Consider the following 209,992-nt stretch of genomic DNA (forward strand, 5'->3'; position numbering starts at 1 on the left):
GCATGTGCAAATAAAAGAAACCTGAGAATGGTTCTTCCACCTGTTCTTGTTCACTCTGGGGTAACAGAATTCCCTCTGTTCATTTGATATTTAAAAGTCTGGGATAAATTAAACACAAGTAAACTAACAAGCAAGGTGCAGCTACCTCACCATACTCTTCCCTAGTGGTTTCACAAGAGGAAGACAAAACTATGCCTCACTTAAAATCATCATAAACACTTGTAATATTGCAGATGGATTTTTATTTTTTTTTTATATTAATAATACACTTCAGTGCATCCATTTTGTGAAGGTGCAGAGTTTGGGCTCACTGCTGCAGGATGCTTCTTAAATTAAGGTTTAGGTTTTTACCCCCAGCCTTTCCTCCGCCCACCCTAAAGGAGTGCACTCCTGGAAAAAAGTGGCCTACTGTGCAGCGTGATCATTCCTAATAGCATGTTGATAGGCAAGGAGCACAAAATGTACCGCCTCCCTGTTCCTGCAGCTAGTCTCTACGGAACAAAAAGCTTGAGTTGCTTATCTCAGAGAAGTTTGCTCTTTTTCCCAGAGAGAAAATAATTTATGGTCTAACTGGTCTGAGCACTAAATCCAAGTAACAAGGATCCAGCCAGAGATTCCTATTAAAGGGTTAGTATCCATCATAATTGGTTGATGGGGTGTTTTGAAACTCCATTAATCACTGTGCTGGCAGCAAGCAAATTAGAAACTCTGTGTTCTGCCGCTGACTTCCCATTTCACCAAGCGAGTTAAATACAAAGCACGTGTTACTGGCATCAGCGATTTCAAAAGTGGGTGTTCCTCTGGATGTAAATGGTACTTAATAATGTTCCACCTTTGACTGAAACTAGGGCACGCCTTGCCATGAGGTTCTCATCATCTAATTACACTTACTCAATCTAAACTCAGCGGTATCGTGCAACTCGGGATGGGTCAACCTGCCAGATTAACTCTTTGGCTTGTCTCGGCAGAAAAGCCATACCCCAGGAAAGCAGAGCCACCTGGCAGGGTGCTGGGATGGGATGGGCTGAGCCATCCACACTGCCTGCCTGCCCCGTGGCTGCTGCCCTCTCAGCCATGCCTCTCTCTGTTTTCCCACCCGTCACAGTTATTGTGAGAAAAGGAGGGTCAGTCACTTGCAGAGGACCCTCTGTTTCACACAGACCTGATACGAGCAGTGCCACAGGGCGGATGCACGTTTGACACCAATTGCTGCTATGACAGCCCTTGAGCATCGGTATTTTGGGTTTATCCATAGAAGCAAAAGCAAAATGAGGTAAAAGCCTGTTGCCAGCTCTAGCAGGACATTTTGCATAGATAAGAGACCAGCCCATGCCTGCTACAGCCACAGATTCTGTGCTCAGGCTCTCAGCAGCTCTCTGTACAAATAAATAACACTCCCCAGAGACCATTTTTGGACTCTGAGGCCAAGTGAGGAGTCACAGTTTGTTGCTTTCACTGCTGTATTTTCTTAGTCCCCAAAACAGGGTGGATCATCTCTGGTTTATGTCGCCTGTTGCCTGCTGGGGGACTAGCTGTCATGGGCCAAAATCATGCCAGTCAGCTTGCTCAAAATGTGACGGTACAGGCAGCCAGAGGCCAGAGCCAGTGCTCATGCCCTGACCCTGCTTTGTTTCCTGGTGCAGATGTAGCCAGCAGTGCCAGGTGTGGCTGGGTTCTTCACCAGCCTCAGTACTCACACAGCTGCAGTGATGGTTCCTTAGGGATGGGTGTGCAAAAGAGATGGGGGCGGAGGCAGTGCCTTCTTCCATGGAATGAGATTCCGGTACTCAGCTTCACTTCATTTTGCTTTTGTAACCATAACCTAAAAACTCTCCAGGGCGAAGGTATGAAGAGGTACAGATGTGGCTCTTCTCAGCTCCACCCCCAAGTATTCAAGAGTGCCTTGGGCACACTGCTCTGAGCTGCATTCCTGCCTGCGGACAAGGGAAAAAATGCTCCTGATCCACCTACTCCCACACATGCTGCTAACGGTCCTTCAAGAAAGTCCTGCTCTTGCTCTCAGAGCTTTTTTTTTCCCCAGACAAGGGAAAAAATGCTCCTGATCCACCTACTCCCACACATGCTGCTAACGGTCCTTCAAGAAAGTCCTGCTCTTGCTCTCAGAGCTTTTTTTTTCCCCAGCAGTTTGGGATGCCAGAGGGGAGAGAGAAGCCCAAAAGAGAACAGTGCATGTCTCATGACCATGGATGACATTTTAACTGATAAGGCTCTCCTCCCTGGTCTTCATCTTGTATTTCAGCTGTTATTAATGAAGCTAATGAAAACTGCAGTGCACGAAGTGAGTGGGCGGGTTCTCCAGAGATTTCCTTCCCTCTTAATTGTTCTTGGTGAGTAAATGCCTTGTCACTGGAAGCCCCCATGCCCTAGCACACAGGAGGAGAGAATCCCACCTGCCATGTGCAGCAGTGTTGCTGGCCATGTATCAAATAAGGCAGCATACATCAACCTTACCCGCCCCACCGCTCTGTTCCTGTCCTCTAAGGTGGGAAAGACCTTGACAGAGAGGTGTGATGCTGGAGAGCTGTCTCTCTTGGATCATTTCTGGTTTAGCCCCATAATCACCGTAATAATGCTTCATAATTACATCTTGCATCTTTCATCTCTATATTTCAGCTGAAGTTATGAATGTTTAATTATACAAGTCTCATAAATACCTTTTGGGGCAGGTGAGCATTCAGATGATATCGATTTTCATGAGGTGTTTGCAGGGATATATAATTGCAGAGAAAATCAGCCTTGGAGAGTGGTACAGGAGTAGCCCCAGCTAAGCCAAGGCAGTCTGGTCTGTGCACAGCCTCATCCGCCCTGTGGAGCCTGAGCCAGCGTAACTGTGTGCCCAGTGCAGGGAGTGGCCTGCGCCTCTCAAAATGTCATCCCTCGAAGCAGGGACCAAACTCTGCTTTCCTCAGCTCTAATCCAGCACGCACCAAATGCTGTCTGGCACTGGTGGGATTCCCAAATGCGTAGGGAGAGGAGTGTCAGGGACTGCAATGACACACATGTGATCTGCCAAGCCCGCTGTGCCTCTGAGACTCATTGGAGTGCATTGGCCAAGTATAATACCAAGGGTGCTTCCCCTGCAGGTTTAAGTCCCCCATGTTAACCATGGCAAACAATCCATTGGCCTTTCTTTTTTCCCATCAATCACTTGTTTGCAGCAATTTTCAGGCCCTTATGACAAAGGACTATCACTGCTGGCATTTTTGTGTCTCCGGTTTTTCACCTCTCAGTTGAAAAAGAGTTGTTGCTATCTTGATTTCCACTGCCCGGGAAAGTACCGTAACTTTGCCCAAGAAACATCCTTTGCTTGGCATGCACTGCATCCACACTGGCACAGAGTGGGGCATCAGACAGCAGGTCTGCAGTAGGGTGGCTAAGCAAGACAGACAGGCCTAATTTTTATCCTCTGGAGAAAGATCCTGTATTGGTTTTTGGTTTATTTTTCTTGCAAGTTCATATGCATTATGGGAGAGTTCACGTCAAATATTTGTTGGCATTTTTAATGCAAAAGAACTAATAAGCCCATTCTGCCATCTGCTCTGCAGTGTGCAACGAGTGAAGAGAGAGTCAGCTTGCTCATTATGCTGATCGCCAGGGTGTAAAGGGCTCAAAGGAGATGGCAGGGCTGCCTTGCCTTCCTGGACACAAGCAGAACCTTAGTGGTGTGCACTGCAGAAGTGCTCAGGGCTTTACTTAAATCAGGAATGTACTGCATCCATGTAAGCAAAGGTCCAGCTGCAGCAGGTAAGCACTCGACGAGGGAAGGCACTTTTATTACCATATGATGAAAGCTAAGCTCTGATGCCTCTTGACCCCTAGCCAAGGACTGGCAATCGTGACACTCGGAGAAACCTGCTGCAAAAAAACAAGGAACTTGTAGTGGCAGAAAATTATACTTATACAGGTAAATATGTAATGCAATGAGCACAGAGAAATGAAACAGAGATAATGGCATGCAGAAATCATGGGCAACAGTGACACAGAAGTCATTGTGTGATTATGTGTATAAAGGGCAAGAGAGACAAAACACTCATTTTTAAAACTGAAGATTTATAAGGGATGTGCATAGCTGAGCAGTCTATTAGGAAAGATATCCTACCTGACAAAACTCAGAAAATAAGTTTCAGGGGAGATCCCAGGGCATCTGCAGGTGGAAGTTTCAGCATGGATGGACACCCATTCCTACAACCCCAGTGTAAGCCAGAGCCCTCCTTTAATCATCTTTCTTCCAACCTCATCACTAATATAAAATTATTTTAATCTGACCGGGAAGTTCTGCTGCTTTTAATTTCAAATAACCTACACCTATAAAGGTAACCAGTAATACTGTTCGTATTAAATAACTTCGAGCTATCCAAAGTTATATTATCCTGTATGAGGTGACAAATTCATCTACTGGCTATCTGTGATAAGGCAATCTTGCTAAATGATGCCCACAGGAAAGCTGGGGCTCTACTTCTTAATCTTCTCACGTCCAATGTTTTTTTGGTCACCCTATTTCCTATATCATAACTCAAGCTAAGGTCGGACAATCTTGTCCATATATTTATTCTAGTTTTGCTAAACCACAGTTTACATACAGCTTCTAAGCACATCTTTAATTGTCTTCAGTAAACAAGTATCTTAACAGGCTTAATCTGTCTTGTGTATTTAATATACTATAACCTGCTGCAGCAGTTAAGATTAAATCACGCTGGTATGCAGCGCCATAAAACATGCTCGCTAGAGTGGAAACCACTGGTAGGAGAGGAGCCGGTGCTGGGCTCCTGGCAGCGCCGCCATTTGAGTACTGGCTGTGCTCTGTGCTCTGAAAAAGCAATCTCAAGCAGCTGTGCCTCACTGCCAGCTGCCTCTTACACAGCAGGCCTTGCAGGCAGCTGGCTGGTTGCCTGGCCGGACATGCCTGAAGGTGCCTTGCTCGGGTAGGCAGGTGCTGATGTCCAGGGTCCCAAGGCTCTCCTGCGGTGCCCAGGCCAACACTCCTTCTACCGTACTGGCAGGTTTGAGATCTGCTACCACACCCAGTGCTTTGCTCTTTCCAAACCTACCTCTGAACATGCATTTTTCACACAAACACACAGTAATAGTCAAGCCCAGAAAACTTAGCAGGAGACGTTTGTGCTGACATCCTGCTCTCTGTTTCACCAATGCATGAAAATGGCATTTCTGAGATTTGTCCTTATAGTCTGAACCAAGATTACACTGAGCAACAGCTGGGGCCTCTAGTCATGACAGCAACGCTTGTTTCCTACTCTTTCAATAGGAACATGCGTATTTTCAGAAGGAAAGTAAACCCTGTACAGCATGTTTTGTACTTGGTGTCTTCTCAGATATTTCTACTCTAGGGCGCCTGCGTCATGCCTCTGTTTGACAGTAGTGCAGGGCAATGAGTGGATGTGCTGGCCTGAACCACTGATGCTGATGATCCAGTGATCACATTAGATATCCTGACGCCTTAACATTAGCAGGGGCCTGTAGACATTGGCAGCAGGAGTGCATCTCACTGCTTAGTTTAATCTGAAAGAGGTCTCAAGTGCCCTGAGACCTCTCTGTAATGTAAACCAAAGAGCGGAGAGTGGCCATGATCTGGAGATTTGCTTCAAAAGCACATGCCTGACCTGGATTAAAATATTTAGGAGATTTCCATAGATTCAGGAGGTATCTGTAGATCTAGGTTAAAGCTAATCTGGAAACCAGGTCTGGATCTAAACCTGAACTTGGTCTCACCTCCAGTTTCAGTGTCGAGAGGCCTGGAGCAAGAAGAAGGCACCAGAAACTGTCTGACTGGTGTTTTTAGAGGAGCCATGAAGCTTACTGAAATGTACTCAAAAATCATCGTCAGGACCTTTTCAATAAATTTTAGCAAAAATTACCAGCTCTGTTCTTATTTGTGGACCTAACAGACAGACTTGCTACCTGTCCCCTTCAGTGTGAATATGTGGGCTCTGAGTTCAGTCCAGTCCAGCCGCCCCATGGAGCTAGCCCAGACCTGCGTTTAGTGGGCAGAGAGGTTCGGGCAGAGCTGCTTGTATGACTGTCATGTGCATGCTGACAGCTTCTCTGCTTTCCACCAGAACATCAGGTAACTTCACCGATTTTATATTTCTGTTATTGCCCTTTTAATGGATTCCAGCTATTAATTTGAAATTTAATCTGCCTCATCTTAACTCTACTCCTATACATCTTAAGTATATGTCAAAGTTCATTAATGAGCTTCAGTAGCCTTAATAAACGCGGGCTGTGCCATAATTACAAATGTCTACATCACTCACTCAGTAATTCAGATCTTTGCATTCAAGTGCAGATACTCAAAGGCATACTGCTGTGTACAGATGCAACCACCCACATTCATACTCATTTCTAAGGCTGCTCTCACGGTACTTATGGACAGAATGAACTCTGAGCCATGAAGTTGTTTTAGTGGAAACACAGATGAAATCATCTTTCACCTCTAGGTCACCAGTGTGATTCCATCAGAAAACAGCACTGCTGACTGAAAGTTTTCGGTTGGACACTGAGAGCTTAAGAAACCCCATGATCTCAGCACAGCTGTTAATAGAAAGCAAACCTAGCACTAACTCATGTCACTTTTGGCAGCCACAGCAGAAAGGCCAAACTCCCAAATCAGCATGGGGGCTGAACGGCTCTTTTAGCCCGGAGGTAGCTCCACGGTGGGCAGTGCATTATCCTGGCAGGGTGGAGATTCAAAAAACTTGTATGGCAGCCCTTTGGACTATCCCTGTTTCTGGGTTAAGAGGAGGTCACTCTTCATCTCATTCCATAGGCTCCCTATTTATAGAAAAGGAAAAATATAGGAAAAAGTGGACAAAAGAGCCACTTGCAACTTTTATTGTATTTATTCAAACAAGCCAAATTCTGAAATGAGGGTTTGAACCTCCTGGGGCTGGATCTGAAACTTATTAATTTCATTCAGTTTGTGTTCAGGTAGAAATTCCTAGTGACCTAACTAGGAGCTGCAGCTCTGCAAGAGCTGAGGACTTACAAATGTCTTCAGAGTTTGGACCCTTCACACCAAAGTTTGCCTTCACATTTCACTGACAAGGTGCTTGAGGCAGTTTCTCTCATTCATTCTGCTGATGTACAAAAAGTATTCCTCTTTGGATTAATCCATCCTCACTTTTTTGCTTGAAAATCAGGGCAAAATATAAATGACCATTTCTCTGCTTACCAGCATTGTGCAGAAGGAGAAGAGCGATTGACTGCTTCTGCTGCCCACAGAAGTGTAAAGATGTAAAGCTACGAATTTGTGATGATGATGCAGGCATGAGGAGCATGAATTTGCAGTTCTGGCCTCTGCAAGAATCTATACAAGGTGTAGGTGCCAGCAGTTTTCTTCAGCTGACTGAATGCAAAGGTGAAAACAAATGTGACAACCTTTCCCTGCCAAGGGAGAGAAGGTAAGGGTTAGAGAGATCCATTATTCAACAGGAAGTTTGTTTTCATGACACATTCAGATCCAGGCACCTAGTTATTGTAAAGTCGACAAAATAAAGGGCACTGGAACAGGGAAGAAAGGAGCCTGCAAAGAAGTCAGTGAGAAGGACTGGAAGAGCTAAATCTAAAATCAGGGAGTAGGATCGGACTCAAGGTCTACAACAACTCAAACAAGAGTTTTTGAGTGCCAGAATGAGGAAGGACTCATCTCTTACAGTTGTGCAGCTCAAGGCTGGTGATACCCTTCGGTAACTAACACACAATCCACCAAACAGCTGTTTCCATAACAGCTGAAAGAAACTTTTCTGTTCTTATAAGGGCCCTCTCTAAAGCATAGTGACTGATAGCTAGTAGGGAGTGAGCTCACACTGCGGCTTTGACTCAGGACTCTTGTCTTTTTCTCAGAAATCAGTTTCCATAAATCTTGTGAAAACTTCATATTTTAATCTGTTGAATGTGGCTGAAACTGGTCAATTAGTTTAAAAGTCTGTAGGGACACGGACACACACACAAGACACAGCCTAAGCCTTGTTTCCAAGGAAAATGAGGTTAAAATACTTCAGGATGTGAAATGAAAATTCTACGTAATGAAGACCAAGTCTTTGTTTTCCCTGTTGGGACACAGGATTTGAAAACATCTTGGCCATACCCTGAGCCTTGCCAGCTTTTTGGCTGCTTCATTCCTTGGCCCAGCACAGCTCTCGCTCAGGCAGCAGTTCCCATCATGTGGCTAAGAACGCGCAGATGAGTTTATTTAGGCTTCATACCTTAAAGGAAGGTCTTTTACATCTTAAGAGAGGGAAAGACTTTGTGTGTGTGTGTGGAGCTAGGAGAGTGAAGAGGTTGCTTAATGGCTAACCTGTTTGATCAACGTGAGTTGTACTATGAGCACATTGTTTGGGGAACTCTTGTGGAGAGAATGCTGCAAACAACTTCTAAAAGACTTCTAAAAGGCTTTAATGTGGGTTAGGCCTTCTGTAAGAGGGAGGGGTTGGAATTCATGGGTGAGCCTGTAATTAATGTACCTGTCTGATGCTGGCCTTGTTGAAGGCCAATTCAGAAGATGAATAACTTTTGTTAAAGTGAATGACAATGTAATTGCTTCCTGAGCAAAAGTGTTGGTGTGGGTGGTGGGAAGGGTGGAGGTGATGATCTCAAACAGGGCAAGTAGATGGTAGCTCTGTTCTGCTGTCCAATTGTAATGAATTTAAGAACAGGAGTGACTGGGCTGCTCCTGTTCTGAAGCTTCCCAATAGAAACAATATATTACAGTAAGTAGGTAATCTTCAAATGTGGTGGTTAGTCTCCAGTGCTCAGGCCCCCTGCAGCTGCAGAAAGGTTGGGAGGTGGCAGGGGAAGTGCTTGACATCTTAGGGCAGCTGATTTAGCAGGGCTCATGCGGCTTTGCCTGTTCATCATCTCAACAGGTACCCAGTGTTCACTGACTCATCTGGGCAATATGTGACAGGCAAAGCAGTAACACCAAGCTGCAGTTGGGTACCTTTTCGTCTGTGTAGTCCCCTGGGTGACCCCAGGCAGCTGGAATAAGTCACTAGTATGCTTGCTTTATTGAGTTTTGGTGCTGACTCAGACTGGAGGAGTTAAAGTCATAGCAGCAGCTTTACACCTGAATGTGTCTTTCTTTCTCATTAGGACATGTATAAATGCGGCACAAGAACTATAGGATTATTCTTAGCTGCTTCTCCCAGCAAACTGGTTCTTCCAACCCAACATTGCTTCCTCCTGCACCTCCTTCATTCTTTGTTCTCTCTACCCCCATCTAGATAATTGCAAAGCCATATTCAGGCCCTTGCTAAGACGAAGGAAAGGTGTTCAAGTAGCCATCCATGGGAAGGGCACTGTACTTTATGGAAGAGTCATGCAATACTGGGTTTGGGGTGTTTTGGTATTTTTTTAGCTTCCCCCATGGGTGACTATCAAGGGCAAATGGAAGATACTTTCTCTGCAATGACATGTTCCCCTGCTCCACCATCCTGAGTGCGTTTTGTTCCTGTCCTTCACTGTCGATCACTTCTGGGCTTTGGCACTCCTGGCTGTGGGCCAGGAAATCCTTCAAACACCGTAACACAGGCATTGGTGATGCACAAACTGCCTCTTAAAAAACCTGGAAAGGGGGAAACTCACATAGTAAAAGAAAAAAAGGTACTAACTGGGTCTTTACTGGGGTCTTTTCTCAGCTACAGTTGAAGAAATTGAATCTGAATGAGTGATCTTTGTCTAGCAATTCAGGAGAAGCTGAAAGTGAACGCAAGGCCCTGTATGCCCTGCTGGTGGCTCTCATATAAATCACCTGACGAGCCTCTAAAAAAGCATTGTTTCCCTCTGCCTTCTATAGACATTGTACGTTAGGGCTGCACTGCTGGAAGAGCACGTGCCTTCCTCATGCGAGCAAAGCTCCAGCTTTAGCTCTCACAGACATATATGGAGACATATATATATTGTGCTTTCAGACAGGCAAACACATTCCTGGCCTCAGGCACCCAGAGGTACCAAATTGCTGGTGGGGTGACTCAGCCCATGAGATACTCAATCAGAAAACCCAGCTGGGCCCAGCACATATGATAAAAGTGTGCAAGATTCCTGTCTGTCACAGCAGTATTTCTTTTCCCAGTTTGGGAAAAATGCTAAGTAAATAGGCCTTAAGCAGAGTCCAGCTCATGCAAGGGCTGGCAGTTATGATAACCGTTCTCACTCTCACAACTCATACGCAGAAAGTGTGTCTCTACATGTTGTACAGTCATTCCCACTGCAGTCATGGGAGAATAAAGTATCTGCCATGTTAGTCTGCTGGGGTTTGATGGGCAGCTTGCACTGAAGTGTATGTTGGACATGTGATTGCATGGGCGATGCCAGGTGACAGCACTAAGAAAGCTGGAAGGCTTTTTGAGGAAAGACCATAGGAAATAGAGGACAGCGGTCTTGCTGCAGCTCCTGGGAACACACTGTAAGGGAAAACTCTTCCCTGGTGCAGGAAGGAGTATACGGCAGGCTGGGCAGGGCAGGGAAGGTATGTCTGCACCATGCGCTGCTGCTCAAGAGCTGCTAGCAGCAGAGCCATCCATGGTGATGCTTTACCCATGCTGCTGAGGTCTGTGGAGCAAGAAGCCCTTATGTGGCTGCATTGCTCCCAGCACCAGGGCTGCCATCTCCAGCCAGCACTCCTGCTATGGGCACGCTCTGGAAGAGGTAGTATCAGGAAGGCTCAGTCAGCTCTGGTGTCCTCAGAAGCCTCAACTCATTACAATGGAAACAAAAGATGTTGGAGTGTTCACCTGTTCATCCTCTTATCTCTGGTGATAACAGCTCTTTCAAAATATGCATGAAGCTCCAGGCTCCTGGCTAAATCTGTCCTTTCTCTCCTTCACTCCTCTCTAGGTTTTAACTATGCCCATATCTGAGATTACTCTAGGTGAATACCCTGTGACAATGACTCCCTGGCAGCTTGTTAACCAGTGAAAGCCTGCAGTAGCCCACAGTATAGTGGTGTTTGGACAGGGCAGGGGAGCATGGCTGGCAAAAAAGTCCATAGGTAGTCTCCACCAACAAGATGTTTTTGGGAGGCTCAGAAGCAAGAGACGGGTCTGCTTCATATGGTGCCTTGATAAAGTGCATAACTTTGCCACATGTTGTAAACCTTTAGCATCTAGTATGTGAATCCAAAAAACAATTGGAGAAACACGGGGGAAAGAGATGACGGGGGAACCCAAATACAAAGAAATTACTTTGGGCTCTGGGAATCCCAGAGTCTCAAGCTGTTTGAGAGAATGTGCACGGAAAGTATCTCTGCTTGTCTTGCTCCTCTCTAGGTATCTGCAATTGCTGTGTAAGGTACTGGCTGGTTGGACATTTGGCTTATGTTACATTTTTATGTAAATAGAGCTGCCTTTGAATGGCAAAATCCACAAAAAGAAGGTGAGAGTCTAGATACAGTGGCTTGTTTCTATTTTGCCAAGGTATTGAGAATTTGAGCCAGAGGAAGGAGAAAAGCTGAGCTTTCCTTTGCCCTGCATATGTAATTGCTGGGTATAGTAACCTAATGAAAAGAACCAGTGCAGGTGTTAAAAGGATTAGCAACCTTAAATGCCACTTCCAGCGAACCACAAAGTGCTGAAAACCCTTCACAATCGCACCAGAACAGCATGTCTCTGACTGTCCTGGAGGAAACCTCCTGGCCTATCTGAGAGCAAATCCTGGAAATTCCTGTGTGCTTAACAAACAGGTCTGCTCACAATGTCCCATCCTGCTTGTTCAGAGGGTGTTGGAGATAGGGAGTGGTAGATACTCAAGTCATTCGGGTGAAATAACATACCAGGCATTCGTGGGGGGCTGATGCCGCGGCCACTCCCCTTTCCCCAAGCGTCCAGGCAAGGGGAGAGTCATGGTCCAGCCCAGATGCACTGTGCAAGTGGTCTGGCAGCCTGTGTTGGTGGACTTTTGTGACCCTGACAAGCACATGGTGGGGCTGCCGGGCTTGCATGCAGGGCCCTGGGAAAGCCACCATCACATGGCTGAAGCAGTCTTGGACTCTCCTCTCATAAATAAGCAGCATGTGTAGAGAGATCGGGGCATGCGTGGTCTATGCTACAACCTAAGCTTCAAATTGGCCTTTAGTTTAATGGAAGTTTGAGCTGTGAGGGGAATGGTCAAATCCAGAAAAGTATGTTTAGAAACATACGGGCACTATTTTTTTCAAAGTTGTATTCTGCTAATTTCAGAGTGGAGCAACACCTGAAGATACCCAGCTTTCTGACCTGAGGGCTAGTGTTAGGCTGGGCGTGGTGTTAGGCTGATACGTCCCTTCCATTCTGTTGCACTCTCTGCTGCCTTTGAGGGGTGGGTAGGGAAATCGGCAGAAGTCCTCCAGGCTGAAATAAAGAAGAGTTTAAAATGAAGACACAGTGCTAAAAGTTGCTTTATCTGTACCATGTTTGTAACCTCCAGGTACTGCCATCGCTGCTTGCACAAAAGCAGCAGGCTGATGTGCAGTATTACTACCATAGAGATGTGGGAGCTGCAACATCAGCTGTCACAGCAGAATTATTTTGTGGTTTCTCTGAGACGGCAGGCTCTTCAGTGCTCCCTCTGGTTGTTGCTGGGGCCTCAATAAGTAGTCCTAATACATCCTCAGGTGAAGTGTGATAGAGGAAAGGGGGCCATACGAGAAGAGCAAAGATCAAAACCAGCTCCGAAACCTGCCCCTTGCCTCAAATAGAAGTTATCCAAGATGAGCCGGGGAACATCCTCAGGAGCCTGGAGGAGAGGTCACAGCAGCTCACAGCTGGAGTCTGAGTCATCTCAGAAGCAATTCCCTCATCTGTTAGTTTCATTATCTGTAAGCGAGGTATCTCCTACAGGGCTCGTACAACATGCTGGGATTTGTGGCAATCAGTTACGGGGCACATCTCATGCTCTATTTAAAGACTAATTTTAACAATGATGCGCCATATTAAAGTGGTTGGCAGTCTGTGTTTTGAGGGACACATTTGCTGCCATACAGCCATAATATATTTATTAGAAGGGAGCATATTGTTTGTGTAGCTTTTCTTCTACACTATAGCACTGTTCCTGACACTTAATGTCTAAACCCATTTTGTATGCATCAAAATTCTCAGTGATTAATTTCTCTGCAGCCCACAGAGGAGCCAAGACATAAAGCACCAGGCTGTGGAGGCTGTTAAAATGGATCTGCACAAGAAGAGATCCTGCAGTGAGGTTTCTTCAGGGCTTTTACTTGGACATCACAGCTAGAGGAAAAGGGGTTGAATTCTTTGCTTGTTCTCTCCAGACTAGGTATTCTGAAGTCTAGCCCTTCTCATGGGGCTGCTTGAAGACCAGCTTCTTAATCTTTGGACGAAGGTTTCTAAAAATTTTAAGGTCTTTTGACTAAAGGCCCTGGAGGTACAAGGTATTATTATGGTGTTATGTAGTCATAGAGATTCAATTGAAGGTGTTTAACCAGTGTTTCAAAACAATTGAAATTATACTTGACCTCCTCTTTGGAGCAATGCTTTTAGATTAATAAGGCAGGTAATGCTTAAATTCTTTCTGCCTTTCCTGAGGTTTTCTCCAATACACTTAATGGGGTTTTCAGAACGCAGCCAGATTGGCGGGTATGAGGAATTCTAGTAATTATGCCCCCTAAATTCCTTGTACTTCTTTCCAACTGAGTATCTCTAGGATCAAAGTAAACATGATAAAAACTGTCTGTAAATGACATGTTCTGGAATGACATACAGGGAATCCAGCCTGAAAAAAAAAATAATCAAATAATAAGTGTCTTTCCCAGCAAATCAGGGCCAAGACAGAGTCCCAGAAGACTTACTGACAAAGCCCTGCATGTGCATGTTTACAGGTTACTTGTTTAGTCACAGGTGTAGAAATTCATGTGGTCTCCCACCTTAAGAATTAATAAACCAAAGAGGCTTGCTAATTTAGCCTAGATGTTAATCTGAACTTTGGTTGAACCTGCTTGCTCAAGTAATCTACCCAGCAATCTCTAGGAGAAGAGACTTTTTCTCATGTCGAGCCAGCCTAACAAAAATGTAAGCTAACCTCTAACTGCGATGGCCATGGAGAAGTTTTCCCTGTGGGCAATTTGTGTGGGCATGTGCAGAGGGGCGGGCAGGCACCTAAACAGTGTCTCTTTATTAGGGTAGTTCCTCATCTGGTCCCCTGTGTTGTGGGATGGGCAGCTGGAAGCACCTGGTCCCAAGCATGTCCCACAACAAATGGGGGTGCTGAGGTGCCCCCTTTCTCCTCGTCAGTGTACCCCTGCTTGTGCACTTCATCTTCTCTTGGGTTAGACAGTAACCGAGTGGGGATTTAGGCTTAGACCACCTGTTCCTTGCTCAGTCTCACTGAGGTACCTTTTAATGGCTCTGACTTAGTTACCCAAAGTGACCCAGACACATTTCCTTGTCTGAGGACAAATTGCACTACATGGAAGCGCTGGGGTGGCCAAGGTCAGGGGCTTGTCCTTGTGCCCAAAGCCTTCCTTCCCTAACAGTCACAGTGCTCCTCCTCGGGCAGCAGGTAAAGCTAGGAAGCATTTCTGGGGCTTGCCCAGTGTCATGCAGGAGATGTGGCCAAAGCCTGTGTCAGACCAGCCCCCCAGCCCCATGTGCCTCCCATTGGAACATTATTCCTTTGCTGTACAAGTAATAAACCGAGCTCCTGCAGTGTTGTCCTGTAGGTTACAGGCAAAACTCCCACTGATGGTAACAAGACTCACAAGGCAGGGTCAGAACCACCTACTTGACCTTGGGAACTGGTCACAGACAACATGACAGGTCTCCCCCCTCTCTAGTGTTAAGGGTGGTGTAGTAATTCGCTGATGCATTCTTGGAATAGTTTTGTTGGATTTTGTAAAGACCTGTTTAAATAAAACATTAGATATACTTTTCCTTAAGGTTTGCAGAGGGGTTGTGATTATTTTTATGCTCAGTTATAAGTCTAAGAATAATCCCTTACACCGTCATCCTTGGCAGGAAGGGAAGCAATATACTGGCTTCAGAGGCTAGAGAGTTACCTGTTTATTTTGAAATAAATGTTTATCTGTGCTATTCCTGACAGAGCATCAGCCTTCCTGTTCCACCCTTACCGTTTAATGTAGGAGGGTCATGCACTTTTGTCCTAGTTAACTCAAGTCCTGCAACCATGTAAGCTTCTGACATTTTATTTCATATTTTTTTAGGTCAAACCAGCCTCATGTGACTGTTTCAGTAAATATGCAGTTGACAGAAAGCCACTCATCTTCATGTGCAGCAGGCAAGTGAGGCAATGGGAGTTGTTCAGTTGCTTGCCCAGTATTTCTTGTGAAGTCATTATTGCTTTTCTCCTGCCATCCACACTTTGGGCCAAGTGTTGCCTTGTTCCTGACTTGAAAAATGAAAGGAAACAGAGAACACTATGGGCAGGGGAATGAGTCTTTCCTCATTCCTCTGGCGCAGAGTCACAGCTCAGGCTTTCTGCTGTATCACGGTTATGCGCAAGGAAGACGGTAATCAGCTCTATTCCTGGCCATGTCACAGGCTCTGGGGACCTTTTTCTCAGCTGGCTGGAAATTCACAGGTTCACTGTCACCTTTCTCTAGTGGAGGTAGCAGCGGTAACATCCCAAGGTGCCATCTCACTGCAAGCTCTATGTGAGCAATGTTCTCATGAAACGAAGGCACAAAGCTCCCCTTCCTGGCACCACGCACTCTCAGGGTGGCTCACCGGCTGCACAGCTGCATTTACGGCCTCTTGCACTGTGCAGCTTCCATGTCTGCTGGTATTTTTTTGGATCCTCTGCTGGAGAGGACTTTGATTATCAGATCTGACGGAGCCTGTACAAATACATGTACTCTAAAGGTACATGCTTGAGCAGACGGCAAATGGTCAGGGAAGGAGAAAGTACTTGGTTAGATTCAATTTGATGACTTGTAAATTTGCTCCCCGTACAATGGTCTAAATGTTTTTCTTCCTTTTCCTGCCTGAGGCTCTTTCTCCCTCAGCTTTAGCAACTCACTGCTGAACTCGGTGCCACTTTCCAGGCACGAAGCGGTCAGTGAGCATTTCTCCAGCATGATAGTGTTTCTGCCTCACTCCAATACTGTTTCTGTGTCTGCTTGCTGGCACCTCAACATGTGAGCAACACTCAGGCTCTCCCGTCTGCTGAAAGGGTGGTGGTAAGCTGCTCTGTGGGACTCTGCACATGTAGGGGGCTGTGCTCAGCATCATTTCACACCATGCAAGAGCCAGGCAAGAAACACGTCCTTCTTCTGGCAAAAGAGGAAAAGTTCAGAAGTGCTCCTTGCTTCTGCTTGGGATGAAATTAAAAGCTCTTCAGGTACCTTCCCATCCTGGAATGAGGCAGGAGCCTGCTGGCTGGGGACATGGGAGACACATGCACAAGTCATCTGTGTGTGTGAATCAGTCGTGAGTTAGAGCTTGGTTTTCCCACATCTAAGGCAAAACTGAATCTAAACACTGAATCTCTTCTGCAGCGGCTGAATTTTGTTTTGGCCTTCCTGCATCCTTGCCGTATGCGGTCCCACCTGAGATCTCTTGTTTTGCTGACTCTTATTAAACAAACATTACTAATTTCGCTGATCAGTGCTTCATGCTCACTCTCAGCTTTGCACCAAATACATTTGCCCAGCTGGCCAGTTTTACCCCATTACCAGCATGTATGTGGTTACCTAGGGCATTGGTATTTGCTAGGCTCTTCATGGCACTTTGCTCTTGACCAGAGCATCACATTGAGAGGATTTCGTCATCCGATCCTCCCGTCTGCCGGTAATGGCCACGCAGCCTGCCCCATGCAGCTGTCTTTGCTGTCAACATGGTATTGCAGCACCCAATGCATAAGACGTTCAGGTAAAGGTTGAGCATTTGAGTTTTGCATTGCTAATCTTTGCAATAGGCTTTCGTGCCAGCCCCTGCACAGCATTCAGTTTCTGACTGTGGCTTAGCACACCAGAGTCTGGTCCACAAGGAACAGGGATCAGTGGCCCTGCGCTGGCTCACAGCCTGTCATCTACCACATCTATTGTCATCTCTGCTCTTCAGTTCTCTTCAGTAAAAGGCAGCAAGAATTAGTCTCTTTCTCAAAAGTTGTAGTATATAAAGCAATAAGAAGAGCCAAACCTGCTGATGTTTAACTAATCAGGGAGCATAGTTTTGGATTTGTTTATTTGGGGTGGTGGGGGGTGGGGGGTGTAGTTTAATAAAAAGAACTTCAACAAATCCCTGCTCCAGCTGTGACTGAATTTCAAGCGTATGCCATAGGTCAGTGGCTTTTCTAGAAACAATTACCCATATCCGTTAGTGTCTGTGCTAGCTTTAACTGAATTGCCTGAAAAAGCCCTCCCATCATCTAAATTTAGACTTTAAAATACAGCTAAAGAATGCCTGGTGGCCTAATGAATAGCTAGCCAGTCCTCCTACAGGGTCCTGCCTCTGAAAAGCAAATTGCGTACAAGCACTAATACTGCATCTCACAAACTCATTCAACTGCAAGCTTGGTCAGCTCTAATCTGGCTTAAATTGGCTTTGGTTATTTTGTTTCCCTGGTCTATTTCTCTCTGAGGTCTTTTTTTATGCTGCAAAATATAACAAGGTATTTTGTTGTGAAGTGATTTTTAGTTTTGGCTTAGGTAGTGACAGCTAAACATCCTGGGAAATGATAGTATTATGTAAAAATGAGCATATAAATTATTTGGCAAGGAAAAATAATTAACCATCTTTCTGTCTCTTCCTTCCCAACTTAAATTCTAATACATGTCCTCTATATAAATTCCTTTACAGCAATAAAGAACCAGCTACAGAAAAGAGAGGCGTATGCTAATATATCTGGTAAGATTTATTTCTCTCCCTGATGATGGTGGGAATACACTTAGGCATAAAGTAGAAATCAGAGGTGTATATTGGTAACAACATGACACTCGCCTCTGCAGAAATTCAACAGCTAGAATTAAAATTAAAGGGGATAGACCTACCAGCTGCTTAGATTCAGTAGTTTCATTCCTAACATGCACTTCAGTAAGTTTCCAAAGAAGTGTGGGCTTGGATTTCTGTGAAATTTGTCTTGCTAAGATTATGCAGAAGGCTGGAAAGGAAGGAAGGATGAAAATTAGAGTTCACCCACAGAACAGCTCTCCTTCCCCCACCACACACCACACAGCAACACGAGATATCAGTGGCAGAAGGTCACATAGATAATTGCAATAATATTATCTGCTGTGTCTCGGGAACTTGGCTCCTCTCAGAGGGAGGGTGATAAATAAGACCTTGTCAAAATTCCATTCATGGAAAATACCAACATTGCTAAATCTGGAACTGGGGCGGTAAACTCCAGAATTTCCCAGAGAAAATAAGGTCTGGAATTTAAGATTTTTCCAAAGTGAAATGTTTATCCCTGGCTGCATTCTGCATGTTGTTTGTCTGGGGCTTTTTCCCCTTAAAAAACAACCTGAACAACAACTTGTGCCCAGTTCCTGCGTGCCTGGGAACCTGAAACTCTGAAATCCCTGGCCTGAGCTAGCTCTGCAAGTTTCCAGGCTCCCTGAAGTGCAGCTGTGAGTCTGAAATTCCCGAGTGAGACATTTCTGTGGTGGGCCCACCGTGAAACCAGGTACTCTGGAAGTATGGCTTCTCCATCAGCCTGCCCCATGGACTCGCAGGAAACCTGACAGAGTGGCACTTTGCCAGCAGACCTTCCTCAAAACTGAGCATCTACTACTAAAACCTTTTTAGTTTTGATTAGTCAGATTGGAAAATTCCTGACCAGGTCTAGTTTAGATCTTTCTGTGATTTCTGCTCAGTCCACTGAGTTCAATTCATGAGTCTAGGACTTAAATGTCTTTCAGGTTCTTGATGCCCTTCTTAGTGGGTTTTGCCTTTCATGTATTAAGTCCTACTTCATGCATTCCACCTCCATGCTAGAAATGTGGATTTACAACACAGGCCACTTCTCTTTGGCTGCCCATGTCTAGGTGACAATGGTGGAGCTCAAAGCAATGGTGCCTGGTACCTGCATTCACAGCCCACTGGGCCAAATGGACTTCTTCATTTCTCTCTGAATATTTTGCAGCCTGCTATATGTAGCGTCAGGCGCTCTGGGCTGCATTGCTCCTGCCTGGTCACACTGGAAAGTTTTGTCTGCAATCTGTGGCACAACTGTTAAGACATGGTGGACCCAGGGGTAAACGTTTATGCTTTGCTCAAGAGTCTCTCTGAAGACCGTTCCCAGTCAGTAATAGCTAGTGACTTTGAGGTGGAGACATATGGCGTTCGCAGCCACAATCCTCTATAGAAAATGGTGTGCTTTAGCAAAGAAGAAAAAGTCAGCGCTGGTGGGTTAGCAGCTATGGCATAACTTACAACAATGTATGTTTGTCTTGAATTAAAGATCTCTGTTTCATTATATGTGAGGACTTCCTAGTCTAGGCATGTCCTCTGCAACTACAGATTTGGAGGTTTGTCTATCAGAGGAGGAAAACCTGTGTACCTATTCCTCAGCTAAATGAATGCTGGTTCTCGGTGGTAACAAGACAGATAAACACATTTATCATCAAAACACAAGGCTGGAAATGCAGAGAAGTTCCTTGCTGGGATACGGACTCTCCTATTGGGCATTACCTGAGAAACTGAAGCTCAGGATGTGTCTGAGAGAGGGATAACATGGTTATTTCAGTGGATGGTTCGAAGGGCTTAAAACCCATTAGTGCTTTTGATTAGGTGAAGTGTAAATGTCAGTAGCACTGGTAATTCCTGCTTCTACCAAGAAGTCAGCTATTCCTTCTCCATTCATTCCCAGGGTCTATACCAAGCACTACCCAACACTACAGTGCTCCAGAGCACCAGAGCACCGTGCCTTACCGCATCCTTCTTGAAATGCCAGTAAACTGAACAACGGTATTCATGTTAATTATATTTTTTCCCCCTTAAATCAACTGGCAAGGTATCACCATAACAGAAAAATGATACACCACTTCTTGGACTAGGGCCCAGATGCTTTCTGTGACAGTAAATCAATTGAGACGCATCAATGCTGAAATCACAGTGGGAAACATCTCTAAATTCTTTGTGTGACACTGCAGCATATTCCTGTAAATTAGCCCCAATGGCAGTCATTTTACCAATTCAGTTTTAAAGGTCAGAATCAAAATGTTGCACTAGATGGTGGTATTTGGAAGGCAGGGTCCCCAAAAGCAGGTTTTTTAGGCGTATTTAACAAATAGGTAGGCAATGGTTTCTGGATCCATATTAAAATAGAGGGGCCTTTTCTTATATAATGGTGACATGTTTAATGGTTTAAATGGTGACATGAAATGCAGTGAGTTACATTAGCTGTCCCAGCCAGCTTTCATTAACAAGCTACATTTAACTTCCGTCCACATGAAACATACTTGTGGCATTTCCATAAACCACTTAAAAGTTTGCTTGAAATCCCATGACATTCAGAAAGACACAGGCCAACTCCTGGAATGGCAGAAGGGGAGGATAAAAAAAAAAAAAAAAAAAAAGGTGTTTCCACTCCGCCAGCCAAGAGGCAGTGGCTTGAGTACAGCAAAAGGCCCCTGGCCCCTCAGGGTTGGTATGGGCAAGCCCCAGAGCAAGGATGCAAGCAGAGGGGTGGTGCTGGGCCATGTGGCACCATCTTGGAGAGCTGCTAGGGGCACGGAGGTAGCCCCCGTCCCTTGACAGCCATGGGTGCCAGCCATGGGTGCCAGCCATGGGTGCCAGCCATGGCTGCACCGTGCTACCCCTCTGCTGAAGGTATGAGCGGTTCAGCACGGGGCAGTGCTCCCCTCGCCTGCTCCGCCTGTATCTGCCCTGCCAAGGCAAAATCCCCAGGAGTGCTCAGACTCTCTTCCCAGTCACTGCAACTTTGCATGCTCAGCCCTCACCCTCTTCCTTCAACAAAAGGCTGTATTTACCCCTACCGCTCCCATCTGGCCTTCAGCAATTAATCTCTGTGCCTCTAACTGCAACACATTATGTGATAATTCGTTATGTTAATCCCATGTGTCAGTTCCCTGCTTCTCTTTGGGAATAAAACCTGGGTTTTCCAGTGATGCATATTAAGAAATGACAATGTTCTCTGGCTTTCAGGTAAACAAGGCTAAAGTTGGGTTGCTCCTTTGCCTATAGCACTGCGTTCTTACCTAGTTTCAAAATTTTGAATAATGAAGTTAAGGGGACCCAACTACACATTTGAATCTGCAAGCTTCCCTTTCTCTTTTAATTGCAAATCTCTAGGGCAGAGGCAGTAAGGTATTAAATGTATTCACACTATTACAAGGCACTCTGTGAGCAGCAGTGCTAACGAAGCCTGGTTTTGTCCTGTCTGCACCCAGCTGCTGATTCTGGTGAATCTTTCAGGAACACCTTTGAGACCATCACTGCCTTCAGTGGCGTTCAAGATCATCCAGCAGGCTAAAATGTTCCTGGGGGGTGGGCTGGATGACAGACAAGACAGAAGGGGAGGCAGTGAAATCAATAACACATCCTTTTCTTCTGAAAGCAAGCTGGAACCCCTCTCACTAGGTGCAACAAATCTGGTCACCTTGCATTATCAAACCCGGGTTCAGCTCCTCTTCCCCCTCCTCTCCCACTGAATGGGGTTGTAGCAAGGGTGGGGGCAGTTTCTAAGGTGGTCTGTTCTGGTTGCGGGCATCAGAGAGATTTAGGAAAGATAAACCAGTATGGTTTGAAACAGGGCTGTGTTTTCCTGGCACTGATAGGAAGAGCTTGTTGCTGCTCTTGGCACGCTTCCCACACAGGCAACGCCTCGATCTCCTGCCGAGTCACAGCAGATGAAAAGAGCGTGGCGATGCTGACCCACCTCCTGAGCACACATTTTGCATTTAAAGAAGGAGGGGAGGGAGGGGGTCCTGCTTGTGTGTAAAGAACAATTTGTGCTCGGTCCCTCCAGCCAGTGCCTCCAGGCCGGACATACACAGCCTGAGAGGGAAGTACCTTGAGCTGCCACTGACTCTGGTGTCCTATGGCCACTGAGGGCTGCTGGCCATCCTGGGGCACTTTTCCCAAGAGCTCAGCCCCTCAGAAGCTCTTAAGATGGGCTTCGACAGCCCTCAGCTGCCTGAGAACCACTGAGGATCTGGAATGAAAAGCACACAGTGTCTCTGCAGCAAGCCACGGGCATCCTTCAGCTGGGTCACGGCAGCGCTAGGTCATAGCTAACAGTGGTTTTCTTTTGCTTCTCTGGGTAGCTGAATGCCACCCCTCTTGGGTCTGTGACTGAATAAAAAAAAATAGAGGAAAATTATGAAGCTAATCCAAGCTATTTTATTTCTTACGTTTTAGGTTTTCCTCTCTCTGCTTTCAAAATTTTAACTTAGCTACAATTCATTTTAAAATACATTGGGAATGTTTGAATGCTGAAATGATGGTTCGATTTTTCTCCTTTTCTTTCCAACTAGATTAGTTGGGCCACGTTCTGCCTGAACTGACAAATGTTTTCAAGTGCCCTTTTTCTTTTTTTTTTTTTTTTTTCAACTGAATGAAATATTTCTCCGGCATAGTGTTATCTGAATCCAGCTAAGCAGTATAAAGCATGTTTCACTTGCTTCAGCTAGCCAGTGGCATAAAGATCCAGTTAAAGATCTCTGTGCAACCGTCTCTGTGTTTTTGTTTTTAAATTAAGGTTTTCTCCTTAGGGCTATTGCAGCATTGGTATTCCTCAGACTGGGAAGAATTGCATGCAGGACTATGAAAACCTGAGAAATTGCAGGAGGAGCCGGAGCCGTGGGCTAAATAACATGCTCCAAATATGCTCTCTAATATCATAGGGGTAGCATGTTTACGACTCAGAATGAGCAATGGTTTTTCCAAAAACACTGATTGGGCCCAAAAGCTGAACTCCAGGCAAAATGAAAAGAACAAGGCTCCGAGGTTTCCTGCAGTCAGCCAGCAGCTCTAACTCTTGCTGCTTTTAGCTTAATGTCAAGCTTCCCTACCAAGTGTTTACATGTGACTCTGCTAATCAGGCAAACTGAGCCTGCAAATGAAAGAGCAGCATCCCTGCTATCAACGTCTAGCACAATAAATCCGGTCTGTCCACTTCAAATGGCTTTAGGTCTGTTTTCCCAGCCTTCCTCCTTGCCTCCTCCCTGCGGCTCCTCAATCTTAATGCAAAAGCAATAACAGCCTATTCCTTAAGGCATATTTCCTTAGCATATTGTCCCCCCCAGCCAAAGCATTGCTTTCCCGGCTTTGTTTTTAAACCAGCAATAACAGAGGGAACAGAAGGGCTTGTTAATCCTGGGGAGAGGCTGCATGCCCAGCAGGAACACAGAGCAAGCTCGGTATCTCCTCTGCCAGCCTTGCGGGGAGGCTCCAAAGACCAAGAGTCCACTGACATGAGCAGGGGTCCCTCAGTGCCCTGGGGTCAGCTGGAAAGGTTGCTTGAAGCCTTGCTGGCTGAGAGGGCTCAGCTGCCTATGGTGGCAGATGGGGAAAGAGGGATGTGAGAGAGAAGCTTGCTCAGGGCCACCAAAGCACGAGGTGCAAGCAGGCTTCACGAAACACCATGCTCCCTCTGGAGCTCTTTCATATTAAAATAAGGTGGCTGAGGAAGCTGAAAGGGAAGACTAAGGGAACCGAAAGCACTTACCCACGCTTCCCTGAGCATGTCTAAATGCTCAGATAAGCACAGCTTTGTGTCCAGTCCTGGGTGAGGCTCTTCCCACCACCCTCTGGAGTGGCACCAAGGCTGGCATTGGTGCCAGTGCTGGGCTGACTCTCCTAAGGGTCTTCCAGAGGGAACCAGCAGTAATGAGGCTTGACCTGCTGCCATCTAGACCCTGAGCACCCATCCATCCTGAATGATTTTTTTTACCTGTGCTCTGGATGTCTGTGGTAGCGTGCACCCTGTTGCAAGAGTGGTGCTGACATCTGCCAAGGGACAGCAATGCCCAGAGAGTGAACACAGACCATCGGCACTGTGCTCACATCTGGGCCTGACCCATGTGGCAGGGATGGGCAGAAAGATCGGTTACTTAAATTTAATAATCATTAATGAAGACTATGGACTTGGTAATAAGCTGAAAAGAGAGTTTTCTTGTGTTTTTTTGCAAGAAACAGAAGTCACCAAGGCATTTCAGTACATGTTGTAAAAGGACCAGTACAAAGCCCACTGTTTCTTGGTGTCCAGCATTTGTAAACACTGCTGACAATGCATCATCTGATTTATGAAGAAAGTCAAGTTCAGATGGTTTTGGCATTCTGAATGCTATCTAGACTTTTCTGGCTTTCATGCATGAGAAATTCAAGGCTTGGATCACAACTTCAAGAGGTCGGCAAAAAGCCATAAACCTACACACATCAATAGATGAGAATGAATTCATAACTTGTCAGGATGCTGAGTATTGCAAGATCTATCAAGCTAAAAAAGCATGGCTGGAAGGAAGAGATGGTACAGGGATGAATCCTGAGATGGGAACATGGACAAAAATCTGATTTCTAGGAGCATGAAAATGTCTGCTGAGGACTCAGTCCTGACTGACCTTTCTTGTTCACTTTTTCTCCCATATCATGATTTTATTGCTTTTATGGAGTAGATTTCAGAGGAGTCTGACACTGCCTCATTGGCAAAGCAAGAAGATTTATGCTTAGCTTATTGCAGGCAGCGGTTATGATTTCATTATAGCACACTAAGATTGTAATTTTGTGTGCTTACACAGAATGTTTAATGCATACATTGTTAGATGCGTTTTATTTCAGTTTGTATAGCAGCTTAAATGGCATAACAGTATGATGCGCTTGTTTATTTGGCATTAAAGCTCAGATTCAGTGCTTAAGTATCTTGCTGAATTGGGGGGGGGGGGGGCGGCATGCTGTGATTTAATGGTTCAAATAAGAGTCTTGCCATTGATCAAAACTCATGGATCTGTAAACTCACAAAATTTTCAGACTGGTGAGAAATAATACTGTACCAACATGGTAACCTTGCTGACCTTTCTAACCCAGAAGACAGTAACATTAATGAGCCCTGTAGATACTATCACAGTTTTCACATGTTGGTTCAGTCTACAGGTAATGATAATGTCAAGGTTATAGCGTGACTTGTACATTTTGAGTGTGGAGTTTAGAGTTGCAAACATAAAATGCTTCAGAAAACTTAGATTTCTTCTACTAGTTTTGTGAACTTTTTTTTCCCTTCATATTACTTGAAAACGCATTCCTCCCCATTTAAAATTGTTTTACTGTAAAAAGTAGATATTGAAACTGGGTTATGTCATTCCAAAGCTTACTAAGATGTCTGAGCTCATGTGGGTTTGGAAATAGTAGAACTGTATCGCTCTAGTTATTAATAACACAGTTACTACTTGGACTCAGGAAATACAGCTGTTTAAAAGCACAGAAAAGATTCAGCTTTTGATAGCTTGTTTTCATAACCCATTATCATAAGATGTGATGTGGTATATTCCATAATGTTGAATTTTTATCTAAAAAAGATCCTTGCATTAGGAAGACTTCAGTTTTAAGAATACGAGTTAATTTAGTATTATGGAGAAAAGCGTATAACAGGGAAACCAGATTCTTGCTGTGCACTGGCTGTGTGTTCAAACACCAAGGTTACTGAAATCCCCTGGCTGAAGGCTCAGCTCTCTTCCCTCTAGCTATGTAGTGGTAAAGGACAGTCCTGACTGCAATAAATTAAAATTTAAAAAGGCTAGACAAGGGATCCCTCTACCCTTTCTCCTTCAGACTGGTTGCCCAGAAGGATCAGTAGAAAAATCAGCATCTGAGGACTAGAGAAATTTAACTATTTAATGAAAAGAATTCTTTCAATTTGATGACCCCAGCAGGATCAAACTGATTTAGCAGAAAAATAAACATGAGTTTTAGCAATAGTCAAGGTTTCTTTTTCCACTGTGTCAGTTGTATTGGGAGCAATTGCTGACAGCTGGTTCTTCCTGAAGAACATACCTCAGGACATAATGGAGATGCCTCTTCTAGCTTCAAGGCCCACCGTTTAGCTAAGATTTAACTGTTCTTTCAGCTGCTTCAGAAAGGCCTGTTTCCTTATTTAAATAACAAGGTTGGCGTTATTTAAATATCTTGCATGTATATTTTCCCTTGGTTACCTTTAAGCTGATTTCGCCATCACTGAAAATCTTGCTGTGACTCAACAGTCACCCGCAAGATACAGAGTTACCCACTTACCAGGGACTTTTCAATTTGGTTTAATATCTAGGCACCGGTTATTTAGGCTGTGAGACACTTGCAGACCTGTAGAACCTTACCTGATAGCTCTCTGTAGGCTACTCACAGTCCTCGTCCAAGCCATGCTCACCTCGCAGGGCAGCTTTGTGTCTGCAAAGGGCTGTTGTCAGCACAGCTTCTGCCTTGCTATGACCTATTATATTGCCGATCCAGCTCTATTTTTCTGGTGGCCCGAAACGTGAAGGAATGGTTGTGTATCACACTCAACAGCAGTAGGGGCGCTGGGAAAATACTCAGGATCCCCAAAGCATTCTTCCCTATTGAACCCTGTTCTGCATGGGGAGGGAGAAGTGCAACCTGTTCAGCAGGACGTTCCTACTCCACTGTCAGGAGATGGCTGCCAGCTTTTGCCCTCTGGACAAGACCAGGATAGAATGATTTAGATGACATTACTGATTTGATAATGAGTTTTCTTACTTCCCTGCCACCCTCTTCCCCCTTTGGTGTGAAGAGTGGCGTTCAGCCTGGCTGACACTACCTAGCAGTCTCATTCTCAGGGCAAATACCTTGCAATGAGGCTTGTCACTTTATTAGAGTACAGGCTAGTTATAACACGAAGGACTTCCAGCCTACCCATCCCCACCGCTTCGCTTGCCCCTCACCCTTCAGGTGGCCAGCTCAGGACAGAGAGGCTGCACAACATGGATGTTAGACGGCACCTAAGGGCATGCACGTCATGCTATTTAGGGAGGATGTCAGGATGTCGTCTGTGCCCAGAGCTCAGCTTCCCAGGCTGCTCCTGAGCCTGGACCATGACATCAACGTGGGGTTTCTCCTGTGATTCAAACTATGACTTATGGCTTCTCAGTGGTTTCAGCTCCCTAAGCTCCTATTACATTATGCAGCATATATGGCTCTTACCTTAATGTAATGAAGTTACTAAGTAACTATTTATTTTTGTGATTAGCTTTTACACCCGCTCACAAGCTTTTAATTACTGAATTCCCCACATAGCTCTTTAATTCAATTTGTTTTGACCTTTCAGTGAGTGGGGAAATAAAAGAAAGGTGAAATCTGTGTTGTGCCATTATATTGTGGCATTTAAAGCTGGGGAAGAGGCCTTGGCAGCAGTGAGCTAGGGCACATGGGCTGAGCTGGGACAGTGTGGCACGACAAGAGCATTGGTCCCTGTGAAGAAGATGGAGTATTTTATCTTCTCAGAGGAGAAGGCTTTGACACCTCTGCTGCCTACCCTGTGAAATAGATCTCTTGGTCCTAGATACCATTTGTTTGCATATTTTTCCCAGAAACCAGAAGATTGACACTGACATTTTTGCCATTGCTTCTTCCCAACTGCTACCACAGGCAGCTCTAGCTGTGCTCTGACTGCAAATGTGTGCCCCATAAGCACAGCCCTGTGCAAACCTGCTGTACCAGTCAGAGCTGCGGGGCAAGGGACCATGGAAAAAATAGGCCCCTGAGACATGGAGAATGAGGAGAGGTTGCTGATGTTATACAACAACCATCCCCAGCTGTTTGGGGAGCTAACAGTTGGCTTCCACTTGAGGGCAACCAATGTGCTGGTCCAGCGAAGCCTGTGCTGGTGGATATTTGGGATTCCACAAGGAATATTTGATCCTTGTCCAGCCAACCCGGATGACTACGCATCTGCTTGGAGTATTTGCACTGCAAGGTGCTGGATTAATGATTAGAGACATTAAAATCTACAGGTGTAGCCTGGGTTGTGCCAGAACAATCTCCACCTGGCTGTCAGCAGACCTGAACATGGGTCCAAAGGGCCGTACTGAAGGGTCAAGCGAGTCCAGAGGGCCATATCTAAGTGCTGAGCTGCTGGTTGGCCTATAGGTTTGGCTTCAGCACTTGGTTTTTCTGCTGAGATTACTAACAAAACAACTTTCAGTGCAGGTTGGATGGCTGGCCTTGGCATCTGTCCTAAACCAGACTGGTTATGTCAATTTAACTTTCATAGACTCTTGATGCAGGGTGCCAGAAAAGCCCAGGGGAGAACACCAGCAGCAGCAAGAGGGGAGTTCAGCTTTTTGTGCAGGTCCTTCATGTGAAAACAAAACCAGCCAAACAGCCTCGTTAATCTTGGGTTGATTACATGAAAATTGTCCAAGCTCTGGCAAAGGGCAGATGGACAGGGGACGGGCCAAGTGTACTTGCCCCTAAGAGTAAGGTGGAAGACTCTGGCTTGACCATTGTCACAGACTTTTGTGACAATGGTGGGGAACTGGATGTGTGACTACTCAGTGAGGTGAGGATCCTTTGCTGGCTGGTTCTGCTGGGATCTTGTTTGCTTTACACTGGTGATTCACCAGAAAGCAATTGGGATGAGAGTCTGCTAATGAGGCCAAGGGGTGCTGATAGAAGCAGAGGAGCTATTATCATGAGTCCTAAGGAGATTTTCTGAAATTAGTCATTTAAACAGGAATGGGCAGCATTCACATGAGTACACTTCATTTCACATCAGCAGAGATGGACACAAATTCCTCCCCTGTCATACAGGGTCCTCGTCTTACCAACAGGCTTTTGTGTCTTACTTCTTTCCTAAGAAATTCAAACCCAGTAAATAGCTTTAAATGAGTTTGGGTCTGGTGATGTTAGATCCATTTTAAAGGAATGGGTCTCAATCATAAAGTTTCAGTAAAAATCTGTCTTTAAACAGGAATCATTGTTTTCCAGATTGTACTATCAAGATCTAAACCATTTCAGTTCTTCCTTACTATTCTTATGAATAGTTTCAATATGTACTATAACTTAATTCTTTTTTAAACACAGTCATTCAGCTTACGAATAACAAATGGAAAGAATTGGAAGGAAAGATTCTTAATATTAATATTAAGTCTGGTTTCTCAAATATTGTCCTAAGTCCTCCCCTAAGGAACAGAGAAAATATTCCAACTCCACATGATGGAAAAGCTTTAATGCAGAGAACTCTCCACAGGACTGTTTTCATTTTGTAGTGTATTTTAAACATATGGACAGGGCAGACTGTTAATTATTTCTTCTCCTTTTGGCTCAGTTCCACGTACAACTCAGCAAAAGCAGAGCTCTACAGACTATTCAATGGATAATAAATGGCTCTGCATTTGCTGAGTGCTGAACAAAAATGATGAAAGGGTGTTGTGACTAGCTCTCGAGGCACTTGTTGGCCCACAAAAACACATCCTTGCTCCTTCTTACCCCAGCTGTTGCATCTTGTTCCTTCCATGTCGGTTCAGAGGAGAAACATTTTGAGAAGAAACAGTTTAATAATCCTACACATGGTGTTGGAAATAGGGTGAGGGGAAAGACCTTGCAACTAGGGGGACCATGTCCTTAAATACTGATGGATGCAACTAGAGTGCAATATGACATGAACAGAAGGGCATCTGCAGCTTCTGAGGGACACACCAAGGAAGATCTAGTTGCAAGGGCTTGAGATGTTGCAGCCCATGGCTGTGTGCAGGGCTCTTTGATGCGCACTGTTGGCTCTCAAGCAGCAGCATCAGCAGAGGATGTGTCTCTGCCTCCGCTGCCTCGGCTGCTCCCTGGTTCTTCAGCACAGGCCCAGCTCCAACAGCAGCAGCACTGTGGTCAGCTGAAACTAGGAGGCTTCAGAAGGAGCACTTATACCCATTGGTTGCCTGAATTGGGCTAGTCTGCACCATATCTATGGCGGATGGGTGGTAATCATAGAATCGTTTAGGTTGGAAAAGACCTATAAGATCATTGAGTCTAACTGTTAACCTATATTATAATAACAATAATAATAATAATAATCATATTAAAAAAAAATGGAGTGGAAGGGGTGGTAATATCAAAAAACACCAAAGGTGAACTCTGGCATAGCCCTGGGTATGCCCTTGTTCATAGGTCAGTTGTTTCCCATAAAGGAGCAGAGTTTGTGCTGGTCTTTCCCAGCTTGTCCTCCCCACTGTGTCTCTCTGTCAATCACTACTACACCCTCTGTTTCTAATCTCCCAGCAGGGCATGTGTGTGCTGCAGCAGACTGGAGCTTATCTTTGTGTCTGGGGTCTAGCTAATGCATGTACTTTTACCACTGGGTCCTAAAATTCAATGAATACCTAATTACTATAGTGTTTGTTCTGTTAGCAACACTTTCATTCTGCTGCAAACATTTTTCAAATATAGTGGGGATAAGGTCTCTGCCTGATATCGTTTTTAGTCTGATCATGTAGCTGTAACCTGGAGAAAAAGAATGAACAGAAATAAAGTGTTAGAGTGATGGTTTTAAGATGACAGAAATGAACGCTTGGGGGTTTTTGTGCTTGTCACTGGGATGAGAACACATCAAGAAGGAGGGGAAAGCCTCAGATTATGGAGCTATTACTCATTATTAATTATATATTTCGCACCATTACAACCACTCTGAGATTTAAATGTACCTTGCAACCAATAACAAATTAAGCTGCATGATGGCCCTTTGGTGTTAATCACGGAAGACCGAGGATTATGTACCCCTGACCAGGACAGACTTTGTTTTGCTTTCAAAGAAGTGTGGGGAAGGCTAACATCAAGTATAACTTAATTGTCCACATTAGATGCATTAGCAGGATGGCGATAAGCACGAGTCACAGCACTTAGATCTGCCTCACAGATACCATACCTTCTCCCGTGTTTCAAGACGGAAGGAAGTGGTAGCCATGTCAGCTTCAAATCTTTCAGGGTAGCTGGGGCTCCAAAATATATTCTCTGTGGGTTTCCCTGTCAAGAGACTAAATGCAACCTTAAATAAAGCAGATGGAGGCCCTTGCCCTGTCCTTTCAGCTGCTCTAGTAATTTTTTTTCTAAGACTGAGCCCCTGCTGGTGTGCCCCTACCGGCTGCTGCTGCCTGCCAGGTACCCTGGCACGCTGATATCAGGTTTCCAAGGATCTCCCCATGCCCAGGGAGGCAGGACCATGTCTGATAACTGTGGGGACCCAAAGCCCTCCTGCCAGCCCCTCTAGACAGCATTGGCCATGACAAGCTGGCACCATGACCCACCAGGAGAAACGGCTGAGCCCCAGGATGATCCCAAGCCTGCAGAGAGGGCAAGAGCAACTTCACTGGAGCGGTGCCAGTCACAGCCCTGGAGCCCCCTCCTGATGCAGCTTACTGGCTGCTGACAAAATGGCATGTGAAAGACAGTGAAAAATTATTCAAAGTGCAAAGGCCCCAGCCCTGCAGCCAGGCTGAGGAGTCTCCTGCACCTTGCCTTGGCAGCAGCTCACCCCGTGGGGCAGGGGATGTGTATCTCAAATGCCCGGTATTTCCATGCCTAACTAACTGGAAAGCTTCTAGAGCGGCAGGTCTGAGAACGGTTCACATCTTTACTCTGCTTTGCTTCTGAGTCAGACACAACTCCTGAACGCAGGAGAGGGTGGATCCCGCTCAGTCCCTGGGGATGTGCTCAGGCTGTTCACCACCACCCCCCCTGCAGAAGGAGCAGGCTGGCTTCAGCGGTGCTGAATCACCTGTTTTCCCTTTAGAAACAAATCCCTCACTTTGACGAGGGATCTTGGAGACTACACAAGGTATTTCCCAACTGGGATTGCATCGATGTTAATGGGATTTACTGAGGCTGTTGATCTTCCTTCCCCTTCCTTTTCCTGCAGGATTTCTTTGTGCACCAGCAAATGAGCGGGGTTTGGGACTGGGTTCCCCTTCCCCTCCCTGGCAGGGCTGGCTGCAGGGTGGGCTGTGGCCTCCTTGCACCAGGTAGGTCACAGCTTGGCTTGGCACCACAGGGCACCGCAGGGCACAGATGGGGTGCCTGCCGGAGGGGACGCAGATGGGGAAGCACTTGCAACATCATGCCCTCAAATCAGTACAGCCAGACACGCTGGTGATTTGCAGTCTGGTTCTTCACTGTGCTTTAGCATCTCACCCCTTGTAGAGATTTCAAAAGAAAATAAAAATCCAAAGCCAGAGTGCTGGCAAGCAAAGCTGGCGGTGCTCAGCAGCTGCCCAGCAGTCTGCAATGCTGTCCCTTCCCCCAGCCACCGTGAGCTGATGTGTTAGTCTTGTTTTGATGTAGTCTGTGTTCTGATTTTGCCTTTATTTCCCCCCAGTTTTTTACCCTGAGGCAAAATTCAGCTCTCACGCCTGCATGGGGCTGTGCTCTCCCCACTCCCAGAGCCCAGAGCTCTCACTGTCAGGGTGCAGCCATCAGCCCCAGGACAGATGTCACCATCCCTGCCAAGGGACAACAATCAAAGTGGCTGCAGAGCAAGAGATTTGGATCGGCAACAAAAAGGTATAAATGTAAGACTGCACGCATATTAGTTTGGAATACTGATTAGATCCAGAAATAAAGGGATAGAGTAGCCAAATGTTTTGGGGACCCAGCATTTTCTATCATTTATTATTCATCAGCCAGCTTGAGCTAGAATTGGAATTGACCGAATGCTTGAGTATCACATTGTCAGATACTGGTACTGTTTACGTCAGAGTTTTTGGCTTAGGTTCTACAAATGATTTGGCAAGTAACCCAGATGGCTAAATCTGACCTTTTTCTAAGGTGGGGGCCAGGGATCCCACTAAGGGGATCATAAAATCTGTGGGGGAAGCTGTTCCTGTTTCTTTACAGTGCTTCAGCTGTACAGTTTTGACATCTTGTTTAATGGTGTTTCTACAGTTGTTAGAGCCAGCCAGTGCAAAAGCATCAGTGAAAAAGGAGCACTGCGAGACCTCCGCAGAAGGCTTCTGTACATTTAAGATGGGGAAACTTGAACAGGAGACTCTAGTCCAGCAAAGGGAATACCCAGGTAGAGAAGACCCCACAAACTGTTAGGAGGGAGGAGCCGCTGGAGAGGCGGCATGCCTGGTGCAGCCCGGTGGGCAAGGGCTCCAGAGGAAGAGAGAGGGGCTGGAGATGCAGGAGAGCGGTAACAGCACCTGCACAGAACTGCCCGGAGCCAGCTGTGAGGAGACACCCCCCCTCCTTCCCTGTAGGACTCTGAACCCCAAACGCTCGCCTGCCTGTGTAACGTTGGGTTGGGAAAAGAGGTCAAGGTCTATGGAGGAAGTTCTCCGTGGAATGTACGTGTAAAAGCAATGCCTGAAAAGGCCTGGTCTCCCTTGGGCTTTGCCTTTCTCCTCCCTTCTCACACAGCTCCCTGCACACACTCATTGCTCGCCGGGTCTTTCTGAGGATTATCTGCTATCTGCCTCCTCACCAGCTTCTGCAGAGCCCACCCAGAGCAAGGCTGGGGTGTCAGTTCCTATTATCACTTGCTGGAAGCAAGGGGTGAGGGGGACTTGGCTATTTATATGGAGAGTTTCTTGCGCTGCAAACAGCTTTCTCACCTCTCATAAAAGTGTCATTGGATGAGCACCAGTATCACTGTCACACCGGGCCACCTCAGCGTGTCAGTCCCGAACTCTTAGGACATCCTTGTGAGAGAAAAGGGTGACTGCAACAGAGCTGGGCCTGGTTTGTGGTCCTGTGGTGTCACTGGAGACAGAACTACTTGTAGTTTTGTTTTTAGTTTTGCTTCTCTAGAAAAGGAAAGAGGTTGGTGAACAGCAAGAGCAAACTTCACAGAAAAAAAGAAAAGGAAGATGATGCCATCTAAATAATGCACTCTGGGGTGTAATTATTTATGTGATATCAAGTAGTTTCTGTCCTCTGTAAGACTCAGTTTTCAGTTAGCTGGAAGAAAATCCATCAAAATCCATCCAAATAAATTGGTGGTTTAATGTGTTATGATGTATGTGCACTGCAGTATGCCTACAGGGGCCAATGTCCCAGTCTGCACTTCACTAGAACTCACGTAACTAACTTTACTTCAGAAAGTTTCAGATGTAAGATCCCAGCCCTGCAAACTTCGAGATGGTGATTTCCAGCCAAGGCTGGGAGGAGGGCAGTGTGGCCTGTCATAAGTCCATCCTGAACACGGTTCTTACATGGTGACAGTTAAATGATGCCACTAGCATCCCATCCTGCTGCCTCTGACTTCCCCAGATCAGAGGAACAGCTGCTGGATCCAGCAAACTGAATGAGACACCTGAGTAAGAGGGGAAGACAGCAGGGAAAGGAAGCAGCAGAGCCCATGGCTGTGTGTGATGGCAAGACAAGAAATGAATTCTGCAACCTGTACTATGGTCATTATAACAGCACGTGTTTCATCTACAGTATTTAGAACAGTTTGATGTTTTACTCTGCTCCAGTTGGCTGTAACAATATAGTACCAGTGTATAAGACAGGTCAGAAAAGAGAAGGAAAAGAAATGCTTCTCCTGGCATCCTTGACAAATACTGGGTTTAGCAGGGAAGGCAGAGTACCATGGGAGAGGTTCTAGCATCATTATCTACCTAAAGTCTCCCAACAGCACATGGATGTTTTTTCATTGATCTTTAAGTTATGCCAATGTGGTACCAATATTTATCATCACAAATTATGAATTCCATTCTGCATAGAAGATTTGCTTTTGACAGTTCATTTTAGGTAAAAGGGTGTGTAAAATCAATCTTAAGAAGAGATTTTTATCAGTATATTCTTAATGATACACTTGTGGATCGAGTGTTTAAAACATTGTGTGCAGGCATCTTGCATTACAAAACTCTGGAAGAGGTATTGAGGTGAGTGGGATGCATAGATGTATCTTCTTTAGATTCCTTTTTCAGGCAGCTGGACCGGCCTAGAACAGGACTTTCAAACTCTGCAATCATATCTACATCTTTCATTCCTACAGAAGGCTGACAGATTAAGGGATGTAATACAGTCTCCTCTGTCATAATAGAAAAGGGCTTGTATGGGTTTTGCAATGAAGATATGATAAAGCTTTAAGAGGTTTGTACAATTTTATGCTAATCCTTGGCAAGCAGATCAGTATCAAGGTAGAAGGCATAATGATTTTGCAAAAGGAGGGATCACCACAGATGTAGGCAGATGAGAGCCAAGGCTACAATCAAGTTGTCCAGTGACGCTTGTAGTACAAAATTAAATAAGGCAAGATTTCTTTTTGCAGGCACAGTAAGACTGTTTCTGTTCTTCAGGAACCATAAATGTTAAAGGCACATTTGATCATCTGACCTAGTTGAATCGTTTAGCACATCAGGTCTCTGAGTGGCTTAGTGTTGCTGTGTGGAAATTTACATTCCCTGGAGAACACTCATATACACTTATGGGTGTCATTAAAAAATTAAATAACATTTAATCATGTATCTCATGCAGAATTCATCAGTGACAGTGGTTATTTCACTGAGCAGGTTTTCCTCTGCTGTAAATCTGTACACAGCAGTAGAATAAAATATAATAAGATGAGAATGAGTATCTAATTTGGAGAGAGCACAGCAATTGAAAGTGATGGTTTCTCGACTAAGAACAATTGGATTTTGCAGACATGCACAGAATCTGTTATATATTTGTGTCCTTGAAAAATATATTGATGGGGTTACTGACTAGTCACAGCTTTTAAATTAAGAATATTTCTGATCTATTTCACAGGGAAAAGGAGGGAGCAGAAAGGGGGCCTACAGGCAGGGCCTGGTGCAGTGGAAGCAATCCATGTGTTGTGTGATTGTGTAGCCTAGCTTGACGAACACAGTGACGAGAAGAACAGGGGCATAGTTTATATATAAATAAATATATATATATTATATATATTTATTTATAAATATATATTATATTTCTATTTCTATTTCTATTTCTATCTCTATTTCTATCTCTATCTCTATTTCTATTTCTATTTCTATTTCTATTTCTATTTCTATTTCTATTTATATTTATATTTATATTTATATTTATATTTATATTTATATTTATATTTATATTTATATTTATATTTATATTTATATTTATATATATAAAGTGCCTATCACCATATTGGCCTTGATACAACAGATTAATTTTGTAAATGCACCAGATTAATTTTCTGTAGCCTTGGGCTACTTCTCTCCCTCCCTCCAAGAAGTCCTGCCCAGGCTGTCTGCAGTCACCAGCCTGCATGCCAGAAATTGCCAAGAGAACTGCCGGGAGCAGCCGGTGGGGCTGGGAGGAGGAGGAGGAGGAGTGGGGTGAGTGGGTGGGCTGGGTGGTGGAAGACAGTATCAGGATCTTGGAGCTGGGACTTGGGCAGGAGAGGAGAGCTGTGGTCACCGCTGGGGTACGGCAGGGCTGCATGCTCACTGCCTGCCCCACCTTCCCACACCAACCCTGCTTGCTTGACAAGTCAAAAGCCACCTCGTAAAATTTCCCCAAACTGTCATAGCCCGGCAAAGCTGCTGAATGCAAAGCAGGTAATACAGCTGTCTCCATCACTGTCAGGGCTGAGACAAGGCTGAAGTGTTGTTTTTCTCAAATTCACCCTGCAGAGCCACGCCAGCCCAAGGGGAGTGGGCTGGGTGCTGCTCCTTTTGCTCCTGAGCAAAGGCTTCCAAGATCCCGTCAGACACACATCTGCAAACACAATTACGCATCCATCACCACCAACTTGATTTGCAGAGAGCAGCACAGGTGTGTGAGAGAAGCACCTGTAGCCTGCACAATATTTTTTTAATAGCTTCAGCAAATACAATTCTCCATTTTCCATGCAAGCAGCCAGGTCAAATACTAAAATGTCTTCCCCCCAACATGAGCACTTTCAGGAGAGTTAAATACTTGGAATTCAGGGCCCATAAGTCTGGGTTTATGTGAGCATGCCTTCTTTTTCAGCATAGAAATTTTGTTCAAATGAGGAAAACAAAAAAAAGGAATTTGGAATTTTTCCAGATTTCACAGATGTCAAATAAATTTTCTCTCATCAGACAGCTTCACGCTGACTTCAAAGGCATTGTATACACACACACATACACTCTTACACCAACGATGCACAAGGCAGACCTTCTCTGAGCATGCTGGCCAATCGACCTCGACCTCCTCAGCAAGTTCCACGTGTTGTGGATGCCTCTGATTTACAATTAGCTGTATAGCACATGTGATACAGGTCAGTTTGCCCCAAATTCTGCAGAGATATATATTGGCGAGGGGTAAGTACTAGAAGCTTGAGAGACCTAACAGACTCTGCACATGTGTTTTGTACCCTCTTTTCCACCCAGGACTCCCCACCTGCAGATATAGGGGCTATTAGTGAATAGCCTAATAAAATGACAAGCATGACTGACATGCTACACATCCTGTTCAATGCAGCCCCAGTTTAGCTGAGGGCAAGCGCAGGTGGCCGTGCAATCCCACAGCTGCCACCAGCCCACGCAGCCCACAGCCCACACCATGCGCAGTGACACTGCAGGGGACCTGGGGCAAATCCTCAGGCTTGTGTTGCAGTTACAGCCAAGCACCCTCAACTCCTGAGATCTGTGAACTGGAGATGGTAGCTACTAATACATGGAGTACTTGCTTAACTTCCTTCACCCTTTCAGTCAAGAAGCAAAGGCAAAAGCAAAACAAACAGTGCTAAGTGTATTATGATGGGGTTAGCTAATTGAGCTCTTTGGCAATTTCAGAGGTATGCAACTGCACAGCCTTGGTGGTGGCATGTAATCATGTATTTGCACAATGGTGTGAGGAGAAGAAAGCCAACCAGATTGGAATTCAGTTACAGGTTTCATTCCATCAAGTGAGAAACTTGTTTGGTAATCCCTCATAACTCCAGGATTTTAAATAATGTCTTCCAGACTCATTCTTCTTCCCGAGGAGGCCTGTTTCTGACACCAACAGTGTGCTTTTCAGGGCTGCCTTGCCCCCACAAGTCCTTGGACAGTTGCTGTGTTCACAAGCAAAAAACCCTGGGATGCATCGTGCCTGCTACGCAGTAATGACTGGACTAAATGAGGCCCTGGGTTGGTAACTGCCCCAGCACCCCTAAGGCTCTGTAAGGACCACAGCACACGTCTTGCCCCATGGAATCATTGGCATGAGTGTGGCTTCCAAATCCAGCAACTCACCAACTAACTTTACAAGAAGACCCAACTTTCCTGATAAAAGAAAAATGTGCTTTGCGTGCTCCTTGTTCTAGCAACTCAGAAAGCAGCTGAATTAATTTCTTGTAAAGTAATCCCCCAGACCTGTCCTGCTGGCTGCAAATTTCCACACTCAACTTGTAGAAGGAGGACATATTTTATCCCAGAGAGTAAAGGGTGAGTAAAGCCAAAATGCTTATGAGGAAGCGCACATTGCCGTTTTCAATATAAGGGCTAATGTAGGGAAAGCTGTCAATTATATTTACACCAGAAACAAAGTTTGTACTGGCAGGAGATGCCAAATTCTGGTACTTGAGAATGAAAATGACTGACAGTAGGGGGATCTAGCATCCCCCCTAGTGAAGCTGGGTTGAAAATCTGAGCCATCCATTGATCTGATCTTTGCAAGCAGGCACCACTTGCATCACTGACAGAAGAATGTGGATCTGAACAACACTGAACACCAGAAAGTTGAAACGTCAGGGTTAACATCAAGATTTCTGCTAGTCTGAAGCCTTAATATATCACTGTTCTCAACCTCCTTGAGCCGCCTGAGAATTGCCATAGCTTGTTAATCTTTTGCTGTTGAGACTTTTTTTGGAAAACAACAGTAACAGCTGGTTTCAGAACCACTTTTCCCCTAAGCATTCAGCCTGCCTTTGCCCTTCACACAGGGTGTATAGGGCACATCGTTTTATTATTGTTATTTCCAAATTAACTCTTCTAGGTGTGTCTCCCGCCTTTTGTAAATGGGGATGTTAGGTCTTGCAACTGAGTAGCTATCTAGATTTCAGGATTTCTTTCTAGTTGCTCACGCTTGTGGCATCTCAGCCTAAGCATGAGGCTTAGCCAGAAAGAATGAACTCCCTGCAGTTCATTTCCCCCACAATGTCTCCAGTGGGTCTGAAGACAGTGAGAAAATGGTGAATGCAGGATGAATATGTGGGGAATGGATACAACTGGAACCGAGGAGCAGAAGCTTATTAGAAGATAAAGGAAAACAGCCTCAGAAAAGTCCACGCTCATTTTGAGGCTGTGGGGGGCTGGGTTTTTTAGTCTGTCTCTGGCCTCTGAAAGATAAATGGCTTTTCATCAGCATGGCCTGGACCCTCCATAAGGAGAGCCTGTCCTGGGGAGGCTGCTGCTCACCTGGCCAGGACAGGAGAGACAACATCCCGGCAGGCCTCATGACTCTCAGCCTGTTGTCATCCAGCTGGGTGCTGAGAGACTGGCTCGGCAAGTTCAGCAGCTCATAAAATACTAGATAATTGCTGCTGGATTGTTGTGCGATGAGTAGGCTAGATAACAGGACTATTAAGCACTGTTTCATCACCACCCCCAAACCAGTATACCAGATACTTCCTCTAAAAACATTGTTTTGTCCCAAATATAATAAATGTATCTATGCTAAATGTCATCTGTCGTTACAGTATTTAATTAACGGGAAAAATGGTCAGTGTTGCATGTGATAGCTCAGGTGTAAGTTATCATGTAGCAGGATCTGTTAATTACCTGCAAAAAAAATAAGAGGTAAACACTTCCTTTGTATTTTTGTTCTGGTCAGATAACAGTAGTGATTTTTCCAAGCCTTCAATTTCCTTAATGTTTTCGCCACAATGCATTAAGACTCCCATTCAGCAAGAAACAAAACCACATGCGTAATCCCAGTGTAACCATCAGCAGCTGCTTGTATTAACTGTAAGATAAATGCCTTGCTGGCAGAGGGCCTGAGAGACCTGGGAGCAGCGATACCTGGTGGACTCGTTGTGGCAAGGAGAAGCAGCGGCAGGTCCCTCCTCGAAGCACGCTGCTTTGGACTGCATGTGAAATCCCACCTGCCCAGGTCAGGGGGCAGCTTTAGGGTGTGTTGGTGTGAGGTCCGCAGGCTCTGCTCCCCAGCTGCAGCTCATGTGCCACCCTGCCATCGTCCTGTACTGCCGAGGGTAACAGGAACTGGAAATCACCATTTCAAAGCCGGTTTTCAGCTACAATCTCCAGCAGCCTTCTATGGCTTTTGGAAGGTCAAACTGTATCCTGCCTCAGAGGAAACAAGAGGGAGACACAGGGAGGTCACGTCAGCGGCAGCTAGGGGATCAGTGCTGGGATCTCCTGGCTGCTTGCCCTGGCTTGGAGCCAGCTGCTCCATGTTTCCCCTTAGCCTGCCACCGTGCAGGGTAGGACTTACCAGGAGCAATCATGAGGGTGCAGCCCTCCCATGCTGCAAGTAGGTCTTGTACAGGGTGGGGGTTGTGTTGGGCAATGCAGAAAAGGCTGTGCTACTGCACGGTACCCACCTCGCCATGGTGATTGCGCCCATGTGCAATACCTGGCCACAAGGAGCATTTTGGCAGCAGACTTAGCCACTATCTGTTGTCTCCCAAATAGCTGGCAAGGTGGCAAAGGGATTATTATGGGTTTAGATAAAATACATAGGCCACCAAGATCATTGTCTTTGATTAGACTGTACACTCTGCCAAAAACATCCTCATAGCACAGCTAGCCAAAAGACTGGAAAGCCATAGTTTCACTTGTGGAAAACCTTCAGAAACATCTGGGATCTGGTCCATCTCTGAGTTTTGCCAGCAGCGTGGAAAGTCTGCAGAGCAAACTGCTGCAGCTCTGTTAGCTGATGCCCTGTGGCACTTTGCTAAGGGGAAAGTGTTTTTGTTAATATGGTTCATTTAATTTCAGGACTTGCAAGAGAGCTTTTTTGCTACACGTTGCTAGGTTAGACTTTGCAAAAGAGCCAGCATCCACCTTTCAAGGACAAAAACGATTCCATGAGACATTTTAATCTTAGTATAGGTCTGCTGGATTATTATCACTTATAATTAGTTCTCTACATGCTGCGACATTCCCTGCTGGCAACCTCTTTTTCATCTGTAAAAATACTGTAAAAAAAAGAGTTGTAAGAAGGAGGAGGGCTTGCCAAGACATCTGTATCAAGGTTGTTAGTGTAGACAAGGAATATGTATCCCACCTGGGAGAGTTGCTCTGTTTAAGCCAGACCCATTCTTTCTGCATTATATCCTCTCAAGGGGTATGGCTACGAGCTTTAACTCCTTATTTTTTGTACAATAATAGATATTTTGAACCCTAATGCGTTTTTCACTGTGACTTGGTGAAAAAAATTAACTACCAGAGAAGTGGTGCTTTGAATTCAACCTTGTAAGTAATTTTCATTTTTAATGGTTTGCCCTGCTTCTTTTTATACACATCTAAACACCCTTTGAGTCTGGACCAGTTTGTCGCTTTCTGTGCCCTAACACCCACCACATCAGTTAGGCTGAGCATTTTGCACCAGTTGAGCTTAAGAGCAAACATATGCACTGTGCTGAAACAGCTGAATTTAAATGTAATGATAAACAAGGTGATGCATGAACACCACTACTTGCCAAATACCCCACTAGCCTGGGGGAAAGCTTGCTGGGCTGCAAAAGAGGAGAGCAGAGTCTGAGACATGTTTAAGTTCCTGCACCCTTTTTCACTCACATTACTGAATTACACCACACACTTCACCCAGAGGACATTCTGAGAAGATCTGTGCTCTTCACTTTAGCAGTGGTCTTGCTGGTAGCCAGGCCAATTGCTTCCCCAGAGGCACAGAAGCTGCCAGGCCCACATACTGGCTTGTGCAGATATGCACAAGCACGTGATGGGGGTCACTGTTATGGCTTTGCAATAGAAAACAGGTTTGCGGAATTTGGGGGTGAGCTCTGATTTTTCTCATCCAGCAGAGAGGAGTGCACGTCTTATGAAATGCTAGAAGGTGGGCAGGGTCTTTGCCCATTGCTGTTTCTTCCCATCCTTTCACTGGTTTGAATGACCAGAGTATGTCCTGCCTCACACTTAGCTGTCATGAACTAACCTAACACTAGCTACCTTCTCCCATTAATTTAAATAGCAGCCCACCTCCTTCTAATGCAGAATATGTTTTCCACCCACTTTGCTGCTCCCTGAAGGCAATGGTCACATTCTACCTATGCAGTCGTTCTGCTGCTACCAGGGTCAGCCTTGACCTGCTGAGATATCCTTACACATTTCTAATGGCATATGCATGACACTTGTCTGCTTTTAATCAGATTTACATGGAAAAGCACACTTTTCAATAGCAGATTGAATTCTCCAAGGAATTTAATGTCAAGGTATGTCAGTCAGACTAATATTAGTTCTAATTGCCACTCTAACTGTTCTTATATCCCTTACCTGCATCCCCTTTCTTGCCTGAGATTGTATAAATGACAAAAATGTTTTCTATCTCATCATCAGTTCATTGAGTAGCACAAGGGGGTACCTTCAGCAGCAGCAGTAGTATATGGGTTTGGAGTGCATAGTTTGACCTAGGTATTGTTCACCAAGTCTGTGATTCAACATTCATTAATACCAGTTCTGTATCTACCAGATCATCTGGCAGTACAAGTTTAATCCAGATCAGAAACAAGCCCTCAGCTGCATTTCTGCCAGGTTAGTAATTGTGTACGTCAGGGAGTCTGTGCCAGCTTGCACCACGATCATGACCTGGTGTTGCATTTGCCCTCTTTTTTTGGTTGTCTTTGCATGACTGAGGAACATCACCCCACTTGTGTTGAGGGGATGTTTAGAGGTGGCAACCCAAGGGACCAGCCTTCCAATTTTAAGGACAGCATACGTGTGTTTCCACAGGGGTCCTGCAAAGGGTGTTCGGGGGAAGCTCAGCACTATGGCCAGCAAAATATTTCCAAATCACGTTAAGCAGAGGGATTAATTCACACATAGCTGCATCCTTACACCTGGCAGAGCTGACTCAGATCCTGTTAAGTTAAATTTCCCGATCCCTTGCTTGTTGATGAATGGGTCCAGCCTAAGTATTTAGGGAAGAGTTACCCACCACGTGCTGCCACTCTGCTGGTTTCCAGGGACAGCCCAGTGCATGGACATGTCTCTTGCCAGTAGTTGTACTTGGGTCCAGTGGAGCCACGCTGCTCACGCTGTGCATGAATGAGTCCAGGCACTTACACCACTGGGAACTGAGGAGTGTTGGCAGCAGGCAAGGAGAAATATGAGCACAGTTCATGCCTGATGAGTGTGCAAAAAAGAGGAAGTCCCTGGGTCCAAACCTGCTTACAGAGCAGCGTTGCAATAGCCAGAGACCATGACCTTGGCACGCAGATGGCAAGAAAAGACTGTGGGAGGTCCAGTCAAAGGCCTACAGGCAACAAGCCTGGCCGATCTGCTGGGAAAATGTTATCAAATGTTAGCACATCTGAATCGGTACTCTCCTTAGACTGATAAATGGCTTAATGTCCTGTGGCTGTCATGTTTTTGACACAGTGCCAGATGCCCAAAATTTCATTTCTGTACTTGTGGAACCATGGCCCAGGGGCAATCCAAAATAACTGTTTTGTGCCCTTTGCATATAAGTAAACTTCTGTTTTACAAGCAGAGATCAGACAACTCACACCCCCAAAACCCAAAACCTAAGCAAAATGCAGTAATATAAACTTTAACTGTTAAACGGATAACTAATCTAAATGCTAAAAGTAGGGGATTTAATATTAATATGAAAACTTAGAAAAAACTAGGAGATAAAAAGTTGCTACAGCTGATTGATAGGAAGAACCAAGCATCTTCTTACCATTCTTTCCATGGTGGTGTTTTTCAGAAATAACTAATCAGATCACGTATTTAAATGTCAGAAGGCTTCACATTGTTCCTCCCATCTCATAAAAAGGAAGAAAATGGACAAGGAAGGGAGATGTTGGTAGGATTTGCAAGTTCATCCCTGAGCTGCCGCAGTGTAGTTTCACCATTATGCTGATTACTGAAGGCTGAATCACCAATAAGTAAATGGCCCTTGCCAAGAACTGCAAATGTTCCAGCCACTGTGAGAACAAAAGTATGCAGCAAAAGATTACGTCCAATTCTCTGGGTAATGGCATGCCTTCAGTGGGGGAAAGGGGCCTTAAGAAGTGATTTTTCTTCCACGGACTTTCCACTGAGGACTATTAAATACAAATGCACTTCCTCTTTTTCATGGAAACCCAGAGACAGAAATCACTGGAAGATGGGAAAGTATTCCAAGAAAATATCGCTGTATGCAAGCCCTGTTCTTGCATTCTCCCTAAGCACCTGCCACTGACTCCTGTCCAAAGCAACACGTCAGGCCATGGTGACCCCTGATCTGATCCAGTGTGGCTGCTCTTCTTTTCCTGAGGCAAGGAAATCCACTTATTTTCAGTTTGAGGCATTCTTCATTACCTTTATCCTATTGGGGAGTCTGGGTCTCAGTTATTGTCTCTGAAACAATCTTCAGTCTTGCATATTGCCCAAAACCTGGCAGAAATGAAGAACATTTGCCAGCAACATGTGGGGGTTTCCACCTCAGTCCAGAATAAATCAGTCTTTGAGGGATTTCATGTTGACATTCACCCATACATTTCTGGGTAATCTTTGCTGGCTCATTTACGTTCAAAATATTAGGTTATCTTTACTTTGCTGTGAACCTTTCATTGATCATTGCCCTTCTGTTTGACTCCGCTCATTGCATGCTTGCACAAAAGATGGAGTCAGGCTGCTGCTGCGAGGCTGCCATCTTCCCAGCTGCTGAAAGTTTTAGGAGCAGAAAATCAACCAGCACACCTGGCATGGACTTATCGGAAACTTCTGCAGTATTAAATAAAATGGATGGACTAGAAGTGCAGCCTTAAAAAAAACAACAAAACAACCCCACCTCAACAACAAAAAAACCCCTTTGCAATCTGGTATTGAACGATAAAACCAAGCCATCCTCTAGAAAACCAAATGTTTGGAAATCTAAGTGACTATTCTATTCAGGGAACGAGGACACTGACTTGATGAAACCAGTTAATTTTCAAGCTAATCAAGCAGAGGTAGAAAAGAATTAAAAAATAATAATAATAATAATAATAATAATAAAAAAAAAAACAACAGAAAGAAAGGAAGAAGAAGGACAGCTTGCCAGCATCCAGTTAGGCCAGTCTGTCTGACCAGCTGTCCAAAAAAAAATCAGCAGGGCATCTAGAGGTAAAAGGCTGGTATTGGCCATTTTGAGAGGTGGGAGTTGGCGGTCAGTCTACACACTTCAGATGGACTTTTGTTGGATATGTACACACTTCTCCTCAGAGCTTTCTCCAAAGTACCTCTTCTCTAGCTACCTTGTGCCTTCACTATCAGTGCTCTGACCAGCACTCAGATAATTCTTGCCTTAGTACTTTCAACTAGAGAGGTGTTACCACACCGGGTCTTTGTAATCATCTCCATGTTTTTCTGGCAACTGTAAAAAATATAGCCCAGCCAAGTCAACAAAAACTGCCATCCTGTAGATCAAACCACGAGCAAGACATAATATGCCGAGAACATTAGTGTTTAAAGCCTGGAAAAGGGACATTTCAAAACTCCCTCTCTTTAAAATGCCATAGATGGATTGCTGTCAGGTGTCTTTCAAGATCACTCCTTGGGATGGAATGTGCCAGCTGGCATTTTTACTGGAAACAATTTTATTTTGAAGAAGTGTAAGATAAAAAATTGGCCTAAAAACTAACTTAGGTACACAGTGGCTCCTGCTACCCTGTAACATTTAGGCCATTTATCTTAGAGCAAGCAATAAAGCAGCTACTGGAAGCAAACAGCAAAGCAGGTCAATAAAACAAGTTCTAGTCCCTTTCTTTTGCAAATTTTTTCTGCCTCTTTTCTTCCATATCCATCTGTCCAAGTGTTAATTGTGAAATCCCTGGATTTTATTTTTTTTTTTAGAAAAGATTCCCACAACTACCTAAGAAACTGCACTGTAATGTCCCCTGGAATGTCTTTCATGTTTCCATGCAAAGCTTGGTTTTGAAGTCACTTTTATTTTTACATACATATAAATATTATTTATGTGTGTGTGTATGTACACATGTATATTAAAAAAAAAATTATATTCTAGCACCCTTTGTTCTGCCTACAAAACTTCATCACTGATAAATTTTGCAGCATGGTTCTGCCCTCTGGTTTGCAAAGCTTGTGCCTGTTCAGAGAGGACAGGGGCTGAGAGAATTAAAAAATGCAGAATGTCCTTAGGGGCTCACTCCCGGCCATAATTCATGCAGTTTGCTGCAAGTAGAGATGTGAGTAACATTTCTGATCTTGGCTCCACCCCAAAGAGTAATGACTTTCAGTTTTCATTCTGTCCTGACCTAGGTTTCAGACACTGGGAAAGCTTAGAGGAAGGTTTCATTAACTAGTTCCCAGCTCAAGTAATAATTTTTGAAAAATCAGTCTCTTCAGCAAAAACTATGGGTTTTTTTCTAAGATGACTAGCCCAAACTTGGGCACAACGCTAAGTCTGAGTAATTTCACATTCTTTCTTAAAGCATGCTTTTTCTGTCTTCATTTAACAACTTACAAAGTTAATAAATATTTTGAGGAAGAGTAGATCACATTGCCGCTGTCCTGTGCATTTACATGTGTGTATATACACATGCATATATATGTGCGCTATATATGTGTGTGTATATGAGTGTGTATATACATAAACTCCCCAAGATAAGTAAAATTGTGGCAGTATGCGTGAGAGCACATAAACCCCTAGCTCTTACATTGGAAACATAAACCATAACAAAGCCAAATTTGCATAGTTATTTAGATCAAAGAGTGCAATTAAAAAATATATTTGCTTCCTATCTCTTACAAGAGACTTTTGTTAGTAAAAAGGATTAAAAAATAGTATATCACTGCCCACACTTGAATCTTTGTATATTTTTTAGCCATAAGGTAACACTGGCAAAGCAAAGCAAACCAAAAGGCATCTCTTCTGAAGAAGACTCAAAGGTGAACACAATTCTGCAGTCAAGCAAAATTGCCAGCACAGTCTTCCCCGTTGTTCCCAAAATAAGAGGTGTCAGTAAAATTCCAGTTCACACAAGGTCATAATGATTTCTCCCTCCACAAATTACACTGCAATTTTAAAAGAGGGAAAATAATCCGCGCCCTCCTCTTGACTGTGCCTGCAGTAGTAAGAGTGTGCCGGGGGTGATGGTCTCCCGGAGCACAGACCATCACAGGCGGGAAGCAGGTTCTCCCTGGCTCATTTGAGCAGTCAGAGTTCATACCACAGAAAGTCAAACCAAGGATTAAGCGAAGACCTAAGGAAAATAACCAGCTAGCCCATCTAAAATTGATCCTGCAGCCTGGATAATTGTAGTGCTGTAATAAATAGGCTGCTTTGTTTTCTCATCCAGATTTTGTGTCCACTGCAAGCTCTATTGAGCTTTCTGCTATTACAAGCTTACAAGATTTGCTGGCCCCCATTTGTTTTATTCCTTTGTATGCAGCAAACTACCTGTAAAATATTAATACATTGCCAGTAGAAAATGTGTGAGATCCAACTAGGTGCAGGTAAGACTGCCCTGATAACTGCATATCACAGTAAAGACCCTTAGTTTAACGTGGTAAGTACGAAAGTCCTAATTTTCCTGACAATTGCTTATCCAGTGTTTCAATTTTTCTTTTCTTCTTTTAGGTAAAAAAGTTATTTCTTTCAGATCCACAGTGAGCGGATAAGATCAATAAAATATACATACCATTCACAAAAGTGCCAGGCTTTTCTTTTATTGAAAAATGTAGTAGTGATGTGTAATAAAAAGTGTTCTCCCTTTGCGGAGGTGGAGAACAGCTAGTAACGTTCCAGAAGGCCTCTTTTTTCTGTACTCCTCCTGCATTTTAAGAAGAGATCACATCCGCTCTCACTTGCTTTTGAGTTTTGATTGAAACCAACAGACACAGGCGAGAAATTAAACCTGCATAAATCTGACTCCACATTGCAAAGTTTGTGTACATCCTCAGCTTCTCACTAAAGTATGGGAGCTGTCCCTGAATACAAAGTAGGTCTTCTAAGTAGTCATTGTCAATATAGCGGTTTTGCACATATGAATTACGTTTTATTTACTGGATCCTCTTTATTGTGACTGTTTGGGGTTTTTTAATGCTATAAAATATGCTAGTTATATAGCATTGTCACATAAACATTTCGAAAATGACCTTGCCATTTGGAAGCTCCTAATTTGGCAGTGCTGGCCCCATTAACTTAGCACTATTTTTTTCACCAACTTTTTCCATTTTAACTAAATCATCAGTGGCTCTATCTGGTCCTGGGTCCAGCCTCCCTGAGGTCTCTCCACACCAGCTGGCACAGGGAGGCACAGGTTTCCATACCCAATAACCTGCAGCCAAACAAGGGCTAGTCCTTCTCCACCCCAGCAGGGTAGGAGCGTGTCAGGGTGATGCAGTGATGGTCCATTTCCAGTGCATCCCATCCAGCTGCGCTCAGGTTGCACTCACAGGGTTGAGGGGCCCTCTCCCCACACCTCCAGGGGCTCTCTGCAACCATTCCCGACCAAATCTCTTTTACTTGGCAGACTTCTTAAAGGCGCGTCCAGGAAATATTTTCTTTAAGCCAAAAAGCACTGATGAAACAAGGGAATTAAGGAGACAAAAGCATGAAATGAACGGCCTGTCAGTACAACCACTCTTGGCCCCTGCCCTTGCCTAGCCCTGGCGTAGGCGAGCCTGCCCATTTTATTCCCATAGACGGTGAAAAGTGCTTCTGTGCCAGGGGTCAGCACAAAGCCTATAGATCATTCCAGACCTTGGGCTGGCCTTCTGGGCAGGGGTGAATTTTGCTCAGCCAACATCTTTATTATCTTGAAGTAATCTCCAACCTCTTGGGTTCAGTGCCATGTGGAAAAATACCTCTTCTGGGAGAAAAAAAACCCTCCTTGTTTATTTGAAAGGTCTAGACTGGATGGAATTTTCTTTTTCCCTAAAATTATCCAGATGATATATGTTGCATTGTAATTTTGATCTATGTCTGTTAAGGTTATACTTCTGCTCCCACCAGAGTCTGTGGCTAGCACACCCTTGATTGTAGGGAAGCAAGCCCTTGATCCAGAGGGAGTCAGACCTCCATGGAAAGAAAAGCAATTATAAGAAAATTCTAACTTCATATCTATGGTAATAAAAGAGAGCAGATCAGATAAAAATGAATTAAAGGAATGTGAAAGCTTCAGGTTGCAGGCAGTTTATGGAGAAAGAGTATGCTCTGTTTTTAACGCTGTCTTAAAAGTTAGACTAGGAAATCAAAGTTTGATCCAACAGTAAATCAGCTGGTTAGTACAAAATCTGATGCATTTAAAATCCAGCTTCATTAAAATGTCATTCATTGATGCAGTATAGAGAGACTGCCCTGTCTGTCAAACACCTTCAAGTAGGTCAACTTTTAGGGATTAGTCTAAGTTGCTATCTGTTGACATTTCACGTGTGACATCATAAGCTTCTTAATATGAATTAAATTCTGTTTCTTTTTTTTTTTTTAAGGTAAATGATAGCGGCAGTCTCGCAAGGTAGAAGGATTTGCAACACTGGCTAGTGATTTTGGCTGTCTTGTATTTGGAGCATCCACTTTAAAGGACTCTGAAGACCTTGTTTGTCAGGAAGTGAGTGCTTATTTTTTTCTGAAGTTTGGACTGTCTTTCTCAAACTGGAACTCAAAACATGAAACATTGCAGGTGCTCATTGCTGGCCTCATCCCTTGGGCATTACAGTCCTCTTTGAAATGACCCGTGAAGGTTCCTGTGCCTCAGCGTTACTGTCTGCGCAATTGCGGCTCCTATTGCAGAGGAGCACTGTGAGCACAAGCACTGTGAGTACACACCATCCACATGTAAAATAGACCAGCGAGACCTACACAGCAGGACTACAGGGCATTAGAATACACAGATGTTTCTTCTCCATATTCTATTCCAAGAACGAGACAAAATAACAGGAATGTCTCTGAGCAGGGCTTCCTAACGGAGTGGCAGAAAAGCACAGAGGGGCTGCAGCTTCTTTTGGTTGCTCCTTTCTTGTTTGCCCCTGCAGTAACCGTGGGCTCTGGTGTTGAGGTCAGTGAAAGAAGCAGAACTATGCTGGGAACTGAGGTTGCTCATGCTAACAATAAGAGGAAAACAGGACAGATTCTTGGTTTATCATGAACAAGACTCATAACTTGTCAGAATGCATTAAATTAAAATGAGAGACATTATACAAGAATATTTATTTTTACTGTAGTGAAGCATCATCATTTTGATGTCCATTCTAACTCCTTAAAGCCATCGTGTTGGTCATCTTGAATACACTTAAGGAAGATATTCTTATGGAGTGACTTTCTTTTAAGCATTAACTGGAGAAGAAAGCTAGCATGAATAACAGTACACTAAGTATACTATTTATAGATGTCATTTATTTATACATCCTTTGTATATTTCTGTATTCATTGAGACCTTAATTTCTCAAGAAACTTATCTCTGTGTCATATTTACTTGTCTGGAGTGGCTTCCCCTTTCGTACCAGTAAACTAAACATACAATTGTTTAGAAACTCTACGGACTTGCCAAAATATGAACTCATGCGCATGGAAGGGGGCAGAAGTTCAGATCGATCTGGCCATGTAGGGCGGCACGTGCTGTCCTAAGCTGCTCTAGTGAAGTTGTTCATCTTAGTTGCTCTCCAGAGGCTCTTTTATTGGGAGAGAAAAAAGATCTGACTGCCAAGAAGGAGGACGATGCTGTCTGCGGAGACGTACCAAGGCTCTAATAGGGAAAACAGAATTATTTCTTTTTCCTTCTTTCTCCCCCTGTTCTGAGGGACTCTGGAAGAGAATATAATCCAAAAAATGGTAACTCTTTGCAGGGCTGTATTTTCCACTCGAGGTCATGCTCTGGCCCTTCAGCTCCCTGTGCTGGACCACTGACTGCCCCTTTCTGTTTTCTCTCTTTGCCACCGGAAAGGAGCCCCTAATTCCTGGGTCACAGCCTTCTCCTATTTTCTCCGTGCTCCTGCAGTCTTCCATCCACCAAGCAGCTGTAACCAGAACTGCAGTCTGCTTTACTAACACCTAAGTATTTTCTTGCACCTTAGACATAACTCATGAGCAATATGCTATCATAGAGCTCCACAGTACAACAGGACACAAACCCCCACTTCTTTTTTCCTTGGCCACACATTCAAAGGTCTAGTCACCAACAGAGAAAAACCTATGGATTCAAGGAGAAGTTAAGTTTTTCACCTTTCCCCAAAAGCAAGAAAAACATTTGTTATCAGCCATATGGAGCAGAAAAAAAGGATCTGCTCCTTTTGCTTTTAATTGCTCACAAACAGTGGGATATCAAAATGACTAGAGAGCACCCTATAGCTCTCCCATGCCATACAGTGCTTGGGAGGTTCAGTTTTTCAGCAGCCTGGGAGGCAGAGATCACATTTTCTCCCTTTCTGTCACAGCTTCTAGTGTTATTTTCTCAGGGTGCTGAATGGTACCCATGCTGGGAGCCTCCAGGTCTGCCATGTAGCATGGGACCAATGTCCCTTCAGGTGAACTTAACTCTGTGGCATAGCAGCAAACAAAAAGGTGGCTGCATTTTTCCTGCCCAGTACACCTTGTATCATCCCAGCTGGCACTTGTGGACAGCAGCAGCTATGCTGCCAACTTGCACAGCATCATTTCAGGCTTTCTGTTTTGATCAAGTTGCTCAGTGTAAAATGCCAAAGCACGCTGCTGACCCAGAGTCCGGCAGAGCAGGTGGTGAGGCATAAACGCTGTGAATCCTGTGAGCTGGGGTCTTGAGAAGCTGTTCAGCAGTAGCTGTTCTGTGCATCTTCAAGGGCACATCATGATAAAGAGCATTACAGCATCCTAGAGCCTGACAGCACAGCCTCTTTGCCACAGACAGCTCAGCATTCAGGCAGCATTTCTCAGCACTTCAGAAGTCAACAAACTAAAGACAAGCACTCCTGTGAGCATGCACAAGATACAAAGCAGTTACGCAATGTGAATGGCACACAAGAAAAGCTCAAGCTAGCCTTCACTCTCCCCACCACTTGGATGAGCTGGAATAGGTTGTGCAAGGAAACCACGCTGTGAGAAGACTGCTGCTGCTCCCTTCTGCAAAGGTTTGCTCTTCTCTAGGACATGGCCATGTGTTATGGCTCCTCTGGCAAATTGCTCATCAGATTGATTTTTCTTCCCCTCCTTGGATAATACAGCCCATCCCTTCCTTATTCCTTATGAGGTACAGTACATCTGGCAAGGCTCAGTGCACAGAGGGGTGGGAGGAGGTGGGTGCGCTGTGCTCAAGTGCCTGCCTCTGGGCCAGCACGCTCGTGAAGGCTGCAAGCAAACCTCACAGCATGGAAGGGCTGGCTGGGAGGACAGGATGGCACAGGATGCAGGGCTGTTATTGGCATGTTCTATAAAATGTCTTTTTACACATTTTGGGAGATAGTGCAACAGACATGCATATGCCACCTAGCACACTTCTGTGACCATGGCAGCAATCCAGCAGAGTTACAGATTAAAGCTAAAATGGGATAGGATGCCATCGCTCATTTCAAAGATGTGTATCAGGCAGTCAGGTCAGACCCTCTGGGTAAAATTTGTAACTAAAAATATTTTCTGCAGACGATTTTGTAATTTTTCTTGTATTAGTGATGACCTGTATTTTATCTTGATCAGCAGTGTCATGGTTTAACCAAAACCAGGACAGCAGATATTTCATCTCAGACTAATTATGTCCTTCCTGTGTGCTATGAGGGACTCCTAGATCCAAACTCAGAAAGAGTCCTGGGGAATGCATGCCAGCACTTTCAGGGAAGAGGTGGGGGAATGATGTGGTTACAGGAAAATCTAGGCTGTGCTTTCTTGTCCAGTGTCAGTTTGATTGATTTTATATGGAAGATCTGAACATTTTTTTGTGGGCAAGAGTAGTGAAGAAAATGGTTGCAATTCTCTGCAGATGTATTGGGCACATGGAGGAGAGTCTTGAAATCCCAGCCACCATCCAGCCATTTATCAGAACTACCTTTTTGCCACAAAGCACTCCAGACTCTTCCCTGCCAATATCTTCCAGAGGGAGAAAACTGTATGGGCAGCTCTCTGTCTTCCTCCTCAAGGCATGGCAGGAATTCAAAGCACTTCTGAAATCTGATAGAGAATCTCTATGAGGATCCTGACAGTCATTCCGGTTTTACACTTCTTTGATGTGCAGAAGTACTCCATCAGCACACTTCCTCTTCTTGTGTGTCCGTGACTTCCAGACACATGCAGTGTCTACAGTCTACAGTCCTTCTAGGAGCATCGCACCAAGAGGACAACGTATGCTGTCTGTCTTCTGTTAGTATTATTCTCCATCTTCCAATTCTGCATTGTTATTGACTGTGTGCTGGCTGGTTGGCTCTAATAGATAGCTTGTTCACAGCCTTTAACTGATAGCAAGTTCATCATCCTTTGCCCAGTACCCTGAGCAGATTGTTATTAATTACCACTTACTTATTTCACAATACTATTTACTGTTATCTTCCTTCTCACCAGCTTTTCTCTTTCCCTCTCCTGTCCTTTTTGCCTCCCCTTTGCCCCTGCTCCCCCATCTCTCCCTCTGCCAGGGTCTGCCCTTTTCCTCCTGTTACCTCCCTGCCTTCCTGCATCATGAACCTGGTTTTCACCATGGTATTGGTGAAACTCGGGCTTGCCAGTCTCCCTTCTCACCACCACCTGTCTTTGCCCTCTCTGTCCTCTGTTTCGGGGGGGTGGGGGTGGGGGGGTGGGGGGCTGTCCTCACCCCCTGCCCCTGCTGCCCACAGCAGCTCCCAGGAGCAGGAACAGATGGGCTGGCACCGAGCACAGCCCAGGGAACGGCAAGGACCTGAGCCCACGCCTGAGCAATACACAGTCCTGAGCCCGTCCTCAGGAGCTGCTCAGGAGATGCGCACGTCACCGTGCACCAGATGAAGGAGATGAGAGTGATAAAAGGCAGGAGTTGAAAGCCAGCTTTCCTCCAGTACAAGGAATAAGACAGACAGCAGCTGCGCTCTGGAGCCGGAGTGTTTTCAAAACCCCTCTGCTGATCTACACTGTGGCTACCAGTGTAGGGGCACAAGACCCAGTGAAAAAACTACAAATGAGCAGATATCTTGTGTGTTGGATAGTGACCCTCTTGCTGGTGTGTGTGAATAGTCTTCTATGTGGCAATGGTGCATGTGCTTAAGCTTAGCAGGTGATGGCCCGTGGGACTGTGGGCAGCAGCATGCTGGAGGATATCCACTGCACCCGCTGAGAGCCCTAAGCGTCCAGTATGTCCTGCTGTACTTGACATGAGTTGAGCCAGAATGCAGCCTGAGAACAGCACCCCCATCTTAGCACTGCTCCTCAGCATGTGGAAGGAGGTACCTCCACACAGCAGGGTACGGTGAGCCAGAGCTGGAGCCTGAGAGGGACACTGGGGACAGCATGTTCAGATATGTCCCAGACACTTAGGCATCTCATGGGTCAGCACTGGGGAGGTTTGTGCTCCTCCTTGCCTGCCTTACACCCTCTCAGGCATACTTGGTAGCCGGAGTGCATCCCCTTCCCAGGCGGTGGCTGGCCCCACAGCAATGCTCTGTGTGCATGTATTTTCACAGGCAGGAGAAAAGGGTGCAGGCAGCTGACCCTCAGTGCTCCCCTTTGGCTCCTGCCCAGGCACAGCGACATTACAGACCTCAGAGGAAGGCTATCAAGGACACTCAGAATGCTAGACCAAAATCAGAAAAAGAAGGCTCATTTTAATAACTCCGAGCCTTGCACTCCTGTATGTCTTAGAAGGAGCTCTATTGCTCTCCAAGCTGAACCTTTAAAAATAGTCTGTGTTTTGAAATCATCATAGTGCAGATCATCCTTTAGTGGAGGGTTGATAGCAAGGTGTGAAAAAAAAAAAAAAAAAAAAAAGCAGACAAGGATCTGGAATCAAAGGCAGGGAAGCACTTTGAGATGTGTCGACAAGAAGTGCTATATAGATGCCACATTAAAAGGACTGGCAGATTTCTATCTAAGCTGTTCCTCCTCCTGGAGGCATTCATCTCTCAGCACAGTGTTTCTTCATCCATCCCATCCCTGTGACTGTGATGGTGACTTTCCAGAAGATGCATTTTGACCAGAGGTAGCAGATCTACCCACCTTCCCCGTTCATATGCTATTACCCGAAGCCAGCGGGGTCAGGCACTGACCTGCGCAGAGCGGTGATGGTGCGGTGGTAGGCGGAGTGCCCCCAGCTCCAGCCCATGCACATTTCACACCTCCTTTAGACCCATGATGAAAGTAGACCAGGTGAAGATTCACTCCTGTTGCAGAAGCTTAAAGATATCAGTTCCAGGTGGGGCAACACATTCACAGGTCTCAAGCACATACCTGCAGGTGACCAAGGAGAGAGCCGAGAGTTTTCCTCTGTCCATAGGCACTGCACACGCTGGCACGCAGCTGCAAGGCAATGCTTCAGGTGTATTTTTAGATGAAAAAATTGAAGCTGTTCCTCTCACCCAGCACAGGCCAGAAAAAACACAAATGAACAGCACAGTTTTCAGTTAATTTGCTGGAAAAAATTGTATCTAATGAAGAAATGGCATGGGGGCGCTGCTGAAACGAAGGGTGCGGGGAAGGGAAAGCCACGAGAGACGCCAGGGCAGGTGCCGAGGCGATCTTGAGCAGCAGGGGAAGAGCAAAGCCTCCCTGCACCAACCCCCGCACCTCCCTGATGCCCTGGGGGTCCCGGCACGGGGGCGACAGCGTGGTGCCCACAGGGCTGCTCAGGCCAGGCGGGTCCTGCTGGTTTCAGTGTAGGGGCTGGTGAGGGTGGCTGCAGGCTGGGGACCCCTGGCTCACCCGCACAGCCCAGCACACCCAGCAGGCACTGGTGTGATGCTGAGGAATTTGGCACTCACCCCTCTGTCGGCAGCAGGCAAAGGGTAACACGGGAACCGAAGCCTCATCTTTTAAACTGGTCTCAGAAGACACGGTGATAGAAATTTCAGTTTCAGAGTCTCAGTTTTAACAAATTAAACTTGATCAAAACATGACTCATCATTCTTATGGTTTAACATCAGAGGGAAATGAAAAATTCTCCAGAGAGAAAAGACATGGCTGAATTCAGGTGTGATACAAAGGTGCTTTAAATTACCTTTCCTTTATCTTCATTTTTATCTTCCTTTAATTGAAAAAGGTAATTGCTTTTTTTTTTTTTTTTTTTCTGAATCAAACTTGGTAGAATTTAGGCATTGACCAGGAGAGAAGATGCATCCACCATAAACAAAAGATAGTTTGTGGATGTTTGTATTTGACAGCTGTCTTCCAACAGGTAATCAGTTGAAATAAATACTGTTCCAGCGACTCACCGTAAGAGAGCCAACAGTGACATTCAGGAAGATGTGACACAGTTGGTTTTGATGGTTTCCCCTGTGGTTTTTACTTCCCCTTTTGGTGAAAGTGATGCAACTGTGATTTCTCTCATTTCCGCCCTCTTCAGAATTTGTGAGAGTATTCTGTCTGTGTTTCTTTTTATATCAGCATCTCCATTTTACTGTCAGTTCAGAAGCAAATCCTGTTGTCCAAATGGATTAAAGTTAAAATGAAACATAGCTGGAAGACAGCATTTCGTTCAACCATTTTATGCATAAAATCACCAAGTCACAGAACTGTGGAACTGTTGAGGCTGAAAGGAACCTCTGGGAACCTCCTAGTCCCTGCCTGCTGCTTAAAGCAGCTGACATATGGGGACCAAAAAATAGGGAGTGTGCCCTGCCTGTCACTTCAGTGCAACAATTTCTGTAAAATACTAACACTTCCTTAGTGCATCTAATGAACAGTCTTTGATTAGATATCTTGGAATACAGATGGTATTCAGAATTTCTAAAGTGGGCCAGAAGCACTCCCCTAGTCTTCATCCCAGAAATTAGCAACAAAGATATAAAATTAAAGGAATACTTGTGCATTAACACCCCAAATTACAAGGTTTTGACATAATATCATGCCAATGCAAAAGTACTGAGCAATTTTCCCTTAAGTGGAATGCAATGCATTTGCTTTTGTGTTTGCAAGCCCCTGGCTGTGTGAAGACTTCTGTCTTTTCATAGCTTCCTTAGCCACTAACTTGCTATACACACAGGAGATGCACACTCCCCATCAATGTTTAGATACAAGATCAAGCACAGTGATGTTTCTGAAAGAACGCACAAAGGCAGCTGCATCCAGTGTTTCTCTATGGGGACACTTGGCAGCAGCACACCATGGTTGGGCACCACCTCATTCATCACAAGGTCTGTTTGCATCTTGTTCTGTGCCACTTACCCTTTTCCATGCTCTCTCCAGGCGACTAAGCCCCTAAACTTAGGTTTATATGCAAGAAAACATGCAACACTCTGGTTTTAGCCACCTGAACTCTGTTGGATCTAGTTCTTCTCGTCCAGCCCTATACTATATCACACTGTAGGAGCTGAGGCCACTGAACACACATGTGCTTGTGCTCACATACGGCTCTGCCTGAGCGAGCAAGGGGAAGCTGTCCAAGCTCGTTTGCTTTAGGGGACAGGCAGTCCGCTGCAAGGCTCCCCCTACGTACAGGGTCTTTCTTGTTTAATCCAGCAGCTGCAGACTTACCTGCAGACTCTTTCTTCAGGTTAAGATTCATTGAGGTCTTCGGTTCATGTTCACAATTCCCTCGAAGAGTTTCTTACCCTCTCTTTCTTGCCACCTCTCCGCCAGACATCACTGTTGCCATAGCAGAGTCAGGACAATGGGCCTCAGCCTCTGGTTTATGGGTGGCCTGTCCTGAGGAATGAAGCCTGAAACAATGATGCTTTAGGTGTCTTCCCCATGTCCGCCATTCCTGAATCGGGGATGAGCTGCTGTGATTTCCAGCTGAGCAGCAGAAAGCAAACCCTCACCAATTTTGGTTTGCTCAAGACATTCCGTTGTGAATGGCAGCAGTGGAGGGACTGTTGCATGAGCAGCTCAGGGATCTGCATGGCAAAGAGGACAGCAGAGGCAGTGAGGAAGAAATTTTGTGAGTTGTGCCAATGTAAGTGGCTAAGCCAGCCCCATCCACCCATGCTGCTCCCCAGTGGTTTCACCGCCATGTCAATGGACACACGAATGGGCAGCTGGGATGCTACCGTCAACCACTGGTGGCTTTGGCACGTCTTGTCCTTCCGCAGCTTAGGTTCAGTTTCAGTCTGTTCCTGAGTGCTTTGGGCAAACTTCAGCTTAATGCAGAAGATTTTAAATTTAAATATTTTAAATCACAGCTTTTTGCTGTTCTTAATCAGCTTTAAAATGACAACGAAGTTCAACCAGCACAACTGAGTAGGTGGGAAATCTTATGGCATTGGATGGGGATCAGGGAAGCTGGTCAGGTGTTTAGGTTGACCAGCTGACAGCCTCATAGGTCCTGAGTGTTGCAAGAAATGAAACTCAGTATCTACTCTACTCATTAATTCAAACACTTAAAGAAGTTATAAAATTAAATATTGCTATTAATTTAGAATTAATTAAAATTATCATACTAAAGTTGATGAGCTTCAATATTATACAGGAATTTAGTCAAATTACTTCACAAATAACAAGTCCTTATCATTTAAAAAAGAATCAAAGAGAGATGCCCTCTGTTTAGAAAATCCAGCTGAAGAATTTTACCAAAACCTGTCAAGTTGTGATTGAAAATGTTAACCTTTGTGCCGAAATAAAACTAGTGTCTGACAATCGGATTGTCTCAGGGACAATTATTAGTTTTCTTCTTAGAATTATGCTGCTGAATGACTGCATACATAAAGAGACAGCCTGCTCTGGTGCTTTTGAAAATCATATTGGCAGCCTTGAAAATCTAGTTGTTACCTTTCCCTGCCTCCACTCTCAGAGTTGTTTATACATTTGATAAGAAGTTCAAAAATATTATTTATCAGGAATTGTAGATAATTGAGTCTTTTCAGACTTGTAAACATACAATAGACTCTAAAACCCAATTTTATAAAATAATATTTGAACAGTAAAGCCTTCTCTAGATTGACTCTACATGTGCTCATATGCATGCATTCGATATGCCTGTTTTCACACGTAAGACTAAGGAATATGAAAAGACCACGGCACCTCACAGCATAGAAGAATAGAGGAGGGGGGAAAAAATAAAAAATTTTTGAAGGTAGCTGGAGTCTGAAAATATCAGCTTTTTGAGGCTTCTGGATTTGTACAAAAACCTAGGATTGCAGCCAATAAGCCAGATGGTGATCTGCTGGACATCACATCTCTTGAACAGACATTTGCTCCGTTCAAGATGACTAGTCACATGTTGGTAGGGGTTACTTTTTAGTGCTGTGACTTTTCTCTGCTCAAGGTGGATGGTCACAGAGATTTTAGAACATTAATTTTCCTTATCCTTTTTTGGGCTGGTTCTTTACGCTTTCTAGAGCATCTGTCCAAAGTCTTTGGACAAATCTGGTATAAAGCCTATCTCAGAGTTATGCAAGTGAACAAAAACTTTCAGGTCAACTCCCTAACTAACATCACCTTTTAGGAATTAAAAAGTAATTTAAATACAGTCAAGTGTTTTGCTTCCCACAATGCTTCCCTACCCCTAATATGTACAAATTCCATAGACAGAAAACCTTTTCTGAGGGAACTGGCATGGTCTTATCTGGCTGAAAGGTCTTGAGATAACATTGTGTCACCAATTTAGAGAAAGTTCAGCACAAAAATAGAAGTCAGTACTTAAAAAGGAACCACGATAAACATTAATCGCCAAGCATTTGCCCATCAGAGATATTTTGCATGGTTATTCTAAAAGATAAGTTTCACTATGATGAGTTTTTTCTCAGAAACAGCTGATCCACAATATTTTCCTAGCACAAAAATGGGCTCCAAGTCAAGCTGTTTGTCAACTGGAAATTTCATCTTGCAAGGGGAAAGCTATTTTAAAGCTATTCAGGAGTGAAACGCATGTAAAGCACTAAATTGTATATACCAGATTTCATTGCTTAAACTGCTCTTCCCATGCAGGAAATCTGGGCTTTACAGCTCCTTGTTGTTGATAGCAGAGAATGGTTGAAATATATAGCAAATGCTGTAGAAGCTTCTTCCATTGTGCTGTTTCCACGGGGAGCTGCATCCATGGGAATGTTACCATCACCCAATATCACCGGCAGTAGAAAGTATTATTTAAATGAATCCACGATGATGTTTACATCATTCTTTCCCAGGATACTGCCTTTGCATGCCATAGCAAGCCACCTTTTGTCCAAAGTCAGAGCAAACAGAAGAAAATAAACATTGTGCTGGGAAAGGTGATCAACAAGACATAAACCATGACACCTGTGACAACTCTTAGAAGGGAATAGAAGCAGAAATGCTAACTGATTCGTTGTATGTCCTGAAAAGCAGAGCTAATTCATGCTGCTGGCAGTACTACTGTGCCACAGGTAGTCTTATAGGGAAACTGTTCCCGTGAGTGACTCTCTGCAGGGAAGATGTCATTTATCCGCAACCAGAAGGCAAGAGCACACAGAAAGCTCTGCTCACAAACGGCCAGTGCCGAGAAGGACCAACCCTGCAGGCTGCAGGGGTAGGTTATCAGAGAGGCTACAACTCAGAGACAGTTTCAAAGCTGTGATACCTGGATTTGGGTGGAAACCTTCCCTTACAATCACTTAGGAACTATTTTTATTTCTTTGGTCTGTGCCCTGACACAGTTATATTGTCATCTCTATCTTTACCCATCCCTCTCTGGTCTACATGCTTTACCTTGCATCTCTTGCCCGCAGTTCTTGTCCTACTGTCCCTCACTTTTAATTCTTTATTCTTAAAATGTATGTTCCTTCTTCCTCTCATCTTTTGTGGTTCCAGTCCCTCTGACCATTCTCCTGCACACCAGAAGGCTTGGGGATGGGGTGTTTGATACTCCAGGGGTCTGTTTCCCCAGGAGGCTCTGACAAGAGCTGTCACCACCGTCACAGTGGAGGGAAGCCTGGGCTGACGGACAGCTACTGGAGCTGGTGGTCATACAAATGGGAGCTTCCACACCTGGATAAGCTACTATTTCCATAACACAGAGGGAACCTGAGTATTGTGTAAGAACCCACCTTTAGCTACAGATGCAGTGGCACCAGGAGTGGCGCTCATAAGGAATGAGTGGACTTTGGGTCACTTACTTGTATTCCCTTACATTAATCCGGTGACAAGCACTGGGAAGTAAAACATATATTCATACATTTTTAGATAGATAGCCACATACATATGTGTTACAGCCAAATATTAAAATTCCTATGTATCCACGATTTCACACTGACTTTGCACTGTATTTATATCACTACAAAAGAGGCTTGAAAAAATTCACCAGATTTTCAGCAAATGTAAATCAGTTTAGCTCCACTGCAGTGCATTTCCTTGACTCTGGTGTGAACGTAATCCAGACCCAAATCACTGAAGATGCACTGACTTGTGCCAGCTAAAAATCTGAATTAAAAAACCTCATAAAACAACTAATGTGTTTTTTCTTCTTGTATCAAAACAAGCATGGGTGAAAGCAAGCCAATGAGTCTATCTGTATACATACTACTTTCCATGGGAATGCCAACAGTTTTTGGTTTAGGAGACGTGACTGACATATGACATTCTCCATGGGAATCAAACACAGAACTGTTAAAATTGCCTTTCTGCTGCTAATGACTTCTTCCAGTTCTCATCCATATGACTGAAGTTTGCTTATCTGATAGCTAGAGCCAGGGTACTATTATGTATTGGTAAAGTAATTATTTTTATTGAACTTAGTGACAAAATAACTGGATGGTTTCTTCCTGTCTAAAGGACAGGTCAATTTGTATTGAGTTTGCGTTGGTTTTCTTTAAAGCTCTTTAAGAAAACACATTCTTTTTTTAGGGAGCTATAAAGTGGATTTAAGCTGATACCCACTGACACGATGTAGAAGGCAAATTGCCAGCACTGCTGACATACATGAGTATATAATCTGAGTAACCCTTAAAACTCTCTCTGAGTCTTGCAACCTGTTCTTGCTGGCATGTCGGTGCCGTGGACTTTGCTACTAGCTCCTCTTCCAGACGCCTTTCAGCATTCACCCCTCAGGCATAGCCTGAACTTCTAGGATCCGATCTCTGCTTAGCGCCTAAAATTGGAGCTTTTTAAATTTGATTGTAACACAACTTTGACTGAGTAAGTGACAACAGAGTGGTGCAGTCCTGCCTTTGAATGGTTGATCTGAGGATGCAATGGAGCCTCTGCTGCTGAGATTCAAATACACTTTCAGTGACCTCCCTCCGTAACAAAACTCTTCACCTGCGAGGGGCACGCCTCAGGAACAGATTGTGGGTGGGGAGGTCCTCATGCACAGCTCTTTTTGGGAGAATCTGATGACAGATGGGCAGGCGGTATGCTGAGGCTGCCGCTGAGCATGGAAAATGCCATTGCACCTCCCCTCCACCCTCTCCACAGTCCCTAAGGTACGGGAGCCATTTGGACCAGCACTCGTCTGGGTGCCTGGATGTATCTGAGCTACTTGACAGGTATTCAGCCCAGGGTGGCATCCATGGGGTCTGCCTAGGGACAGACAAGAATAGCTGCATTTACTAACACCTCTAACAAATGTTAGCCAAGAGCAGCACGACAGGTACCTATGGGCGGTGCAGTGCGTGAGTGGGTAGGGAGGAGACAGAAGCCTGCTTCCTCTTTCTGCTTCATTGATTCACTTGGCATCTGCTTCCTCCTCTGTATAAAATGGGAGTTTCTAAGTTCACTCCCAGTTTTGATAGCTGGATGAAAAGAGGTGATGCACATTATGATTAATTTTCATACTCTAATTTTCATAAGCAGCTCTTAGGGCTTGCTCATGATTTTGAAAAGCTCTGTCAAACAGAGAGTCAGACTGAGATCATGATCTGACTCTTTCTCCAGCTCTGGAAAGACTCAGTAGTCAGTGGATACCAAACCTCCTCATGCAGCAGGTTTATACTCCATTCTTTGAGGTACAGCAGTTTCAAAAACGTAGGCAAACGCACCGGTTGGACACGTCAGAGGAGAGTATTCCCACAAGGGAAGTCTGCCTGACTTGGATATTCAGATTCTGCCAGACAGGATCTCCCTCTGTGGTAGGCAAGTTTCTTTCTGCCCTGTCTAAGAAGCAGTGCAGGCATTTGTTCGGGAACATGGCGTCATTAGGTACTCAAGCACAGGAAAAAGGTGGGTGCCAAAGCAGGGTAGATTGCGGCACAGCCATGAAAACACCAAGCGATGGAGGATCCGCCACAGTACAACATGAGTCTGGGACATATGGCTGTGTCTTCTTCCCCTTCTCATTGCTCACGTATGTGTGGGCCATGCTTATCCTAAAAGAAAACACAGTATGATAAATGTGATGGACTTGTCAACCCTAGCTTTTGCCCAGCACTCTCTCCTCAGGAAGAGCCACTGAAGGGGTGGTTGCTGCGGCTGATGTTAGTCTGGGGGAGCAGGTGTCCCTCAGCTCTGGGGGCCGTGGTAGTAATGAGCCTGAGGAACGTCACCTGCCTGCCTGCCCTGCACTGGGCTCCTTTGCCCGCTCCTGCCTCCCAGCCCCACGGAGGCCAGGGACAGGCACCGCATGAACGGCAGAGATGGTGACCAAAGCCCCTGGCTCCAGGGCTGGTGTGGGAGCTTCCACACATGGGGCTCTGGGTCTGGCACGTGATGAGACGAGAGGCATGTGGTATGCAAAGGATTTCCTATTGTTGCTCCAAAATTAAGGAAGAGAAGCATTTCCAGGGGCTGATTCAGAACAGCAAGGTGAGGATCCTGCTCTGAAGTGGCCTCCGGCAGAGCCTCTCTTCAATGCCAGAGAAGCTGCAGTGAGCTTGGCTTTCCCGTGGTAAAGGCAGCCTCTCTGAGCATCTTGTTATCAGCCAGAGAAATCCTTGAAGATCCTAATTAAGGCCTGACTTCACCTAAATATCTGTAGTCAGGAAAGATATGGAAGCATATGCATAACTTAGCATGAGCTGAGTTAGGTTCTTAGTAAAGAGGAACTCGGCAAATAATGTGACTGCCTTCTAGAGTGGGCAAGGCAAGGCAAAGAAAGGCAAGGAAAAGAAAGAAAAGGAAAGGAAGGAAGAAGGAAGGAGGAAAACAGCAGGAAAAATGGAAAAGGTAGAGTGGAAGAGGGACTTTCTTCTAAAATGGACAGCCTTTTATTTTATTCTGCTCTCGTCCCTTCTCTGTGTATCTATTACACATTCAATGTTGCTTTTGTTTTATCACTGTGCATTGTGTGCCAAATCCCTTTGCAAAAAGTCTTGAACCACAAATGAGCCACAGTTTTGGTTTTGCTACAGTCAATAGTCAATAGCAAATCCATTTACATCAGTGGCAAAGGATCATGGCTTTGCTTGAAAAACATTAAATCGGTAGCGAGAAGGTCACTTTAATGTGTTAGGCTTGGTTCTTAACTACTTAATTCAGTTTGAGTCTGGTGTAATTTTATTTTTCCAGCACTGGTGTGAAACCTGGAATAACCCTTTTAAATCTCCTGTACAGTTAATCCAACAGGCTGCTGTACAGATATTACAGCAAAGCCAGGCAGTTGCAGTCTCTTTAAGATGCTCTTTAAGGAAAAAAATTATGTTCAAAAGGAATAATAATTTCTGAAGACTTTCTTTTTCTCTGCTCAGTCTAACAGAGCCCTTTGAGCTCAAGACTTTATTTGTCTATATGTGACACCATTAAATTACTATTTTCTTTACATCTGTTTCAATATCTTACCCTTGCTGAAAGGTTGAGGGCTTTCTGTATATACACTGGTATATCTGCTTTCCAGGGGCAAATGCAAGTAACTAGGACTTTGGAAGATCTTGTAAATATTTCTGAAAACACATTTCATATCCTTGCATATTTTTTCTCCTTCTTGAAGTGTATGTGCTGTAGCTTGTTCTGAGGAAGAAACCCCCCAACCTGGCCACTGAGTAAAGCTATGGATCACAGGAATTTTTACCAGTGCCAGTCCTCTCTGACTTGCAGTAATGCTCCTACTGTGTTTAACAAGGAATAGAACAGTCTCTAATCCTTAACAAAAGAAGAGTAATCACATATACAGTCTTCAGAGCCATTGCAAGTGATCTGTGATTCACCTGCTTTCCTTAAGGATGTCTTAGCATTTTCTCTATAAGCAACCCATCAGATCATTAGGACTGAGCTTTAGACTATCCCTGATGTAACTTAACACATCACTTCTTGGTCTAAAAGAATGACAAGGGGAAAAAAAGAAGTATTGACTATATATTTATTTCCATTTAGAGAGATTTGTGTTTAGAGGCTCCTTTGCACTTACAGACATCAAAAAGCCTGGTTATAAGCAATGAAATTAGTTGTATTACTGCAGATAGAATGTAAATAGTTCCTCCTTAAAATATTTTACATTTGTTAAAAAGATGTATGGCTAGAAAGAATGCTACTGTGCACATGAAGGAATGTTGTCTTCATACGTATTTTGTTTTTATTAATCAGGTAATGCTCTGTACCCTCATCTGAAACCATACAGTGCAGGAAGTGCAGGAAGAACTTGATATGAGACGTACGGCCTGATTTATGCAGAGCTAACCTCCATGCCAGGAGGCCCTGAAGGATTCGATGAGAGCTTCAGCTCCTACAGCCAGAAAGACAAATTGTTGTTTTGCTGGATGCTATCCCCTTTCAGAAAAGTCAAGATATGCTTGCAAGTGAACAGCCTCAGTGCTTACTTCCAAGCTAGAAAAAGTGTGTCACAGTGAGAGGGAGGGTTATCTGTTTAGTTAGTTAAAAAGAAGATAAAGTTAGTGTCTTTATAAACCAGAAGGTAAGATATAAGTGTCTTAAAAGGGAGAAAATACAAAGTACCAAAGGGCTATTGAACAAAACAGAGAAGTGTGACAAGAGCTGCTGGCTGGAAGTTGAATTTGGACACATCAACTACGACACACCTTTCAGTGGTGAGGGTGATTAACAGCTGGAACAAGCCCCACGAGGTTCTGTATCCTCTGCCTCTTGCCGTCTTCAGGTCAAGTCTTTATGAAAGATAGGACACCAAATGTAAGTCCCTGATTTAATCCAAAGAGCAGCTGAATTAAATTCTACAGTTTGTATTAAATAAACCAGAACAGATCTGCTGCTCATTCTGCCTCATAATCTACTGGAATATATATGAGTCTCTCCGTTGCTCCCTCTGCACTGAGGCACAGCTCATGCCTGCAGCAGGGCTTTTTATATTACATCTCCTTAGCGGATGATGTTTTCTTAGCCCACTGTCAATCAAAAGTTACAGTGAGAAGAAGCTGTAATCTCACTGTGCTGCCTTCTAACATGATGGTAATTCTGAGGGTCAGATTAGGGTCAGTAACTGCAAGGAAATTCAACACAGGCTGAGGATTTCCAAACCCTACTCAAACTGAAGTGCCCGTGTCTTGGGATGACTACCCTGCCCTAGGTTTAAAAAGCTGCTAGCAGCATAATCCTGACAGCCGAGAGGCCCACCAGCCTGACCCTGGGCTGAGCAGCACACTTGGTGAGCTTTGCTGAGCTCCCTGCTGCCATGACATCCTTGCTAGCGATACCCAAAGCAGTGCCATGTGAACACACCGCAGCCAGCATGACACAGGCAGGCACAGGGTGGCCGACCCCTGCTGTGCTCCGGGGCCAGGCTGAGCGGGCAGAGCCCCTGGCAGGGCAAACCTGCAGCCTGGCAGCATGCCCCAGCTTCGGAGCAGCGTCTCCGGACCCTGGAGATTTGTTACATTAAGCAGTTTACATCCCTCTGCCATAACCACGTCGGGTGAAGTTTTCTTGCGGAGCCTGTCTGTTGAATTCCCATATTCAAATAGGTGCTGTTGGGAAGCAAAGGACACATTTTTCATGCCTCGTGGTCTAAATTTGTAAGTGCAGATTCAAAGGTGCCTTTGATGGCTGGGAATTTACAGCATTTTGGAATACAGGTCATTAATCTAGGTGCCTATTTCTGCATATGCATTTCTAACTTTGGTCAGAGTAAAAGCAGTGATCTTCCCATTTTGAAATGCAGAAGTAATGTGATTCAGGAGATCCTTCTCCCTGTGAGCCATAGTCCTCCATAATCTTTGCAACAATCTTTCACTTCTTGGTTTCTCATTTGATTGGCCTCCAGTGCTGGATCTGGATAGCCTTCCCTGGGATATATACCTTGGAAACCATATTTTGTTGATGTCAGATCCACTCCCAAACTGTATGTTTTTGTTTGTTTGGTTGGTTGGTTGGTTGGTTTTGTTTGGTTTTTGTTTGGCCACATCTAAACCCACTTTTACAATGTAAGGACAAATTTTGCACTTAGAATAACTGCAGATGGGAGAGCTTGTCTGGGAGGTGTTGACCCTGAAGGTGCTTACAAGGTGGAGTATGCCGTCTTTAGGATTTTCTCGAATAGATCCCACAGAGTCTTGCTGGGTAACATTAAGTAAGGTCAGTCGTACACATTTCTTTAATTACTGATGAGGCTTTACGTAGTGCATGACAGGGTCATTAACAACAAGCTCTAACTGCCACTGTGTCAGCCTGTCCGTGCTGCCAGGAGATGGTCTGTTTTTTCCATTCCCTGCTGTTGTACAAAATTGCACTTATGGGAGAAGAAGCCAAGAATACAAAACGCTGATGCTCATTGTACCAGGGTCTGGTAGTCACACTTGCTTTCCGGCAAGCCTTAATATTTATCATGTGGTGATGCATCTTGCCCCTACCGCTCTGAGCTAACTGCTGCATACGTGCACAAGAAGATGGTCCCTGCCTCAAAGTAATATGTGGATCCCAGTACATACTGAAACACAGTAAGGAGGAAAGGAATATAATGACCAGACAGGAAGGGGAACGATGTGGAAAACAAGGTAAAATGTGAAGTTTATGGTTAGCATAACAAGCAGAGGTCACAGTATACCAAGTACCTTATCAACAGGCTGGTTAGCAGCTCACAAGCCTTGGGACTGTAGTGAATTTAGAAGGATCTGAAGGGAAGTACCTTTGTGATTTTGGCTGGGTCTCTTCCCACGGTCAAGGAGCTGCATAGGATGAAAACTGAGGGTGTTTGAGGAGAAAACACACAACCTCGTATTAAAGATCGGTCTCACAGAGGAGTCAGTGCTTGGTTATTTCAAAGCGTATTGAGTATTCCTGCGCTGGCAGATGTGGTGCTGAGCACAGACATCCCAGCTAGCTGTCTAGGAGGTGAGGCAGGAGAGAATTTCACATGGACAAGTTTGGCCAGCTGAAAAGGATGTGTTTTTAAATGTAGCCCAACTATCTCTAGTTCACATCCTGCAATGTAAATACACCCAGTAATATGCTGACCCCCACCCCCGCTATCCCCTTCTTTACCCAGTTGGGCTGGACTGAGCTGCGACATCCATAAACTGAAAAACATATCCTTCACTGAGTCTGATGCTCATTTTAAAGTAGGTGGAGGACTCCTCGTCTTTGTATAAATTAGATGACCAATACAGTTGTATCGTGCCTGGTACAAAAATTGACACCACTGGCTAAAGTAACGGTGGGCTTGGAAGTGAAGTCGATGCCACAATCAAAAGACTGAAGCTTTGAAGAAACAGGGATGGCAGCATTACTCTCAAGAAGGGATTCATCTCACTTCTTCGTAGCCATCTAAAAGTTAAGGTTTAATCCTGTCACTAGGTCTCAATTGCTTCTCTCCACTACCTATAGAGGGAGTCTACACTTACCCTCTCACTCTAACTTTTGGACAATTCAGGTTAGATAAAACAAATCTCACCACCGGTTTCTGCAGAGGAGTTCCCTGATGCTTTCCATTGTTTTTCATTCATATGTACAAACTCCACTTCTATTCCGTACTTGTTCTGGACAAAGTCCTCAAGAAAGCAGAAACATTACTAAGGAAAACTTGCAGGAGGAAGGACTGGCCTTTTTTTTCTGAGCAGGCACTTTCATTTCACAGGTTTACACCAATGTCTTCACTTACAAGCTTCCTGAAGTATTATTTTTTTTTGAGGCTAAAGCTCTCCACATGCAGGACTTACACATGTAACATGATTTAAAGGAACAGCGATTGTTGGAGCAAATAACTGAATGTTCTTAGCTCGGTGGTAAGATGTTTTTAAGTGAAAATCCTTTTGGTACTTTCGGATTGATTCTAAAAAAGTAAAATAAAAACAAAATGCCAATGGCATGCTGACCCAGTTTGCTTCCAAATCAAACTTTTCTAACAAAAACTACTCAGGTTTGACTACTCAGGTGGTCAAAAGACTTCTGCTCTACGTGGCACAGTCATCAGGTGAGTGTGAAAACAGATTAAAATGAATGCTCTTTCAATTTTCTATACAATGTATGCTTTGAATGGCTTTATTTTTTTTCCATCAAGTAATTACAGGATGGAGAGAACGCGTGGCAAATGCCAGCAGGTTAATTACAGGACCAAGCACCCACTACATCTTGCTCAAAGAGCCCTGAAATGATTACACATTTCTCTAACTAATAGCTTGGTTTGGACTGCTGATTGGAGAACTACCCTCAACTTGAAAGAAATGCATAACTTCTATCTAAGCATCTTTACCATTTTTACAAATAATGCTGTACACCACAGACACAATAGCCACATTTCTGGAGACAGGGGATGTCAGTTTATTTACACTGTGCACCTTACAATTTCACATAGACTCAGTTTCTTCCTTTCCCTTCTTAACGTTGGCCAATTTCTCATCTTTCACAACACAGCAGTCTGGGAGAAAAGGCTTTAGAGATCTGTGATTAAAAATAAAAACTATCAGAAAGTTTTTGTGGTACCTGCAGCAGCTCTGTACTTTAACTGATTGTATTTTAAATTACACAAGAGAAGGCCAGGAGAGATCATCTGGTAATCTAATGTGTACACCAGCCATTAAATTTCTCCTCAATACCTCTGCGTTGACAGCAGCACTCCCTGGATAAAAAGTGTTTTCCAGAAAAGCATTCAGTATTCATCTGATGATGAATCCAGCAAGATTTCAGTATTAGGCTGATGTCAACTGCTAACCAGGACCTGACTCTCTTCCCATGTGCTTCTGATTTCCAGGAGTCTTTCACCTGAAGACAAACATACATCTTGCCAAAGTCCACATGAATGCTCAAATGCATCAGGACAAACTCTCACGCACCTTGCTGAAAGGCACACTTCAGCGAAGACAGGACAGAGGCTGTGTTTGCCCTGAACCTACAAACAAAAGCATGCCTGAGCACCCCGTCCAGGGAGAGGACCCTGCCTTGAAGCCAGCTGAGTAAGAAGAGCTTCCAGGCTCTTTCTCCATTGCAAAATGTTCCACCAGACCATTTCAGCACCCAGATCCACTTCCTTTGTGCCTGACCTTCTGTAAGCAAAACTGTAAGCGTGGTCTAGCTATGAACTGGATAGCTCACAGACAACAACTGGGCACAGTCTAGGAGTTTGCAAGCGCCAGTGACCACTCCAGCAGGCAATTTGCATGCAGCCACCCTGTTTTAGAGCTAAAACAACTAAAACCAGGCTAGGCCAGTTGGCTGTAGGGCTAGAGAAAGGCCCTTACACCATGTGTTTTATTAGTACAAATATAACTTCAGGGGTCTTGACCTCAGAAGCATTTACCAATAAATTACTTTTAAAGATCTTCTATGCATAATAAAAATTAATTATCTGCCTTAACGGAACTTTCTTGACAGTTTCTGTAATTCATCAGTATATAAACCAAGAAGTAAGATACATTTATTAAGACAGCTGCCATTTACACAGTTTTGTGCTTCCCTCTCCCTAAAAATAGAGCGAGGATAATTGAACTGAAAACCTGAAGATTTCAAAAAACCAATTACATAACTTGCCACACTTGCCCTGTTTTCCCCTCTACTCCCCCCCTCCCTTTACTTGTATTTTAAAGAGGTCAAGGTTATTAAATATAAGCTTCTACATTCATATGTGAGAAAAGTGGGATCTAAACATACAGTAAAGATTTTTCATGCAGCATGAATTTGCCCACGTAGCCTGTATGTACTATGTTTGTTTACCAATTAGGCTATGAAATTGATACTTTGATGTACACAGTGTGTGCAATTCATGCAGGTGAGATAATGGTGCAATGAAAAACTTCTTTTCCCTCCCTGACTCATGTGTGTTTATAGTGTCCAAAGCTGCAATCCTTATTCCGGCTAATTTATTTACCTCAGTGGGTGTGTTGTCTATGTAAGGACTGCAGTTTGATGACCCAGGTTTGCCACATTAATATTGCTCTAACATAGCTTTTGCATTGCGTTATACAATGCTACAGCTCCGATACTTCTGCTCTGGAAAGGCATGCACACTTGGGAAGCCATGAGAAGCTTTACTTTAATAATTGCAGTCTTATCTATGAATTTATAACTTCCAATAGTGTGCTGATTTATACAGCGTGGCACTACACATCAGAGGCACGCTGCCTCAGAAAATTAATGCTGCATTCTGGCAACCATATGGGCAGCTGGCGAGCAGCCAGGAGACCAGCAGAGCACGACCCTACCTTCATGCGAACCTTCCCTATGCACGAACTGCACTAGCTAAGCAGCAATAATAAAGGGATCCTGTACATTGTTGTTGCTTATAACCATCAGATCGCCCAGGGACAGATAGATTTTTGCCAATATGATTAATGACAGAAGCTGCACAGACAGGACTGCCTCACGGCTGGTAACCACATGGGCACCGCACTTCTATATGTCTCGAGGAACAGAGAGGATGGCAAAGGCCTCCTTGTATATCTGCGTTTCTTCTTTATGGATCTCTCCTCTAGTTGTTGCTTGCACTTGCGACAAAATTTAACTTGCAAGCTTTACAGGGAAGGGCATTTATCTTATTTGTCCTGTAAAATGCATATTATACTTTGTGTGCTGAACAAACAATCACAGTAACAGCTTATGGTAGCTTAGTTATCTTAGGCACCTTAAAAAAGAACATTGTTCAGTAAGGGAAAAAGTAAAAAACATTTTTCATTATCACTTACAAGTAAAGCAGGTTTTGCTCCCCATTCTTTTGCTTCTCTCGCCCTATTATTTCTTATCAAGTATGTGATCACTTATAGAGTTAAATCTAACTCTGCCACTGGCTTCACTGGGACTACCTACAAGAATGCTGGGTTGAATTGGAATCTCAAATAGGATTCTGTCTTCTCACTACGTAAATGATAAAAATCTCAGAACACAGAGAAAAAATTAATGTAATGGTTTCTAGTAACTGTAGGCAATACCTTAAATGGAAGATGCATTGATGACAGCTCAAACACACAATCCTGTTTATCATGTATTTTATGTGTATAATGCTTTCCATTCATAAATACCTCTGAATTTTTTTTTACGACTGTTCACTGGAATCATGTCACTTGCTAGGCTTTATAGCAGCTGTTTTACTTCTCATTGCAATAGCCCTATGAAAAAAATAGGGATTGAAAGTGAAGCAGCACACATTTTCCACTGTAAATTAGCTGGTACACTATAATGTCATGCTTTAGCTGCCTGCACACCAGCTTTTCCAAGGAGATCAAGGCTTATGCTTTATCTCCCACAGCGCAATCTCCATACATGTACCGTCCTGCTGGTTTACTCAGGCAGCTAAATTCTTGTCTACATTATAATTTTTCTTAAACCCCGATGTCATACCAAAGCTGCTGCCCCGTTTGACTGTTGACGGCAACAACTTGTTCTGCAGGTACAAGCGGGCCTGGTTTCTTTCAATACTGCTTCAGCACTGTCCAGCTCAGCGCAGAGCTAATCAGCACTGTGGTCACTGCTAGTATCTGACTATCCGTAGCATTTCCATTGCTCCTGCCACTACAGTAATACATCATAGTGACTTGTGATTCCTGAGACATGACATCTAAACTTTATTAGCTTGCTCCAGTTCTGCTCAGTTTGAGAGATTTGTTTGTATCCAGGCTGGAGTCTAGCTATGGTTTAGAAATGCTGACTAGCTGCAGTTAAAATAGAAATAAATTCACAGCTGATTATATACACCACGTGGGTCCAGCACAGTGATAATTTTACTCCTGGTGCTCCTCAGCATTTGAAAACCCTGGCATGCCAGCAATACTAAATCAACAACTTTCAGTAGCCAGTTTTCCCAGAGCAATGGCCTCTTTTGCCCTGGAAAAACAATTTTATCTATGTAGCCTGTAATAGCAAGATGGTCATCTATGAACACCCTGTACCTAAAAGCGTCCTTCTTAATCCTGAATACAGCCAGTTTCTCATCCTGTGTCTTGAACAATTCCCCCGCTTCACCAATATCCAGGCAGAGCCAAGCATCTAAATCAGCACACCACTCCACAAATGTCATCTCTAAAAGAGCACGCAGCTATCTGTCTGGGTTGTGGACTATCGCATCACAAATTTCACATGGTTTCTTGATCTTTGCAGACACTGCCAGAACATCAAGTTATCTGGTAGCACTCTCTTTCTGGATATAGAAAAAAAATCCAGCATGATTTTTCCCCCCCCTTTTATGTAAGATGAACTATGTTTGTTTGTTTTTTCCTTGTTCTCTCTACACTTCCAAAAGGAAGTAAACTTTAGGATGATATTACAAGAAGTTGAGGTTTTGTTCCCCCCCATCCAAGTTCTCCAAGAGCTCTCAGATGGGTGTTCAACACCTCCCAGAGTCTGGGACCCAAGTAATAGGATCTCTTCCGTCCTTGGAACTGTAAAGCTCTAATATGGCACAATTACAGATGTAGGGCAAAAGTGTAACTGACCTTCGCCTGTAAAACCAGAACTGCTGGTACTTATACAGGAGCTATACTGCTGGATAAAAACAATAATTTAATTGCTTAATGTAGACAAGGCCCCTGAGGAATCTCCTTCTTCAAATAACCTAGCCAATCAAAACTTCATCAGCAAAACCCACTCATCTGAACTCCCTCAGCAAAGACGAACTTGAAATACTGCCAGGTACACTAAAGGTACACTGAAAAGAAACAGTACTTGTTAACCATCTGAAGAAACCACAAAAGACATGCACTCGGACAACCAAGTTGAAGTACGGGTTGTTCGAGGACTAAGTTCCAGAGGATGTCTGTTGCAAAACAAATACAGCCGCTGAAGTATCAGGATGCACTACTTCACAGGTTGTAAAGGAGCCCAAGCCCCAGAGCTGTCCTGGATCCCAGAGCCTATACAATGGTCGATGCCTCTTACAGGCAACCGACACATTTGGTGAGAAACCACACGTAAAACCTATTAGAACACATCCGATGCTTTAACTCCATCTCAGGTTCATCTAAAGGTGCGGAAATTTCTGTCAATACAGTCTTTTTAGTCAATTCCTTTCAAGCAGCCCTCCAAAACCACTCCACAAACGTTATGGAGCACGGCCGCGCCCGGGGAAGCGGCGGCGCGTTACGCCCCGGCTGGGCAGGCGAGACCGAGGCCCAGCGCGGCGGGGTGAGGGGCCGCCGGCCGCGGGTGGCACCGCTCCGCTCCGCAGCGGCCGTGACCTGCCCCCCGCCGGCCGTGCGCCTGACCCCTGCCCGCGGGAGGGACGGCTGGGAAGCGGGGAGGCTCCCGCCGCCCGCCACGACGCGGAGAGGCCACGGCGGGGCCGCCACAGCCGCCGCCCGCAGGGTCTTTGTTCCCGCGGCCGCGGCTGCCCGGGCCTTTTGTTGCTGCGAGCGCCCGGCCGCGGGCCCCGGCGCGGCAGGCAGCGATCCCGGGGCCGCTCCCGCGGCCGCCGAGAGGCCTCCTGCCGGCAGCCCCTCCCCGTGCCTGTCCCCCACCGCGCCAACGGCCGCCGCCTGTCCCCGGCCGCCGCCCCTCCCCCAGCCCGTTCACCGCGCGGAGGCACCCGCCGCACCTGGCCGCGCCCCGCCCCGCCCCGGCCCCGGTCCTGGCCCCGCGCCGGGGGCAGCGGGGGGGGGGGGAGGGGGGGAGGGGGCGCCCTCCTGAGGCGCGCGGCCGACGGCGGCGGGAGGTGACGGGCGGCGGGAGCGCGCGCACGCGCGCGCACGCCCCGGGAGGAGGAGGGGGAGAGGAGAAGGAGGGCGGGCGGGCGGACGGGGGCGCGCACGGGACGGTGTGTGAGGGAGCGAGCGAGGGGAGGGCGATACCGGGGCGGAGAAAGGCGGCAGCGGCGGCTTCGCTCGGCTCAGGGCAGGCGAGCGGGGACAGACGCTGCCGAGCCGGGGGACACAGCGGCCGCTGCCGCCGGCTCGGGGCATCCTTCCTGCTGCTCCCCGCCCCCTCCCCTCCCCGCCCTTCCCCCTTTCTCTTTCTCTCCTTCCCCGCTGTCCTCCGGGGCCGATCGCTATCGGCGGCGCGATCCCGGGGCGTTTCCGCGGCGCCCGTGCCGGCAGCGGCCGAGGGGAGAGCCGGCCCCTCCCCTCGCCGGCCGGGACCGAGAGACCCCCAGCTCCGTCCCCGCCTCCGCCCCTTGCCGGGGCTCGGCGGACAGGGCCCGGCCCCAGCTTGGCTCCCCGGCGGCGGGCTCGGCGAGGATGTCGGGCGGCGGCGGCAGCCGGGAGGAGGAGCGGCGCAAACTCGCCGACATCATCAACCACTGGAACGCGAACCGGCTGGACCTGTTCGAGATCAGCGACCCCACCGAGGTGAGCGACCCCGCCGCGGCCCCCCCCGGCCGGCCGGCCCGCCCCGCCACCCTCTCCGGGCCGCCCGGGAGGTGAGACACGGCGCCCGGGCCAGGCCGCACCCGCCTCCGGCCCGCGGTCAGCCTGGCCCCCCGCGCCGCCTGCCCCCCGCCGCGGCCGGGGGTCGGGCACAGGCCTCCCCCCGCTCTCCGTTAACGTGCGGCCCGCCCCGGCCGGGCAGGAGGCTCCGCTCCCAGGCGGGGACGGTCGGGGGGCGAGCGCCGGGCCCCTGGCCGTGCCCGGAGCGGCGCGGGCGCAGGCAGGTTGCAGCGGCCGGGGAGAGAAAGGGAGCGCAGGGCCGGAGCCCGCCCCGCCGCCCTCCCCTCCCGCTGGCACATGCCGGCCCGACCCTGCGGGACAGGCGGCTCCGGGGCAGGAAACCCTCGGGGCGCTGGAGGTGGCGAAAGGGGGCGGGCAAGGGCGGTAATGCAGGAGCTGCCCCCCTCCTCCCGACCCCCAGGCGGGTTACCTCGGTGGGCTTTTTTTTGTCTGCCTGCGACTTAAGCAGAGCCGAAAGGCGGCTGGTGGCAGAGGAGGGCTGAGCAGTCTGGTGGTGGTGGTGGGCTTTAGTTGTTGCTGCTTTTTTTTGTTTCTTTAAATACTCGGCTTTGTGCAGAAGGCGCCTCTTGGGAAGCAACCTGCTCTACTCCAGCGGCTGTCCGGGCCGCTGGTGCAATCCCCGGGGTGGCTCTCCCAGGGCGTGACGGACGGAGCGCTTCGGCTCCCCGTCTCCGAAGGCTGCCAGCCCTCTGTGTAAAGTAAATATCGGGAGCAGGTTCGTAGTCCCGAGTTCACGTGTTGTACTGGAAAAACACAGTGGGTAATTTCTTCCTAATGAAATGGGTGTTTCTGATGGCTGAGGGAGGCTGGCTTTTGCTCTTTTTATAAAAAGCAATGGCCAAACCACACCCTACCGCTACCCCTTGTCATGTTCCCTTTGGCTGGTTCGTGCTGTGGGTCTGGTTTGAAAGCGGCGGCGGGGGAGGGCTGGGGAGGCAGGTTACAGCCCTGTTTGTGTGTGACAGCGCTCCCTGCTCGGAGGGTGGAGGCTGGTCATGTGCGTGTTCCCGGGGAAAAGGAGGAAATTCACACTTGCTCTTGGCCTGGCCCTGGTCCTGGTTGTTTATTAACACAAGCCTCTCAGAAATCACGTTGGCTTGGGCTTTGGAGCTTGCTCCCGCTTCTGCGCCCAGGTGCTGGCTGCTGGTGTAGCCACGAAAAAGTCTTGAAAGCGATTGTAAGGTTGTTAAGGCTCTGAGAGCTCGAAAAGAATCGCTTCGGGTGTTTTCAGTTCTGCTCATTGCAAGCTATTTCTTGAATGCCGAGATGAGAGTTTTCTGTGACTATTTCCTACATCTGGCAATATTTATCATGATTAAAGCTCCTTGCTTATATTGCATAGGTTTTAACAGTATCACTGTTGGCTGACAGTCGCTTGTTCAAAAAAGTGGGCTGATGCTAGTGTGAAGGAGCCTTCGTGATTGCATCTGAGAACATAGCACAGTCTTTCTGGAACTGCAGGTTGACTGCTAACTGTGGCTTATTTTTTGTCTGATTAATACCTTTGTCCATTCCCAACACGTTCTGACTCCAACCTATTTTCTTTGTGTTTATGTCAAATTGTGCTTCTGTAGTTTGGTTAGTAAGTAGTTTAAGAAATCCTAGCATTTTTTAGGTCAGCTGTACATGTTTATTATAATTAAATAGACTTTGCACAAAAAGCTACCAGCTTCATTATAGTTATTATGAAAAGAAATAGAATTTTACTTGCAGTAGTTCCACACCTCTGCAGTTAAGCCTCTGAACCTGTATAGGAGGATACTTACTGCTGTCAATGATGTTTATTTCAGTTGAACTACTGATAGTAAAAATTAAGTGCATGCATATCTGTTTAAATGTCTGAGCTTTTTAGACTCCTGGTTCTAAAAATGTTTAATAAGACTGCAGGTGCATTTACAACAAACTGGCAGTAGGTAACAGTTTTATTGAGAAACTATATTTTCCTTCTGGGTAATTACAAATACAAATGTTTGCGTTTTTTTCACTATTAACCCTGAGCTGACCCAAAATTGGCAATATTTTCAACCCAGTTGGTGGTGCGATTCACATGTGTACTATTTATCAGCTTAAATGAAAGCCCTTTTACTAAACTGCTTGGGAGCTGACAATCCTCTGTTGTTTTCCCTGCTTTTCCAGTCTCAGCTTGACCGTAAGGCATGTCTTGCTTATTGTAGGGGCTGCAGCATGCATGGCATCTGTGAAGATGCAGTAACCTGGATATGACTTTTGGTTGGGTATATCTGAGCTGGGTCACGTGGATCATTTTAAACTGTTCAGACATGGTCATTGGCCTGCGATGTTAACTTTGCAACTGGCACGTGCCTGTACTGCAAACTGTCGCCCGGGAGCTTCTGGCTGTATATATCATGTTTAGAATATCGAGACTTGATGCTTTATAGTGATTCTCCAGGCATTTCTTCAGTGTAAACAATCTGGTTTAAGTGACTTGTCTGTTAGGTTTCCTGTATAGCAAGAGTAGGATTTTCCAGAGGAGCTAATCACTTCCTTAATAATAGGGTTTCAGGGAGATCCTTCAGAAAAGGAAAGGAAAAGTGAAATCTAATGTAAATTGACTATAGAGTTCTGACCGTATAGCTTAAGCAGTGACAGTGAAAGGTACTCACATGTAACCTACTGATGTACCTTGGTGTTAGTTTCAAAAGTGTAATCCTTTAGTGAGGCGTGGCTGCTCTAAATCTATTGGGTCCTCATCACTTGAATCTCCATTCAGTGGTGGAGACTTGGTTTTGAATGTATAGAGTAGTATTTTGAAAGTAATTTAAATGTGTGGGTTTTTTTCAGAGAAGTGCTTCATGAAATGAATCAGTTTGAATTCCTGTTAATATTTTATTGTGTAGATACATCCTAAGGGATTAGAGATCCATTTGTCTACTTGCTGCTTTTGAGAGTTATGCACAAATTATTTTTTAAAGCCTGTAAGATTTTGAAAAGCAAGGGCCTTGGGTAGGATATATTGTTGAGTTCTGTTAGTAACTTTTTCTTAACTTGTGTGTTAGGAAGTTACTCAGGTCATTCAGTGCTACATTTGCCCAGCAAAATGGGGATAAAGGGAACTTTCTGTTCTATGCTTGAAGTTGAGTATTCCTCCATCTGTATCCCATGTGAAGGAAGACTTCTTAGGAGTGAGGTTTTCGTATCTTCACATGCTTTCACTGAAATTACTTGTGGATTGAGAGCAAGGTGGTAGTTTTAACTTCATTAGGTATTTACCTATTCTAACACTAGTTGCTGTTCTGAGAAATCTGTTAATGATTTGCATTATATTAATTCTGATTTTTTTTTTATTATTCAAAAAGTAGCTGGGAGAAGCTCTGTGGCTTCAGAAGCTTATAAATGAACAAAACTAAAACCTCTGTTCTTAAAGTTCTAGCAGCCAATATTATGTATTCTCAAATGTTGTCAGGAATGATGCTAGGTACAAAGCTTTCCTAAATAAGTATGTAATACTGATATTAATTCAAACTTGATTAAGCTTTACTGTCACTACTTTAAATGATGAGGTAGCTACTCGCTCCTGCAAGTCTAAGAAAGATATAGCAGGTTTTGGGGAAATGTGAAGTGAATCATGCTTTTGTTTGTAGATAGATCAACACTCAGAGTCAAAATGAAACAGTGTATTAACACTTTGCCTTAAATCTGCTTCCCCTTTCTGTTCATTGTATTAAACAAATGTGTGGATGTTTTTACTATTTGGCTTGCCTGTGTTTTTTTTCTACACCCCACCTGGCCCCAAGGATAGAAGCACAGTAAAAAGACCCAGATCTTTTGCAGTAGGAAATAAGTTGATGTTTTGATCTTGATTGACATCTTGGGTGATTATAGTACCGAAAGTTTACAAAAAGGAGTAAGTTTGAAGTAATGATTGGGTAACAAGTGCACAGTTATTCAGAGTCTTGTAGATAAAACCTTATTTTGCATTTATACACTTTTTTTTTCTTCAATTAAAGTGCTTACTGGAATTAAGTGACTGAGTATATAAAATAACTGCATATGGATATTTTGGGGGAGAGCAAGGAAAACAAAGGCACTGTAGACTAGTCTGTTTATTGACTAGAATAAATCCTCCTGAAAGCATTTAAGGCTTGGTTTAAGATGCCATTTGTGAACTAGACAATTATTGTTGAACTTGATGACAAAATAAGGTTTTATCTTTAGCGTATGCTTGGAGAACTGTATATGAGAGGAAGAACACTGGTTTTTCTGAACATGGTTTGTGGATAAGGAATGTAAATTGCATTTAATTTTTTGAGATGGACACTTTAGAACAGGTGGGTTTTCTTTGGTAATTTCCCATGGGTTCAGGGATTGTTGTTGGAAACACTGATCTGTTGTAGTTTTGCTTTCCGATGGAGAAAGCTGTTCTAAACTGACCTCATACTTGCATATTAGCAAAAGTAGAAAGGTCTAATCAAAAAGCTTAGAGAAGTAAAATGCTTTGTGTTGAGAGTTGACTCCTAATGAAGTATTTTTAAATGGTCATAATTAAAAAAAAAAAAAAAGTAGTATTTGGAAGGTCTTTATGGCTATTTGATGATTTTATTTTTTTTTATCTGAAGTAACTTGTGTAACACTTAGCAACAAGATATTACAATAAACTCTTCAGAATGAGGTGGAGTTTTTTTGTTCGGAGTGTTCTTGGTTTTGTTGGGTTTTTTACATTGGCTTCCCCCTTGTTTTCATGTTACATACATTTGGTCCAGTCAGCATGTTTTAAATTCTTTTATTTGGCTTTGAATACAAATAGGCAATCTATTCACAGAAAATCATGCACAGTACATTGGATGACAGTATATTTTAGGGTTGATGCAATTTTTGTCTTTGTTCTTTGGGTTCAGATCTGATTGTGGTTCACTAAGTGGTGTTATATAGGTTCGTGGTCTTTTCGAAGTAGTTATGCAAGCTTGTTGTTTAAATCTAGTTAAAGCAATAAAAATTTGGAATCTTTTCGGTTTTAACCCCCTGCAGATTCCTGTATGCATGGCTGCTCACCTGTAGACTTCGAAAAATCTGGCTCTGAGACTTTTAAAAGGACTCGTGTTTTAACACTGGGATTACCAGTGATTGTGCCTATCACATTGTGCATGATACTGGTAGTAGAAGTGCAAGCAGGAGGTAGGGAAACTTAATGTAAATGGTAGAAATGCTTGTGCCTTCTCCACACGTTGAATTCCACAGCTTCAGTAGTTTTAACTGGTGCAGCTCTGCAGACTGTATTGATCTTGATAAGCTGGTAATATATTTGAAAATACTGTCGTTTTAAGTTTTCCAAACCTATGATATGGAAAATAAGTTCTTTTTGCAACAAATATTTAAGCTAGTACCCAGTCTGGAAAGGTGGCTTGGAATCTTAAGGACTGGTGCCTGTGCTTCTTAGTGAGCAGACTATTCAGTAATGACTACCACTAAACAGACACAGTTAAGAGGAGGTAAAAACACTGCAGCATTAAGTAGAGGTGAGCAATTTCTAATGGCAGCTTACTAAGTCTGAGTTCCAGTTCTGCATTGAAATGGCTGGAGAAAAGAAGTCGGGAAGGGAGAAGTCTCCTCATTAGCATCAAAAGGACCAGTTTTCTTTTAACTGCATAAAAGTGAATAATCTGTCTTTACAAATGAAATGTAATCATTACTATCTAAAGTACGATAAGTTGTTTGAATTAAGATCTTGACTGCAAACTACAGAAAACATAATGTAATGAAAATATTTCTAGGAAGAAGCTTGATGCTGTGCTTTTAATATTCTTTGTTAATTCTAAGTTATTTCTTTAGTTAGTGGCTAATTAGGTCCATACAGTTCAGTCATACTGGCTTTAAGAATTCCCTCCTGATGTGTGAATCTGTTCCCTGGCTAAAATGCTATTGACAAACAGCATTTTTCAGTTGAAAAAAACCCTAGTCTTCTGGATATGGTAGGGATTTACTTTGTTTGCACAAGTGTGTGTGTGTGTGGGGCGGGGTCTGACAAAACTTTTCCTTTCAGAAAGGTTAAAATAAAATGAATGGAACGTAATTTTTGTGGAAAACCTTGCTTTATAATTCATAAAATCTTGCTTTTGACCATACATGCTTTTATCATCTAAACAGGGTAAGGAAAACTAAAACTTAGCTGGAAGTTGTTAAAAAAGTTGAAGTGAACTGGTGTTTGTGGTAAGGATGTAGATCGTAAGAAACCACTCGGAATTTATCTTTCTGTCAGTGTTTGTTTGAAAAGTTGCTTTGTTACAAATGAAGGATAATAGGTAGTGGCTATGCAAAATTCAGTGTGTTACATAAAGAATAACTTCTGGTTTTGACCAGTGGTTCTGATGAAGGTGAAATTGAAAATCATGGTGTGAAGTAATAAACTTAGTGTTATGATAAACCCAAGTAAAGTCAAATTTAGCAGATATTCCAGGTTTTGCTCTGTCTTTTCAAAATGAACTTCTCGCTAATGGAGGCCTCTTCTGAAGTGTATTTGAGTAAAGCCCTACTTTGGTAATTCTTGATTTTTTTGAGAGGTTTTTGGCTAGGAAAAATATTTACCTATAAAACATATATTGAGTGCTCATTTCAGTGAATAGAGATGTATGGGATTTTGCTTTTAGCTTCTGAAAAGGCTAGAGCCTGTTAATTTCTGCAGTTAAAGTTGTTACGTGGATTTTGGGGATTTTTTTCTCCTCACAACATAATTTTTACCTCCAAAAAATCAGCTGCTGGCTTTAAATGCAACAACATTGTAGGATAGTTTTTTCTTTAACTGGATATAAACCCCAACATATGAACGATTTCAGTACTGTTAAGCAATGTATTTGCATTAATTATGTTTGTTAAGTAGCTGAGATGAAGGTAGGAGGGCAGCATGTTGCATTAAGTATAGCTCATAGCAGAGTTAAGAATTGCCACATAAACAACTGTCTGCTATCTAGTTTGTTAACTTCAAGATCCAAAATGGTAAATAAGGTTGAACACACATCTTCCTGTAATTTTTTTGAGGTTTTGTAAAAATATAGCACAATACATTTCTCATTCTGGAAGGAATCAAGATCTTTGAAAGTGAAAATGCTCAAGGACCATTGGGTTTTATAATTTTTTAGGTTTCCTTTACTGTCTTGTCTCTCTACCTTCTTCCATGCTCCTGTGTTGTCGTTTTCAAAGAAGGAAATGTAAACTTTGCTGATTTGTATCAAGATGATCCTTTAATTTTTATTATTTGCTAAGCAATTAAGAATGGGAAATTGAAGGTAAATTTACAGTAACAACACTAATTTTTAGCATTTTCATTCAGTTCAGTGGCCTTTGTAAAGGAAATATTCCTATCTTTTCTTTCCTGAGTTGTTGCTCGGTGTTTTCTGTAATCAAGGTGTGTATCACAGTGAGGTTTTTTTTGGTCTTGCTTTATCTTTACGACTGAGGGGTCAGAAATGCTCTTTAGCTAACTTTTTTTCTTTTTCAGCAAATGTTATCAGGTTAAACCAAATTAGCTATTAGATAGTTCTGGATGCATGCATGACGTAGGTCATAATTCTAGTTAAACACTCTGCAGAGATTCTCCTCACCCCTATCTTTAATTGCAGGTAAAAATTACTTCTTTTCTGTAACTGTCTCTGTCTAGAAACTTAATAAACCAAGATGAAAACAGGAGACAAGAGAAAACTCTTGTAGTAGAAGTTCAGGTCTAGCAGTAAGATTCATTCACTCCATCTTCCTGGACTATATCATCCCTTGTGAGCTTCAGCATAACGAACAAATATATGAGATTCTAACATAACTTTTTGCGGGAGAGTTGGGGGTGGGGGTGGAGGATAAATTTTCCATGTGATTGGTTGCACTCAATCACCAAACTGCAATTTTCTGCCTTTCATTGCTGTCTAGTTTGGTTCTGTAGTAAAACTACAAAAAAAATCTGCTCTGACATGAAGTCCAATGTTCATCACTTCTTTTTTTCCAATACTTGCCTCTTTTGCTGATACCTTCTTATTCTTAGGTGACTTTTTTTCTTTTAGATATGTATAACTTGGTAAAACCATTTTGTGTAATACTTCAGGACTTTGATCATCTACTTCTGTTACAGGCTTTAGCCTCAAGGTTATCAGCTGATTAGTATTACCGTATGTTATATTTCATTAGGTATTATAGAGCTGTTTTCTTTCTTTGTGTGCTCACCTGTAAGTTGAACGCTTTGCTCAACTACTCTTCAGATCATCTTCTAGCCCAGATATTCTTACCAGGGAGTCATTCCTCTGATACTACCTTAATTTTTGTCTCCTTACGAAGCAGCCATCTGTCTAGATACTGCGTTCTTCATTTTTCTCCACACGGAGCATGACAGGGTTGTTAATTGCCCTGGTCTGTCTTGGACAATTTTGCTATAGATCACTAATTACTTCTGGAAATGTCTTTAGAGTCTGAATCCTGAAAGAACTGGAAAAAAAGTCCTAGGGCTAGGGTGGTCATCTAGAACAGGGGTCCTCACACTTTTTAACCAGGGGGCCGGTGCGCGGATGAAGTGGCAGGCAGTCATCTGCAGCTGCTTGGTTTCCCCCCCCCAACCCCCGGCGGGGGGGTTCTGTAAATACCGGGGGCCGGATTGAGGACCCTGGGGGGCTGTATCTGGCCTGCGGGCCGTAGTTTGAGGACCCCTGATCTAGAAGATCAATATACGGTGTTAGTTGTAAGTGCAAATGGGACCCTAGGAGATATAAATAATACTCTGATACACATATTTCTAATCTGTCTTTTAATTTCATCATATAAATAGAAGAATCTGTTCATAAAGTTTGATTGTACTGCTGAAACTGTGTATGCTCCTCTTCTGTAAGTTTGTACAACCATGTCATCTGTTCCAATCAAGCAGAAAATACATACCAACTTTGCAAGGTTTAAGCTTTTTTTAAATGTAGCTTGGTGTATCTTAAGAATAATTATCAATGGATTTCTAATTTTACTCATGTATTCTGAGTGTAAGATATAGTGCACTTAGAAGAAAAAAAAAAGGTAAGGAGTTACTATAGTGATTCTTCTCAAGGACATTAGAAAACCTGCTGGTTTGCAATGTAATTGGAAATTGAGTATCTGTTCAAATAAATGATTCCTAATGCCAGCTCAAATCTTGGGTAAATATTGTAGCATAGGTTTTGTGTAATACAGCACTGGATGCTATGGAGTGGTGGCAAACTGAAACAAAAATGATGTTATATGTTAATGGCTCCAGGGTAGCTTGGTGGTTGTGGGTTTTTTGTTCATAGTTTTTATTGTTACTTGTACTTGTAACTAGAACTAAGGAATATGAAAACTCTCACAATAACTTAGTAACTAGTACTAGATTCGTTTCTTGATGAATTGTTACAAGACTTGCCCTTGATTTATTGCATCCCAGGGCATGGCTGAATTTCTGGTCTACTCTGCAGTGAAAGTACCTTCACAGTGGGGAAAATGTGAAAGAATGAGTTGTCTGGCAACAACATTTGACCAACAAAGTATGTTGCCCATAGCTGTATCTATGAACTAAAGTTTCAGTGCTTAGGTTTTGCAGGCACCCCTGGAGCTGTTCAGTAGAGCTTCCGCTTCGTCAGGTGAGTGGTCTTGTCAGTCCACACTTGACTGTTTTCTTACAGACAGATAAATGGTTTAATCACAGTGCCGTGCTTTTGCACACATATTGTATTGCTCACAAAACCCAGTGAAAGATCAGAATCCACCTTCTTAAAGAAGATTACGGGCTGTTGCATAGCCTGTGGTTGAGCAAAAGAGTTCAAACAACGAAGAAACCCTCCCACGATGACCACAGCAAGAAAGGTGTCTCCCTCCCTCTGCCTTCCCAGAAGGTGCTCTACTTGGAGCAGTACATCAACTTGAAATTGAAAAGTGCCCTTCAACCATTTTGTTGTTCTCAATTTTAAAATAATTATTCCATGTTCTTTATTTAACAAATATCAGGACAGTGCTGTCTGTGATACAGTGTCCTCCTGGACAGAAAGATATTTATGTGGAAACAAACCGAACTGTACCAGGTTGTGTTTTAGAAAGCTTTGCATTGATAAGTGATATTATAAAGGCTATTTTATTTTATGTTGAGAAAAACTACATTCGGATCATATCCAAGCATTGCATGCTTCTTGTAGAATGCTGGATGTTTTATTAGGAAACATTTAAGTTGTTTCCATTTAAAGTGATAGCCTTACTGAATATGAATACTATTTATTTGCAATGTAGACAGAATGGAATTTTTAAAAGAGCTCTTTAACACTTACTGTATTTATTCTGGCTATTGCAAGACTGGGATAGACTTTTCTTATCTGGAAAAGGAAAATAATTTGAAAATTGTGATGGAAAGACAATGTTTAGTAATGAAAACATTGTTCAGTCCTGCTAAGTAGTTTTCGTGGATTGCCTATTATGTCTAGTGTTTGCTGTATAGTTGGAAAACTCAAAAGTGGAATTACTTAAGATTATACTATTTAGCGATCTAATGCTTTGGCTTTGAAGCTTTTAAAAAATAAAAAGGCCAAAAAACTGTTTCCTCCTTCAAAAATTGATGAAATGCTCTAACAAAGCCCTTCTTTGTTTTGTGTAAGAGATGTATTGAAATATTTTTGGTAGTCTCCAGAAATACTGAAATTGTATCTAGTATTACAAGAGTGTTTTTAGTTGTTGCCATAGTGCGAGAGGGACTATTTCAATAAATTCAGCTGTTAAGCCTATAGCCAACTGTTTTCAGGCAGATAAGGACTGATATGTAGACAACAATTAAAAAAACCCCACCACAATGAAATAATTTTATGCACTGACTATTGGCATATTCACTGAAGCAAGCCATCTACAAGCATGTAAAGGCCTAACCATCTCAAAGTGATGAAATTGTCAGTCCCAGGAAGTGCTCAAGACATAAGTTGGGTTTGCAGTCTGTCTCAAGTGTTCTAACCATTTATTAGGAAAAAAATGTGGAAGGAGAAAGATATCGTTTTTATCCTAGAGCCTTTCTCAGGATTTAGAGTGAAAAATCTGGTTTTCTGTTACCTTCTGATTTCTGTCTGTATCTTTTGCCTAAAGTTGGCCTGCAAGGTAGGGTCTGTGGGACCTTACAGTGGTAAAATTTTACAGTGTTCAAAATCCTAGTAGAATTTTCTGAAGTAGTAATCATGAAAATATCTTAACAATCTGACACAGACTCAGTATCTTGAGTGTTAGTAGTTCTGAAGGAGTTGCTAATTTTTCTTGTTGGAAAAAGTTTGCAGTCTGCTGCAGGCTCTGGGATACTCATTTCATGCTTTGCTTTTTCTTCTACATTAAGGTTGTGTGAACTCAGAAAATCAGTTCATCAAATGGATGAGACCTTAGCCAAATTTGAAAACTTTGCCTTCCTGAAGTAATCTTCATTCATCTTGAGTGATGTGTCAAATGGCAGCACAAAACTTGGATAGCATTGTACCGGTGTGAGAGTCATGTACTGAAACAATTGTACAACACTCTGATAGTGATAGTCTGAAGCTTGTAAAAAGCTATTGAAACTCAGCACTTAAGTGTCTGTCTTATCTTCAGTGTTCCATGCTTGCCTCCAGGTCTTTCAGCATCCTTGTGTGCGTGGATGCTCATAAATATCCATGTCTATCATTATAAAAGCAGTGATCAGCTCTCTCAGTAAACCTATGTAGAAACCTTCTCTCTCATTTTTCCTGCCCCCCCCCCCCGACCCTGACTCAGCCCCAAAATTCTCAATTCCGCAACCCTAAACTGGGCGCCTCCAGCTGTCTACCTGGGGTGAAAAATGTCAATTACAACAGTCTTGGGATGTGTTCATCCTGCTACATAGGCTTCAGAAAGAGCCTGGGAGCATGACTTTATCCAGCTTTGTCAGTAGCTTCCTGTGAGATTACTGATCAGCTAGTCCTCTGGTACGTGCCATGTGGACTTTGGAGTTTGGAACGGCTCAACTTTTGCAGTCGGGCCTCTTTATAACCTGCTAGTCCCTGCGCTGGTGGTGGCTGTTACAGTGGGCATTTCTTCTAAAAGAGTGGGGAGAAAAGATGTTTATTTCTTGCTTGCTGTACTGTTAAAACCATATATGTGTATGTTTTCCTTGTTTTGGAGAGGATTACTTCATCTAATATGCTCTCACCTTGAGTGTCATCTCTTCTGGGTACCTGCTAGGTAAAGACAGAATGAGTTTTCTGGATTAACTTTGCATTGAATTCCTCAGCTGCTGAGAAGGGAATCTTACACCAAGGGGAAAAATTCCTTCCTAACCACCTCAAAGGTAATTAGGATAGTACTCACAGCAGGTAGAGCTAAATTTAGCCAAATCCTGAGGGTAAACAGGGTGTTTCTTTATAGTGCAAAATGGCCAAGGCAGTTGCTCTGATGCTGTTACACAATTTTTTCCTAGTTCCATCTCCAAGGTAATACTGTGACATTATCAGTTGTAGTGGAAGTCTGCAAGCAGAGTGAGATACCAGTATATTTGTGATACCTTTATACCCGTAATTTTTTGAAGTAAAGTATTGAAGAACACTGTTCTTTGGCATGGCTGATAGATCAGTAATGTGGAGCCTCTTCCACCTCAGCAGCTCTAAAAGAGGATGAATAGTTTCACATGTACGTACATACTCAGTTCCGCGGCCAGTTCTTCACCCGCCTCTCAGCACTTCGGAAGCACAGAAAGAAAGCTGGTAGCATTGAACCTCTTCCTCCCATCACTGCCATCTGATTGCCGTCATGGAGGTTGTCTTCTGCAACCCTGAACTGTCCCATTTTTGATTCTCATCCAGCTCTACGGTGTTGATGATAGTGAAAGGCAGCAATGGGATTTTCTGCTGCTAATGTTTAGCAGTTGCTTTGAGCTGATCCTTACTGCTTTCACAGTATCCAGAAGTGCTGAACAGTAGCAGTTAAATTTGTATGGTGGTATTTTCTGTAGTTTTCAAAACTTTGGCCGGTCCTTTCTCTGCCTTATCCTCCACCCACAACATCCATCAGACTTCAGTGTCTTTAAATGTTGATAACATTTTAATTGGTGCTTAGTTTATTTCAAAAATTTCTTTCCATGTTTACAGATGTGAAATCTATGTGAAATGAAAAACAATTTGACAAGTTTAGGTTTTGCTAAAGCTTACTGCATTTGGAAAAAGCTGCTTACTTGCTACACACAAATGGACTTTTTTTTTTCCTACTTTTTTTTTTCTTTTTCCCCTGTATTACTGAGCTTTCCTGCTTATCTGTGCCAGTAGGAGAGAACAGGGTAGTCTGACTCTTCCGTTACATTTACATTACATTACTACATGTCTAAAACAGTTTTGTAGGTAGAACATAGATGATAAGTTTTTTACGTAATGAGTGATTTTGAGTCCAATTAGTGAAAGAAGGCAATGCTTAATCAAAAATGTTTGGAACCCAATGATAGTACTTTTTTTTTTTTTTTTTTTGGCTTAAGAGTGCTTCTGCATGATATTCAGCAAAATGAGATTGCTTAGATCATACTCCTACTTGTGTGTAGTTGTAGCCTCTTAAACCATTTTGTGTCTGTGTGAAAGACATCTAGCATTCTCACTTTGTTATAATGTCTTTAGGACAGTGAGATGGGAAAACAACGATGCAGATACATGAAGTGACGTGTTGAAAACTGTGTTGTAAATTTGATTATTACAGAGCCAGAAAGAAAAGCCTGATATTTATGCATGTATGCAGTTTCCTGTTTGTAGGTATATTTATCTGCTTACAGTGAGAATGTATGCATACAGCATACATACAGGTTATGTATCTTCATAGGTAACTTGAATAATTTTAAACTATGGTTTGGTTTTTTTGTTTGTTTCAAAAAGACAATATCAAATCTATATAAGACTGTCATTTCAGTAAATAAGTAACTAAAATTTTGAACCTGATGAACAATTTCTCTTTTCCACATGTGTAACTTTCTGGTATTCAAACTGCTCATTAAGACAAGTATATGTGTTTTGTTAACATTCTTAAAGTGAATACTAAATATAGAAAAAACTAAAAAATCCCCAAATGCTTTACAACAACAATAATAATAATAAAAACTCTTCTTGAACAAGTTGTTCAGAGTACCTAATCTTTAGGATTAGGTACTCTGAACCTAAAGAAAGCTTGCTTCTCATTGTGGATGATAAAAATACACAATATGGATAATACTGTGTGAACTAAGAATATATTAAATGTGCATGATTTTTTCTTTGTTTTGTTTGTTTGTGTTTATGTCTGTACAAATAAAATATTATACAAATAAGCCTGGAAAAGCTTACTGTCCTCAGTAGTAGAGAAACAAACCAGTATCCCACACACATATCACACTGGGACAGATTATTGGTTGTTTAATAAGAGGAAAAGAGACTAGAGACTCCTTATATTTTTAAAAACCTTTCTACTTTTGTATACTGCAGTCTTTGCTTCTTGACAGTTGTTGGTCGTGTTTGAGTGTTGTTTTTTTTAATATTTTTGGTCATCTTTTCATAGTCTTGTGACATGCTCTCACTAATAAGAGGATAGACCTGTCTTTTGGCATAACTTCTCAGCCACGTTAATCCTGATTTGCAGCAAAAAGAATCTTTGAGTAACACCACCAGTTAAAGCCTAAATTGTTTCACAGTGAGTCAGAATATACTTGAAATCTTGCATGGTAGTATCACTTAATGCCTTCATTAACTATGTTTTAATATCTGAGCAAGCTAAACCAAGTTACTAAAAGCTTTTGTAATCTGAGCCTGTTTAAACTGGAAATAGTCCTGTTCACAGTTAATCATCTGCATTAATGTTTGTATTGTAACTTGTCCTTGGTCCGTGTGCCATTGCAATGGCAGCCCCTTGATAAGAATAAAATTAAGGTTATTTGATAGAATTGTATTTCAGAGCAAGAAAATGCTTGAAAGTAAGGAACCAATTACTTTCTGGTAGGTTTTTGCAATGTGGTGGTGACAAAGGAAAGGTGGGAATTTCCTACGTGGAGTTAAACTAAACATATAAGCCATGTCACTGGCTGCAAAGCTACCTACTGGGCAGAAGTGTAGGACTTGCTGAAAGTAAGAATTCATGCACAGTACACTGGCAAACTCTTCTGGCGACTCATGATTAACACAACTGCAGAGACCAGTTTTGTTAACCAGTGCTACGTGATAAAAACAGTCATTTGCTGACCTAAAAGAAATCCTTAAAATAGAGTTGGTAGTGCTTTTCAAAACACAGCTCCTTCGGTAATCAAATGGGCCATGTGAAGAATAAAATGAAGCACCTTCATGGGTGGATTCCCCAGTGCAAATACCTTCTTGACTGGGGAAGTGCTTTTCACTTTGTTATTCTATATTTTTAAAAAATATGGTATGTATATTTTCTGTATACCTGAGACAGATTATAGAAAATTTAAATGCTGCAAATTGCAAACCAAAATTTACTTCAGTGTATTCGGAGATTTAGATTGTATTTTCAGAGTGAAAAGCATTTCAAGCATATTTTTTTTTTTTCCTAAAACTGAAGTGTGTTCCAGAGGGCTGGAATTTTGTAAGTAGGGAACAAATCTTAATTAAAAAATATATGTATTTTTTTGCCTTGTTTTAATAAAAATGTATGTTATCTGGGCTTGATTATTGTCAAAATCTGCTCCTTGAGATCACTTTCTCTGTGGAGCAAGCATGAAAATTCTCATTGCTTAGTCATGTAAACCTTACTGATGATGAAGAGTGGGTAGCCTGTGGCACAGGGAGGAATTGCATGTCTAAGCTCAGTAGTTCTTGATCAGAAGTTAAAGATTAATGGATGATGGAATTACCGTTTCTGACTCTGACATTGCAAATTAGTACATCTCACTTTATTAGGATGAATCTGTCCAAATAGAACAGGTTGCAAAATGGAGACCTATATCCTTATACAGAGAGTTTTTTTGCTTCTTTTTGTGTTCAGCAGAAGTTCCGAAAAATTGGGCTTTGGGGAAAAGATGCTTTATTTCTGTTTATTTATTTGTTTACCTTTTAATGTCTCTAATTGCTATAGCTTAACATTTTAGATTGAGGACCTTGTGGAGGTGATGTCATTGTAAATTAGCATCTTCAGAGGGAAGTGAGCTTATAGTTGGTCAAGACTTCTGTATAGTTTGGTCATGTATATCGATTTGTAAAGGCCCAAATGTGTGTGTTACTGCATGGCAGTTTGATTTCAGGACAAAACCCTAAAAATATGATTTCTGTTTTCTATGGTTAGTCAAACTAGTCAATTTCATTATTCCTAATTTCTGCTGTATATAAATTTAATTAAAAAAATAATTTGCTGGACTGTAACTTTCGGGTGCTGAAGTACGTGCTGTCTCTTGGATATGCATTTGAAAGGTATGAATCAAAAAGATGAATGAAAAAAACTGTTCTCTGCATGAAAGGAAAAAACTCAGAGCTAATTTTCCTAGTTCTTCAGTGCTCAGGTAGCTCACTTAGCATTAAGAAAAAGCTTGTTTAATTCTTGCATTAAATAATTTGAAAAGAAACAGATATGAATTGCTTTAATAGTTGCCCGTATGCCTTTTGTATTGAGAATTTCCAAACTTCTAACAACGAGGACCACATTTTTATAGTGCTGAAATGGGAGAGGCTCATCTGTGTGATTTTTGTGGACATATGTATTTTTCAGATAGCTACTAAATATGAAGTTGCTCTAAAAAATGACAGGGTGATCCACATGTTAGAAGTGATGTCAAATACATGATTTACCATGCTCTCTGGAGGAGCAGTCCTCTTGACTGCTCTGGGTGTCCAGATTACAGTTTGGAAGCAACTCTTCACTGGCAGATACAGGCCATGTAGATTTTACTATGTTAAAACATTACAATTGTTAGTCTAGTACTCTCAGCTGGGGTGAATGTTTACTTGAGAATTTTTGATCATGAAATTGACAATGATTAGGAAAGTCTTCATTTTTGGTGGTGGTTGTTTCTAGAAGCAGTGCTGTGACTAATTCACAAGATGCAGATCCTAGACCTGTATGATATAAACAGATCTCCATTGTCATACAGATGTAATTATACAGTGGCATTTTTTTTATCATTGCATGTTGTTACATACAATTTACTAGCTACATACTGGTGTGCCAGTTAAATTCATAAAACAAGATCTTACATCTGCAAATTGAAATTAAGGAGAGATTTAGAGTTCCATTGGTTACATAGTATTTTGAGATCGATAAGATGATCCACAAGTGTGTTTTTCTTCTTAGAATAAGACTGTTAATTTCTTTCCTATTTTTTTTTTTTTTAAGTGTGCAGGAGGAAGGCTGATCCTCTAACTGTTTTGTGGATTTGGGGCTTTTTATTTATTTTGATTTTTCTTCCATAAGAACACTGACACAAAGAGGCTTCCTTTGGTGTCTGAAGCTCAGGTACTGCGTTTGGGCTTCTTTCCTCCTTCTGCCCCCTGTCTATACTTGTGTGAAGTGAATGAATGAGAAGCATGAAACTAGACTGTTAATGTAATTAGACCAGTGTTTCTTCATTCTTCTCTTGATCTGTCTTTTGTCCTGGTCTACCCGGCTTTCCTTTCATTCCTGCTTTCTTGGCTTGTTTTGTTCTGATGATGTTCTATTGCTTTGTGGAGTTCTCCTCCAAAGTCAAGTTGTACTGCTGTGGTTAGTGGGTGATTATTAACAGTAATAATAAAACTATTTCCACCCACTCCTGCCCTCCTGTGCCCCACATACCCTGTAGCGACTACAGGATAGAAACAAATTTGGTATTGATGGTGGTGAATCACTTTCCCTTTTGCACTCAGATGTTTGTCTGGAACTTCGGAACGGAACTGTATTCAAAAGTAACATATACAACCTGAGGAAATCTCACCAGTTTGAGGACATAGGGAGGGCAGGGAATATTTTATTATTTTTAAAAGCCTCTTTTGAGTCCTTGCCTTAGATTTCTGTGTCTGTTTTGCTTTTTCTGATCTTTCATTGCTTTTTGGTTGTATAATCTTTCTTGAATGAGCAGGACTTACATGTTAAAAGAATCATGAAAATTCCTGATGACCTATTTATGTTTTAAAATACCACTTTGTAGTCGTAAAGGGAAAATGTGTTAAAGACTAGTCTTAGTATTTTGCGCTGGTGAATAGAGTGATCAAGCTGATTTTGGAGCCACTATACAGTGGTTCATCTGATATTTGAAAAAATGTTCTCAGGCTTACAGTTCACCTCATCCATATTTAAAATGATATCATCATGTATTTCACTAACTCAAATGTATTCTGCAAAATAAAACTTCTCAGATGCCAGTGAATAGTCAAGTAGTGGGACAGGTTGCACAGGGAGGTTGTGTGGTTTCTGTCCATGGAGATTTTTAAGACAAGACTGGGTAAAGCTGCAACAGCCTGAGCTTACCTCAGAGATGACCCTTCTTTCAGCAGAAGGTTGGATTGGAAACTTCCGAGGTTCCTTCCTCCCTGAATTATCCTGTGATCTTAAATGGATCAATGGTATGTGTGCACATCTGGGATGGACTGCATTGCATTAGTTGGAGAAATGACTCCTGATATGTAGAACCACTTATATAGGTTTTACCGTCTCTACTCTCTACCAGTTGGACTCATACCTGGAGAGAAATTTGCAAATGTTATGCTGCTACTTAAACTACTTTATTTGGCTTTTTTCATTCCTTCTTTTTCATGGCCTTCCTTGTGACATGTATGTTGGGACATCCCAGTATCGGAGCTCTCCTGTTGATCTCATCCTCTGTTATTCCGTGCTTGGAGGTCAACTTGTGTGAACTAAGGATATCTGCCTAAGCTAGCTGGTGTAATAATTGGTGTTTTTGGTAGGAGAATAGTCTTGAAAAATCGGTTAGCCTGTTTAAATTAAATGTTTGAATAAGAACATAGAACAGTTTGGTTTGGAAGAGACCTCTGGAGGTTTCTGGTCCAACCCTGCACTCAAAGCAAGGTCAGCCCTGAAGCCCATCAGGGCTTTACCCAGTAAGGTCTTGAAAACCCCTAAGGACCAGGCTCTATGGGCACCTTCCTCAACTGCTTGATTGTTCTAATGGTGCAAAAGCTTTTCTTTCTATCCAGTTTAAAGGCCTCTGTTGTTTCAACTTAAGTTTGTTGTCTCTTGTCCTCCCACCATACACTATTGTTAAGATCCTTGCTGCATATTCTGGATGGCCTCCTTGTAGATATTGTGGGCTGCTTGGTAGATCTCCCCAAAGCCATCCCTTCTGGAGGAACAAACCCAGTTCCTTCTGTGTCTTCTCCTGAGATGGTTCTCCATCCAGCCTCCTGACCGTCTTGTGACCCTCTGCTGAACTTCGGTTTATCCCTGTCCTTCCTGTATTGGCAGCCCAAAACTGGACTGATGGGTAGAGGAGGATATCATTTTACTTGACCTAAAGCCTGTATTCCTCCTATTAATACAAGTCAGGATGATGTTGGCCGCCTTTGCTGCCAAGGCATGCTTCTGAATCATCTTCAGCTTACTATCCACCAAGATCTCCAGGTCCTTTTTAGCAGAGATGCTCCCCAGCCAGTGATTCTTGAGCCTGTGTTATTGCAAGATAGTATCCCTTTCAGGGCAAGGACTGTGCATTTGTCCTCATAGGATTCCATAGAATTAAAAAACTGCTCAAAAACCCAAACAAAAACCAAAGTGACAAGAACCCAACCCAAAACCCAAACACCCACCTTGAAGAACTTCCTCCAGCAAAACATTGAGATGTGCTTGAGTGCTTTGAATACTGAAATTCTTAGATCCTTTTCAAAGTTGAGCACAGCATTTTTCTACCCCTGTCCTACCCAACTTTTATGACTGAAAGTACTTTGATGTTTCAAGATCACTTTATGTATCCTTTGATTTAGGCATACATTGAAGGAACATAGTTTGCTTATATGATATTGCTGTGGGAGGTGGCATGAGGTCCTAATAGTGCAGGACAAGAAGTAATTCTAAGTTGTCTAAATTCCGCTCTTTTGTTCCCGTTTTCTGCTCCTCTTTCCTCCTTCTCCTGGTCACACACCTGTACCAGTTACTGGGGATAGATACTTGCAGTGATTGAGTTATGCTGGATTATTTTCATTGTGAATAATATCTGCTTTCACTCTTGGTTATTATTAGCTTTATAATACTGTATTTTGTGCAGTACAAAATTAAATACTAGTTAAATTCTTGGTACTGAACCTCACATTTTTTGTGGTTTGAATTCTGTCACTGTGATACGGGTATTTGTGTGATGCCTTAAAAAAAAAAAAAAAAAGTCCTAAAAACCAGTGCACATTGCTTAGGGCAAGTGGTAGCTGCTGCACGTATCTTGCATTTGTGATATTTAGAAACAAAAAAGATGTATCTGCGGAGCATTAGTTTTAACCACAGAAAGGTCTTTTTTCATGGTATCAGAACTTCAAAACATCTGGTATAGTTGGTTAGATACGGAGATTATGTCAATTGCATGGAAATATAGCTATGCTGATAGTGTAACATTTTTGGTTAGAAATGCTGAAGTACTAGTTTGAAAGTAGACTATAGTCTTATCTAGTCACAGATGTTTAATATTACTATTTGTCGCTTCAATGGGGCATTTTTGCCATTAAAATTTAAATTACTTTGAAATATGGGTAATATCAATCTGTTAATTCTGTAAATGTTCCAAGACCAGTATTAACATAGCAGGAATTTAAAACTAAAATAAGCTAAGCAAGCAAAACCCAAACCCTCAACATTGAATTTTATATGTTGATATTAAATTTGAACAAAAATTTAAAATTTCCTTTCCTGCATGTTATGTTGAAACCTATTTTGATGCCAACTTGCTACCCATTCTTTAGCATCTGAGTTACCGCTTCAGCTTGTAACCAGGTCCAGCTGCTTGTTCTGGGATTTCCACCTGAAAAGTGTGGTTTAAAAGGTTTATTGTGCGCTCTGGGAAGTCAGTAGGTCAGGGCTTGTTTGCCACAGAAGTTCAGAGATCACAATCTGCAGTTCCTCAAGAAAAATATCCTTTCAAAAGTCTCTCTTCATAAATGGAAACTGTTCAGCTGAAGAGAGCCGCAGAAGTGTGTGGTGGAGAGAGATGGCCTATGTTATGACAATATGAAACTTTAATGTTGAATGAGCAAACCCTTGAAGGAGCTACCGAGTTGTATTCTGTAAGATCTGTAGCCATCTGATCCCTCAGTTCTAGGAGTGAAGCTGCCACCTAGTCTAAGCAATGTACAAATACAGAAATGCATTGTTTTATTTTTAAGTGCATTATTCCAGGCCAGGGGTGGATAGGAAGGGTGAGGAAGAATGCAGTAATGTGCAGGATGCTTATGTGATGACTTAAAGGATGATTAAGCATTAAGCTTTTATGTTGTTCCTATCTCCTCCCAACTCCACACACCTGGTCTTACAACTGGTGATCTGACCAACCTGCCCTCTGAAACTTCCTCACTCTTCTGCAAGCAGCTGATGGCAACCCTTTCTGAAACAGGGAGCAAGCTGCTACAGAATGATGGAGTAGTCTTGGTTTAGTTGCTGATCTGTTAGAGTAGATTTGTTCTGATGCTTGAATGAGAAGTGAGCAAGTGACTGTGGCTACTTAAAGATTTTGAACACTTAATCAACTGAATCAATCCCATACTTACCTTTCAACCCTTCATCATGACTAAAAGTGAAGACAGATTCTTCACTTACCTGGTACTGCAACAAAACAGTAATTCAAGATGCTTTATATCACTTTAAAGACTTAATGAACTATCAGTGTTTATGAGTGGGGAAAAAAGCTGCCTTGCTACTGTTTGGAAATAGAAATTTTTCATAAAGCATGAATAGTCTTGCACAGGACGCTTAATCTAATTAGAGACTCAACCCCAAAATATTTGAGAAGGTAAGATTGACAATTATAAGCTAGTAACTCAAGCTTTTTTTTTTAAAGTTGGGCATATATCTTAGCTCTATTGTTTGAAAAATGAATGGTGATTTCTGACCGAATTCCTTTTGACAAAAAGTCACTAAAATTGGTCTTTATGCTTGTACCACATGATACCTTTTTCAAGATTATTTATGCTATTATGAAGAGAACTGCAAAGGAAATAAGGAGCTTCCTATGTAATCAAGTGGTCAACTGCTGTTTCCTCTATCAGGAATAATGTTGCCAATTACTCACAGTCGCTGTATTTGCATTGTTGTCTCAAGTGTGGAGTAAGAGACTGAAGCAGTAGGAGGGAAAGAGAAAATATAGTGGCCATGGCTGAAATACTGTGATTACAGAAGAAGAGGAGCTTTTTACTCCCATAGTTATGAGGTGATTTCTAGTGCTTCTTTGTTTTAATGACTATTTGGTGGCACAGGTAAATGTTACTTTTAGCTGGTTTAATTGAGCTTTTAACCCAAGTTTAACCCACCCTATTTCTTTCTAGACTTTCTTAATTATGATTGCTTCTGCAAATCTTTTTTTCCTCTAAGTCTGCTTACTTTCCTCTTCTGGCTTGTTTAGTTGAAGTGATGCTACTGTCATCTCTGCAGGATTTCAGAAAGACCCTCAGGACTGTGAAACTGTCAGCATTTGTATGTGGACAATATCTGATGTAGTGTTTTACAGAAGGTCTCTTGGACGAGTAATTCCTCCACCATTTGTGTCATTCCTAAGTTAACTGAATCCTTGTCAGTATTGTCTTTTTATGGCCAGGACATGACAAATATTTCAGAGAGTAGTGTTGGCAGCCAGGGATTGTGGCTCTGATGTACTCTGTACTCGATGACTCCTGACCTTTTGGGGAAAATGTTCTTTCCAGTAGAAAATAACATCACCTTGGTATTTGATAACTTTAGTTACTATTCAGTTACTTTTAGTTGAGATAATAGAAAGCTGTGTTTATGTTTATGCAATGCTACTCATAGACATCAGCTGCTGTGTTCTGTAGTATTGTAAACAAAAATATGACTTCTCAGTTAAATGATTTACTAATTGAAATATAGCCTGATTTTATTTTAATAGCATTTCTTAGGCCTTTTATACTGTTTCAAATACAGTATTACTTTCATAATATTTTTTTTGTTGAGCCTTAGAGAAGTGAAATAGTTCTTTAGACAGGAATGATGAAATACCTTAATTCTTATAGATAACCAATTTACTACTGCTAGATGCAGTTAAAGCTAGCCTCTAACATACTCCCGGTTGGTTAGTGTTCTGGATCTGCAGAGGCATTCTGTGCTTCTGTAAACTATTGTTCTTGGAGTTTTTTTGAGTGTCAATAGCTACACAAAGGGAAAGTATGAGGATGAGATTTCATATTTATAGCTTAAGCTAGTAAAATGGCTTTCTAGCAGCAAAAGAGTGCTCGCCTCACCCCTTCTTCAATTGACTATTTTTTTTTTTTAATCCCTCCTTTATGCTGGCATTGGGTTTTACATGACTCCATGGTGAAGCCCTTAGTAAAACTGGGGGACTAGGACTAACTCTTCTTAGGCTTTTCTCTCTGAACTAGCTCATTAGAGTTCACCTGAATGCTTGTGTTGAAGCAATTGAAATTACATGTAGTTGGAGCAGGGCAGTGGCAGGTTGGGGGGCGTGTGGAGGTTGGTAGGGAAAGGGAAGGGCCCTTTACATGTATGTAATCACTAGTTGCGATTGGATTAGCTTGATGGCCTACTCTCCCTCAGTCGTGGACAGACAGGACATATGCAGTAATTTTTCTGCTGACATAACCTTCCCGTAATTGGCAATTAGGGACTTAGAGGGAATTTATTTCTAGGACTATAGGAATAGTACATTCCATGTTCTATTCTATGTATCCTTCACATTATTATTATTAGAAGAGGAAAGCATTCAGGTATACAGATTTCCTTGTTGAATGAGCCTGTGTACAGAGCGAGACCTTTCAGCCAGTGAACTTGCTTCCAGTCTGGCAAAATAGACACTACTGTAGATGGGGGCAGGTGTGGAACCCCCCTAGGAGAAAAGGCAACTGGTAGGTAATTGGAAGGTAAAGTGCTGTTGCTTGAGCAGAAGGGTTCCAGCTCAAGTACAGAGCATTAAAATGTATTGTATGTTGATAGATAGCTACATGGTATCTTCTGCTACAAATTTAAAAGTAAATACAGTAGTGAGGGAGTAAAGTCGGAACCAAAGCAGTGTTTTGGTTGTGCAAGTACCTTTGTAAGAAATCAGTTTCTATGTTTAGGGCTACTTTGAACTGGCTTTTGTGTTAGAATGGAAGAATTCGATTGTAGTATGAGAACAGTCAAAAGAAAGCTTCACAAAACAGTGAGTGCAGAATCACTATCAGTCTGGAGATACTGTTGATGGTGTTACTGCCGAGAAAGACCTTTTTTAACTTGTCAGCAGTTGTTTTTAAATGCATCTGACTGAAGCTGAATGTCATTCACCAAGCACAGTGCTTGATGAAATTGTTGCCAAAGATTATACAACAGGATTAAATAGGATTTGCAGAGAGAAGACTATCAGCAGATAAATTTTACCAAAGTATTAAATCTACTGTAAAAATTTTTTTTCCAAGCTATCTATGCCCTTGGTAGTCCTATCAACCAATGTTAAGGTAACTAACGGCATTAATAAGCTGCTTTGTAGGTTTTAAGGAATGGTCTGATTCCTTTAAATAAAAAAAAGAAACAAGTCATTGGAAATTATAATTCCTGGAGGAATTTTTGAGTGGCAGAATTTAAAAAAGCCCATCCTTTTTTGCACTCTACAGTTTGGAAGTTGCAACATGGACCCAGTGTTTCTTTTAAATGGTCATAAAGGTTACAGTTAATGCTTCTAATCATGTCTAAAACTGGGTGGTGTTTTCATGTGTAAATTTGGCTACCTACTTGGTCGCATCTGTAGTGAATTAATAGCCTTTTTCTGGATGTATGGTATGAATAAATAGAAAGATGCCTTAGCTTTTTTCCTGTTTGTGTGGACTCAAGATGAAGCTGTGTATAAGCCCTGTGGTTGTGCATCTTTGCCCGTGACACAGATGATCTCACTAAATTTCATTCAGCAGTGCAGATTTTGCATTTGGGTTGGGTTGTTTTGCAGAACTAATATTGTAGATGTTGATTATATAGCCTGAAGTATCAATTTTTTTCTTAAAAAGGAGAGGGGAATGTAAGTATTTCAGGTAGAGCAGAAAAATAATAATAGTTCAAAAAGAAGTCCTTCTATTTCCATAGGATTTGTTACAACAAAAGCGCGTTTTGGGCTATATTTTGAAATTGCATTATTCCTTCAAACCTGCTTGACTAACGTAATTTTTGGAAAATAACTTTCTGGAATCCAGTAGAACATGGGGTTTGAATCAATATGATCTAGAATGTATGAATTTAACGATTGTAGACCAAATTCCAAGACATTGCAACAATAATTGTGCAACTGGAGTGAATTTATATGTTGCACATTAGTGTCTCTTGAGGTAGTAAAACAGGTAATAAGGTTAATGAAGCTGGCAACAGTCCCAGTGCAATTCCTGTGCTATCACATTGCTTTTTGGCAAGATCTTGACCTGCTGTAAAACCTTTACCAATGTCAATTTGGCAGTGAGCTCTTAACAGTGCTGTAAACAAGAGAGCACAGATTGAGAGGGATTTTTGCATTTGGGACCCCTTTCTTCCCAAATTTATGTGCACAATAATCGCTTCTCAGCCTGCCTGTTTTGCATTTTGCCAGATAGCATCCTCATATGTTTTGTTTGGCTGTATAATTCTTCATACCCATAGCTACCCTAAGGTCTACCAGAAAAAGAAGTAAATACTTTGCTCCTTTTAAAATGTTTTTAAAGAGGGTCCACCCTGTCTCAGAGGATAGAGTGGGACATCTGGGAAGTGCATCTAGTAAAGAATAGATACTTGTGTTAAGGTAAGGGTCTAAGTACGTTTTAGTGTTGAATGAGTTTTTGAATTGTCTTTTGTTTGGCTTTGAAGTTGGTGTCGTGTGTGGTGGTTTTTTGTTTGTGAGTTCTTCATTTTTTTTCAAGTAGATTCCCTGTCGCGGTTTGTCTACTCCAGGAGAATCAGGTGCTTGTTTCCTATTAGGCTTGTTAGCATTCCTACTTCAAACTCCTGACTAATTAGCCTGGTTGCCAGAGCACTTGCAAGCAGAGTATCAGATAGCACCCGAGTTTTTCTAGTTCAGTCAGTGTAGCTGGGTTAACCCTGTATGGTGCAGATTCCAGCTTGTACCACGAGAGTGAAAAAATAATGTAACGCAATCAAGTTTATCATTGCAGAGTAGGAATCAGGTCAGTCTTTCCTGGCTGTGTCAGCAGAAAAATAAATACATGACATGACCCCTGGTTGATAATGTAAAAATGACCCGGCTGTTATAGTTTCTTTTGATACCCTGTTGCATCATACTGAAGTCTGATACTAAAATAGTAAAAATGCAGTGTTAGTTACAATAAATTAATCCAGACAACTGCTTAGTTAAAGGATTATTGCTATCACATTTTTTTCATTATGAAATGAGAGTTGATTTCCTGTATTTCCAGGATACAGGTTATACTGAGAGCAAATAAAAAGGAAACTTTGTCAGGTGGTTGAAGTGAGGATGGTTTCTGAGCTGCTCTGTGTATTGGTTGGTGTTAGCCTATTGGGTAGTGCCAGCTTGTCAAACTTGGTTTTTAATTGATTTATTGGTGGTTAGAGTGAACCTTCAGCTCATGTCAGGAATGTGAAGTTGCTGCAGTAAGTGGTCAGTTAGAGACAAGACATCAGATTTAGTTTCCACTATGTAGTGTGTGTATTTCTGGATGCTAGAGAATCCATGTGTGACACCTGTAATAAAGCTGTGATCAGCTTTGGGAAGGACAGCCACAAGAAACTAGGCTTCATGAGTTTGATTGCTGGTGGAAATGCTTGTTTCAATAATGCAGCTTTCTGCCTCAAGTAGATTGATTGGCATTTCTGTTAGAGGCATCTGTTGCTTCTTAAGTGAAAATTATCTTTTCAGTTTTTATTAGTTTCACTGATGAATTTGAAAACTAGTTGCACTGTCATTTTTAAATGGATTTAAGATCATTCCTAATAGGTTCCTCTATCAAAGTTTTATTATAGAGGAAACAATTTGATCTTTTTTAATCGCAGAGAAATTATCATGTAACTCCTGCATCCAACAACTCTTGCAGTATGCCTGTTATATAAATGCCAAGTATTCTAAACCTGAATTTGTCACTTTAAAAACTTCATTTTTGTACATGTTTATTTTTTGAATGAGTCTTTCAAATATTTGAGAGATTTGCCATTCCTGTAGCAGACCACAGTTTTCACTTAGTTCATCAGGACTGTCAATCTCTGCTACGGCACAGTTCCAGCATCCTCAAGAACTTTTTGTGGTGCTGCTGCTGCTGTATAGGTGTCCATCCAGATATTAATGTTTTACATACAACATTCAAAATGTATTTTTGGAAACCTGCTTGCCTCTAGCTTTACAATTCCACTTTGAAAGCAGGATTGTCACTGTATGTAGAAACAGCTTATTGCTGTGCTGTTATACTCGTTAACTGTTCCTTCAGAAATGTATAAACAGTGCATGAGAATACAGAAGTGCAATTAAGTGTTGCCTGGCTGCAGTCAAGTCAACCAGATGCACTGATACCATGCTGTGGAGCATGTGTGAAAGCGGGAGCAGTCAGATAAGGTTGGGTAGATGAGCTGATGGCTGCTACGTTTCTGCTGCCTTCTTTGGTCTGGTCCTTGCCTGACCTGTGCAGACTTCACAGCATGCCAAACCAGTGCAGCCTGAAACAAAACAAAGTAGTACCCGCTGGCTTATAATGCTGTTAAGTCTCAGTGCGGGGTCACGTATGTGCGGATGCTAGTGCAGAAGTGGGAATAAAGTGTCTAGCTTGGCAGAGGTTGCTGTTTCACAATTCCTTCAAGTTAAGAGAAGATGCCAGCAGAAGGACAGTTTCCTCCAGCTGCTAGCCCTGACAGCTCCGCATTGAGTGGAGGGCAGGGGGGGAAACCCCTTCTGAGTGAGTTAACCTGATTCATGTGGCTGTACAGCTGCAGGATGCTGGTGCCTGGCATAAGGGAGGAGGTGGGAGTGTGTCTTGCTATGAGGAAGGGCTTTCTGCAGCACCTAGAGTTCTTGCTGCTTCATTTTAGACTGTGCCTACACTGTGAAGATTAAGGTGAGTAAGGGCACACTTTTTTGTCATCTGATTGATGTCTGAAGATGCTTAAATACAGGGATTTCAGCTCTGCAGGTTGTTGGCAAGTAACAACGCCGAGGTAAAATCAGACTTCCAGTGCCTGAACTTTCATTCTCCCCCTTGCAATTTTCCTGTGGTGTTTTGGTTTGAGGGGGATGTAATAACCTGTTCCTCTTCCTCGCAGTCAGACTGTTTAAAAGGAACAGTCTTTAACACAGTAAATAAAATGGAGAACTCTGATTTATTTCAAAATTTTTTTCCTAAGACATATCTGAATGTTGTAGTGGATTGTATGTACTTGTACTTCTCTAAATTTTCTGTAATTGCTCATATGCATTTGGCTCTTGGTTCCACAACAGTGACAGGTTGTAGGCAAGTAGAAAGGTAAGCAGTGTATTCCCGAGGCTTATTACAGTTTGTTGTCTTTGCTCTTGCTTTTAAATATGTCATGACTAATTTAAAGGAGACTTTGTTTTGGTTTTGGCTGGTTTTTTTACCTGGTCTCAAATGTGATTGAACTCTGCCTATATCTCAGTTTTGTTGTTGGAGACTGTTTCAGGGTATTTTTGGTACACCAGATGTGTGTCAATTACTTTTTTTTTGGTCGTGCTACCTCCTTCAAACAATTTTCCTAATAAATTTTTTTTAAAAAACTTTTTGGGTTATATTTCAAAATATCTTTTGACAGTGACTACCAGACCCTCAGTATTACAGTATTGGGAGAGTCACTGAATGACACCAGCATCAATACAGTTCATAAAGGGTGGTATAATTTAATTTAGGGGTATGATTTAATCTCTTGTAGCTTTGTTACATTTTTAGTTTATCAGTCTAGTTTATCGAATGATTAAATAGTTACAAAATACTTTTGTTTTAATGTCTTTCAATTAACTGTAGTAGGTTTCATTTTGTAAGAAGTGCAATTTACATTTTCTCTGGTTAATTGTGAAAGGTTAAATGACTGTCCACCACAGCTTAACAAAAAATACCCTGCAGGTGGCAGACAGTAGCTGTGTGTTGCCAGTGCTGGTAAGAGTTTGCTGAAAATCAGCCTTAGAAGGTTAAGCCGGTAATGCTTTTGGGGAGCACCCTTGGCAGATTTTTGTTTAACGGTAACTGCTTCTGGAGTCATAAATCTTGAGTGAAGACATTTCATGTTGCTTGTATAACAATGTCTTTTGCAGAAGATTATGAAAACTTCAGTGTTTTCAGAACGAGGCATGGTTGATGGCTGCATGCAGAGTCTGGTGGCTTTGGCAAAATACAGTTCTGAAAACAACTTTATTTTGAATTAGGTAGGAAATACCCTGGTTCATCTACCTCGTGTCTGTACTGAAGTTTAGTTTTTTGAACTGTGAGGTGTTAACTCATCAGGAAAATGTCCAAGGTTGCAGTGATGTTTGTTTCATCCCAACAGTTATTATATTTATCAGTCTTGCTATGTGGGCAGGTAAGTAATGGCAAGTAGGGAGAATGCATATAAATTATACAGTAGAGTATTTACCTCAGTGATAATTTAAGGATCATATGGGCATTCAAGCTGCATTTGTGAAAGTAGATCCTTTTTTAGGGTTTGTGTTAGTTGTATTTATAGATGTGAATGTTGACCTTAGTTTTAAGACTTAATTTGTATAGCATTTGTTGTGCAGTGCGTTTTGTGTCAATTTCATTGCATTACATTAATATTATGAAAATATTTGTAGCCTCTTGTTGTTTGATCTCAAGGCTTTCTTTCATATTGTAGTGGGGCTAGTTCCTAAAATGTAGTTTTCCTCAGGAAAATAAAGAGGGGGTTTCATTTAAATACGTTCCTTGTGTTGTGGGTTGTTGATAATTCACTCTGACAGAAAGCTCAGCTGTTGGTCCTGCTTCTGTGAACATTAAGGTGCGTGTAAATTGTTGTGGCAGGATGGGGCATTCTGTAGTGGAAAGTCTTTGTTGATCCAGGTGTCAAAGGTTTAGAAGAGGAAATAAAGTTGACAAAAATTATTTTTATAGGAACTGGGGTTTTTTTTCATTTTTATTGTTCTTCCTCTCTTCTCTTGGAACCCTTTAGGGTATTCCATCATTAATCTTGAAGCTACACTTTTTGAAGGCATCTGAAAATCTGTAGTTTTGCCAGAACATGGTAGCTAAGCTAACATTACATGGGAAATGGTTTGTAACAGTTAACAGGATTTATTTTTCTTGAAAGACCATTTGGAATTCCTTTTTAATAGTTGGCTGTAGAATCTGTATATGAAATTATTGTCTGTCCTTCGATTTCAGGTTGAGAATTCACTCTGGGAATGTATGCTAGAAACCTGATCCTTGTGTAATTTCAGTGCTTACTCCCTCAGCAACTTAATATGCTTGGGGTTTAAAATCTTGTAGGAATTATTTCTTTAAATATTCATGTATTCATTAGAATTGCACAGACTTGTTGCATACTCATGGCTTTTGGAGAGGCAAAGGAAGCAATTCCGTTTTGCTCTGTAGACCAACAACAGGTCAGGTATGAAGGTGTTACATGAATGTCCTGCCATGACAATATTGTTGCTGTGCTGACCTGTTACATCAGTATTGTGACCTGAATTCATTTGAAAGCAACTTGTATTTGCTTGAATTCTAATTGTTGCACTGTGGATTGGTTTTATTGTGATTTATATTCTTTTAGCAAAACTTCTGAGCAATAAGTATGCGTACCTGAATAATAATAGCAGATTAGTTAGGAATTAGTCTTCTGTAGAATTTCAATGGGGCAGGAAGAAAGACGTGACATTCCTAATGCTGGTTTTTGGTATTTTCTAGATGCAGTCATGCAGGATGCTGCTTACAAGGCAAACTTATCAATGCAGATAAAAGAGATCAAAGATAGACTCTTATGGTGGCTACAGATGAGGATTTCTGAAGGGAAACTTGTATATTCTCTGCTGCCTTTGATTGAATAGTTTACAAAATGGATGGTGTGTAATATGCTTAAGTATTAAAGTATATATTGCTTTGTGATTGAGTGGGATAGTAGCTTAAAAGCCTACAAGTGTTCTTTGCCTGGCTTGTGGGATAGTGATCTTGATCTTCTCATTCATTGCTGTGCCCTGCAGATTGGGATAATACTCTCTCATTACCTCCTCTGACACTTTAAAGGAGGGGTTTCCTTCCTCCTATGTGATCATGGCTATGAATTACTGTTCCTGGATATTACTGCTTTGTTTGCAGAAGGTTCTGTGATTCTTCAGGAAGTCCAGGTTTCCCTGCTACAAATCCCCTTGTGTCGCATTACAGCCTTTTTCCAAGCCTCACTTATAGCACAGTCTTCTTATCTCTTCCTACTTCTTTTTCATATTCCTTCTTGGCTATGTTCTTCTCGTGTAAGAGGAATTGGATGATTTAACAAAGAGAGCTGGGTTTTTGTGGGGATTTTCAAATAACCAAAGGATTAAATGCCTCTGTCTTCCGTAACTGTTAACTCTTTTTGTATGTGCATGTACCCAGCCTCTATGATCAGAGGTGGAAGCTTGAGACTCTCTTCTCTGCCGCTTTTTACATATTTGCACTTCTGTATATCATAACTTCTACTGAGTGATTATCTTGACTATTACTGATCACTGCTTTAAAGCAGAACTACCTACTTGACAGTAAGTAACTAGGAGCTAGATTTAAAGACCAAACAAACCATTCGAGGAACAGGAATCACTTTGCTGAAACTTGGTGGAAAACTTTGATTATGATAGATCTGAAAACTTGCATGACACATTTTCAATTTTAAATGTGACTTAAGTAATCTGTGTGACTCTGTTATGTATTAAAGTTTGTTTACTTCCTGCTTTTATAGTGCTCCTTTTCAGTTCATGATGGTCTGAGGTCATTGATGAGGGTGTCAGAGGAGGGCAATAGCACTGGGAACACAGATGTTTTCTAAACATTTCATCAAAAGTTTTCACAAGATTTTGTAGAGTTTTGAAGCATTTCCATATTGTGAAAGTGTGTCCAGTGTGCCATTCTGAAGCTTTCGTGTGTTTTTATTTCCTTTTTCTAAAGATGCACTTTTGGAACATTTAACCTGTTGGTTTTGAAGCAGTTACTGCCTGTCATTGACTTTATGCAAAATGTTGTAACTAAGTAGTTGAAGCATTTTTATCATCTCTTTTTTTGTGCTTAATGAAGAGGTGTTACAACCTTTTGTAAAACCAAGGAACAGTTTTTAACTGGCAATTTTTTATTAGGTAAGTTGGAACCTTCTTTTGAGTAGGATAATACTTTTGGAAACTACTATAAGTTCTTCTGATAGCAGTAAGAAATTTCAGGAAAATGGCCTTTATGTTTTCAAGGGCTTAAAAGGAGCTGACTTTTGCTAGGTGCTCTTTGAAAATGTATTTTCCAGTCTAGGTGATGAGAATTTTGTGAAAATTGACTATACTTGTCTAACCAAAGACTGTTCTGCATCCTCAAGTTCCTACATAAGGAACCATGGACTTGCACAGCAGATACATTAAATAGCTGAAATGTGATTAGATGAGAAAGATAAAACTGCTTATGATGCATGTAGACTCCCAAGAGGAACTTAAAAGAGTGTTCATGCGCTTACATAATTAGTCACTTTTGAAATCTAAAACCACTTTATTTTCTTTATGGTAATTTATAAATGGCAGTTCTTATCTTTAGAGAAAGATGGTTTTTAAGGGATTTGTAGAAGTTGGGGGGGGATTTCTCCACTTAAAGGTATATGTTAGGCAGTAACAGATACTTGTTTGTCTATTTGTTTAGGACAAGTGAGTTTTATTCTTTAGCCTCTTCTCTTGACACAAGTCTATGTTATAAATTGCAATGAACCTACCTGGCAGTCTTGACAAAGAAATTCTGAAGTGAGTCGTAGGATGAAAGGTACCTCTGAAAAATAAATGCTTTAGTGCAGTTGGAAATTTAAGTGTGGTACCTACCTTATTTTCAAAACTAACTTTATACTGACATCTTGAGTATTCAAAATGCAGTTTTGTCACCTCTCTGCTTTGTTAGTGTCTGTAAGTAGAAATGGGGTTTAGCAATAAAACTTTAAATAGGAATAATAAAACCCCCATGGTTGTTTAGAGAGCTTCTTGAGTTGTTTCCTAGATCCCTGAATTGGATCTATGTTGCAATCCCTTGCTCTTGAATCTCTGCTGTGGTGTTCTGGAGAATTAAAAAAAAAACCTGTAGGATTAAAAGCATGGCTGATGGACAGTGGAATGTGCCCTCGGTAAACTCTTCTCCTTTTAAAAAAAATAATTACCAACTGTAACCTTATCTGTGTATAGGAACTTGCACAATACCTAACACCTGAAAAAGAGATTTGCCATGTAGTCATTTCTTTCTCTTAAGGTACAGCTGAAGCAAGAATTAAGGTGGTGGTGTAAAGGGAAATAAATGGTGTAAATGGGCAATTATGCTTCATGACATTTCTGCAGAAAGCTCACATGTCTTCTTTTGCAACCATCAATCAAGCAGATCAAAACCTTAAGTTGGTTAAATAGCCTTGGCTGTTTTGTGAAGCGTCATGGTTAAGGAGTGTTTACAGAAGAGGCAACCATTTAAATCGGTCCAAAAGAGTGTGTGGGATGTGGCTGAAAATGTTACCTGCCGAGAATGCTCTTTGTACTAGAGATTGTAACATGCTTGTATTCATTTTTCTTGCAAGAACTACAAAATTTTCCAGCCTAATTGGAAATAGAGCATAGCTATACTAGGGATGCTTGTTAAAACTAAAAGAGGCAACTAGTAGCAAAGTACTTCCCGCCTGCTGAGAATTAAAGATGCCATGCTGGAGGTACAGACCAAAAGCATGCCAGCTATCAAGGGAGGTGTGAAAGGAAGCTGGCATGGCTGAACATCAGGCAAAGATAGTTATTAGAAAGCTGAAATGGTATCCAAATGAGGAAAATTGTAAGGATATAAAATCTGGCAATAGAATGTAAAAGCCATAAGACAGAACAAATGAATTTGAGTAGTAAATTTTGAGAAGTCTTCAATAACTGCCTTTTAGCACGACAGTAGTAGCAAACCTAGCACAAACCATAGAGCCATGGGATGAGTGCTTTGTAAAAGAAACTTTCAGTTAAGGCGATAGAAAAGTTTTGATTTGCACCCGTGTTCATTGTTGAAAATCTTGGAAAGGTTGCCCTGCCAAGAACCTTGTATGAGTAACTCATCAGAGGAACGCTCTCAAATCAGTATTTGTTGAGTTTAGAGAATAAACGGACAGCATGAAAGCAAGTTCTTAGAACCACACAGTGGGCAACCAGTAGAGTAAATGTGGCAATGTCATCTAGGGCACTTGAATCTCCTTGGTTCTTCCTGATTGCAGGGCCCCGTGGGTGCTGGGATTTATGCAAGGGGCAAGAGTCAGCTAGGTTGAGGCTCCTGGGAAACCAAAACTTGAATTTGGAGTCTATGTTCAGACCAGTAATGGAGTTGCATGAGCACCCAGTATCCTCCTGCAGTTCGGTAGGCTGGAGTGGAGGACAGGACTCTGATGGCTAAGGAAAATATTTAAGCATGTGGATTAAGAATATTTTGAAGATCAGTGTTGCAGCTGTGGGGTGAACAACTTTGGTCCCTTTCTTCCTGTGTTGGTACTGGAGCTATTCTTCTGTCCCAGAGTGTTTAGGGAGCTGTACCAAAGACTTAACTTTTCTGAAAATATAAAATAAACAAATCCAGTGATTTAGCTTCCTGAACAGGCTGTTTCTGGAGCAAAGAGATGCCAGCATAAGAGAGGGGAGCACATGAGCAGGGGAGGAGAGGAGAGGAAAGATGATGCTTAGGACTGCTGTGGCAGAGGCTGTTCTCTTTGAGACATGTTGCTTTTCTTTGAGCATATTTAGCTTGCATTCTTGCAGATCTGGGATACAGGGGCCTGCTTTGGGTAACAAAACATATTGAGACCAGTCTTACAATGTGTTTCTGGGTGGGTTTTTTTTTTTTTAAAAAAAGGTTTTGTTATTTCTTCAGGTAAACCTGACAATAGCTGTAAATTTGAATACTTAAAGATTTACTTTTAAAATATTTTCAGTAATACTGAGTACTTAATTTCTTTTTACAGAATATCCTTGTTTTTTCAAGTTTATGGTGTTCTGATTAGCTCTATTGTCCTCAAATACTTGTTTATTATTATTATAATTGTTGTTGTTTTCCTGTTATCCAGCACTTAGTTTTGTGGTTTTATTTCTTTGCAGGATCTGGAGTTTCATGGAGTAATGAGATTCTACTTTCAAGATAAAGCAGCTGGAAATTTCGCAACAAAATGTATCCGTGTCTCTAGTACTGCCACAACTCAAGATGTGATAGAAACTCTTGCAGAGAAGTTTCGACCAGACATGCGAATGTTGTCATCCCCTAAATACTCGCTTTATGAGGTGCATGTCAGTGGAGGTTAGTATTTATTCACAAAGTCTTTCTTGCATCCACCCCCAACCAAAATATCTTTAGGTTTGCCCCCAGCTTCTGAACCACATCAGACTTGGGGGTTTTATTCCTAAGTACACTAATAGTAACTGTTAAGGGGAGTGAGTGTTATTTTAAAATGTAAGTACGCATATCAGGCCTGCAGTTTATATAAGTTTTGATTATGATCTATTAAATGCTGTACTTGACATCCTGTTAATTTGTTGACATTTGTGAGAGAGTTGCTATTTTTAGGACTAATAGGTAAAGATTAAATTTAGAATGGGAGAATGGGAGTGTTAAATTGGAGCACTTGTAGAGTACATCCTCAGTTTTTTGATGTTGTGGGCCTTTGATAGGTACCCTTACAATGCATGTTCCGTTACTGCTGAATTGGGGGAAGTTCAACATATTGTTTGAAGCAACTGTGTCTCTTAACAGATCCTTTCATGCTACCTGTGAAGAGCTTAGATACCTAAATAGTCTTTGGATACTACTAGCATTTGTGTCTCCCCGCCCCAGTAGAAAGCTTGAGATTGGAAGGTGGTAGTGTGTCTGGTGGTGGTAGAGGCAGGAATATGAGCAACTAGCTTTTTGTCGTGCTTTTTCTTTTTGTACTTTGGAAGCTTAAAGAAGTGGTTTAACTACATTAAATTCTGCTTTTGAAAGATTGAAGTTAGTTGAATTTGAGATAGAGAATGGAAATTTATTGGGATATGTGTCACATCTTGTGGTCTGCAAATGATCACTTGATACGAATTGTATGGGATTGGGGAAAAGTGCTTGCCATCACTAATTTAAGCAGTGAACAATATGGATTTTTTCTGCTTTAGGTTTCTTTAAAAATCTGTTAGCACCGTACCAGTAGAAATGGTTTCCTTTGCAGAGCGAGTTCCTGATGTTTAAAACCTGACTTGTAAGAGAGGCACCTCATTCAGTAGGAGTGTTTCTCATTAAATAAAATGTAACTGCAAAGAGATCACTGTCTTTTTATGCATATGTACCGTCTCCTACTTCTAGAAAGGAGATCAAATGGCAGCGCTTGTTTAATTTTTTTAACCACTTTCTCAGATTTTTTCATATACTGAAAACAGATATAATACACTAAATGAAATTGTCTAGTATATGTACATAATGAATTTTTTTTATTGGTAATGTAGTTTATTGTGCAGTCTTTCCAGAATAGTAGTTCTTGGGCCACAATCAGACTGGTTAAACTTAAAATAAGGAAAATGAGTATTTGGAAGTGTTGTGAAGTTATGAAGTTTGAAATAGTCTAACTGTAGATGTAATTTCTCCTGAGTGATAATCCTGTGTTCCCAGACTTACTTCAGACAAGGTGTGCAAGACTACTTTATGTGGACCTTTAGGTTATGTAGCTAGAGGAAATACACTTCAGGTGGTTGCTGAAAATGAGACATTTCTACCTCCCTAGACTTTCTTGTTCCTGTGCTTAGCAGGGAAACATTAACTTGATGTGTACTGTTCAGCAAACTTTTTGGGTTTTTTAAGAGCATAACTTGTTTATAGATGTCTTTGCTCTTGAGGTGCCATGTAACTGTAACTTACTGCTTTTCATTTTTTTGAAGAAGAAAGAAGATTAGATGTAGATGAGAAGCCTCTTGTTGTACAATTAAACTGGAACAAAGATGATCGAGAGGGAAGATTTGTTCTCAAGAATGAGAATGATACACTTCCTCCAAAGGTGAGTCTTCAAGGATTATGCTAGTGGTAAAGCAGTTAAAAAATGTGTTGGACTTGCTTATATAGCGAAACAGAACTCACACTTTTCTAATTCCTGAAAACAACTGCTGATGACCTTTGATGTCTGAGCAAGGTTTTTTAAATTCTTAAAACACATCGTCACAACACAGCATTTTTGTGATCTTTCAGATGGCTTGTAATGTTTTGATCCATGTAGCTGTCTAGATCTGGAGCACATAATGCCCAGAGAATTTAGGGCTTGTTTTGTTCTAATATGATGGATTAAAACTTTCCTTAAATGGTATGTGATGCCAAACACCTAGGAGGTAGTCCTGCCTCTTACAGAGCATTTAAAAGGGGCTGCCAGAAGGAGTTAAGTAATTAAGAATTATTACCTCCCTAGGTAAACATTCTGTTTCTTTACAAAACTGATGGGAAACTGTTCCCTTTTGGGGAGTTTTGTTGGATTCCGCCCCGCCGTCACCCCCTTCCAAATGCAAAATGAGAGGAACATCTGAACATCAGTCATACAAAAGGTTTTTTTTTTTTTATTGGCCATTTAAACTTTAAAATATACCAGACTTTGGCTCCCGAATTCATATAATCATACATATATTATATGTAACTGATGCTTATAGCTATCAAAAATGTACAGTTCAGTATGGGCTGTCTTCAGGCAAGTTTTTCATCTTGGGCTGAGCCATTTCTTTTGCTCTTGGAATTAGTGCTTGTTAATTTTACAGTTGTTTTGGGTATATGTCATGACCTATTCTTACAGTACAGGATACATCTATATTAGAGGTGGAGAGAGAAAATTAATGATGTCTTGCACTAGCAAGTGAGTGTGGCAGATATATTCCTATTTGTTGTATTAAGTAATCTTCAGTCTTTCTCCTCAGTGTTATTAATTCCTGATAGAAGCAAAACCCCCTGCATCATCTTTCTCATCTTCTGTTATTTTTGCTAGAGAAGGCAAATGAGTTTAGGATTACAGGTATCTTGTGTATGCAAGGAGCAGGAATTGGAGAAGAGAACACTGGAAGGGCAGCTCCAAAAAATGCCATGGTGGAAATGTCCTCTGTAATGTTTTCCCTTGTGCAGCTTGTTCTTATCTGATGCTCCAACATGGTTGTCTTGAAAACAGATAAAGTGCGGTGTTGTTTTGTGGAGTATTTGTCCTGAGAGGCAGAAATTTGTTTTGCAGCCTTCATTTAATATGTGAAGCCAAGTAGATAGTAGGTGTTATTCAGATAAAATTCTGCTGTGTCTTCACTTTCTTAATTACACGGTGCTTAATCAGTTAATACCTGCTTTGGAATATGAAATTATTTTTGCTTCCTCTGTTATTTCAGAGGGTATTAGTCCCATCCCTGAGTAGCGGAGCGTTGTTGCCTGAACTATTGTTTTTGTTAGTGATGCTATGTCTCAATCAGATTTATCTGGAAGGTGAAAACCAATAACTTTTCACTGGACTAAAAATGATGGAAGTTGTTTTAAACTTATTTATTTCAGAAGGCTCAGAGTAATGGCCCTGAAAAACAAGAAAAAGAGGGGGTAATTCAGAATTTCAAAAGAACTCTTTCAAAAAAAGAAAAAAAAGAAAAAAAGAGGCGTGAAAAAGAGGCATTGCGACAAGCGTCAGATAAAGATGATAGACTTCTTCATGGGGATGATATGTAAGTGTGTTAATCTTTGATCAGTTCATATAACCTATGTCATACTCTAAAGGGTTCCCCCTCTCTACCAAATAAGTTCTGTTCTTTGAAAAGTAAGTAGTTGGCGTGGGTGCAGTATCATGATAAACTGAAATATGTGGTGGCAATTTCTGTAGTTTGTATGTACAGTTTGCTGCAAGGTTTGTTTTTAAACCATGAAATAAGCTTTTTTCCCTGCCTTTTTTTGTGCTTGTAAGAAATTGACACATGCTTGGTGACATGGACTTTCCCCACTATGTTTATTTTTGAGCATTTACCCTAGAGTGGGTTTATTCCTCTCTCTGTGTTTGATTTTTCTGTCTTCTGCCAGAAAAATTAGTATGAGTAGGTGTTTGCATTTCACTTGCCACCTGACTATCAGTTTGGTTTTCTTTGAGATGTATTACGGTAACCAATTATTCAGGTTTCTTGACTCTTCTCCCAAGGCTGTTGTACCTTACTTATTGAGACATTAATCCTTGTACAGAAAAGAGTCAGGCATGAATAACTGTATGTAGGACTAGAAAACTGAGAAAGGTCTGCATTAAATAAAACTTTGTAGCAGATTCTGTAGATTTCATGTGTAATACATCAGAAAAAAAAAAATCATTCATGGTGGATGCCCAGAAAGAAAATGAATGGTGAAAACTTACTAATTCATAAGTGATTCTCAGAGATGAATTCTGCACCATTACTTAGCTTGCTCTTAAATACAATTCTACTTTAATTTAAAATAATTAAGTGCATTAGCCAAAGAAAAGGCATGAGCTGCAAGCACGTGCTAACTGTGCTTCCAGATGATTTTCAGTATTGTAAAGCAGAATAAAGTTAGGGGTATTATGTAAAGTTTCTTTAGTGTCTTACCCCCTCTTCCCTGCCCCCGAGATGTAGAAGGCCTTTTTCTTTTTTTTTTTTTTTTTTTCTTTAAAAACTAGCAATCAAACTTAAATTGGCTGTTGTCAGGTGATCATGGGTATGTGAACAGTGTTAATCTTAGCAAATGTGAAGTTCACGCAGAACCATTTTACAGTAACTTAATTGATCTCCTATGTCCTATGTATATGGATTCTATTTGCCTTTTATCCTTTATGAATAGATGAGGATATGCATATTGTAAGCTACTAATGGAAATTATTTTTTTTTTATTTAAACTGACTTGGCAGTGAGAATTCTCGCCTTGCAGCTGAGGTTTACAAAGATATGCCTGAGACCAGCTTCACTCGCACAATATCCAATCCCGAGGTGGTTATGAAACGGCGGCGGCAGCAAAAACTGGAGAAGAGAATGCAGGAATTTCGCAGTTCTGATGGCAGGCCAGACTCGGGTACTTCAGTTTCTTCTGGCTGATTTGTAAACAGTAAACACTTTACTGAAGGAGTATTTTTAAGGCCAGCAGCTCCTGTAAATTTGACTTAACTTCTGCTGTCTCTAACACTTTTTGCACTTCATGGTTAATTTTATCTATGGTGTAACTAAATGAAGGATTTGTAGAGGTAAGATTCCACAGGAGTATATTCTGTGATGAGTGGAAGTCAAAGCTTTCGGTGATGGGCAGAGTGATGGGAGAGAATATGCTGATTGCTGTTGCCAGCAGTGCTAAACTGGGAAAGAAGGAAGGACCCAATTAGACTTAGTAAACTTGACGAACTGAGGAAGTCTTCTGAAATAAGTGTCATTCGTTTTACTACAAATAAGCTGGATGACCTGAATGTGAAAATGCAATCAGGAGCACAAATACGGGATGGCAAGGAGTCATTGTTCAGGTCTGCAGGAAGGGTCCTGGTAGATCTTGTGAATATCAATGATTAAGTATTTCACATTCTTGGGGAGGGTGTATGACAACAGTGGCTGTATAAACATCAGTGTTAAATAAGCGAATGAAGCAATATTAGTACTGTTAACAGCTCAAATGATGAATTCTGTCCATGGAAGAGTAGCGAAGAAGGGGTTAAAAAAAAACATCACCTGAGGGAAATCCTAAGTGGGCTTTTAAAAGAGAGGGGAGATTCTCCAAGGTCATCACAAACTTGATGTCAGGATGGGAAAAGTTATTCATCCAGTCATTGTTACTGTTTCATTTTAACTTCAGGTAATAATAAGAACGGTGAAGTACTGGGAAAAAAGACTTTCTTAGGGTAATCAGGAAAGCATCACTGGAGGCTTTTACCGGTGGCAGAAACAAATTTATTTTGAGGATGTTATGTAACTTTTCTTATATTCTTATATTATTAAATGATTTCTGCAAGGAGTTTGTTCTTACATTCTGTTAGAAATGTAATAAATGACTGCGTGTCTGTCTTTTTATTCTCTGATAACGTTGTTAATTAAATTTTCTTTCCAAGGTGGGACACTGAGAATTTATGCAGACAGTTTAAAACCAAATATACCGTACAAGACAATCCTGCTGTCCACTACAGATACTGCAGACTTTGCAGTTATTGAAGCACTGGAAAAATATGGTCTGGAGAAGGAAAATCCCAAGGATTATTGTATTGCACGTGTAAGTGAAGTTATTAAGTCACGATCTTCTAATGCTTTGTATTTTTTTTTTCCCTTGCAGTAGCTTTAAAACTAATCGGAAAGGCATCGGTAGCTCCGCAACTAACATATATTTATTTTTATGTGTACATATATACACACACACACATACACTTACTTATTTATTTATTTTTACTCTAACAGCCTTGGGAATTATGAAGTGATTTGTCAGGTTTGTTTTTCAGACCTAAATCTTCCAATCTTACTAAATTATTACTTGCTACATAGACAAACATTAATAATGAAAGTAACATACTTCTGTATTTGGCACTGTGATTTTATACCACTAAGCGTGTTTATGGTTCACAGATAAATAAACTTAATAGTTAATCCTGCGGATACCTAAATTTGTGCCATTTGTGCACAAAATCATTCCCCTGAACTAAGAGCATCTTCTCAGAGGCAAAAGTGCCAAGGCAAATTCCCTTACAAAAGGTATGTGTTACATGCTGTTGCCTTATACTTTTCAGCGGCAGCTCACCCTCATTACACATGAGAAAAGGTAAAACATTTAAGTGAAACTTCGGCTTATTTTTAGAATTTAATTATTTTACGAGTACTAAATGAATTGTATAGAATTACTGTTTTAGAGTTATGGCTTTATCAAAAAGTCCCATAGACAGTACTGATAAAAGGTTACAAACCTCTGTCCCTGTTGTCTTCTGAAGCAGAATAGTGAGACTTGAAAGCATTTCATCCTTGTTTGAGTCTAGTCTGATGACATTTCTGGCTATTGCTTGTCTAATAAATTTGCATTTATTGCTCCTTAAAATGATGAAAAAAGGGAGAAATATTTGCATCTCATCATATTGTATTCTCTTCCCCAATCCCTTCTCCAGTGCTTAAGGTGCCACTGGGAAAGCATTAAGAAAGCGTATATTATTTGCTATTCTCTGCACTTTCTAGCTGCTCTAAGGGATGTGGATATATCTTTGGTCTTAAAGTTGCTCTCTGATACGTGTTTTATGATATCTTTGAATCACCTTAGTGTCTACTTCTGCCGTGCTTACAGCCTCTAGTGGTATAATTAGCTGTGGATTAGAAACAAGGAAACAGTATGCTGGTAGTGCTTTTGTAGTTTTGTAACAGTGAACTAGTCTTAAGTTTTATTGTTTCAACAGTTTTGTCTTAATTCTAGACATATTTTTAATGAAGTTCTGGACAGGGTATCCTTGTCTTCATTAACCTGTGAGAGGGGTTTCAACTGTGAAAGTTTAGTTTTGCTTAACTTCAGTAAAATTTTACATAGTTTTTTATTATAGAGGGGAATAAATTTGTAAGTAATAGGTTTTTTTTTATGATGCAGCATACTAAAAATTGATTTTCAGTTTTGGCTGCAAAGTATTTTCTATGTGTAATTATGACAATTATCTTCATGCTGTCGGTTCTGTAAATGGAATCCATGATTCTCAATCATTAATGTTACTAAACAGGCTGCTGGCTTGACATGCTCGTTTTTCTGCTGGTTCAAGAGAATTGTGGAAGCTAGTTTTGCATTAGTCTGATTAGTTCAGAGTTAGATGGCATTATGATGTATTACAAAATATTTATGTTCTAGGGAATTTTTTGAAGCGATTGCACACTTAGCAGGGAAACTACTGCAAGTCACTGTTGTGGTGGTGGTCTCTTACTCTCCCTTGTTCTCTGATCTTGTGTGGGGCTATTTAATGTAGAAAATAGTCTGAGGAATGTTGCTTTCATCTTGGGAAGGATTAACAAAGTCTTTGCTGTGAAGCAAATTGATTTAAATTAGTTTACTGGAAAGCAAATCTGGAAAAATATTTTGTCTTTTCTGGGCAGCACATCTTCTTAATATATATTTCTATACTGGTGTAACTTGTGTGTTTAGGTTAATGTTTGAAATATGTGAGTGGTCTACACTGGCTAATAGCAGATCTTTTTTAAACCTTTAAGTGTGTGAGACCTTACTGTTTTGTTCATCATAAGTCACTGTAGTTGTCTGAAATCTACTTGGCCTTTCTTAGTGCCTCTTCTGATGTAGTGCTTGGGTTTTAGATATGATAATCCTTTTTTAAAAAAAAGTTGAGTATTTTTAACCTAATTTCTAAAATCTCTTTTTGCTGAATATTTTATGAAGTTGCTTTCATTGCTTGAAACGTTAACATATCCTAGCTTTAGCTCCATGTGTCTTTCGTCATTGTTTTCTTTTTTGGAAACAAAAATGGTGCTAAATAGGTTGTCATGGTCATTGGTACTTCTTTACACTGAAGTTTCATAGCTGTCTTTTTCGTGTTCTCTGGAAGACAAATCTGGCTTGCACACATTTCTATTATTTTTGTTGGCTTTAAAACAGTGTACAGTGGAATGTATAACTTCAGTTTCTTATTGGTTGGGATGTTAAAAATGTTTTATTCTCTTTGGGTGGTAGGTGAAGCATCTTCAAAGACTTAAGCAGCTGAAATTTACTTAATAGTTAAGATGAGTTTTAAGTTACATGACAAGAGCTTTATAAGGCTGCATAAGTACCTGTAGTAAAGTTCACTCAGTTCTGAACTTTGAGTGGAAGGATGAACATTGTAAGAATTTTTCTTAATGGTTACCATTGACAACCTTTATTGTAAATGGCAGTTTCCTGTTAGTTGCTTGCTTCCATACCCTGGTTTGTGGTGTGTCGGGCTGTACCTTTATGCCCTCTTCCAAAGTGCTTTTCTATGTAATCAAACAGATGTACATTTGTTCCAATGTTTTGTTTGTTTCGGTTTGCTTGGTTTGAGTTTCTCTGAATAATACAGGGTTCACTGCACGTCTCTCAAGATGTCAAATTAATTGGACATTCCAAGCTACCTGTGCATACTCACTTAGGGCATAAGGTTTGAAGCATGCGGGAAACCAGTTATCTCTCAAGTTGAATCTTGATTAGACTTTTGTTTTAGCGTGCTGTTATTTTTTTTCTACTCGAGGATAAGGTGTAAGTAATGTCAAGTAAATACACGTGGTTCATGGTGATTAGTTTTGGTTTTGTGGTTTTGGGTGAGTGGTTTTTTTGTTTGGATTTTTTTTTAAGAAATGGACATTACAGACATGAGGCATTAAATATTTTCTTAGCAAGTTCCAGTGTTTTGGTTGTATTTTTTTTTTTTTTTTTCGTTTTAGGGGCATGTGCGGAGCCTGTGTTCCCAACTTGTAAGGAAAATCAAGGATTCATTCATTTAAATAAGCAGATATACTAAAACATGCAGTAGATAGGAGGTTTTTATTTAAAAAGCATTAAAATAACAAAAGAGCTTATTGAAGACTTATTACAACATGGGTTTTTTTTTGTGAAACTTTTGCTAAGGATAGGTCTGATAACTTTCTGTGTAGCTGTTGCTTACCACAGAGGCCTCTAGGTATTATCTTCCCTTACTTGTTTATCCCAGCAAATGTCTTGGAAGTTCTAAGTTGCTATGGACTTCATTTAAATTTCTTAGCTTGGATTTTCTGCATGTTTCACTGCATTTTAAATGGATAAGTGTAGATTGGAATGGCTTTACGATAATTTGTATGTGCTCATGAATGCAATTATGAGGAAGCAGAGTATGTTGTTCTTAATTATCTGTTATGCATTGTTTCAGTTCATAGGTTGTCAGCTGACAAACTGCTTCCAAGACTTGTGATCTTAAGCTGGTTTTACCTAACTCGGTTTCTTACGCTGTCACAGAAATCAGGGAGATATCTGTGCCTGATCTCAGCAGTCTGTGTGGATTCAAATTCATGAAAGGATATTTAACAGCATCTCCTATTTTTCAAAATGAAAGCAAATCACTGCCCATAAGCCAAAACCCAATCGTAATATAAACTTGTTCCCTTGTTTTTCTGTTAACCTAGAGTGTAGGGATTTCAGCTTTGTGGGTGATGGTGAGGCAGCATTCGCCTAAAACACAGAAATGTTTTCTAAAATGGCTTTATCACAATTAGAAGTCTGCTGGCCTATGTAAGCTCAGATGTGGTGTTTTGTGTCTTTCTGCAGGGTAGGTCATACACAGTCTTTTAAGTGAGGTATGTCTGAGTTACTGCTCACATTTCCCAAGAGATGGGAGGAATGGTAAGGCTGCAGGGGTGAGGGGATTAGTGCTTTTGTGACCACTTTTCTCTCACTTCTCTAGTTTACCGTTGCTGCCATTAAGCCTAGTGCTAATTACAGATGCTCATCCAAGTTCCAGTGCAGAAGTAATATCAGAGTCAAGTAGTAGCACCTATGTATTTATATCTCATCTGTCCTCTAACTTCACTGCATTTTGGTTTTCTTCGGGTTGCTCCCTAGTCCAGTATTGGTCAGCCCCTGGTACACATGCTGTAGAATGTAGTTCTTGTGTTGTAATTGGTTACCTTCTCTTTCCAGGGCTTTAGAATTTAAAAATTGTTGCTTGTTGAATAAGGCTTGAAACACAGTGTTACTTTAATTAGCTAATCAAAATTATCCTATAGATATAATTGATTTTAAAATCTGAGATGTGAAATAGAAGAGAGTGGTTTGCCAAGGTAAGATCTGAGTGTAGATGTGTTCCTGGTTCCCTTTGGTTTAGACATTTTAATGTTTTCCTTGTTTTATAATACCTTGTCTATTTGAAAATCTAATTTAAAGGTAATTTAATTAGTCCTAGGTTTAGCCAGGTTTTGCATAGAAGATGTCTTAGAGAACGGCCAGTGACTCAGTTACATACATTTGATCTTAAATGTACTTGTTTCCTTCTTGGAAGAAGATGAAAGGGTGTTTGGGGTGGATCTGTGAGAACTTGGTTAGCACCAAAATGGGTGTGGGGAGGAGGTGACAAACAGGAGTGGAAAAGCCTCTTGAGGGCTGCAGCAGGCACCGTGCAGTTGCCAATGGCCATGTTACTTCAGAAGGTGTTACCTGGGTCATGGTTCAGAGATGGGAATAATTTTGAGTAGTTGATTTAAAATAGAGCTGTGTATAAATTTAAATAACATTGAGGGAATAAAGAGTAGGTTGTGTGTTGTTTTGGGTTTTTTTACTTTGAAAGATCTATCTTTAACTTAGAAGGTACTTATGCACTATAATACTGCCTGTCATTGTGTTTTATGCTTGATGGTTGTGGGGAGCAGTAATGCAAATGTGCATTAAATCACAGGCTGTGTCTCTTTTAGAGTCAGAACTCATGAATCAAGGTTTTCTCCTTCCTCCGTCTTCTAAGAATGTAGTTGTAAAAGTTATGAGTCGTCTGCGGTTCTGTTCCCAAAGTATACTTAGTTTTGGTTCTTCCTTAAAGCTAGACAGCATGAAGCAGTTGTGTGAAATGCTCCAGTCATGCCTGTAGTGTCTCTGTAGAGCAGGTAAAGGTTGGATAAGACAATGATGTGGAAGGTATTATGACATTCTCTTTGCGAGCTTGTCTTCCCGTTTCTAAAGATACTTGCATGTTGCATTAGCAGAATGGCATTAGCAAAATGAAAGGCTGGTTCCAATGTGTGAGATAATAAGGAAGCGTCAGTTTCATTTTTTTGCTTATCACCTCCATGAAGAAGTCTTACTCTTTTTTTTTTGGTAGGTTTTTTGCCTTTTTCTTTTTTTTTTCTTTTTTTTTTCTTTTTTTGGCCTTTTGCTTTTTGCTTTTCTTTCTTTGCTTTTTGCTTTTCTTTCTTTGCTTTTTGCTTTTCTTTCTTTGCTTTTTGCTTTTCTTTCTTTGCTTTTTGCTTTTCTTTCTTTGCTTTTTGCTTTTCTTTCTTTGCTTTTTGCTTTTCTTTCTTTGCTTTTTGCTTTTCTTTCTTTGCTTTTTGCTTTTCTTTCTTTGCTTTTTGCTTTTCTTTCTTTGCTTTTTGCTTTTCTTTCTTTGCTTTTTGCTTTTCTTTCTTTGCTTTTTGCTTTTCTTTCTTTGCTTTTTGCTTTTCTTTCTTTGCTTTTTGCTTTTCTTTCTTTGCTTTTTGCTTTTCTTTCTTTGCTTTTTGCTTTTCTTTCTTTGCTTTTTGCTTAGCTGTTGAGAAATTGGATTAATTTTGTTTACTGGAAGATTGTCTTGTCTACCTTAAGTGTAAGGTAGCTTTTTAAATATGTGTGGTGCGGCTGGGAAGTGCGATTTAACTGTAACAAGAGGCAAGAGAGAGAATAAGTCTTGGAAAGCAAAACCCATTGCAGTTTACTGAATTTTTTTGCTTAATCTGTTGTTATAAATTAACAAAGAAAATCAGAAGATGCATCCCTGAACCCTCTGATCTAATTGTCCACCAACAGCTCTGAAAACTGATAATGGTTCTTTTCTAGGTCATGTTGCCTCCTGGTGCTCAGCACTCTGATGATAAAGGTGCTAAAGAAACTATCCTTGATGATGATGAGTGTCCACTGCAGATATTTAGGGAGTGGCCTAGTGATAAAGGTATGTCAAAAAATCTTTAAGAGATTTTTGTGCCTTGGATGTTGTAAATTAATGATGCAGACACCCTGAAAAGTAAGAAATCTGAACATACATTTTAAAGTGTTTTGTTTTTCAGGCACTTCTAATTCTAGGTGCATTTAGAGTTAATTACTATTTCATTCAGCACTGTTTATAGTAATAGATCTTTAGGCAGTAGAAAGAGTTTGCATTTTATACTGAAGTTTCTATATTATTCACTGTGGGGAAGTATGCTATTAATGTTTTAAATAGTTTTAACTTAAAAATAACTACATAAAGTAGTGTCAGGAACTTAGTAAGCTGAAAGTAATCCTAAGGAACACTTAAAAGTAATAGATGTTGGATGTGTGCTTGTTCACTGATAGTGAGACTCAAAGGATGTATGATACTCTGTTTTAGGAATACTAGTCTTTCAATTGAAGAGGCGGCCTCCTGATTATGTCCCAAAGAAATCCAAGAAAATCATTGATGGAAAGCCATTAAAGGGGAAGGAAAGAGTTGACGGGTCTGGTTACGGCTCTTGCCTTCCTCCAGAGAAACTACCATACCTGGTAGAATTAAGCCCAGGTAAGAATGCTGGTTATGTAATAGCCAAAATTGTTATACATAGTCATTTAGATTTTCCAGAAATTTCATTGGAAGTGTAAGAAAGTCTGGCAGTGTAAGTGAATATCACATCAGTCATTCTTCTGATGTCAGGTTCTGAATTAGAGCTATCTAGAAGTAGGGCTGCATGTTGCTGTAATACTGAATTTTTAGTTGCAAATGTTTGGACTAAAAAAAGATGGGGAATGATTGACTGTGACTTTGTCTGTATTGCCACGGTTTAAAGTATGAAGTTTTAAGTGTTTCAAGAACCAAAAAAATCATGAAATCGTTCAGTCTTCAACTTCCTTTGGATTTGGGGGTTTAAAACTTGGTAATAAGTAAAATAGTTTAACGTGTCTTTTTGTGGTGTGGGGGAGGCAACCAGAAAAGCACTACTTAAATCTGGTTTGATTTACATTCAGAAGGATACTGTAACATACCTGGTAAGATATATTTAACAGTGCCATATATGAGAAATACATTTTTAAAAGAACAAGAACATGAAATTTTAAAATCAAGCTTACTTTCTAAACATTTTTCAGCCTATATGGAACCTTCAAATCACTAGTAGTGCTGGGGTTTATTTTGGCATCGTTGCAACTCTCTGGGCTGCATTGCAGTTTACAATTAATTTTATGATCTAGGAACAGCCAGGGGAGCTTGGATGTTTATAGCGCAACTGATAAAACACATATAACTTCTACTTTTAACTTCTGTTGTCTTCATGTTTACAGATTTGGATATGAGCTTTCACTTTTGGTGATTCAGTTATTTGCAGCTCTTTTTTCTTATTAAGTGTAACTTGAGTACGCTCAGGGATCCAAACAAGTCATTTACAGTTTAAAGTCTGGTTGTTTAAGTTTCAGGAAGCAAGGTTGGAAATCAGTGCTGAAAACTTTAATCAGAACTGCAAGAAAAGGTTAACTTCATAGTCAAGTAGTGCTGGTTTTTGTTTTTGTTTTGGTTTTGGTTTTGTTTTCATTTGCCTTTTTTTTAAAAAAAAATGAGCATTACAGAGACTATATTAAGTATTAAATGTATTTTATATGGTGTTCTACATGCTGAGGTTTGATTTGCATGATTTTGGCTTCTTTTAATAGTACTTTCAATTTCTTGTGCTTTGAACTTTTACTTCTGATGCAGCCTAGTTCCTTGAGTATTAAAAGGTTGTGCTTGGGCAGTGGAGCAAGACATCCATTAGCTGAGAGAGGAAAACCAATCTGAAATGCCACAGGTGGCAATGCTGTTGCACTGTGCCTGTGGGACTGACCTATTGTTCATGTTTTTCTTCTAACAGCTTGTTGTCGCTTTTCTAAACAATAAGGATTGTTTCATTCAGTAACTGTGTAGTATTGATGTCTTTATATTCTATGCAGTTTCTAAAGTTGAAAGAGTTTAATGCGCTTTGTCCTTATAAATTGAATAAGTGTTTTCTGGCTACAGTTTCACCCTTTCCTGTCTTGTCTTTTCCTGCCCTCTTCCGCATGTTCTGCATGGTATCTGTCCTGCTGGTGCTGCCTTCACCTGGGTCCTCTGCATGTGTTTCTAACCCCAGGGAGAAGGAATCACTTTGCCTACTACAACTATCACGCTTATGAAGGTAACGCTATATTTAATACTGTTCTCTCATTAGTCACTAAAAACATCACTGACTGTAAATCTTTTGTTTCTTTTTGACAAATGAAAGGCTATCTTGCTTATTTTTTTTTCTAAGGGACTGCTTCTGTCAAGTAGTTACCTATCTTGTCAGCTGCCATTTAATTATTCAGTCTGTGAACAAACATCAATTAGGTCATGAATGTGCTACCATCCAAAGAGTTCAACTTTCCAGTTAAGGTTAAGAACTAAACTTCACAGGGTGGTTTACAAGCAGTGTTGTGGTAGAAAGAAAAATGTTCTTTGATCCGTTAGCTTGTAAAATTCATAGTTCAAAAGTGAAATGGGTAAATGGCATGGAACTTAACTGTACTTTGTAGTGTTTGACCGCATTGATGCAGTGGATGAAATCCGTGATTATTTTTATGTGAAATTGTATTTGGACTACTGGTGAAGTGACCTCACTTTTCTGCTCTGTGGTGTTCCATAGCATCCTTTAGTATTTCTTCTGCCTGGTTTGTGGTGTTGTCTAACATGAATGGTGTAAGTCAAAGAGATTTAGCCAGGTTAGACAGTAGAGACTTTTTCAGTTTGTATCTGCAACATTTGAAATTGATACCCTACAAATCTTTATGGATCTTTAGTTCTTCTTAGAATTTAGTATAATGTGCAGGTATGGCCTGGTTTGGTCAAATAGACAAGAATACAAAGCCACTTTCTTCTTCACTGTGAAACGTCTACCAAAGTACCTTTTTCTTTCCCTAGTTTTTTTAGCATCTATTTCCTCATTTGTTTTCTAGACTGCTATAAAAGTACTGTGTGTCTGTCATTGTTGCTCACCCCTTTGTGGCTATGGAGTACAATACTGGGATTTAAAGAACTCTGTTCAAACTTACACCTCCCAAAGCTCAACTCTTTGAATTCAGATTTCCATTTCATTAACAGCATTATTCCAGAGAGAGAAAAGTTCTGCAGAGTGTGCTGAACTAGTATGCATAGATAAGCTGTGTAGGAACATCTGACCACTGAGCAGAAAGCTTAAAATTTGATTGCAATTCACTGGGGAAAAAAAAAAAAAAAATTGCAATTACTTAAACATTTATCTCAGAGTGTGAAAAGAGGTCTTAGTACTCCAGAGTCCATTCTGTCTCTTTGGAACAATGGATTTCAGGATACTTGGATTTATTGTAGAAGTAACTCCTGTGAAAGTGTCCTTCTTTCAAAACATTGGCTGTTTATATTCTTGTGGAAGAACCTGGCAGAATTCAGTTTCATGCCCTGTGCAGTCGCACAATTTTAGTAAGTTTGCTGCTGGACGTATATCCCATTTTTTCTGCTTCTCAACAGCTGCTGGTGTTGCTGATTGTATTGACTGCTTTACATACTGAAGATTAGATTCAGCACAGTATGGTAGAGGATACACTTCAGTAACTTGTGGCTGTAAGTGTGGCAGTCAGAAATTGTCTCTTGTCTTCCGAGTCATGTAAATGAACCAATAAACTGAGATAAGTCTGATAGAAATAGACTGAAGTGAGACATGAAAGCACTTTCATACTGTCTGTTATCTGTGAATAACAGATATAATCTGCTGATGAGTTCCGGGAAGTTTCTAATGTCAGTTGTTTGATCGTAATATTTAAAGGCTAGGAAAAATGACAAAAAGACATTTTTTAGGATGTGAGCACCTGCATTTTACCCTACAAGCCTGAAGTAAAAATTATAAAAAATTATGAAAGTAAAAAAAAAAAAGAAAAAAAAAAGGCAAAACCTGAAGTCTTTTCTCTCTCTGCCTCATCACAAAAAAGCAACCCTGAGCTGTAGAACTGACAGCAGTGGGAGATGCGGACAATATGCAGGTATAACTCCAACAGAAGAATTACAGGAGGTTGAAGCTTGTAAGCCTTGGCCAGGGCAGTTTCCCAATCCAACCTTTTTTCCAAGAAGAGAACTGCAGTTCTCTATGTGGTAACACATTTACGTGTTAGTTTGAGGGAGCTTTGTTGTCTGTCACATTCCTCGCTGCATCTTCCTTTACCAAAAATGTTTACTTCTGCTGGAAGTGCACACCCTGACTGAAATACAATAGCAGAATTATCTCCTGAATTTGACATGATATTTTAAATCTGCCCAACCAATCTCTTAAACTTCTTACTGTCAAAACTCTTAGCACTCATAAACTTGTACAGGAGGAAATCTGCTGCTTTTCAAATGTGGATTTAACTAATTTTTAATTGAATAGGTGCAGTCTCTTGTGTGCACATTTTTGTTCAACTTTGGGCTTACTTGTTTTCTATGATCTGATCTTCATCATCTGGTTTAGTCTGGTTTTAAGTCAGTACTCTTTCCCAGCATTGTTTCAAGCACTGGATTAGCAAAATCAATTGAAATTATAATCTGCAAAATGGTGTAGCTTCACATTTTAGTGGTGAAGTAATGCATTTAAAATATATAGCCATGAAGGGCTTTCTTTTCAGTCCATCAAAAATGTATATTTGTGTACATCACTGAGTTGATGAGCTTACAGTGATTGTTTACTTCTGTTCCATACACAGGTTTTTTTGCTATTTCAAGTGTGATTGACCTGTAACTGCATAAACCAAGTCGTGAAATCTTTGTATTGCATCCTTAGTGTGGAAATTGATAGAAAGCCACAGTTTTCACAGTTTTTCACAATTTTACTAATGACTACATGTGAATAGTAATATACTGTGCATCTTCTTTATACTGTCTGTTTTATAGAGGTTTTTACTGTACATTTATGTGCTGTAGGGTTTTTGAATAACCCTTTTCTTCCTAAATCATTGTTTCCTGCCTGGCCTTTGATGATAAGGTCTGGTTTTTGGCTGAGGGTACCTCTTGAAATACCAGTTTTCAAACTGCAGTAGGCAGTATACACAGATGTGTATGTATCTTTGTACATGTATGTCTGTCATGGGGGAAAATAACTTGTGAAACTTTATTTCTAATGCAAACCATACCAAGTTTGTTTGAATTCTCATATGTTGTCACTGGGAAAAGCTAAGTTTAGTGTATGCAGTACTGGCTAATGTCCTAGGTCTTGCTTCTTCAGCTTGTGTCTGGGAGGTATGTGGCAACTCAGTTTTCTAGGCTTAAAAAACCCAAAAACCCTAGAGGTTTTCTGCCGCCTGTTTAGTTCTGCTAGTCAGTTGTGGGTGCCATAAATAGAGTACAGGCCATCGTTCTTCCATGGCACGTGTTTACTTATGCACACTCATAAACCGAACAAGTTTGTATAGAATTCATCCATTTTCCTTAGGCCTCTTCCTGCTTCTTCTGATTACTGCCCACCTTTCTGAGAACTTTGAGCTTTCAAGTTTCTGAATTAAAAGAAAGTTATTGTTGTGTCAGAGAAGAAAACCCATATATATTCACGTGTGCCTCTCCCTGCCCCCCCCCCCCCAAAAAAAAAAACAACCACCAAAACATCAAATTCTGAACTTTTAGTCATATGACTTAGAACATACGTGCTGCCTTTCTGAGCCATCAGTAGTCTTTGAAAGTTTGGTGCTTTGAGGCTAAGAACAGTCTTCTTGGACTGTCATGGTTTGGGGAGCAGGGACTTTGCCATAAGTATGTCAGAATCTGTATCCCGCTGCAGGGAGCTGAGGAATGCATTCCAAACAACATTTAGAGCTTTCAGCTGAAAAACAGGAAATACAGGACTTCACGCTGTAGTATAATGCAACCTTCCTTCCCTCTTGCATCCCTCCCCTAGAACAAAAAGGCCTTTCATCCTGTTTAGAATTTGTAGCAATTCTCTTCAAGATTAGAATACCTTTTACTGTAGATATTAGATATTGGCTTTTGCTGATGGATGATTACTTGGGCTCCAAATAACTTTCGGTAACTCCTTGAATCTTTCTCATTTTCCTGGGAGGAAAAAAAAGTGTTTGTATCTAGTGCTGTGGTTTTAAAAGTTTATTCTTGTTACATTGGACACTCCAGAGAAACAAGACAGTCTTAATTTGTCTCAGAAGAAACATCGTGATGCTAAAATATATTTCTTATGTGAAAGCACATTTTACATGACATGAATCTGTATTGATACATACAGTAGTGCAAGGCAAACGTTTATTAGCAGGATCTTGGTACCGATCACTTACGCACAAGTGCTAAACTCAGCAATGAGATCTAGAAGTTATCTTAAATAAACACTTGAAACCCACAGTATTTTATCATGTGTTTTACAGAATAATTCAGAAATATGTAGGAATATTTTAAAGTTGTGGTGGTGGTTTTAAGAGGTCAAAATTGAAAAAGTGTGGGGTGGGAAATACTTAGTATAGCAGTGAAATCACTAGACCATAAAGCCGCCTCTTTAAGCTATATATAAAGGGCTTAGGAGAAGGTGCCATAAGAAATTATTAACAGAACCCCTAGATAACTATCCCTGACTTTTATGCCACTGACTTCTGAAATTCCAGTATTTTTGCATGTGGAATAAGGGTCTCTGCATCCAAACAGAACCTTGTATCTTTTGGGTGCCGGTTTTAGCAAACTGCATGTGTATAGGAGGAGGAAATGTTTGACTTTTGGATTCATAAATAAATAAATGAAGAAGCTACTCTGGTTTTAGATGTGTAAGTTGTGGGGAGACATAATAACAGCTCACAGAATTGGGGGTAAGCAACCAAATGTATTCAGTAGTGTATTACATGTCTGCATTTGGTGACATTGAAGATATAGCCATATAATTTATAATTGGCATTGTTAAGTATTAAAAACTGCACATAATTTAAATTGCTGAAGATACTGTATTAGTATTACCTTTTCAAATGTACAGTGATATTTGATGTATGTCTCTAGACTCAAATATTGTGATTTAATGAAAGGTTTATCCCTGTACCTGACAAATACTTAGGGGACTGAGTGCTCTTATCTTTAATACTTCTTTTGTGATGGATGACATACAACTGGTACAATCGTGATTCTAAGTATGTTCAATAAGTGGATATTACTATAGGATCAGCACTTAACTCTGGTATTTATAGTAGTAGTCTATGGACTGTCTCTGCCTGATGTCTTTTATGTCCCAATAACATCACAACACCCCAAGGAGTTAAATGGCTCACATTCTGTTTTTAATAAACAGATCCTGGTAGTAATGCTGGAGATTCTGTTTATATTGACTTTAATTTAAAATTTGAAGATGACTAGTATCCTACTGAAGACAGTATCACTGTGTCTGCCATGGCTTTAGTAATATTCTCAAATGCTTTTTGGGGATGACTTGAAATCACTGTTCATGTCCACAGATAATCTTTGCCTTGCAGCCTCCCTTTTTTGCATCTTCCCTTTGGAGAAGAAATTGAGAAGTCAGAAGTGGCACTACTAGTTTAGTATCTGATAGTATTTAAGGTTGTAGTCTTTTCTGGGAAGTGGGGAAGATTTATATGTATACCAAAACCCATCTGTGTTAGCCTGTGAAGGCAACAGCTAAATCTGGTGCTGCATCCAGTGTGTCTTGCGAGATTTTATTCTATTTGGACAATATGTTCTTCTGGGGGGAGGAGAAAGTTGAACTTTATCTTTGACTTCATTTTCTGCAAGATGAACGTATAGGTCAGTGGCACTGTGAAGATAAGCCAGAAGTGCTGTGTATCAAGACTAAATCGGTTATTGGCAAATATTTTGTAAGATGCTCTTCCAGTAGCTATTTAATACCGATTTCACTGTCTGATGAACAGGAAACAGGTTTGGCATGTTGGCCACCTCACAGAACATATTGCTGATAATCTGTACTTTTACTAAGATAAATAAATACTGTAATAATAGAGATCTGTAGATACCTTGTTTTCTAAATCTTTTTAACCTGTATTGGTATACATATATAAAATCTTCGAGATTAACAAAAATTGTCTTACTTAAACTACTGAGGAAATAGAGAAACTTTCGCAAAGTATGTACAGAATAGGAGTTCTGGATTACTTAGTTCTTTGTACTCGTAGAATACAACCACTTTGAGTGGGCTCTGTCTACTTTCAATGTTATCACACTACAACGAACAACTTAAGTTCCCAATAAATCTTGAAAGAATGTCACTCATTTTTTTTGGTGAACGTTGCTACTCTGAAGTAAATTGCAATAATGTAGAAATACTGTGTCAGTATTTGAAATTTTACTTGCAAATTAATATTTGTCACTTGCTGTACAGATGGTTCTGACTCCAGAGATAAGCCAAAGCTTTATCGTCTACAGTTAAGTGTCACTGAAGTTGGAACCGAAAAATTTGATGACAATTCCATTCAGGTATGGGGGGGGAAAGCAGACTCAGATGACAGAACTGATCTGATCTCTGGTCAGTTATGTATAATTGTGAAAACTATTAAAATATTATGTGAATACCCTTCAAAGCTAGAAGGGTAAATAATGCTGCAATTTCATGTTAATGGTCGTAACTCTGATGATTTATTTTATTTCCTCTCTCTTCCTTTAAGAGGAGAGAAAGGGTTTCATTATTTTTCATGGGGTATTCTTTTTCATCACTAGATCAGATGGTATGTACCAGTATTATCATAACTGCTTAATGGCTTTCAAGTCCTAGTTTCAACCCCTTTGAGTGAGGTAGGATTTCTTAAATGTGTAATGCAGTTAGTTGACTTGTAAATACATTTTTACATCAAAATGGCAAGTGGAAGAAAGCAGTTCTGAACGGCATATGAATTAAGTGAAAACCTCCTCATTAAGGGATTTCTGCTGCACGTTTTAGTTTAATGTATGTTTTATTATCTCTGTTGCAAGGAAGATTGAAGTGAAATTAACTGGTTTTAGTACCACTCATCTATGTTAAATTCCTAAGCAAGCAAAGTTACTAGTCTGTAAATAGGGTAAGCTGCAGCTCAACCTTTTTGTTTTAATTTCTACTGCTGTATAATTTAGCTTATTCTATGTTAATGAATTCTTTTTCCAGTTATTTGGTCCAGGAATTCAGCCTCATCATTGTGACCTCACTAATATGGATGGAGTTGTTACTGTAACCCCAAGAAGCATTGATGCCGAAACCTACGTGGAAGGTCAGCGTATTTCAGAAACCACTATGCTGCAAAGCGGAATGAAGGTTCAGTTTGGGTCATCTCATGTATTTAAGTTTGTGGATCCCACTCAGGATCATATTATTCCTAAAAGACCTATTGATGCAAGTCTTATGGTCAAAGGTCCAAGACACAAAACTGGGTGAGTAAAATTTTTTTCCCACTGAGGTGAAGGGGGGGGAGCCTTGGGGGGGGGAAGAAAAAAAAAAAAAGAGAATGAGAGCATTATAAATGGCCTGTGACTAAAGTATGACTTTAAGTGACTTCTGTGCAGCTGCTTTTAAGTTTTAAATATGTAACCATTTTAATACTTGAGCTCCACCTTGTGATTTTTTTTAGGATTAGCAAGTGTCTTTTCCATTATGAAGTATTCAGATGAGTTTTCCTGATGCTCCTTTCTGTATTAAAAACAGTGGAATACCTTTTTTAAAATGTATTTTGAAGTTCATCCAACCTCCAGGAAAAGTAAAGAATTTGCTGAATGTTTTCAGAGAGCCTGTTTTTTTGTATTTTCTCAGATAGTAAGTTTTGAAATTTAACTAGAAGGATTTGGAAATTAAGTAAGGTAATCACAAAATGAGACTGTCAAGGTAGAGAACTAAATGCCGTAATATGGCAACCACTTCTTACAGTGTGATTACTTATCTTTTAGTTTCTGTGTTGCAAGGACTAACAGTCCAGAAGTCCATCCTTTTGTTTCTTTGTATATTCATATTTTTCATAGGTGTATAATAAAAATACTAGTTATACATTTAGTGACTTCTAGGGGCTCAGGTATTTTGTTCAGTGACTGTAGAAGTATTCAGGAGAAACAACCTTAAAAGCAGACTGTATAGCATGGAAAAAAATAGCATCGTATCTTCCATCCTCTTGGTCCAAATGGGGCTACTATTGTAGTATACTGTGGTTTAGGGAAGAAATAAATTGGCTTGGGGATGAATGAGAGAAAGATACTTAGGAAAAGAGGCTCTTCTGGCTAATCTGCTGAATTAATTTTTATGTATACTGTAACCATTTTCTCTCTCCGCTTTATTTTAATGTGAAAATACACTGTGTGCCTGTTGTAGGACCTGTCTCTAGGAAGACCTCCAGCCATTTATCTGTTGTGTAATGTATCTGCCTAAATCTTAAGCTCGTTCTACATGTAGCCTGCAGATCAATAAAAAAATGCTCTTGCAGGTTTACATAGGCAACTATACTGTACCACTGCAGAGCTTTACCTGGACAGCAGAATCTCTGGCAAAGGGCTACTGCAGCTTGAACAATCAAATATTTTTTAAATCTTTAGAGTAAGCAGATAATAAAATCCATTACTGTGATTTATGAATGATTTCCATTGTCAAGATTGTTGCACATACAGTACTGAAGAGCTGAGCAAAAAATCGTAAGTCTACTACAGTGAATACAATACCTTGAACACATTTTTATGTGGTTTTATATTTATATTATTTATGTTCATGTGATTTATATTTTCTCACTTGACTGGGGAAAAAATGTAACTGAGAACCTGTTTTTCCAGAGGAATTTATGTGTACATATTTGAGTGCTTTTGTATGAAGAATTGATGCAGTGTTTTAAAAAGTGAATATTAACTGGACTGATGGTATACCTCTTGCATTTTAATTTATTAATTTTAGCTACTCTGTTCCTTGTTTGTTAAATGTTTTAACAATATAATATTGGAAATCGACTTGAAATGTTATGCTTGCTTTTAGAGCTGTTCAGGAAACCACATTTGATCTGGAGGGAGATGTTCACAGTGGAACAGCATTACCAACAAGCAAGGTATTATAGTATGACTAAATTAGCAATAAATAATAAAAGATCATGTGTAAGTTAGGTCAAAATTATAATATCAGTAGTATGTGGTAAAGTGCGGTGAGTTCATCATTCTCCCCATCCATTTCCTGGTGGTGGTGGGCTTGGGTATCAGGTGTGCTCTCCCGCTCTCCCTCACTCTGTTCTGTTCAAGTATGTATTAGCATTTGGCATGCATTTTGTGCCAAGAATTTTTCTAAGAAAAGGAAATTTTTCAAGCTCAGAATAGTTTCTTCCCAAACTAACCTATTGAAGGCAGGTTACATGCAGGTTAGAGATTCCTCTTAGAAACGATACGTCTTTATCTCATGTGTGTAGGTTATGACTATTATCTCCAGTAGGGTAAATACATGTTTTATATAAAACTTGAAAGGATGTTCAATCTCAGTTTAACTAGACTTAAAATTTAATGGATGTGACTTTAACTTCAGTAGAGCTCCTATGTACACACTGACTAAACAAACTGTCTCTGCAGTCATAATAATACACATTTTATAAGGTTGTAATCTCTTCTTGGTTTTTTTTTTTTTCTGCACTATCTTTCTGCTAATAATTTATGTTCCAGAGTTTCATTTTTCAAGAGCAAACATAGAGTAAAATGACACCATAGTTAATGCCTTTCTTGGTGCTATGATCACATGCCTCAGATGAAATGAGAGAATGAACTATTTCGGCAGTATGAGATGTGGGAGTCCTCCCAGAAATGCATTTCCTTTCGTATTTTATTACTGCTATTATAAAACTGAAATACTTGTAAGGAAATGTAGTGATATTGGTACAGTGGAGGTATTAATAATGCTCTGATAGATTTTAAAATATATTTGTTAGTCTTTCAATTCTTTTTTTCTTGCCACAGACTTCTGATTCAGTTTTTGTCCTTTCTCTCTAACTTTGAGACTGTGCTTTTTTTTTTTAATCTTGGATGCCTGCTTTACCTCTGATATGAATTTATTTAGTGACATCTTGGGAGAAAAAAAAAATTGTAAACTATTAAAATGCCTCAAAATTTCTCAGAATTGGAGTTTCTTACATTATTATATAGCGTACCTCATGTTCTCCTCAGACTCATTAGAAAAATACTTTCGGTGGACCTAAGAAAGCTTGGGAAAATTTAATGGTTTTGTTTGATTGTTTTTTGTTGTTGTTGAATTGTACTGTTTTGAGAATGTGCATGACACTTCGTTAAATTACGGGTGAATTACTTAATTTCTAACAGTTACTCATTGAGTTTGCTTTTCTTTTTGGAAAAGGGGTAACTAACTTTGATTAAAGTTCTTTGAGACCTGATGAAAAGAGCTTCATGGATTGGCACATCAGTACTGAAAAAACTAGTTATCAAACTCGTGTTTTGAGATGCACTTTTTGCTAGTTTTCTTGTCAAAGCAAATTATTTACTTCTAGAAATTTCTTAGGCAATAGGAAAACACTTGAAATCCTACCAATATTTTGTTTTCAAATGTTTATACTGAAAAGTAATTGCTACATATTTTGCAGCTTAAAGCAGCATGTTTTATCTCTTCAGGGTTTGATGTAATTTGAAATCATAAATTAAAAGCTTCCTATTAAGGAGCTTGTGACACTGAAAGAAAACAGATGAAACTGCACGTAAAAAAAAAAAAAAATGAGTAGTTTGAATTGCAACGTCTTAGAAAATTCTGTGCTGTCTAGCAGATCAGACTTTCCTTAAGAACAGATAAATTACAGCATGGATCAGTAATGTAGGGGAGCATAGCCAGTTTCAAATCTGTTAGCATGTTTAACTTTGTCTCTTAGCTAAAGTTTTCTTTAACAATTCATTCTTATTGTGTAAGAATAACTCATAGTTATTCTTAAGAGTATATGTTAAGAGTAACTGCGCAACTCCTACAGAAGGACATTTGAAATTTTCATTATATGTTCTTGCAAGGCATTAACAAGTAGCTGGCCATTGTCATCTGCTGAATTGCAAGTGTGCTCTTTGATGCGTCTTTGTGGTGAAAACACCTGCTGAGCTGCTGGATTCTGTGCTGTACTCTTTTCTGTTTTTCCATCTCTTTTCAAGCCTCAGATTGACGCTTCATTTTAATAGTGCCAGGCACAAATACTGACTAATCCAATGTTTGCATGCTAAGCACCTGTCCTGCTGTTTTGAATTAGAGCACCAGCAGGCTTGATGGTGACAGGACATCATCAGCATCCAGCACAGCTGAACGAGGAATGGTGAAGCCGATGATTAGAATAGAACAGCAGCAAGATTACCGCAGACAGGAAAGCAGGTAGGAAATGTGTTTTCCATTAGTTCTCATAATGGAAAAAACTGGATATGTTTTCCTGATAAATCAAGCAGTGTGTTAGAATATTTTAAACTACCTGACTTTCCCTATGGAAAAGGATATTTCTATTGAGATCTCATTCCAAATAAAACCCAGGATTAAGAATCAAAGCAAACCCCCTCAGAATATTAAAAAAATAATAAATTATTACTTTGCTTCAATATTCTGTTACTTGTAGTTCTCTCTTTTGTAAAGCCAAGCTGCTTGTTATGTCACAGTATTGTTGATTTGTGGTTAGGCATGTCATATGAAATGCCTTTAATAACAAAAGTACAATTATTTGAAATTTTCATTTGTCAGTGGCAAGGCAATGTGATTTGCTCTAGAGAGGGACATAACCAGTTCATTCCTATTTCTACAGTAATGTTGTTGGCAAGTCTTGTGAGCAAGAATTTTAGCTACCTCTGAATGTTTGTCTTGTAAAGTTATGTACTTCATAAATATGTGTAACATCTAGTCTTGATGTTTTGCTTTTATGATACAGTGGCTGTTATTAGGTAGATAAATGCTATCCCATTTTGCTCATAGCCTCATCAGGTTTAATTCAGGCCCTGGGAAAACAGTAGAACATGTCCTTGTAGAAGCTATCGCAAGGCACACAAAGGTTGTTAAGAAAAGACAGCATTAATTTACTAAGAATAAATCATACTTGACCAACCTGACTGGCTTCCATGATGAAATCACTTGCATAATTAATGAGGGGAGAGCTGTGAGCATAGTATCATCTACCTTATTCTTGCAAGGCACTGTCACAATTTCCCAGAACATCCTTGTTGATAAGATATGGTCTAGATCAGTGGACCACAAGATGGGTGGAAAACTGGCTGAACTGGCAGGTTGAAAGCGTGATGATTAATGGCTCAAAGCTTAACTTGGCAGCTGGTTGTGCATTGAGTTTCTGAAGGTCAATACGGGATCTGATGCTACTCAGTAACTGTATAGACCATCTGGGTGATGGGATTGAATGCATTGTCGCCAAGTTTGTGGGTAATGCCAAACCTGGAGGACAGCAAATAAGCCACAAAGAAGAGCTACTGTTAAAACAGACCTATGCAACAAGAATTTCATGAAGTTTAACAAAAGTAAATGTGAAGGCCTGAACATGAGACAGAAAATGCCAAGAGCAGTGTAGGCTGAAGTCTGTTTACGTTTCAACAGAGCTACAAAGAACCTGGGGTCCTGGTATACAGCAAGCTAAACTTGAGTCAGCAGTGTATTGTTGCAGCAGTGAAGGCAAACTATGTCCTGGGCTGCATCAGCAAGAACACAGCCAACAGATCAAGGGATGTGATCATCCCACTTTACTTGGCATTCGTTAGGCCACACTTGGAATACTGTGTCCAGTTTTGGTGCCCCCAATTCAAGAGAGAGATTGGAAAAACTGGCAACAGTCCTGTGATGTGAAGGGACATCTCCACCAAGATGTGTGAAGAAAGGTTGAAGGGATTGTGGGTTTTTTTTCAGTTTAGAGAGGAGGTGGTCTCAAGGTGGATCTAATCACAATCTTCTACTACCTAAAAGGGTAGTTATAGAGAAGATGGAGGCATTGTCATCACAAGGATGCTGGTTGATGGGTGGCAATGAGCACAAGTTGCTTAGGGGGAAAATTGCCCAGCTGTAGGGAGCAGAGGGGAAGAATAGTCACTGTGAGACCAAATTAACGTTGTGGTACCTTGTCCAGAGAACTGGTAGAATCTCCCTCACTGGAAATTGCCAAGGTTCTGCTTGACAAGGCTCTGGATAACCCTGGATAAAGTTCTCCTTTCAACAGAAGGTTGGAGCACATGATCTCTAGAGGTCCCTTTCAACTTAGGCTTCTGTGCAATTGTTTCTTCTCTGGAATCCAATGTCTTGGTCAGCTTTGACAAAAAGAACATGTTTATGAAAAGAATGACTGGGTACCTAGAGTTGGAATTACATAGCTTTGATAAGAGAGTGCGCAGGACAGATCTTATCAATGTGTGTAAATACCCAGTTGGAGGAACTTACTTGTTGTGAAAGTGAGTGAACACTGAATCAGGTTGCCCAGAGAGGATGTGGAGTCTCCATCCTTGAAGATTCTCAAAACCTGACTGGACAAGGTCATGAACAACCTTCTCTAACTGACCCTGTTTTGAGCAGGGAAGTTGGACCAGATGAGCTCCAGAGGGCCTTTCACATTTTGGCAATTCTGTGATTCTGCGAAAACAATTTTTTTCAAATCTTAAGAAAAAATACAAGATTGTATTGCTGTCTACATAAATCAGCTTTTAAATCTAGATGAACTGCTATGATAAATGGATGAAAGATAAGGTACATGTAATGCAGGGTTTCAAGTTGTAAAGCTTCTAGTACCTTCAGGTAGATTTATTATTCACTAGACAGAAAACAGAGTTCAGAGATGTGAGCGGTAGAAAAAAGAATAAAAAGGGGCAGAAAACTGTGCTTCCACCTGAACTGAATTCCTGATGTTTTAGTGTTTTGTAGCAGGGGTGTCTTAAATGCTTTCAGTGAAGTTATAGTAGAATACAACTTGATTCTACTCTGCATTCTTTTGTTAGGGTGCCTGGGCATCCTGAATGTCTCTTTCAGAACTGGAAACTTTCTGAAGATTTAACTCCTCCTTGTTGAATTGCTAGTGTTTTAACTGTAACTTTCCTCTTACAAAAGAGAACAAAACCTCTTTGTGAACCTTTTATAGCCTGTCAGAAATTTTTCAGGCTTTTACTGTTAATATTTCTTGAGTTCTAGCTGTACATTTGTATGTGTATGAAGATCATTAAATTTCTGTATTTCTGCCTTTCAGCAGGAGTACTTGTTGTAAAGAGGATTATCTTGTGCTATAGTTGTATGTTTCAAAACTACAGAGCTATCTGTGAGCTGCAGCTTACCTTTACTTTGTTTTTTAAACTTTTAAAATTCCTTCTGAAGAGAATAAGCGTGCTAGTCTGTTACTATACACAGGGGGTTTTTTCACCTTGGTAGCTGTGTGCAGAAAATGTTTTTAGAGAGGCATTCAAATTGCACTTAGATTTGTGATAGCTACAACTGAAGAGATCTTTTTGTATCACCAGTGTTGACATTGATATTTCATTTGTGTATATACCTTATATGTGTGTAGTACACATTGTGTAATTACATTGAGAGTTTATCTAAATACTGCATCTCTATCACATAGTCTTTCTCGGCTATATTAGCAGAGTCAGGCTGTCAAACTGGGAAATGCCAGGCAATGAGTTGCTTAAGTAAACTGAATTTTCTTCCCCTTTGTGGATATATTTTGTAAATCTTTAGTTAGCCTTTCTCTGTGATTCTCTGGTCTCATTTTGTGAACTTTAAGGACAGTAATCATGGAGTGAAGTAACTGCAATGTTTGCTTCAAAACCCAAAAAATCTTCACAGTTTCAGGTTCTTGTTACTGTACAAGTAGTCCACCTATATACTAAGTGTCCTTGTCTTTTCTTTTTGTGTGTGTTCATCACTGCAGTTCAAAGGTGAATAATAAGGCAAATAAGTCTTTCATCCAGCCACTCACTGAATGGGTTGAAGAGCAAAGATTAGAATGTGGCCGTCTTATTTCTTCATCTCTAGTCTCTAGAAAAAATAATGGAGTCATGCTCTCAGAGTTCAAACTTGTAGGGTACGGTTGTTCTGATTGAAATGTGATTCTGTGAAACTAAAGATGATGACTATTTAGTTAAGAATTATGGTTATACATCCTCATTAGGTAACTGACTTCAATTAGCATGAGAAAGCATATAATAAAAAAATAAAAAAAGATTGTTTTTTGTCTTGGATACCCTTCAGGAGTTCTTAAAAATGTGTTAGGTTGGAAATGAGAATAATAATATGGAAGTGATGTTAATGGAATGCAGACACTCACCTGATTGCTAATTTTTAACATGCCTTATAAAATTCATATGTAGCTAGGATGCTGGCTAAAACAACCACACAAGGACAGAGGATGTTTTATTTTATGTAGTTTGTTACAGGCAATTAATCTAGGAGAATACAGAAGTATCTGGAGAATGTGTTACTGTTTGTAATGCAATTTTAAAGCGTAATATTACCTGACACTATTTAATATTTTATGTCCTTGCTAGACATACCCTAACTAGACTTTTAGACTGGTTTAGCTCAGAGAATTTAATCACCACAGAGAGGATTTTTCTATAAAAGCAATAGCACTAAGACAATATATACTTAAAATATATCTAGTAACAAAGCAGGTTGGGTAGCTGCTATCATATCAGAAGCACAGATACATATTTCAAACTACATTTCCAATTTGCAGAGCTTAATTAGACAGTTTTTCTTTCGTGTGTTCTTAGGGAAAGCAGAAAATGGTACATTAGGTGGAGGACGCTCATATTAAGGTAGCTAAAATAATTGACTTTAGTGCATTTTTTCCTAGAGAACTAATTTACAGGTAAAACTAAATCAACATTTTTAAAAGTCTTTCCTCTTCCTACTTCATATTAATTTCTCTTTTAAAACTGATTTCCAAAATTCTCTAAGCAGTCTTGCACTAATTCATATCAGTTCTTATCTCTCACGCTGCTTTCTTTGCTATTGGAGGGAAGACTAAAAATCCTGTCCTTTTGTGCTGAAAGGGATCGCTATCTTTTTGTTCTAAAGAAAAGGAAATAAATCATCAGCTGGAATCTGTCATTGGTTTACCAGCCAGTTGAAGTATTTCTTTGTCTTATTACCATTCCTATAATAACAGATTAATAATTTCTCTGGAGTTGTCACTGTAGTTCTATTTTGGTAACGCTACGTGGGTATTATTCTTCTACGGAAGTAATTAAGTTCTCAGTGAAGACGATGCACTTTTGACAGTGTGGAGGTAGTGAGAAATCAGTTCATCTTACATTTGTGGTGATAAAATCAGAGGAAACGCTGCAGTTTACACACCAGCTGAGTGCTGCTAATAAAGAGAGCATGCTGTCATATTAGAAATATAACTGAACTGGCAGAAATTTGTGTACATATTGTTCTGTTGTGCCTGCTGTACCTTAACTTTCAGCTCCCCGGAACTTTGTCTTGCTGAGCATGTTTTATAAGAAAGCATTATCTTGATGGCATACCTGAGTTCCCTGTTGGTTTAAGTTTTTACAAGTTTAAAAAACAAAAAAAGCTGCCACCAAAACCCAAAGGTATGATTGAATATGCTAAAATATAATTTTGGGGTTTTGACATTAGCCTTCGAAGTTATCTTGTGGACTTTTACTATAGGAGATAGCTGAATAAAGGCCTTCAGCATCCTGTCTCTGCTTAGTGGCGTAACTAATAATTCTCAGAAGAATGAGGCTTATATAATCATATTACATTCCTTTCTTTATCAGAGTTGCTGGGGAGAGTAGAAAGCTACCTATTATGTTACATGTGGTTAAAAATGGCTATTGCCTGCAGATGTTAAGCTTTTACATATTTCCTAAAAATAGGTGCCTAATACAGAGAACAGCTCAGTTAATGCTTTTGCTTAAGGGAGGAATAAAATACTTGCTTAACCTTTTGTAGACAACAGAAAAGTCAATTTTCTGTTAGTTTTTCTCCTCTGTGGGTTCTCTGATAGGTACTGATAAGAAAGAGTGCTGCAATCAGTTTTAAGTGAGGAGATGGTTCTGGGGCTCATGGGATGGCTGCTGTTTCTTAACGTAGCATAGCAACAGCCAGATGAGAGTAGGGTCTAAATTTTACCTCCTTTTCCTCCTTACCAGAAGAAAGGACAAATAACTTGACCAAGTTCTCATCAGTTTTGAGGGCATTAAAGATAGTATGTTGTAACTGAGCTGGTCTTTTAAGTGAAGCTTCATTCGCTTTCTTTCATGTGTCCATGGGTAATTTGTTATTTGAATCCTGTCAGTGACAGATGGCAAACTGATCCTATCAGTCTGCCATACAGTGCAGAAGAGGATGTTCATTAATATCAAAGGCTTCACAAGACTCCACAGTTCAAGTCTGTGTTTTGATCTTTTGTGTTGCAGGCAAATATAGCTTGAATGAATCTAGAGGAAAGGTAAAAAGAGGATTATTTTGGGGAAGGATGTTGGATCAGCATTTGGAACCAGCGTATTGGAGAAATCTGTTATTTTACAGTGGAATTCATATCACCAATGTGGAGTGCTTGTTTCAGTTTTTGTCTTCTTTCTTTAGACCTCAGGATACCCATGGACCAGAACTGATACTACCTGCCAGTATTGAATTCAGGGAAAGCTGTGAGTAAATTGTGAAGTTCTAATACTAACCTGTTGGCTGTAATATTTCAGTCAATTTGAAAACTTAAGTAAACATTGGAGAGAATAATGACTGGACGGATGATAGCTAATGAAGTAAGAATTTATTTTGTTGGTGAGGGTGAACAGACACTTTGAGTATGCATATCTAATTCTAATTGCATTTCAACTCTTTATCTTCAGATACTCAAATTTAACTGTGAAAAAATTGTTAATCCCACCTCCTCAACAGTACGTTGAATTAATTTTCTTCTATACAGTTCTCCATGCCTTGGATAATAGATTGCATCTTGGTCAAAATGCATTTTATATAAAATCTGACTTTAGAATTTAATTTTTTTGTTATTTTGGTCCCCAAGTTTTTAAGGTCTCAGATCTTGTAGAAAAATGTCATACCAGAGATTGATTATCCAGACTTCAAATATTTGAAACTAAGTAGATTTGTGAACAAGCCATAACAGTTTTTTATTAGTATAGAATTCCCTGTAGCAAGGGAGCTTTGTAGGAGTAGAATGGACAAGAGAAATCTTGAATTTTCCTGTTCCCTTGAAGATGCAAATTTTCAGCAAAGAGACAAGAAGTAGTACAGAAATGTTTCCCGATGATCAAATTTTCTAGCTTTATATACAAGTGTGTTGTTAGTGTGCCTAAGTAACTGTAGTACATAATAGACAATTTAGAGTTCAAATTCCTCTCCAAAGTTGCTCTTCCTCCAAAAGGAAATCCTCTGTGACCCAAGTTATGAAATTGTTTTATTTAATTTTCTTTCTGTCTTTGGCTTTATGACATGTTGATTTTTTTTCCTCTTTCTCTACAGCTGAAGATGCCTTCTTATCTGCCATTATAAATTACACAAATAGCTCAACAGTTCATTTTAAGCTGTCACCTACGTATGTTTTGTATATGACATGTCGGTATGTATTGTCAAGCCAGTACAGACCTGACATCACTCCTGCTGAGCGTACTCACAAAGTCATTGCCATAGTCAACAAGATGGTGAACATGATGGAAGGAGTGATACAGGTGAGTTTCTCTGCAAACACATGTTAAGGGAATTAAGTACATGTTGTAGATTATCTAGTGACCTTCTTAGTCTTGGTTTTTTCAGTGTTTAGCCAACTACTGTTATGTGTCAGACCAATGCATGTATTGGTTTGCTTTTGTGTCACTGAGTGATGTCAGTGGTAAGAAACTCTGTCCTGAGCAATGAGGGAAGTTAGGGAGGGGCTGTTGCTTTGAAGATGTCTTTTCTGACAAGAAGTTACTCTTCTGTTCTCTAGAAGGTAAGATCTTTGCAAGCATTTCTGGCTGCGAGCCCTTGTAAAACAAGTTGGATGTGCTTATTAAAGAACATTGTTATGGGTAGCAGTTGTTCGTGCTGATTGATGCCTGAAGTGAACATAATAAAAAGAATGTGACTTCTTAATTTTGATCCTGTTACTTTTACAACTTCTGTAACCAGAAAAATGGTAATAAAACTGGACTTTTTGAGCGAAACTGACACAATTGCTTTATAAAGAGAAATAAAAGTTCTCAAATGTTCCAACATTTTATATGTAATCTGATGCTGTTACATGTGCAAGACTTCTACAGAAGCACAGGAAGAGTTCTGTTTTGTGTAGGAATGCAGAGTAAGATCCAATGGGTTGTCTGAAATTGAACTACAGGTTGAATTATGTAGCTTGTTAAAATGTAACAGTCACTCCCTGAATAAGGAGTGCTAGTTCGGGTATCCTCACTAAGTCAGTTATGGTAACTTCTTTGTCTGCAGGTTTTTCTCAGAGGAAAAATTGGAATTTATTTCTGTACTGATTAAAACAGATATATTTGTTGCAAAAAGTACTGTCATACTTGCTCCATACAGGCTAGTAACCTGCCTGTGCTAAGTACTGCCCAAGCGTAGCGCTTTAGTCCTGCTTTAGGGAATTGATGATGAAAGTGTTGCACAACGGGTTGATTAAGGGAGAAAAGGAAAATAAACAAGTGAGTAGCGTGAAAGCCACAGCAAACAAAAAGCTGTTCAGCTTTTGTTCAGGTTTTGAAGAGATCTAATGGAGTTTTCAGCAGGGAGAATGTTACAAATGGACAGCTCTGTGAATAGTCACAACAGGCTCCCACCTTTCACAAGAAAGAATGGGAGAAAATGCCAGTGTTGAAGATACTTTACAGTAAGAAAACAAAGATGAGTCTTTCATGTACATTCTGAAGCTGATGAAAGGGTAAAAGGTGGTTTGAATCTTAAGTGAAGAACTAGTACATTGAGTCTTGATGCCGTGGTAAATGGATATTTGATAAAACTGAAATGGTATCAAAAGTTAAATATTCAGGTTCTGCTATTAAAAATAAAATCTGGCTGTAGAAGAGGGAACTTGTTATGGTGAGAGGTGAGACTGTAGCAGTAGTGGAGAACATGAAATACAAAGAGCCTGAATGTAAGCAATTTAATCAGGAGAATGGAAAGTAAGCAGTGAAAGGGTAGGCTTCAAATATAATCTGGAAGTTACAGGGCTGAATCAAAGGAAGTCACTTGGTGTGTATAACCAATGTAAACTAGTAACAGTGACCCCAAAAAGACATGGGGTGACAGGGATGTGTACAGTGAGAAGGTAAAGATGAAGTTTTGCAGTCTTTGTGTTGAACTAAAATGGATGGCCATGTAGCTGCTAGAAGATACTAGAAAGGTGGGCTCCAACATCAGTTTGATTTGAAAACAAATAGAAAATAGATTATCCTGTGAAAGCATTCATTTACATCACTGAGGAGGGCTTCCCAAATTAAGTCCAGCCTTGTGGTTGTTGCAAGCAAGTGTATTTTTAATATTCCTGCTTAATAGTATCACAAAACTGTTTAAAACCGAGTATTTGTCTGGGCTGTCCTTTGTGAAAGGCTGTTTCTACAGCCTTGCAACTCTGTAGTTACAACATAATCTCCAACCTGAAATTTAAGGAAAACGTCAAGAAAGAAGTGGTAGCTGCATTTGTGGTTTGTGAAAGACTTATCTAGTTGCAAGAAATAAACTGAAGAGAGTTGGAAGCTGAAGAAAATTGAGAGGAGGTTCTTGCAAATATGCTGAAGAAGGTGTAGGAAAGGGGGAAGATTACATATGTGATGAAAAGTAGAACTTAAGTGAGTTTGAAGGTTAATGGGCTGGAGACAAAGAAATGCATTGATGATAAAGCTTGATCAGGAAAATGTCATTAGCTTGGACCTGTCTGAGTGGAATATGAATAGTAGTACTACCTAGGCTTTGCCAAATTACTTTGTCTAAGCTGTAGAATGAGTGGTTATATTGATGGCTGTCACAGTTAAATTACCATGTAATAAGCTGCTGTATCAGGTGGCTTTTTTTAATGTCTCAAAACATGCCTGCACTGGGAGGGATCTGAGGGGCGTGAAAGAGAAGATAGATGGGAGGGAAGGGGAGAGAGGTACCCAAAAGAGAAGTAGAGGGAAGGTGCACAAATTCTTGTGCTGTAATGTGGGAGTAGCGTAAATTGTGTAAATCCTAATTTTGCCTGTTTAGGAGACTTGATAGCTTTCTGGAGTTACTCCAGAAGTACTTGCTAATAAATTAAATCTGTGGCTTTCTGTAGTCTTTGCATTAGTGTATGCAAATATAGAAGACTTCATATGAGGTAGGGATAAAATTGGAGAGATCTGTGAGAAGGCTTAGTGCTTTCAATAAATCTAAGAATAGAAACTTAATTCTTACAGAAAAACCAATTTTTTGTAAATTTTTTTTTTCTTCAAATCATTCTGTGACATTTCTGATCCTCTGCAGATTTTAGCATTTGTTTGTAGAAGGAGCATCCCCTTTTGGTCTGTGCCCGCACATCTTCAGTCAGTTCAGAGTGCCTTGGTTGGAAAGGGGGAAGAAAAAAGAAAGCAGTGGCAATTAGGTTTTTTGAGCTTGAACTAAAATTGCAATAGTAACAGCAAATGACACCTCAAAATTTTGCATCTAAGCTCACTGTATTGTAAGAGCTCAGTTTTAAATAATGAGACAAACATACTTGGTGGTTTGGTTTTTTTTTTTTGTTTGCTTAACTCAGTGTAGCTTATATGTGCCAGCATTTAAGCTTAGCATGGTATTTCATTTGATTCTTTTCTGTTGTTTAAAACAGTCTTTTTGTTCTTTAATTGAAAAACCATGTATTAAATCTGTCCTAGGTGTTTCGTGTTTTTTTTGTTTGGTTTGTTTGTTTGGGTTTGGTTTTTTTCTGCTGGGGATTTTCTGTCCCCCTCTGTGTGTGTTTGTACATTGTCTTCATTGCAGCAGTGTGGGCTAATAGCTCCCTGGATCTGTTACTTGAACAGCTAGTTACCCCGTTGCCTGCAAAAAATTCTGCGGGGTTTCTGTGGTGCACTGAGCATGGAATAACAAGCTAGTCTGGGATGTCAATTAGTACAGGGCATTCCCTGAATTAATTGTGACGTGGTCACTTCAGTTCTTAGCTGTCGTGCTACTAGTCTAGTTAAAATAATTCAGTTTTTTTAAAAGGGGCTCAGTTGCATCGCAGCTACTGATTAATGCATCTGTGTATTAACTGTGAACATAAGTGTTGTACCTTCATATGTAGTGTTTGATTTCTAAAGCTATCATGATTGTTCACAAGTTTCTTTCTTCTGTTTGATTTCCTTCGTCCGTTTTTCTCCAGGAGGTAGACCAGGTTGATCAGGTAGGATATATTGCTGGGAACTGATCCTAGCTATGTTGGCTTAGCTCAGTTTCTCATGCTGCTTCCATATCAAAATACAATACTCAAACAGCTGGACTTGAACAGTTCATAACACTCATTCAGCAACTGGAACATGCAGTACTAAAATCCTTTTTTGACTTTGCAACTTTTACGGCATTCCATAATTTCTGCTTAACGCACTTCAATGTGGATATGAAATGACCGAAGTTCTTTTTCTTCCCTTTATTTTCTTTTGTTGTTGTTTGTGGTTCCTATTCTTTGGATTTCATCTGAGGTTGCCTGGCCTGGCATTTGTGGTCGGGAGATGGTGAGATAGATCAGTACTTGATACTGAATCACCTGGTATCAAAGCCAGTGAGCACAGTATCAGAGTGGCAGTGGGCAGTAGTGAATATGCACTTAAAAGTGCACAGATTACCAGATACTGCATTTCACTAAGCTCTTAGCACTATATAACTAGATGCTTATGCCATGACTTTATTGATATGGCAATTTAACAGAATTTTGTATGTTCAGTGAACGTGTTAAAATTGAACTTAACAGTTACAGTAATTGCAATGTTACATACAAACATTTTGCAAATATCTGGTATCTGAGATATGTTTGGTGAAATGGGAAAAGGTACTGGTCTATCTTTTGGAGCCTTTTTAAGCTGCCATGCTTTATCAGAAACTCTTTCCCTGTATTATTTCTTGCTTCTTTCTACTTACAGAAACAGAAAAATATTGCTGGAGCCCTTGCCTTTTGGATGGCAAATGCATCTGAGTTACTGAATTTCATAAAGCAAGACAGAGATCTTAGCCGAATTACTGTGGATGCACAAGATGTTTTGGCACACTTGGTTCAAATGGCATTCAAGTAAGGCTATCAAACTTCTGTTTCACTTAACATACTCTGTTTCTGTGGTTTTTAGAATAACTTCACATTTTTGCCAAATTTTAGGTATAGCAATAATGTCTTTTGTGTATTGTTAAATATCTGAGAGGATGACTTACTAGAGAGGTTAGACTCACTTTTTTAGAAACTTGGATTTATGAATATGGATCGCTGGGCTATTCAAGGAGTTTCATCTGTTAGCTGTTCTTGGTGATATTTGGGGCTGCCAATGAAAATTAGAGGGAAATGTTACTTAAGTTTAGTTTGTGTTGATTGCTTTCTCTTAATTTAAGTTTTTTATGGAGATGTGGGGAAATGTTATATTTGCTGTTAATATATAAATACATAGGCTTAAATATTTATGGGTCTGTAATGAACCTTGCTCTCTTTGAGGACTTCTAGTTATCTACTTTGATAATTTGCATAAATAGCAATTTGCATAGTGGTTTTTTGCACAGTTTTTCCATAAAAACATAAAGATAGGGTATTAGCTTGGGATAAAACCAACCTATGCTTGTCAGCTCAGGCAATTACAGTACTGATTAAAAGAAAAATACAATGAAGTGTCCAGTGAGAAGGGAAGTCCTCTGAGGAGAGGGTCCTTGAACAAAGATGACAATATTGAGTGAGCAGAGCACTAATCATCAAGAAGGGCTAAATTTTCGTTCGTATTTAGATGGATTTTTTCCCCACTAAGTCACTATTGAACAAGTATTTCTCAGCAAACTTGTGTCTCTGGAACTAACATGTAGAGAAGTCCCAGTTCACCTTATGTGACCTATACCCAGCCTTCCCCCACATGTAGGATGTCTGTTTTAAATACAGTCTTTTCATACTTCTGTAACAGCACAGAACGTAATCTTTCATTTTTCTGTAGCATGACAGGATTGGGAGACCTAACCATGGTTTAGCTGTTTAGCTTTAAGGGGGACTGTATTGCTCTAAAGAGCATCATGTGGTACGTGAAACCTTATCATTGCTTTCTGAACTTTTGGAAGTTATCAGACATGCACCAAACCACTTTGTATGTACTCCTGCAGATTTTTAGTTTCTTTTTTCCTGTTGGTGAATTACGGGCAAATAGGGTATAGTAAGTAGCTATTTTGACCAGGTCTCTCAATTTTTATACCACCTCTGAATTACTGAAGCTATGCCTTTTTGATGCAGGTCAGTGTTTTGGATTAGGGTCTTGAAAACACTTCTCTACTTCCATTTGCTAGATAGTCATTAAAGACAGAATATGGCTGTGGCTAGAAGGGAATGGCACTGGGTTTTTTTCCCTGTATGTGATGAGCAGACTGGATACAAGAGGGTATTTCTGAATTTTAGCTGCGTGAATTCTCCCCTAAGTGCACTGTAGGGTGACAGATTGCAAATGGATGTATTAAACTTTTGGAGAACTGTGGAATATGTATTCAGAAGGCAAATAAAAAAGCACAAAACAGAAGCCTGAAAATAAATCTGTGAAAATATTACTTGATTGTAACAACTGGTATATACCAGCATTGGTTGAAATCATGGTGGCTTTTGTTTGTAGCAATTGAGGGTATTTCATTAAAAACGTCACCAGTGAAAGAGAAAGGGGAGTTGTAGAAAGCCATGAAATATTATCCTTTATATATGTGATTACAATTTGATTACTTTTTAGTTTCAGTTCTTAAGAGAAAATGTATAAATGAATAATGAAAAAGTGTTAAAGAAAATGTTTTATTACTAGAAGAGAAATAATACTAAGCCAAGCTTTTAATTTCACTGCTGTTAAAGGTAAGAGAAATACAAGAATCAAAAAGTTGTTTACGCAAAACACTAAAGCCACTTCAGGTTCTTGTGCATTGGCTCAGAACAGGGAAACTTTTGGTTTTTTAGTATACTGTTGGTACACTTTAAAACAGGGAAAACTGTATTTCATTTTGGAAAAATAGTTTTTGCAATCTTACAGAACCAGAGTTTGGCCTGACGGCAGCTCTTTATGTAGCATAAGCATATGACCTTCACTTACAAGTATGGTAGCGATACTGCATTTAAGTGGCTGTTTGTTCCCTGACAACCTAATTCTTTTTCCAACATCTCGGACAGGTGTGGCAGAACTGATCTCTCTGGCCATTTAAAAAGTATTTAGTTCCCTATAGTCACGTACATAACACTGTAATTTCAGGAATCTTGTAGTTTGTAATCTGTTGTCTTTAGAAGCATTCATAATGAACACATACAGGGTTTTACAATTTTTTTGTTGTTGATGTTCTCTCTCCCCTCCTCCCCCCCCCCCCCCCCCCCCCCCCCCCCCCCAACTCTCCAGGTACCTGGTTCATTGTCTGCAATCAGAGCTTAATAACTACATGCCGGCATTCCTTGATGATCCAGAGGAAAATAATCCTCAGAGGCCTAAAATAGGTTAGACTGCTTGATCTTTTCTTGTGTCTTCTAAACCATGCAATTAGTAATAAGTAGAATTTTTCTTAACAGTGATACGACTTTTGCAAGTTGCCCTAATCCCTGAGAATTGTTAGGATCGTTTTGTACACATGATAAGAAAGGACAGTAGTGACATTCAAATGATCTGTATTGGATTTAAAAATCATATAATAACTTAGTTTGGAGGGGACCCTCTGGATGTTATCTAATCCAGTGTCTTACTCAAGGCAGGTGCAACTGAACCAGGTGGTTCAGAGTATTTTCGAGTTGAATTAATGATCTCCAGTGACAGATGGAGATGCCACAACACCTGAGAGTAACCTGTTCCAACACTGACTACCCTCATGGTGAAAATACTTTTTCTGTATCTAATTGGAATTTCCCATACTGCAATTTTTGTGTTGTTTTGTCTGTTGTTCTGTGTTATCGCTGTGCACCTTTGAGAGGGAAACCCTCTCAAAACTCTTTGAGATGGGAACTGTCCCATTAAGTAGATGAAGACAGCAATAAGCTGTGCCATTAGCCTTCCCTTTCCCCAGGATGAACCAAATCCACTTCTCTGTTCGTCTTTTATACCCTTTTTCTCCAGCCCCCTAATCATCCTGGTGTCTCTCTACTGAATTATCTTGGTTAAATCAGTATCCTCCTTGTGCTGGGGAGTCTAAGACTGGATGTTGTGCTCCAGATGCAGTCTCACAAATGCTGAATGCATAGGAAGGATTGCTTCCCTCCCTTGCGCTAGCTGCACTGCTGCTAACTTAACAGCTTAGTATGCCTCTAGCTACCTTTCAGTGAAGGACGTGCTGCTTAATCATATTCAACTTGATCTTTACCAGGATCTCTACATCATTTTTGGCAGGGCTGCTTTCTAGCCAGATGGCACCTAGCCTATACTGTTGCATAGGCTTATTGCTTCCCAGATGCAGGACTTGGCACTTGCCTTTGAACTTCGTAAAGTCCCTGTCAGCCCGTTTCTCCAGCCTACTGAGGCCCTTCTGGAAAATACCGCTGCCCTTCAGAGTATCAGTATTTCCTCTGCTTGGTATCATCTGTGAATTTGCTGAGAACACGCTCCATCCAGTCGCTCAGATCATTAATAAAATCATTAAACAGTATCAGCTCCAGCCTCAGTCCGTGAGGGAAGCCACTGACTGCCAGCTGGGCTTTGTATCCACAAGTCCACCAAGTGCAGTAGTCCAGCCAGTTCTCTGCCTACATTATCATCTGCTTATCCAGTCCTTATCTCAGCACTTTCACTATAAAGATGCCCTGGAAGAATCTGATGAAGTACCTCCCAGGTACTAAAGATAAACTGGCTGGCTGTGTAGATTCCTGCCAAGGATCCCTGCCATGATACTTTAAATATGGAATCATAGAATGATTTAGGTTGGAAACTTCAAGATCATCAAGTCCAATCATTAACCCAGGACTGCCAAGTCCGCCACTAAACTATGTCCCAAAATGCCACATCTAAATGTTTTCTAAACGTCTCCAGGGAAGGTGATTCCACCACATCCCTGGGCAGCCTGTTCCAATGCTTGACCACCCTTTCAGTGGAGAAATTTTTCCTAATATGCAATCTAAACCTCCCCTGGTGCATCTTGAGGCCATTTCCTCTCGACACCTGCCTTGTTACATGCTCCTTTCAGGTAGCTGTAGGGAGCAATAAGGTCTTCCTTCAACCTTTTCTCTGGACTAAAAACCCCAGTTCCCTGAGCTGCTGCTCACAAGACCTGTGCTCCAGACCCCTCACCAGTTTTGTTGCCCATCTCTGGACATACTCCAGCACCTCAGTGTCTGCCTTGTAGTGAGGGGCCCAAACCTGAACGTGGTATTTGGGGTCCAGCTTCACCAGTGCCACAGCAATGCCAGCCTTCCTGGGCTGTTCTGCCCATGAGAGCGCTCTGGTCTTGTGTGCTGTCCCGCTGTGGCTGTAATCCCAGCTCAGGGACTGTGCTCAGCCTTCTCATGCCTCTTGTTGTTTTCCGTGCTGAACACATTCACGCACAGGCCCCTGAGACAGGAACCCCCTTTGTGCTTTTCATGGGGAAAGTGTGAGAGCCTCCTATGTTATGTAGCTTGATGATGAAAGAAAATGGAAAAATATTCAAGTTTGAAGGGATTAACCAGGGATAAAAGGTTAGGAAGAGTTAAGAAAATAGTGACGTTCTGAATAATTGGAGTAAAGATGATCTGCAGAGCTATTAAATATGGTCATTCTGTTCAGCTACAAAGAGTATTTATACAGAATTCATATATGCTTCCTGCCCTTTTGGTTATTAAGCCTTCTGTGCTTGCTTTTTTCCTGTGTTGAACATTGAATGAAGAATATAAAGATGTACTGTTATGTTTTCAGTGCCCTGCACTTTGAGAAGGTACTTTCTGGGACACGAGCCCTGAAAAAGTGGCAAACTGATATTAGAATAAAGGCAGATGATGTTCATTATTTTAGTTATTTTTGAGCTGTTTTATAGACTTATTTTTTCAGGCACAATCCTGTGTTTCAATTCTAAAGATGTTAATTTGGTGGTGTCTTCAACAGAGAATTCAGATATAAGTATTGTCTTAAAAGAAGACTTGGAGATAAGTGTTATACTTGCATTAATACCTTCCGCCAGGAAGCATATAAGATGTTTGCTCTTGGTGAACCTTGCAGGAAGTCCTGATTGCTTATTACATAGTATTGCAGTGAACTAGTGGGCAAAAGGAAATTTGAATAATGTTTTTAAATGCTGATGTGTAAACAGAAGATGTTGTGCAGTTCTTTAAGTCATCATGCAATGCAAATAGTTTCTGCTGAAATTTTTGAGTATAACTTGATATTTAACTGCAGTGAACTATGGAATAATTGCAATATGCATTTGAAAAAGTAGACTATAAACCTTGTAACTTCTTATTAAAAAAAAACAGAAAAATGAGTCTACTCAAGTGATGAGGATGTGATTTAATGTGAGATATAACCAGTGATTTATTTGCATACCAGATGTTTCCCCAAAATAATTTATTTTGATTTCAGGAGTTAAAAAGCATATTTCGGCTCTCAGTTTAACGTTGCTCAATCTTGAAAACCATATAGCAGTAAATTTATTTCTGGAAGTCTGTATAACGTAAATACCTGTAGATTCCACCTAGCATTCACCAACCTGACTTGAGTGCCTCTCTATTATTTTTTATGGCCTAAACCAGTTGTATGTTGCAGTATGTGAATGTGATTTTGTTTCATCTCCGTAGATGATGTGCTGCATACATTGACTGGAGCTATGTCCCTGCTGCGACGATGTAGAGTGAATGCTGCTCTGACTATACAGCTCTTCTCCCAGCTGTTTCATTTTATCAACATGTGGCTCTTCAACAGATTAGTGACGGCCCCAGATTCAGGGTTATGTTCACATTACTGGGGAGCTATTGTTCGTCAACAGTTGGGCCACATTGAAGCCTGGGCAGAAAAACAGGGTTTAGAATTGGCTGCTGATTGCCACCTGAGCAGAATAGTGCAGGTGAGTGTGTGTATTTCTGATTAACACTTCTCATGTAATTGTATATTCAAAGAGAATATTTGTATATTCTGTGGAACAGTGTGAGGACAAGTGTAGTTTGTGTGACTCAATCCTGCAACACTGAGGTAGCATGCAAAGACATGAAGGATGTTTTCAACATCATTAATATTGAAGTTGCAAGTGAATTAATAATTGTGATTTTAGCCAGTGTGTTTGACCTGTGTTTATAAGACTGAGCTATAACTACGCTGAACAGAGGCGAGTAGCTGAAAAATTGATATGCTTAATTTATGATAGATGTACTATTAATTTAGTCTTATACGTACAGGGGATATAGTTAGTGGTTGTTTTGGGGATATTTATGTTGCTTCTGTTACAAATCTGGCTTCCTGCTTTGTCATCTTCTATCTCTTACCTAAGAAAGACTTGGAAACAAGGCTTAAGGTTTCATTCTGGTTTGGATTTGTCTCCTATGACTTTTTTTTTCCTCCTCCAGGCAACCACATTGCTTACCATGGACAAATACTCACATGCAGATGTTCCAAATATTAACAGTACTTGCTTTAAGCTGAATTCTCTGCAGCTACAAGCTTTGCTGCAGAATTATCACTGTGCTCCAGATGAACCACTCATCCCAACAGTAAGTTTCTTCTATCATCTACTGTACTGTTTTAACATACCTGAGAAATATAGACTCAAAATAAAAACACTGGCTGGAAATAGCAATCTTACTGTTTGGAATTGTTATGAGAAGAGTCGGTGTGGGCAATCCGCTCTTTATACACTAAGAAGTATTGGTGCTATCACCCTGCTTCTGGCCACCAACTTTGGGTGTACTTCACTGCAACTTGAGCAGGGTATTACCAAAAATCTCTGTTACACTGAGCTGGAAAGTAAGGTAACGCTGCATGTAGAGCATACTCAAGAAGGGTGTCACTGCACCTTTACACCAGTTGTGGATGAAATCCAGTAAGGTAGTAGAGGAGGGGTGCGCAGAGCACTCCCAGAAGCTGGTTCTATGTATAGCCAGAGGGAATAAAGATTGATAAATCATAGAAATCAAATGAAAGCAGCAGGAACACTTAAGCTTTTTTACATGTGGGGTGGAAAAATGAATGAATATTGGATTCTTTTATACAAGCAATGGACAGATTGTCCTTTGGATAGATTGATACGTAGAATATACAATGTTGTTTTTGGAACTGGTTTCTATCTTGATATTTGTGACATAACTGACTATTCTGAGTTTTATCCATGGGAAAAATCATCTTGGCAAAAGTTGAAAGAGGTTTTGTGTTCCTTGCAGAATTGTAAGAAACACTTAAGGAAAACCCTGATAGTTGACTGATCTCAAAAAAATCTTAAAAGGTGAAGGTAATCTAATACCTACATAACTGAATACATTGTCTACAAAGTCTATTTTTTAATAACTTTGGATACATCTGTTTATTAAATCAAAGGTACTGACACAATAATTTTAAATGTGTTTAGGAGGACTTGTAGCTTAGATATATTTTTATATATTGGCTACCAAACCAAAAAGTCTTGCTGAAGAACATAGCTTATATTCCCTGTTTGTACATGTAGGTAGAATTCCACAGCTGTATTATTATTATTATTATTATTGTTATCATTGCCATTATTATTATTATTATTACTTCTACTATTATTTAGAGATCTCCAAAGAAATACAGTGCTAGATTTGACAGGCTGCCTTTGTGTCAGAGGGAGGGTTGCAGTAAGACTAGTTTGTCCTGTTGTGGTGCAGTGGTATTTGGGACGACTTTGCTTCTTGCTATGAGAAGGACTTGTACATGCAAACCCTGACTTAATTGCTGCCAAATCTGAAAAATGTAAAGGTTTGGAATTTGTTCAAAGGAATACAAGTGTATTTGCTTTTACATATTTTAGTGTCATTGTAATTCTTTTAAAAATTAGCACTTTTTGTGGTAAAAAGGCCCTTCTTGAAGAGCACTTCTAAAGGTGGACTGGATTTATCTGACTTTCCGCTGGGAGTTTACTGAAACTGAACATTCAGATGAGAACACTTACATGGTTTTGTCTCAGCTGTGTTCTGCATTGTGCTCCACTAATAAAATTGTTGCATCAGGCTTATAGACTCTGAGTTGCATATTAGTGTAGCTGAGGTGAGATTAAGACAGAACTGTTAAGCTGGTCTTGGGAGCCAAGCAAAAGCTGTAGAAAGAGGCTGGAAATCACATCTGAATCTTTGGTAAAGCAAATACTTGTAGTAAATGGATCTATATGTAATATTCATAGCAACATCAGGTAGATGGATTATAGTAATTCTGTCTTGATGCCAGCAAAATCACACATCTCTGGGGTGAGTGCACTTCCAGAAAGAATGGTGGTTAACTAGAGGTGCAGATACTTTTAAGTATCGCTCATTCAAACGTAGTGATGAGGTAAACCTAAGGCGATTTCTTGGTTCCTAAGGCGGAGCATGCAACTTGGAAGAGACTGAGTGCTCAGAGAATTATTACTTACAAGCAACTTTTAAAAAAGATGTAACTTTTTTTATTTTCATTATTTCACTTAACTGAATGCTTTCATGCTAAAACTTAGGCAGCCTAAGGCATATAAGGTAACAAAAATGGAGGAACTGCTTGAGGAGAGAGAAGAGCCTTTGCACTGGGCATTCTTGAGTCATTTGCCATAAATAGAAGAGTGTAGAAACAGAAAGTGCTGCTTGGACCTTTAGTTTTTACAGAGTTGTTAGGAATTTGATTTTTGTGAACTTTTGAATTGATTTTCCTCAGTACATACAATCCAGTAACAGATAACCTACTGAAATCTTAAGAGATCCCTCTCAATGTGGAAGGAAGGCTACTATATGCTGCATGCACCCACAGTAGCTACATTGTGAAAAGTACACTGGTTTTACAACTTTTTGTGATACTAAGCAGAAGAGTTGTGCACCAAATGTAAAAATTCAGCATTCCTTTCTGCACCTTGAGTAATCCTGCTCTCATGTTCTGTGCTTCTACAATGTTACTTAAAAACCAGATATCTATCTTAAGGGATGCTTCACATCCTGAGCTCCCAGGAAATGTAGAATTAAATTGGTTCTATAAAATTTCCCAGGCTAGGGAAATGTATATGCCGTTGGTCCTTCGTGGGTATATGTGTCCTGATGGAGCTGAAAATTCTGGTTTACACAAGTTACCTGTTTCCTTTCTATATATTTAATCTTACAGAAGCACATGTACACTTAACAAAGTGTCAAAATTTTAAAGCTGCCTGTAATTCCACCTCTGCACATGCATGTTCTCTGCTATATATTTTTAAATACAGCTCTCTTATCAAGTAAAAACATGCACCACAAGTTCTGAAAATATTGAAGTAAACATTAATGCTTCTGTTACATTCCCTAACTATGTAATCTATGGGATTTAATCAAATTAAACAGTGCAGTGTACTGACTACATAGTGGAGCCAAAGAAGTTTTATATCTAATAGATTCCCAAATTCCGTTTCCTTGCAGTCTTAGTATTTTCTTAATGTTAGGGTTTTTTCCTTAATGAAAATTACGCCTTTATAGTAACAATATCTTTTTCTGCCTGCTGTAGGAATTGATAGAGAATGTAGTAACTGTTGCAGAAAATACCGCTGATGAACTTGCTCGCAGTGATGGCCGAGAAGTCCAACTGGAAGAGGATCCTGACTTGCAGCTACCTTTTCTTTTACCAGAAGATGGCTATTCCTGTGATGTTGTCAGAAATGTTCCAAGTGGTTTACAAGAATTTTTAGATCCACTCTGCCAGAGAGGTTTGTTCTAGTTCTTCTGTTGTTTTACAATGATCATCTTTTTTTGGTGTAGTGAATACAGAATACAAAATATATTTTAGTTAAATGTAAACAACTTTCTTTTTCTTTATGTATGTTTCAGTCTTCTTAGACTGTTCTTCAAGTGTTTACTTTTGCAACCCATAAAAGTATGCAGGATTTGTCAATCATTACCCTCTCTCCCTGTCCATTTAATTCACTTTCAAGGTTCTAAATGAACAGTGCTGAGTTACTGGTGCCTGCTGAAACTTTGTTTTGCCTTTCCTCCAGACCTTTTTTGGATTATGGTGCTAAAGCAACAAAAATTTAAATAAATGCAAATTTTCTAATACTTCAACCATTTCGCAGTCAACTTACTTTTAAGGCTAATGTGAATTAAATAGTGAAATCACTTTTTTTACTCATCAGCTTCTCCCATAAACATTAAAAATCCATGAGCTTAAAATAGTTCTTTTCATGTTCATCAATTAAAACTGTATGGTTTGGGCATTTCATAGTCCAACAAAATTTGAAATGACAAGTGGAGAGCTCTTGTGGTTGGAGAAAAGTGACCTAAACCAGAGAACATAAAGCAGGGGGTCTGTCAGAGCATTTATGGTGAATGAACAAGTTATGATTCTTATCTTCTGCTACTCAATTTTATTAGAAGCTTTTTTGGGTTTTGTTTCTTTATAAGTTAGTGCTTAAAAAGCAGTTGCTTAAAAATTTCCACAGGAATATTGTGGTAAGCAGAAAAGCAAAGGAAGCTATCAACAAAGCAGACTTGCTGTATCCTACAGTGAAGTTCTGTCATTGTTGTTTTCAACTTAGTTTATAGAAAAGCCATATTATTGCATTTAAAAAACAAAAACAAAAACAAAAAAAACCCCAAAAAAACCAAACCTAGGAAACTGTTTTGAAAGTACAGTGAGTTAGAGTGGATGTAGTCTTTGAGACTAAAAGGAGACTCCAGGCGAAGCCCCATCTCTGCAAAGTTAATGCTGTGGCTGATTAGCTAGACTCTCCGCAAAGCAGAAGATTTCTGTGGTGCTGTCTTATTCAGAGTTCTGGTGGCTTGTGTTCTAAAAGATGACTTGGTGTTTCGTGTCTCTTGAGTCTGGTTGGTACAAGCAATATTTTGCAGCCCAAGAGTTTTCTGTGAGCTTGTAGTGTGTTTAAGTCTGTTTCGCAGCAGCAGGAGCTACAAAACCGTAGGATTTTGTAGATACTATAAAATAGCAGTGAAGCGCATAATGGCATCTAAGATGCAAGATTCCACATACTAATGAAATACCAAATAGCAGTATTTATCTTTTTATTTCCTTGTGGCATGCTATTTTATTTTAATTAACGTCTTGAGAAAATACCATTACTATGTTGATGTTACTTTCTCTTTTAGGTTTTTGTAGATTAACCCCTCATTCACGGTCACCAGGCACGTGGACAATATACTTTGAAGGTGCAGACTATGAAAGTCACCTGTCACATGAGAATGCTGAGCTAGTAAGTATTGATTCAGTGACCAAGGGTCAAAACTGCTATCTCAGCAAGCCATCGTTTTTTATGTGATGAGTTTTAATCCTTATTAGGAAGAACAGGTTTAGTCATTAAAAATGAAGTTCATCAGTGGTTTGGTGAATTTAGAGAACTATTTCTGTAAGTCTTTTTTTTTCTAGGCTGTGGCATGATAGAATTCTCAGGTAAGCAAGCTTTGTCTGTTATGTTCTTCCACCCTGAGGGTAAACAGTGAAGAAATTCCTTTTAAACATGGGCAAAAATATATATGGACATGTATCTGTAAATGATTTGTAATGTGAATGGAGCTGCAGGGTGCTTTTATTTATAAACCAGCAGTTACCAACTAAATGTTTAGTATTTAGTTGTAATCTGGTACTTTTTTTTCCCTGCTAGGTGTTTAGGAAAAAATACTTAGTTTTCCTTTGCATTATACTTACTAACAAAGCATTTCACTTCAGTGTGAGGGTGGGGTTTTTACTGTTGTAGGTTTCCTTAAGGGTTTTTTTGGTGTTGAGTGGGTCTTTTTGTTGGTTTTTTGGTGTTTTGCTTGGGGTTTTTTTTGAATATGTAATAACCAAGAATGTCAAAGTTTACAGAACAACTTGGTTTTGGAAAGATGGTAGCTTTATGTGAAATAACTTTTAGAGCAACTGAACAGAAATAGCTTCATATTTATAATTATTATTTCAATGAAATCAGGAAGATCAGCATGAAACTAGAATGATGTTCCCAAGGCCTGCTATGAAAAATACTTGTCACTCACTATCCAGAGGGACTTTAAAGCTTCATTTACTCTGTTCAGAACCCAACATTTGTTATATGACATTACACGGTCTTGCTGCAAGTGGCCTGAAGAACATGTTTATTTGCAGAAGAGAGCATCTCCTAAATCTGTATGACTGGTACAGCAGAGCTCAGTCTTGAATTGATCAGCCAGGATCTGCAGGCTGGTTATCTTGGTAAACGGGCATTTGACTACGGAAAATATAACAGACGTTCTTGAGACATGTTCTTCTTCCTCCCTTTTGTTGCTTTAAAGAAAGGCATGTTTTAGAGCTAGTGGAAGCAAAAAGCATCTGAAGTTATACTAGGTACTTCCTATTCCTCATACTATGTATGAAAAAACTAAAAATAGAGTTCTTCCTTTAAAAGGCTTGATAAAGAAATGGAGGGTGAGTGGATGCTACTATTTCATTCTTCCATGGAAATGGACACCATGTAAAACTGTTCAAATAATCTGATCTAATCATTCTTTTGTTTGGTGCTTGTATGGTAGTTGAATGTGCTGAGCCTGAGAGTTCTAAAAGACTTTAGGTGTCTGAGCAGTGCTGTAAATGCCACTTCACAAATCACCTCTTGGTGCAACATGTCTACATAATTTAAATACAAGGTAAATGTTCCAGTTTAGAGCTGTGATGTTTTTTGGTTTGTTTTTTTTTTTTTTTTCCCCCTCCCCAAGTCAAAACTATTCTCCCAATTCAGTTCCGCTGCTGTTGGTAGCCTGGGGAATTGCCCAGGCTGGGCAGTCCTCAGATTTTTCTGAAGAATTTGTTTTATTCTTAGACCAAGAGAGAAATTCAGTATAGACTAATGGCAAAGTTATGTCCCCAGTGGCTTACGTTTTCCAGTATGTGTTTTTTGTTGAATTAGTTTAATAATGTTTCTATTTAAATCAATGGTAAAAATGTTAAATAGAGTAGGAACAGATTCTGTTCTTCCGCCATCCTTGGCACAGGAGTGCTAGAATATTCCTAGCTTTAAAACTAATTGCTTTTCTAATACTTGAACTTAATAACAAAGTTTTAATATTTTAAAAATGAATTTCCTTTTATCATTTTAATTTTTCGTGGGTCTTGTGGAACTTGTGGTTATGTTTTAATATGAATACAAGCTAAGGTACTTTAACTTGCATGCTTTAGCTAATGAAGACTGGCAACTTTTTGAGCAGATGGAACTGGCAATGTTGAAAGATAGAAACACATTATTGAACACATGAGGTTCTGTATTTGAGTTACAGAGTTTTCAGATGTGAAATTTTTTGGAACTTCCTTTCAAGGCTTTAACACTACCTTTTGAAATTAATTGGCCCTTTAATATCTCACATAATTATCTTCTAGATGCAGCACTAAAAACAGGAACTCTGTAGATCACCCTCACCTTTCTGATAGCAGCCTACTGAGTCTGAACTTCAGATTTCATTAAAAGTTACTACAGTTTCAAAGACCTGTTACATTTCAAATTGTGAATCATTAATAATCTCTTTACTGAATTGGAGAAGGAGAAACAATTGGTAGACTTCAAAGCTTTGGCAGTACTTGTAACACGGGTGTAGTACTTGATAATGTGAATCCATATTAATCAAATGTTAGAGATTCTACATTCTAAAATGGAGTACCAGACATATTATTTAGGATGAGATCTTCTGCTGCATTAACAACTTAATTTTCATTGTAGATGAACTATTTTGCACAGTGATTTTCCTAGCCTGGCAGTGAATGTGAACTCTTGTCTTTTTTTCTTCCTTCCCCTTCCCTGTTTGATAGGCTCAGCCTTTGAGGAAAGAACCTGAGATTATCACTGTAACACTGAAAAAACAAAATGGAATGGGCCTGAGCATTGTTGCTGCCAAGGTACGGAAGTCAATTTGTTTAAGTGTTATTGAAAAAAGCTTTTTTTTTTAAATCAGTCTACTGTGGAAGAGGTTAATGGCAGAATCTGTTTCCCTTAAGTTTGTTGCGCACATCATGTTGATCATACTTCTTTTCTGGCTGGGGAATGTGTGTGAATGTTGTGAACAATACAAGAGGAAACATAATACAGATGTAGTTACTATGGCATTTAAGTTTAAACCTCTACTGTAGGTTTATTCGAATAATTTTTCAGAACCAAGAATTGGCCATATTATCTAATGGAATTAATAAACAGGCTTATCTAGCACTTCTGCTGAAAAGTAGCAGAAGTACCTAGGAAAGAAAAGCAAGAAATACAAACAATAAAAATGTGTGGGGTTTTTATTTGATGAGTAAATAAGTCAGCTATATATGTTGAAAGTTTGTATACTTTCTGGTGTGAGGACATCTTATCTTTTGCACAGTGTACAGATCCTGCGTGTGTGACTTCAGTTTTGCTTCTTTATAGTAGAGAGCTACAGCGTGTTAAGTAGCATGGTGAAGGAGGGTGTAACTCTTGCCCCAACTTGCCAAAATTGTGGGTGTTTGCTACTCTTAGTAGCACTAGATAGTAATGTATAGAATGCACATACAACTCCAGCCACCAGATGGAAGACTCCACTAGTTGGTTGGTTTTGCATTATTAACTGGGTCACATAGCACACATAGTCTTTGAGTTTTAAGCTTGTTATAAATTATGCAGTGGTAATACCCAAAAACCCTTGTTGTAATTATGTGGTGTACAACAGATAGAACAAGTCTTTCCTAATGTCTTTTTCAGTGTCTAGTACCTGAAACTTCAGCGTACTGTAGTCCTCCTTGGCACTTAATGCATGGGCTGAAAACGTTGTTTCACTGCTTTTAAGTTACCTCACATAAATAATTGCTTCTAAACAGAGCTTTTTTTTTTTTTCCCTACCAACTTTGCTCATTTCATAGTCCATTCTTAAAACTGTAATCTTGCATGGTACCAGCTTTTAAGATTTATTTCTGACATCTGTAAAGGAATACCAGGTGTCAGGTGTATGTTGCTGACACTCTGAAGTTACTGAGGAAACAATTCAGGATCTGAAAAATGTAACTCAATATTTTGCTCTCTGTTTTGGTGGAGTAGGCTAATAATTTGAGAAGCAAATACTAGATTTTGACCAGATAAAATATTTGTCAGATTTCTGACTGCCATCTGCATTTCTGTTGAATATTTCAAAATGTGAAGTGATTTTTTTTTTCCTACTTTAAACTGTGAAATCTGATTTCTCATGTAGAGAGAAGCAGAATATAATGAGGAGGAAGTTTCCCTTTTCACTGGAGGTGGCTGGCTTCTATACATTGTTTTAACAACTGACACTCTTAACTTCTGTTAGCAGTATGTAACAGTGCTACTGGTCAGTGTATAAGCTTGGTTTGAAAGTTTTTTTACAAGTTACTTAACCAAATTCATGATTTCTTTAGCACAATCAGCAATGAAAGTGGCAGTCTTCATTTTGGCACAGTTGCAGAAACAGTCACAGGTTCAGGCATTTCATCTTGCTGCTGTGTGCCTACCACAACATTGGAATTCTGGTTTTAAAATAGTTCTGTCTTAAATCTCGATCTGAAATAAGCAAGAGGCAGATATTTATTTTAGTGTCAGTGTATGTAGAATAGAAATTTTTGCTTAATTTGAAGTCAGCAGAATGTTCATTGGATAGAAATAATCATCTTGCATTGGAAGTGTTTAAATGTAGTAGTTAAACGGGATTATTTCCAAGAGGTTATTTCAAGGGATTCAAAGTTGCTTATTGTAAGTAATTAATGGCTTGTTTTTCCTCTAATAGGTTTCATAAAAAACAATGCAGTAAGGAGGAATACACAGGCATTAATTTTCTCAATGTGGCCAAAGCAGAACAGATTAGAGAATTGAGTAAGCGTGACTAAGAAGCTAGCGATAATGTGTGGATTTTTTTCTTTCTGTTCCTGTCTTGTTGACTTTTACTACTAATTTTTCCAGCGTGTTTCAAGTCATGTTTCTTTTACCAGCATAAAAATGAAAATTCTCTTTTTTTTTTCCCTTGGCTAAGGAAAATGGAGGAGGAAGTTCAGTGGACTATTTGTTAAAATTTTCTAAACATGAACTGGATATGGATAGAATATCTGAAATGAGAGGGAGGGGCAGGTGTGAGAACAGATTTAGAATTTCCTAACTTTTTTAACAGTAAAAGGTTGGCTATCAAATGCTTGTATGAAGGTACTTTACAGTTGGAGAAATGAAAGCTCATGTTCAATTTCTGAAATACACAGTTACTGCTGCCATGCACAGCATCCCAGTTTGATTGTTGACCTAATTACATTTATTGAACTATTGGTTTCTAGAGTGCTTCAAAAGTGCTGTAATAAAAGAAATTGCAGCGGCTGGTGAACAGGTGGCCCTGCTCCAACCAGGGAAAGACAGCCCTGAATCTATTCAGCTTTGGTTAGGAAAAGTTGGGGTTTTTTCTATGATACGACAAAATAGTTGCTCTCAGTAACATACTGTGAAAATGTCTTTGCATATCAGCCCTGACCTGCCTGCCTTGTTAAGTCTTAATGGGCTCCTCATACTTGTCACTGGCTTTGGGTGAAGTGTGTTAAAATGCAGTTTGGTAATATTCTAGAAATAGATAAACTGGGCAGATTCTCATAGATTGTAAAGAAAAAATAATTCCTACTGACAGCTTTTCTTCCTTCCACCCATTTGCGAAAAGCGTAGACTTTTCTAAGTAATCTGTGCTCATCTCTGAGGAAACATCTAATGGATTTATAATTTGATAATTCTTTGATTTTTTTATTAGTTTGCAGGGTTTTGTAGATAAATAAAAGCTGTGCCAATTTAAAGTTTTTAATCAGAAAATTAGATAACCATACCTTACCCCCTTCCACACCAAATGTTCTTAATTACCAAATGATTGTCACACCTTCTCTGCTGCAATCAGGAAAAGATGCTTGGAGTTGAAGCTGAGGTTATACAAGCAGAGAAGTGATGCAAGTTGCATTGAAATACTGTGCACCTGCTTATTCTTAAGATAGATGGTTTCATTTTGTGATACTAGGTGATTGCAAACACATTGACATTCACGTAAAAACAAAATAAAACCAAAGGAGGTGAGTCAAGGAGTATATGAAAATGTTAGGTCCCTGGGGAACCCTGTACTTGATCCTCTGTCCACCTAATGACAGGTGAAATGTTTTAAGTGCGTTACTTCTATTTAAATAAATTATGAGTGGCTGTGAAATAGAAGTTTTAATGGCCTGCCAGGAGTGCTGCAGAGAGCAGAAATGCTGTGCCTCACCTAGTTCACCTCACTTTGCTGTAAGGGTGTTTTCTGAGGCAGGACAGCCCCTTTGAGCAACGATGTAGTAAGCATGTACACTATATGGATAGATATCAGGGAAAACAAGTTAGTTGTGAAACAACTGTTAGCTGCCAGAGCACTGTAAACAGTGTTGTGTTTGTTTGGGGTTTGTTTTGGTTTTGTTTTGTTGGTTTTTTTTTTTAATTTGGAAAATACCTAACAGCATTTCTTAAACAGAGTACTTTACAGGGATTTTTATGTAAAGTTAAATTCTATAGCTTCACATGTGATTCAAAAAGGTAACTTGTTCTGCCCTCTTGTAGGTGTTGCATGTTTTCTTTCAGTGTTACTCCTGAACCTTTATTGGCAGTAGCTTTTGTAATAGGTATATGGAAATACAGTTGGTAGGAGTGGTTGGGCATCGGGAACAGTATTGCTTTTTGAGGTTGTGTGCAGACTTTGGTTGCTCTAACCCTGAAAGATGTTTTGATGTTAAAAGCTGCCTGACTCCCAACCACGTTGTGGTTAAGTTTTTATGAAATCCAGATGATTTGGAAGCAGCGTGTGCATACAGTTTACTTTAAAAATATATTGCTTTTTGGGGGCTTTCGCATGTGACTTCTTAGCCATCTGTGGGCCAGCACATTACTTCCTGTTTAATTTGGAGGGTTTTTTTCTTTTGTACAAGAGGGCTCCCTTTTTGTTTTTTCTAGCAGCTCTCGAAGTTGGATAAAGCCTCTAAAGTAAATGGAAGTCAGAACAGCATAACTGATTACGTAAGAGTCTGAATATTGTATTGGCTATAGCTGGTGTTGATAAACGCTACACTGTGTCATAGCATCCAGCTCCGAGTTATCTTGATGGGTATCTTGGAAAATCCAGCAGACTAGAGCGGTGGTTGCTGTTGAGGGCTGGAAGAGAAGTGGAGAATTGTTTTTTTTCTTTCAAGGATCTGTAGTCCCGGAGATCAAAATGTGGTTTTCTGTTGTTGGAAGAACAGAATCCATGGTAAGTCTGTTCAGGTTTCTGTTGGGACTGTTTTTCTCTGAAGTTTTAAATACTATCCCTGTACTTTTTCCTGCTCTCTTGCTTGTTTAAACCTGCCAGTAGTCATTTCTTCGTGTAGCAACAATGTAATACAGCATGCAGTTAAATATAGTCAGATGTTAGTACCTAACTTTCTAAAATCTAGAAAGAAAAAACTAATTTTTTAGCTTGTTCTTCATATGCACTTCTCAAATTTGTGGAAGTGACTATTAATATTTAAAGTTTCAGGTGTAATAACTACTGTTTTACTGTGGCAGAGCATGAATAGCATGACCTGTGATCTGTTTACTTGTCATATTAGTTGGCTTTTATCCAGGTTCCTCTAAAAATCTGTTTTCCTCTTATAAAGTCTTAGTAGAATAATTAAATTGACATCCCAAACAGTATATATAAGATTTTTCATACTCTGTAGACCCTTCTGAAAAGATCATGCAGATACATTGCAGTTAGGATATCTTACACGTTCAACACCTTCACAGAGGCATTTAAATTCTGTTTAGATTGCTACTGCAAAAAGGAAAGGACTCCCGTGTTCTGCAAGAACAATAGAGCAGGTTTTGTTGATATCCTGATATGCTGGTTGTATTCATTAGTATGTTATGATTTAATTCTTTAAGGTATGACACACTTCTGCTTCTTGCTCAGTCATCTGTCATCAGTGTAACAGAAAAAAGTTACCTTAAAATATATATAAGCACCTTAAAATACATATGTATACGCCCCTACTGGCACATAAATCAGAGTGTATTTTCTAGAGTTTTTTAACAGATGGTCAGATTATATATTTGCATAGTGATTGCTTAAATAGGAAGAAATGGTGATAAGGTATTTCTTTTTTAATAGAAGCATTTCAAACACTGAATGTGACAGTTAATATTCTGGGGATGGGGCTTACGTTTCTGAAAACAAATGCGTGGAATTTTTAAGCATAAATCATTTGTATTATTTGGCAGCCTTGTTTGTTCTTAAGGTTTAATTAAACCATTCTAAGTTGCTTTATTTTCTAAACTGTTGCTTGTGATTTTACATTTGACAGTCAATTTAAAATGTTGAATTTAAGGAGGGTTTAAGACTATCAGGGATATCAATTTCAATGTGAAATTTTTCTGAAAGTTTGTTCTACACTATCTTGGAGGTGATCTGTGTAGAAGGAACAGGCTTAAACATTCACTTAAAAGTCTTATTTTTACCCAGAAAATTGAAAATTGAGTTTATAGTTAATAATACCGATAACATGATGTAAAAATTTGATTCTCTCTACTCTGCATTTGCAAATATAGACTGTTGGTGGGATATTTTTTTTTTAACTGTTTCTTAGCTTTTTATTTGTGCTCCCGGTCTTAAGGTTTCTTAAGATTTCAGATCCTTTAGTATCTGAAGTCTTCTTGTGACTGTGCTTTCTAAGTATTCAAGGCAAATTTTTGCCCTTTCCTCTCTGCATGAATTAGTTGAAACGTTTGAGAAGATTTAGTTGTTGATTTGTTTTTTTAATGTTTGATACTAATTCCCATCAGCAGTCTGAGCTACTGATATTGCCTAACAGGGTTCTTAGGAGGAACTTAAAGTAAAAATACAGTATTTAATTGTCTTTTCCAGCACAATTGTCTTAGTCTCACAGGTATAAGATAATATGTAATTTGCCAGTTAATCTTAATCATGAACAGTGAAGTAGTTACATGTTAGCAATTTGCCTGTTTCTCGTTGATTCATAACTTCCAGCAGGAGTTTTGGTTAAATTTGGTACCCTGTAGATGCTCTATAAAATTTTGCTAATGCTTTCATATGCTGTGTAAAAACTAAAGCTTGTGCCAACACAGCATGGTTTTTCTTCTCACTAGCTGTGAGACCACAGCTCTGTGCAAGTAGAGCGTGTTTGGGTTTTTTATTCGCTTGTATTTAGATTGATACTGCAAATGGGTCACCCAGGCACTTGTATTTAATGCCTTCTTGGAGCAAAGCAGGTTTTAAAATTCATGTGCCTGTTCCTTTTTGCACTAATACCTTCTGTATGCAGGTCCTTGCTAGCAAGCCTGCAAAAGTTATAGTGCACATATGCTTTAGCTAGAATTCCTCTACCAGACTTCATTTAATTCTGGCATTCAAGTAGCTTCCAAAATTCTGTTTAGATACATGTTAAAAGAGTGTGTTAATTTTTTACATTTTTTACTCCTATTAATGAAAAAGACTTTCAGAAGTTAGTCTGTGTAGACTTTCTCCTGTATGAATAATACTCTCAGTTGGAGTAGAAATTTAGGTGCTTAATATTACGTGATAGTCTATGCATCAATACTGGATTAAGTTGATCCATCTGAAACTGCAGAGCAGCATTATGTGGAAGGTTGTGCTGTGGGGTTTTTTCAGCTGTAATTTGTCCTTAGTTGCAGAACCAAGAGCCATTTCTTTGAAGAAGCGCAGAAATACAGGGTGGTGTTTTGTCTAAAATAGATTGCCCAGTATGTCTTGCCTGTGAAGTCCTATCCACAGACCTAATTAAGCTGAGGCATTAGTTCAGAGTTGTCTTAACAGGGAAGAGCACAACAGAATCTGCCATACGACTTGTAGATTTGTACTTCACTCTAAATAGCCCTTAGTCTGTCACTGCTCATAGAGTATTTGCAGCAACCATACATTTAAAAGTTAACCCTTGTTTGGGGAAATAGAGCTCAAGCAATGTATTTTCCTTGAGCTCAACAAAAGTTGTTTCCTTTGAAACAAAAGTGAAATGGAATCAAACAGGCCCATGTATTTAATTTCTTTTGTTAAAAATTAAGAGTGCTTTTATGCATCTGTAGAATGTCATATGGATATTAAGTCACAGCATTTATAATAATGAAAGATATTTCCTTTTCAGAAAGGTTTAGAAATTTGCCTAGTCTTTTATGAATGTCATATATTAAACATTTCCCATTACTTACCAATTTTCCTGTTTCATGAGAATAAGAATAAAGTACAATTAGGTAGGAACTGCTGCATACTTGATTCCGGTCTCAGAATGAGACTTTTTGCCGGTTGTTTTAGCTGGCTCATTTAGTTGCTTTGGTTCTCATCAAAGAAGGCATCTTGTAGAAGCACTCAGTTTCCAGAGTGTGAGAGAAATCATGCTGTTACAAATTAATGTACTTCTGTCTAGCGCAGAAGACACTGCATGTATTTGTGTCAGCAAGCCTGCTTGCCATGTTTATGCAATTGCCTTAGTAAGGTTTCTGAATACCATAATTTATTTGGTTTGGTTTTGTTCATTTGTTTCTTCGTTGTTTTTGTTGAGGGGGTTGTTGGTCTTTTATTTTTTTTGAAAAAAAGACTACATATGCACAAGACTACTTCATATTTTATTAATGCCGTTTCAGGAAGTTTGTTCCAGAACATCCTGGCTTTTTTGGTCTTATCTCCTGGCAAGAGCATGCTTTAGGAAGAGAGAGGGTATATTCACTTGCGTGCTTTGTGTGCAAGTCAATTGATTGCAAACGTTCTTGTATAAAAAAAGTAACAAGTAACCCTTATTCCATTAATGAGAACAACAAAACTCTTCAGTCCTTTAGTCCTCTGAGGCTACTTGTAAATAAAACCTCTGGATACACTGCGTATAAAGTTTCTAGGTTGTCAGATGCTTCAGAGTCCCACGATGTTGTACTGCTTGCAGTCTTGCATTGCTTTCTTTAAGAGTAAGACACCGATTTTTAACCTGTTTTCCCACCCGGTGCAACTTAAAGCTGCAACAGAGTTCATGGATGTTAATTGCTTGATGTTTCTTTACCTGTGAATAATGTTGATTGTCACCAAAGTTTGAATCTCCACTGCCTTTTTTTGTTTAACTGGAAATATTTTGCCCACTTGTGACTGTAGTTTGTACAGCTCCAGAAATGTTTGGTGTTGTGCCTGCCCCCTTCCTCCTGGAGGAGAGTTTGAGAGTGGACAGCAGAAGTTTACATATGTGGACCATGGATCAATTTTAAAGTTCTTTTTAAGTCAGGGTATGACATGACTCAGATGTTGTAGGCATAGTATATTCAGTATATAAAGTAGATAAACACGTACTCATACAGGTACAACCTACAAAATGCATGATGCTTTAGGGAATGTGAGTGTTTAGGTGATCAGAAACCTCTGCTTTTGCCTCCTAGAGAGTACGTCTGTAAACTGGCTGCATAGTTTAGTAAACTGGTATTCTTCAAAATGCTTATAAGCTTGGGTTATTTAAATGCTTCTAGACTAATTACTTGCCAGGGAGGTCAGACTGAGATTTGATTCTGTTGCATAAACTTGCCTTCAAGGATGTTTATAAAAAACTTACAGAGATCTTCTATGTAAACGTAAGAGTCTGGAATCAGAGAATTAGCCTTGATAAAAATCAGTAAGATCTACTCTGAGTATAGGCAGATAAAAGATTTCAGGCTTGATGGCTGGTGTCAGGCTTGGTAGCTACATTTCTGTCCTGTTTTCTTTGGAAACATTTTAGTTGCAGGGATTCATTCTGTTTTTCAAACTGCTTCATTTCTATAAAATACAACGGGAGCTTAACAAAATAGACCAACTTGGGGAAACAGTGTCATCCTTGAAATGTTATGAGATACTGAGTCCTAATATTTCAGCTAGGCATATTTGTGTATGTATATACGTACACATATATTTTATATCTACATTATTAAAATGAAAACGTTCTTGGATTTTGCATATTTATGCACATATTTTAAAAGTCTTGGAAATTATTTATTTTTTAAAAATCTCCAATGGTGTATGTGAACTATTGGGAGTATTTTGACATGTAACCTTGTTATCTGAAGCCACTTAAATTGGAATATTACTTTGAAAAGGTTAGTAAGTGGATGACACTTTTTTTTGTGGATTCAGTTCAACAATAATTGCAAAGTGAAGATACCTTCACTTCAGGACTATTTTTTCATATTACCATTTATGTGGAGCTTGAAACCATTTAAATACTTGTGTATTTAAGACAGAAATCTTCAAATCAGTATTGAAAGGTTTAGAGTTCCTTGCTTTTTATGTAAATAATAGTAGTTTTTAATACGCATAGTATTTTTAAAAAATTGTTATTGAAGTGTGTTTTTTTCTTTAATCAGATGTGCTTCTACTAGTTTTTACTGGAAGCTGTTCATCGCTCCGGTTTTATTGGAGTGATAAAGTATGTGAAGCAAAACAGGTATGGGCAAATGACGGTTTAGAACAAGTAATGACAAGACCTTATTGTTAATTGTCTGGAGCATTACCGGTTTGGTTAGGTGCCGTACCAGCAGATACGTTTTGCACATCCATAGTTTTTCCTTAATTACTTAATACTACTATTCTGCTGTCATTCCTAACAACTGGAGAAGTGGTTTTTTAGTAGTTTTCAGAGTTTTAATTCTAGTTGTATGTACTGAAATAACTAGGTCATCCTATAGATCTACTAAACTGCAAGAATATTACTAGCCTTGCAGAAAGTGCAGCTAGTTTGTGATCCACTGTTGTGTTTTTATCCTGGCCAGTAACTAGGCACCAGCCAGCCCTCGCTCACTCCCCCCTGATGGGATGGGGGAGAGAATCGGAAGGGTGAAAGTGAGAAAACTCGTGAGTTGAGGTAAAGGCAGTTTAATGGGTAAAGCAAAAGCTGCCCACCCAAGCAAAGCAAAATAAGGAATGAATTCATCCCTTCTTATCAGCAGGCAGGGTTCAGCCATCTCCAGGAAAAAGGGCTCTATCATCTTAATACCATCACTCCAGATGTCCTCTCCTTCCTTCTTCCCCAGCTTTATATGCTGAGCGTGACATCGTTTGGTACAGGATATCCCTGAGGTCAGTTGGGGTCAGCTGTCCCAGCTGTGTCCCCTCCCACCTTCTTGTGCCTACCCACCCACCCCCCAGCCTACTTGCTGGTAGGGTGGCGTGAGAAGCAGAAAAGTCCTTGACTTTGTGTAGCACTGCCCAGCAGCAGCAAAAGCATCTCTGCATTATCAAGGCTGTTTGTAGCGGAAATCTAAAACACAGCCCCATACTAGCTACTATGAAGAAAATTAACTCTGTCCCAGCCAAAACCAGCACATCCACCTAAGCTATTTGGGGGGCACGATGTTTGAGGACGGGAGTAGCTTAACTGCTGAGAAGATATCACCTCGTCAACAGATGTGGACCTTCATTCCCACTCTGATACCTGTAGATTGGGGTACTGGTGGGGCTGCATGGGGTGTCAGCACCTCCAGCCCATCATGCTGCTGGTGGCAGGTCCCCACGTGGCATGGCATGGGTGGCTACCCTGTGAACCCAACTGCGTGTTGATGCTTACTGGAAGAAGCTGCCTGTTGTTTCCACCATGCCATTATGGCTGCTTGTCCTGGCAAATACCAGATGGGATTTCATCTGCCTGCTTTTAATGCTTCCATAGTGACTGAGTCACCAGCTCGTGGGCTGGCTGTGACGCTGCCATTAGGAAGACTGTATGCTGCTTTATATACAGTTGCACTATATAGCATGTTCCAATTATATGACTGATGTAACGTGTGTGAGCCAAAGTTTCCTGTGTTTGTTACTGACAAGGAAGTCTTACAAAACTCATCTTGTGACATAACAACACTAGCAATAAAATCTGTTCTCCTCAAATACTTCCTTTAATTCCGTCACTTTTATGAATTCATTAGTACTGTAGTCTTGGACAGCCTAAATTTTACATTCTTCTAGAAGCAGCTGTTTCTTTTTTCAGATCACTGTAGTTCATCTCATTCTTTTCTTTGTTGGTCTGATTACTCCATAGAACTATCTGCAGGTTTTTTTTTTTTTAATGCTGCCTCTTCTATTTCTGTAGTTCTCATAGTAATCTTTTAAACAAATGCTGTGTTTTGGGCACAATCCTGTTAGAGCAAGGAGGGGCTTGTGAAATAACTCTAATTGTGAAAACAAGTATGGACTACTGTACTCTGATGTGTTGCTTGATAGATGGCCCAGATGATAAGCAGATGTGATGGAAGATCACTTGTTTCTTGTTAGGCTGTCTCAAAAGCTGAGGTTAGGTCACATTATCCAACTCAGTCCTTTGACAACTTTTAACATTGTAGAATCTTTGTACTCAAGCAGAGAATACTACCGGGCTTAAAAGGGGCAAATACCCATTTAAACGTCAGGTATGAAATCTTTGTGTACCTTTGTCTGCCATAAATCTTAGTCAGCTGAGCATATTTTTGTGGTTTTTTTTTTCCTTTTGACACATTAAATGCATGATTGATTTGCCTCTGTTATATCAACTTTGTTTTCCTTCCATTCTTCTGCTCCCAGCAAACTTCCAGATTTTTTTAAGGTTGCAGTCTGTGTGACTTGAAGAGTGGAAATCCTGTAAACAAACCTAATATATGGGGGGGGTGTCTTATTTTATTCACCTTCCAGGTTCATAAGTATATTATACCAGCATTCCAGAGACTGAAGTTGTACAGAGTGGAGGTGCCAAAATTTGCTCTTTTAACTTCTATAGATTGCCAGACTTGCATGAGTTTTCAGAACTTTTCTGGTCTTTCAGGCCCTACAGGAAGTAATTGAGACAATTAGTTTGTTTAGATAATTTATTATTTACCAAATTCTTTTATATTGGGTGATATGTCCTGGGATACTAACTGAAGTTTTCCAGTTCTCCTACTGCTTAATTAGAAGACACATATAAATGAAAGTTTACAGAGTTTTTGTTACTCCTTAATTTTCCAAATATAAGTACATAACAAGTACTTTTTTTAATTACTAGAGAAGAATATGTATGTATGTGTATATATAAAGACATACATGTCGGTATATACCAATACTATTTATATTATATATGTAATAAATTTTAAAAGTTGTATCTCAGGTGAGATTTTAATGTTAACCCTTTTTTTGCTGGCTCCAGTCTGTCTGAATTCATTAATCTCCAAAACAGAGAGGTATTTTTCAAAATAACTAAAAGCTACTATTTACTTGTTCATTAAATCCTCTGCTAGTTTAGTATTTATGCATGTTGTTTTGTGGTTTGGGAATATAACCTGCAATTTTAGGGTTTTTTTTCTTCAAACAGATCAGAGTGTTTTGCTTTGAAAAGAATTGATTTAGGGGGTATGTTAATGTTTTTTTCTGATGAGTTCATAGTGTTCTGGTGTTGAATTAGAATATCAATGTATTTTACGGTGTTTGGGAGTTGAATTGCAATATTTATTACATGCATATACTTCAGATGAAAAAAATTCAATGGCAGCTTGTGTGTAGGGTCTCCTCGGTTATTTGAGAGGGTCCCATGTCAATTCAACTACAAACCATCAGAAAAATAAGAAACTCTTGTTATACTTAAGTTTTCTTTCTGTGGATTAGACAGATTGGAACATAGCTAAACATAGTTGAACAATGCTTACAATAAACCTAGGGCCTAATTAGTACCACTTCAATAATTTGAAGTTTTCATTTAATTTCAAGTGATGAGTTAGATTTGTATGGACTATGTAACCCGTGTCCTACAAACAGCATTTATGTGAAACTCCCAGCAGTCATCATCATCCAAATGTGTAATAAACTTAACAAGCTTCTGTGTGTTTTATTTATGTCCTCAGGTTGTAATTTTAGAGTCTGTCTTGTAAGATTTTTCTGAATGTGTTGATGTTCTGTGATAAGAACTATTTAAAACTAGGCTACTATGACAAAAATAAAGGTAGTCCTCTTTTCTGAAAGATTACCTATCTTTATCCTGTCCCACTTTAAATATTGTTACACAGTGTATGTGGGCCGCACAGATGCAGTAAAGCCAGATCTAAGGCAAATAGAACTTCTGTTGAGTTTTAATTGCTGGATTTATTGGTAGTATTTCATACCTCAGGTTTTTGCTTACCCTCTTGACTTGTAGCTCCCTTTGTTCTTGCTCTCAATGAGGACTTATTGTTTATTTACTTTTTACAAGGTAGTGTGGTCACTTAAATATTTCCCATACGTTCTTTTTCTTCATTTAGATTTAGGATAAAGACCTGAGTTGCCATTCTAAGTAGATTCCTGTATGCAGAACTGTCCTGTGCTTGCCTTTACCTCCCAAGTAGGATTAGAAGATATATTAAAATTCCATCTAAATGTGAAAGTTTCCCATTGTCATAGAATTCCAGCAGCAACCCATAAGTCATAGTAAATTTAGGATTAATTATTTTCATACTCTGAGAAATCAAGGGCATGCCAGACTTGCAAGTGCAGTATGTTAACATCTTTCACCTTGCGCTGTTTTAAAGCACTAAACTACTTTAAGATGATTAGAAAACTTTATACAGGTATTGCATCTCATACAAATGCATGACTTCATTCTGGTTACTGGAGCTCATTGTTTTCCTCAGTTTCCCATGTGTGTTGGCTTCATCCATCTTAGAAATGAGTAAGTCTAAGCATGGAGAAGATAATTTTCAAGAATCTTTCCATGTTTTCACTCAGACCTAATTAAACTTCCGGGGGGGGGGGGGGGGGGAAGTGGGACATTTTTATCCTATTGTGTAATTACATCAGTTATTTTTTGTGTGGTGTTATTTTTTAACAGCATGCATTTGCTTCAGTTCTAGATATGCTGTTTCATCTCCATCCCTTGCCGAAGTTCGGATGATTTGTATTTTTTTATGTTTAGAAGGGAATGGGTGGGCCTTGGCAGAGCTGGGAAGTGTCCTTTGGGTGCACTTGCCATGCAAGCTATCAGAAGCTTAAGACACAGATTTTTTTTCCCACTGTCTAGTTTGCTCCTCTGTGTGGGAATCTGCATATGTGGGGTTTTGTGGGTTTTTTTGGTTTTGCGATTGTTTTGGGACTCTGTTTCCACTAGAATACTGTTGCTGTGTGGGCGCTGCTCAGAGCTGCTTGACAAGTCAGTAGGTGACCTATAGTAGGATTTAGGAATTCAAAACAGTTTAAATTGTTGGGTTAAAAATCACATTATTCACCAAATAGTGAAGTCTAAGTGCAGCAGAGAAACTGATTATTTTATGTCACGCTGTTTTAGCCTACTTGGGAATTACTTGGGCAGTGTTTAAACTGAAATACTCTGTTAGGTCAAACTCCCTTGGCATATTTTTTTTTTTTTATTGCTTATTAAAAAGAAGAATTTCCTGTTGGAAGTTCACAGATGTGCTCTAAAAATGGGTGAGTGTTCTTATTTTCCTTCTCAAAGACTGCTTTTGGGTTTGTAGCAGTGAAAAGCCTGGTTCAGGGTCTGATGTGAAAAGCCTACCTGATATTTGCCCTACATATTCACAGCCCCTGGCAATTGCGGATTTGTTAGCGCCAGGAATAGGGTTGCTGTAACCTGACAAAAGCTGGCACAACAGCCTAACAATAATGTCAGCCCCCTTTTATTGATCCAGGCCCCTCCGAGAAGCCCCCTCCCCTGTATGGTTATGAACCGTCGCTCTGTGCTGTAAAGAGTTGGAGGAAGCTGATTTGGTTGAAAACAAAGCTGTTCTTTAGGAGGAGGGGGACTGGGGGTGGGAGTCAGTTTAGTCTTCAGCCAGGTCTGTGATGGGACCTGCCATGACACGGTAGTGCCTGCGCAGGTCTGAGCGCAAGACAGCATGGGACCAGACAGGTGGGCATCTTTCTGACACTGTATGAGTGCATTGCTAATGTCATTGTAATTAATTTAATATAACATTAAAAAATACCGAAATGTGTGAACAGTGCTGCACTGCTGGCCTCCAGATTTCGTTCTCTGTGCTTTATGCACTTTTTTGTGATCTGGGTTGTTCTTTCATATTATTTAACTGTGTTGTAAAAGCGTAGAATGGAGGTGTTACTCATTTTGAAGCTTAGGTCTAATGTACTTGAGTTATCAGAATTTTTAATTATCATGTTCCCTTTCTTCAGTCCACAGTTCGCTGTTCATCTAATTCTAATCAGCTAACACCTTCCTTATAAAACTACTTTTGGCTATGCATTGTAACAACAGATATCATTTAGAGCTAAACAAATGGGGTCTCCAGAGTAGAGTGTTATGCTCATGCAGTTCAGTTCAGGAGTATTTTCACCCAGGTGAAATGAAGCAGCAGTAGTAGGTTTGGGTTTTTTCCAGTTACACAATTTCAAAATTTTCCTTAAATTATTACTTAAGGGAAAGGATTTCCAAATTTTGTCCACAAGAGAAGTACTATCACTTCACTTTCTGCAAAGATTATGGGGAAAAGTCAGTTCAAGTATGAAAGAAAACAGGTAAGTTGATAGCACTAGAGAGTTTACTACTGTGGATGAGGCTTTTTTTAATCTAGAATTTACTGCATTATTTTTTGAAAAAATATTTGGAAAAGCTTTTGGCGTTTTGTAGTTGGCTCTGTATATTTGAGAAAATGTGTGGTAGGTTCTGGTATGTTAATCTTGGGCGGGGGGCAAAAACCATCTTTTCTATGCTTACTACATTCTTGCCTTCCACAGTCATCTAACCTCTCTACAGTTGTGTTCCTTCTGTTCAGACTAACCGCTTTAGAGATAAAGTTAAATGAAAGTAATGTTTCACGTATTATTACTGATCCACACATGTCATTGCTCTGTCTGTTCGTAGGGAAATAGTTTTAGTTCTGTTGATCTTCACGTTCCTTTGAAAGGAAACAGGTTAATAAGCAGTTTACAAAGAAACCTGTTTTATTGTAATGTCAGTAAATTATAGGAGAAAGATCCATGTGACGTGCATGAGAATTTTGCTCACTTTGGAGTTTAGTATGCATGTCTAACTATATATTAACATCCTTTTTATGCCCTTAGTAACTGTACCTTTCCTTCTAATGCATTCTCCTAGAAGGTGGAGCTGAAACAAAATTAAGTCTGTTTCAATAGAAATTAAAAATTTGGATTCAAATTACTATAAAGCTTAAGGTAAAAGTTGAAGGAAGATGTGTTAACTCTGAGGATGGTTAATGAGCAGTCTTCCCAAGCATAAGTGAGAGCACAGGCATGTTGTTACAAACATATTAAATGGCATGTGAACTAGGCAGAGAAGGAAGTCATTTGTCCTAATAATATGCGAGTAGATGTGATAGCTGATGAAGATGTTTTAATGTAATCTGAACAGATTTATTTGCAAATCATTTTTTATGCTTTCAAAATTCATTAGTTTTGTATTAAGCGAGATGACTTGGAGCTAACACATCTGCTCATAATTCCTCTTGAAAGAACAGGAAAGGGATTGACAAACTGTATAGGCTTCATAAAAACATTTAAAAAGAAGAAACAAGGAGTAAAATGCCAGCTCATTGAAATCATAATGAAGAATTACTGTAAGGCTAAAGAGTACAGGAACAGTTAGAGCAAAAATCCATCTGGGTCAGTATGCTCCAAATATGGGTTATTTAGCCAAAGTACAGAACAAAAAAAAATTAAGATGATTCCTCCTGGTTTCTAGCTTTCTGTAACTTCAGAATTTATTTCTGTGTGCCTTATATCTGTATCTTGCTGCTGCTGCTGCTTCTCTGAAAGCCCTTAAAGGGCCATACCATGAGCCTGTGATCTTTTTTGTGCATGTTTACACTTTGGCATCTACAGCAGTCTTGTTCCTGGCAGTTTCTCAATGTAATTATGAAATCCTACAGAAAATGTTTTTGCTTTTGGTTGGGGTTTTTTGTTTTGTGTTTTGTGTATGTTCTTGGGTTTTGGTTTTTACTGTTTAAAATACACTATCTGTGACAGGATGAGTAAGAAAGCTTTCTTTGTTGACTGATGAGAGAGATGATAAACAACCCAATCTGTGCCACTTACAGTCCCGTAGACCTTCACTTCCTTGATTGTTGCTAAGATAAGGAGTCGGTGTCTATTTATTTGGTTCTCTTAAGAAAGCTATTCCATTTTTTTGATCACCCTTGTTATCCTCTCAGCCTCATTGTTCTGCTGGTGTCATTTTGTAAGGGAGAGATCAGAATTAGAGTTTTCTAATGTGAGCCTTTAGGTTTTAGTAACAACGGGTTTTTTTGTTCTTTTTCTGTTAGTTCTGTTGGCTTCCAGATATTTCAGGTTATGTGTGAAGGTGGATCTGAAAGCAGTGATTAAAAAGATCTTTCTCTGAGTTAAAGCCAGTTTATAAACTATTATAAGGGTATTTGTGCAATTGCAAATGTTCATCTCATTGCTATCTGCAATCTAGTGAACATATCATGGGCTTAAACAAAAGGTTTCAACATTTAATGTACACTAGCCGTCGTAATCAAGCATAAGAAAAGTGATGTGTATGGATATAATGTCTAATGTAATTCATGAGTACCAAAGCCATGATCTTTGAATTGGTTGATTATGTGCACTGTTTTAAATTGCAATGCTCTTCCAAAGGCTTGCTGTTTTTACCTAATCTTTGACTGTATTAGGCAGATCGTTGAATTCCTGGACCCAAGGGAATGAGATTCTTGCTAGCATCGTTTGAAGCAAGGACTGAATAAAAACAGTGTCAATCCCAGATGCTTGTTTAGCCTTGGCCAGTCTGGTCCCTGAGAAGAGCTGCTGTTTGGTCCCTGCAGTTACATATGTGTATACGTGTGATGTGTGAGGGTATAAATACAAGGGTGGGTGGGTGAGTTGCTGGTGACTCTTCTGCCCTTTGGAACTAAAGGAGTTTGCCTCTAGGTATATTTAGTGGTTGGAGGCAGAGGAAGGAGCGTGTAAACCAAATCGTCTTAATTTTCAGTTCCCAACAAGGGGAAGATGGTAACTGGTTGTGCTGACAGCGCCCTGATGGAGACCAGTCCCTTACAAGGTTGGAGCATGACTTCACATTTGGACCAGTGAAATACAATTTACTCCCCCACACTGTTGCTCCAGTGTTCAGCATTACGTGGTCCTTCTCCAACTCTTGGTTTCGAGTTAGTTGATAAACTTTCTATATGGTAAATTTAGTTAAATTATTGTTTACCCTTTTTCTGGAACACTTATAAGCATGGTGAATAGCACATTTATTTAGGCTTCTCTGAAAACTACTCTTCCTTGTGACAACTAACAACTTCCAATCAGTTGAGCAATTATTAATACACAAAGACAAGTTCCTTCTTGTCCCATGTCACGTTAAAGTCTTGAAGAGCTCCTGGTAAGAGATCTTCCCGTGTCCCTCTTGGAAGTGTAGGTGTTCTGTCAACCAGGTCATCCTTCCCCATATGCTTCTTGGTTGCTTAGGTGGGGGCAAAAGAAAAAGATACTTACTTACAAAGCACGATTTCATTTTTCATTGTATTTATCTAGCTGTCGTCTGACTTGTGTTTCTCATAACTTCAACCAATTTTTTTGGTATAAAGTTAAAAATACTCTGTAGTTACCTTGATGTTTCTTTAGAGCCCTTTAAAAACCAAACACAAAAGTAACTAGTTTTTTTTAACTGCCTTTATATTCTTTCCAGACAGAAAAAGTGTCCTTACTTCAGTTATTTATTGCGTATTTTTTTCTTTTTTTTTTTTTCTGTAAGTATGGCTTAAGCAATTATTATGAAAAATTTGGACATGTAGAATGTTAATCTGGAATCATGGGACTTGAAGGAATTCCTTTTCTGTGGCTTTTGAGTAAACATTTGGGATTAACTCAAGATTTAATGCATAAAAATAGGTCTTTCACTTGCTTAGAAAACAGTGTATAACACTAGCTTCTGAATAGCCTTCACCTTGATTTTTCTTTTAATTTATTGTAACAGTGGGAGCAATTAATGTTTTTGCTGCCAAAAGAAAAGAGTTGGAAAAGATGGGGGGGGGGAAAGGAGGAGGAAGTTGCATATTCAATACCAAATCAACTTGGGGGGTTATTTTAGGAAGCAACATTACATTTAAAAACCGTACTCTTGAAAACTTACCTAGCATTCTTCTTCCAAGTGACTTACAGGGTAAAATGGCACTGTTTGCTGTAGTAGATAATGAAATCACAAGTGGTTGCCTTATGTTATCAGTGACAATTTCAAGGTTTGTGATACTAACATTTAGACTGATCGGTGTGGTGCCGTGTAAATTGGAGCATGTGTATGATGCAACAGCATGGCTTGAATAGATGCTTCTGTTCTCTTGTCTTGAATCTGTTGGATGTCTCGTAATAAGTTCACTGTTAACAGTCCTTTCAAAATCTCTAGTGGAATACTTGGAGGCAGATGTTTCACAAACAAAATTGCATGGTGTTGCAGTAGACTTACATGTTGGCTCTATCAACTCTAAAAGACTTAGTAATTATAATGTCTACTTGTTTATTGTAAAACTAGAGGCACTGTTTGTTTCTTTACAGTAGCTCCTTTATGGTCCTAATGAATGTGAAAAGCATTTCTATTCCTTTTTTCTCGTAATCTGCAGTTTACCTTGTTTCATTTTGGTATTAGCAAGGAAAACAGTGCAGTCTTGTGCAACAGAATACGTAGAGGTATAAAAAATAATAATGTGTGTAAAAGTGCGAATAAGTATTTCATATTAGAATGGGATTAGAACGAACTTGTATAACTTTCAGTTAATGTATTTTCTTTCTTACTCGAGCTTTCAGTAAGACAAATATTCTTTGCTTCTAACAGTGCTTGCAGGTTCAGTAGGCATAATATTAAAAATTTCTTTTGACTTTGAATGAGTGTAACTCTCTACTGCATAATCTTTTTTTTTTTCCAGTTTGGGAACATATAAAAGTAGTGAGAACTTACAAGTTTACCTAGCTGTGTAAAATTGTGATTAACACTTGTGGAATGCTTAAGATATCAAATACAAATGTAATGAATCAATGCCTCTTTCTCTGTAGGGTGCTGGTCAAGACAAACTTGGAATATATGTCAAGTCTGTTGTGAAAGGAGGTGCTGCAGATGTGGTTAGTAATAATCTTAAAACATCAGAAGTTAAAAGGTAGAAAGATCCTTTGGAAATACTTCTAAATCCTTTGTTTACTAATATGTGTGAATAACTCCTAATTTAGACCATGTTAGTACAGGTGTATGAATTTTCTTCTCTCTTGAATATGTATTTAGGATGGTCGTCTGGCTGCAGGGGATCAGTTGCTCAGTGTGGATGGTCGAAGTTTGGTGGGCCTGTCCCAGGAAAGGTATGGAATGCTTTCCTTGGGTGTCTTTACATGAAGAAAATGCTGTAGTCATAATTTACCAAGAAGGACATAAGCTCTTTTTTTTGCGTGTCAGGCTTTGTCTAGGCTTTTTATAACTGCCTATGAATAACCTTAGCAACAAGTTTAACTGTTCGTGTAGTATTTTCTGTATAAGATATAGGTTATCTATGTAGGAGAGATTGTATTACAGGTTTGGGCTTTAGTTTGGAGCATAATTTATTTAGCTCTTAATTTTAAATATTATGGCTTCTGACCTTTATCTGTAGAAACTGAAAACAGTACTTGCCTGTAGGTGGTGTATGTTTAATAATTACATCTTCTAGTCATCATCTTCTAATTTTTTCAAAGTGATTTTAAATATTAATCAGAGAGTGTTTTGTCAAACAGAAGATTACTCAAACATGAGAAGTCATGACATACCAACTGATAATAAGGAGAACTAAGTAATACAGTGCCTAATTTTATTTTATTTGCTTTGGCTTTTATTGCAGGGCAGCAGAACTTATGACTAGGACAGGTTCCGTAGTAACACTAGAAGTAGCAAAACAAGGAGCAATTTACCATGGTCTGGCAACTCTGCTTAATCAGCCATCCCCAATGATGCAAAGAGGTAAAAATGCTAATATTATTTATGTTGAAAACAGTTTTGTAAGGCTTAGCATGCAGAAAATATAATTCACAGTAGCTTGCCACACATTACCAAAATATTAAATCGGAAAAGAAACATAATTTCACAGAGAAGAAGCATCTCTTTCTTATCAGAAGTTCATCTTATTTCAAGTATTGTTTGAAATTATGCGAGTCTAGTAATTAATAAATGCTTTGTATATGCACCTGTTTAAAAAAAAGCATTTAAGCACAGTTCTGGTTAAAATAAAAATTGCTTCAGACAAATGGAATATAATGAATACAAAGGGCATTAAACTTCAATGGCTTTTTTTATTCCTTATATAAAATCTTCTCTCCTCCTCTCAGAATATGACTTCCTTGTAACCACAGATTGCAACGTAATTACTAAGAGAGAAATAAATAGAAACAAAAGCCCCTAGTACATGTTTTGCCACTGAATTATTTTTCTTTAAACTAGAAATACTGAAACGTGTATTCTTAAGTTTCCATGTCTGATCATAGGTAGTTCTTGGATGTTTCTCCAATGTTAGATTTTATCATCCTACTGTAGTGAACTAACAACAGACACGTTTAAGTCTTAGGTAAAATAATGTGGTAAAGGAAATAATTTTGTAAAGGAAGACCTTTTCTACATATAGGGTAGAACTACAGTGTAGAAAAGAATGGGTTAAAAGACTAAACCCTTATTATCACAGTTTACAACACCATCCCAGATGCCATATGCCTCAGTCAGCAAGAGGCTTTTCAGTAAAGCACATTTGGCTTTTCCAGATACTGTGGTACCTTCTCAAAAGCTCTTTTGAAGCTTACAAATCAAAGGAATCCTGTGTAGTTGATACAAGAGTGGGATTGTGTATCTGAAGAAGTAAAAGTTTTAAAGTCTAGCATTTGCTTTACTGGGAACTGATTTTTAATTATAAATGCAAGGTAGCTCTGGTTTGGAAAAGAATATGCTAGATAGTAGTTAATATAAGTGAAAGGGGGAAAATACATATCCAACTGTTACAGTTTCTGACCGCCGTGGCTCAGGTAAACCCCGACCAAAGAGTGAAGGCTTTGAGCTGTATAATAACGCCACTCAGAATGGGTCACCTGAGAGCCCCCAGCTGCCATGGACTGAGTACAGTGAACCAAAGAAGCTGCCAGGGGATGATAGATTAATGAAGAACAGAGCTGATCATCGCTCCAGTCCCAATGTAGCAAGTAAGTAAGATTATCCTTCTTTTAGGGGTAGATGCCTCCACCACTATTTTAGAGGCTGTTGAATTTAAAAAAGGGGGTGATTGTTTTAAAATACCAACGTAGTAGTAACATTTGGAGCAAGCCTCTTGTTAGAACTGTTCAAAGGAAAAATCATATTTATTTTGTGAATGCTACTGCTTTACTAAATCACGTAAATTATTATTAACAGTCATGTAAATGCTGCCTTTAACTTTCCAACAGATCAGCCTCCAAGCCCTGGGGGAAAGAATGCTTATGCATCTGGAACTACCACCAAAATAACCTCAGTCTCTACTGGAAATCTTTGTACAGAGGTCAGAAGTGGGAAGCAAAATGCTTGCTATTAAACTTTCCTTAGCTATCAATAGTGCCAGTGTGCTTCAGTTAAACCAGTGTCTTAAATATTTGAACATAGTATAATGCTGATTCTAGTGACTGGGTGGGGGTTTTGCTTATTACAGCTAATGAAAGATCGAGACAGCTTTCAGTGATTTTATTAAATTTTGTTCATGAAGTTGTCCATGTGATTTCTTAGGTTTGTACAATATTGTGTACTTGTTTGCAGACCATAAAAGCGTGAGTCATAACCACAATTATATTTGATACCAGACAACCTCTTTATCTCCTGTTCCAGACAAATAATGCTGTTATGAGCCAAAAGAAAACATTTGGAGAATGCATGTTTAGAATATCATTATGTACAGATCTGTGTGATCAGAAAATTCTACCTTACGTTCTTTCAACCTTTTTCAGGAACAGACTCTGCCCCCACGACCTGAAGCTTATCCCATCCCAACACAGACCTATACTAGAGAATATTTCACATTCCCAGCTTCAAAGTCCCAGGATCGAATGGGTCCAGCTCAGAGTCAGTGGCCAAATTATGAAGAAAAACCACAGGTCCAGGCAGAAAGTAATCATTCTATCAATACTACAATGCAGGTGAGAAGTAATTTCTTTCAATACAAGAAAAAACCAGAAAGAAACTGGTTGCTTTCCACTCCCAGACTGCTGGAGACATTTTTGCAGAACAGTCAACTCTATAACCTCTGGGCTGTTGACGAGAAACTATACCATGGGAGGGGAGCAACTGTACTTTTGCCAAGATTGGCTTGGGTTCAGAAACCCTACTCTTTTTATTTTTATTTTCTTTTTTCTCCCTCCGTAGGATTTTATGTTATCATGGTCTGCAGTCTTGTTATCTGGGATGGTTTAATACCCTGTTAGAGGTAATGGGTTGTAGATGGTAGTAGGGTTTGTCCTGTAAAATGTTTTGTGGCTTTCTGAAATGCAAACTAAATATTTTGCTCTTCCAAGAAGATTTATGTGGAAAAATCTCTTGCTTGCAGAGTGCATTGTTTAAGTGACAGGGCGAAGTACTAAAAATTAAATAAAACACTACCTCGAGATCTATCCAAGGTCTTTACTGAAACACATTCCCTGCTCTCAGTTAAAAAACAACAACATGCAAATTGCATCTATTATGAAAGTGCAGATGCTTCTTGACCTGAAGTGAATTTACCCTTCCCCTGTACCTTCTATAAATTCAGAAAATAATGTTGTTCTTCTCTTTTTAAATGAGGACTTTACTCAAATCCATACAGGAAATTAAATCTAGATCTACTGAATCCACTCACTGGACCATCTTTTTCTCTAATCCACCAGAGACTTAAAAATATATAGAGAAAACTTTTGTTTTTCTGTTTCTTAATTTGTGATAAAAGCAGAGCCTTACAGCAGGATCAGCATGGTTTTTTTTACTTTTGGAAAAACAGTGTCTGGTAAATTATCTTGCGATTGTGTCACAGAAGCAAAGTAAGGATTGGTTATCGATTACTCACACATGTATCAGCAAGTAAATTCAGTAAAAGGTCAATTGAATGAAAACTTAGTACTCTTCCCCCCCCCCCCAGTATTATAGATACCAAATCCTAATTATTGCAGCTGTTAAGAATATGGATGTTATACCCAAAGTAGGGTGCTGCAAGTTAAATGACTGTGGCAAATCACTATGGAAATATTTTGCTGAATTTCTGTGCTCAACTCATTTGCATTTCATGATTTCATCTCAATCTTAGCTGCACAGCTGAATACCTATCCACTCTGTCAGTGATGGGACAGGCAGGCTGGTAGCAGGGAATGGTTCCTACGCATTTGTTGTAACGGGCTGAATTGCTGCCTGCACATGCGTTTCTTCCCTACTTAAGACAAGCTTAAGTGAGTAGCTTAGACAAGGTAGTTTAACCTGGTGAGACACACCTTGTCTGTTAACGTTGTTGACAGGTACCAAATCTGAACTATGGTCTTAAGGCTGAATGCAGTGCAGAAAAGCACTTTCATACAGCAAATGTCCAGAAGCTTTAGCTTCTTACAAACACTGAAAGTGTACGCAATTTTCCTGCACCACACGATAATTCTTTGAAGTTGAAAATTAGAGGAAAATAGACTTTAAAAAAAAATACTTTAAAAAAATCCTTGTAATCTTTACAGTGAGAACTGGCCTTGTAAAAAAAGTTGCTGTAAGCTACTGACTGATGTGAAATGCCTGTTTACTGTTCTGAAGGCATTAGCAAACTGTTTGGCTAGGTGCATCTGTACAGCAAATGTAACACAAATAGCTGTGTGTTCAGCTCTGCTGGACTAATAGAGCATAAAAAATACGCTTGTTCATCTCAAAGAAGGCATTCTTTAGAGGTCATAGTTAAGGTCATTGATGGAGAAAAAAAGAAAAAGATTTTGCTTTGTTAGTCTTCTCTCAGTTGTTGATAATTGGTACATTATGTTTTCAGTGCTTAGTACTTCCTAACATTAAAAGTACAAATATTTGCTTCACAAAAATCATTAACAGATTTGATAAGCCTAATTTATGGTCCAGTATTTTTTTTTCAGGAGGTTGTACAATGCAGTGAGACCTTGAGGTTGTTAAAAGACTTGCTGTTTGACATGCTAAAAAGGTGACAAAAGCGCAAACCAACACATCCATGCCCCCAGAGCAGGTAGAATGAGACCTGCCTGCCCAGATCCGTTCCAGTGAGTGGTGCTGTAGTAACAGGAGCTTCCTGCACGCGCGGGTCATCCCGCCTGTTAACGGAGGAGGATGGGCACAGGCTGTCTTGTCTCTCCCTCTGCAGCTTTTCTGGTTGCCTTCCCAATAGGAAAAAAAGTGCAGTAAAGCCAGTTGAAGCCTGAATGGCGGAGCTGGTACGCCTGAGCTGCTCTTCCGAGTTGCCAGGACTGTCATGCTCACATGTGGGGGAGGGGGTGTCAGGGATAGCCGTGAGAAATTGTGAGCTGGGGAGGTTTTCAGCTTAGACTCCATTTTGCCTTCATCCTTCTTCCCAGTCCAGGTTTCCAGGCATTTCGGAGGTTGCAAAGTCTTCCATCACTTGAACGATCTAAAAAGACTGAGAAGAATATTTTATTGTTGATTCTGGGAAACTTGCTGGGCATGGAAATGCTTAAACTCATTAAAAGTAATTACCTTTGGCAATAAGAATGCAGTTTGTGAGCCATTTTCAAATACGTTTTAATATAGACAGACTGTGAAATACATGCCTTATTTGATTTTTTTTTTTTTTCCAGCGTGTAGCTCGTTCCCAGGAAGAACTCAGAGATAAAGTTTTCCAGCCAGAGAGGAATCGTTTGGAAGTTGTTATACGGAAGGATGTAGAGTACCTCGATCGGAAGTCAGACAGTGATCAGTGGATGAATTCATCCGTGGATTCTAGCACGTCTAGCCAAGAACACCTGAACCATTCATCCAAACCAGTCTCGCCTGGTTCCTGTTTAACTAAAAGTGGACCTGGCCGTTGGAAAACTCCAGCTACCAGCCAGCCGACTCCAGTGGCCATTTCCCAGCCCATCAGAACAGATCTTCCCCCTCCACCACCACCGCCTCCAGTGCATTATGCAGCTGAATTTGATGAACTACAAATGGATTTGCCTCTGCCTCCCCCTCCCCCTCCAAATCAGATAGGAGCACAAGCATCCTCCCAGGTCGCTGCTGCTGAGCGTAAAAAGAGAGAAGAGCATCAGAGGTGGTATGAAAAGGAAAAGGCACGTTTGGAAGAGGAGCGAGAAAGGAAACGTCGTGAGCAGGAGAGAAAACTGGGCCAAATGCGTTCTCAGCCACTAATTCCTGCTCAGCCTGTGGTTCCTCCTGTTTCTCTTCAACAAGTGAAATCAGAAAAACCTTCAACTTTGCAGAGGTCTCAAGAAACTGTCATTCGAGAGTTGCAGCCCCAACAGCAGCCTCGGACTATTGAGCGGAGAGATCTCCAGTACATTACTATCAGCAAGGAAGAACTGTCCTCTAGTGATAGCCTCTCTCCAGATCCCTGGAAACGGGATGCTAAGGAGAAGCTGGAGAAGCAGCAGCAGATGCACATTGTGGACATGCTGAGTAAAGAGATTCAGGAACTTCAGAACAAGCCCGATCGTACAGCAGAAGAAAATGACCGCCTCCGCAAACTCATGCTTGAGTGGCAGTTCCAAAAGCGACTTCAAGAGTCAAAGCAAAAGGATGAAGATGATGATGAAGAGGAGGATGATGATGTGGATACTATGCTCATCATGCAGCGACTGGAGGCAGAAAGAAGAGCAAGGGTAAAAAGGGATAATCCTTTCTAGATGAAAGTATTGTAAATCTGTATCTTGATGGGTTCTCTGGCTTTGTCTAAGTATTTTGATGTTCTTACAGAGTAAAGGAGGATGAACCTTTCTTAAATACCTTGAATTTTAAAATTGCTTATTTACAGTGGCTTGACCAGTTAAGTGATGTATTATGACAGGATTGTAGGATCCAAGTTGGCAGTCACATTTACTTTTCTGATTGTGGGGAAAGAAATTCCCTTTGGATAGAAGGATTTTGCTATGTACCTGGAGCAGGATTAGAAAGTTAAATATGGCAGGAGTTTTCTTACTGGAAGGTAAGCAAAAACATTTGAAATTATGAAAGTCTCTAGGAGAGTCGGGAACAAAAATGGTGTAATTCCTAACCCCCACCCCCAATATGTTTGCTTTTAAGAGTTCTTACAGTCTTGGACCTGAACACAGACACGGAATGCATGCTGTTTCCAGAAAACAGTGAACTGAACTGAGATTCCACCTTGCTGGTCTGCTCCAAGTAAAAGCTGGGGTATAAAGTAGCTGCTACCTCTACCACCACCTCAGTGGTGACCCCAGTAGTGCCGGGGGGAGTGAAGCGTTACGTTGAGCCGTGTGGCTTTGGTGGTTCTCTAACAACTAGTGCACCCTGTCTAGGGCTCCAGCTCATACATAACTGCGTTTTGCATGATGTCCAGCTTAATCAGTATCTGACAAGGTTTGCTTACCTTAGCTTCAGTACTGTGAAAGCTCATAATGTATGTAATGAGGTAATACAACTAAATAGTGTGATAAAGTTCTTAACGCTGCTGATGGCTGTTGCCTCTCAGAATGTGTTAAATCTATTGTTACTGAGAAACAATTTCTATAGGAAAATCTGTCTTCTCTGAATAATAGCACGGATACCAAAGTTATATACCGATAGCTGTGCTCTGACAGGCTTAAAAACTAGCTCTGTAATATGCTGGGTGTCTTCTGTCTGTTTATCTTGAAAACTGGATTTAATTCTGTGATAGGCAGTTTCTAATTCTTAATAAATGTTTGTACATGCTTATTTTGATGTTCAGAAATAGCTATTGGCTTGAGTAGTATTTGAGTTAAGGATTGTTTTGGCAGCTTGATTTCCTAAACTTAACTCTTCTCATATTCACTGCAGTCTGCATTGCTTTCCTTTTTTCTTGTGGCTAACTTTATTACTGTGTAAAACAATAGATACCTCAAACTTGGAAACTGAAGAAAGGAAAAGCTAAATATATCTTTGGCAAACGGGTTATGTTAAAGCCCAGCATCGCTAACATGTAATTTGTAGCACATAGGCAGTTACCTGTGGGCATAAAAAATCCATGTAAAACTGCCATTTTAACAAACAGTGTCTTCAAAATTTTAGTGTAGCAAGGCTAAAAAAGCCATCTGTCATTTATAGAAAGCCAGTTGTGTTGCATAACGTTATATCAGCCTTCTCTTTAAGTGCTGGATTTAAAATACTGTTTGTGCATAAAGTTCTTCCAGCATTTTGGAACATTTTGAAACTAAAAAATAACAGTTGTTTTGAACTGAAGTAATGTTTGCATTTTGGTACATTACACTGTCTATACTACTAGAGATGTAATAAGTAGCATCTCTGGAGAATTACTGAGGTTTTGAATGAGTCAAACCAATACTGATAAAAACTTTGGATTAATTTATTGTTTTCATTTCTGTATTTCAGGATTATGTCAATTCAGTTCCTCGTTCTAAAGCAGCTGACTTAACAAATAAAAGAAAATGCTTTTGAAATAGCGCAAGTCTAACCTATCTTTATTTTCACTGTGCATCTTTCTTTTTTTTCCCCCCTTTCTTACTACCTGCAGCAGACTGCTGTGCCAGCAATCTCTGTTCTAGATTTGGTATGTTTGTTTCCTTCTCTTCAATATCCTTTTCCCATTTCAATTCTTGATATTATTAATAACTACCCTATATGCCTTGGATGATGATTTGGCAGCTTTGGGTGTTCAAAAATTATTGTAATACAATAAGCAGTAAGTTAACTGTAAGCATGCATTTGAATGTTTCCAGATGTGGTGACTCCTTTCCCTGTGTTTCCTTCCTTTTAGATGTGTTCTGCTTGCAGGCTTGATTTGTTTGTTGTAGTGGTGGTCTAATATAAACCTGTTTATTTGATGTTTTGTGCAGTCAGGTTTATAAAAATCTTACTAATAACTTTGAATGAACAGGCTGTGTATGAAGTAAGATTTCCTCCTTTCCCTTCCCCACCCCTGCAGGTTTTGGAAGAACTCTAGCAACACCATTCCTTTCCAATTTGAAGTGAAATTGTCCTGAGAGCCTAATAATACAGCATAGTGTTTCATGCTGAAACCCTGTTGTTTACAGGTGTTAAAATTTTCTCATTAAAGTAAAAATGCATTGTAAACTCAGAAATTACTTCTGAACTATGATTTCCAAGTAGGTCACGTAAACATGCAATTAAGTTACATATAATTTCAGAATACCATTCTCCGGCGTCTAAAACATGACAGCTTTCAAACTGGAGCAGCAGTTGCTGTGACTCCAGCTAATTCTGTATTTTATTGCTCTCATTGGAAATGGGTACATGGAAGAAGAGTTCTGTAGTCTTCTAGAGAAGAAATACATTCCCTTCAAAGTGTGTTTCTATATAATCAGTATACCAATTTGAAAGAAAGGTAATGCTTGCAAGTCCTGTTAGTACAATTAATTTGTGCTGCTGGGAAAAACTGTAAACATGTCTGCTCAAAATACAGATTTGGGTAATTGGCGCTACTTTATTTTTAAGAAAAAAAATCCCCTTCTGAAATGCATACTTCTATCTAAAGACTTAGTAAGTGTGTCTGAAGTGTTCAGTTTTGTGTCTGTGTAGTACATGAGCATTAAGCAGTTGACAGCAGTGAAACAGGTGAAGTGTGTCAGCTTTCTGGATTAATGGAGAAGCCAGGAGTCATGGATTTTTCAGACTTGGTATCTATCAATATTTTTTCTTATTACTGCTCCAGTATTTTTTCACTTAAGCCTTGGTCCCCTGGAGCTGCAACGGGATAGATAAAGTACTTTGCCAAGCAGGCTGTAAAATTCTGGATCTTTCTGCAACAGGAGGCTGTGAATGCAGACAGTATCATCAGCTTTACAAATGGATTAGACAGATTCATAGACATCACACCTGTAAACGGCTGCTCAGAGGATTACACCAGGCTGCACCAGCCAGCAACTCTAGCACCGTGCTGAATGCTGTGGAAGTACTAGAAGAAATGGCCAGGCTCACGTGCAGCCCTTCTTGCCATGGTCAGAGACAGAATACTGCGCTAGATGGACCCATGGCCTGAAATTTATGTTCATAAATTTAGCTTTAAAAAAAGAAAGCAAGCTAATTCTGAAATAGATGACATTGAATGCTATACCACGCAAATACCTCTTCTTCCTAATTTCATCATTTTCATACTGTTCACATGACTTTCTGGGCATAGTTGTAGCTATCCTGTGCCACTTCATGTACCCAGGCAATTACTACTTTGTTTCTAGAAAAAAAAATACACTTTTGAATGCTCAGTGCTTTTTGTGTATGTCTAATATGAGCACTGGTGTGATAGCTGTACTGCTAATTATAAAGCTGATGAAAAGTGGCTAATAGTTAATGCAGGGTTTGTCAACTTGGCTAAAGTTTGTCTTTTTAAATTCCCTGGGCCACTAACAGATCTGAACCAGCTTTAGCTGGTCATAAATAAATAGGTTTTAATGTAAAGTTCTTCTGGAACCTCTTTTAAAGCATTCTAAGCAGTGCTTGGAGAAATAAATTTTGTCTGGAATCTGAGACTTCCTGGATCGCTGCCAGTCCTCTGAATATTTTAATGTTTCTGATAAAGGAGCCCGATGGGCTGATCCTTACGAGGAGCAATAGCTCAGAAGAAGGGTGGCTTCTTGCCCTCCTAGGTAGGAATAGTGCTGCAAGTGCATGTTGGCAGTAGGGGGACAGTTGTGCAGCTAAGGGAACTGCTGGCACTGTGCCGTAGAGCTGGGACAAAGCAGGGGGGAAGAATTCATGCCTTGTGCTTAGCTGGTTTGCTCAGTTAGCTGGGAGATTCCTCTTCCGTGGCCCTCTGGCTGTGCAGATCAGTTGTTTCTCCCTGTTACAATATAAACGTGCTGCTTTGGAGGAACCCTGAAAGTCAGGGGGGACCTGATCGCTCGCTGCAGCCACCTGACAGGAGGCTGTAGGCAGGGGGGGTCGATCTCTTCTCCCAGGTAACAAGTGACAGGACAAGTGGAAACAGCCTCAAGTTGCACCAGGGGAGGTTTAGACTGGATATTATGAAAAATTTCTCCGCTGAAAGGGTGGTCAAGCATTGGAACAGGCTGCCCAGGGATTTGGTGGAATCACCTTCCCTGGAGTTGTTTAAAAAACACATAGATGCGGTGTTCAGGGATGAGGTTTAGTGATGGACATATGGCAGTCCTGGGTTAACAGCTGGACTTGATGATCTCAAGGGTCTTTTCCAACTTTAATGATTCTGTGATAAGTACAGTACATCGCAACTGAAGAAAAACTGGGATAGAGAAGTATCAAATCAAAATACTCAACCTGGGAATCTAATAGCTCTTGTACTTGAAATGGGACGTGAAGCTGATTTTCCTTACCGTCTTGAAATTTTGGGATGAAGTCTGAGTTGGGTGCTGCCGTATGCAATTACAAACACAAACGCCTGCAAGCGCTCTGGCGTGCCTTGCCATCCCACTGCTCCCTGCCTTGGTCTGGGAATGCTCCAAAGTAGAAACTAGGTACTAATCATAAAGAAATGAAATGTCACTCTCTTATCCCTGCTTGTGCCTTACATGGAGTTTTTTTGGCTTTTTTACTAGGTGTTATGTTTAGAATAGCCTCTGACCTGGGTACAGTTGTCTTTACATTTGTTATGGTTCAGATGTTAACAACGGTTCCCAGGTGGGCACCCTGCCAAGTTTTCCCTCCTTTCTTTAGTTAGGGTCACAAGAAATTAAAAAAGACCCAGTCCTATTTCCTCTTTATTTTAATTTGAAATATTTCCTTAAAGTTTTAAGTGCATTTGAATAGGAATATTTGCTACTAAACAAAAAGGCGTCCATGCCGTAACTTGGGATTAGTAACTGCCACGACCAGAGTTTTTTCTCTGAATGCAACTGGGACAAAGTCGAGGAATTTTCCTATATTTTTTAACTGTGCGGTTTTTTGCCTTTTTTTTTTTTAAAAAAAAAAAACAACCCACAACCGGAAATTACTTCTCTTCTAGAAACTCTTTCAAATTAATAGCTGTCTTTCCTTTTGACAGCAATATTATCTCCTTTGCTAAAATAATGTCTTTTTAATAACCAAGACAAGAAGAGGACTTAATCCAAGCAGGGAGCTGGTTAGCTACTTGATTCTCTGCTCTACCATGTATGCTGAGCTTGATCTCTATGTCGTTTTCAGTTAGGAGTTACAAAAGTTTTAGCCCTAAATAAGGGGAATTTGCTTGGAGGTAGCATCCTCTAGTATACGTTTGCCAAATTACTGCCTAAATGAAATTAATTTTGTTCTTAAACTTTCATGCTCAAAACCGGTAGGTTTTTAACACTTCAAATGAGAGGTGTTTTCACTGCAATTAGTCCATATAGCTGCTTGAAGATGTAGAAGGCAAATGTTTTCAAAATTACCTGTTGAACAAGGTCATAAAGATACCCATAACACAAATATGACATGAACAGCAGGGGAAAATAATTACCAGAAAATTAGTCCAAAAAACAAAATTTGTTTTTAGAATTGATTGGAAAATTGATTAGGAAACCTAATCTGCTTTAAAACACATTTCCTGTTAATTAACTGGGGGAAGAGATATCTATATGAATGTTCTCCTCACAAAGTCTGTTAAAGCTGCTTTGTATCTTAGGGGCCTTCCTCTGTAAATGAAATTAGATTGTGAAAAGAAATCCAGGAGTAGAGAAGTATCTGTGTTACATGCAGCTTATAGCAAGATCCAATGATTTACTGATTTATACCAATCAGTATAAAAGATCTTGGCAGGGGGTGGGGCAGAGTGCTGTGGTTGTCACGTTAAAACGTATGCTGCAGTAAGAAATAACACAGCACGTAGTCCAGTTAACTTGTGAATATTATTGCACCAGTGAATATTCCTGTCCATCAAGGGATTAGATACTGTTAGCTTTAGAGAATCAGGCAAAGTTTGAATTTTTGTAGCTTTTATGTGCAGCTTTTATGATAAGCATATGTAAAGTAGTATTGTGTGTTGGACATCAGTTGTTCGTGTGAGCTGTTTAATCTCATTAGTCAAAGATTTCTTTGCCTGGCACTCTGCTTTTTCCAAAACACATCTGTTGCAGATACAGTGGGAGATTTTATTTATCTCCCGAGACTATTTGCAGACTTGCTGAATGAGCCTGTTACTTTAAATGGATTGACCCTTTGACTAATGAGTCATGATTTTCCGGTGCTTAAATACTAATCCAAAATGAAAAACCAATTGGCTGCTGGAGCTGTGGACTGTTGGTTCCAGGTATTTAATTTCACTTTACTGCACCTATGAGACTACGGTTGCTGAAGCTGTCCGGAATATTGAATTGCCTCAGCCTGCTGCTAGGGGTTCATATATGACTGCAAAAAATGTCACTTGTGTGTTTTGTGTTTTGTGCTTTTATCTATGTAGTTCTGTACATTTTTATTTTTTTTTTTAGTGTAACCAGTGTAACCTAAGTGTACTCTTAACAGCTGGAAATTATATTGATTTGTCTGTAGCATATAGCATTTTCTACTGAATGAGTTACTTTTAGATGCAAATACTTGGGTTACTTTTTTTTTTTTTTTGGACACATCTTACCCAGAGGAGTAACAAAAAGATTAAAGATGTGTCTCTGTTAGTTACAGGATGAAGAACGCAGACGGCAGCAACAACTTGAGGAAATGCGCAAACGAGAAGCAGAAGACAGGGCCAGGCAGGAAGAAGAGCGCCGACAGCAAGAGGAGGAGCGGACCAGAAGAGAGGCTGAAGAAAAGGTTGTGGTCTTCTGAGTGCTGCAGGGGTTCTTACGGGCCTCTCTCCTCTTTAGGCTGGCCAGTAGCAGCTCAATGTTGGGCTTAAACACGCTATTCCTAGTGATAAGGGCCATGGCCAAAGGCTTCAGTTTATCCAATATAGAACAAGAAGTAATTCAACAAGTAGCCTGTTTGTGGTGACTGCATCGGTATTGCAGAAACAGTAGTGTAGGCTTTAGCGGCTGAAGGTTTTTAGCAGGGGCAGGGGATGGGGTTCGGAACCTTTTCTGAAGGCTACGGCAGAAATCTGTCATCTCCTGGTTGCCTTCAGCCCCCGCGTGCCTTACCTGCCACCTTTACTGTGATGGCTGAGTTAGTGGTGTTGGGTTTTGCTGTGTCTCGGAGATGGCACGTATTTTTGCAGTAATTGTTTTACAGATAAAAATATAAAATACAGTGGAGATGAGTATTCCATAGTGTCTTTTATGTTTGGACTATAGGAGGAAAGGGAATTGGTTTCCAAGAAGGAAGTAAATAATTTCAGCAGCTAAATCGCTGGGCCATCAAACAGATGGCATGGTCCTTTAGAACATGAATTTGAGAAGCTTTATTGTTCAAAACTGGAAATCAAAGCACCTCATTTGATTCTTAGCACGTTTGTTAAGACTCTCTTCTTCCTAAAGAAAGAACAGTTATTGTTGTCCAGATTGAAGGCTTTCCTGTTGGTAACACTGACTTCAGAATGAAGAAAGCTTTTAATGTTGAGAGAAATTTCATCTTGGTAGACTGAGCAAATATATTTTAAACAAAAAAAAATAATCAAAAACTCAAAACCCTTGGATGTATTAACTTCGTTAAATTTGTTTTGTTAGGTGGTTTTCAAGCCGTGTTAGACACTTTTCCGTGAGCGGTATGGGGTGATGAGTAGGAGAAAGCTAAGCTGAGGGTGGTGATAGGTGAGGAAGGTCTATCTGGATTGAGGAAAGTACACTGTAGGAAGTTAGAAAAACAAACAAAAAACACAAAACAAAAAACTCAGCCAAGTTTTTCTTATTTTCTGGCAGTGACGCAGCCAAAGGACATTTGGATCACACACTTTAAAGGGTTTTCACTGACAGGTCTTGACTGAGACACTTGTACATCTACCACCTCAGAGCTCAGTACCATCTGACCACTACCGTGGCTTTAGAGAATAGTACAGGGAGATGAGTTTCATGACCTTGCTGTAGATGGACGAGATCAAATTTATTTATTAGTTTTTTAGGATAACTGGCTCATGGTGTGAGGAAGATAAGCAGTTAAGGTGGAATTTTTTAAACGTACGGATTAAAAACAGAAAGGATGGTGATTCAAAACGTCACATATTCCCAGCAGAAGTCATATTATGCTTAGACAAAAGTTTTTTTGTAGCATACAGTTTCCAAGTATGTTTTCATTTGTTATCAAACAAAATACTGAATAGACCCTTGTATGAATTTACGGTGTGGGTTAGACAAGGGCTGAACAGAATTAAATGCTGTTTAGTTTCAAACTAGTAAAAATCTTTTAACTCAAAAAATACAAAGAAGATATTTCATGGCCTTTTAAATGGTCAATAGACTCGTATAAATACCATTAGCATAGAGTTTTTTTGGTTTTTATAATTTTTTTTAAAACCAGTTACTTGATGTCTGTTTCAGAAAATTTCTGTTGTTTGATTTCTATGTGAAAGTAGTTTTCCTGGGATTTATACTAGAAGCTTTGTTAGGAGTCATCCATTCCAAGACTCTGTTGGTTAATTTACATTGTATAAGCATGCAGCAAAATTACAAAGTTCCTTTTTTAAGATGGTAGTTAATTTTAGTTATTTTCCTCTCCCACAGTTTCTTTACAGCTTTAGTAAACCTGCCCCTTATTAACTCTAGTTACGTTCTGAGCAATAAATGCTGGAATCACCCTTGGTTCACACAGGCAGTTGCCTTAGTTACCACAGGCAGTGGTAAATCTGGAAATAACAGCAACACTGTGTTACAGGACAACTGCCATTTTTTTCATCGTAGTAAATATTCTTTGTGTGAGTCCATATAGATGCCCTGCTTATTGCCAGAAAAGGAGACAAAAAAAAGTTGTTTGTGGTTCAGTGATGGAAAACTTAAATCTTTCTAAGATTGAAAGGTCTTGCCTTTCTGACCACTGTGTTTCTGTTTCCTCTGGACTTACAGAGGCGGCAGGAAGAGGAGTATTACAGTCGCTTAGAGGCTGAAAGGCGCAGGCAGCATGATGAAGCAGAACGAAGATTACTGGAACCTGACGAGCCTGGTCTGTACAGACCTCCACTTCCACGGGAATATGAACTCCCATCCCCAACCCCTTCATCTAACGCTCCTCCTCCCCCACCTCAGCGAAACACCTCTTACCTCAAAACACAGGTCCTCTCCCCTGACACGATTTATACTGCCAAGTTTGTTGCATACAATGATGATGATGAGGAGGAGGAGGATTCCAATCTAGCAGGTCAGGATAAGTACTCCAGCACAAGAAAATCTTATGGTGACTTCCCTCCTGCCACCCTTAAGCCACAGCAGTCCTCCCGCCAGCCTCGCCCAGTTTCAGATGGCCTCTTTCTTTCGAACTCATTCCAGTCATCTCCAGTCAATGCCAACAGTACTACTGCCAAAAAAAGCCAGCCCCCTCCCCCACAAAACAAACAGAGTATCATCCATGCCAGCAACTCTAAAGGTAGACACCATGAAATCAGTCGTCTCTACAGAACTATCCTCATGTTCTCAACTCTGGTGCTGTAGATTGAATCGCTTACTTTGTGATTATTTTTTTTTTCTTTCCCCCCCCCCCCCACTTAATCGCTATTTTCACAATGGTGATCTAACTTAAATCCTGATATTAATACATGAATCCTCCAATTTTTAATTGTTTTGATCTCTCAAATTTCCTTGTTCCTTACCCAAACTCTTCAAAAGCAAAAATTCCGTCTTTCACACAATGAATCAAATTATTTTAACTGTTACTCAACCAATTCAAAGTACTGTTGGTTTTGGCTTTCACTCTATTTTTCAGTGATTTGTTTTGTATGACTGACCACTGTTTACTCAGGGCATCTGGAAGTGCACCTTTCTTAAACACAGGAAGCCTTTTCTGATGGGTTCGTGGACAGAGCTTATCTTCTGCTTTCATTGGTACCAGGGTTCTCTCTTTTACTAGTGTGTGCAAATGGCTTTAAAAATTATCTCTGTAGACATAGTTCTTAAATATACAAGCACCAAGAGATGTAGGACATGCAGTTAGTTTCATATATTAGGCAGCATTCCTGTACTTCTGGTTTGCACAAGTGCAGTTTTCTTGCAAAGAGAGACAAAAATCTACATTTCATCTTGGTGCTTTCTGCCTTACTCATTTCCTCCCCTTCTACACCCCTGTATTTCTTTGTCTCCTCATCTTGTTTCTTCTATAACTCCAAATGGGCAACCATAATGGCACTGAATTTCAAGTAGAGCTCTAGATGCTAGTAACTTCAGCACAATATTTTATCTGCAGGGTACTAGTTTAGCTATACTCATGAATTCAGAGCTAATTCAGCCCAATTATGTGTAAAGTATTTTTAGACCATTGCCATATAGGAGGAATCTTAAGTACTTTACGCAGACACGTACTCAAAGAGTAGATCTCACCGTTAACAGATTTGTAGTTTATTAATATAATATTTTGTCTTTAAATAACTGCATCTGCCAGCACTTCCCTTAAGTTTGTTTTCTTCAGTATTCTTCTGAAGGGAATGGTGGCCATGACATCCCCCTAGTTCATTCTTTTTACTTAACGCTGGAAGTCAACAAGTACCTGACAACCAACTCCAGCCGGTTAATCATCCTCCTAAAATGGAAAGGGTAGCAAGGCACCCGAGAGAGCGAAGGAAAGTGCTTATGCTGGCTTCCAGCCGAATGGCTAACTTGTTTACTGGATTCAAGTCTCAGTGACAAATGTGGAAGCCATCAATATGGTATATCCCTGATCACCTTTTTGGCCACCTAACAAATTGTGGAAGTAACTTATTTTCTTCTATCAGAGGTGTGGTGTGGCCTGGTGACAGAGAGCGCGTGAGCCTCAGAATAGGTTCCATCTCTCAGAAGCATTTCTAGTCCAGCTCCGGTAGTGTTATGAACCTGGTCTGGGATGTGTATGAGGCCGTACAGGTACATGATACTCTGAGCCTCCTCTCTGCATCTTTTTCAGCTGAGACTCAAGTCATCACTTTCCAGCAAGGCATCCTTTCCTTTGGAAGGCAAATTAGGTTCTGCCATGGTTGGACTGCTTCCAGTACCGAAGAGAAGCTTTGCACCTTATTGTGTAGTTTTAATATTGCTGAAGGGGCAGTAGTGTAGCTCAGCTACAGGTACTGTCCAACTGATACAGTTGATGCTTGGAAGTTTCACTGTTTGGGGTCAGTACAGGACCCAGGTCGCACAAAAATGTATCAACACTGATACTGGTTTAAATGGGAAAAAAGGAAAAAAAAAACCGGGAAAAAAAAAACCAACCAAAAACAGAAAACAAAAACCCAACCCTCTTTATTTACCCTGGTGTTGATTGTGAGATCTCGTGGTGTAGTAGCCTCTGTGGATCCTGCAAACCTGTCTGTCACTCCTGTCTGGCTCTGTCATATGTTCCAAATCTTAAAGGAAGGTGAGGGAAGGTTTTAGCTTTTCAGTGTGTCTTCGTTAGGCTGAAGTATAAGTAGATAGGCTGCACACTCCCTGATAGGTGCTACCACTACAACACAAACAATTCCATTACACCAGGCTACCATGCACGTGAGCCCACCGATAAACCCACAACCAGTGAACCCAGATCACAGTATCAGAAGGACTCTAGCTTTTGAACACCTTGTATCACAAAGAATTAATGAGTTAAAATAAGATAAAGATGGGAAAATGCAGAAAATATTCTCTTTAAACCCTGTGGCTATCTATGTTGTCAGCAGCTTGGGAATATTCTGAAACAGCGGGCTTCTGACATGAAACTTTCTTACTGTGTGTCTGTACTGAGCTTCTGTTCTTTCAAAGGACTTTCTTTTTCTAGAAGTTCTTTTTTGAAACTGACTATAACAGAGTGGAAAATGTGCCTTCCATCACAACACATAGGCTTCCGAAGGCCTTTGCTTCCCTTCCTTATCCCTTCCTTATTTGGCACTTTGAAGGCTGTACATGTAATAAATTGAGTAACTCCATCAGTTGCTAGTTGTCACCACCACACGTCCTGCCTCCCATCATCCACAATCCAGAATGCCATTTCATATGTAATTGCATTTCCCAGTCCCACTTTCTGTAATGGAAAAATGAATCTCAGGGAAGTGAAATGTCCATTGATATTTTTGTGTGTGTGCACGCTTTTTGCTGGAAAACAATCAGAAGGACAATCTACAAAGATTTCGTTAGGGTTTTGGTAACAGTTAAGGAATATTGTAGTATGATGCTTCGCCTTTAATAACCTAATTCATAAACCATACAACTAATTCTGAATACTCTTATCTCATAATTTTTAAAATAGCCATGAGAACAGGTTAACTTCACCTGATTGCTCAAGCTTCTATGAAGACTGCCTGCGTAACGTACAAAGCCGTTTGCACAAAATGCAGAATTCACTGTGCAGTTTACCATCTCCCATCTCGCTGACTCTTGTTACATTACTGTCCTTTACAGCTCTTTTCTGTTCTGAATGTTAACTCTAGTAAACCATGCTTTGCAAATTTTGCTCTCGTACCTTCTTCCACTGGGTCTCTTAAGACCGCTGGGTCTGTCAACTAAGCTAAGAAAAAAGCCAACACCCAAATCAAACCTACTGTCCTAAAGCAGGTGGAAGTGTGAACCACGGCATGTGGATCCAGACTTTTCAAAGTCACAAAGGTAGTACTTACATGCAGGACTCATGTCTAAAAGGAAAAAATCTTCATATGCCTGGCGTACCTAGTATGATTTGGTCTGCTACAGGTTTTGGGGGAAAAAAAATTTAGCCTACAACACACTAGATAAATTTGCTTGTGCGTTCCAGCCTCATATGTCTCTTATTGAATATTTATGAGAAGTTACATATACCAGTGGAAGAAGCAAGCATACTTCCTTTTGTACTGAAGAAGGTTCACAAGACATAACATGTACGATATTAAGACCAGAACTGTCTGAAGACAAATCTGAGTATTATGCTGACGCTTCCTGACAGTGATTAAGAAAATATGGTCTTAAATGTAGATTAAATTACTGAACTTTTTCATTGGAAAGCAAGGTTTTGTCTTGTGGCCTTTAGAAAGAATTAATATAACGTGTAAAACTTGTGTTTTATGTCAACTTAAACAAAAGGTGCAGTGTTGCAAGATACTTGCTTGAAATTTAAATTTAAGGGCGGTGGGGAAGGGGGCATTTTCTGAGTCATATAATTTATTTAATCAGACTGAACAGAGCTAAAACTCTGCTGAATTGCAAAGATGGTATATACTAATCGTAGCTTGCTTTTAGCCTCATAAAGAGAGCAGCTGCAGCTAACTTGCTGCCTGTGGAGCTTGTTACAGGATCATGAAGTGTGTTGCACTTTCCATCAATCTCCTTGAACAACTTCAAATGTCTTACAGTAAGCCATAATAAGATCAAGACCATGATTTGATATGTGCAGGATAATCTAATAAAATCTGATTCAAAATCAGGAATAAAAAAAATACAGTTGTTGGAGGGGGGGAATTTATTAGTATTGGTTTTAAATACTCTACAGGTCAGATGACCTGCAGAATTTATGATTCTAGTTTGAGACTGTTCCTTGAAAGAAGCACTGCACCTTTTTGAAGAAATACAATATAAAGCTTCTGTGTTTTAACTGTGATCCTTCAACTTGCTTTTTCTTTTGCATAAGGAATAAATTCATACACTGGATCTACAGGAGCAGCTGTTGGAGCCCATGAAGTTTATCGGGATCCAAGAGACAAAAGATCTAAAAGGTGACATGCAGGCGTCTGTTAACTTTTATACACCTGACCTGGCTAACTTCTACAGTATTCTCTGTGGTTGTTGCACCTCTGTGGGGGCTATTCAGGAGTTCCGTAGTTGGCTCCAGAGCATCTTTTACTATAAAGTACAACTAAGTTCTCCACAAGTCTTTAGGTAATCTGGAGTACTGATTCACAGCAGCAAATTTTGGTGCTACAAATGAGTAAACTGAATGGTAATCGTAAACGAACAACCTAACTGGTTTAGGTGTATTTATAAATCTGAATGGTGACTCTCGAGTGGGATTCTGACTAAATTTGTAGTAAGCATAAGTAATACAGGCTGTATCTTATACGTGACTGGCAGGCTTTCCTGTGTAGCACGCTGAAGTTGTGACTGGGCTTGGCTAGGGCTCTGTAGAAGCTGTTAGCCCAGTTCCTGCATTTTAAAAATGTAGTTAATGTTTCAGTGGAGTATGCAGACCAGAGACCTCTCGGAGCTAAAAGGGAAGCCTCTTCTGATCAAGAAATTGAAATACATATTAAGGCTTTATTATATGAGAGTTAATCACATATGTGAAGTATTATTAGAGCTACAACTAGGAGTGATTTGAGATCAACACTGTGGTGGTCAGAAACACGTAATACAAAAATGGTTTGCTACAAAGGTAAGAGACAAGTGCAAGAGCTAAGGCAGTGTTTGCATTTGGAAGCTTTGCCAGTATAGAATGAAATACAGAGGTGCTGCAGCTGCTACAGCATACCTCAGTACTGTAGCTTTGTTTACCAATACATAAAAGCTTTGTATTCCAGTGCCTTTTCCTAGCCCCGTGCCACTGCAGAAAGGCTTGCTAACGTAGCCGTAACTGCAGTGCCGTGCTAATAAAGACAGAGCCTTGCTTTACACACTGCAGTTCACTTTGAAAGCTGGCAAGTGGTTTCCTGTGTGTTAATATGCCAGAGATGGTCATGAGCCATTAATTTGTCGAAGTGACAGCACCATGTCAGAATTAAAGGTATGGGTGGGGAACAAAACCTTGCAGAATGCTAAATGGAGAATCTTCTGCTGTAATCAGAAAAGCTATCAGTAAATACGTGTCACTAAGAAATGTTATATATAATGACGTAGATAAGAATAAAAAAGACTTTTTTTTTTTTTTCCCCTTCTAGTCAAGATACAGATTTACCTGGAGCACCCGAGAACTTGACGTTCAGGGAACGTCAGCGACTCTTTTCACAGGGTCAGGATGTATCCAATAAAGTAAAAGCTTCTAGGAAATTAATGGAACTGGAAAACGAGTTGAACACAAAATAAGATTAAAGCACCTTATCGGATGTATCTGAAGATCTCTAAATTGAGGGATGGAGAAGGGGGGGCACACTACTAATGAACAGAAAATGAATGTTTTCTGAAAGGAGTGACTTTGATTCCTCTATATCTAAGACTGTTAATTAAGATTTAGAGATGTTGCAATAGCAAGAAAACTGATTACTTTGCCAGGAGCTTGTGGTTTATACAATGAAAGCACTGTAAAATTTTAAAGATACGAATCACGTGAAGGTAACTTTTTTCCTTTCTGTTTTGAGGGTTAAGTTCTTGTCCACCAGACCAAGTAGCACTTGTCAAAGATAAGTTCTGTTTCCTGGTGTTTCACAGACACATTTTTGTTTTAGCTGCTGAGCAGAGAAAGTGAGAATAGCTTGAACTGTCTAAACTAGACTGTGCACTAGAAATTGTTATTCTTGGTTGTTTGATAAGAAGCCAATATCTGGGCCACCTTAAATAAGGCTTTATATCCAAGTTTGACATACTGTATGATGTTCATAGAATGATCAGCCTGTCATTACAGATCTTACCATTACTTAGTACTGGAATAACACACATTCTGTAGGTAGAACCTTGAAATAAAAACGTTTCTAGTCCTACAGATCTGTTGGGTCTAAAGTGGTTGCCTAAGAGTTTATCTGTAGTTATGGCAAAGTCTGTGTGTTGATGCATCCCCCACTATACGTTCTTCAGACTTCGAAAAATTGGAAGGTAAAACCTTTGGATAACTGTTATATTAAAAATTACAGAAGCAATAGGTAGTAGGCTACACTAGTGGCCCTTCATCAGCTAGAACCAAAATGTTAGCAGTGCGTTAAAGGTGAGGAGTAATGTTTCCAGTTCCACGGTGAGCAGAACAGATACGTATGTTTTCTGAGAAAGGTAGATTAGAAGTTATTAGGCAATTAGGCATGGAGAAGTATTGATAAGCCTGCTATTATCAGTTCAGCAATATCTTTCTTGGGTTTTTTTCTACGGAGAACTGGTATGTTAGAGGAAAAAGTCTGAAGTGTGAGGCATCCAATACAGTACTGCTGGCTGGGAGTGGGAATGTTAGTAAAGTCGTTAACAGAGCTGGTGTGCTGGCAACAAACCATCTCTGCTTGTGCTGAGGAAGCAGTGCTAGCAGCTTTTCTTTAGTCTAGCTGGCTTTACTGACATCCTGTTAATGTTGTACTGAAAATCTTTTTGGCAGTTCAAGCTATTTTTTCACACTGTAATAGCCTTATTTAATTTTAAATTGTTAATCTTTTTCCTCCCACTATTTCTTCAGCTATGCGTATGTGGCTGATGATGCTGGGAATAAGGACCTCATCAGAGTTTTTCTCATTGTGTGATGTTAAGACAATATATATTGTGATTCCGAACAAATTTTCTATATGACAAAGCCCTTTACTGGCTTTAGATGATTTTTTTTTCCCCTGTATCATATTGTTCTCTTATAAATATATATTTAGGGAATTGTGCACACTTCCAAATACAAAGGGGTAGACTTTCACTGCCTTAGGAAAGAAATCACTTTTAATAAGAGTTGTATGATAAATAAATGCAAGTTAATGAAAATTGGAGTGTAAATATTTTTTACGTATTTCAGGTTTCTTATTTGAAAGTGTGCTTTTACCGTTTCACCTGTTAAATATGAAGTAGAAGATTAAACTGGTTCAAAGTGTTAATGAAGGATCTGCATGCTTGCTATGTCTGTTAATCAGGAAAAGCAAGCCTCTCCCAATTTATCTTGAGAACACTAGCAGCCTTACAGTGATAAATTTTTCTTAAGGAAAAAAACACCTTACGCTGTGGCTGAATTACTGTTGCTGCTGGAATCTGAAAAAGGCTTAGCAAAAAAATACCTATAACCTTCAGTTGAGTGGATTTGGCCTCTATTGGGCATTCGGGTCAAGTGTGAATATGTGTAAAAGTGCTTTTCATATTTGTCTGTGCATTATTATGAAAAACATCAAAACTGCTGTAGTTTCCCATTTCTACTGTATTTCACTTGCAACCTATTTTTAATAAAGTTTGTATTGTATTTAACTTTGCATTAAATGTTTTTTGTACTGTCCCTTATTTGATTCTGCATTCATAACAGCATTATCATAAACCAGAGGGGCTCTTGTTAATATGTTTTGCCTTGCCTGTCCTTTTACAAGCAAAGTCAGTGTATCTCATAATGAATAGATGAAAACCTCAAATTAATTTTACATGAAAATTCAACAAAGGAGGCTGTTTCTCATTGATCAGAGGGGAGAATTTCTTGACCTAATGCTCTTCAGTTTCTGTAGCAGTGACCTGAAAGAGGTAGTGATTTTTACAGCTTAAGCAGCAACTTCTGAAATAGTAAATATTGGTGGCATCAGTTATGCAGGCTGGTGTTACCGTATTTGTATCCTTCTCAAGTGCAAAGTTGAACCTGGAATGTGGCTTCTTTTGGAAGAGTAAACAGTATTACAACCAGAGCCTCCATTGTTATTGCTGTGGTTAAAAAGGCATTTGGTCTCTTTATTTCAAACATAACTTTTTGTCAGATCTGTGGAAGAAAATCAGTTTGACCTGGAAGCTTGGAGGGGCAGGCTCAAATTCAGTATGCAGTTTTGAATAAAGGTTGGGTTAAAGGATTTAGGAATGGTGGTGCTCCTCTTTTACGGTTGGATTGAAAAGGTTAGATGATGACTTCTGACAGGAGACAAGAGCTCAAGCCGTGTTTGGGGAAGGTGCCTAGGGAACCGGGCCCTAGTGAAGTGTTGTAGATGCCTTCTGCTGAAGCTGAAGGTCCACTGGAGCTGGGATTGAGAGCCATCTATGTCTCTTTGCAGGTGAGTAGCTTAATCTCTTGAGCTGTGGGGTCTACGCTCTGGAATTTTCAAAGTCATTACTGAAGACTTCCTGGGTTTTAGTGTGATGTGTGTTTAAAGGCCGGGAAGAAGGAACCACGGAAAGCCAGAAGTGCTGTTTAGTATGTTGCAATGAAATGACTGCCAGGACCTCAAGGCATGGCTGAGGGGAATCTTTTATCCATGTTTTGAGTCTGTAGCTTTGGACTGTGAACAGCCTAAAGAAAAAGAACTTTTGAGTATAAACATGTAGTCTAGATGTAAAAGGAAACAATCTATTGTCCTTCTGTATGGTAGTCCCTCACTCTCAGCAAGAGCAAGAAGTGATTTATTTGACAAGACCATAGTTGTTGCAGCTGTGAGCTGTCATAGAGTTGTTTATTTGCAGACTAAGGTAGTCCAGGGGTCGCAGGGGAGGCACTGTGTAATATGCAACAGTGGTAATGCATTTTCGGTTGGAAAACAAGTTTTGGGTGACGCCTTGCACGGTTCAGGTCAGGTTTGCAAAGTGAGCGCATTAGCATGATGCAGTTGGACAGTGCAGTATCTGCTCCGCTCTGGGGACATGAGTTGTCATCCTTAGTAGCAGAGCTCTTGATATGTTAATTGATGATTACCTTTATGGTGATAAGTCTGTGAAATTACATTTGCATATGCAGCCAGGTCTGCTGCTGTCAGCAGACTCATTATTTTAAAGCTCTGTCAAATTCTCCCTTCTGCATCTATCATCCACATACGCTGCTTTTCAACTGCTTTTGTGTGCTGTTTGTACTAGTCTTGTAACTGAGGAAAAGTCAAGGAAATTAAGAAATTGACTATAAAGTCCATAGCATGTGTCCTGCTTACTGAAATAATAAATGATGCACTTAATTATACAGATTGCTGTTTGTAGGTCAAGCAACGAGTACACAAGCAGCAGAATAAACAAGACCATTCCTTGCCTCCTAATTTAATTAGATAACATGAGAACTCAAAAATAGTGATGGTAAAAAATGAGCTTCACCCAGAACAGTCGTTAACACACATAGTAACTCATATTTGATAATAAGAATGGGGAAACACTGGGCTCTTCCCCATTCTGTCAAATGATACTGCTGTCTCAGGTCAGTTAACAGCTGTGTAACACAGAAAGCAAAGCCTCGCAGATTAAAAATTCGGAGTCAGCTGACTTCTTTCCCAGCTGTAACAGCAGGTAAACTCCTTAAGGACAGCAAATTGCAATACACCTGCTTAGAGAATCTTTGTCTATTCTCAGTAACAGATGGATGTTCAGAACTGACCTACAGTTACCAAAGCAAACGTCTTGCTAAAAATGCAGATGGAATATTTACAGCTTCACTGCAAAAATGTTTTGGGAGGTTCACATGATAACAGTCTGTGTGCAATGCAGCAGCCTCAAGTTACTGCCCGCTGAGCGTGGCAAATGCGATTGCACGGGCAGTAGGAAATACGAAGGTGGACAGCAGTGAAATATCTCTGTTTGGCATGAGACAGATAGCAACCTTCTCTCTTGGAGTTTTTCCCAAGTGCTTTTCTGCCCATTTTGTTTCTTGTTACTGCAGTTGGGAATGCTGTAATGGACAACTCTTAGCAGACTGCTGAAGCTGGAACCTCGTTAGTCTTGTTGATTCCACCACTGGGGTTAATGGGAAATGCATCAGAGGCATTCGAGACAATTTTTTCATACAAGTATCTTAAGATTTATAATTCACCACGATATTACACTTATGCTAACATTAATAAAGTAAAATGTGGATTTAGGCAAGTTCATTAAATTTCTGGCCCTTTGGTTCCCCAGCAGGGTCTGTAGTAAGGCAGGGCTCTGCATTTGCAGGGGGAAGACAGGATGAGGTTGGTAGATGGTGGGGGGGGGGGTGAGGAGGTGGTGGAGGGAAACAAGATTCTTCAGAGAATCCGTGTAGAAAGGCATGCTGGAATAGAGCCTTGCAGCCCTTCCAGAAGACAGCTGGATTTAGTATTTGTTTCTTGTCTAGATCTCACCGAGAGCGTGTTTTGTTCCCTGCCCATCAGTGAGCAGCTTCTCCTGAGTTTGGAGGTAGAAGGAAGATCCCAAAAGAGAACTGCGGCTGTTAGGGTGAGTCACAGATCTTGTGGGTTTTATTATTTATTTTTATACAGATGGGGCTGAGTTTTCAGTGCTATCCAACTTTCAGGTGTGCATAGAGAAATGACTAAAGAGTAGTCCGGGCATGCTCAGTTTTAGCTTACTAGTTGAAGCAGCGATAAAATTGTCTTCTCTGTTACAGCCTACAGAAACCAGATTCTTAATCTCATTCATGGTGGGTAAAACCCACAGTAGGGGAGAGATCAACCGTTACACTTCAGAGATTATCTTTCTGAGATTAAGATGTCCTGTTGGAAAATAACATTGTACTGATGCAATTGCTGCTGTAGGATAAGCATTACATATAAAAATTACAGCTCAGTGTCAAGAATTGAGAGTCACACCCTCCAGGCTACTAAACCGTTCTCTCCCCAAAATAGCTGATGTTGATAAAATTCTGTCTGCCTTACTTAGTGCCAACATCTGCTAACATCTACAGTATTGCAGTACTTTGGAACTCTTTTTTAAAAAATAAAACCAAAAAAATTAGCCT

At 40.4% G+C, this 209,992-nt stretch overlaps 1 protein-coding gene across 22 annotated transcripts; it reads left to right on the top strand.

The window, feature by feature from the left end:
- The first annotated feature begins 74,969 nt into the window (after positions 1 to 74,969).
- On the top strand, positions 74,970 to 206,589 carry AFDN (afadin, adherens junction formation factor). 22 transcript variants are annotated; one of them, XR_005104787.1, is made up of 35 exons: positions 74,970 to 75,517; positions 110,904 to 111,099; positions 112,701 to 112,816; positions 114,328 to 114,491; positions 115,673 to 115,833; positions 116,852 to 117,009; positions 123,268 to 123,379; positions 123,797 to 123,964; positions 125,541 to 125,585; positions 131,757 to 131,851; positions 132,513 to 132,775; positions 134,349 to 134,418; positions 136,588 to 136,706; positions 142,902 to 142,963; positions 143,799 to 144,004; positions 147,640 to 147,660; positions 148,394 to 148,539; positions 150,854 to 150,948; positions 154,201 to 154,466; positions 154,963 to 155,106; positions 158,057 to 158,255; positions 159,652 to 159,755; positions 162,314 to 162,400; positions 182,473 to 182,538; positions 182,696 to 182,769; positions 183,282 to 183,400; positions 184,429 to 184,623; positions 184,864 to 184,955; positions 185,395 to 185,583; positions 188,224 to 189,246; positions 191,097 to 191,132; positions 196,142 to 196,276; positions 198,457 to 198,553; positions 198,664 to 198,748; positions 203,144 to 203,228. XR_005104787.1 is itself a non-coding variant. In XM_037391072.1 (35 exons), exons 1-35 carry the CDS (start codon positions 75,407 to 75,409, stop codon positions 204,529 to 204,531), a joined length of 5,784 nt encoding a protein of 1,927 aa, XP_037246969.1. In that variant the 5' UTR covers positions 74,970 to 75,406; the 3' UTR covers positions 204,532 to 206,589. The 22 variants fall into 22 exon arrangements, 21 of the variants coding, with proteins under 21 accessions (XP_037246969.1, XP_037246979.1, XP_037246987.1 ...); XM_037391072.1 differs by adding an exon at positions 204,387 to 206,589 and having other exon boundaries at positions 198,457 to 198,973; XM_037391082.1 differs by adding an exon at positions 204,387 to 206,589 and having other exon boundaries at positions 198,457 to 198,748.
- The last annotated feature ends 3,403 nt before the right edge of the window (positions 206,590 to 209,992 follow it).

Source organism: Falco rusticolus, chromosome 6, assembly GCF_015220075.1.
Source record: "Falco rusticolus isolate bFalRus1 chromosome 6, bFalRus1.pri, whole genome shotgun sequence".
Classification (NCBI taxonomy): Eukaryota; Metazoa; Chordata; class Aves; order Falconiformes; family Falconidae; genus Falco; species Falco rusticolus.

Excerpts from the sequence above, each read along its gene's own strand:
- AFDN (XM_037391072.1), top strand. The coding sequence starts at position 75,407 with ATGTCGGGCGGCGGCGGCAGCCGGGAGGAGGAGCGGCGCAAACTCGCC. Across the intron at positions 117,010-123,267 it reads AGGATTATTGTATTGCACGT|GTCATGTTGCCTCCTGGTGC; the intron begins GTAAGTGAAGTT and ends GTTCTTTTCTAG. Across the intron at positions 123,380-123,796 it reads GGAGTGGCCTAGTGATAAAG|GAATACTAGTCTTTCAATTG; the intron begins GTATGTCAAAAA and ends ACTCTGTTTTAG.